Source organism: Dermacentor variabilis, chromosome 2, assembly GCF_050947875.1.
Source record: "Dermacentor variabilis isolate Ectoservices chromosome 2, ASM5094787v1, whole genome shotgun sequence".
Classification (NCBI taxonomy): domain Eukaryota; kingdom Metazoa; phylum Arthropoda; class Arachnida; order Ixodida; family Ixodidae; genus Dermacentor; species Dermacentor variabilis.
The window spans coordinates 227147438-227368423 of record NC_134569.1 but is presented as its reverse complement, the minus strand read 5'-3'; the positions used below and the strand labels follow the sequence as shown (position 1 = coordinate 227368423).

Genomic DNA, 220986 nt, shown 5'->3' with positions numbered 1-220986 from the left:
ATGTACATCATAAACAGCAGCGGAGATAAAGGGCACCCCTGCCTCAGTCCCTTGTTGATATGAACTTTCTCCGCGCTCCTCCTCCCTTCCCATTCAACGCAAACAGTATTTTCTAGGTAAATCTCTCTGAAAAGCTGTATACAATCGTTACCTAAGCCTTCCCCTTCCAGAATATCCCACAAAATGCTGCGGTCTACGTTGTCGTATGCTCCTGTAATGTCCAAAAAGGCCACATACAACGGTCTGCTTTCTGCTTTTGATATTTCAATACACTGAGTAAGAACAAACAAGTTATCATCCAAACGCCTACCTATTCTAAAGCCATTCTGAAGCTCTCCCAAAATGCCATTATTTTCTGCCCATGCTTGAAGCTTTAATTTGATTGCCTGCATTGCTAGCCTGTATATTACCGATGTAATGGTCAACGGTCTATACGAGTGAATTCTGTCTTTCTCCCCCTTACCTTTATAAATTAAATTCATTCTACTTTGTCGCCAACTGTCTGGTATTCGTCTATCTTTTAAAGTTTTTTCAACTGCTTTCACGAGAGCTTCCTTACTTTTTGGTCCCAGTTCATTTATCAGCCTAACGGGAACCTCGTCTAGCCCTGTGGCTGTGCGCTTAGGAATTTTCTCTTCCGCTTTCTTCCAGTTTAAATTTGTAAGCACTAGCTCCTTTCCCCCTTGGGTCTCTTTCATGCTCTTTTTTTCTTCAAATACAACCTCGTCCTTGCCTTTGAAAGATTCGGCTGTTACTTTTTGGATGTAATTTATTGCTGCTTCTCCTTCCAGTCTGTTTTCATCTTCATCTAGGATATGTTGTTGTATTGTTGTTGACTTCCTGCCTAATGATTTTATGTGATTCCAAAATATTCTAGGTGCGGCCTTCTTTTTCTCACGTATTTCTGACAACCAACTTTCGCTTTCACCTTTTAATTTTGCTTGTACCAGTATTTGAACCATAGACTTTTTCTCCCGGTATATTTCCCATTTACTGGTTACTTCATCCTGTGGCAACTGCGCCTTCTTTGCCTGCCTGTGCTCTCGAGATGCTTTCTGTCGTTCGGCGATCGCTTCTCGTATCTCCTTGTTCCACCAGCTTTTCGGTTTCTTTTTTCCTTTCCAATGAACATGTTGTTTCTCTTTCCGTAATTCTGTCGTTACTACACTTAGAAGCTCACCATATTCCCACCCCTTACTTGGCGACTTGCCAATTTCTTCCTCCACTCTAGTGACTATATTCGCTATTTGTTCAGCGTTCAAATTTGGACTGGCCATTTTGCTTTCGTTGCTCTCTTTCCCAACTACATATCCCATTTTCAAAATGATGCGTTTATGGTCACTCCCTATGCTGCTAAACCCTTCCTCATCGATGACCATTTCTCTCATTGCAACGTCATCGCAGCGCCGCGTCGCTTCTGTTGGCGACGGCCCACCGTAACCTTGGCAACCTAGGCCACTGCATGCTGGCGTCTCGACCAACTTTCGTCCCGCCGGCACGTCCGCCGGTTTTTCTGGCAGCGCCGGGAGCTTTGGATAGGTGAAACTAGTGTGCACTCTAGTGAAACATCGGACGTTGGCAGTAGTCACGTGGTTTCGCATCAGCAATTTCCTCCTCCGAGAGCGAGTCGCACGTTTGGCTTGCGCGCTTGTCCCCTACCTTTGAGCTCGGGAAACGACCGATCTACCCGACTCTGATTCGGGGCATACAGGCGACCAGTCGAAGATACCATAAGGACGAGATGGTCATTTGAGGAATCGCCAGTCCATGACTACCATTACAGTGGCTAGAATACTACCATGTTGACTACCGTGGCGGTCAGACCTACAATCAACGTTGCCTGTAATGCAGAAGAGGGTGCTGGGTCCGGACAGGCCGCCAATGGAAACTGACCCTGTCAATCTTTAATTGCCGAACTCCGTGAACTGAGGATAGCTTAGCAGGACTCTTTGAGGAACTATCAGACATTGTCTGGGATATCATCGGCCTTAGTGAGATTAGAAGAACTGGTGAGAACATAACGGATATGGCCTCTGCTACAGAGGTCTCCCTCATAAGAAGCAATGGGGCTCTTGCATTGCCCAGGGGGCACTGCGAAAATGGTGCTAAAAAGCGCCTTTTGTCCTTAACTGGGTAGTACCAAGCTCGGTCGTCTGCTTCGGAAAGCACGTTTACAATATGGACCTGCCACTTTCGGTTTTGTTGTACCACGGCTTACAGCGAATATCGGGTGCCGAAGATTTTTTTCAGCGGTGGCACGCTGCGTAAAGGCAACGCCGAACACGTGTACGCCGGTCAAGAATTAAGCGGCGAAGTTTTAGCGCGGTGTCAATGGCAAGTGAAGCGAGTCGCGTACGAAGTTGAACTTCAGGAAAGGTTTGCACGCTGCCAGATTCAGGCGCACAAACGCGAGGAAATGCTTGCTATATATGAATTCACAGCAGCGATAAGCAGACATCATGTGTACGGAACTGCTCGAACGCACGACGGTACGCGCCGCGACGGCAGCGGCCTTTCGACATGCCGCGAAACGGCGGGCCTCCTGCAATCTTTGTTGACTGTATGGCGCTAGACAAGTAGTTATGCCTGCACTGTAGTAGCGGTCATCTGTCCCTTTAGCAACTGATAAATAACTGATGCAATGCATATGAGCTCGCAGTAACGTACGTGCGAATCACGCTGCAGCGCGAGCTCGTGCGCTGCTTGCTTGATGCAGCTTTTAATGACAGCGCTCGAACTTCGATGTGCTGCAATCAATACTACCTTGCTGCACTCCCTCAATGTGCTGGCTTGAGGTCAAGGATGAGCACATTTAACTCTCTAACTTGTGCTGCTCGTAGTGGGGTAGTGAACTGTCACCGAATCAGCCCAACCACTTGTGCTCATTTGCACACATCTGGTCACTTCACCACTTTGCACCGGTAGAATTCTTCATTGTCGCTGTGCCCGGGTCTCAAATCGTGAATCACCAGCCATGCCTGCTGCTATGTCGATCTGCTGTCGAGACTGTATGTGCAAAAGACCTAATTTTTGAACGCAGATAATCAAGCAAGCTTCAAGACAGGCGAAGCAGTCAGCATGGCGTGAGGTTTCGCTTACCGTGAGCGCGACGATCGAACAGCAGCTATCCAGCGTGCCCGACGGTCCGCTTCGTGAGGCCTTGAAGGAAAACGGTAGAATCTGATGTTGGGATTCAAGCCTTCTTGTTCATGGCAGCCCACAACGCAGAAGTAACGACGGTGATGCTTTTTCGAGGTGGAGCTAGATCTCTCCGGATCGGCGTTGCTGATTACTTCTGCTTCCAGCATTACATCTCACGAAGAGTCCGTTTTCGTTAAACTATAGGCTGCGGCTAGCTCACAGCGTGGTCTGTGAGAAGTGACAAGCCTTTTCGCACTCGAAACAGGGCAGAAAAAAGTGCGAATCGACGCAAAACTCGGGCTAGAAACGTGCTTCGCCACAGCCAGGGCTTAATACTACCCAAGCTGTTACTACCCAGACAATGTTTCCCGCGCCGCCACTATACCTCAAACTCCAGAGCAAGACCCTCATATGGGGTAGGATTCCTAATCCATAAGGACCTAGCGGCAACATTGACGAATTCTGCAGCATTAATGAGAGGGCAGTTGTAGTCGTAATCAAACTTAATAAGAGGTACAGATTAAAGGTAGTACAAGCCTGTGCTCCAACATCCAGTCACAATGATGATGATCAAAGTAGATCAGTTTTATGAGGATCTTGAATTAGCAATGACAAAAGTGCAAACTCGGCATCGACTTCAATGCAAAACTGGGGGATAAGCAGGCTGGTGAACTAGCAGTTGGCAGCTATGGCTTTGATTCTAGGAATGCTAGAGGAGAGATGCTGGTAGAATTCACAGAAAGGAATAAGCTTTAAATAATGAACACCTTTTTCAGAAAGCGTATCAACAGAAAGTGGACCTGGAAAAGCCCTAATGGGGAAAGAAGTGAAATTGACTTCATACTCACTGCCGATCCCAGCATAGTGCAGGATGTAGAAGTGATAGGTAGGGTAAAGTGCAGTGATCATAGGCTAGTGAGGGCTAGGATTCACCTCAGTTTCGAGAGAGAAAGAGTAAAATTGGTAAAGAGGAAATAGGTCAATTTAGTGATAGTAAGGGTAAAAACAGACAAATTCAGGATGGTACTTGCAAACAAATATGCAGCCTTAGAATAGAGAGATGAAGATGACATGGAGGCAAGGCACCAAGGCAACCAGTGGGCAAGCTCTCCGAAGTAACAAAGGACCTAATAAACGACAAAGAATGAAAGTGTTCAACTCAAAAGATAAGATAGAATTCGTGGAACTGTCAAAACTGATCAAAAAGGTGAAAATAGGTGATATTTGAAACTATAACGTGAGAAAGACAGAAGCCGTAAAAAATGGACGCAGCCTGAAATCAGCGACGAAGAAACTTGGCATAGGACAAACCAAGATGTATGCACTGAAAGACAAGCAGGGTAATACCATTAACAATCTCGAAGATATAGTAAAAGCAGGGGAAGAATTCTATACTGACCTCTACAGTACTCAGAGGAGTCAGGATACCTGAATTAGCAACAGCAATGAACAGGATACAGAAATTCCTCCTACAGCTACTGATGAGGTCAGAAGGGCCTTGGAAGACATGAAACAAGGAATAGTGGCAGGAGAAGATGGACTAACAGTCAATTTATTCAAAGATGGAGGAGACATAATGCTTGGAAAACTGGCGGCACTTTATACAAAGTGTCTATCGTCTGCAAGGGTCCCATAAAATTGGAAGAATGCAAACATTATACTAATCCACAAAAAGGGAGATATTAAAGAATTGAAAAATTATATGCCCATTAGCTTACTCCCAGTATTATACAAAATATTTACCAAAATGTTCTCCAATAGAATAAGGGCAACAATGGACTTCAGTCAACCAAGGGAACAGTCTGGCTTCAGGAAGGGATACTTTACAATGGATCACACCCATGTCACTAATCAGATTATTAAGAGATTTGCAGAGTACAATAAGCCTCTCTATATGGCTTTCATAGATAATGAAAAGGCATTTGATTCAGTAGAGGTACCAGCAGTCATAGACGCATTACGTAATCAAGGAGTACAGACCGCTTACCCAAGCAACAGAAAGACCCAGTTTTAAAATCGCTCCAACGTCTCTGGCCGACTGCAATACGGTTGGCCCGACCTCGGCACCCGATGGGGGGCCGGCATCGGGGATTGACACTGGCCTCACATCTAGCGACCATCGGCAAGTGACATAGGCCCGACCACTGTAGCCGACGTGGCCGAATGCGCACTGCACGCGGGCCAACTGCGACCCATTTCATAAGCACCGGTTTGCTTTGGCCATCGGCTGGGTGCGGACGTTTTTCTTAAATATTTTCTATTATATTAAAAAACACATCAGGTTTTTCTTTTTTTGCTGTGTGTTGCATTTTCAGGTCAACGATATACAGTTTATTAGAGGCGTTTAACTCGCGCTGACAATTAATATACGCAATATGCATGTAATTCAGATGTGAAACATAATTAAACACCACTAATTATTCTCTGTACCGGTTAGCATAAATACGTAACACGCAACAAAAGAAACACGTGAACGCAACATTTTCTCTTTTTAGGTGTTTATTTTGCAACCATAAAATACATAAATTTTTTCATGCAGCAGTGTTAACAATTTGCAAGTAGTCAGATTTGTTCACTGAAATAGTATCATACAGCTAAAGGACAGTGCTGGTCTGCTGTGAGGGTTTCGCATACGGCCTGGGAGGCTCTTTTTCAGCCATTCCCATGTTCTTGGCTCTGAATGGTACAGTATCCGGCATTTCTCTGTCCCCGTCGAAAGTGAAGCTTGGATTGTTACAGTGCTCATACAAACTGAAAAACGAACAAACAAATAATGTAATAATGAATAAATCAGTGAACCATGCCGGTGATTTAATAGACTTTTTCACATTTGTGTGCAAGAAATCCTGATCCTGGCACAGCCACAGACAAAATTATTATTTCGTCGTTGCACATGCATATAATATAATACACTGTGCACTTTCAGTGAAAATTAGTGCGTTCAACTTCTGCGACGTAATTCACGCTTTAGAACCGCCCAAGGAAATACGAGGACAGGAAAGATCGATTTGCTGACTCGGCTCAGAATATTGTTGAAAAAAAATATACATCCAGGGTGCGCAATAAATGAATTACCGACAACATATGGCATGCACAAACGAAATAGCATGCAGACTGCCACGAGATAAGTATAAAGGTTTACATCACTTCGTGACGGTGACAAAGCTTTACTGTGGTGACAAAGTTTTACACATAAACTATGAAAATGTTACAACAGAACAATTGAGAAACAACTTAGATATCGGTTGTCCTAGTGTTTCACGTACGTGTCTTTTTGTCCGATGTTCCTAGATCTACTGTAGTCCACATGCGGAGATGTGCCAAACACAATCCATTCTTACCTGCAATGCAGCAGACGTATATCGTACAGTACTGGGTATTTAAAGTGTTGTTTTTTCATCTGTGGGAAGGAACAAAAGCGACTTCGAATTAATTATGACTTTTCTGCAATGACAACTGGACAAGCGTCTTACCTGATTTCTTCCCGAATGGTGATAACAGTTCCGAGCATAGCAGGTAATTTGCACACCATGCTTCAATATAAGCAGTGTCGTTCCAGTGTTTCCTAGAAAAAAATAAAGGAAAATACGCCACGCTTACAAGACGAAAAAATAATATTAACTATCTATACATGAAAGTACGTCTCACATTAACGCTTGACCCGTTCTCATATAAATCTCTCCTTTTTTTCTTCCTGTCAGAAAAAAAAACAAACACAAAAAACAACTTCATATGTTGCAAGACATATTCGCGCAATACAAAGCTAGCTTTGTTCACTTGACAAAGGCAGTCACGCACTATGCAACATGAAATTAAAATGCCACTTACAAGCACGCATATCTTGCACGGCAAGACATGGCGGCTCCACTCCATGGAAAGGGCTTGCGCTCTTCTTGTCCAGGTTACTTTCTGTAGTTTGCGTTTATATGCGCAGTCCATGATAACAGAAATGCATCAAGTAGTCTACCAAGCTGTCGAGTCGTGAAACGAGTTGGCATCCAGAGCTAGCATTTGGCGGGAACTAGCGCCCCTGCCGCCCTGCCTGCGCCCTGTCTGTGCCCTCGCGAGCAGGCGGCGTTGCGCCTGACGAAGAAAAAATAGATAGCAAGGAAAGCCCTACTTCACTTTCTCGCCTCGTCCTCGTTGGTGGGAACTGATGCCAATGGAGAGAATCACCCATCCCTGCTTTCCAAGAACCTTTTCATTCCTTCTGGGAGAGGGAGATGCGATAGCACGAGACCACCACGGTTCCCCATACTCTTCCTTTCTTCTTTTTTCACTGTTTCCTTCTTGGTGTGTGTGTGTTGTGCACGTGCATGCATGTGTAATGAAAACCTGCGATCTAGATTTTGCAGGGATTGGTAGCTCTATACAAATATGTATATAGCTAATATATATAATAATTTTGACCTCTTTAATGCGTCAAACAGTATTTTGGGTGCTATGTATGTTACCACGTAGGTTCTGTTTTCCTTTTTGTGAATATTGTCTAAATATTGTCTAATCGTGTTTTGTTTTCTTTTGTTCTTGCTCATTATTGCATAACTGCTGTTACACTGTGCAATTACCTATGTTTTAAAAGTCTTGCTGTGAAGCCGGTGCCAAGCAAAAGGGGGCCACGGCTTGGTCAAGCTGTATCTGACAGCTCTTTCTGCGACTCCGCTGTCTGTACCTTTACAAGGCAGAAATAACTAATTTGAATTTTAATAAATATTCATCTTCAATGCATCGCGTCTATTGTGCACGGAGTTCGACACGTGCGTGCGTGCATGCACAGTCAACACGCCTTCCAGGGTGCTTTGCGCGAAAATGGTAGGTATGCCTCACAGGAGATGGAGCTTGAATAAACACTCGTGATGTACCATCAATTTATTAATTCTCAATTGCTTGATTGTTGAATGTCATTAGTTCATTGAGAAAAGGTTGGAAAAATTTGATCTAACTCTAGTTCTTCCCAATCAAATAGACGTCAACAGCAGAAATGCTCCATATGTATGACTAACATTGGTTGACATGAAGCCTTAAGTATTCTTAGACGAATTCACAATAGCTACAAAAATTGCAATTTTTCACATCTCTTCAGCATTCGGCTTCGTATAATCACCTATTTCACACTGCCCAGTGAAAACATCTAACCAAAATATTTTCCTAGAACTGTACAGTCCGCAAGTTGGCTGCGCTTATACGCGCTGTGCAAGTCGACGGACGCGCCACTAGTGGCGGCCTTGCGCAAAATACGCTGGAGAGGAGCCTGGCGCATGCCGTAGTTTGTTGCGTCGTTGATTGTGCTTCTCTGTCTTATTCACGTTTTCAGAGCAAGATAGGCAACACCATTCGCACGTGTGGGGTGGCCAAAGCTTCAGGGAATGTCGAAGAATTGTTGCAGGGTGGGGGGCTCAAATACCGGTGAAAACATGCCGGCGATACGGTTCTAATCATTCCTGGCAAAGCCTCATCAGCGGGAGCAACGGTAGCAAAAATGGATCGTCGCTTTGAAGGGAAATTCCTTGTTCTCATCCTTTCCTTTGTCTTGTCGGTGTTTTTTTCCACTCGATCATAGACGCGTGAGCAACGAAGTTCGTCTGCAGCGCAGCATGAGGTTTAAAGGCATTTCGCTAAAGTTCGGAATGCTGTTTTCCGCTTCTTTACCGCGTTGCGCTAGCTAGGCAGCACGACTGCACGAGCGCATTGCATTGTATGTTAAAGCTACTGAAGTTTGCAAGAACTGGAATTGTTGGTTTCATGTGGCGCAGTAAATCCTCGCACCAGCTGTCGCGCACTTCATGTTTTTACATCTATTTTATGCGTGGCTTTGCGCATGTTTAACTGTTGCTAGTTGCTCCATGCACAACTCTTGTCGATTCTTTTGAGCTGCGAAGTTTTCACCCTGCCTCGTTTGTAAAGGGTATAAATCACGCTGTGTCTTATCGGAATGATACCAAGGAAGTGCTTCTTTAACAGCTTTATTCTTTTCGCCCGAGGGCATCTTAGATATTGTTTGCATTTTTGGAAATGTGTTTAGAAAATAGGTAGTCCAGGGCGAGCATTGCTAATAGCTGCTGCATATGGTATTTTTGTTCCATTTCTCGCTGAAAAGTTCGCGTCCCGTTTGGGAAGTCATCACACCTCGATGCTGCCTGAGCAAACTTAACACGCCGAGTGATTTGCTTGTTTCACAGTGACAGTGACAAGAACTTTATTAGAGGGTCCTGAGGAACTTGATTGGGGGGAACCGAAGGCTCCCCGATCAAGTTGGTGGCTCTGCCCACGATGGGACAGGGAGATAGTGATTCTCCGTGATGTCGCGGGCCCTCTGGACGGCCTGTAGTTGGTTTGGGAAATCCGAGCTCTTCAGCAAGGCGTCCCACTTGGACTTGTTATGAAAGTCGGAGCCCGCGTTGTACGGGCACAGCCAGAGCATATGGTCGAAGGAGCAGCACGCGTGACCGCATTTAGAGCACGATACGCTCTCGGGGTGAGGTAGGATCTCTTCTGTAAAAGCCTGAAAGTAACAGCCTGAGCCCTGTTCAGTTTCGAGCTGGGGGGAGGGAATTTTCTCCTGCTGTGTCTGTAATGTGACGTAATTTCGTGAAAGGTCGTAAGTTTATCTTTGAAGGGGCAATCCTGCGGGAGAGCCGGACCGCTAGCTCGGGCGTGGTTCGTGAATTCACGCGCCAGGCAGTTGGCCCGCTCGTTAGGGTTGCAACCCGCTTGGTTAGTTGCATCGTCCATGTGTGCCGGGAACCATGATATAGTATGACCTGCAGTTTCTTCTCGCGTATTAATACGAAAGCATCTTTTAACGATGTCGGCTGCATGTTTACGAACTAGAGCGGATGAGAAAGCCCTGACCGCCGTGCGCGAGTCGGAGAAAATGGTCGCCGGGCCTCTTGTGGCTTGAAGAGCCAAGACTATCGCGGTTTCCTCCGCCTCGTTCGCGTGTTTAGCGTAGATTGATGCGGCGCTGGTAAGTGTTCCGCGCGCATCAACGACCGTGATTGCAAACCTGTCTTCGCTGCCATATTTGGCGGTGTCAACGAAGAATGCATCTGCCCCGTAAGGATCGATTCATCGAAGGATGGCTCTAGCCCGTGCTCTTCTGCGACCTTCGTTATATATAGGGTGGATGTTCCTCGGCACGGGCTCAACCTTTATACCTTCATGGGCTAATTTAGACAGGGGGTGTTGGTTAAGCGGTGCCCGTATAGGGAGTTCACCAGCTTCATCAAGAATCTTGATTACCGACTTAGTTGACGAAAGCCTGGAGATCTGTGCAAAAACTATGCTTCAATTAATTTGTCTGTGGTATTGTGAATTCCGAGTTCAAGTAGTTTTAATGTGCTAGCGGATTGTGGAATACCGAGTATTCTTTTGACGCCGGACCTGATGAGCGTGTCGAGTTTGTTCTTTTCAATTTTGCTCCATTTGAGGTACGGTGCCGTGTAAGTAATGTGACTGATGAAGAAAGCTTGGAAGACCCTGAGTAGGTTGTCCTCCTTGAGTCCCCTCTTTTGCTTGCGATTCTAGTTATGAGTCTTAGTATATTTTTTGCCTGCGCGCCCAGCTTGTTTAGAGATTCTGCATTGCAGCCTTTGGCGTTGATTAAAAGTCCTAAAATTTTGATGGAGTTCACCCTCGGAATGGCGTGCCCTTCTCGTGTTGTAATTTCGACTGGCAGCGTTTCCAGAGGCTCGAGGTTCCTAACGCCCTGCCTCGACTGTCTGTAGAGGAGGAGTTCGGATTTGGTCGGTGACAGCTTGAGACCCGTGCATGTAAGAAATTCTTCCGTTACATCTATGGCCGCCTGGAGAGATTGCTCTGGATCAGCCAAAGATCCCCCCGGGGACCAGATTGTGATATCGTCTGCATAGATTGTGTGGCCTATTTTTGGGAGTGTGGCCAGCCTTTCAGAGAGATTATGCATGGCGATAATAAATAGTAGCGGGGATAGGACCGAGCCCTGAGGGGTTCCGTAGTTGCCCAGTTTGTAAGGACTGCCCGATATTGTGCCCAGTCGAAGGAACGCTTTCCTTTCCGATAGGAACGAGAGAGTGAAATTAAAGAATTTCTTCCCTAGGTTGAGATGGGAAATTTTGTTCAAGATGTGTTCATGAACCACCTTATCAAAGACCTTAGCGAGGTCGAGTGAAATGATACCTCGTACTTCCCACGTCTCATTATCGAATATAGATCGTTTCAGGAGGAGCATTGCGTCCTGTGTGGAGAGTCCTTTTCTAAAACCTATTAGATTATGCCTAAATAGTTCGTGGTTTTCTACGTGTTCGACGATTCGATTGTGTACTGCATGTTCTGCCACTTTGCAAATGCACGATGTTAGAGAGATGTGAAGCAGGTTTTTTATGTGTGGAGGTTTCCCCGGTTTGGGGGTGAGCACCACCTTGGTGGTGCACCATTCCGACGGGACCTGCCCCGAGCTCCACACCTCGTTTACCTCTGCCGTTAGGATTTCAATGGCCTTGTTGTCCAAGTTCCGGAGGAATTTGTTGGTGACCCCATCTGGCCCCGGGGCCGATCTTCCATTTAGGTTGAAGAGTACGTCTCTGATTTCTGAAATCGTAGGTTTGTCTAATTTTGGCCTGTCTAGCCCCTTGTAAACCGCTCTCGCGCTTATGCCTTGCGAATCTCCTTCCTTGAGGGGTAGGTAAGTTCGCGCCAGGTCATTGACAATTACATCGTTTGTGAGGCCCGAGGTGACCTGCTTATGTATGAGCCTATTGACGGCGAGATTTAGTGCATTCCGGGACTGTTTATTGTTTAGGAGGCTTTTAAGCAGATTCCACTTACTACCTCTTCTCATGCGACCGTCCGTTTCGTTGCATGTTTTGTCCCACTGTTGCAGGGCCAGTTGCTTGGAATAGCACTCTATTTCCTTGTTCAGTGACGTTAGTTTTGCTCGTAGTCGGCGATTTAATTTCTGTATTTTCCACCTCTCTCCAAGAGCGTGTTTAGCCTCCAGGAGATGCGCTAACCGCGAGTCCATTTTGGGACTTCAAGTTTTGTGCTGATTTCTTTGGTCGCGTTTTTGACGGCCTGTTTAAGATTGGTAATTAGTTCTTTGAAGGATTAGCTTGAGGGGGCGGTTTCGGCTTGAATTTTCCGGAAAAGATCCCAATCGACGTATTCGTATTTGACTGGAGGTTTGGGTTTGATCTGCACCGCGATTTCGAGAATGTAGTGGTCACTACCCAAATCCTCCTGGAGATTATCCCACATGCCCTCGATATTTCGGAAGAATGTGAGGTCTGGCGTTGTGTCTCGACTGACCGAATTACCCCTTCTAGTGTCCCTTCTTGCATGTGAGTTTTGTACTCAACTGAATTCTTTCTTATAGTTATGCTGCAGATGACTAAACCAGGCCTTGCCACCAGCGCTCATCTACTTTGACTGGCGCTGCTCTGCTTTTAAATATATCATGTGGCACCTCTCTCTCGTAATATAAAAAAGCACTGAAAAGTTAGTCAGTCTTTAGCTTTGTACGTTTCCAAGCAGCTCCCTTGGGGAATTTAAAATTGCACAAACTGCAGCGGGAACGGTAGTTCATCGGCATATGAAGCAGAATTGCATTGGCGGTACAGCACTAACACTCACTTTTATTAACCCGTGTGTTTGGTGACTTCGTTGGCTAGTGTACGCATTTCCATCAATAAATTGGCAGTTGCTCTTCCTGAGGCGACTTCGACTGCACTTATTCGGCGATGTCACATGTATTCATCGGCAGCAAAATCACAACGGCATATGAAGAGATTGCACCGTGCGGATTTGTTTGATATAAGTCTGCACTAACGACGGGTGCTTATTATTCAGGTAAAAAAACAGCATTGCGGCAAAGGTAGTATAAAAAAAAACATTGAGAGATCGCATCACTCAACAAAATTTATCGGCTAGTGAACATGAGCTCCACGTCATGTAAATGGGGTTCATGGCGTTTGTCTGCGGGACACACCTTGCACGTATGTGGGCCATGTTGTCCCAAACACCGGTAACATTGTGTTCATACCCGCTCGCACAGAGGTCAGCATCTTCCCTACAGCTGTCACCGCAGAAGAAGGAGCCTGGCACCTGAACAAAGGAGAAATCGCAGCCGCGAACTTCAGCCATCCTTGCTGCAAAGGGTTGTTGTCTGCTACTGCTCCCACGTCTACTGTTGGAAGCGTCCGCTAGGTGGCTTTCAGTGGCGCCTCTATAGGCGGTGCACGAGGCATATATCATCTGATGATTTTTACTGGGATGCGACAGGGCCGTTTACAATTAACACACCGTTCGCAAACAATTTCACTTTACTCTTTCCGCTGTGTGGATGACTATTACGAGAACTACCTAACGCAATATCCACTTGATTAAATTTTGTTCCCGGTTAAATAGTTAATTTCTCGATAGTTTACCTACGAAAAAAGAAAGCAATAATGAACGACATAATAGTGTTACAAATTTATCCGTTTTCGAAGTATTGAAATCTTGTGACTTTTGGTAAAGGAAATGTAATACTACCGCAATGTCTTCTTGCGAGTTGCACATTGGTCTCCACGTACTCCTGCTCTCATAGTAGTGGTCGTTGCATGCACACCCACATATATGGTGAAAATAAGTTTGATTCTGATTTCATAATTCGCTCTAATTACTAGAGTTCGATCAGTCCAGAACAAAACACAGGACCATCCTTTAGCCGGAAGTTGATCTAACTGCCAGATGAACTGTCACTAACATCTGTATGTGATGGTAGCTGTTTTTCCCCGTGTGTTGAAGCGCCGTCATCACTTTTGTATAACTGATCTATATTCTGTCATAATATATTAGCCCGTCAACATTTGTTACGCAAAAACAACAACAAAAATTGCTGCCTCACTTGTTCAAAGCACTGCACAGCCTGCCGGAATGCACTGGCGCGTGTGAACGCATGGCCTAAAGGTTCAATTTCAAGGTGTTGTTCAATTCCTGGCTGAACCATTGGTGAAGTTTTCGCGCCACATTACTTTATTATGCTCGCTTTCCTTGTGACTGATGACAATACATTAAATTTGGCGGCCTCTGAAAGACAAAGCCGCATCTACGCAGCTTCTTAAATATAAGAATTGTCTCAGCAGCTGTCGGGCTGAGTGCATGGTCCCGTGTAACAAGTCACTCAGAACCAATTAACACTTACTGTATATGCACGTGCCACAAATACAACGCGTGAGGGGACTGTCAGTAAAAAAAAACAAAAAAAAACTACATACACAGACACACACACACACACACACACACACACACACACACACACACACACACACACACACACACACACACACATATATATATATATTACACAAAGTGATGCCGCAAGGAAACGGGAAACGACGCATAAAAGCAGGTGCTCGAAAGGCGCAATTTATTCCTCGTTACTGCGAACTGCCGTCGCGAGATACAGTGAAAGTGTGGGTGCCTGCAGAATTATTCGTTACTGCTGACTTCTTTGTCACCATCGGCGAGAACGGTTTATGCTCCCCATGCGACCACAGTTATTCGACAGGCAGCACTTCAGAAATACCCGAAATCGAATTGAACTCTGCAAAGCCTTTCACGCATAGTGCGACGAAGGCCGCTCGCTTGGCGGGCCTACACATCACCGCCGATCGTACTACACAAGGTCTACATTTCGGTCTTCAGGGCATTATATAAAAATCTTGTTTTTTTTTTATGTGTGTGTACATGAAACGGCCTTCGCGTTTCCTAACGCTTTTTTTTTTATTTCACCGTCTGTGAACTTTTGTGCTTAGTACTCTTGTATATGTCATGCACCTTTCGCTTTTGCTCATTTTTAGAATGTGTATCACATCACGTTATAAGAAAAATCTGTTTTCGGAAACGAAGTTAATAAAGCGAGACCAAAGATCGGTTGTGTTGGAAGTGGAATTTTTTGTCTGTCCCGGCACATGCTGGTATAAGTATGGGCAAGACTGCTTGCATGCCAACGCATAGCCCACGGCGCACGAAGCGCCAGCTCGCAAGCAATGCCAATGCATGCACTACTTTGGCCGCGCGGCTGCTGTTCCTGTTGCCATGACAACATAAACAATCGTGTGTGCCGCCATTTTGTGTCTGCATCACCCTGCGGTTAGGTCCGTAACTGAAGGGCGGTAGCATCGAAAGAGCGTCTGCTCGAAAACGGCCAATGGCAGCCATGTGGAGATTCACCCCTGTGCTCCGGCTTCCAGCCTCTGACGTTGCACTTCAATCACCCAGAAGTTGTCACGCGATTTCGAAGAAAAGCTGATAGCTTTTCATCGCTACGTGCTGCAAAAGAGAGAAGCGGCAGGCTACAACCTTGGGCAAATCGGCAACGCCGACCAGATGGCTGTGTATTTTGATATGCCAGTGGTGTATACCGTGAATGAAAAGGGTGCCAAGGAGGTGAAGGTGCGCTCTGCGGGCTACGAGAAGCAGTGCGCAACTGTGATGCTGCGCTGCACAGCTGATGGACATAAACTCCCTCCTTATATGATATTTAAAAGGAAGAGACTGCCTGCTCGAGAAACTTTCCCAAGAAATGTCATTGTGCGGGCAAATGAGAACGGGTGGATGATGGGTGCGATGGAGGAAGAGTGGGTTAAGATTGTGTGGCAACGGCATCCAAGAGCCCTTTTGACAAAGAACTCGCTCCTTGTCGTCGACTCTTACTGTGGGCACTTGACTGACAACGTGTAGGCTGCGCTCGCCCAAGCGAACACGGACCTCGCTGTCATACCGGGCGGCATGACGGGCCAGTTGCAGCCAGTTGACGTCTGCATCAACAAACCTTTCAAGGATCGTCTGCGGAAATATTACATGGACTGATTGACTGACGAAGACCACATGCTAACGGCAACGGGCCGCATCAAACGTGCATCGCTATTGCAGCTGGCAGGCTGGGTAGCTGCAGCGTGGGACGACATCCCAGGTACTTTGATCATGTGCGCCTTTAAAAAGTGCAGCATATCTAATGCGCTTGACGGTACCGAAGATAGTGCACTGTTTGAAGGTGACAGTGACAAGGAACACAGCGACAACGACGTTGAATGAGCTGTGCACGTTCAGATTCAGTCAATGCTGGTTGCATTTTGTGAACGCTGTCCTCGCTCTTTTTGTTCGGCCTGCATTCGAGGTAATATATATATACAGTCGAGTCCACTTATAACAATGTTCAAGTGCCATGAAAATTTCACTGTTATAACCGATAATTGTTATAAATGGGTTGCACGAAAAAAAGCGTAACAACTGCAAAGAGGGGTCACAGACGGCAAGTGACATGCCAGCTCCGCCGAGGCATCGTTTTGGTGGTCCCGAAAGGGGCCCTGTAAAAAATAAGAGAAGGTTGTTGCGGCTGCCTCTCAGCTTGAAAATCCCTTAGCGCCCCCCCCCCCCAAAAAAACAAAGAAAACATGAATACCTAAGAGCATTTAATGAGGGCAAAATAGCTTGCACTTCTCACTTCTTTGCTGAAACAAACCCGTAATCGGCGAGTTTCGACAGCTTCGCGGCAATCTTGCTGATGTCTTTCTGGAGGGCATCCAAATGTTGAACATGTCCGAGCGAAATGTTTTTTGCAAAAATGAAGTCGCGCAGGGAATCAATCATTCTTGAGGCCTCCTGTTGAGACACAACTTGTACAAGTTCCGGTTCATCTTCGCCGTCGCTGCTGTCATTGTCTTCTGCGCCGGTGACTGCTGCAACGATCGCCTCATCAGTCAATTCTTCGTTTGTCGCGACTGCATCGTCGACGTGCAAGAATTCTTGAAGCCCCTCCGCGTCGCCGCCATCACCACGCACCGTAGACCAAAGTTCTGTGATAGCTCCATCCGCAGTAGCTTCGCGATACTCCGCATCACTGATATCCCCGGCAAAGTCCGCTTTTTGGAAGCAATTCATGACGGTGGAGGAGCTGACTTCTGCCCATGCCATGCCCATTGCGGATAATGGTTGAAATTGTCGGCTGTGACAGGCCGTACTTGCGTACTAAGTTGCACACTTTTTCACCACCTCTGTGCTCTCTCAAAATGTTTCGCTTCGTTTTCAAAGATATTGCCGCTCGCTTTCTCTTCTGCGGCAGTTGATCCAGTTGAGCCACGCTGGCCGCGCTTCCTGAAGGAGAATCCTCCATCGTTGAACTCTGGGGGGATCCGATGGGCTTGCAGAACCAGTAGGACCAAGGCCGGTGATGGCAGATGACGAAAACCTCGCTGGCAACGCACGTGCTTTGACACTGTACGCTGCCTTCGGAACACGTGCAACTGGTGAAGCAGGAACCAAGGTGAATGGGAAAGGTGGGGCAGCCCACACTCAACTGCCGTGACGCGTTTTCAACGAGCGGCACACCCGCAGAATGGACTGCTCCCCGCGCGCCTATACAAAAGCAACAAAAGAAAAGCCTCCCTTCGCTCTCCTACTCTGCCCAGAGGAAAGCGTCCGTCTTTTCTCCTGCTTCTCCTGCTCACCCCATTCTCCCCACATGCGTCGTCACGTGAGCTTTTCGCCGCCCCTGTGCGGGCGGCTCCGCATACACGCGCGCGCTTTTGGCGGAGTAGTTTGGCCGGCGTTTTTTTTCTGTGAGGGTTGGCTCCAAATGACTGCATTTAATTGTTATAACCGACAATCTAGTATGGTAGCATTGTTATAAGCAGTTTATTTTACCATAGAACACACTGCAAAGGTGACGGTGCCGCGGCTGTCCATTGCTATATCCGATATATTGTTATAAGTGGGTTTGACTGTGTATATATATATTTTTGCGGCTTCGGACTTTAGGAGGTTGGCTTAGAATCGGGGTCGGCCTAGATTCGAGTAAATATGTATATACATTAGGCAGCTGGCTCCAAAATTATGACACAGAGGCCTAGACCCAGCGTGATGCAACACATAGATATTTGTGAAATATCAGCCATATTGATCTGTTGCACTGAGTCTAGAAATTATGTAATTAGCATCGCTGACACTCCCATATCTGAGAATGGTTTTGTTTCTTTTTCTCTATGTCGGGTATACCAAGTGAACCATTATGATTCTTTCAGGATCAGAAAGCATGAAGTGTAGCCTCCTCAAACAGTCTGCACATTTCAACTGTCTCTATCATAATACAAATGACACATGATGTTAATAGATTTTTTATTAAAAATGGCAATTCTCACAGCAAATGACCAATTGACAACCCAGGTTACAAGGTGAAATTCTCACCTCTGAACTCTGGAACTAAATGTTGCTGTCGATACTGCTTCCTTGCAGTCGCTACTGCAGAGCTTATATAAGCACTATATGAATGCTAGTCAGTAAGGCTGTCATGATTTCTGAACACTAAAAGCTACATTGGCCTCCTTCAGTGGCAGCGACTGAACACAATCACGTGAACAGGCTTCTTGGTCACTAGCAATCTTGGCACTTGCATACCTCTACGCTTTGTTAGCATTCTTTTTCCTTCTGCGCCTGTACTTGGATCCTGAAAAGCAAGTACACAAATACCATTAACTGGGCTCTTCAATCTTCATATCAGGATTCTATAGTCAGTGACAACCTACGAATTAGAAACAAGCTGCTTCCATAAAAAGGCAGTGCACCTGCCCTTCACCAGTGAAGAAGAGCCCAGCCAGCTGGAGCCCGCTCACAGCTTAATAAGTTTGCTCTGCTAATGTAGCTAGGCTAATTGTTTCAAGCTAAAGTCTTAGTTGAACAGTGATATCGGTCGCTGAGCAGTGATACTATGATCACCCATAAATTTATCCTAGACGTTCAAGTTTCATCCGGTAGCCAGCAACACAAATACCGATCTGCACTACGAGAACAGTTCCTTGAAACACGGGAAACCGCTTGCAACCAGGCAAATAAGCGAACCTAATTGGCTGGCACATCCATGCCAGTTGTGTTTGAGCTGTACAGTGTACATATGGCTTTGTTATTCTTAGGTTATCACCACATTTCAAATATTCAAAACTTTGAAATAATGAGTTGAATATTGTCCTATTCGATATGGTCCCTTCACTACACTTGGCCTCATAATAACGAAGGGGCGGGGGCGAAATTATTTTGCTCTACCAATTACTGAGAATTACTGCAATATATGCCCAATAGGGTGCACAATTGCAAACACGGAAATAAGAAAGCAGCTTTGCACCCTGCAAGACTGCTCCACGGCCACACATGCGATTAAATTTGAATAGAACAAGAAACGAATCTTCGGTATGTGCAACACACACCTTCTTAGCACCTGACATGACAGCCTTTAGATAGCTGCCTTCTGTTTCATTGTGATCGTCTTTCACTTTTGCTTTCCACTTAGCTCGTCACGGTTGAGCAGCATGTGGCACACAACACAGCACTTCACAGTGTGATCAAAGAGGCAAGCGAACTTTGCTGCACTGGATTGGCTCGACCGGCCTGAGGCCTCCGAAATTGCACCTGTGCCAATGTGATTTCGGAGGCCTCGTCCAGATGCCAGCCTGCATAGCTCGCCACAGGGAGAAGTAGAAGTGAATGCATTAATCTTTCGCACCACTGCTTATAGCAACGTGGGCAGGTGAGGCATGCCTGAGTGTTGACCCCCGAGATTCAACTGTGGAGATCTCGAAGGCCAGGCCCAGATGTGGGTGCCTGCGCAACACGCAGCGAAGAAAGAGAGAGGTGAATGTATTAATCTTTCGCACCACCACGCGCTGCCGCGCAGTACGATGCAATTCGTGCAGGCTTGCCTGTGACCCCCCAGATTGCCCCAGTGAGATCTCGAAAGCCAAGCCCAGTCGCGCGGCATGCAGCTAGGCGTGCAGTAAAGGTGAATGTACTAATCTTTTGCACCACCATGCATAGCAGCACAGCGGATGCAACTTAGACAGCCAGGCACACCTGAGAGAGAAAGATAAGCGAAAAAGTGTGCTAGCAAGCCGCTGCTTGTGCCACTTGAGCACAGCTACACGCAGTAGTGAAAAAGACCAGTCCGTTTCGACGGCATAATTGAAGTAGTGACAAGGGAGTTTTAAACTGCCACGGCGAGTGGCTGCTGAATCCCATGGAATGTGATGTATTCGGTGCGCAACGACCGGGCATTTTTTGGCATCGGAGACGAATCTAGTTCATTATGTCCACTGGCAGGACAATTTCAGTTCTTTAGAATGAGGTTTCAAATACATAACTCTCTACAGGGAATCAAGGGAAAGTTAATTTACTTCGTTTTATCCCTTACTTTGTTATATCCTGTTTCGTTATACCAAGGTTGAGTGTAAACACTTCGTTATATTGAGGTTTAAAATACATTGTGTTCTAAGGACACAAAGTTATAAGATGTTAAATACTTCATTATGTAGAGAATTTCTTTATACTGAAGTTCTTTATATTGAGGTTTAACTGTATGAACAATGCCCCTCAACATACACTGGGCACCATTCACCTAATGCCCTCAGTTATTTTTGCCATTCCTGGTATCATTTAGTTGGGAGAGTTATCATTGTCACTTCAACCAATGGCAACACAGTCGCAGCTTTACTTTACTACATGCTGAATGCTTACATCTGTACCATAAGCACTGTGCAGTCATAATAATGAGCAGGAACACACGGTAACTACATGAAATTACAATTTCGCTCTGAATTAGTACTGATTTCAGTGGCACAGTACAATAGTGTCATCTTTGATCAATATATCAAACTGAGTAAACCCTAACATCTGAGACACTACTAAAATATTCCGGCAAAACCCCTCTCCTAATGACTTTCAACCATAATGTGATTGCCATTATTGCAATGTATAGCTGCACAATGCACTGCTGAATGAAGATGCATTTATTTATAACCTATAGTGGTCATTCTGAGACTTATTTTGCTTCGGGTAGATGCGCATATACTGTTCTCAGGTATCAGTGTATGTTGCTATGGCATTCGCTTGCCAAGGTGAACCTTGAGCATAATGGCATGCCAACAATGATATAATGACTGTGAGAATGACGGCACGATGAGAGTCATGTGACAAAGTTATAATGACAAAGATCAGGCCAATAATGATGATATCAAGATGACGATATGACAATGAATGCGTGACGACACAAATACGATGATGGCGTGACAACGGTATGAGGACAACGGAATGACGATGAGAATATGACAATGGCATGCCGATGACAGCATGACGAAAACTGTATGAGGAAGCTGAAGTGATGACTATCGAACAACCATGACGGGTCCACAATGAAGACATGAAAATGAATGCACAACTACTGTGCGATGACAATGGTGTGACAACAACAGCATAAAAGAGTTGGATGTCGAAGCTGGTATGATGACGATGCAACTAGGTACAGTCAAATCTCAATAATTCAAACTCAAAGGGGCTTTAAATTTGTTTGAATCAAAAGAAGTTCAATTTAAAGAACGCTAACTGAATGGAGGACTTACCTGCAGTGGTGCATGTGCACTGAGCTAACACATGAGTGGAGAGTTCCAGAATATTTATTCACGCGTATTTACAAGTTACAGTCAATGTCTGATTTTTCAGACTCCCTAGGGGCCACGAAAACGTCCAAAAGATCAAGCAGTCCGAAAACATGAACGCATGCCTTTTACATGCCCCCAAGCGCCCAAATTGGCACAGCCACATCCGAAATAGCCATAAAAGCCTGCCAGTACAGTTATTAGGCGTATCGGTGCTCGTACTGTGACAGGAGAGGGCGGGTGTACGCGTGCATGATTAAAGAAAATATAACATGTCCCGTGACATTTGCCCCTTCTAGCTTTTGGTATGATTCCCCGCAACACTGCTGTATTAGGGCAAAGCTGACTTTCGGGAACTGGCATTATTCAATGCGCCACGCTTTGCATGCTCCAAAGCCATCGGCGAAGATTACAAAGGTGGAGTCGGCGCCATTGCTAATATCGGCGAATTGTTTCGATGAAAAACATGGCACCGCACAGCATGTAGCTTGATAGCGAATGTGGATGTAGCTAGGCCTAGCATTGCTGGTGTGGCTATGGCTGCCAGCAGATCTACGTGCGAGATCGCCGGCTCGAGGTGGTGAGATAATCAAAATGGCGTCGGTGGTGGCTTCAATTAATGCCATTTTGGTACCTGCGGTCATGGCACAAAGTCCGGAAAATTGGACAGTGAAGGTTTTTTTGCGTCCAAAATTTTAGACATTCTTAAACATCGACTCTATGGGGTACATGGCGGTGCTGCGAAGGCGTCCGAATTATCGGGCATGTGCGAAAAATTGGGGGTCCGGAAAATTAGTCATTGACTGTACAGGACACCCATCCCTAATAGAAGTAATCAGTGATGCCCACCTGCGCACAAATTTCTATTGTGAATTTTTTTTTTTTCCTTGGCGCGCGGTGTTGAGGGGTCTCTCCTAAGCTCCACCTCTATGGCGGCGTAAGATGAATGCTGGTCGGAGGCACCGCCGTGTGATTTGGTGAGCTGCTGAGCAGCTGAGAGCATTGTTGGAGTGCAGTGTCTTCGAATTACCCGCCGTAAGTGCTTGCGCGTTCGAATTACCAGGCGTTTTCGCCCATTGGAGTACACATAACTTTGATGGGACCACAGCGTCAGTTCGAATTAACAAGATTCGACTGTGCCAAGACGGAGTCATGCCATGAGCATGTGCCTAGTGGCCCACACTATAAGACAACTTGATTCACAGTGTCAGTGTGAAAGGTGTAACGATGACTGCATGATGAAAGTCGCATGGAAAAGCTGGAATGGCGACAATCGAATGACCGCAACAGCATCATGACGACAGCATCAGAATGACAGTATGACAATGAATGCACGATGATTGTATGACGATGATGGCTTCACAACAACATTTAGAGAATTGAATAACGAAGCTGCAATGACGAGAATGAAATGACCACAATGGCATCACAACCATGAGCCCATACCTAGTGGCCCATGCTAAAGACAACTTGGTCCATCGAGTTGAAGTGAAAGGTGTCACGATGGCAGCATAACGAAAGTCCGATGACAAAGCTAGCACGACAACAATCAAATGACCACAACAGCATCACGACCATGAGCACATACATAGGCCTAAGCAGGTAAACAACTCGAGTCACTGGGTAAGCTAAGAGGGTAGATAGATAGATATATAGACAGATAATGCTCAACATGACTGAAGTAGGTAAAGAATGCCAATCGCATAAAAAGTACACACAGTTCTGATCAGAATGAACGCACTGTATTGTGAAAGCCAGTCAAGGGAAGGGAAGAGAGTGTCTATGTAGGCAGCGGAGCTCACTTTTCGGTAGCATGAGAAGGTGACATTTTAATTTCTTTTGACTCCTCTAATAAAGAAGCAATGTGAAAATTCGGGGGTAAAATGTTCCCTTGGTGATGCCTTACAAATTTCAATGTAAAACTAAGGTATTCCACAATGAAACGAGATCACTCACGGCGGATGTCACAGATCTTGTTTGACAGGTGCCTGCGAACAGCGTTCAGCCTTCGCGCTGTAAATGCATCCTTGCCAGCGTAGATACGAAATAGATCTGCAAAGAGGAAAAGAAAAGGGACATTCACTGCAACACAGTGCTCTCGCTGCTTAGAAGGAACTGGTAATTTTAATGCCACACAACTAAAAGAAATGATTTGCGAGATGATCAAAATGGGGACACTAAAGAGGGATATCAAACAAAAAATGAACACAGATATAATGACTTATCAGAACAAAGCAAATATATTTCTTGCTGATACCAACATGTAAATATGTGCTCACAGTAAATATTGAATGTAATGACGGTATTTTTGTGCCAGAAGTGACTCGTTTTAATTAGGCCCGAATGCAATATTTAAGTTGGATTGGCAAATTACACCTTTGGACCACCAGTAATGACAAATTGCCACCTATAGAGGAGATGCTTCAGAGTCATCCCTTTTTATTAATCATGATGCTAACCAACAAAATATATTTGAAAAATTTTAATCGATTTTCTTGGCACAAACACAGCTTCAGCAAGCTGCTGCCTAAAAGTTCCCACACCAGTTCCTATGATGTCAAGAATTTTGATGCTGCCTGCTCAGGTCCAACTCACTGCTTATTCAAAAAACTTCAAAGCATTTTAAAGAAATGAGACCCAATAAATCGTGTTTATAATACTTTGTGATAAAAAATAGCCTTGTCATGGCCCAGAATTGATGCATTAGCTCCTCCTGGGTACTGGCATAAGGGGATGAGGTCTGGTGCATGGCTTTTACCAGTTGCCTTTGTGAAAGAAACAAAGGCCCGGTCAAAACAAAGGACAGCGATTTAACATATCTAACATATTTAACATAACATCTCAACAATGCAAACTTCATTATTAAGAGGTAGCTGTGAATTTTCTTTTTTGCAGAAGAACTATGAAAGTCACAATTGCAAAGAACAGGTGTAACAATGTAGAACAATTAGGATGTGCTATTGTATGATCAGCAATGAACTATATATATGCATATCGATACAAGCCAAATTTCTTAACAGTATTTGGGAAAGAAAATATTTAGAGCACACAGTCCACAGAATCAATAGCGACACACAGTAAACCGGGCATGTCGACAGTCCATCCAGGAAAACGCAGTTTGTAAGTGACCTTGAAAGTCAGTGCCTCAATATCGGCGGCAGAGCCGAGTGGTGAAGTGTCAGATCAGATCATTTTTATAAACCTCTTCAGGTGTTGCCATTCACCTCTAGCCATCTAGATGCACACATGAAGCATACACGCATGCACTCCTTTTCACTGTGGTTCAGACTGCCAGCGGTCACTCTCTCTGGTAAACAATTTCGTTCCACACAAAACAGCCACGAATGCACATAGCTCAATGTCCTCTTGTGGTACCAAAGGTCACGTTCCTTACTGTTTACGTGAAAAGGCAATGCACAAAGGCTCGCAACCCTTTCTTAGTGGAGCGATGGTTAATAGGTGTGTACACTTAGGAGGTGGAGACAATGAAATAATGTGACTTTCATGACAAAACCCCCACATCAAGGATATTGTTTTAGAAGACTCATGATACCACAAAAGTCATTCATTAATAAAACAGAACTCGTATCCACTGATAGTTACACATTCAAGTAATATAGTTGCAAAATTTCTCTTTTATAATCTCCTCAGGTAATCTGCCACCACATTTGCTTTTACCTTTATGTGTTTTGCACTGAACTGGTATTCTTGGAGCAGCAAACTCCATGGAAGGACTCTACTCTTCAACTGTTTTGCCCGTCTTGAATAGCGGAGGGGTTGGTGGTCCATCTGGATGACAAATGAGGCCCCATAGAGGTACATTGAGAATTTCTGAAACCCCCCACAAGTGCCAGAGATTCTAGTTCAATTGTGCTGTAGACTGTCTCTCTTGGCAGCAGTTTTCTGCTAGAGTAGGCTATTGGGTGGAGCATTCCTTCGTGACCTTGCATTAAGAGGACCGTTTTCTGGGCCGCTGCGAGTGGAAGCACTGCATATGGGCTCCAGCTTAATGTCCACAGCAGCTGTACATTTTGACATCACCCTTTCGATATCGCCATCATTGCATTCAGGAAGGTGAGGTGCCCATTTTAAGCCCACCCGGCTGTCGCTATCCTGCCCGGGTCAGATTTTCCAGCCCTTTATCTCCCCTGGTGCACGCTGGATCTAGGCCTCATTTTGGTCTAGCATCCCTGCCCCCCCACCAGCCCACTAAGTCATGAAGTATCAAGTAAACTGCACCGATATCGACCCTACCGAAGTCCAAAATGGAGAATGTGAGACCGCCCTGCGTCTCCACAACCAATACCGCCCTACGCTTGCCAGTCACTTTCCTCAGTGCTCCACAGGGCTGTTAACAGCAGCGATGGCTGCCCAACTGCTGAGAAATCCTGAGCCGCCAGTTCCATAGTGCCAGCTGCATCTGCGACGCACGCCTCTCCCAAAAATCCTGCAGGGAGACCTCAAAATCGTAGCCCAACCATGCAGCAGTTTGGATGTGACAAAGGAAACCCCTCGCATGCTTTTCACAGCAATCTGCGATGAGATGAAAATCCCTCTGCAGGAAGCGCTCGCCTAGGACCAGGTGCGACTGCATCCAACGAGCAACAGTTCTACGATCAGCACTCGAGAAGAAGTTTGGGGTTAGGCTTATGTCTGAATCACGTCAATTCCCGTCGGCACAAGCTCAACTGATGCCACCGCCTACCCCGCTCCTTCTGATGATGCCGTGCGGGGCGTCATTCATATATGTGGCCAACAGTGGTGAGCTACACACTGAAATCCTAAAAGGGCTTCTCCCCTTCAATCCTGATTTGCCAATCATTGACACTTGGCCCTTTGGAAAGAAAGCAGTCCGTCATCATCGCTTTCACCACCGGCCCCATGCCCAAAACTATGTACTTTTGGGCAGGTATTCACACATGCTTTCCCCATCAACCCAAAATGGAGACATGTTACAACTGCTGACGCATCGGACACCGACAGGATGTCTGTCCCACCCAAGCTAGCAGATGCAGCCCAACCTGCTCACCCAAGTGCATCATCTGTGGGGACAGGCATCACACTGGGAATATACAATGCAAGTACTGGTACGCTCGCCCTCCACTACGCACTACCCAGTCAGCCGCCGGACGCCAATCAAGAACCCGGGAACAGAAGCCAGCCCCCTGAAAGTCATCATGCAGTACAAGTACTACATGCTCCGCCTCCCGTGACTGTGGCCACAAGCCCCAGCAGGACCTCGCCTGGGCCGACCATGCAAGCAGATCGCCGCCTGCCCCTGCCCAGAAAATTCCGGACCACAATGAAGGGGAGCTCTGGGCCCTGCAGGAGGTGGTAAGCTGCCTCACAGCCCTCACTCAGCACTCACTTGCCTCTCCCACACCTTCTCTCGCAAATTCACCTCCTGCTCTAACACAAATCAATATCACTCCTCCTCAATAACCTCATTCAAAAAACAATGTATCAATCCGACCCCACCTTTGGGCTGACCAATGTGGACTCTAAAGTGAAAGACCTCTCTGACCAATTCGACAAAAAACTAGAAGATGTTGAGATTCGCCTCGAAAGCAACTTCAACGCCCTCGTCTCTGACCTCATTACAAAAGTGGAGGCGCACATGAAACATTGCATGGAAGCTATATTCCAGAAGATGGTTGACCTCCTCAAAGCATGCCTCATACAGCTCCCACCACTCTCTATCCCCCTTCTCCCCACGGCGCAACCTACCACCACGGAACCCCACATCCCAATACATACCAGACTAGCCCTTCTTATCCATCCCCCTACGCTCCAATATGGCGGGATGGGGCAACAATTCCCTTCACATCGTAACCTGGAACTGCTGCGGCTTCCGGGGCAAGCGCACACCCTTGCAGCCTCTTCTTCCTACACATTCCCCAATGCCCCAATTCCTTCTCCAGGATACTGCCACTCGGGCCACACTCCTTAGTAACAACTCAACACACTCTGAAACCACAAACACACCCAGGACGTCCACACTTGTGCATCAAGCTCTAACACATGACACATTAACATTACATCATGTCAGATACGCCCTGTGTGATCACTGAAATTATCCATCACACACATACACTCACATCCATCTTTATTGCCAATATCTACACCCCCCCCCCCCCCCTCCCAACTGATGGCTTTGTTGGTCTCCGTCCTCTGAGAGCTGCACCACCTAGCACGGAAGCAACCCGCACTAATCAGTGGGGATTTCAACAGTCAGCACACTGACTGGGAGTAGAAAACAACCACACACAGAAGTTGTAGCCTCTGGCTGCTCATGCAGAACCTCCAACTTTCCATCCACGCCAACTTTCAGACCCCTATGCAAATAGACAACAGTGTCAGCATGGACACTAGTCCGGATCTGGTGCTCAGCCGCTTCCCCCATGTGGACTGGACGAGAACACAACATACAATGGGCAGTGATCATTAGATGATACAAGTCAGCATCCCATTCAAACCAAACCGGCACGCCTACATGACGCACAAACTTATTAGGCAGGACGCTCTCTGCACCACATGGACTGCCCTCCCTGACAACCCTGTCGCCGACATCAACGACTGGGTAGATTCTTCAGAGTGACATCCACTATCATACGCAGCAGATTGAAACCACCCCAGACACCCTCACACTAGAAACCTGACTCACCCACCTCTGGGAGGTCTACCACATCCTCCTAGAGAGGTGGAAATTGTGTAAACATAACAGAACACTAAAAAAACATTTAGCCACTCTACAATCTCAAATTCAATCACATTCGAAGGAGCTCTACCGTTGAAATTAGGGGCAAGTATGTGACGGCATCGCCGGCAAACTGCCCACCAAATGGGTGTGGTACCTCCTACTCCACCTCATTGATACTCGAAAACAAAAAATGCCACCAAGCACCATGTCACCCAGATCATACACGCACACATGGACAACCCCAATGCTCTCTTGGGTACACTCCGCGACACATACATCTCACCCGGCATACCAACTCCTCTCCCTTCATATACAGGACAGCCAAACCCCGAACTCGACACCAACATAACAAAGGCAGCCTTCTTGACTCTCTGCACGAATTCCGCACCCAGTGCCGACCAGGTCACCAACACAATGCTCTATAATCTGGACAATCAATCGATTACTCTCATTACGGAGTACTTCAACCAGTGCTGGAAGGAGGGTGCCCTCCCCTAGTCTTGGCACCATGCGAAGGTAACCGTCATTTGGGAGCCCAACAAACCACCTACACTGCAAAACCTTCGCCCAATCTCCTCGGGTGTCGGAAAGGTTTTCGAGCATGTGGTATTCGTGAGACTCCCACAGCACATGGCAGACCATGACTTATACCCTTACAGCATGGTGGGATTCCACCCTCGTTTGTCCACACAGGATGCCATGTTGCAAATCACCCATGATATCTCCAACCCGCTCATTTCAGGCCACACTAAAGCAGTGTTGGCTTTGAATTTATCCAAAGCCTTTGATTGCATTGAACTTCATGCGATCATGACTGCACCTTCCCCACTGAATGTGTGTGCACGTACGTACATCTACATTCAGGCCTTTCTCACAGCACGCATGGCTGAGCTTTGTGGCCCGCTCACCTACTCCGCATACTCGGTAAAAAGTGCCAGCAACCAGCAAGAGTCCGTCTTCTCACCTTTCTTTATTAATATCACTCTCATCCCCCTAGCAAAACAACTGACAGCTGTTCCTCATGTGAAACATACTCTCTACGCTGACGACATCACGCTATGGACTACCCATGGCAGTGATGGCCCCATACAGGACACCATCCAAGCAGCCACCCATCTGACTGAAAACTATGCAGTAAGCTTAGGATTTTCTTGTTATCTAGAGGAAAACTGGCTGCTCTGCATCCGTCCCAAGAACCACAACTCGCCCTGCTACCCCATCCGTCATCGAACTGGATGGCAGACCGGTACCAGAGGTCACAACCCTCAGGATACTGGGTACGCATATCCAGAGTGATGGGAAGCACACCACTGCACTCCGGAGACTCAAGCAGGTAGTAGGGGTGATCTCGCACTTGATCCGCCAGGTCTCTGGCCACCACAAAGGCATGAGAGAGGGTGATCTATACTGCCTTGTTCATACCTTTGTACTCAGTCGTGTGCTCTACTCCACCCTCTATTTCCAGCTTTCCCGCGCGTGAAACTGATGCTAAGGATGCTCTCATTCACCGGGCATACAAAGTCACCCTCCGCCTTCCAAAAAATACACCTACTCAGCCAGCCGGCCTTCAACTAGGCCTTCACAACACAATCGGGAAACTTGTAGACGCGCACCACCAAGCACAATATTTTCATCTCACACAAACTCTGGCCGGTACATCCTGCATTCCCTTGGAATCCGGATACCAGCCAATGGTCTGACATTACCTCCCGTATGAAGTCCCTTACACCGCAAACTGCTCATTAAGCCGCTCCCCTGTAACATGCACATTGACCCCCACGATAGGCGCCGTAGAGTATGAGCTACAGCACTCCACCAGTATTACAGCTAGGAACTGGACACCATATGGGCAGATGCAGCGTGGACGAGAAATGAAGCAGTCACTGCTGTGGTGGATCACACTTTCTCCCCATCAGAACACCCCCCCCCCCCCCCCCCCCCACACACACATCTCGCTTGATGCTGCAGAGGAAGCCAACATTGCCCTAGCCATCATCAACACAGAAGCACGGTATGTTTTATCAGATTCCAAAACTGAGATCCTAAATTTTGCACGAGGCTGAGTCCAAGTCCCTGCTTTTCGCATACTGGGCTTGCCCGTTGCACCCCCACCTCCTCATGTGGAGCTGATTTGGGTGACCGCGCACTGCAGGAATCCTGGAAATGAGGCCGCCAACCTCTTGGCATGAGGTTATTTAGACCGGGCTCTGCGGCCTCCTATCCGGGATTGACGAAGGAGTGCACGCATACTTTCAACGAGCTGATGCATGCCTCCAAGCTGGTGTGTCAGCTGTATCCTCTACCGCATAAATTCTCAGCAATCAACAAGCAACCCTTTGGCGACAATTACAAAAACACAATCTCCACTCTCCTCTCGTTCTTTCTCACTATGACCCACTTTTTTTCACTTCAGCCTGTACTCTCTGTCCTGAACCTTGTGTTTCTGCTCTCCATCTCCTTTTTCATTGCCCGGCAGAACCTCCCCCGTAGGGCCAAGAGAAGCTGAAGAACTGGGAGGACTGGGAGACCCTGCTGCTCTTTGGAGACCTGGTCGTGAAGACAAGGTCTCCAGAGAGCAGCAGGGTCTGACTGACCAGGCTGCCAGCATTATGGACTGAAGTAACGTAAACGCTTGAGTGCGGTGGGGTTGTGCGGGGGCCCGGGAGCCTATATGCTCCAAACTCCTCAGTTTCTATAATAAAGTTTTTACGATGCTGATTCATTAAGACTGCTTAGAGATTTGTGTCAGATGTGCATGTGTGGATCACGATCAGTCTACTAAAATTTGAAAGCCGCAAGATTGGAGTGCTGGAGACCTTGCCTTTGAGTTCTTGAAATGCCTTCTCATGCATGTATGTCCAATTTATACTACATTCTTTTGCTCTCCTTTTTTGGTTAGCTCCGTAAGCAGTGTACTGATCTCGGCATAACCAGGGATCAAATCTCTGTAGTGGCCAGTCAGTCCAAAGAAACTGCGCACTTGCCTCTTCGTCTTATGCCATGAAGCTGCTTCTATCTCGCTTAAAGTTCTCCCAAGTGGTTCCAGCTTTCCTCCTCCAACTTGGTGTCCCAGGAAATTAATCTCCTCCAAGCCAAATTGACACTTGCTCGGATGCACAGTCGGAGTGGCTGCCTGGATCGTCAAAAAGCTGACTTCACGAGGGAAGGTGGTCTTCCCACACTGCTCTGACAACAAACACATCGTCATGTTAATGCTCCACATCTGGCATTCCCTCCACTACTTGATATAGCCCTGCTGTTGTTGAAAACGCTGTCTTGGGTTTCGAGTCCTCTGACAGAGGAATCTGCCAGTATCCTTTCACAAAATCTAACTCTAAGAAACAGTTCCTTTCTTTTACTGTGGCGAAGACAGCATCGACCTTAGTCATGGGTTCAGGATTTGCATTAAAACATCATTCAAGTGGTGGGAATCTATGCACAGCCAGTTCGTCTGGTCCGGCTTCTTTAATAGCATCACTGTTGGATTGTAAGGCGATTCTGATTTTCCAATTATTCTAAGCATTTCAATTTCCTTTGCCTCTTTCTCTATATCTTCTCACGTAGTAAAGAGCAGCGGATATTGTTGGACATTCACTGGGGCCATGGTTTCTAGGGTGGCTTACAGCCCAGTCTGTCTTTCCTGGAATGTTAGAGAAAATGGATGCTTCCTGCCTCATTTCATTTTGAAGTTCCTTTCATTGTGACGCAGTCAGGTGAGACCCATGCTTCACGTTTTTGATGGTTTCATTTTTCACAAATCCCCCCCCACTAGGATGCTTTTTCCTTCTTTTTCTACGATGCTAAAGATTGCATTATTCTGTTCTGCTGGTTGTGTGCCATCTCTGTCCTCTTTTTTTTTTTAACAGGTTGGCATAGAAAACCTTGGGCCCTCCTGCAGACTCAATGGTATAGTTGACGTCACATTTAATTTCTTTTACTTCGAACTGTCCCTTCCATTGCAGAATCGTTTGTTTTGCTCAGTTGGTAGCAGGACTAGGCTTCCGGCTGAAATTAGCTTTGCTTTGCAGTGTACTGCTTTACATAGCGAGCCTCAGCCTTCTCAATTTATTTGTGTGCCAATCAGCATCTTTCTTCCAAACAAATGAAAAGGTTGATCACATGCTGGTGTGGTCTTTGCTTCATCATCGAGATTGTGGTTCGTCCAAACCTCCTTTAGAATGGCTAGGGGCCCCCTGATGCGGCAACCATACAGGAGCTCGAAGGGTGAATACCCAAGGCTTGAGAGGCGTACTTCCCTGTATGCAAATAGCAAAGGTGCCAGATAACTGTCCAAGTCTCTCGGCTTCTCTGCGCACATTCTTTTCAACATGAGCCTCACAGTCCCATTAAATTTCTCCACCAAGCCGTTGGCCATGGGGTGGTACGGGGCTGTGTGCAACTGTCGGACCGAAAAGAGATGGGCAACTTCTTTGATTGTTTCTTATGTACACTTAGTTCCACAATATTTAAGTACTTTATTAGGCATTCCCAGAAGCGAGAACATTTCCACCAAGGCCTCAGCAATGTGCTCTGTCTCAATGCTCAATAACGCAAGAGCATCCGAATATCTTGTCACATATAGGGTTTGTCTGTAAAGTAATGAGACTGCCTGCCGCGTGGCGCTGCAGTCGCTAGTAGCACGCTTCCCGGGGGTGAGATTTGTGGTGGTGGTTCTAAGCTAAGTAATGCACCGGGTGGCAGCTGCGTCTGAGCTCTGATGCAGTGCAGATGTGTAGTAGCACAAAAGATGTTTTCGAGTTTTTTTAATGGCAGGAAACGTCAAAAATGGAGCGTTTGGTTGAGCAGCGGTATGCAATTAAATTTTGCTTTCACCTGGGCAAAACCACTTTCGAGATGCTTGCCTTACTTAAGGAGGCTTACAAAGCCGACGCCCTGTCAAGGGCCCTGGTTTTCCAATTGTTCAGTGAGTTCAAGAATGGACGGGAAACCATTGAAGACATGGAGTGATCTGGACACCCTTCAATGAGTGGTTTGGACAAAAATGTGGGCAAAGTAAAAGATATCCTCGACTCCGACCGTCATTTGAGCATAAGATTAATCACCGAAAACCTCGACATGTATAAAACAATGGTTCACAAAACTATTTCTGAAAACTTAAACATGTGGAAAGTCTGTTCAAAATTGGTGCCAAAAGTGTTGAGTGATGAACGAAACCGACAAGTTGACATTTCCCGTGAGATGTTAGTGCAGACAGAAAGTGAACGGGGCTTTTCAGACAGCATAATAAGAGGCAACGAATCATGGTTGTTCCAGTCTGGCCCCGAAACCAACTGCCAAAGTTTGGAGTGGCACACAGCGGAGTCCTTGCACCCCAAGAAAGCAAGAATGTCGAAGTCCAAGTTAAAGACAACGTTCACTGTCTTTCTGACGAGTGTGGAGTGGTCCACAAAGAATTTGTACCCCTGGAACAAACCATCAATGTCGTGTTCTACAAAGAAGAGTCGCCAAACAGAAACGACTGGAGATGGCCGAATGCTGGAAGCTCCACCACGACCATGATGTAGCCCACACTCTCTTTGTTGTGACCACCTACCTGGCTCGGATAGGGGTCGCAACCTTGCCGCAGTTACCGTACAGCCCCGATGCGAGTCTGACAGACCTTTCCCTGTTCTTGAAGCTCAAAAGAAGCCTGAAAAGTCATTGTTTCTAAAATGCTCCCACCATCCAACGGGCTTTCACAGAGCCTCGGGAAGTGGTTATAGCAGCTGACTTCCAGGGAGCCTTTGCAGTGCGGGAATCGCGTTGGCAGTGGTGTATTAACGCCCAAGGAGACTATTTTCAAGAATTTTAGTAATACATACCAGTCGTATCAATAAATTCTTTTTACCAGACCCAATCTCATTACCTTATGGACAAACCTTTTAGCCCATTAGGGTTAATATACAGGGCATTTCACGTAACTTGTGCCAAGGTTTTAAAAAATAAGTGGTTAGCTGCAGCTGAATGAAACCAACGGCATATGGTTTGCCACCATGTGGTGTTCCTTAGTGTATTTTTTATATTCCGCTTAATTAGTTAATTAACTAAGGTGAATTATGAAAATGTTTATTATTCACTTTAGGGCCGAGTGTGTTTCATGGCATTCTAGAAGTAGTCCAGAAACGACCAATCAAATTTTTTATGGCAACATGCATACTGCGTGGTGATTTTTTTTTGGGGGGGGGGGGGGGGCGTTTAGAGAAAGCCTGCAAAATGTGAAATAAAGCAACATGACTGCAATTATGCGCTATCGTATTGCAGCACTCTCAATCATGATTCGGCAGAAAGAACCTTGCGCGCGGACCATGGTAAAGTGAGCGGCCGCGGCTCTAGGCATCGGCTTCACAGTGTATACATGGAAAGGAAGCGCCGTCGTTTCTGATAAGCGGTAGGCTCGACGCACATTTGAGAGTGCTGCAATATGATGGTGCAAGAGCGCAGTCATGTGGTTTTATATTATATTTCGCGGGCGTTCTTTAAACGGCAAAAAAAATCACCAAGCAGCATGTACGTTGCCACAAAAAAGTGGATCCGTCGCTTCTGAACCCCTCTACAACACAACGAAATGCACTTGGCCTTAATGTGAATATTAAAAATTTTGCATTATTTATTTTAGTTAATTAACTCATTAAGCATAATATAAAAAATACTCTAAGGAGCGCCACATGATGGCAAACCATATGCCGTTGGTTTCATTCAGCTGCAGCTAACTACTTTTTTAAAATCCTTGGCACAAGTTACATGAAATACCCTTGTATAATGATTCTTACTTCTGGATGGTAGCTGGGTAAACCCTAAAATGTTGTTTGCCACCCATTAAAATGGAGTGACTATGGTGCCTCCTGCAGTGGCACACAGGGTACTCTTTCTTTAGGGGTCATATGTTCACAGATATCGCAAGAGGTCATAAACCTTCACACGTCAAAGGCAATGCCTGGCAAAAAAAAAAAAAAAATAATTTTTCCATGATGCGGTCTTGTTTTTCGAGCCCCCAGATGCTCGGACATGATCCGATCACGGGCCATTTCAGTACTGCTTCTCGATGCTCCTTCGGAATGACTAGCTGCTGCTAGTCGTTCCGGGGTCAGCTCGTGTGTCAGGCGTTTTCAGCCTCACAAATTTTTTTTTCTGCATTCTTCGCCTGGGCTCTAGTTACGGCAGTAGCGATTCGCACCTCAGGGTGTCTACCAAGTTGACATTTCCAAATTCCCTGAGTTTTCCAGGTTTTCCCTGAGCCTCTTTGCAATATTCCCTGAATGAGCCAGAACTTTCTTTCATGTCAAGACAGGCTGACACCATGTTGCTCCATGCTGTCAATCTCTAGTAAGCATGTTGAAACAAAAAAATGACTTAATCCAGTTTGAATAGTAAGGAGTAACATCTATTTTATTTAAAAGGAAAACAGAGGGCACAGTGAAAGAAAATGGTAAAACCCATTCCAAATTGAGTCGAACATTTTCAAATACGAATGAAAAGGAGCTGCACACATAAGCAAATATTTTTTGAATATGAGCTATTTCTATCAAATGATAACAAGCTCATCAGTATGAGGCCTGAACTCTGTCACAACGAAGATTCTCTCTCAGCAGCTGGAAAGTCAACCTCAACTGTCCTGACATACTCTCAGCCCGTACACAACATCTCAGTGTTGGGTTTCACTGCTTTAAAGAGTTTATTTTGGCTTGAATGAGGGACACCTGCATCTCGGCGTTAGCCAACACTTTGTTTTTTGAGCTCAAGCTCCTTCAAAGAGGCGACGGCATGCTTCCTTTCCCGCTAATTACTTAGTGCGTTAGTCCTTTCTGTTCTCATCCTCCTTCTGCCACGCGTTCACCGCATGGATCATTTGAAGCATCCGCTTGGTCAGTTGTACGGTCAACATTCGATTTTTCGGACTCCCAAGAGACCGCAAAAACATCAGAAAAATCGGGCAGTCCGAAAAAAAATGAACGCACGTTTTTAACTACCCTTAACTGCTAAAGTTGCCACAGGCACGTACGAAAGAGCTCTTAAGGCCTGCCAGTACACTCACTAGGCATATCGGTGCTCGTACTGTGACAGGAGACGGAGGTGCACGCGTGTATAATTAAGAAATACATACTGTGTCCCGTGACAATTGCCCCTTCCCAGGCTTGTTATCCTTCACCGCCAAACACTGCTGTACTAAGGCAAAGCTAACTTTCGGAGACTGGCATTACGCAACGCGCTTCTGCGAGCTTCAAAGCCAATCGCGAGGATTACAAAGGCGGAGTCGGTGTCATTGTTGACAGCGGCGAATGCTTTCAATGAAAAACACAGCACCGCATGGCAAGAAGCTTAATAGCGAAACGTAGAAGCAACTGGGTCCAACGTTGCCGCGGTGGTGGCTACGGCTGCCAGCGGATCTGCGTGCGAGAGTGCCGGTTCGAGGCGGAGACATAATCAGAATGGCGGCGGTGGTGGTGGCTTTGATTAATGCCATTGCAGACCTGCAGTCAGGGCAATATACACTGACTATATGGAGTACGTGGTGGTGCCGCAAAGCCGTGCGAATTATCGGGCATGTTCGAAAAATCGGTCGTTAACTACTCTGGCAATACCTCGTGCCGATGACACGACGTCAACGACGATTCGTTGCAATCCCTCTGTTACTGGAGCCAGCATTAACACGACTTACGTTCCCTTTCAATAAAGTTACAGCTAATTTTCCTTGATAAAAACACAAATTCCCTGAGTTTCCCCTTAGTATTTCCAGAGTATTCAACTTCCCTGAGAATTCCCGGTTTTCCCGGTTGGTAGACACCCTGCTCCTCCCCTGCCGGTAAATCATTCGTCTGTTTTCTTGCATCGCTCGACGGGTCACCCAGCACTCAACACCCTTTATGTTCCCCAGTATTACATCATACAGAGGTTCCTGACACAAAGGGCAGTGATGTTGCCGCAGAAAATGGGAGTCTCGACGTGACTTTGAACTTTTGGTAGCCTCTTCACGGTACCATCTACTAAATTGGACTGCTTTCCCCTGCAAGTTAGTCGTCATTGAGTAGGTTTCTCCTTACTATTACTATGTTGTTTCCCATATAGCGTAGTATGGTGAACAATTTCTCTGCCAGAGTGCCAGCAACAACAGGCATTGCCTCAACTAAGAACTGCGGCCGTGTCATCATGACCACTACCATGGCAATCGTGTTGCCATTTTTTTAACTCAACATATTCGTCGTGGATACATTTCTGGTCGTCTGCCTTGCCAGGTGCATAAATACGTGGAGCCTGAGGCTTTTCCTTCCACCTCTGTTGGCAAGTATCTTCTCTGTGGCTCTTCCTCCCACAATTAATGTGAACAGGACCATAACTGCATGCAAAGTTGCTCTTGCACTGTGCAGCATGGTGCCCTGTCCTACCACAAAGACAGCACTTTGGTAGTATTCTCTGGCTGACTCTCATGTTGTCAGTTTCAATTCTATCTGCGTCTTTTCATCCAGATTTCTTCGCCTTTTCCAAGTTAGTGCCTCCTTGTGCTTCGCGAAATCGATCAGCCAGTCCTAGTATTATATCAGATGACTCAGCTTTCCTCTGCTTAAGATAAAGTGACAGGGTTGGATGGCAGTTGCACTAAGAAATTGTTCCTTGATCAAAATCTCGTGGAGGGAAGAGTAGTCCTTCGTTATCTCAGACCCCCCCCCCCCCCGCCCCATATCTATCCATCGGTAAATATAATGGCTCAGCCTTGCTGAAAAATGTGCAGCGGTTTTGCTGTACACTGATATTTCACTCTTAAATTTTTCTCTGAAGCCCTCAATGGTAAATCGACAACGCCTCAAAAGTGCCCCTGACCTTGGGGTAGCTTGACGTGTCTTCTGGTGACAATCTCCGAAACAAATACTTAGCGCTATCCCACTCGGACATGGGCTCAAAACACCGTAGACCACTGCACCTCTGGCTCCTGGCGATACAGTCAAGGTAATCTTTTCTTTCATCAAATGCAATGAGAAGCTTGCTGGTATTCAGTCTCGAACCGATGTCGGCATCCCTCTCTTGAGTGCATCTAACATTACCCGGATTCTCCCTCTCCAGCTTTTGAAGCTCCAGTTTTAGATACAACGCTTCTCCCTCACCTTCGCTTGCTTTAAATGCTGCAGTATGTTCTCTCTCTGCGGGTTCTTGTTCTCTTTCTGCTGCCTCTTGTGCCAAAGCCCTTTCTGCCATTGTCTTGCTTGCTCCTCCTCTATCCACTTCCTCAGCTTCGCTCCTGACAGATCGAACTGAGTGCCAACAGATACCAGCTTTTCTAACCCTACGGTAAAAATGAAGCTTTAGGTACGCGAACAAGTGTTTCAAAAATTATTTGCTGGAAACATTTTTTTTCTCTCAACTAGAAATTCCTCTCTTAAGAAAGGGGATCATTTGCCAAGGCTCTCCACCCATTCAAGGTGGCTACTTTGCACCAAACATCCTGTTGCAGGCACCAGATAGTATCATGACTCAGAGTTGACACATTAGCTCCTCCTGAGCAGTGACATAAGGAGATGAAGTCTGGTGCCTGGCTTTCGCTAAGTGCCATCGTGAATGAGACAAAGACCCAATCAAAACAAACAAAGAACAGACATTTAATGTGATCTCTCCACAATGATGCAAACTGGCATTACTAAGAGGTGGCTGTGAATTTGTTAGACAGAAAAAGTATGAAAATGACAACCACATAGGACTGGTGCAACAATGTAAAGCTATAATGATATGCAATTGTAACATCAATAATGAACTACACATGTGTACGTTGGTAGAAGCCAAATTTCTTAACAGCATATTGGAAAGAAAATACAGTTGAATCTCTCGTTAATATCATCATCATCGTCAACAGCAGCCTATATTATGTTCACTGCATGATGAAGGCCTCTCCCTGCGATCTCTAATTACCCTTGTCCAGCGCCAACCGATTCCAACTAGCGCCCGCGAATTTCAGAATTTCATCGCTCCTCCTAGTCTTCTGCCGTCCTCGACTGCGTTTCCCTTCTATTGGGAACACGCTTAATTTGAGCTTACGGTTTATTCAAACTGACGCTGTGGTCCCGTCAATGTTATGTGTATTCCAATGGGCTAAAATACCCGGTAATTCAAATGCGGAAGCATTTGTGACGGTTAATTCAAACATACTGCACTCCAACAATGCTCTCTGCAGTGCGCCAAATCCCAAGGCACCGCCCCCAACTTGACCTTGCTATAGAGGAAAAGCTTCAGAGAGACTCCTCAACGCTGCGCACGAGGTTCCGTATATAGTCCAAGGGTGATAACACAGTCGGCACGCGCCTTAAGCTGTATGTGCGACTGAAAGCGTGCGAGGAGAGCCAATAATCGCGGCTCAATCTCGCCTGCACGAAAGAGATGGAGCGGGGAGGTAGCGCGCCATCTTCCATCGTGCGAGGCACGCAACATTGCGAGGAACAGCACGAGGGGGAGGGAGGCGTTTTATTCCGGCTGCAACTGCGCATGTAGTGGCTGCACGCAGTCGTGCAACCGTACCTTGAGAGCAATCTGCATTTGGGGAAGAGTCTAGGTGCATCAGCAGCTCGTAGCTTTGTACGTGCTGTGTGTTCTCGGCGCTGAGTTTTCGTTGAAGCGATAGACAGCACAAATGTCACTTCTCTCGATGCTGCTGCCGCATTTCCTCACACCAGCGTTTTGACAGCGAATTTCTGCGGTCATCGAGGGACGTGTGTTCATGTTTGCTTGTGCGCATGACATCATGCTTGTTAATTTACTTAGTACGGCTATGTTTACAAGCTTATACGGCCACTAAAACTACTATCCTTGCTTCGTATAGCTGTCCAGTAATTTGCTATTGCAATCAATGCTTTGCCTCTCGAGCAAAACTGCAACTTTTTTTTTTACAATGACGAGTCTAAGCCAAGATGTCCCCATGGAAAGGTCGTCGGAGACAGTGTGCCACATTCGATTATGTACAACAAGACAGACCCTGAATACAAGGACATGAAGACGACGCCCAGTACCTCATTCTACTTATCTTTTGCACACGGCGACGGTGCAACAGAAGGGACCACACTAGCATGGTTATGATCAGTGGCAATGATGTAATCTTTATGAGACATTGCGTGTTAAGAATGCAGGACGAAAAACGTAAATGCAGTGCCAATTTGTCATCAGACGAATAAAAAAGCACGCAAGCATGCAGAAACAAGCAGTGGCAGAGGCCCAGTTTGGCCTTGGCAACTCCGTCAGGGCAGTCTTAGGTGGCAGAGGTAATTAGAGCGATCCATCAAGCTGGCAGGAAAGCAAATCCACTTCCCTCCCCCTCTCCTTGCAACTGCACTCGCCCTGCCTCTCAATTCTCTCGTAAATCCCTCACCTTCGATAATATCTGTCCGTGCCCGCCTCTGCGTCGGCTGGGTGCCAGCTTAGCCCACTCCCTGAAGTTTCATTTTCTGCCATTATCAGAAAGTGAGTGTTGGCCGGTTCGGGCAGTTTCGTGGTCCTCACTCGCTGTGTGCTTGCGTGCCACAATATTTCACGACTTGTACTGTTCGTGCATCGTGCTCTGGTGCACGAGTACTTCAAGAACAAATCCTGCTTTTAGTTTGAACTTCTTTTAATTCAAATAAATTGTCGTGTCCCTTCGAGTTCGAATGATCTAGATTTGGCTGTATTTAAAGTTCGCAGCCCACAGAATCAAAAGTGACATGCAGTGAACCGGGCATGTCAACAGTCTGTCCACAACAATGTGGTTAAATGACCCTCAAAGTTGGCGCCTCAACATTGACGGCGGGCTTCCATGGCAGCTGGCAATGTTCAGTGTTGGAACGCTATATTGGCAAGTTATTTGCCCAGCAGTTGCTCAGCATTCATTTATAGTCCTTGAAGCAGACTGATGCACTGTCAGATTGGCTAATTTTTTTATAAACCTCGTGAAGCATTGCCATTCACCTCTAGCTGTCCGGACGCACACGAATCATACACGTATGCGCAGGTTTTCGCAGTGATTCGGACTCCACTGGCAGGCAACTTAATCACCTTGAAGAACCTTGAAAAAATGCTGCATCAGTATACACAGTGCCGCTCCTCAGTGCCCCTTTTAGGTAAATTCCAGATACAAGGGGTTCTGCTGGTTTCACAAGTGAACATCATTAAATGTACACTACGCAGCGCTTGTTTCAGCTGGAGTCCACTGTGAACGCACAAATTTTTTTTCATCTCTAAGCCCATCCAGTCACAAATTATGGCCTCCAAATTTATTTATATCGGGAAGATGCAATATAAACTTAGCAGAAAGCATTTGGAACCTGTGTAGTGTCGATATTTCTTCAAGCAAGTCTTGATAATGATAAAAATGAATGATTACAGACATTTATTTCCATTAGGAGTAATGTACTATAACAGGAAAAAATAAATTGATATATTTAGTGCAAATGTACGCCCCACTTATTGTTAAGTTGAGAGTCTTTTGATGCAGGAAAAAACACGAATTAAAGGGACCCTGAAACGCTTATGACGATTTTCTACAAACGTACTGAGTCGTTAGAGTAGGTCCTTCTGATCATTAATTGACACATCTAAGTGCCCCGCATAAAGCGTGTAATTTATTATAAAGTTTCAAACATGCACATCGCTGCCGATCGCAGCACACTGCTCGGTGGAAATTTAAGCCGCCCCTACCCATATGACCGAAATCACCCATACGACGTCAGTGGGGCGAGCTATCCGATTGGCTGACAAGGGCGCGTGATCGATAATTTTTCCAACTTTATGGTAAACAAATGATATTTGTAATAGTTGTAATGTTAGTTAATTTGTTTTTATGAAAAGAAAGTAACATAAAGAGAATGCACAAGAATAATTTTTCAGTACCCTTTAGCACTTCCGGCACACAGCAAGTGTCGTCTGCTTGTGTTACAACGTACTCCATTTTGACGAGAGCTCCGCGGTCAGGGTCGGTCTCAGTCTTTTCGCGAGCACTATGATTCGACTTTGTTACCTTGTGGACTGCAAACGTAGCGACTGGCAATATGTCAAGCTGCGACATCGTGTCCCTCTGCAAGGCAGCGTACGAGCGAACTGGCTGCTGCGCATCGGACTACTGCTATCCGATCGGCGCCAGGATTTGCGCGTTTGTGGCCATCACTTTACACCGGAAGATTACTAACGCAATAGCGTTTCGCGAGTCCGGTTTTAGGGCAAACGCAAGCGCACAGAGTCTGGCCGCTTGACTGTGCCATAACGGGATGAGCCATGAGATGAGCAGCAGAGCAATGTGAATGGTCTGCACGGTGCAGCCACCTGGTGGCACAGAGCTCAACCATACACAGTAGCAGAAACGAACTGTATGCTGCTGGTGTGTATTTTTCGCAGGAGTGTAATCATCAACACATTGTTTTTATAAATGTTTTTAATGTTTTACACTTGGTTAGAGCAACATTAGCGCTTTGTTTGGCTGGTTAAGCGCTGCGCCAACAAGTGTATAAACCGTGCAGACCGATCAGGCCGCTCACGTACGTCTATGCTAAAGTTCCTTCATCAGCTTGAGTTTATGCCTCCAGTCATTTGCCGAAATGACCAGCTTGCCTGTGGTTACAGGAGTACAAGACACGTTCGGCGCTACGACAGAATGCTCGCAACGCATGCTGCTTCGATAGCTCTCGCTTGGGGTCGACCGCCAAGCGGCTAGCGGAGAGGTCTCGCGCGGGTGGGCTCCAAAACAACCGGAAGTGGACGATGCGAGGTCGCATCGTGACGCTGAACCAGTGAAGGCGGAGCTTAGCCACGCTCGCTCGGCGAACGAGTTGAGGAGGAAAAGCATGGCTAGGGAGGAGGGTAACTTCTAATCGCTTGTAGCTCCATTAATATGTAATGCTTCACTTAAATTGTGGTGCGAATGTTCTACTTAAACTGTACAAAATTTGTCCAAACCGTTTCAGGGGCCCTTTAACAGCACTGATACAGAGTAACTCGCAAGAACTTTCTGTCAAACGTGGTAGTGCACACCTCTTAAATTACTTTATTTTGCATTACTCTCGCTTAAGACATTGTTTTTGTGTAGTAGAGAGTAACGTTGACATCGAGATTTTTTTTACGCCACTTATCAGAACATTCATTTGGAGAAATTTGAAGACAGTGTGACTGAAAGGGCTAGGCGCCGTCCTCTTCACATACCCATAATCGCCTACGTGAGGTCATCTGCTCAGATTCAAAGCAGATAAAGCAGCATTACAGACTCAGACCCTTTACTTCATTTCTTTCAGTGATCTCAAAATTTAACTGCTGCAAATTATGCCAGACATGAGAAAATGTTCTTGTCTTCTCAATAAAAACTGCCTGCTCGCCATCACATCATTCTTTTATGGCCACTCATTTGCAGCTTCATTTGTCTTCGGGTTCTTTTTGCTCTCTCAAGCTACTGCACCTGCTGCTATCAGTACAAAACGATCCTTTTGTGCACAACACACAAACAACAAAAGAAGAAAGAGTGGGCATGAAACTGCACGACGAAGGCGTGCTAGTCTACACATCAGAACTGATGTTATTCACAGATCAACAGATCAACAAATCAGCTTTTGTTACGGTGACATCACATACATGAACCTGCTGGAGTGACATGTTAAGACCAAAACATCTCGGAGAAGAGCATGCAATTGTTTTCCTTTTTTTGCGTCTAACCCATGAAACGTAGCACTGCTGCAACAGAGAATTTTTTTTTTAAACGATACAGATTCTTTATAAAAAGCCTATGACCGATATACCTGTCATATTCACGTACAAGCTTTACGGTGAAGCAGAAATACTTTGCCACTGCGTAAGTTACTCTGAAAAGACTAATTAACTAAAATGTGTTAATTACATTTAGATTATTAACTTAAGGGCAGTTGTTTATATGGAAAACTTGCAGGGCGTCACAATTTATGGCATACCCATTTTTTTAGAAACGCAAAAATTGACTGTAATTTGAGATATTCATCATCGAGATTGAAGGCCAGATGCAGACCATATTGAAAGCGAGCATGACCTACAGCGCATCAGGCGGCGATGCCCCATAAAGAAGTGCGGAGAAAAGTTTGAATGACAGCATGCCACAGCAAATCCTGACCTAGCACACAGCAGCACATGCTGGACAGGCAAAGCGCCCCGTATCAGTAGGTGCTGCAACTCGCCGAGACGTTCAGTTTCCAACTTCTTCAAACTTGTCGTCACAGGGCGTTTCAGTCTAACATAATAGTGGGACCGCCTTTTCCGCCGTCCCGCGGCACTCGGTTTCAATATTGCCTGGATTTACCATTGAAATTTGATTATAAATATTTCGAATTAGGAGAGATTTTCAAGATAAATAAAAAAATGAGAGAGCACTAAAATTTGGCTGCCTTCAAATTTGCAATTTAAACAACTGCCCCTAAGGTGCTAATAAAAGCTAGGTAATTAATATATTTGAGTTAATTGGTCTTCCAAGGTTCACATCATTACCAGCTTCGCCGCGTCGTCCTCCTCGCCTAGGAATTAGCCTGCAAAAACGCCACGTTCGCTGCTCTTATAGCCTTTTTATAAAAAATCTGTATTGTCCAAAAGAAAGTACCCGGTATATTCACAAAAGATTATTGTCGTAGCATTCTAAACACCATGGACATGCTTATTTAAATTGTGTCCTACACATCAAAGGCAGTTTAAGGGCCCTTTTAAGGCATCATGACACTGGTTTAACTCTGTAATGCACAACATATACGTACTAGGCTGAGTTTCATACTTCAAAATTCAGATTTAGGCACAGGAAATTTAATGCATAGTCTATAATAGCATTTTTGATATGCTGGAGCAAGTTTTCAGTTGCGAATAATTCCACTAAACAATTTACTACTAATTAGGCTCTGACTCAAATGCAGTGTTATCGTGTTTTATTATGTTCAGATGTATGCTTCATGGACAGAAATAATTTGTTAAACAATCACACTACAAATGGAAGACTAGGAAAGCACACTCACAGTTGCATGCGACTTTCTTTTGAGTTATCCTGTGGCAAGAATAGAAGGCGCGGCCTACCTGCTGCTTAGATTCAAGTAAATACTGTCATGCAGTAGTGATGGAGGAAAACACAGCAGCAAAAATAAAACTGCATAAGGTGCAAAAGTAAGTACATGACCACACCTTTCAGGGTGTCAAGCTTCTCAGGTGTTAGCGGTGGCCTTGGTTGCAATGCCTTGTCGTGTGGGGAGGGATACCTTGCAGGCAAGCCGGTGACACTGCGCTCCGAGAGCTCTTCCGGCGTCCAAAACAGGGATGCAGCCACCGAACAAAACCTCACATCAGTAGGAGCGCTGAACAGTGTGTCCCAATCTTGCTTCTCAATCCAGAAATGTCTGCCTGCATATATCTATAAAAAGCATGCACGTTGCAGATGTAGTTATAATTGCCAGAAGCACACGCTTTGCTCTATGAAATGATGATATAGTGGTTAAGGGTATCTTGAATGGCAAGGCACATTCACAAACGAAGTAGGTGTTACGAGCTTTTTGGATAATGAGAATAATTATGGTTGTTACACCTTATGACCCATACCAAAGCTCTTGAATACTTGTGTACTTCAATATAGTGCGTTAATACGAGCAGCAGATCTGATGCAGTGAGGGTGAGGGCAAAAGATGTGACGGGAAACACTTGGTCTTCAGATCGTCGCTGTTCACTGATCTCCACACAGCTCACAAAGTCGCAAGCCGAGGGGAGATGGACGAAGGCATCAGAGGCTGCCCTACACCCATGTTCATATATGCTGTCTCGTGAACTTCGATACCTTGTGCGGTCAGAGTAGAACCTCGTTAGTTTGGAAAATTACATATTTTGGACTGGTCCTTTGGTCGCGGTAGGCATGTGCATTATTTAATGAAATCAAACTCTTGTTAATTCAGACATATTTGGGCGCACACCTGTTAATTCTAACAGTGGCGTACCAACTATTTCTCGAGTGGAGGCAAACTGCAAATCATCTGACCTCTCTCTCTCTATATATATATATATATATATTTATCTAGCGTTCCACACCGTTGTGAACGACAATAAACCTCGTCGCATTTGGTGGAGGTTGCTGAGATCCTTCGCCTCGTCCTGGAGCTCCGCACTCGAACTCTGCCAACAAGATCGCCCAGCACAATGCCTGATCCCGCCACCTCGTTGCCTGTACCCCCGGCTGCCACTGTCATCTGCGCCGGCGTCCCTCGTCAACGCGCCCCACCCATTTTCAGTGGGACCGCCGAACACGACGCGGAAGACTGGCTGTCATCGTACGAATGCGTAAGTGCCCATAGCAGATGGGATGACCAGTCTAAGTTGACCCACGTGCCTTTCTACCTAGCCGACGTAGCCAAACTTTGGTTTTTCAACTACGAATCAGATTTTACGAGCTGGTCAGCGTTTGAGACTGTTTGTTGAAGTCTTTGATCGCCCAGCTGTGCGTAAGCTACGCGTTGAACAGCGTCTACGCCAGCGCGCACAGCAGCCTGGAGAGACATTCCCCAGCTACATTGAGGATGTTCTCGATTTGTGCAAGCGGGTAAATCCCAACATGTCAGAGGATGACAAGATTAAACACATCCTCAAGGGCATCGAGGACAGCACATTCCAGATGTTGCTGGCCAAAAGCCCAACTAGCGTATCAGTCCTCATTAACCTCTGCCAGAGCTTTGACGAGCTGCGCCACCAACATTCCATCGCCCGCCAGAACATTCAGCACGCCGATTCCGTCTCGAGCATCGCGGTTTCTGCCGAAATAACCAACTCGACCCTCTCGCAGCATATCAAAGATTTTATTCGTGAAGAGGTGGCCAGGCAGCTCGCACTGCTCCCTCACAGCGACGCACCTTCGGCAGCTTTGCCTCCAATGCTGCAGCAAGCCATCCGAACTCAGATATCTGAAGCACTTCCTGCAGCTCCTACAACACCCCCACCCAATCCTAGGAGTGTGCCGCTGGCCCATACCAACTTTGCCGCTTGTTGCAGATTGTTGCACCCGTGGTTGTGGTTGGGGGACCGATGACACAAGAGAAAGAGGGAGCCGGCGAACGGACGAGAGGCGCCCCACTGCAGCACATCCCGGCCGGCGCATCTACAAACAACCTGATCCGTTCAACTGGCTTTTCAGCGAACCGCCTACACAGTGCGAGGCGTGGGCGCCCCCGACAAGGACGAAGGCCTCGGTGCGGCCGAAAGAGAATGTGGACTTTCTGTAACTTCTCTCTTCCCATTCTCCTTTCTTCGATCTATCTTTTGTAAATAAACCAGTCTTGAAACGGATCCCAACGAGTGAAGTTCCTTCCTTCGAGGCTCCTGCGTGCACGGCCGACGCCGTCCACCTTAGTTAACACACAGCAAAAGTTAGCGGAGTCGTCCAAGAGCGACAGCGATTAGAGTCAGCCCAGCGGCGCGAGCATTCATTTACAGTCGCACTAGTCGATACCGGAGCAGCCGTTTCTGTCATTCACGAGAGCCTTTGCCGCAAGCTACGAAAAGTGACTACAGTTCGCTCTGGCCTGGTGCTCGCCACTGCCAGCGCGCAGCGAATTCACCCTTCAGCTGTATGCACGGCCCATGTCGTCATCAACGACGTTCTGTACATAATCGAGTGTTTCGTGCTACCATCTTGCTCTCACGACCTCATCCTTGGTTGGGATTTCCTGTCACGTCATCATGCTGTCATTGACTGTTCGCATGCTGAAGCGTCGCTTTTACCACTATGTGAATCACTGCCGACCAGCTCTCCTCACTTTGCCGACAAACTCACTGTTGATGCCGACACAACCATACCTCCTGAGTCGTCAATGGCTGTTGGCTTGTCACCTGATGCCACATCTGACGCCATTGTAGTGTTCACGCCGTCCGATGTTTTTGTTCAACGCAAGGGTATTGTTCTTCCGTTTGCCGTGCTTACTGCAACATCTGGGTCAACTGTGATGCTTGTCACCAACTACTACCAGTACCCGATCAGCCTACTGTGTGGAGAGACCGTAGTATACTTCCAGGCGGTCGACTACGTCGACGACCTCGATGTTCCTACCGACTCCCTCCGTCATGTTGACGCCATCGCTTCGGTCTCCGGCTCATCACCTTCAGTGGTTTTTCACAACGCCATCGACCCTGCTCTTTCCCCACCTCATTGCCGTCAACTTCTCGCTCTCCTTCACCAGTTTGTCAATTCCTTCGACCGTAATCAGACATCACTGGGCCGTGCCACTGGTGTTTCTCACACCATCGAAACCGGTTCCCACTCCCCCTTGCGACAGCGCCCGTATCGTGTCTCCACCGAAGAGCGCCGACTCATCACGGAGCAAGTGGACGACATGCTCAAACGTAGAGTCATCCGTCCCTCTCAAAGTCCTTGGTTTCACCTGTCGTATTGGTGAGAAAAAAAGATGGCTCCATTCACTTCTGTGTCGGCTACAGACGCCTAAACAAGATAACGAGAAAAGACGTTTATCCACTGCCTCGAATCGATGACGCTCTCGATTGTTTACAAGGCGCAGAATACTTCAGTTCCTTGGATCTGCGCTCCAGGTACTGGCAAGTTCTAATGGCCGAGCCTGACCGTCCGAAAACCGCATTCGTTACACCCGATGGCCTCTACGAGTTTAACGTCATGCCCTTCGGGTTGTGCAACGCGCCTGCTACTTTTGAGCGTATGATCGACACCATCCTTCGTGGCCACAAATGGAAGGCCTGTTTATGTTACCTAGACGACATCGTCGTTTTCTCAACCGATTTTCCAACACACCTCGCTCGCCTGCATGACATTCAGACCTGTCTCGCATCTGCCGGCCTACAGCTTAACCTCAAGAAGTGCCGTTTTGCTGCAAGAAAACTAACCATATTGGGTCACATTAACTCAAAAGACGGCGTCCTCCTGGACCCAGACAGGCTCTGCGTTGTTGCCGACTTCCCAACGCCCACGTCTATCAGAACCCTCAGAAGTTTTATTGGATTATGTTCCTATTTTCGTTGTTTCATACGTAATTTCACATCCATCATGGCACCTTTGACAAGTTTAATTTCCGCCAGTAACGGCATAGCAGCGTGATCACCTGAATGTGATGCAGCGTTTCGGCAGTTACGCCACTTGTTGACCTCACCACCGATTCTTCGCCACTACGACCCTGATGCTCCCACGGAAGTCCATACTGACGCCAGCGGAGTTGGCCTTGGCGCGGTCTTAGCGCAACGAAAAGCTGGCTATGATGAATACGTCATCGCTTATGCGAGCCGTACTCTAAAGAAAGCAGAATTAAATTACTCCGTCACAGAAAAGGAGTGCCTAGCGATCATCTGGGCACTAAGCAAGTTTCACCCATACCTTTACGGCCGTTCTTTCGCCGTTGTTACTGACCACCATGCCCTTTGTTGGCTTTCTTCCTTGAAAGACCTGACTGGACGCTTGGGACGTTGGGCGCTTCGCTTGCAAGAGTACGACATCTGCGTCATGTACCGCTCCGGTCGCAAGCACTCCGACGCTGATGCGCTCTCTCGCTCCCCACTGACGCCTGGTTTGGCGTCTTTGTCAGCTTGCTCGCTCACCTTGTCACCGTTCAGCATCACTGACATGCTCACAGAGCAGCGCAAGGACCCAACCCTTGCAATGTTACTTGACTACCTTGCCGCTCCGTCTGACGTCCCTTCGACACGAGCACTGCGTCGCCAAGCAACCCACTTTTCCGTGCGGGACAACATTCTATATCGTCGCAACTACATGCCCGACGGACGCAAATGGCTCCTCGCTATACCTCGTCATATGCGCTCTGACGTCTGCACGTCTTTTCACTCTGATCCCCTAAGCGCCCATGCCAGCGTCCTGAAAACTTATACAAGGTTGCGTCAGCGTTATTATTGGAGAGGCATGTACTACTTTGTGCAAAAGTTCATTCAGTCTTGCACTACATGCCAACAAGGCAAGACACCTACCCAGCGTTTCACAGGACCGTTGCAGCAGCTACCATGCCCGTCTCGTCCGTTCGACCGCATCGGCATCGACCTCTACGGCCCGTTTCCATGCAGCGGGCGTGGAAATCGGTAGATTATTTTCGGCGTACATCACCTTACTCGCTACGCTGAGACCGCAGCTCTGCCAGCAGCGACCACCCGTGACGTTGGTATTTTCATTCTTCGCCACGGTGCTCCCCGAGAATTACTGAGTGATAGGGGCCGTGTCTTCCTGTCGGAGGGCATCCAAGCCCTTCTCGCTGAGTGCAGGATAATTCACCGCAAATCGACCGCGTACCATCCCCAGACCAATGGTCTGACCGAGCGCTTCAATTGCACACTTGGCGACATGTTGCGGATGTATATTTCATCCAACCACTCCAACTGGGACACCGTACTTCCCTTTGTTACGTTCGCGTACAACACTGCGACGCAAGCGACCACCGGCGTTTCCCCCTTTTTCTTTGTCTATGGCCGTGAGCCTTCATGCCCTTTGGACATCAAACTGCCATACCAACCTGACGCTACAGAGTATACTCCGCTTTCCGAAGTCACCAAATATGCTGAAGATTGCCGTCAGCTGGCATGTGCCCTGACTAGTGAAACTCAAGAACGTCAAAAGACAAGACATGACCGTGATCATCAACCACCGCACAACTTTGCTCCTGGTTTGCTTGTGTGGCTTTGGATACCAGCCCACATTCCTGGCCTTTCTTCCAAACTCCTGGCCCGTTATCACGGTCCGTACCGTATCATAGAGGCCACTTCACCGGTAAACTACATCGTCGAGCCGCTCACCGTGTCACCAGACCTGCGTCGTCGTGGGCAAGAGACAGTACATGTCAACCGCCTGAAACCGTATTACGACCCGCTCATCTTTTCCGTGCCCTGAGTCGCCAGGATGGCTATGCTTCGCTCCCGAGGCATTGTAATAAAGCAGACGCGCCCCTGTGTATGTGCCATCTGAAGAGGTAGACGAAGGGCCGTGCCGTGATCGCGAGCGAGCCCCGTGCTACGGACAGCCCTTGCAGTGCCTAGCGTTCCACACTATTGTGAACGGCAATAAACCTTGTCGCAATATATATATATAAGTCGGGCTCCTCGGTTAATCCCCTTTTTTCTCATTTTCTCTCTCTCTCACACACACATACACATTCAAATAATTGTAGTGAAGAGGAGTGCCCGGCACTGCAGACCGGGAGCTGTCCGGGAGACGCGAGCTCAAGATTGCCTGACCTGCTCTGGTTGAGACACGCTGCCTGCTGCTCTCTTGCACAGTATTGATATTAGATTCCGGTGGGGGTGCGGGGTATTGATCCCCGTACCTCTCGCATCATCTAATATCATATAATAATAATAATAATAATAATAATAATAATAATAATAATAATAATAATAATAATAATAATAATAATAATAATAATAATATCTAAATCTAATATCAGTACAGTGCAAGACAGCAGCAGGCAGCATGTCTCAATCAGAGCAGTTCAGGCAATCTCGAGCTCGCGCCTCCCGGACGACTGGCGATGTGTCTGCAGCGCCGGGCATTCCTCTTCACTACAATTATATATATATATATATATATATATATATATATATATATATATATATATATATATATATATATATATATACGAGGAGCACATGACAGAAGTGAAACCCCATGAATACAGTAAAAGTCCTATTTCACCTGAATCAAAGCCTAGCCAAAGCTCAAGCTCCCGACGCTGCCAGAAACAATGGCAGACGTGCTGATGGGATGAGGATTTGTTGAGATGCCAACATGCAGTGGCTTGGGTAACGGCGAACCGCCACTAACAGCGGCAGCACCGTGACACTGCGTTGCGATCCCGTGATGCGAAATAGTCTTGATGACTGCTCCAATGACAGGGCTTGGAGTGCCCGTAAGCGCTCAACACAGGAGGAGGTTAACCCCCTTTTTTCTCATTTTCTCTCTCTCATATATATATATATATATATACCGTATTTTCGCGATTCTAAGCACCCCCCCCTCAATTTTCGCGAAAAAATTGGGAAAAAAGTTTGCATGCGAATCTAAGCACCCCCCTATTTGTTAGGAAGCGCACGTAGCCAAGGTCGACAAGCGCGCTTGCTTACTCACTCTTGTCATCGAGCCGGAGCCGTCGGAGACCCGAGGTGGCACGGCGTCCGCGGCACGAGTATGCCGTGCAGCCGGACTGTATCGCTGTACGGCGAAAGCTACAGAAAACGTACCCATCAACCATCACAAAGTGGATTTCGGACGCTTGGAAGCAGGTCCAAGTGGACGTTGGAGTCAAATCATTTAAGAACTGCTCGATCACAAACCACTTCGACGGAACGGAAGACGACTTGCTATGGGATACCGAGAGCGGCGATTCAAGCGGTGTGACGAACTCGAGTGGCAGTGATAGTAACTGAGCATCCGACACAAGCGGTGAGTTCACTGTGTGTACCGATTTTTCTTTTGAATGTTTGCAAAATAAAATGTTATTTGTCACACCTGTCTCGCCGTGATGTCGCAGCGAAAAGAGGGAGGGGGGTCATCCTAGATTTTTCGAATGTAAGCACCCCCCCTCACTTTGGGCATCGCGATCGTGAAAAAAAGGGGGTGCTTAGAATCGGGTAAATACAGTATATATATATATATATATATATATATATATATATAGAGAGAGAGAGAGAGAGAGAGAGAGAGAGAGAGAAAATAAGAATAAAGGGGGTTGACCAAGGGGCTCGATTTTTATTCATCATATCTTGAGAAGCCCCCCAACCAACAAAGACACCAAGGAAAACATAGGGGAAATTTCACACAGTTTCATTGAGTGCGCTCACCTACGCAGTTCGATCACGCTATGGACGTAAATATTAGTGCAAGAGCAGGAACGTTTGAGTCTTGCGAAATATTCTTGTGCGCGCATTTTCAAGGCCTTGAAATATGTGTATAAAATGCATCAAATTTTTAATTCTTATAAGTTTATTTCCTTTTTTATTGTTGTAATTCATGAATGAAGAGTACATATATTGTTGTAATTCATGAATGAAGAGTACATATATACCAACGCAAAATATTTTTTTCTCATTTTGCAGTCACCCTAGAAAAATTGCGGTAAATTTTTTTCGAAATAAGTCCCTGAGAACAATTGGAATCTGCAATAAAAAAAGTCGACTCAGGGCGGTAGCATATGGCGAAAAAAATCGACCCTCAAAGGGTTAACAAGATTCGACTGCACTATCTCCTTTTTATGCAGTTACCGAAGGCATCGCAGCTAGCCAGTGTTCACTCAGTCCCTGCACCGTACCTTTGCATGGCAGCTCGAAACTGATGTGTTCTAACTACGCCGTTGACGTTAAAAGAATGCACTGGTTAAGTAACGGCCACACGTACATTAGCTTATTGCTGTCATGATCACACCCAATATTGTTTTGCTTGTGAAACTTTTTACTGGTCACAGACCGTGCATTTTCATTTGCCAGCCACATCTTCAGCTCCTTCAGCACAGTGGCAGAAGAAAAGCACCATCAGCCGAAAAAACTTTCTGAAATCGAAGCCCAAGCAGTCTGGCACAAAATGTTATGCATATAAGATGTACCCGATATCCTGCTTTTCCGTGTCTTGTCAAATGATGACACAATGCCAACTGATCAATGTCACCAGTGGGTGGCATTATTGCTGCAAGCAGGCATCCCCGCGCGACTGCTTTCGAGGATACATCGATCACTTTACGCACTTAAGCGTCTTGGCATTGGACGTGTTGCGGGCCATTTCTTGCGCTGTGCAAAGTGAGGTGCCCACTGTGCATCTCGTGCCAAGTTGCACAAAATCTCACTAAAGTGATTGTAGCCCCGAATGCAATCATACATTTTAAAGCTGGCAACGCACAAATGGGCCGACTATGGCCCATTTAACCACGGGTACCTCTGACTATGCCGACTGTGCTCAGGCCTCGATGGCTGCTGTCATACGGGTAACATGTTTACGTTTCTCCCATGGCCAGCTTCGGGTAATCTTGGGATTCCAGCTCATGTGACTTCCTCTCAGGACCGGAACTAGCTGGCTGCCTCCAGAACTCCGAAAATCTAAGAGGCCTAGTAGTTTCGTTTTGACTCGGTGCGCATATTGGCCACGTGGCTACATAACTGCGCAGTCGCGAATCATGATCGCATCGATAGCGACCGCGGTTTTACCCGCAACGGTTGTGGCAAAAGGCAGTTTCGTTTTGACGCGGTGTGCATCGGCTGCATGCCTTCAAGTCTACACAGTCTCCATCCATTATCGTATTGATACTGCACACAACTTGTTGCAGCAAACGGTAGTTTCGTTTTAACTCGGTGCATGCGTCGGCCATGTGCCTTAAAACCTGCACGGTCGCCATCCATGATGGCTTTGATAGCGGCTGCGATTTCATCCACGGCAGTTGCAGCAAAAAGTGGTCATGTTTTGACTCCGTGAAAAGCAGTTCAGGATGAAGAGGATGATGCTACATCGTGATGCATGGACAATCTGTTGACAACCAGCTCACTGACGAAAAAATAATAGGGATGTGCGAGCTGTAGTGAAAACCGTGTCTTGGATAAAGACGCGCACTGTGAAGTCACAAGGCCTTCGCTGCTGTGAGCACTAATTAGTCACGAGATGACAAGAATTGCAGCTTCTACACTGCTTTTCTGAACAGGATTTGCCGATTCATTTTTGCAGTAAACATTTCATTATCGTTTTTTTGATAACCTCAATGATTCGACCTTCAGTCATTTAAGACATTTGTTTCAGTCCTGAGAAATCCGAATTAAGGCGGTTTCACTGTGCTTCCATATACAGAGGAATCTCATTAATTAGAAGCTATTTAATTCCAACTTCTGGTTTATTCGAACTGCTGCAGTGGTCCTCTCAAAATAATATATATCAATATGCAAGAACTCTCGCTAATTCAAACATACCACAACAACCACCATGCTCTCAGCAGCGTGTCAACTCACGCGATGATGGTGCTTCTGATCTGGCGTGCGGCCGCACGCCAGCTGCTGCTCCCATATTTCATTGTGAGTACCATATTTCGGCACATATAACCCACTCCAATTTTTTTCTATTTAACAGTTAAGTTGAGGCATGTGTTATATGCGAATTCTGCCTTGAGCTGCAGCTTCAAAGCAGCAAAAATCCTAGCCTAAAAGCGTGGCTTCATGGGAGCACGTGCCGCCATGCTGCCATGAAGCGACGCTTCCAGAACTTGCCACTCATGTGTTAGCTCTGTGTACATACGCTGCAAGTAAGTCCATGCAATGAGATTCCTTTCATTCAAACTACATTTATATAAATAAATATCAAAGCCCCTACAAGTTCGAATTATTGAGATTCAATTGTACAAGTTTTTGAAGAAACTGAAAAAAGGGTTGTATGTGCTTGAAAAAAGGCTGTTATGAAAGCTTTTACCCAAGCGCCAGACCCGTCGTGGTGGCTTAGTGGCTATGGCGTTGCGCTGCTAAGCACTAGTTTGTGGTATAAAATCCCGGCTGCCATGGCCACATTTATCGAAATGCAAAAACACCTGTGTACCGCACATTGAAGAAACCTGCGTGGTAAAACTTGATCAGCAGCCGTTTATGATGATATGCCTCATAATCATGTGGTTTTCAAGCATGAAACTCCAGAATTTGATCAATCTTTTTACCTAAGAGCCAGATGTAAATCACAAGCCTCATTTAGTGTGATTCATAGCTACAACCACTCCATAAGGGTTTTTATAGTTTGTTGGCTTGCTGTTCAACTACAAATAAAGTTTTTTGCGTCATTAGTATTGCCACTGCAAGCATCATCAAATGAAACATTTTCCCAGATTAAATTATTTTTTTCTTGTTGCTTGAAAGATGTAGCAATGGGGTTCTATGGCACCTGTATTGACATAAAGTTGGCCAAAGCTTAGTATAGATTTTTTCATCGGGCGAGGAGGAAAGAGTGGGCAGTGATCCTTTCCTCCTCTCTGGCTTGTGCAAGCTGGTGAAGCACTGCTTGAATGTGTTGCTGTCGCATGCTGTGGAATGATTTGGAGATGTTTTAGCCCATTCTCTGTGAAATTTACATGACGTCATTTTGTATGAGGTCATCGAAGAACTATTGTGCAACCTTTCGGTGCAGCAATAATTACAGTATGTGGAAATTCCTCTTGGCTGCGCAAATGCAATGCACATCATTAGCCACATTGTGAACGATTTTGCCTGCATTGGTTTTTATTCAATGGAAGCAGCGGCATCTCTGAATTGGCAGCGTGAACTGGAAAATCTTCTCTCATTGCTTATCATAAGAACTGAAAACATAAGAGTGCTTATGTACAAGCCTATCTAACACAACCCCAAAACATCTAAGCACCACTCCTTATAAAATATTTGCATCAGCCACCAGCTAAGTTTTCACGCATTCCAAGTCAAGTAGACCTGAAATCTCTATGCTATATTAGCTTCTTCTATGACACCGATGGCATTGCTCAACACATTGATCACAGCAGTTGGTAAACCAGTACGACATATAGTCGAAACCCGCGATACGAAACCCCACAATAAGGAAATTATCGTATCCGAAAATTTCCTTAGTTGCCCCGTGCGCGATTGGCCTAGATTGCACCGACTTCACACGGCTGACGAAGTTGGTGCGGCCTAAGTCAATTGCGCACGGTCAACCAAACATGTGCTCCGAACAACGATCCCTGATCGCACCCTTGGTTCATTGACTGATTTGCAGAAGTATTTTGACGCATTTTTACGCGATTTTATATATAGAATTCTGGCTATATCGAACTATTTCACAATCACTGCGTTGTTCGATATATCGAGGTTCGACTGTATCGAAGGTTGCGTAATCTCTACTTTTGGTGACCCGTTGGAGCAAGAGGTACTAGCTGCAGGTGCTTTTTATGATAGCATCGTCCCAGTGCGGGTGATAGTGTCGCGGGGGCAGAGTCCACATGAAAGCATGGCTGGCTTCGCTTAATTCGTACTGCCTATGTAACTATATCATCAACATGGCATGAAACCGTATAATTCGTCGCCGACTCTCAAATTCATCAAAATGAATTGTTTTCTATTCAAATTTTCTTTTTTGAATTGCCCAATAATTCGGAAAATTCTGCAGCCCATTTCCACGTAAGAAACAATCGGCAACTGTACTTATTTGCATAAAAGGTCAAATTTCAATACAATGAAATTTCAATATAACCAAGCAAATTGCCAATTTTACCTACTTCGTTATATCGAGGTTCAACTGTATTTGGTAAAAAATACTAAAATTTGTTTCATTACTCATGATGTCAACTGTTGACTTAAGAAATTCAGGAAGTGTATTTTACAGAGACTCTGTGAACAGGTATTCTGGTCTTTAATCAAAGCAAGAATGATCTGTGCCACTGATAAAGAAAAATGTTCATGATGTCTATTCATGAAGTATTCACTCAGAGGCAACTGATATTTTGGTTCCCATTAAATCACTAAGTGGATAGTGCTAATGTGGGACGGTCTGATTAATCCAGCAAGTCCAAAAAATGTGGCTGAGAAATTGGCCTAGGACTTTGTTTTGCTTTTTAAAAAAATTAATTTGCCCTAAACTAATAAACACTCATAAATTTATGAATGTCTATACCCACAGTTGTAATCTAGCTTTAAAAATCGTGCATTTTACTATCCAATTGTAAAAGTTGGCAGGTATACTGTAGGTAAGCAACATGCAATCTGATGCAACATTAATCTCGTACTTATATCTCACAACATATGACACAATTTTTATATTAAAAGTATTATAGATTTGAACCTATTTAGTCCCAAATGGGCACAACAACACAATTCCGTGACCAGCGGCTGCAATGCACCACTTACACAAGCAACCAAAACATTGTTTGTCGCGTACTGGAAAAACAAAGGTGCCCAAGTAGTGAGAGAGTGGATGCAATCTTACATCCACAATTTGTACAAATAGTATATTACGTACAGTTATTTCATAGAAAGTGTCATATTTCCAAAACAACAGCACTGCAACACGTGCAGAATGCGACTTTTATGGCTGGACTACTTACATAACTTCCACAGCATCACCGGCTAAGCATGAAATTTAGTGTAGCTCTTGTCCCAGCATTAGTTTTTTTTCTTGGATGAATGATCGCCAAATAAAGCGATTTGATTAGACGTACATTATTTCCTGTTGAAGCTCCTTGGCACACTGTAAAGTGCATGTCCCATCATTAGTTTCTTTTTTTCTCCTAGTTGCTTTTGCACTGTTTTACAGGCAAACTTACATCAATTGGCTCGACTACATGTTTTGCTGTTTCGTTTCTAATGGGCTCCCAGATTGGAATGAGCTCCCAGATTGGAATGAGCTCCCAGATTGGAATGAGCTCCACAAGATCCCAACTAGTTACCTTTCCATCCTCTCTGGCAGATCCTATCTTGAGAGTTTTGATGCCATCTTCAATGTAATCATTTTCTGGGGGTCTGTGGTCCGTTCTATGCTGATCAACACTGTCATCATCAGCTGATTCAGCCACATCTGGAAACACAAAGCCAAAATGAATGTTTAATCGTGAGACGATATTAGGGTAAGCCAAGAATGAAGGAAAACACTCCTATCCCAAAAGCATGCTGCTGCTACTCTTGTAAAATTGCTTCCTATGAGTCATATACCATGTTGCTGCACATATAAGCCACACCAAGAATTTTTTTATTTAGCAGTAAGGTCGGGGTGCAGGTTATATGCCATGAGATGTGGTTTCAGAGCAACGTGGGGGTGCAGCTTCACCACACCCCTACCAATGGAGGAGCACCTTAAAATTAAATTATGGGGTTTTACGTGCCAAAACCACTGATTATGAGGCACGCCGTAGTGGAGGACTCCGGAAATTTCGACCACCTGGGGTTCTTTAACGTGCACCTAAATCTAAGTACACGGGTGTTTTCGCATTTCATCCCCATCGAAATGCGGCTGCCGTGGCCAGGATTCGATCCCGCGACCTCGTACTCAGCAGCCCAACACTATAGCCACTGAGCAACCACAGCGGGTGGGGGGAGTACCTTGCCTTGAGGTTTGGTGAAGGGCAAGGTTCTCAGCCATTAAAAGTTTCGTTATCTCATAAAAAACCCCACCCTATCTTCACCACTCTATCTTGAGGACCCTTCTCCCCACCTTCATGGTTGGCCATTCTCCTCCTCTTTACGGGTCGCCATTTTCGCATTTAGTAGTCAGCGAATAGTGCACCCGGCCCCAGCAAACTCATACGTCACCCGTTCCCACGGTGGTCTCTCAGTCCGCGCGAAGCGCATTGCCATACGGCAGAGAGTCAAATCACCATTGGGATTTCTGGTAATTGACAGAGCGGCCATGCAAGGACTGCTCCATTCATGCTGTCATCCACAGACTCAGGAATTCCAGCTGCAAAATGATCCAATTCATGTCACATGCCATGTGACTGATTTGTCCGCCATCACATCCATTGTGTGAATCCAGCTGCATCAGCATAGCTGAAGAGGGGAGGGAATAGAGCTGGTCCACTCGCTGAAGATACGAAATGGTAGAGGTAGTCATGCATTTACGAATGGAGACATCTTGAAAAGATTTGAGCATTCTGGTATGCAGTTACGGCGTTACCATGGATTATATGCACAGACTTCTTTCTTTTCTTTATGGGCTGTGTAACTGGGGGTACAGGTTACATGGGGTGGCGTCGAACTTTCGATATGTGGGAAAGCCTCTGATACAACCTGTGATGTGCTGGAAAATATGGTAAGCCTTAAGAGGCATCCCTAGAGGTTTAGCAGCAAAAGGTCTGCCATGGTTGTGTGTTACGTCAACAAGCAGCAAAGGTCGCCAGATGTTGAAACAGAAGAAGACAGCTCACAATACTCCTAACAGAGGTACAGTGGAAAAAAGACTAAGCTTAAGAATAGATTAACAGTAATTTTCATCACTACTCATATAAAGAAAATCCTTTTCAACCTTTCTGAGAGCAGCTCTGCACTGCGGCTGAGACGATGCTCCATAAAATATCATACGACTAATTTAGGCCAGTTAATCTGTCTAAGACATGGGCATCTCACAGCGTTTGCATCTCGCAGTTAATGCAGCTATGGGTGACGTTAAAGTTGGTGGTGTCATACGATAGCCACTTTGAGATGCACATTTCCTGCAGCATCTGCTACATGCAGCGGTGAAAAAAAAAAGGTGTGAGGGCTTGGAGGAGCACGCAGCCACACAGCATGCACCTGAGAATTTAACTGGCAATCGGATTGACGTGCTTGGTCATTGTTTTCTGAAAGCGTTGTATGCACTTACTACAGCCGAACCCAGCTATATCGAACTCGCCAAAAAAATGCCTATCAGTTAGATATAGAGCATAATTTGATATAAGCCTGCTAAATAACTGGATGTCATAAAAGCACATACCATTTATAAAATCACTTTATTGATGAAACTAGCTTAGTTTCGCACGAAATAGTCCTGCATTTTCTTCTGCTTCGGCAATTTCGCTGCACGTGACGGACGCACTTTTCCAATTTGTTTAAGGAGTCGGAGCAGCTGAGGCCGCAACATTCCGCATTCGCGCAGAAGCACCGGACGGTTGGATAGAGCTGCGCCTCCAGGTTTTCCCATCACCACGAGGGAAAGCCAACTTCTGGGGGCACTTTCCGCCGCTTGACGTTTGATATATCGGGAGTCGCTACTAGTTTTGTTCAATGTAAGCGTAATTCTTGCTATATATACTCATTGTAACTATACCGTGTCCAGAAATTGTTCAATATAGTCGGGTTCGACTGTATAGAGCCTGCATTAGAGCTATGAATACTACCTTTTATGGACACGTGGTGCCTGATGGAAGTGTAGTCCCAAAAGTTCAAATTTAAATTATGAAGCTAAACATCACAAAACTATGCGTAGGCTATGGGAGATCCCGCAGTGCGAATGTCTCAATTTTGACCACGTGGGGTTCTTTATCTCTCTAAGCACTGCACACTGTACGCTCATCTGGCTGCTGGTGCACATCCCTGCCAGTGCCCAAGATAATCTGTGAGCGTGAAACAACCGCAGGCAGGTTACATCATCTACTGAGAAGTTGGTTCAACAGAAATTTTATACAGGCTTCATTTTTACACGACAGATGGTGCGACAAATCTTACAGTGCTAGTGTTGCTCATGCCTTTCTTTTCACAAGATGGTAGAGTGGCGCAAAAAGAAATTTTTTTTTTTAATGAGACAGAAACTCAAGCATTTCTTATGAACTCTGATTCAGAGGATTTCGATATTTATTATGAGGTGTCTCGAAGGGACAATGATGGGAGCAAAGAGGCCGTGATGCTCAAGAAACACTAATTACCCTATTTAATATATTTAATTATTATTCATTTTTGTTTGAACTATAAGATTTAATAATTTTTAAGTGTTTGGCAACATACTATCGGAAATAAATGCCATTTGAAATTAAAGCCCGCTAATGTGTTATTTGACTACGGTGAAGCACACAATGGAACTAAAGGAAGGAGAGACAGACGGAACAAGTGCTATTAACTGTGAATATTTATCGGAAATCATGCACCCAAGATACCCTGAAACCAGCAACCAAAAGAGCACACACAAAAACAAAAAATAACATGGCGAGACGACAAAAAATTGCATACAATGTGCGCACAGTCTCATCATGGCACGTGATATTTGTGAAACGTGTGTACGTAGTAATTCAATTGCACACAACTAGCACAGGAGGCACTAAAAACAAAACAGGTGTGAACGAACCTGCTTAGATGTGGCTACCCATGAATTGCGATTCCTTGTTTAGAAGTGCCACAGAAGTCACACACAGATCAAATACAGAATTTCCTATAAACACTGCTTCAAAAAGTTCACATTCTAATTTAGTTTTTCAATGGCTGACAACTTCAGCATTCTTTAACCGCAGACGGCAACCACAACTTTTGCAATGTAAAAGCAAAATTCAAGCCTTCTCCTGATTTCAAATACCTAAAGTGCTATCACAGCCTGTCGGTCAGGTGCTGGTCTGTTTGTCCCAAGTAAACCCAACCACCGCTTAAAGGAATTCTGTACATGACATAAGTAGCGCATGGAACACACTATTACTCGTGTGTACAGTATTTCCTTACTTGATATCCCATGACGTGTTTGCACAGCTGTGCAAATTTGCATAGAGCAGAAAACAAGATCCACTTCGTGCTTCCCAGCAAGTTTCTGTAAGCTGCGTGAAAACTTATACACTTATGGCACAGCCTTGAACAAACAGCTCTTCGATGGAGTACCTACAACTTCTTCCGTGGATTCTTTGTGCAGCTGATCAAGCAGTGTTTCTCTGATAGCTTGAAGAAACAGATGCAGGAAACCTGCCTGCTTCAACCTTGCTACTTGGTGACCAAAGCTTTCTGTTATCCTGTGTGAGCAGGACTTCATAATTGCCGACCTGAAACGTGACTTAGTGACTGCCGTTTTAATCAGTTTTGAATGTGAGGAACCAATGGGTAAAATGACTTTCTTGGATCTTGGTATAAAAGGCCAACTGCTTTTGTACCTCCTCTTTTTGTTGCTGTATCTTGGGTGCACCTTGGGCTGGATCTTGGGTGTTGTATCTTGGGCGCATGTGTGCACTGTCCTGTTGCAGCAAAAAAATTCTAATAAACATTCACAGCTGTTAGTAGCGTTTGTCCCATCTATCTCACCTTCCTTTGGTCCATTATATTGCCCTTCACCGTAGTCAAATGTTCATTACCAATTGGCCCAAAATTCTCCTCTTCTGAAGTCTTACTTAAATTATGGCAGAACTCATCTCACAATGACTGTCGACGGTAATGTGAAAAGTAATCGAGTAGTGATCCGCAGACCATATTATTTAAGTGACCTTTATTTAACATATGTAGTGGTAATTATTAGACTTTCGTAGCTTCGGCTATATGCCACATACTCCAATATCCAACACGATAACAAGGTGAGAGCAGGAGCCAACATTTTGACAAGTGGACTTGCCTTGAAAAGGACAAGTCCACTTGTTGAAACGTTGGTTCCCGCTCTGGCCTTGTTCTCGTGTTGCTCACTATCTTGAATTTCCATATACCGCACTGCATTCCTCTTTGTTGCCCCATACTCCGATATCATCCCATTTGCTATGGCACTCGCTTGCTAAGGTCGCCGAGGAGTATGTAGGCATAACGTAAGACGACTATATGACGCCAAAGCAGTCATGATCAAATGAAGGAGTGATATAGACCAAACGACAAAGGCATGTAACGATGACGACGATCGCATGGCGATCATGGTATGACGACAACCAGATGAAGAAGCGGGAATGACTAAGATGGCACGACCAAGACGGCACGATGACAATGGTATGACCATGGATGCATGACAGCGTCTGTATGATGACGATAGCATGACCAATGCTGGCATAATCATGATTCAATTACGACAGCATGATTATGATAGAAATGATGGACAAGGAATGACGATGATGGATCAACGAAGGTGGTATGTCAACGACAAAATGACAATGGGATGACAGTACTTAAGTAATGACAATGATGAAACAACCACATGATGACGATGGCATGACAACAACGGTATGACGACGATGGCATCCAGACAGCGGTATGGTAACGAATGCATGACTGTATGACGACGATGGTGTGAGTACAATGAGATGACGGCGAGCGTATGATCACAATCGCGTGATGATGACTATATCACAATACCTGTATGACGACGATGTCGTGACGATGACGGCATGACGAAGCTGGAGGGACAATGATGCTGCGAACATGATGGCATTATGACAACAGTCTGACAATGGAATCATGATAGCAACTGTCTGACAATGACGACATGATAAGGGCGGCACAATCATGACTGAATGAGTACAGTATGATTACAATACATTGACGAAGAAATATTGACGTCATCGTTATAGTACCTTCATTGCTCCATCAATGTCGGCATGATGACAATGGGACGAAATTATTGAGGTGATGACAATGATAAAATGACAGCTTGATGACGGCAGCATGACGAGAGTCACGTGACAAAGCTGGAATAATGACGATGTAATGACCACGACAGCGTCAGGGGCCCGAACACATGCCTAGTGGCCCAAGCTATTAGATGACTTGGACCACTGGGTCGGAGTAGAAGACAAGACGAGAGTCAGATCACGAAGCTGGACCATTGACATCAACAACCATTGAGTGACCATTACGGCATCACTATAGTGGTGTGAATGTATGATAATCGTATGACATTGATGGCATAACAACGACAGCATGATGAGTGTTCAATGGCAAAGCTTGAATGACAACAATGCTACGACCACAGCGGCATCCCGACCACAAGCCCGTACCTAAAGCCCCCTCCCCCTCCCCCCCCATCAGAATGCAACCCCCGGGCATTGAACCTATGACCTTGTGCTTAGGTGCAGAATGTCATAGCCAATTACGTAGCTGTCGTGGTGGGTGAAGTGAAGGCAGTGCACTTGTTGAGACATAGACAAACACACATCACACACAGACAAATGCTGAGCTCAGTGCTTGAGTTTGTGTGTGAAACTCAGCACTCGTGTAAGCCAAGAAGATGGTAGCTCAATGTGCAACATCTCAATACAGCAATGAGCATTCCTTAGACTTTTACCATGAGGCAACCCCCCATTCATCGTCACCTATCCAGAAGTCAATGCAGCATTGATCCTCTATCTGAACCTGACAACCTGAACTAATGATGGAAAGGGCCAACATCAAATGCTACCGTGGGAACGGCTGTGACCTTGGATTCCCAGATTGCTAAATATGTGGGGGTGAAGATGCAACATCGGAGGCAAAGTTCGACGGAATGGTGCAATAACATGGGCAAGATCTTGCGACTGATTTGACGATTGTGATTGGCCGTGGTACAGTCATTAGATTCCTTAGTCTATTCACTTAAGGAAGACAACAATATTAAAAGCGGAGACCTTTGGTGCAGTGAGGGCCGACGTTTCCTGATGTGAACTGAGACGTTTAATATGCTCCTGCATGGGGTGGGCTTCCGTACCTGGAGCCAGTGTACATAATCTAAAATAAACCCTTTCTCCTTGATTCCTACTACCGGACATACTCGTCGAGCCGGTGGATTCCTGGCCCAAACGACACCTTCAGTCACAACAAGCTCGTTGGCAACAGTGAGGTCAAGGAGGCAGTCCTCATGATTTGGCATTGGCAGAACTGGGAACCTTTGCAAGCTCGAGGTAAACTGCGAACGGAAGAGCAACTACTGTGGATCTGAGATCAGCAGACCTCCTCTTCGTGGCTCAGGGAGACAAAACCCACGTAGTAACGGCATGAAGTCTTAGACAACTCAGTGAAACTGAAAGGAATAGCAGCAGAAAGGGCAGTCCTTATGATCTGGGATCAGCAGACCTGGCAACTTGGCTATGGAAGACACGACCTTCGTAAACTCGCGGTTGGGTGAATGCCAGAGCGACTGCATTTCACCAAGCAATAGAGACAGGGTACTGTCAGGCAATCAGCTGTGATTGGTCGCTGCTGAGTGTGCAGTCAATACAGGGGAAGTTGTAGTCAGCTCTCGGAAAAGCATGGATATCCCAGTGCTAAAGAAAGAGGAGCTGCTGCTGTTGGCAGCAGAGCTCGGTTTGGATATTAACTGTAAGTTGAGGAAGCTCGAAATTCATACGGTAATTGACGAAGTGGGTTTCGATGAGGATGAGCTCTCGGATACCTGGGAAAAAATATGTCACAAGAGGGAAGAAAAGGAGCGTGAGAGGAAAGTAAAGGTGGGAGAGAGAGCAGCAGGAAAAGAGGGAACAAAGACAGGCAGAACTTGAGCTTGCGAAATTAAGACTAGAGCAAGCGAGATTAGTGTGCAGGGCAGATGCGGTACCGCACAAACAGAAAGCGAAAGCGTGGAAATGACATTTTTGCTTCAGTCATACAAAACAGGCGATGACATCAGCCTCTACCTGATTAATTTTGAACGGATTTGTGAGAAGTAATAATTTCAGCAAGACATATAGCCAGAGCAGTTGCTTAAGGTGTTGCCGGGAGAAGTCCCGCACGTCGTAGGCCGACTGAGAGCAGCCAAAGCAGATATGTACAGTTCAGTGAAGTCAAGTTTGCTCGCAGAATACAAGCTTTTCACAGAGAAATTTCGGAGGAGATTTAGACAGGAAAGAAACAAGCCTAATGAAAGCTTTGTTGAGTTTGCACGTCGCCTAAAGTATAATTTTGCAGAGTGGGTGAAAAGAGCTGGGGCGGATAACGTCAGCAAACTGGCAGATTTAATCTGCATAGAACAGTTTGACGAGACCCTGACCGATAACATGTGCCTTACGGTTAAGGACAGGCAGGGAGGGATATCTGTAAAGAGTGCAGCACAGATAGCCGATGAGTATGCGGCAAGCAGTGGCTTCAGGTCACAGAGCAGTAGCATCAAGTACAGTGCAGTCCACTTATGACGATACCATATGTCACGATATATATCAGTTATAACGATGAGTCAACTTCAGAGTATCAACTTATGCATTAGGGCTACAAAAAAAAAAACATACATAACGATATGTTATTCACCACATATCGGATATAACGATTGAAATTCTGCCTCTTGGGCAGCATTTTCCATGCAGAATAATCGTGAAATTTGCGTTGCTAAGTTACACTTAACGAAGACGGGGCAAAAAGTTTGCCTATGCAAGTTTGTATCTGCTGCCATCACTTCACAGTGCTTCCTGCCAGCACATCAATGTGCAAAAGCCATGGAGAGCATCACAAGTTGGTGCACTGTGCCACAAGATGGCACTAGCTGCTTCGCATCCACGACAACGGCGAGCGTCCAGAGAGACAAAAATAGAAACGCTAGAAGCAAACTACACCTGCACCCCTTTTTTACAATCTCCCTCTCTTCCTCAGCAAGCGCAGAAATTCACTGTGGAAGCAGCAGTAGGTGCGTCAACAATGCACAAAGCTGTGTCGCATGAAACGAAGCTGCAAGTTTTGCAAGACTCAAAGTATGGGTTCGCGCAGTCGATGATATCAGTGATTTGCAAAACCACGAGCACGATGATCAGGAAGGCTAGAACCAGTGACCACGCCGATCAAAGGAAAAGGTGGGCTTTGTGCTCCAGACAAAACCCCCCATGTGTGAAACCAACACGGTGGCAGCCGCTGACATTACCGAACTCTGGTAGCATGTCGCTACTGGTGTCAAAATAGATGGTGCTACGATGCAGGAATTTCCGAGCGCAGATAGCGCTGCCTCATTCTGTGAAGAATCTCCGACTGGGTGATCATTGTCGCGACACAGACGGCAGCGTGGTGCGACGGAGGCAACGACAGTAACGGCGCTGACGACGGGATTCACAGTGGCCCATCTCTGACGCCGACCCCAACTTTCATGCAAAGTGCACTGTGGTCGATAGAGTCGCTAACTAATTTCATGCACGCTAAATTATGGCCACCAGTGTTCGCGCAGCCGCTGGATGCGACGCACCCTGCAGCTGCGAATTTGAAAACTTCCGCGAAAGCAAGTGCAGATTTCTGACTATTTCAGCGTGCCTGACGCTTGACACACTGTTTAGAGGTATAGATAACCGTTTCATTTTTCACAGCCTACTTTCTACAATGCCACTTTTTATCATAAGTAGCAAATTTGGTTTCTGAGCTACGAAGGTATGTTCGACAGTTCTTTTTTCGGAAGTCCAGATATAGCGATGATCGGTTATAACGATCAGATTTTTCGTTCTTCTTGATATCATTATAAGTGGACTGTACTACACTATCAAAACCCTTCCCCATGGCTACAATCTTGCCCTCGGGGGCAGCAAACCACAAAAGAAGAGGATGAAGCAACTAGCTCCGGAGACACAGTTAAGCCGGAAGAGAAAATCTTTATTTCCCCAACTGAAATTCAGGAAGAAGGTCAGGCGCTGAGTTACGATGCTGAACAAATTGCAAAAAAAGGAGCATGAAGCAGCTGGCGAAGACAGGGGACGAAATCTTTCCGATTTGCCCAACAGAAATTCAGGAAGAGGGTCAGGCTGAGGAGCCGTCAATGGGAAGCAAAGGCACTTGAAAATGAGCACCAGAATGCAGGCTAAGAGAAAGAAACCTTGCAGAGTCAGAAATGTGGCAGAGAACGCAACGCGGCCGAATAAAGCGAAAGCCACTAAATCCTGTGAGGAGCACAGTGAAAGAATTCAAAAGGTGCGTTTGTCGTTGGACATGTTTCCACTTAGAGCACATCCGAGCCACCAAACGAAAAAGAAAGGAAGTATACGGTCGGTGCGAAGGAGGGCAATAGACAGGGGGCAATTATGTTCCCCCTCCTTGAGTTCTTTTCGATGGGTAACAGGTATGACACAGAAGAGCGTGACAATAACACAATGCGAAGTTGTTATACCAGGCAGCGAATTCATAATACAATGCTTAGAAGGCATGTTGCCAGTACCTAAAGTGTTGGGGGTCTATAGCAAGAAGAATGACCTGTGTTCCTTTTGTAATGCCTGGTTAAGGTTGACAAGAGCTTTTGGACTACATCCGCCTCGAGTACTGTTTAAAGAGATGCCGAAACCGTCGGCTATTCGGAATGAATAATGGCGATGCAGGTATGGTGGAAAAAGTTTGTTTCTTTGTTTCTAGTGTTTGGCTAGACGTTTTGAGACCTCTGGGACTAAAGATCGTTTCGATAACCAAGCTTTGAGCTTTGTTTAGATTGTTTATTTTAGAAGCTCATTAATATGCTGAAAGAAATGGTTTGCATGCGCATACATGATGAAACTTTGTTTTCTCGATATTTCATTCTTTCTTTATAAGCAGATAGGTTCTTTTTGTGTAAGATATGCTAGAAACGTCCAGTACAGGTTATTTGTTTTCTAGAAGCCTGTAGTGCCACGCTTGAATATCAGCTCACTTTTCGGAAGTGCTCGCAAGATTTTCTTTGAAAGTAAGATGTGTTATTTGACGGATCCGTTGTTTAAACATACAATTTTAGAAAGTGTACCATTCCTTTAAGGCACGTCTTGCTCAGCCACAGAAGCAAAGCAGTGGTGCGTGCCTCGCACGTGTATTCGTAAGATGACAACACTTTGAATATCACTTAGAGCGTGCGTGGAAGTATTTAGAAATAAGCTCAAATCTTCGTGTAGCTTCAAGTGCATAAATTATGCAACACTTTTTTGTATGTGGTCATTTTTTTTAGTGTGGGTATATTGTGGACAAAAGAAAGAAAATGTTAGTGCGTGAGTCGCACGAAAGTGGAAGATCTGCAGAGCCTTATTCAGAATATGCATATTGTTATGAGAGGAAAGCCTTGCCTTCATGGCCTGTGCTTGTCTCACCATATTTTTGCAGAGAATTCATTCTCTGGTGTGACGCCAGCTACCGTGGACTAGCTGTCGTCCTTGCCCAATTTAACAAAAGTGGTGAAGAGCATCTCGTGCTGTACGTCAATCAAAAACTGACACCACGAGAAGAGGCATTTAGCACTTCGGAGAAAGAGTGATCATAGAAAGGGCTATTCAAAAGCTAGGACGCTATATTCAAGGCAGGAAATTCACGGTCGAGAGCAATCATTGCAGTCTTGCATGGCTGAAGCAAATGTCCCCCAAAAAAAAAACTCGAGACTGCTGAGAAAGAGTTTCATTTCGCAGGAATACAAGTTTGAGGTGAAGTATAGGAGAGGGAGCCAGAATTAGAACGCAGATTGTCTGAGCCAGGGATTTTAAGCAATGAACTCACGGTATCTTATTTTATGAACTTGCTTTGTGTGTATCGCTAGTGATGTTATTGAGATAAGAAACTTAATTCTGTCTTGCTGAAAATTGACCACAACAAAAAAAAAAAAAGAAAGGGAGACATAGAGAGGGGCAGAACCTTGTAAAGCGATGCGAGAATCATAGCATCCGGTGGGCGTGTCGCTTGAGCATGCCGACCAGAGTGCATGTGTGCTAGTGCATTCCCATGTAGAAGGGCAAAACGAAGCGAAGGCTGGGACCTCAAGGCAGTGTATTATCAGCCGTCACTTCTAGAACAATTCCTGAGGTCGCAACCGAACACCGACTCTCTGGGCAACCCGACAGCTGGTCACCCTTAGGTCGAATCTCCTGGTGGTGGAGGGGTCTGTTACATCTCGATACGTCGATGAGAGTTCCTTAGACGTTTACCACGAGGCAACCTCCCCATTCATCAGCGCTTATGCAGAAGTCAACGCAGCATTGACACCAACTGCTGATGGGTCAACAAAAGACCCCTCTACATAAAATTGACAACCTGAACTCATGATGAAAAGGACCAACATTGAATGCTACTGTGGGAACGGCTACGACCTCGGATGCCTAGACTGCTAAATATGCAGGGATGAAGGTGCAACATCGGAGGCAGAGTTTGAGGAAATGGTATGATATCATGGGCGGAATTTTGCAACCGATTCGACTATTGAGATTGGCCACGATACAGTCATCGGATGACGGTATTAAAAGCCAAAACCTTTAGTGCAGTGAGGGCTGACGTGTCCTGATTTGAACTGAGACAATTAATATGCTCCTGCTCGAATATGCTCCAGTGGGCTTGGTGGATTCCTGGCCCAAACGCCACCTCAAGCCGCAACAAAGGCCACATGATCAACTATGCACTAGAGTGAGCAGGCGGGTACACATCCCCTCCTCTAACCTGGCCGTGGAACTACATGACACGACTGAGTACATACAGGGCTTGCAGGCCATGCCTTCGATGTAATGTGCGACAGGTGCAAAGGATAAGGCTGGCTTGAAATGGCTGCTGGTTTAATGTGCACTGCGTTTCTGTGTGGCTAGTGTCGAAGGTCACATAATCAGAAGTTTCCAAGATGCAGTGAAACGACAGGCAGCACGAAGCATTTGCTCCAAGCTGCTGGCATTCATCACATGGTCATAGAGATATCTGTTCATATTTGCCTGTGCACATGTGACACCATGCTTGTTAATTTAATTAGTGAGCAAATGCTTACTGCAATTTATGTGGCTGATAAAACGATGAACCTTACTTTATCAAATACATTACTATCACTGTCAATGCTGCACTTTTCAGTTGAAACTGCAACATTTCTTTCTTAACAGGCCAGTACATTTATTTAAGTTTATCAATTTGAACAACAAACTATACGAAGTGACTCGTTTATAGCAGAGCCCTCAATATAATTTTTTATCTGTCCCTATAGGTTTCCTATACCAGAGTTGAACTGCATTTTGAAACTGCAGTGATCCTACTGGCGCAAGCCATTTGGAGCAGTAAAATGCACTTGGAGCAGTAAAATGCACTTTGGAGCAGTAAAATGAACCATTGGAGCAGGTTTAAGGAAGTGATAGCAAATTATATTGTAAGTAGCTTTTAAGTGGACAAGCTATGTGAAAGCAGTAAGTGGTCGCTGGTTCATAACCTCAATCCAAACACTAAAATGCCAACTTTAGCAGGAAAAATAATTTAATCTCTTTTTGCAATGCCAGTGGTATGAAAAATTTACCTAATTTGGATCCTGTGTCGTGGATGACTGATATACTGCAGACTTCAAATGCCGCAATGGTCGACATCACAACATGGTTAACTTTCGTTCATCTCGCAGCTCGATGTGTACGCTGCGTGCCATCGTGAAGTGCAGTGACCTTTGACTCTGCAAGGCTGCCCAATTAGGCTGTGATGCACAAATTCATTTTGGTGAAAGCGTTCACGGTAGTTGCCACCAACACGTTGCCCGCAGACCCAATATTGGCCACCGGCCACTAGTCTAGCCGATTATCTGACACCCAATCACAGAGGCGGTTTATTGGTCTGAACATATATACACAGGCTACCTAGCCGCGACAACCTGCTGCATGGCCGCTACCATGTCAGCTGGCAGAAAATTTTTGTTATGGCCGTATGAAGCAGCTATAGCCTAACCAGCGGCACTTTGCAGCATCCATGGACGAAAGTTGCTGTTTGGTATGAAGTCGACCAAAATATTAGTAACCACTGTTCGTCATTTTGAAAGCCGTGAAATCGCCTTGCCAACAAAAGGGACGGATTGGCAACAAAGTTAATCGTGGAAAAACTGTTCACGGCCACCACGTCTGCGACAATGAGCGCATTGTGCTCAAGAAATCACATGAGACAGCATACAGCATCCAAAACTTTGATCACCATTTTACATTGGTAATAGAGGAGAGAAAGGCAGGCTCTGGCTCAGCACCAGCGCGATGGCTTGCTGCTGCCTGAAAAGCGATGCTGTCTCGTTGCCTAAACAACCCACACGCGGTGGAGTGGAAGGTGTTTAAAATAGACAACTGCTCAAGGATGAAAGAGCGGTACGATCCAGGATTACTTATCAGGGAGGCTTGGCTCAGTCCACCTCAAGGTTATCGCACCTGGTGGTCCACACCATGCCACTTTCGATGGTGTGGAGAAACGGTGCTTGAGAACTAAGTTCCATTTTCGAAAGCCCGAGCAGCCCTGTCGGCGTGGGGGAGGGGGGGGGGGGATTTATCATATTTTGCTGAAATTTAGGAGAATGTAGCAGGGTTTGCCTCTTGGCGCAGTTCGGCACAGCAGTAGCACCACTGAAACTGTAAGAAAATCCCTGTTTCATTTCCTTTCAACAAGGAAAATTAATTGCCACTGTACTCACTTGCGGAAGAAGCATCTGGTTCAGGATTATCTTCTTGTGTAGGTGTACTGCCTGCACATAAAAGTAAAATAAAATTTTCAAGGCACAAAATTTTTGATATACATGTTCATGTGTGAAAGGGATACAATAGTACTCACAAGACAAAAGTGCTAATGCTGACTGGCAATACGTTATTATTAATATTATTAAAAGAAAGAATGCAGAACAGTCTGTAAGTATAATTTCACAGGGCTGCAGTAATTTTTTACACTAGTGACATCATAAAATGCCTCACAAGTGAACATCAATTAAAATGAAAAGATAAATTTTAGGCACATTCTCTATTATCATAGCCAGCCTACTTATGTACTATACTGCAGGACAACAGCCTCTCCCAGTGATCTCCAATTACATTTGTCCTGAGCCAAATGTCCCCACCTTGTGCCTCCAAATTCCCAAATTTCATCGTACCACCCAATTCTTTGCCATCCTCGACTGCACCTCTTTTGTCTTGTTATCCACTGTGTAATAATAGTGGTCTAATAGACCACTAGTTATCTGCCCGACAGATTACATGGCCTGCACAGCTCCATTTCTTCTCAATCTCAAGATAATTATCTCTTCTTAGTGGTGGATGACATTTTAGAACAACGCCATCCACAATTACAGCCACTGTCGTTCCAACTCATAACGCTATTAAATTCTGGGTGGATCACAAGACAAGTCGAATAACAATTTCACTACTGCCTATTCAAGACAGTGAGCAGTCCTTTCAATAATGCACAGCTTCAGTCTGCCCTTGTCAACAGATTCTTGTTATGAGATGACTAAATGGTTGGGTAACCAGATAACCAAAAACCAGAACAAAGCTGATACTTCGGTAAGCTATTGCAAATTTATCCCCAGTTTCTTTTTGCATGAAATGTCTCTCATTTCAGTCAGCATAGGGGCCACTTGCTAAAACTGCACATAACAAAATGTAATGAAAACATGGGCTGGGACATGGGCAGAGGCACGAGCAATTTTGACCCATCACAGAGAGCTAATGGCAGATTTGAAACAAAAACAGATTGTAATTGTTTTACCTTATTCCACCCATATAACACTAATGTCACTCATATCTATGCAGCCATAATACCCATGCACTTGACTTTAGTATCGTTGTGTAGAAGGAAGAACCCATTACTCGATCACGTGTGTGTCGTAGCACAGATGACACTGTTATCGCGCCACGCATGATGCAGTCGGAGCTAAATCAAACCCATCACTTGGCATTCCCAGAGGTGCAGCTCGGCAGTATGTTTGTTGATCCGAGCGGGTGTGGTTGCATTTGAGAGAGCTCACTCAGCCATAGTAGGTATAACCCATTAGTAGTAACGTTTGTCTGTTTTGTTGCACACTACTTCCACAGCGCTGCAGCCTCCACTTGCTGCCTACAGCGTGCAGGCGCAACACGGAGAAAAAAGGTACACCAACGAAGAGGGTCGCTCACTCGGTGCAAATAAGCCCCCTGAATAAAACAAAAGGCAGTGACACTCTTTTATCTGGCTGACCAAGCGAAAGCAGGTGAGGGGGTCCAGAGCTTATCCTCGTCTCTCAGTTGGTGGAGCGGAGTCGCATGGTTGCGTTTGCCATTTTCGCTGGAACAAGCGTGCAAGTGTTTGCACTCTCTGTCGGCTGCACCTTTTGTGACACTTTTTTTTTTACTTGCGCTGGCGCCATGAGAGTTGCTCTTTATTGCGGCGCACAGCACCACGATCACGGTGACCATAGATCCGGCACTCGCCACGAGTGGCATGCTGCACAGCATGAACACCCCAATCAAAAAGAACAAGGTGAGAGGACTGCACTGAGGGAATGTGAATGCAGCAAGAAGGAGAGGCCATGAGCGCCACTGTGATTGCGCACTTGCTCGTCACTGATAACAACACGCGGACACACCGTGAAGGAATAGGGTGCGCAGGTGGCGCAATTGCATACCTGGTGCATAAACGTAACCATTGCATAAGATCACATGTAGCATAGGATGAAAGTAAGCACAATTGTACGCACAGCCACTAGTTGTATAGAATTCATTTATTTAGCCACCTCAGGCACTGTGTGCAATGCCAAGATAGTGCATCAAAAACAATAGCATTGATGGACATAACGGCATTTCAAACATGTTGCATACACTTTTGACTAGAACTGTACTCCAAGTTTTAGTAATACCGTATCTGTGAAGTGATTTAGTAAAGCGAGTTTTAAGGCAGATGGCTGGGTGTTTGCTCTGGGTGTCCACATGTTATCATGTATCAGGTTCACTGCTTTTATTGTTTTGTGCAATTATTTTGCATCAGGCATATTTTTCAAGTATTTTTCAAGCAAGCTAGGCATGAAATAGTTTGTTTTCACATCTGACCTTCCTGTACATAGGTTTTCCCGATGCCAACGTTTACAGTCGAGAACACAAGAATGACCCAATAGAGTTACATTCATTTTTGCCGGAAAGCAAGATTTTTCGGCACTAAAATTCAGTACGTCACCAAACTACAATCATATACTTTTTCCAGCTGCTAGATTCCATGTAAACAAGAAAAATGCACGAAGCATGCTATCGAGAACAGTATGTAGCTGCCCGCCGCGGCAGCTTCACCGCAACTTTCGCCCACCAGTCTCACATGAAAACACCGGCGTGCATGCAGTTTCTCATTTCGGTACCAGCAAATTCTCTCCAGGGTCATCGCACGCAGCATTGACAGCAATCACTGCCTCTCATATTGCAATAAGCAGCTTCACCTGCCTGTTTTACAGCGTATGGTGCCGTCGGAAGCGTAATGCATCCTTTTTATAGGTGATAACCGAAACGTGCCACAGTTCCCTGCTGCAGACTGCAATCGTATACGTTTTCCAGCCGCTAGAGCCTATACGAACAAGAAAAGGCGTAAGTTGTGCATGAAGGAGAACCTTGTATAGCCGCCCATCTCATGTGAAAATGACGGCATGCGCAGTTCCTCATTCCAGTACCAGCAAATCTCTACCAGGGTCATCACACATCGCATTCATAGCTATCACCACCAAACCTATTGGGATAAACATGTTCTCATATCTGTTTTACAGCACATGGTGCGCAGCATAGGCGGAACCTCCTGACCTGACTCGTCTCTCTCTCTCTCTATGCATGTGCGTGTGTGTGTACGAGGAGAAAGGAAACCAAGGGCCCAAATTTTATTACTCGCAGTTGGGGCACGAGCCCAAGTCCTCACGCATACGCGTGCGATGCTGCCCTTGGCGTCTTTCTTTGTTGGCTTCTTATGATATGATTATATATAGGTACACCTCATAACCTAACAAATGTACAAGAATTTAACCGCAGCACGCTGCCTAAATGTGCTTGCTTCATCATCATCATCAGCCTGGTTACGCCCACTGCAGGGCAAAGGCCTCTCCCATACTTCTCCAACAACCCCGGTCATGTACTAATTGTGGCCATGCTATGCCTATGCCTGCAAACTTCTTAATCTCATCCGCCCACTTAACTTTCTGCCGCCCCCTGCTACGCTCCCTTCCCTTGGGATCCAGTCCGTAACCCTTAATGACCATTGCTTGCTTGCTTGCTTGCGTGCTTGCTTAGATAATGCAAAATTTTTTCGCAAAAGGAAGAGCGAAAAGCGACGACAAGGCTCTGCAGTATTAATGCAAACAATGAGAAAAAATCATGTAGTGACAGCAGTTGTAAAGTTCACATACAGATTTTCATACCGTCAAAATGGTCGAATTTGTGTTCATTTATTTCTTCTGCATTTGCACATATATTCACTTTCGCATGTTTCCTTTTTGTTCTCGTGGATCTCGAGCGTGTATTCGCAAACAGGGGTGTCAAATACTCTTCCACACGAAGTGTACAAGCCATGTCTAACTGATCGCAGACGCGTTTGCTGTAGCTAAATGAGGCATAACATTCTTTACTTGCTAGCATCTGGGTCTGATATAACAATAAGGAATTTGAGAATACAGGGCCTATAAGTTTGGTGTGCCAAAGAACTTTTTGCAGGTGCTAGCGTTGGGGCAACAGGAGTGAGGAGTTTTAGAATAGGGCTTTGCGTTTGCAGATAGCGTCTTGCACTTACAGCGCCACTGAGGTGTCAAAGAAAAGCTATTATAAACAATTAAATAGAATATACTATTTTATGATAAGAGTAATTTTGACATTCGTATTTCTGCATTTAATTACAATTTAGAGGTTATTTTATAAGCAGCAAGCAATTAGTTGCGCTTAGTTTCGAGTAACCAAATTTATGTACGTTCACCAGCCAAGTTAAGCTGCGCTAGGCCTAAGAGCCATGAAATCGACAATCGAATTTGGTTGAGAGAAAGCGATAACCGTGGTCCATTCTCCTAGCTTGTGAACCCAGTTTGGTGCTAGTTTAGAGTCACCACTTTGGTGGGTGCCGCCATGTTTGTTGATGCGAAGCTTCTGGGGCAGCTTTTGGGGCTCCCGCTAAATCAGTGAAATAGTGTGCCCAATGCAAAACTCAAAGTTTGCGTCTCGCGCATGCGCGATGGCTTCGACGCTATTTCTCTGGGGCCCCAAACATTTGGGCCCCCATTCTAAAACTCTCTCATGATAGCAAAATATAAGACAACCACATGAAGAGAGATTACACCACTGGGAGGTGCCAATCTCTTGGTGGTGCGAGGGGACTCTGGCTGTGAAATTGAAATGGCTCCTACAATGAAGTCTTGTAAATACTAATGTAAGGCCGTCATTTCAGTGAACAATTCCTTGTGCTCACACGAAATTTCTTCAAATGGAACTGTTACTAACACTGCTTCGCCTTTTCGGTGAGACAGCAGCTTATTTTTTTACAGTGAAGCTGTTAGCCACTCGTTGGTTGGCATTCTAGTGCGATAGCAATTATATGGACACTCCAAGCTTATTCCTGCCGTCGGCGTTGCCGTTGCTGTGAGGTTCCGTATAAAGTCGGAGGACGAGAACACTGTCGCTGCGCACCCTACACTGCATGTGCAAGTGAAAGTGTGCGAGGGGAGACAACGATCACGGCTCAATCTCATCTGTGCGAAAGGGAGGAATAGCGGGGAAGAAGTGGCACCATCTTTCGTGGTGCGTGAGGCACCGGGGGGCGGCATTCTACTCCAGCTGCAACTGCACATGTAGCGGATGCGCGCAGTCGCGCAGCCGTATCACAAGAGCGCTCTGCTTTAGGGGCACAGTCTAGGTGCGTCAGCAGCGTGTGTTTCTATTTACGTCCAAGCCCAGTGCCCGACCGCTGCGCCGCCATGCACTGCTCGCGTGTACCCCGTTTCTAGGTGCTTTTTTCCCTGCACAATCTGCTCAGCCAGCCGTCACCAAGAGCAAATAGATTTTAAACACGCCACCTAAGCTATTTCAAAATAAAATTTTCGTGCTGAAGCTGAAGTAACACTGGACAAAATTTTTCAGTCTGGCTAAGGGGATAAAGGGATGTGATAAGAAGTTGGTTGTGTTATGCGAGGCGCTTCGATGTACAAAAGCTAGGATAATCGTGGGGCATGCAGGGTTCCTCGCACTACGAGCCATATTGTTACGTAGGAAGACCGTAGCAATATCATTGCTGCAATTAAGCGTCCTGTCCTTCTTTACATCACTATCTCTCTTCCAGCCAAAACAATAGCAAGGCACAGGCACTACACATATTACACAAATTATTGCATGACATCCAGGAACAAAGAAAATAATAATGCAGAAACTCCTCTGGGAGTTAGACTTGGTATGCATAAGCACAGTGCCACTTGCTCATCTCCACGCAGCCAGGTGTCATCAGCAATGTTATGTAAGTTGATTAGGCCAGCACTAACGATAGCGCAGTGGCCATACAAATTGCTGCCGACGGCGGCGCAAGGAGCATTGATGATGCAAGCAAAGTATTGCAGGTGGAGGCCAAAGGGTGGAGGCACCAGGTGTGCTTCCATCCGCGTCGAACCATTATGAACCGTGAACATACACAGGTGGCGGCTTTGTATGGCACTGCCATGCGGGCCGCACCTTGAAAGTGATCTGCGATGCCTACAAAGAGTGCCCACTACTCATAGCTTCGCGCGCTGTGTTCTCGTCGCTTACTTAGCGTTGAAAAGAAGTGCGCACCCTTAACTTGAAAGCGATCTGCGAAAGTGGCACAGCGGGGCTTTTGCTGAGAGCACCATCAGCGCTGTGTTCTCGTCACTTCGTTGGCGTTGAAGCGAGAGGCAGCACAAAGGCAAATTTGGTCGCTGCTGCGGGCGCTATTTCGAAAGCAGTTTTTTCGTTGGGTAAGCCAATGCCTCCCTTACTAGATGCCTGCTGTGTTGTCCGGTAAACTCGGTTCCATGCCCTCTCCCTTTTCTTGTCTTCGCGAAAAGGCAACGAGCGCCTCTCATGGCAAACGCCTGCAACTTAGATCACGTGCTGCGGCCTCTGAGATTACCATGGCATCTGTCACCGTCTCGGAGGCCTATGATAACGCTCGCTAACAGATGCCTGCGCATATAACTCGCCGGTAGAAGCATTCAGCCGCCGCTGCCACATCTGCCGGAAGTTGAAAAGGCAACGAGTGCAGCCTCACGGAATTTATGATGAACTAAGGAAACCGCCAGGGACCGCCAGGGACGCAAAACCAAATGCCTAGAAGGATCTAGGGCGTGTGCCGTGGCGCTTCAGTGATAAAGTACCTAGAAACGGGGCACGTGCGGGCAGCGCATAGCGGTGCAGTGGTCCAGCACTGGGTTTGGGCGTAAATAGAAACATGCGTCAGCGGCTCGTAGATTTGTGCGTACTGTGTCTTCTCAGCACTCACTTTGCGTTGAAGCTATAGACAGCATGAAGATCACTTCTCTCGTGGCTGCTCAATACCTGCCAACCTGAAGATTTGGAAATTCGTAAAACTACCGTGGCGGGGGGAGGGGGGGGATGTGCAGCAGCACTCTTTCTTTAAGGGATTTACCTTTTGCAACAAGCTTACTGCCGTTTTCATAACCGCATGTGAAATCCATGTCTTGGAGAGTAAAGAGCAAAAACTGCACTGGGGCACAATTTATTTTTGCAACGATTTTGCTGTTGCCGACATTGCCTGCTTCATAAACTTCTCCGTGTAGGTTTGCTCAAAGCAAGTACCACTGTGGTGCCCCTTGACCATTAGCAGACTTTTGAGTGTTTTCTCACACACAGATGAGCGAAACTCCGTTCGAGTTTTGTTCACAGTGCTGAATATTCTCTTACGTTAAGCACTGCTGTGGGGAATGGAGAGAATACCCAGCATAACAATTCAAATTCTGTGGAACCTGAGTGATCCGTTGACACTTCGAAGGCTTCCTAATTGCAACCACTGCACATCGCACCGCCGTTCATTCAATATGTCGGCTGGAACCTGATATGCTTGCAAGTTGGCAAGCTCGACTTCAAGTGCGTCGACTGCTTCTTCTTTTGATTTGCCACTCTGCTGGGGTAGGGTAGCAGGGAACGCCATAATAGAATGATGTACGCTGTTGAATGAAGCAGTTTCCAGAGCTTATACTTGAGTAACTTCAGCTATCTTGAGACTGACGTCTTCTTGCGGGAATTCTTGTCGAATGTAATCGCATGCTGCCGTTAAGTACAGACGTACAGGAGAGAAGAACTGCTTTCTCTCAATGCAGCTCAGTGTCTCAACCACACAGTAGGTTGTGCTGCCCATGACTATGTCTTCATCACCTTTCTGGTTTTCTGCAGCTCCATAGTCAACTTCCAGCAAGGAATGACGTGCCTCGACAACACCTGTGCACACAAATCTGGTCAGGAGATCCTCGAAAAGGCGGTTCAAGAGGCTCCTCAGTATAAGAATCTGAGCAGCCTGTGCCTGAAGCAGGCAGTTTGCCTTCTCAAAAAAGCGCTATAACATTTTGGAGAAGACAGCATGCCCTGTTTAGCTCTGATGACAAAAAAATAAAACAGGCGCGCCTCACAGGTCATGCGGCTAGCTTCACCGGAATCCTTGGTAGGAAGTTTGTTTTTTTGCTTGAGGTCCAGAATGAGCTTCTTTCCTCTTTAGCGAGAGTTCATCGCCGGCAGTGCTTTTTTTCCCGAGGCCTGCAGCAGTCTTGTGAAGATTTGCAGCAGACCTTGGGGTCATTGCAGGGTTCTTGGTGGTCTGTGAGGAAGTCGTTGGAGTTTGGTATAACTCTAAAAACAAGCTCTGCTTGTTGCACTGCTTTGTTTTAGATTTAAAAAAAAAAGCTGAGCAGTGGTTTCCACTGGTCGAGCAGCCTCTTCAAACACTTTCCCAATGACAGCCAATGTGTTGACGAATGCTTCAACACCTTTTTGACCTTGGCGTCATGCATTTTTTGGAACTCTTTAGGTCGATCTTTCTGTTTTGAACTTTTCTCTAGGTTAAAAAAATAATGTCAACCAAAGCCTCATAAACTTTACAGGAAGACATGAAGCTCCTTTTTGGGCAGCCAAGTTGATGAGATAGATGGCACGGGCAACCAACCCCTATCAAACCTGGTTGAGCCTCTCTCAATACAGTAGAAACGCTGTTTTTCTTGCCGATCATGACATTGGCATTGTCCGAACACATAGCCAACATGTTTCCAACAGCCAAATTCTGAGACTTCATCTCGTCCAAAACCAGATTTGCAATCTTGCGACCCGTCACTTTATCTTAGATTGTCCAGATGCAAAGAAGGCGGCTTTCGACTATATGTACTTGTTTCTTTAACGAAATATGTTGCAACAATAGGGCAATGCTGCGTATCCCTATTGCTACTGCCATCCACAGCTATCAAAAATATTTGCTGTTTTAGGTCATCCAGCAAAGGAGTCTCCGCGTTGGTGGCCATTTCCCGAACAATTGACGTCGTCTTTGCTTGTCCACAGGCGTAGCAGTTCTCTTCTTTTTCACTTGGGGAAAATTTTCCAGAAAGGTGGTCCGGCATGATCACTGACACTCAGCGGGATGATGTGTTCAACTAAAAACACCGTCAAGAGGCATTCTGCACGAATCACACCGGGGGTCATTGTCACTGTGTACAAAACTTGCTAGGCTTGGCTGGCTGTCCGTGGCTCGCACATATCCCTGATGCTTTTTCGAAGCGATGTGGACTTTGATGTCAGACTTGGCGCCACGCGAGATGTTCACATCCCAGGCACACGTGGTGCAGAATCCGAACTTCTCCCCCTTCTTTGACGGCACGAAGTACAGAAATTCTGCCATGTACGATTTCAAAAATACTTGGAAGTACTGTCGGGGCTTCGAGCCAGCCATTGCACTGCGTCCGATGCAGCAGGTAGTCACACAGAAAGAGAGGCCAACACTGCAGTGACTGAAGCTGACTGAAGTCGCGTGCAGCCGCGTGCCTGCGTGAACAAAGGCAACAGCAAGGCAACACATTTGCAGAGACGCTAGAGGCGCTGTCGAGCTTTCTATATGGATTCGTGGCCCCCTAGTAGACGATAGAAGTCACTACAACCTTGCAGCTGCTGATGATGATACCATGCATATGTATTGCCCTCTTGTGGCGGTGCGAGGTACCAGGGTGTAGTCTTGCATTTTTGCATTTTCTTTTCTCACAAATAAAATGTTTTCCGTAAAATTTCAAGCACGATTCGTAAAATCGTAAGACTGCTTAAAATTCGTAGTTTACGGAAAATTTGGAAGAGTTGGCAGGTATGCTGCTGCCACATTTTTCTCACACCAGCGTTTTGACAGCAAGAGTCCAGGGTCATTGAGTATATGTTCATGTTTTCTGTGCACGCTGATGCCATGCTTCTTCAATGTTAGCAAGCGAATGTTTATAAGTTGATGCGGCCGATAAAAGTGCTATTTTTACTTCGTATGGCTGTCTGCTAATTTGCTATCACAATCGATGCTACGCCTTTAGGGTGAAACCGCAACTTTTTCGTGTCCACGTCACTGGCAATAAAGTGGGCCCATCTCAGAGGTTGTGCAATACTGGCTGATCCGCTGCGGAAGTGAGGCAGGTTTCAAGAACTCAGAAAAGTGAAGCGAAAAGTATATACATTCTTTGGAATCACATATACAACATAAAGAACAGCATTTGTTTCAATAAAAACAAGCACAAAACAAGCATTTGAACCACATAGTTGATGATAAAGCGTTCCTCATAACAAGGTGAAGCACGTAGCGCTGCCCGCATACGTTTCTCAGTAAAGATTACTGTTGCACAAGCTGCCGCGGTGATGGCCGCTTGCGACATGGGGTGGCAGTGACGTCACTGGCCTTTCGTATATAAAAGAACCAGCATAGCAACTGATTTCATTGCTGTTGCAGCACCAGTATGGGTAGGCAACGCATAGTTAGGGCTCCAGAGGAGCGGCATGAATACGAGGAGCGGCAATGCGACCAGCGGCAGCGTGCTGTCAAAATTACCATTACTCCCATCACTCTAAATTACCATTATTGTGATTACTCTAATGCAAAAAGCATACCCCCCGCAGGAACTGTAGTGGTGATTTTCCACAGCTTTGTTGGACATCCACTTTCGCAGGCCTGGACCAAGATGGCGAATCATTTTTTATTATTATTTTTTTTTTTTACTTTGCGTCTGCGTACAGCGCTGCTGAGCATGACTGCTATAGGCCTGAGCCAAGATGGCGAATCATTTTTTTTTTTTTTTTTACTTTAAGTCTGCGTGTAGCGCTGCTGCGCATGACTGCTATTTATCCCAATTTTGAGTGAGTCTGTCTTGGCGTCATTTCCATTAGTGAATGAACTATACAGGGTGTTCAAAATTAAGCTTTATGGTTTTCCTAAAATTAGGCACTGGGAGGCATATGAAGAATACCTGTGCAAATAAGTTATGTGGCCAGGTGTCACAAAGTGAGATGATAATTATTGCTGTCAGCAGCATAACTAACTAAAATTGAATAATTAACTTTTTGTTGACTGAATTAAGTGGATATGTTTGTATGAAAAAGTTAGAGGCAGTCGTGTCTCTACATAGTATCACTTGGAAGAATTCTAGCGTGTCTGTACTACGAGATATCCAACTCCAAATTTTACTTGTTCACATGCTTATGCATGCAAGAGAGTTAGGATCAGCGCAAAGCTCCTCCCTGATGTGACGCAGCTTTTGCGTCCGGCGTTTAGTTTGACAACAGGGCGGAGGCATTGGCAAAGATGATAACTATCCCCCTTCCCCTCTCTATATTTAAAGGTGTTTTTAATACAGTTTCTTTCCCTGTGTATTTGAATGGCTGAATTCCGTGCCTGGTCCCAACTCGTTATCTTTCTTTAAACTTATTTTTTACTGACTGTTGAATAAGCAGTTAGTATTTTCATTTGGTCTGTATTGCTCATATTGCCTCTATTATTTGTAATTATTCTGCTTTTCATGCCCACTCCTGCTCAATAGGGCTAAAGTATGTACAAATAAAATAATAATAAATCACCTTATTAGATCTTATAACTAGATGAAAAGTGTCGAGAGAATTGTAGAGCAACATGAAAAACTCCCAATACAGCTTCTTGTTGCTCAGAACGTGCTACACAAAAGAGTTTTTCTGAGCGTTAAAGAAGTCAGCCCATACAAGCAAGATTGCCATGCAACTGGCCGCTAAAGGCACTTTGCGTGTATTCGTGGGCTACTTTCATGCTTTGCAAAACACTTTTAAATAGTGCGTATTGAGCAACAGAAAGTTGTATCGGGAGTTCTTCATGTTGCTCTACAATTTTCTTTTGACACTTCTCATCTAATTATAATATTTGAAAAGTTGAATAATTAAGATTAATTATGTAATTAGGTGAAATGCAAAAAATAGATATAATCTGAGTACCTCCAGGTGACGGCAAACAACAGTACCTTGGTTCTGCCCAGCTATGTGAAATGTGCAATTCTTAAATCTTGGTGCGGGACAGCTGGGACACCCTGCATATTTACATATATTGTGTCTGCACATGGTTTTCACAGTTGAAATTTAAAGAAAAATGTTCAAGTGAAAAATACGGATGAGGTAGCCACCGCAGTTGCTTTAATGCGCTTGTCCTCCTATTGCCGGGATTTGCAGAAATAAAGTGAAAACATGAATTAACAGCCGCGCACGTCTGCGCCCACGATGACGCAGTAAGCTTACAGCTGCAATAAAATTTTAAGTGAAAAAGCAGAGACAACTAGAAAGAAACCTGAAATGATACGGGTAACAGAACACTTTGGTAATGACGCTTTAAGGGGGAGGTAGGCTTAAGCATTGAGCCCCCCCCCCCCCCTGCTCGGAAATTTCCGGAGGAGGCTTGGCCCCCCCCCCCGTAGTCGGCGCCTATGGTGCATAATGCCATTGGTAGTGTACTGCACGCTTTTAGCAGGTAACAATTCAGACGCACCGCCATTCTCTGCTGCAGGCAGTGCGATGTGGGCATCACGTTTCACTTTGGTGTCATCTGGCGTCGCTCACCAGCTCAATTTCATTTTGGTTTCCCGTCGCCCTCTTAAAACAACATGTAATAGGAAAGCATCTGCGGGAGCGCCACCAGCTTGACGCGCGTCGATGTCTCCGTATCATGCCGCAACGATCTACGCAACGCTTCGCATTGCGTAGGTGTCAAGAATAGCTGAGTCGTCCATTTTTTTTTTATTACTTCAGCTCGCACATTTTCCCAGTTAGTAGGTTGTTTATTCCGATGGTTTTTTCCAAAATGTATAAGGAGGTTCTACTGCATATGTTTATTTTGAAGGATATCAGTCAGCTACCATTTATAATTTGGCATGAAATCAAAGGCCACTTGCCATTTAGCACATGCTGTGCAGCCCATGCCTCTGCTTGAAGGGCAGCTGCTGGGACGTCTCTTGTGGTGCCACACGCCGAGCTCCCCTCTGAAATAGTGCATTTCATTTCACACTGGGTCTCAGGTGTGTCACTTATGGAGAGCTTTAGCGTGTCTGCATATGTACTGGCGTCCAAGTTACTGGTGACATGAACACCAGTAGCAACACGGGTAATGACATCTTGTGGCAAAGAGTTTAAAATTTTCAGTGCCACTGATGCACCGGTACATTCTCTACTCTCCATTTGCATGTGCGCATTAACCCATTAGTGCCCAGCATACTTTTAAAAGCACAGTACCATTTTCATTTGTAAATAATTAAAGACATAACACACAGTGTTCCTTGGTACGCCATTTTGCTGAGGGTCCTGTGAAGACGACCGCATTATAGTTTTTTGTCAACTGCATGATGTGTTTGATCTATTCATTGCCAAACTTGGAAAAGTGGCTGAACATAGCAGGTGCTGCTCTGCATGCAGCTTCTTTATTTTTTGCCACGCATAGCATACGCTTCTTGAAGTTGAAGTTTTTGGGTAAGTTTTAGAAAAGAATGGTGTAAACAATGAATGCATGACATTCCATATAGAGAGAAAGAAAGAAACGTTTATTATTCAAAACAGTGTCCCGAGCGAGGCCTGGTATCACCCTAAGGTGGGAAAGCACCTTAATTCTGGAACCCTCTGGCTTCGACTGCCATATTGGTCTACAATACATATTATACAACACATATGCAATATAAAATACAATACATAATATATACAATACATACCTATACTATCGCAAGAAAATGAATGCAGTTGTACTTTGTGAAATACGCTGGGCCTATGTGTATGCTAGAGGGGTGTGCTTGACCTCGAAGCACACACAATGTTTTTTTTACCTGTATTTCATCAAAATATTTTGGCTGGCTACAAGAACTTCAGAGACTGTTGCAGGAAAGAAATGTATTTAGAATTACATCAACTTTGCTATTATTCCTGCCCATTCCTTTCTTGCTGCTGACAAAGATGACAATCCTCTTGTCTTCTCAGTAAGTAAAATAGCGAGCAGTGTTAGAGTAAATTAGGCATATAGAAACCATTTAGATATCATATGAATAATATTTAAAAAGAAAGATGACGCTGCATCCTTTATTACAAATTAGAAAATAAGTGGGAGGGAACAGAAAACAACAAAGACTATGTATATTCCTACGTCAATCAAAATGAGCTATGTAATAAAAGTAGGGCAACCCACATTGGTGAACCAAACGTAGACCACAACTCTTAAAATGACAGAAAATTCTAACGAAAATGACACCTAACAGTCATACAACAGGATTGTAATGCAAGAACCAAGTGTCATTGGAGAATATGTCACCAGTCTTTTGAATGTTTCAATTACCAGTGAACCGAATGCTGAATGCTTTAGTTTTGAATGCCTGTATTCATTGCCAATTATCGCGTCTAGATCTGCGTTAATAATATATGTGCGTGGTGTGCACCTCTGAGAGCAACAGCAAAGCTCTTCCTTGTTACTTGATGAAGTCATGTTACACATTCGATAAGTAAAAACACCTCCAAACAAACAATATTTCCCACTAAAATGCTAATTTTGCGACCAGAAGGTTATGCAGGCTTGTGCAAAGTCTCGTTTGACTCTTCACTGCAAGCCTTCTTGTTTTTGGAAGCTCCAAGATATGGCATATACATTTCATGACCTACATCAGATTCTGCTCCCATAAAGACCCAGCGTACTTCATAAAGTACACTATCGCAGCATTTCAACGAATAAAGCGCCACTCGCAAAACTTTCACAATGTATTTACAGTATGAAAAGATCGTCCGACATGAAAAATCAACAAAATGTAACTGGTAGCTTTTTTTTGGGCTTTATGGTTTAACACAAAGCTGCGAACTCTGAAATAGTTCCGCCATGTATTTTATATTTCTAAAAGCAGATTTTCTCATCTCTCTAGGCTTACTCAGTCAGAGTTTTTGTTAGCGCACTGCAGAACGCACCTCTTCATGGGTGTTGTTAAGCCACATAAAGAGCGCATTCACCGATCAGAGGGGTGGCTCCTGGACTTGGGTGTGCTAGTACTGCAGCAGTTCTCCATTCAAATGTCTGTACCACTACACAAGAATGACTCTTGTGTGTTTCTGTCATCTGTCGTATGACTATGACAGTTTTAAGTTTCTTTTTTTTTTTTTTGTAACGGCCACGGTGGCACTGTCGCCGGAGTGTCAGAATGATACTACATACGAGATAGAAATGAAGATAGGAATGTGAGGATTATACGAAGAGTACATTTGCCGTTATCCATGTCGTCGTTCTCTTCTGGGTAACCGAAAATAAATTGTGTTCGTTTCAGAATATCCAAGAAAAAAAAAAAAGAGCACAGAAACGGTTAAAGGACACAGAGCTATTATTGTGGTGACGAACCATACTTTATTTAGCCACTGGGTTAAGTATTGGCAGCAGCATAACTGTTAAGATGCAACCGTTTTCAAAGTGTTTTTTAGAATAACACCCATACCATGTAACACTAAAACATGTCTAATGCATTGTGGTTAGAGAAAGCGGCACAGTCTGTCGCTACCAGTGTTGTTGCTATCGTCCATGCTTCCAGTAGCACAGTATTCCATAAAGGTAAATATATGCATACAAACAAGCCACAGCCTTCTAATTTTACAAAATTCTGAAAAAGACAGACATGTGAATTTGCAGATTTTTGCACTCTGGACACAGTTCAACACAGGTGAAGGTCACGGAAACACAACGCTACACAAGCACTGACTGACAATATCTTATTCAGAAGACAATTTAACTCTCTACCTCATTTACTCTAAGTAAACCCTTTTTCTCACACCTGAGCTGAGAGAAGTGGCAAAGGGTGCTTAGATTCAAACCAATATGATGAGTTTGAGTTACACCTGTCTAAAGGTACAAAAATGGGGGATACCAGACAAAATAGCAGCTTTTGCTGTCTAAGGTTTGTAGGAGGCGATAGTCACCAGTGAGGTAATTCATATAGTAAATAATGTATTAATAGTAACCTCAGCATAGATGTTGCAATACGGTACTTAAGTAGGTCAATGCTCAAGGCACGGTAGCTAAGCCCCATAGCACTCTAAGCAGCAATCCTGAGACTAGCAGTAGCCTTACTGTCTGGCACTTAATTAACACCGAATTATTATGCACTTAAGCAAGATAAGTTTTGCGAATTGCAACCGAGGACATTTTGAAAGCTTCTTTATGCTTATTAGAAGAGGTGGGCAAATATCAACATTTTCTAATGCGAAACATGTACAAATAGTAAGTGTCCAATATTGAATTCAATATTGAACAGTTAAAATGCAGATGCAATACTTTCAGCAGGAATAGTTCTCTTGGTATAATTAGGTATCCCACCTGTACTGACTAGTTCAAAAAAGAAAGAGAGTGAACTCTCATGGACAGAGGATCAGTTTTAAACAACGGATCGCTAATAAAAAGAACTGTGTGAACAGCCTCTCAACAACTTTAGAGCCTGGTTGCAAACAAGTTTTCCAAGAATGAATGGCTGCTGTACGACCAACTTCTCAAAAAAGCTAAATAAGTGGTTGCTGAAAAAAAAGTTGACAGTCACTTAAGTATCCTTACGCGATGAGAATGCAAAAGCATTTTGAGTTCTCTAATAGATTGGTTATGTATATGATACGTGACAGCAATAAATAAACACATTGTCAAGTGTCCTTCACAACTCTACCATAATCCACCTTGCTCTAATTAATACAAACCTTAATCCACATTCATTCATTTTAGACAACTTTGAAACATTTTAATTCCCCTTTATTCATTTACTCCACCTTGAGTCCCCTTACACTGCACAGGTCACGACACAGACATATAGCTGTGACGTGACCTGTGCACTAGGCACACCCTTAGTCAGCCAGAATCGTGGAAGCACCGTGGTATTGGGGAAGTGTGCTCGTCTCACACTTCGGAGGCCCAGTTTGCATTCCCACCCAAACTCAGATGTACCAAATTCTCTTTTCAAAGCCACTAATTTATTCTGTTTACACTAACCTCTCCAATAAATATGACATAATTCCAAGCATTTTTTACGTGTTCTTGCTCTTTGCACCTCTGGCCATTTTTGGTACCATCGCTTAATCACGCCAGATTTTCTGCGTCATAGGACATACTATAATGCTTTCGCATTAAAAAATTATGCAGATCCGATGCACTGTGGGAATCTATGTAAGCGAAGCTTTCCGTGCTGAATGCTTTGACTGATGATAATTAGCAGTGATGTTTACGGCTAAAGCTTAATTTCTTCAACGTTTCAGTTAACGCGAGAGTGATGAGTTGATATTAAATGGTACCTCGTCTGCACCACTACTGTTTGTCTGTGTAGTACACAGAACACACAGGGAGAGGTGTTTGCTTGAGGCATTGATGTGCTCCATATCTTATAACTTCTGAGAGGGTTGATCATGGTCACTTCCTCATATAGCACATCACATTGTGCCAGAAGTATTAAACTTGAATTGGATTATGGGGCTGTATGTTCCAAAACCACACTGTCGTTAATTTGTCGCATGTCACTGGTCTCGGGGGCATGCAGATGTTAGGAGAGATGGAGTCGGGAGATGCAGGGCAGCACAGCAAACAGATTTTAATTAACGCAAACTCAAAATGAAAAACTCAAAGCTCAATTGACTAAAAATAAAACTTCATTAAGGAGTGTTATTTTCAGTTAATTTTTAGTCAAGAAATTAACAGAAGTAGAAGGATTACATCCCAGTCTCTACGCGGATGACATCACCCTCTGGGTTCCCGGAGGAGGATGTGACGGTCACGTCGAGCGAACGCTACAGTCAGGAGTAGATGCGGTTCAGAATTACTTGCGTGGAACGGGCCTCCAGTGCTCAACTACCAAGTCCGAACTCTTACTCTACAAACCCACAAGGAGAGGTCGTAAAACCCTGCGCGAAGAGGAACGGGAATACTCCAAAATAAGCATTACATTGGCAGATGGTACTCCCGTACCGCACATAGAGAAAATTAGAATCCTAGGGTTACACCTGCAGGCAAACGGCCATAATGGAGAGACGGTGCGAATACTTCGTCGTTCGGTAGATGACACGATCCGACTCTTGCGTCGCATCACGAATAGATGCAATGGTATGCATGAAGAGTGCGCGATCCGTCTCGTGCAGACGTACACGATAAGGCGCATAACGTATGTTGCCCCCTACTTGAAGTGGATTGGGTCCGAAAAAAACAAAGTCGAATGCATGATCCGAAAGGCTTTCAAGAGGGCGGTCGGCGTTCCACTCAACGCGAGCACTGACAAGTTTCTAGAGCTCGGAGTTCACAACTCACTTGACGAGTTAATCGAGGCGCACGACATTGCGCAATACGAACCATTATCGAGGTCAAAGGCAGGCCGATGCATCCTCGTGTCGCTCGGCATCACGTACTACACTCAGCATGGAGAAAAGACAGCGGTTCCCACCTCAGTTCGCGACCGCCTGATCATCCCGCCGCTTCCCAAGAACATGCACCCGACGCACCACGCCGGGAGACGCAACAAAAGAGCAAGCGACCTTCAGAAGAAGTTTGGTAACAGCAACGAGGCGGTGTACGTAGACGCGACGCGATATGGAGGAGGGAGAAGCGCACATGCGATAGCGGTTGTAGACCGCTCGGGTAAGTGCCTCGCGAGCGCCACGGTGACCACAGGACACACGGAGGCGGCCGAAGAAGCCGCGATCGTGATCAGCGACTCGCAGGCGGCAATCCGCGGCTTCGTGCACGGTCGTGTATCGTGGGAAACGGCCCGCATACTCCAAATTTCTGACGACGGCGACTCGTCATCGCCCTCGCAACTCAAAAATTCTACGGTCTTCCTCCTCTGGACCCCGGCACACACCGATGTTCCGCTCGCGGGCAACGAGGCGGCTCACGCCACGGCTCGAGGTCTCACACGCCGAGCCGCCGCTGATTATGTGGCCGCCGCCTCCGCCCCCGAGAGCGGGGCATCGGATCTGCCGGATCGGGACATTACAACAGAAATACAGCAACAAGAAACACACTGGACGTGGGGTGATCGCCTAACCACGTTCAGAGACCTCACCCAACACTACAGACTCTATAGACGCACATTCCCGCCACTGCACGATAAATTGAACAGGAACAAGGCCGTAACTTTACGCTTGCTCCAGACACACACCTACCCTAGCCCTGCTATCTTACACCAATGCTATCCGCGTTTATATCCAATAGACGCGTGTAAAACTTGCGGGCAAAGAGCAACACTGCGACACATGCTCTGGGAATGTGCCGGCAACAACGGTAATCAAACCAGCTGCGTTCGCGACGCGTCCATAATCGCGGCCGTTGCCAGAGTATGGGAAGGCTCGAGCTTGCTTCTTCCCAACGCCACCCCGGATGCGGGAGCTGCCGGGGACCTTCTCCGTAGGCGTCGCCGCCGCTGGGAGGTGGCTATCAAAAGTTCAGAGCTGGCAGACCAGCTCTGGGCCGTCCGGCAAGCCAAAGATGCCGCCCGAGTCCAAGGAGTTCGAGCCGCCACCTGAGGCCACCACAGCAAGAACTGCCGGACTATTCTTCAATAAGGTTTCTTCTTCTTCTTCCATTAAGGAATAGTAACACTTGCATAGCCTAAATATGTCCTTATCCCCATCTACGTTCGTCCTCAGCAGTTCCTAAGCGAAAGTCAGGCAGCCCTAGCCTATGGTTGCGATGCCATGAGAAAGGAGTGTTCTTACAAACGTCTGTCGTCTCACGTATCTCAGAGCCCGATGCCTGTTGGATCTTCCTCATCGCCGACGCCGTAGACGTTGCTGCCTTGATGTCAGCTAGTCGACCCGTCTGTCTTTGATGCTGGTGTCCTGAACTCTGTCGGTGACGGGGCACTCCGGCCTCACTTGATTGGCCCTAACACCAGGTACTGCCGCTACTTCTTCGAGTGCCGACGAGACATCCCGAGGACTATCGTCCGTGCTGGTCTGCCTCTGAAGGGGGATCTAATTCCTAGAGTGCCCGGCACCACCGTGAGAAGCTGCAGCAAGTCCAAGGAGCCTTGCTCGAACGTCGCCGAGGTCGACGGCCACACCCTGGATCGCCAGCGTCATGGGCTTGACCGAACCTCCATGGCTCCTGTCGCCAGTGCGATGCTGATGCTCCATCCTTCTTGGCCCAGAGCCACGTCGATAACGCCAGCTCAGCGCCGCTTCTCTCCCCATCACAGCTCATTTCACGTGCCTCGGGGACTCGTGCTGTTCGAACCAATCCACACACATTGTCCTCTTCCTTTCTTTGTGCACCGCATGCCTCTTACATATGACACACACTCAGATCATGAGGCAAGCCATAGTGGCAGACTCCGGATTAATTTTGACACCGTGATATTCTTTAACGTGTCCTAAAAACTAAAGGCACGTGCATTTTCTATTTCATCCCCGTTGAAAGGCGGCTGTCGTGACTGGGATAAAATCCACGACCTCTAGCAACGCTATAGCCACAAAGCTAATGCGGTGGCTACAGAAGTGTTGATTTGATGGTCGACCGCTTCCGCAGTGTCTCCTGGACCCTGCGGTGCGCTTTAATTAATGCGGCTCTGCTTCTCCCCGCCTTGCCTAAGTTGCCTGCTTGACTATTTGCATGGCGTTTATTTTTCAGAAATAGCAGCAATGTACTGTACGGTATCTTGAACTTAAGCTTATCCTGTTTCCTTGCAACCGCTGTCGTATAGTAGTGGGGTTTCCTTGCCTTCTCAGGTCACCTCTCCCCTCTCTTATATTGAAACTGCCTCTTCTCCCTCTCCTTAACCTCTCTACAGTTCTACCTGCGTCCCCTCTGGCGTCGCACGTTAGTAGAAAAGGAAGCACTGCAGTTTCTGCAATGCTTCCAAGGGGAGTCTCGCATAATCACAGCTGTCAAGCGGCTAATGTGGCGACGGCCAGGGAGCTCCAGAGGGCATGGTGCACATTCAACGTGGTGGGCTGAAAACGAACTTCTATCGTCGTCACTTTTTCTCTCTTACTCGCGCTGTCATCTGTATACGCACTCTGAACCCCCCCCCAGACGCAGTGAACGCAACAGCAGCCCACAGCAGCAGCAGCAGCAGTGGGAAAGTCGAAGGAAGAGGCAAAGAAAGCTTTGCTTTAAAAAGTCAGAAGTTGTGAACAAAGAAAGAAAGCTACTGAAGGACATGTAGGTCATAGACACATGTACAACGGCTCATTGCAAAGAAAATATCGCAGGTTGTAGCGCGAAAGATGCAATTATCACAGTACATAACTAGACTGCCAAAAAACACTTAATCAGGCTACAAGCAAAAATCACAGGTTGTCAGGTTGGTTTCTACCATAAAACCGAAAACAATACTTGCACTACCCAGTTTGCTTCTGCATTGCTTCGAAAACTTTTGTCTTTGTTACACTTCTGATCATTTTTGGTGCTTTGTTTAGCAGACAGAGAATAGTATCTAGACTTTAACATTCAGTTGTTGAGAAATACTTGGTTACTTTAAAAAATATCTATTAGGGTTACTTTTAGAATATGAATGGTTGGTGTGTAATCCGTATTCGGAAGCTGGAAACTTCTACGTATTAGAGAGCATTAGTGCTGCTATATAACAATACTGGTAAGATGCTAATCCACTGCCACAGCCGATAAGCAAAAACACTTAATCAGGCTACAAGCAAAAATCACAGGTTGTCAGGTTGGTTTCTACCATAAAACCGAAAACAATACTTGCACTACCCAGTTTGCTTCTGCATTGCTTCGAAAACTTTTCTTTGTTACTCGCGCTGTCATCTGTATACGCACTCTGAACCACCCCCAGACGCAGTGAACGCAGTGCCTTGAAGGGGATGGAAAGTTTCCTGCATTGTAATACGGCCTTATACTCTACTGCACACCAAACCTGCAGCCATCCAGGAAACCTGAAGACAATGTGCAGACATAAATCAGTGGACCTGGCAAAATGTTCCTACGGTACACGAATGACAGGTAACTTTATGTTAACAAAGAAGGATGTGCACCTTCCATACAGATTTTAGCTGCCTTATTCCACAGATTCTGGGGAGTAGTTGGGATCTGGGGAGGGTTCTGGAAAGTGCTATGGGCATGCGACTAAATGATCTATCAGGCCCAAAAAATAGGGCTCCCAAAATCAGACGGTGATTTTATTTCCATCCTTTCAAGTCTATGGTAGCTCTACCTTAAACGGGGTGTAAGCGAAAAATCGCAAAATTGCTTATGCCTATACAACCATCGTAAACAAGCTCTAAGGGTTGGGAATTTTATAATAGGAAAAATTTGTGCCAGTTATGCTAAAACCATACTCACCAGAGTGTGAAATTTTGAGCCTCTGGCGTTCCTGGTGATCCATGTTACGCTTCTCCAGCTGTCCGACCTTTTCTAGCAGTGCCTCATACTTCCGTTTCAGTTGAGTGTAAGCACTTTTGGACATGACATCATCACTTCTGGATGCTGTACAAGCACAACTGCACCGGCTTTGTCGTTTGAGTCTGTCCACCTCTTCCATCACTGCCTGCAGTTTCCGCGGCCACTCTGCATGATCACTTGTGGGCAGCGGCCAGAGTCCGTACTCAAGAAGAGCGTTGTCAATCTGCCGCTGCCTCTGCTGCTCCTGAATGTGCTCTCCGTCTCTGCACGCTGGCGGCCAAGTGTTCTGAAGTTCAACGAGAATGTCTGTCAGTTATTAAATTAAAAAAAAGCAGCATTCATGGCAAATTACAAAATTTTGGACAGCACGTAAAACCTAGTTTCATATAGTGTACATAAAAGCATCCTCCATGCAAAAGTTTGCATTTGAAATATGAGTGGATGCATCACCAAAAGCTCCTACAAAAAACGACATTATTTATATCAAAACAGAAAAAAAAAAATGCATAAATGCCACCATAACTACCAGCTGGAAGTGACGCGCGACTGAGAATGCATAGTTCCTCTGCACAACCTCCAAGATTGTGTGACAGCTGCAATGTGCTGATAAACCTTGGAAGTGATAAGCTGGGACTTCCGTTACATATATATATCCACTAACCCCCAGGTACACACTTAGTGCCATTTAAAGGCTGCTGATAAAAAAAATTGTACATTTACTATCTTTGAAGCTTCGCAAGTTTGCTTTACTAGTACACTATACTAATTTAAAATCAATTTAGCCAAAGTGAAATTTCATTGCAGTTGGCCTTTAAAGGGATACTAAAGAAAAACACTAAACTAATTTAGACTGACAAAGTGCTTTTTAAAAGTCTATGTTCGTCAATCTAACGGTTAGAGGTTGATTACTGCGTGAGAAAGTGAAGACAAAACTTCAATTTCTTGAATTGTGGTGTAGCCCATGTTCTGGTACATCAGTGTCACATCGAGAATTTCAAAGAAATATTTACTTGTATGCGTGCTGTTCGGGTTACCTAAACTGTTTAAGTTCGATTTCTGGCACTTTTAAACACAATGCAGTCCGTCTTTACCAACAAAGAATTATCTCTGCCTAAAGAGAAGCAATCAAAACCCACAACATGATCGAAAGCTGGTGCAGAAACTTCAAGGCAGCCATCACTAACCATCCTTCGTTTTTGCATCTTCTCCAGCTTATCCAGCTTACTCTCATGGTGAGAGTGGCTTTTTCGTCATTGTAGAAGTGTCACTGATTAATACAACTCCACTTAATTTTCTCTTTACTATCCCATTCACAATGCATTTCTCAAGGGCAACACTGTGAAAGGACAAATGAAATGCATAAGGAATATTTCAAGTTGGCCAAAATTCCTGACAGTCAGCACCAAATGAAAGTGTTCACAAAACAACTGCCAATAATTACAAAACAACTGCCAATAAATGTCAGCGTTGTGTTCCTCCCTTTACAATGCTGACACATGCTTGTTCTTGGTTATGTTCTACCTGGGTATTATCCATTATAATTTGCTTCGAACTTCCCCAGTATTCTACCTCTGCTAGAATTACTTGAAAATTCTGCAAAAGCTCAGCTATACTTATATTGATCGGAAACAAAAAAAATGGGTGAGTTAGTATCGAAGCATGGCTAATTTGGAGCGTGAACAGACAAGACACAGTGATGAGTCTTGTCACTTCTCATGCCTTTGCTTTCAACCTAGTACAGTTGAATCTCGATAATTCGAACTCAAAGAGGCCCGAAAATTTATTCGGATTAAAAGAAGTTCAAATTAAAAGGAGGACTTGTTCTTCAAGTACTTGTGCACTATAGCAGGATGCATGAATGGTGTGAGTCGTGTAATATGGCGGCGTGCAAGCACACAGCGAGAGAGGACCACAAAACTGCCCGTGCCGGCCAACGCTCGCTTCCCGATAATGGCACAAAACGAAACTTCAGGGAGCGGGCTAAGCGGCCTCCAGGCCGACACAGAGGCAGGCGCGCGCGGAGAGCATCGTTGATGAGGGAGTTACGAGGGAGTTGAGAGGGAAGGCGAGGCTAGAGCAGTTGCGAGGCGGGAGGGAAGCAGATTTGCTTTCCCACCAGCTTGATGGATGGTGCTAATAGAGAGCTTAAGAATAGGAGCCCCAAAGGTTAGGGGCCCCGAAGAGCTTTGCAGGTGTTAGCGTTGGGGCATGCAGGAGTGAAGTTTTAGAGTAGGGCTTTGCGTTTGCGGATAGCACCTTGTGCTTGCAGCACCACTGCGGCACTAAAGAAAAGCTATTATAAAGAATTAAATAATATATACCGTTTTATGACAAAAAGAGTAATATTGACATTCGTGTTTTGGCATTTAATTACAATTTAGAAGTTATTTTGTTAGCAGCAAGCAATTATTCGCGCTTAGTTCTCAGTAACCAACTTTACGTGCCTTCACCAGCCAAGCTAAGGCGTTTTAGGCCGATGAGCCATGAAATCAACAATTGAATTCGGAATCACTGGCATCTAAAGAATCGATCTTCATAACACGCGCTAGTAGAGAGAAAATTATAACCGCAGTCACATCTCCTAGCTTGCGAACTTCACGCGTTGCCACAAATCGAGCCCAGTTTGGTGCTAGGTTAGAGCCGTTGCTTCGATGGGTGCCGCCATGTTTGCTGACGCAAAGCTTTTGGGGCTCCCGCTAAATCAGTGAAATAGTGTGCTGGATACAAAACCCAAACGCAGTTTGCGTCTCACACATGCGCAGTAGCTTCAACTATTTCTTTAGGGCCCCAAACTTTTCGGGCACTTATTCTAAACCTCTAATAACCTCTGCCCCCTGAGCCCCCTTACTGCTACCTAAAACTGCCACGACGGAGTTGCCAAGGCCGGACTGGGCCTCCACCACTGCTTCTTGCTTCCCTCTGTGTGCTCATGTGCTTTTTCCTTCGCTTGCCCACAGATTGGCACTGCGTTTACTTTCTTTGTCCTGCATTCTTAACATATCATGTTTTATGAAGATGACGAAGTCATTGCCACTGATCATAATCATGTTGGTCTGCTCCCTTCGGTTGCGGCATCGCCGCATGCAAAAGATAAGGAGAATGAGGTACTGGGTGTTGCCGTTACGTCCTTGTATTCAGGGTCCATCTTGTACAAAATCGGATGTGGCACACTGTCTCCAACAACCTTTTCATCATGACGTCTCGGTTTAGGCTCGTCACTGTAAAAAAAAAAAGTCTCAGTTTTGCTGGAAAAATGAAGCATTGATTGCGATAGCAAATTATTGGAGAGCTATACGAAGCAAAAATAGTAGTTTTATCGGCCATATAAAGTTGTAAACATAGGCCTACTAAATAAATTAATAAATGGTGTCAGGCGCACAAAAGCAAACATCAACACATCTCACTCGATGACTATGGAAACTCACTGTCAAAACGTGGATGGCAGCAGCGAGCAAAGTGACATTCGTGCTGTCTATTGCTTCAGCAAAAAGTGAACATCGAGAACACACACACAAAGCTAGGAGTTGCTGATGCCCCTAGATTCTGACCACAGCGCAGGTCACTCTCAAGATACAGCCGCGCACAGCACGCAGCCACGGCATGTGCAGCTGCAGCCGCTGGAGAACGCTGCCTCACCTCTGTCCCCCCCCCCCCCCCCCCCCTCAGTGCCTCCCAACGTTGGTGTCATGATAAGGGGAGGGGCTCGAGGCACCCTCCCTTAGAGTTACGCTCCGCAGCATGGTGGTGATGAACAATGACTGACCGCCGAGCAGCTGTGCTCGTCGGAGTTTATTTGGTGCGGTGAAGAATGTTTCCTACCGAGGCTGGCAGGCCACCGAGCCTTGTGGGCCAACGAGGATTACGCCCAAGGGGACGTCACATGCTTGTTAAACCCCTTACCCCAGTTTGTTAAATACAAAAAAACGTCCAAGCTCAAAGCATAAGGCTCTGCCGCCGTCCCAGCCGGGTCAACGGTGCCTGCTATCCAGGCAAGTAATGGTACGGCGGCCTCCACGGTTTACTCCACCTGAAGCACCAGTGTTGACGGGCCAGGTGTGGCAACACCGGGGTGCTGCCTGAGCCAGCCTCGCTCCGTCTGGGAGGTCCGCAGTGACCAGCTTTGTAAGTGGTGTCGGACTTGACACCGGCCCAACAGGCGCTGCACTAATGGCAACACTTGCCGCCTCTGTGGTGGGCAGTGTTTCGCTAGAAGCGACTGGTTTTGCCGCTGGTCCTCCTGTGGGCTGGACCTCTGAAGCGGCAGGTGAAGGTGCCATGTGCTTGAGAGAACTAGTACTGTGAGGTGGATTGGGCACCACCACAGCAACCGCAGATACTGCCCTTTGTCGCCAACTTGTTGACCACTGCTTCCGCCGACAGCGAGCCAGTCGTACGTGCAATCTCGCCAGCGTCCTTGGTGGCAGCTTCCATCGCCAGCGCTGCCTTCACGGCGCCATCCAGCAAGGGGTCGGGAAGCTCCACGAGTCGCGTCTGCATGGCGGGGTTGTTGATGCCACAGACAAAACGGTCCCAGAGCAACGAGTCCGGCTAGTCCCCGAAGGCGCAGGCACTGGCTAACCCTTGTAGTGCAGCAACGAACTGCCCGAGGGTCTCTCCTTACCGGCGGCTCCGGTTATTAAAGTGGAAACACTCCACTAGTGTGGATGGTGCCGGGTTGAAATGCGAGCGCAGTAAGGTGAGCAGCTCACTCAGCATCTTAACAGGCAGTGTTAAGGCTTGAGAAGGTCGAGCAGGAGACTGAAGACGCGGGTCCCACAGCTGGCCAGGAAAATGTCCTGCTGTTTGGCCTCGGGTGCGTCATTTGTCCGAAGAACACGTGGACTTGCTCCTCATAGACTGCCCAGGTGGACCCATCTCCCTCGAACGGTTCGAGCCTTCCGTACAGAGGCATGGTGGCAGCTACGAGGGGTGGTGTCTCACCGCTCACGGCAGCATGGGTCGATACATGGGTACTCGTCGCCAGTGTCACCATCTGCCCTGGTTCATGAACGAGGAGGGGCTCGAGGCACCCTCCGTTAGAGTGACGTTCTGCAGCGTGGTGGTGAACGATGACTGATCGCCAAGCAGTTGTGCTCATCAGTGTTTATTTGGTGCGGGGACCAATGTTTTCTACCAAGCCTGGCGAGCCAAAGAGGATTATGCCCGAGGGGGAGCCACATGCTTGTTACAGTTGGGTGCCTCGCGAATGATGGAAGACGGCGTGCTTCTTCTCCTCTCCATCTCTTTCACATGAGCGAGATTGAGCATAGGCTCCCCTCACACACTTTCACTTGTACATATAGCGTAGGGCGTGCGGCGACGGTGTTATTGCCCTTGGACTTTAAACAGAACCTTGCATGAAGTGCTGAGGGGTCTCTCCCAAGCCTTTCCTCTATGGCAGGGTCAGAGCAATGCTGGTCGGTGAGTCTGCCAAGTGATTTGGCACGTTGCTGAGAGCACTCTCGGAGTGTGGTATGTTCTAATTAACCGTCACTAATGCTTGCATGTTAGAATTACTGGGCATTTTCACCCACTGGAATACACATAACTTTGAGGGAATCACAGCGTCAGTTCAAATAAACCGGAAGTTCGAATTAAGCATGTTCTCATTAACGAGATTTGACTGTAGTTCACATTCCAAATTAGCCATACTGATAAATTATAGTAATAACAAAAACTAGTCCTCCAAGACAGCTGCTGTCTGTTTCAAACTTGATGCAATTATTTTACCATCCAGCCAATAGCAGTGAACAAGCATTGTCATGCATGCAGTCACACTGTCAGAGCAACCACACCTTTACTAGTTGAAAGAACTGTGGCTACTCGACGTAAAATATTTAAAATGAAAAACCTCTGGAACATAACCTTTCACAATTGCAGCACACGACTGCTCAGCACACCAGCTGACTTATCAAAAGTGCTTGTGAGACAAGCCTAACGGTTACTCGCAACGCATCTGTACTAATCTCGCATCTTTAAATCATGCAACATATTTTCAAAATGTATGGTGCTTCTTTATAGCATTCCCGCTTGGACAGGAATGAAGCTCTGCAGGCGTATTAAATGCACCCCATGCACTGAGTCAAGAACTCATCAAAGATGGAGGGAACACTGCCGATGCTAGTTTCAATTGACCCAACTTGCCAGGCTCACAGTGCTTGTGCAGTACTGTCAGTAGCATGATGCCTGTAGCCCTCACCACTTTTCTGCTGCACTTCTACTGTGTTTCGTACATAACAGGCAAAGCTACGAAAGCTAAAGAGACTGCCATCACTGCTCGAATTGGCATACAAAAAATAGTGTCACATATGAAAGAAAGTTATAGGCATGCATCATGTAGTTTGCTGCAGTCCTGCACTTTTATGTCTGAAAATATGATGTATTCATTACATTGAAGGCATTGCAGATCTGAATTTATTCGCTGCCAAATGAGCACCGATTGACACATTACTGCAACCAGCGGCTGCAGCACACCTCATGTTTGCGACCAAAATGTAGAATGTTGAATGAAGCACGAAGTTGGACAAAAGATAGGTGATTTGACCTATGTTCACATCCTCACATCCACAAGTTATAGTTGTAATACATGAAGCAGTTATTCCACAGAAAAAGTTGCATGTCACAAACAAGTGTATTGTGAAACATGCAGTGTGAGACTTCTATGACCGCAGTACTCGAGTAACTACCACAGCATTGCCTACTAAACATGAGACCGAGTACAGACTTGAGGAAACCTCGAACTGGATGTCGAAGAGAGATGCATGGTGTACTCTGCCAGTGAATAACTTCCTCCTTTCTTGAACAGATTTCTTTGCTGCACTTGGTGCCAAAACCTCTCTGCTTCACCTTGAAGCCCCTCCCACACTAGCACTTGCACCGGTCACACTGCACAAGGAAGTATAAACCAGCAGCGAGGTGAAAGAAGTTCAGTGGTGTGTGTCAGCTGCTCGCCGTCTATATTAAAAACACGTGAGATTGACTCGAACACTGAGGGCCTGTTCGAACCTCATCCTCCTTCCTTCTTCTCTACGAGCGCCCTTTCTTGACAATTATGACTATGAATCTATGACGATTAGACACTGAAAGTTTTTCAGATCTGAATTGTTTCTCATAACCCTGTTTCATGCCTAGCAGGCAAGGTTGTGGAAGCTATGCAAGTGGTGCACTCATAGAACCCTTGCTCCAAGCATTTCACAGTGCTGTAATTTTGCAGCGAAGCCGTTAAGGAGAATTCCACAACAATTCTCACGCAGCAGTGGCAAAGTCCAAATCATCAGTATCAAACATCAGTCCAGAGAACAGCCAACAAGACAGCCTGCGTCACAGCCCCACAGCAGCCAGACAACCAGGGCATTGGTGAGATTGTGCAGCTGAATGCTGGCATCGGTAATGTCCGTGTAGCATACAGGAACACACATTGGATATAATGAAAAGCATAGAAGTACTAAGCCTAGATACAGTGAAGCATTTGAAAAGGCTTGCGTACAGTGAAGGAATCTCACAATACATTTAACAAGTTTTCAAGGTCTTGTGTATATTTTGGGCTGTGCCAGAATCGACCCCTAGGACCTGCCGAATGGTCTTAAAACTCCCTTTCACAGCTTTGCTTTCATGTACAAGCTGCTTGGATTGACATTCATCAGAGAAGATTTTGGCCCAGGTTTAATGTAAAAAAAAAAGAATCAAGTAAAATGTTTTTGATCTGCGACACTTTCCATGGAATAACTACTCCATATATTACAACTTATTACAACTCCTAGACATGAGGTTACATCAAATCACATTTATTTGTGAACCTCCGTAGTTCCAATAAGTTTTGGTCATGAGTGCAAGTGTTGCCCTGTGATTGCTAGCAGCAGACATCTGTGATTCCACTCGTTTGGTGGTGAATACTAGGTTCAGATCTGTGACAGCTCCAACACAATATAATTAGATCATATTTTTGGACATAGAAGTATGACACTCTATGTTACAAATTACATGATAAATTTTGAAAGTGCACCTTGCTAATGGTGTTCTGTCTGCAACAATGTTTGAGTATCCTGACAGAATGTGTCGTGACTGACAACCATAAAAATTATGAGAAAAGTTGTGTTGTGGGATTCACTGTCCCAAAAATATGCATAAAGTTATGAGAGACTCTGTAGTGGAGGTTAATGGCTTAACCTTGACCCCTTGAATTCTGTAATTAGTCCACCTAAACTAAGAATGCAAGCGCTTTTGTATTTAGTCTCCATTGAAATGCAGTCACCACAGTCGGGCATCGAACCCATGACCTTGCGCTCAGCAATGCGATGCCGCAGCAACTAAGCTACTGTGGAGAGTGAAGTGACCCACTAATATGAGCACACTACTTACAAAAGCTCTTGGGCCATTGTTTGTTAAACTTGAAACAAGATGGTATGAGCAATCCACTCAGTGTAAGACAGTCTGCACTTTCCTTGCTTTGCATGTTTGCACTACCGCCACATTAGTGATTCAGTTCAATGGGGCACTTACCATTTCACAGTCATTTTCTTCAGCCTCCACTAGCCTTCGGGGCCTCATTCCCCTGAATGTGGCCATTTCCTCCAGTGTTTCTGCATAGCCCAAGGAAAGTTACTGACACACTAGAGAGAGGCAGAAGTGATAAGGGAAAGACAGGGAGGTTAACCCGGCAGGAGACCAGTGGGCTACACTGCATTGGGGAAGGAGACAGATGAGGAGGAAAAGTGCGCACTTTGCACAGGCACACACACAGTGAAGTGTTCACACAGGCTGGTAAATATTTAGAAAGACAAGCAATTTATTCTGTAGTTAGAAAGCCAGCAAAGAAAACAGCTGAACATTGTACACATACTTTCCTTTGCTCTAGAATGATCATGAAGACAGTTTTCCAGGCATTTCAGTGCAACTTACAGATTGATTGGGAACATAAATTGTCAAATTTGTGCCCTCATGGACTTCTTGACTAGCCCGTGCAAGTCGTAGTAGAAGTTGAACAACCACATTTCTTTTTGTTTAACCATTTAAAGCAACACTAAAGACTGCAATAAGTTGGGCTGCTTTAGTAAATTATGCTTCTACAATACAAAAAAAAAAAAAAAAGAAACCCTCACCACGACAATAAGCTTGCAAGCCACTACAGATGCTAGAACGGAAAGATGGGCAGCAATGGTGCCTTGAAGTTCCCACACCAGCTTGCCCTGACATCATTGGTTTTGAGAGCATCTGCTCAGGCCTAGTTAACTTTTTGTAGAAATGAGCCAAAGGCTCAACTTAGCAAGTTTTAAGAACATTTACAGAGCCACTACAGCTGAAATAAGTAAAAGAAAAAAAAAAGGCTTTGCATTTCTGATATCACACAGTTGCTGGAGCTTTGGAATGAAATGGGAAAATTGCAGTTTAGCCTTCATTTTCTCTTCTAGTAATCGTCTTCAGGGTCAGTCGGTCGATCAGGTATGTCTGTCTATCTGTGCCTATCTATGTCTCTAATGCAAACTTGGGTCTCTCTGCAGCTTATGGTCAAATGGGTAGAGCATTGAGCTGCTCTGCCAAGGGAACAGGGTTTAAAACTTGGGTTAATGATCACGTGGCACTGTGTACCTATGTGCCACATGCCTTTGATGCCGACATGGGCCACGGTGGTTGCGGGACTGGCTATGTACTGCTGTTCAACGAACCTCTTTGATGCCAACTTGGGTCACGGGGTATGTGCCAGTAGATCAACAGAGCAACATTTGCAGTGGAAAGCCGCACACAGTAGCAGTGGGCGAGGCGCCTGGGTGCATTTTGATCAGCCAATTTCACAATGAGAGATTTCAACCAGACAAATATACCATTATAAAACCTTTAAAATTTCTCCCCTGCTCGGCAGAATAACCCACTTTATGTTCTTTAACGACAGCAGCCTGATGCTTTAGCAAGCTGTGCCACAAATGCACTGAGTATGTGCCACTCTTCAATGAACCTCTCAGCAACTTGGGTCACCGAGTATGTGCATTTGGACGTGACCAGAGAGATAACCAATCCCAACATATGCACGCAATGGTGCACTACGCATGTGCAGGCTTCTTGGCAGTGCTACTAGATGGTGCAGCGTGATGCATTTCTCAGCACATTTACCGGCACGCCATGCACTTCAAAAGCAATGTGCATGCTTCATGCCAACAGCGCTGCACGGTGTACAAGGAGGTGTGAGAGAGGAGTACAGTTGAATTCTGGGACTTTAAGTGCCAAAATTATAACTTGATTATGAAGCATGCCACAGTGGGGCACTCCGGATTAATTTTGACCTTTCACGTGCCCCCAATGCACTGGACACGGGTGTTTTTGTGTTCTGCCCCCATCGAAATGCGACCGCCGTGGTAGGGATTCGATCCTGCAACTTCATGCTTAGCAATGCAACGCCATAGCCGCTAGGCCACCATGGCGGGTCAGGAGTACAGCTGCAGTACAAGCCTCATATATAAGGCATTTTAACGGTGGCAATACGTTGTGTCACTAGATTGTTTCAGTGCTAAGTGCATTACTGTCGACAGTCATTGCAAGATCTTATTGTCTTTAGTGTCCCTTAAAGAAAAAAAAAGAACTCCCTGCAGGCCCGAAGCAACTACAATAGCTGTGTCAGGGACCTAGTTCTGTGGCACAGCCTCAGGAAAATGAGATGAACGTGCAGTTGACGTCAAAAGTTTATGGACTGCAGCACCTGAGAAAAGCTTGAATGTTCCCATAGCCTGGTATTCAGATTTGCAGCCTCTCCTAGAATATGTGAACAGTATAGCATATGTTTTTACTGACTACAGTAACAAACTTCTCAGAAACTGAATATTTTTTCAGATCCCATGGTCCATAAACATTTATTTGCCAAATGCAGAGACACCACAAGAGAAGTGACGACTAGGTAACTGATTAACCATTTACTCTAATATACGTATGAAAGGCGAGCACCTTAAGTAAACTGTGAAATATACCTAACTTAAAAGGAAAGTGCGTGCCTACTGCCTGGCATGCCTTTAAACAATTGAGTGGTACATAGAACATTCATTGTTACAGAAAAATTAAGCTCTAGGTTAACTGATAAATAATCCAGCTGGAAAAGGAAGTGCTTAAGGAAAGCGCATAAGAAAGAAAAAAGGTTTAGGAAAGCTTTCGAATGAAAAGTGAAAGTGTAGAACAAAGAGCAGCAGTAGTATTTTCTTCTGCCTTTGCAGTAATACACTTTCATACATCTTTCTTTATTTCTTATGTGCTTACTTCAGGCACCTCTTACACCTGGATTATTTACAAGTTAACTTAGTGTTTAGTTATTCTGAGAAAGTTAGTCTTTGTATAACACTCAGTAGTTTGAAGGCATGCCAGCCAAAAAAAATCATATGACGCACATCCTATAACAGTTTCATTTGACATTTAATACACTTGCACTTTGCACATGGACTAGTAAAATATAATAAGAAATTGATAAAAAGTACTCTGTTGGTCAGAAAATCTTTTTTATTCCTGACCATATTCACAATAATGGGTGACAGAAAGTGGCGTGGCCAGTAATTCTTCTCATGAAGAGGTGTGCATCATGCAGGGTTTGTACAAGCTATACAGCAAAAATTTCAAGGATATTCAAGGACTTTCAAGGCCCTTCTAGGAGGTATTCAAGGACCTACTACGAAGATGTATTTCGTAGTTTTGCAATACAAAAGCATTTTAAAAAAATAAATATTTATATTGCACTCAATGTGGAATAACATATCTGTCAAGACACACCAAGGAAAGTTCAAGAGACCTCCTGAAGCTTTGCCTCAATCTCTTTGTTCAGGTTTAACAATTGCTCAGCCTTAGCCTTTGCCGCTTTTCTCATGGAATGTGATTTATGTAGGTGAGGTCATTGGCTGCTTCCGCCTTTTCAGCATGGCCATCTGCTGATACAGTCAGGTCGCTAACAGCTGCTTCCAGTATCTTCCTTTTTTTATTGAGACTGTCAAGAGGATCCTCGGCACAGCGCTTTTTTTACTGCTTGACACATTCTTGTTCCTGCCTTTTCTGGGCTTCCAAGTAAGCACTATAATGATGCCTTGCAGCTGATATAGCCGTCCTCAAATCTTTTCTGATGACAATGTTAAAGATACCACCTGCTTCTTTCCCTGCATCGCACACAATTCATTGCGAGATGTAATAGAGGCCTTTCAAGTTCTCTACAGAGATCTGTCGGTTTATGCTAAAGCCTCTCTCAACAGTGGCCTGACCATGGCTTAGCACAAGCAAAGATTTTACAACTTTCCACAGCTCTGCATAAGAAGCATTGAACTGCAAAAGTTCACTAAAAAGTTGTCCAGACTGGTGGCTTTCTCGAAAAGTCGCAGTTGATGTTTTTCTTGTAACACCTCCGTGTACTCTGCAAGCACAGAGTCTCGATGCTGATCTGTCAGCCCCTGCCACAATGATTGCTCCCAACACTTTCTTGAGGCCTGCCAGGCACTCATTAGGCCTGCAGCACATCTGCCGAGGGTCAAGTGAGGGAAGGCCTCTAACCACAGGGAACCTCAAGGGGCTCTTCTCAAGGACCTTCTTCGTCACTACTACTGCTACTAGGAACTGCTTACACTCCATCTTGAACTGAAATATATCTTTTGCACTTGCATTGCACTTCTTCACAATTTGTTCGACTGTGTGACCAACGTCCACTTTTTCCAGTGGTGTATGGTGTATGATTCTTTGGGTCCTCTATATCAATTTGCAGCAAGCTAGTGATCCCCGCTACTGAAGACAATATCGAACACTTGATAAATTTTGTCGTTAACTTTCTGACTATCGTCTCCAAGTCTCTCGCCAGAAGAAATAACATCGGTTTGTCTGTTTGGTATTCCATTAGGAATGGCTTCAGTGTGGCAGCAACACTAAGAGCAAAGTTCAGCTTTGCCACTACTAATGTGTCCCGAATGAAATCAACAATGTTCTGAAAAGACACACACTTCGGCAGACTCGCTTCTTCCTTGCGGATTATACAAACTTCTGCACACCACTCCAGAGTTCCAGAGCTCTTTCGATGACAGCCACATTCTCAACCCAGCGATGGGCAACATACTTCCGAGGAAATACTGCCTCCCAGTGACTGCTGAAAAATCATGCCCCCTTGCAGCGCACTCAGACTGAACAAAAGGGTGTCGAGTCCCCACTTGCTCGCTATGATGCCTGCCTTGTAGGCACTGTGTGCAGTGTGAAGGCTACAAGTACCCAAGTCAAGACAGTGGACTTGAAAGTTTTCCTGCAGGTGAGATTGCAGCATATTGAAGAACTTGAGGTCCACGCTGGGTCCATCCATTGAGATTTGAAGAATCTTCGCCAGTGGCAACGATTCTAGTGCACTTGAAAGTTGGTCTTGAATATCCTCAGCCGTTGCGTGCCCCATGAAAACAGATGTGTAGTACTTAGTTATCACCTTTTTGGATGAGTCCCAAAATCTTATGCGCACGTCCATTTGCTTCTCTTGCAGGCACTCGTAAGCAGACTCATCAAAAAGTATGACATAGTTTTTGCACCACTCTATATCTCGTTGCAGTGATGATAGAAAAAAAGGTCTGAGGCAGTGGCAGGTCATGTAAGCACATTTCTTCGCACCACATGAGAAGCCTTTAGCGATCTCGCTATCAGGAAACATGCGTTTAAACAACTCGCCTGTTTCCAATGATTTGTAGGAGCAGTGGGATGTGACTAACTTCAGCGTCCATAATATTTCTGCATCTGTCACCAGCTCGTTTACCTTGCACGCGCTGTTGACGTCAAATGACTGCAACGGAGTATCTACAGGTCGCGCACTCGCGCTAGCGGAAAAATGCTCGTGCACCAAACCTGCCGCTGCTTTCTTCATACAGGCGCTGTGCTTTGCACTCTTCATGAGGCTTTTCAGTGCAGACTCGGCCATGGCAACCAGGTCGAAGCACTTCCCAGATGGTTTGCATTTTTCTCGATATGGATTCGTTGCGTCCGGTGCCACCCAATCCTTGTAGGCACTGTTACTGCGCCACACACTTTGAAATTTACACTTTCCAGGCATTTCTGTGCATTGCGGGATTGCTGCAGACACACGCAGAGAACTGTCTAAACGCACGGTTGCCCAAAGAGTCAAACATCAACGTGCGCACGTGCAACGCAAAACCACGAGACACTGAACCAACGGCCAGTGATGGCGATACGGCCGTACACTTTTGAAAGCTTTTGTACACTTTTGAACTTGTGAAACTTTCAAGAAATTTTTTTCACGGTCAGTAGAAAATTATTCACTGAGAAAATAAACATTTTTCTATTTTATGCAGGGGTTTCACACCAATTTTTCTTTGTGTATATCGTGATTTCCATCTTGCACAAGATTTTTCAAAGACATTCAACGGTTAAAAAAAAATTAAGCACTTTCAAGGACCTTGAAAATGTGATTTTCAAATTCAAGGGTTTTCAAGGGTTTCAAGGACCTGTGCACACCCTTTGTTGTAAACATGCTGCATGCAAACAACAGAGAATGGATGGGGTTGTTGGAATAGGTGTTCTATATATATATGTATGTACATAGAACACACATACTTATATACTCCCATATGCCAGATTTAGTATATTAGACACTGCACATTTCAGTGAACAGTTCATGGTTGCCATTTTAATCACAGCCTGTAAAGAATTACTGATGGTCAAAGAACACGGGGTTCATTTCTCTTAAATAAACAAAGAACATTACAATAAGAGGCTGTCAGAGTTGGTAAAGGACTCATAATAATAAATATAGGCATGAAAAATATGGACAAGAGATGAAAATGACTATTTCTATGAAAAGGACAACACACCATAATTGCTTTTTTTTTCTTATTGTGTCTGTGTTTTATGCCGGCCTTTTAAAATCAGGTCATAAAAGAAAATGCTTACTTTTACATGAGTAGCCTCCAGATGGTGCCACCATACCATGGCACAATCCCTTCTCAACAACCCGCTCCCAGGCTTCTTGTCAAGCAGACTAGGCCTCGCAGACCCCAAAGCATGACACTTAAGGCGGTGTAGCCTTAATAAATGTGTCTCTTTAAAATCCTGTGTCTTCCATACAAGCAATCAGCATGGTGTCAGAAGTAGAAGACTGAAACCACTGATGTGAAAAGTGAGCGAAGCAACCAAGCAGCATGGACAGGCTACCGCCACCACCGAACTTTGAAGCCGATAGCAACACTGCATAACAATGGCGTACATTCAAAGAAGTCTTCATGCTCTACCTGAAAGCGACCGATGCCGCTGATGCATCCTCGGAAAGGCAAGCTGCAGTTCTCACGGTCGGAAGATCAAATCTCCTTGATGTGTACAACACACTCAGCTTCGGAGAAGCAACTCTGGTGCAACCGCACCCAGAATTCAACTTCAAGCACATGGTAGAACTGTTTGAAGTGCATTTCTCGCCAAGGTAAAATGAAGTCTACTCCTGTTACATCTTCCGCACCTGATTACAGCTTTCCGATGAAAGCTTTGACAGTTTCCTGATGGATCTGGAACTGAAGACCAGAGACTGCAGCTTCGGGGTAGAAAAAGGAGAAGATAATACACGACCAGATTGTCTGCAGAACAAAAGACAAAAGAGCTCGTGCTGACGCTTTGAAGCTGGAAGACCCCTTGCTGGAGAAATTTATGAAGGCGTGCCTCGAGCATGAAACAACAAAGCAACAGATGAAGGTTTTCAAAGAGGCAGCCACACCGGCCGAAGATGTGCATGCCGTCACAAAGAATAAACGCCGCATCACAAACGCAGAGGTCAACAAAGGGAAGCACCCAGCAGCAAGGAGAACTGTGCAAACATGCAATTATTGTGGAGGAAGTCACGAAAGCTCAAGCAACGTATGTCCTGCGTGGAAGCAAACATGCAACAACAGCAAAAAGCTCAACCACTTTGCAAGTATGTGCAGGAGCAGTAAGACTGTCACCAGCTTGAAACCTCAGGATGACGACTCTGATGTTATACTTATGGCTTGAAATGGCACAGCAAACCCATTGTTCACGATGTTATATGTCAATGGAAGGAAAGTGAAGTTTCAGGTTGACAGTGGAGCAGCAGTTATCGTCATGCAGAAGAGTGTCACATCACATCAGATAAAGCCAACATCAACAAGTCTGCGCATGTGGAAAGGTGCAAAGGTGATACCGATAGGCAGGAAAAACTTGAGCGTGATCGCTCCATATGGATACGAGCATGCTGCAGAGTTCATCATTGTGCAAGATGACCTCAGACCACTTATAAGATGGCAGACTCATTACTGAACTCATTAAAATCTTGTCGCCAGTGTCTGAGGAACACACAAAAGGATCGACGAATCGCATCTTCCACAAGCACCCAGCTGTCTTTGAACAATCTTGCTGCCAGGGAAAGGCTTGCTGCCAGGGAAAGTAAATCAAGCCGCCAGTTTGTCCAAAAGCAGTCACAAACTTCCGCATCCCTGTCAGCATCAAGCCACAGCTCAAGAAAACACTCAGACACATGGAGCAGTGTGGAATAATTGAGAATGTCAATGAACCTACTCTGTGGGCCAGCCAAACGGTCGTCGCCACAAAGAAAAGCGGTGAAAGGAGGATCTGCATTGATCCACAAGCCCTGAACAATGCTCTGTAATGCGAACAACACCTGCTACCTGTCCTGGATGACGTTTTGCCAGAGGTTGCAAAGCCTGAGAACTCAGTTTGACCTACGCGACGAATGCTAGTAGTGTGTCCTGGATGAAGAACCTTGTCTCCTAACTATATTCCAGACACCAATGGGATGTTTCAAATGACTTTGCCTTCAATTTGGTTTGGCAGCCAGTAGTGAAATCTTTCAGAAAAAGCTTCAAACAGCCCTCGAGGGTCTCAAAGGTGTGCAGTGCGTATCGGACAACATACTGCTTTTTGGTGTTGGTGAAACTGAAAGGGAAGCGTGACGTGATCATGACCTGAAGCTCGACAGCTTGCTCGACAGGTGTCACGAGATCGGTGGACATTTGAACAAGGAAAAAACTTAATTCCACCGAACAAGTATGATGTTTCTTAGACACTTGCTCACAATTGATGGACTAAGTGTTGACCCTGAAAAGGCCCAAGCCATACGAGAAATGCCGCCCAATGTCTATGGCATTCAATCTTTCTGTGGTATGGTCAACTACCCCGCACGCTTCCTACCAAGAATTTCAGAAGTAACCGAGCTGCTCGGGAAGCTAGCAGTCAAACGTCAACTGTGGGACTGGAAAGATGAACACGCCAAGGCATTTTAAGAGGCCAAGAAACTGGTTGCTAAAGCACCAGTACTGGCATACTATGATCCCCACAAACCACTTGTAGTACAGTGCAATGCCAGTGAACGCAGTTTAGGAGCTGTACTCCTACAAGAGGATCAGCCAGTAGCAGTTGCAGGCAGAGCACTCATTATATGCACAGATAGAAAAACAGATGCTTGTAATTGTACTCTCACTATGCAAATTCCATCAGTATACTTATGGCAGACACACAACTGTGCTTACTGACCACAAACCACTGCAAACATCCATGAGGAAACAGTTTGATCAAGTGCCGAAAAGGTTACAAAGGATGATTTTGCAAACACAATGTTACAACATTGATGTACAGTATTGACCAGGCAAGGAGCTTCTTCTGACCAACCCCATGTCTCGAGCGTTCCTACCGAATCAACAATGCCAAGAACAAGCAGAGGACATAAATCTTATGCAGAGCTTACCAATTTGTAAATATACAGTTGAAAGGATACATGCTGCAACCCTGGTGGATGACAGAGATGATGACAACCTTCATGGATGACTGCAGATACTTAAGACTGTTATTCTGTCAGGATGGGCACAAACCAAACATCAAGTGCCTCTGGAAGCCAAAGCCTACATTCCCTTCAGAGATGAGCTTGTAGTGCACGACAATCTCATATACAAAGGGCGTCTGGTGATCCCCAAAGCTCTCCGACATGACTTGAAGGGGAAGCTACATGCAACACACATGGGCATTGAGAGCACGCTGCAACGTGCACAAGAGTGCATATACTGGCCCGTTGTGAATGCTGAAATCAAAGATCATATTGGGTCATGTGAAGTGTGTCAAAAGCATGCACCAGTACAACAAAGAAAGTCATTAAAGCCTCATCCACAACCAAATTTCCTTTTGGAGCGCTTGGGTCATGACAAGGGCAGGAACTTTCTGGTGACTGTGGACTATCATAGCAACTTCTGGGAGGTTGACAGCTGCTTGTGCTATCTGCAAGTTGAAGGCACTTTTTGCAAGACACGGTGTGCCAGCAGTTCTTGTCATGAACAATGGCCTTCAGTTCTTCTGTAAAGCCTTGAATAACTTTGCCATAGAGTGGAACGTTGAACACTCGACATCAAGTCCAGGCTACTCACAACCAAACAGCATGGCTGAATCAGCAGTGAAGACTGTCAAGATGCTTCTCAAGAATGCTGAGGAGAGTGGCAGTGACGTGCAACTTGCAGTTCTCAACCACCACAACACACCCCTGCCACATATCAATGCCAGTCCAGAGCAACTTCTCATGGGTAGAAGAACGTGAACATTCCTTCCCACGACAGCCGTGCTGCTGGAGCCAATGGTATCAAATGCAAAGCCTCTCTTGGATAGCAAGAAATGCCATGGTGCTCCACCATGACAAGCATGCAAAAGATCTCCACCCATTGAGAAAAGGACAAAATGTAACAGTCTCTGCCCATGCTAATAGAACATGGTCAAAGGGTACCATGATGGAACAGTGTGGTATTCGATCATACAAGGTGTAAGTAGGCGACAGCGCTCTAAGATGCAACAGAAAGCACAGTAGGGAAGTGCCTCAACCGTGCCTTGGTGTTAATGCACCCGTTAGTCCAGACAACCGCAGTCAACAGCCCAAGACACCTGAATCATCCGAGGCCAGAGATTGCGTGGAGCAAGCTATGGGAACACACAAGTTGCAGCGGCAGGCAGAGTCAGCATCAACTTTAGTGCGTCCAAGGCGGATCGCCACTCTGCCAAAGAGGTTCAATGACTATAGTCTACAATGCCAAATTTCAACTACATTAGGATGTTACATGAGCATTCTCCAGATGGCACCATTAGACCGTGGCACAATCCCTTCTCAACGACCCGCTCCCAGGCTTCTCGTCAAGCAGACTAGACCTCATGGCCCCCATAGCAAGACACATAGGGCGGCATAACCTCAATAAACGTGTCTGAAATTCTGTGCCTTCCATACGAACAATCACACTCACCAAAAAGGTGCCTTCAGAAAGTGACACGATTTACAATGCATTGCGCACTGGTTGCATCTGTGTGCTCCTTGTACGTGGTCTAGAAAATGTATTACAGTAGCTGATGCACTGAACAGGGGTGGAAGCGGCCTTGAGTGCTTTGGAGCACATCTGGGAGCAGCAAAATTGCAACTTTGGAACACCTTTTAAGCAGGAATCTTCTACTTTGGAGCAGAAGAATTGCATTTTGGAGCAGCTTGGTAAAGCACAACATAATCAAAACACATTACGACAAGACATAGAGGTGAAAAATCCTACATTGTTCAACACTGTAGAACTTTATTAAGTAACCGAAACATAAATATAAACCTATCCTGGAAGCAAACATCTTGTATTTTGAGAAAGCAAAAGGCCTTTAGGACTAGTCTAAACTGAAAGCTCAACCTACATTGATGCTGGGACACCTAAACAAAACAGGGAAAGAACATGACTGGTGCATTTTAAACATCAGTGCATAGGATAGAACCATTTAATTAAAACAAGATGATGTTAACAAAGCATCATTCAAGTCAAGGGCGCTTTTAATAACTACTAGACACACTCAAATGTACTATACAGTTGTTTAGGAAGCCAGCGAATTCGCACAGATTCTGTGTGCTAATGACAATCACACTTGTCACCTTTGTAAGTGCTAAAGATTTTTCTATTTTCATACGTTAACTCTTTTTCTTAAAATATCGCAACTCAAGAATGCGTAGAATAGACTTCTTGGTTTTCACATGCTTAAAATATCAGTGTACAGCTCAAGAATGGCTATAGGTCGGACTCAGTGGTTTTCATTAAATATTCTTTATCTAGAGTAAGCAAAAGACATAAATTAAGCATTAGGTTGAGCAGGTCATACAAAAAGAACTTAGGTAACTAACTACACTCATAACATTCCTGATACGAAACAGCAAAAAAAGGTCTCGCTTTGACTTTGTGGATTGAAGCTGAGAGTCAACTGCATAGAGGTGCTCAAATACAAGTGGCAGATTTGAGTTCACATCCTTCATTTCTAGTCTTGACGTTGTTGATGCCCTTAGCTGCCACACTACTACTTATGAGTTTTTGTGCACTCACTAGGAGTGCCTTAAGTGAAGACAGACGACTTTGGAGATATTTCTCGTCCACACAGGGATGGAAGTGGCCAAGGAAGTGTCGTAGAAGCTTTGGGAGCAGTAAATTTGTCACTTTGCAGCTGGTTTGGAGCAGGAATTATCTGTTTTGGAGCGGTAAAGACACGTGTTTGAGCAGCTTAGTAAAGTAAGTGAAATAGAGGCATATGAAGTAAAGCTGTTCTTTATTTCACTTTGCAGAACACTATTAGGTTACGGCAGATCAGTTCTGTGGAATCCCGCAAAGCGACCAGAATTCGTGACAGGGAAATATTCTCATCCACCCAACTGTGGCATGAAGCTACCAAGATAAAGGTTCCTAAGAAACCACCATTAAAATACATATCGGATGTGCCGGATATTGGATATTTAGGCGAGAAAAACATAGCCGAGGGTTTTTTATGAACAGCGCCCACTCTATGTTGATAAGCTTTTGTTAATGCTAGTTAAGTTTTTTTTTCTTCATTGTGAACAAGCAACTAATATTTAATTTTAATGAACTCACTCCTATTAACTTATTCAATAACATGCTAATGCAGAGGTTGTGAAACACGTAGATAAATGACCGATAACAGCGTATTAGCGACCTAGGCCATGTGCGGTTTTTTATTCCAACAAAGAAAAACAAGAAAATGCCTGCATATTCATTTCATAATCTACATGCTCATGCGTCCTTGCACCAGTAACATAAGTCGTCTCAGACGTAAACATCATCGTCAGTGCATTTTGTATATTACGAACATGCAAACATGGGTCACGGTCTTGTGTAACGGTTACAAGATCACACTACTTTGTGTTTGATGAGGATTGAAGATGTGTGCCAATAATTGCCGACACCACAAGAAGAAAGTGTGGCCGCTAATTCTCAGTACCTCTATTTGATGAGGTATGCATAATGATTGCTGTAATTTTTGGTGGGCAGAAGCACTGTTATGGTCACAGCTGTATTACTTTATTTTTATTTATTTCACGGCCTTTGTTTCTCATTAAAAAAGTATTCACAAACCCTAGATTGTATTAAATGCTGTTAGCGGGCTGTCAACATCATCCACAACTTTATCACTGCCATCTCATCGATTACATAAATTTATAAATTGAACTAAGTAAACATATTATATAAAATATTTACCAAAATAATCTCCAATAGAATAATGGCAACACTGGACTTCAGTCAACCAAGGGAGCAGGATGGCTTCAGGAAGGGATACTCTACGATGGATCACATCCATGTCATCAATTAGGTTTTTGAGAAATACGCAGAGTACAATAAGCCTCTCTATATGGCTTTCATAGACTACGAAAAGGCATTTGACTCAGTAGAGATACCAGCAGTCATAGAGGCATTATAAAATCAAGGAGTACAGAGCGCTTACATAAATACCTTGGAAAATATCTACAGAGGTTCTACAGCTACCTTAATCTTACATAAGTAAAGCAGGAAGATACCTATAAAGAAAGGGGTCAGACAGGGAGACACAATCTCTCCAATGCTATTCACTGCGTGCTTGGAAGTATTTAGGCTATTAAACTGGGACGGCTTAGGAGTAAAGATTGATGGCGAATATCTCAGCAACTTTCGGTTTGCCAATGACATTGTTCTATTCAGCAACAAAGCAGACGAGTCACAACAAATGATTGACGACCTTAACAGAGAGAGTGTAAGAGTGGGGTTGAAGATTAATATGCAGAAGACAAAGATAATGGTAAATAGCCAGGCAAAGGAAGAAGAGTTCAAGATTGCCAGTTGGCCTCTAGAGACTGTGAAGGAGTATGTTTACCTAAGTCAATTAAACACAGGGAACCCTGATCATGAGAAGGAAATTCACTGAAGAATAAAAATGGGATGGATCGCATACGGCAGACATTGCCAGCTCCTGACTGGAAGCTTACCATTATCATTGAAAAGGAAGGTGTACAATCAGTGCATTTTACCAGTGCTGACATATGGAGCAGAGACTTGGAGACTGACAAAGAAGCTTGAGAACAAGTTAAGAACGGTGCAAAAGAGCGATGGAACAAAGATTGCTAGGTATAACGTTAAGAGACAGAAAGAGAACGGTTTGGATCAGCGAGCAAATGGGTATAAATGATGTCCTTCAAGAGGAAAAAATGGAGCTGGGCAGGTCATGTCATGCGCCAGTTAGATAACTGTTGGACCATTAGGGTTACAGAATGGGTACTAAGAGAAGGAAAACGCAATTGAGGATGACAAAAGACTAGGTGGAGCGAAGAAATTAGGAAATTAGCGGGCGCTAGCTGGAATCGGTTGGCGCAGGACAGGGGTAATTGGAGATCGCAGAAAGAGGCCTTCGTCCTGCAGTGGACATAAACAGGCTGGTGATGATGATGAAATGTATTCGTGCACAATGAACAAGAAATATCTACAGTGCCACCATGGAACACACCCACAAAGGTACGGTGAACGCCATTTGCATAGAGCCTTCAGGCAATTTTCAATTCCTGACAACCTTAAGTTAAGATAGCAGAATGCAGTAGAATAAATGTGAAGTGACGTAGTGGTCATTGCACATTTGTAAGTATTTAACATTGTTTGCCGAGAAGAAAGCTCAAAGATATTTTTGAAAACAATAAAGGGATAAAAATGCAGTGACATTTCACTTCGTGAACGCGGGTGACATGCAGGCGTATGGGTGCTATAGCACACACGACAATTTCAGCCCTTGGTGCACCTAGGCACCTACACTGTCTGCATCTCGGATCATATTCAAAACAGGGCTTGCGCAGGCACGCCATACGCAGCAGATGCCGGAGTAGAACGCCCCGTTGTAAACATTCGCTTACTATCCAAATTACCCAGCATGGTGTCAGCGCATACAAGAAAACATGAACACTTCACACTCGATGACCGCGGACACTTGCTGTCAAAATGCTGGCATGAGAATTCACGGCAGCAGCAGCAAGCGAAGTGACTTTCATACTGTCTATCACTTTAATGCAAACTCAGCGGTGAGAGCACAGCACACGAAAAGCTATGAGCCATCAGCCCACCTAGACTGTGCCCCCGAAGCAGATCACTTTAAAGATAAAGCCTGCGCGACCGCAGTACCCCCAATGCCCCCCTCCTTCTCCTCTCCCGGTGCCATGTGCGCGACGGAATATGGCACGCTTCTTTCCCTTGCGCCTGCAAGATTGAGCCGTTATTGCCAGCTCGCCACTGCAAGCTTTCACTTGCACACACAGCATACTGCATGAAAGGACGGTATTATCACCAGACGATCCCTGTACGCATGCATCTCAAAGAAAACCAAAAAACCTGAAGCAACTGCCAGAGGATGCCAACCCAGTGCGCCACTGCCTACCTTTCTCCTACACAACAGTTCACCTCATTTCTTCATCTACACTTCGTTCAATGTTACCTAAACATTACTCTAGGTGAAGTTACTTTGTCCCACGCTAAGCGCACTTTTTCGTACTTTCCCTGGCACGTAATTCTCTTCACCTTCAGGCACCTCCCTCATTCGCTTGCTTTACGGCTTAAGACAGGCACCGCCAATTTGAAGAGCTGGCCAGTTACACTTGCACGTAAAATGTTCTCTGGCTTTCCACTCTACCTCGTCGACCAATATTTTGAATAAGCTCGTATATTCGAGCTTATTCGCGCTTCAGCCACAGGTGCCATAAAGCCAGTGTAAAACAGCAACCAATATTTCATGCATCGAAAAATGTTTCATAGAAGTTTTTGATTTGATCTGTGCAAGTCGCGTCGTGAACATCGTTGCTGTGAGCGCAATTTTGGACGTTTGCGTTATCGCAAAATGTTTAATTACGAGCACAAAGTAAAATGTATATGTACTATATAGGATTTTACATGCCAAAACCACTATCGGATTATGAGGCGTGCCGTAGCGGAGGACGACGGTTTAATTTCGACCACCTCAGGTTCTTTAACATGCACCTAAATCGAAGTACACAGCCGCATTTTGCCCCCATCGTAATGCAGCCGCCGTGGCTGGGATTTGATGCCACGAGCTCGTGCATACTAGCCCAACACCAAAGCCACTAAGCAACTATGGCGGATCAATTATGACCACCATTTTGCCGCTAAGGTTGACTAAATATGAAACTTGACATCCCTGGCTTGAATTCTTCGTAGGCAAGAGCCTAATTCACTTTCACTTCACTTTATTACCTTAAAGGCCCCCAGGATTGGAGGTATTACATAAGATGTGGGTAACAAGTATAATATAAATTAAATACACAAAGAAAAAACATTTAGGTACACATTTGCACGCTGTTAAATATGGTAGCTATACAGTTCAAAAATGTGAATCGGCAGGTGATTGCGGCAATGTCGTGTGGAAGGCCGTTCCTGTCTGAGGCTGAGCGTGGAAAGAATGATGAGGCAAAAGTGGTAGTGCGCACACGTGGCTGGGCGACTTGAAGGGAATAACCAGTGCAGAGTAAAATGCTTGCTGGAGGACTAATGTAGAGTGGATGATGAAGTGAGCTGAAAAAAACTTATGGAATACGTACATACAAGCATACGATGTCACCAAGCCAGGGTTATTAGGCTGGATTCCGCTTTTAACGATGATCCACTGGCATTATATTGTTACGTAGGAAGATGCCGACGAAAAGCTATATACAAGTATATTTACAAAGCAAGACGCCGCACTTGGCCAAGAGGCAACAGCCCGTGCTAGCCTCTAATCGTCGTTGTCATCTTCACCCTGCTCGCCTCTTTGTCATCGCAAATACTGTTCTGTAGCACTACCCCCGGCGGCAAAAACGCCGTGCCGGAGCGACTAAAGGCCGGACGCGGAAGCAGTGTATAGGCCTTGAGCCTACTGACTAGATGCCAGAGTAGAGGACGAGGTTGAACGTACAGGAGCAATTTCGTACGTCACAGGCGTCACCTGGCGCAGCACGCTGTAGGGCCCTGTGTATCCTGAAAGGAGCTTCTCTGAAAGTCCGACGTGACGCGAGGGTGACCACAGGAGCACGAGCGTACCAGACGAAAACTGTACATCACGATGGCGGGCGTTGTACTGACGCTGCTGAGTGGTTTGCGAGGCCGTCAGTCGAGTACGCACAAGTTGACGTGCATGGTCAGCGAGGGCGATGGCGTCGCGCGCATACTCGCTTGTTGAGATTGCAGCAGGAGGAAGTGCCGTGTCAAGGGGCAATGTCGGTTCGCGACCGTAAAGTAGATAAAATGGAGAAAATCGGGCGGTGTCATGCCGGGAAGAATTATATGCAAATGTGAGGTAAGAAAGGGCAATGTCCCAGTCGTGGTGGTCCTTGGAAACGTACTTAGCATATCGGTAAGAGTACGGTTTAACCGCTCTGACAGGCCATTGGTTTGAGAATGGTATGAGGTAGTCAGCTTGTGTTGAATGGAGCCGGAACGCACAATGTCGGCGATAACTTTCGAGAGGAAGTTACGACCACGGTCAGTAAGCAGCTGTCGCGGGGCGCCATGAAGCAAGATAATGTCACACAAGAGAAAGTGTGACAACTTTACAACTGGTAACTGGCAACTGGTAGGGAGAGCCTGTGTGATAGCGTATCGGGTGGTGTAATCAGTTGCGACGGCTACCCGTTTGTTGCCAGAGGATTACATGGGAAAGGGACTGAGGAGGTCTAATCCAACACGAAAGAATGGTTCCACAGGGACGGTGATCGGCTGGAGATGACCAGCAGGTAGCACCTGAGGTGCTTTCCGATGCTGGCAGGGATCACAGGCAGCAACATAGCGTCGGATGAAGCGAGCAAGACCAGGTCAATAGAAGCGGCGGCAGACGTGGTCGTACGTGCGGGTTACCCCAAGATGTCCTGCAGTGGGTGCGTCATGCATCTCAAAGAGCACAGTCTGTCGTAGATGTTTTGGCACGACAAGCAGAAGATCAGATCTGTCAGGGAGGAAGTTCCTTCGGTACAGAATGCCGCCCTGGAGGACATACCGGTGAACGGATGCGTCGGTAGGTGTAGAGCGCAGACACTAGATGAGTGTTCGCAGCGATAGGTCTCGAAACTGTTCATCACTGATGTTAGCGAAAGCAGACACAGAGAAAATGCCGCTGGCGATACTAGTGTCGGCGGCGTCAGGCTCATCTACCGGGTAGTGAGACAGGCAGTCAGGGTCTTTGTGTAGTCGGCCAGATTTGTAGGTGACAGAATATGAATATTCTTGGAGGCGAAAGGCCCAGTGACCAAGTCTTCCTGTAGGATCTTTCAGTGAGCATAACCACCAAAGTGCGTGATGGTCTGTGACAAAGGAAAAGGGTCGGCCATCTAAGTATGGGCAGAACTTTGCAACCGCCCAAACTAGGGCCAGACACTCACGCTCAGTGATGGAATAGTAGCGCTCCGCGGGTGAGAGGAGCCTGCTGGCGTAAGCGATAACACGGTCGTGGCAGCGCTGGCGTTGTGCTAGTACTGCGCCAATTCCATGATCGCTGGCATCAGTACGGACTTCAGTAGGCGCAGAAGGATCGAAATGGGCCAGAACGGGAGGCGTTGTGAGAAGGTCGATTAGATGCGAGAATGCACAGGCCTTGTTATCGGCACAGCAATATGAACAGCATGAATGAACGGATCTTGTGGCACGATTTTGTACCGATTCTAGAGAGTTTGTTAAATATTTTTGGCTAGGTCTCCAGATGGCAGGGGCATATTCCAGCTTGGTGAGTACGAGTGACTTGTACGCAAGCAATTTTAGGTTTGGTGGCACTTGACGTAAATAACGTTTTAAGAATCGAAGGCTTCTGTTAGCACGTGATATGACTTTAGTGACATGCGCCTTCCCGGTTAGATCATTGAACAATGTTACACCAAGGTATTTATAAGACTATGTGAATTCTATCGCGACGTGCAAGATTGTATAAGAGAACAGGAATGAATTATGTTTTCAATGGAATGACACAAGTTTGCATTTATTGAGGTTTAGTTTTATGAGCCATTGGTTACACCAGTCCTGGATGCAATTTAAGTCACTTTGGAGAGTTAGTTGATTAGAGGGGTTAGTGACTGTGCAATAGATAACACAGTCATTAACAATGATATGGACGTTAAAGGAGACATGTGTTGGTAGGTCGTTAATATATACTAAAAATAGAAGGGGACTAAGGACGGACCCTTGTGGGATGCCTGATGTTACTGGAAGAGACCTAGAGGCTTGATTATTCACGTGAACAAATTGGGTACGGTTAGCCAGAAATTCCTTTATCCACTGCATTATGTTATGACACAAGTTTACCCAGAAAGCTTTAGTAGCAAGTGCATGTGAGGAACCTTGTCAAAAGCTTCCGTGAATTCTAGGAAGATTGCATCAGTTTGAAGGTTAGAATCAAGTTTCATGTGCAAGCCATGGATGAAAATAGCTAATTGTCTTTCACAGGATAGGTTCTTACGGAATCCATGTTGAGAAGGATGAAAGAAATTATTAGAGTTAAGAAAATTCATTATGGAAGAATATATGACACATTCCACGATTTTGCATGGAACACTTGTTAAAGAGATGGGGCGGTAATTAAGGGGCAGTTCTTTGTTACCTGATTTGAAGATTGGAACGACCTTCCTCACCTTCCGATCGCTGGGTATGCTACCTGTGGGAAGTGATTGTGTGAACAGCAATGATAGATACACTGAGGAAGCATGCCGAGTGTTTTTTAAATGTGTGCTGGTGATTTCGTCCGTACCTGCAGAAGATGACATGCTAACATTTTGTATGACACAGGTGATGCCGTGCTCAGCAAATGTGACTGGTGGCGTTAGCGATCCTGGTTGGCCAGTTGAGACAGATGGTGGCATATTGTTACGTTTGTGAAGATGGATGAGAATGCAGTGTTAAATATATATGCATATTCAACATCACTCGCTTCCTCACCAAGTGTGTTGGTAAGTGATAATAGGCGCATTATCAGGATTTAGAACTTGCCAGAACTTTCTGGGGTTATTGGTTAGGATCTTCAGTTGAAAAAATGCGCGTTTGGCATTACACATGGACTGCAAATATGTTGACTCGGCCTCGTAGTATTTGGTTCATGCGCATGCGCTCGGGTGTCATTTTGCTGCACGGAAAAGTTGTTTCTTTTTGTTCTAAAGTGTTTTCAAAGACTTTGTGAACCATGGTCTATGATGGGCATGAAATGTAATGATGGGAATAAATTTGTTTGTTAGTTCTGTAATATTGGTTTTAAAAATAAGCCAGTTATCCTCAATTGATCGGTCGTGGAAACCTCTTTCAAAGTCTGCGAAAAAGCCAGCAATTGGTTGTTAATTTCACTGCAATTGCCTTTTCGTAAAGGCAAATCGTTTTATAGAACATTTGGCACGATTCCGGGACGAAGGCGAAAAAAGCATGTAGAATCTTGTGGTCGCTAATTTCGCAAAGATAAGTAGGAGTTATAAACTTTCCGGGTGATTAGTTAGTATAAGGTCCAAGTCGTTTGGCAATTCACATACGACGCATGTGGGTTCTTTTATGCCACTAAACACACCCACACTCCAAAGACGCCGACGATGAAACGGATTGCTTAGGCTTCGATTGCAGGGCTAAGCGCTTGCAAACACATGTCTGTGGCTGTGTGCTTGCCACTGAACACACACATGCTGCTAAATTTGGTAACTTCATTCACAATTAGTGTTTTGGCACAAGTTGGCGCAGCTCGACGGTTTGGTGCAAGATGGCATAATTGGCGCAGCACTTTCATTTCTGTCCATAAGCTTCTTTCTTTTTGGCTGCTCAGGCGGTGGTTCTTCAGGCTTTCGTTTGTGGTATGTTATTGAAGCTTGCTCTTCTTCTACCCATTCCCAGTATGCCTTGCAATATCCCTGCACAGCACAAGGCAGGTCCTTGATGAAAGGCAATTTGGTATCATCTCCATGGTAACACTTCATGCAAGCTTTTGTTTGATGCAGGCTCGATATGCTAGTTATGGTCAACAAGCTTTGATGATTAACTGCGTGTTCATTTTCATTCAACCCCTCTCACAATCAGCATTTCTGTGTGAGAGTGTCCGGTAGAGTGGGTCCGTGTGAGAGTGGGTCCGGCAGCATGGCAACAATGCGGTCCACTTTACGTTCAGCCTCTGCTTTTCTTGCGGGCGCTTGCATTGCTGCCACTATCCATCACCAAAAGTCCCGTGATCGGCTGCTCCCTTCATCAAACCAAGAATTGGCTCCCTACAGAACCCTTGGTTTTACCTGTCCCAGTGTTTGAATCACCGCCTCAGCTGGAAAGCAGAAGCAGCCGACAGCGCACCTGCCCTGCAGTGCCCCCACCGGAGCCAACACTGTTCCAGCTACCGCCCATGGAACCACCGGATCGACACAACCATCAGCTTTGTTCGATAAAAGGATTGCTACTTCCACCCACCCCTTCTCAGTGGGCCCGGCAGCACTGCAATGATGTAGTCACCTTACGTTCAACCTCTGCTTTTCTTGCAGGTAAATAACAAAGGTTCTTTATTTGCAAATCGCACTAGTTACGCTGCCCTTGTTATTCTGCTGGACCCATGCAGCTTCTTGTTCACTGTGAAGCAATGTATGTGCGTTTTGGCTAAGCTACTGCTACTCACCGGAGACATCGAAGAAAATCCAGGCCCTAGCCTTCATTCCGCTACTACGCAAACATCGAGGGACATCTTGTCAGCTCTCAACGAAATTCGTTCTGGGCAGACCTTTTTGCTAAATAAAATGAAATCGATTAGCACTAAGCTATCACAAAATGACAAGGTGTTTGAAAGTATTAAAAAAAGACTACACAAGATCGAAGAGGACTGTTCATGCATTGCTGCGATGAAAACAAAATTAGATGCCAGCCACAACCTTACAAAACGTAACGCCACTGATACTGCGAACCTGGCAGCACGAATAGATGACACTGAAGATAGGTCATGTCGTAGCAATCAGTGTTTTTTGGGTTGTCAGATTCCGAGCGTGAAATGTGGGATCAATCTGAAAGTCTCATTATTTGGCACTGCAGTTCAGACCTTAATCTTGAAATTCAGTCAAATGACATAAAGCACGCCAACCAGCTTGGAAAATTCGAACAAAGTAAAAACAGACCGATTATTGTGATGATCGCCAACTTCAAAGTAAAACAATGTGTTCTTTCCAATGCAAAAAGACTAGGAAGGTAAGGCTTCAGAATAATTGAAGATTACTCCCCCAACACCCGTATTGCCCACAGAAACCTCGTAGAATATGGCAAATCCCTAAGGCAAGCTTTTAAACTTCGCCACGACAAGCTGATTGTAGATAACTGGAGCTACGCATTTGACCACTCCAACAATACGGTCATCCGATCTGAAACATGGCTGCCTCACAATGCTTCCGGAAACATGTGCGACCCTTTCCCATTTCTTCACACCAACATCAGAAGCATTCTTCCAAAAAGTGTTTCACTTTAATACCTTGTCGAAACAACTGAATCTAAAGTAATTGTGTAAACTGAAACATGCCTAAATTCTTTCGCTGATGATTTTGAACTATTCCGCATTTTTCTGATTTTGATATTTTTCGGCGAGACCGAGACGGTAGGCGTGGCGGTGGTGCAATGCTGGTGACCCACCGTAGTGTTAGCTGTTCATTAATCGACATAGCTACACCAATCGAAGCCTTAGCTCTTGTTGGTAAAACTTCACATCCACCTGTCATATTCGGCGTATACTATCACACTCCTGATGCTGAACTTTCCTTCGTTGTTTTGCTACACGAATTACTCTGGTCAGTAATGTCCACATACAATGAAGCATCCGTCATTTTATATGGTGATTTCAACTTTCCCTCCATAAACTGGCTTGACTTTCTATCATCTACATCAAAGAATAATGAAGAATGTGAATTTTTGAACATGTTCCTCACATTTGGTTTTACAAGGCTAATCTTGGAACCATTGAGGCCTACAGATAAAAGCGCGCACATACTTGATCTTTTGCTGATGTCATATCTTGATATCTCGTCACTAACAATTTTACCTGGATTGAGCGATCATGAACGGTTCCATTCATTGCAAGCTATTACACCCTAAAAAAGAAAGAAAGTTATTAACACTGTACGATAAATGGGATTATGCCAGCATGATTAGAGACTTAGCTGAGTTTTGCGCTTGGTTCCTAGTTGATTTTCTGGGTAGATCAGTTGAAACAAACTGGCTATTGTTTAAAAACATGTGTAACCTAATTAATGAATACATACCAACCATTCGTGTTACAGAGCATGTATCCTCCCCTTGATTCAATAAAAACTTAAAATGTCTGAACAACAAAAAGAAGAGACAGTTACGAGCTGCCAAAAATTCAAACAATGCATGCACTTCGGCAAGATACAAGGCGACAGAGAAAACATTTCAGCACTTTACAGGGGAAGCTAAGCAACAATTTCTTTTATGACATTACCTACCATGTTGCGGAATAATCCAAAGCAATTCTGGAAAACAATTAAACCAGGCCACCATAAAAAATGTCATTATGCTACCATAACAATAACCCTCTTCCTGAAACGGAGGTCCCTAATGTACTCAACGACACTTTTTCTTCTGTATTTACCCTCAAACCCAGTGATGAACTGCCCAATTTTCCAGAATTTAGTTACCCTACTATGCCCGACATACTATTCAGCCCTCCTCATGATATCAGCAAACTAATTGACAATCTTAAGTTGTCATCTTCTGCAGGCATCGATGGTATAAACTCAAAGTATTAAAGAATACCAAACAATATCCAAGAGTTATCCCCTCTCATACTTTCCAACAGACCTTGTCATTAGGTGTGGTGGCACAGGACTGGAAGGTGAGCAAGATTATCCCAGTTCCAAAGAAAGGTACTACTTCATCACGTAACAGCTATCAACCCATTTCATTAACGAGTGTGCCCTCTAACTTAATGGAACACATCATTTATTCACACATAACCAAGTTTCTAACCTCTGTTGGCTTCTTTCACCCACAGCAGCATGGATTTAAAAAGGTCTATCCTGTGAGACCCAGCTTGCATTATTTATTCATGACATCGCTCAAGCATCGATCACAATATTCCCATAGATGCCCTATTCCTGGACTTTGAGAAAGCCTTTGACAAGGTGCCACACAAACGGCTATTCCTTAAGCTCTCTCGCCTAAATCGTAACCGCCCTGTCTTCGACTGGCTGTGCGACTTCCTCACAAACAGGAAACAGTTTGTCTGTACTAATGGGCATACTTCCTTGTTAGCACTCGTTATATCCGGTGTTCCTCAAGGCATCGTCCTCGGACCATTACTTTTTCTTATTTTCATCAATGACCTACCAACCAAAACCTCCTCCTGTATTCGCCGTTTCGTAGACAGTTGTGTCATCTACCGTGCTACCTAGAGTTTCCATGATAACATTTCCCTTCAAAATTATTTACAAATGGTTGAAAAGTTGTTTAAGAATTGGTTAATGTCTTTAAATGTCAAGAAAACTTCGCACATCTCCTTCTACCGTCGAGCTTCTAACGAAGCATATAAGTACATTGTTTTTGGCTTTAAATTATCTTCACCATCATCGTAAGTAAGTATCTGGGCCATCACAGTATCTCATGATCTCAACTGGTCCCATCATAGAGCAAGTATAACAAACGAAGTTAACTGCATCCTTGGCTATGTCAGGCATTACCTTAAGTTCACCCCTTCTCACGTAAAACATCTAACGTACCAAACATTTATTTGTCCCAAGCTGGAATACGCATGCGCAGTTTGGCACCCGCATCAGATTAGCTGACAAAAACCTCTCGAATCCATCCAAAACCACGCTATTAGGTTCGTCTTCTCAGATTATTCTAACTATTCTAGCGTTACTCAACTAAAACATAGAGTTAATCATCCCAGTCTTGAGTCATACAGAAAAATAGCACGCCTGTCCCTCTACCATAAGTTTTATCACGCATCTCTTGCTTGCTCGATTATCAAACCTGCTCATCGCATCTCGCTTTGCGAGTCATTCTAAAGCTGTATACCCACCTCTTCCACCTTGGATGCTCACTACTGCGCATCTAAACTCCTTTTTCATTCGAACAGCGAACGACTGGAATCATCTGCCCACCGACGCTGCACACCACTCCAATCCTAACCACTTCAAGACATTCATCAAAGACGTGTCACAAATGTTATACCCACCCCTCACGTAAAACCCCGCACAAGGGACATCTGAGGTATAAATAAATAAATAAATAAATAAATAAATAAATAAATAAATAAATAAATAAATAATAACAGCCCTCACAAGCTTTGAAGATTTGGATACCTGGGTTTGCCGGTGGTACGTTTGAGTGCGAACACACTTTCCCACTGCACTACAAAGCTTGTCGATGATTCCCAGTCACAGCCTTCACAAACAAGAGAGCTCCATTTATCTGTTAGAGCTGATACGTCATTGCGGTTAGTGACTTGCGGCAGGGCATTGGTAATGTATGGCAACGGCATTGTGCACAACCCTCCTTTAGCCTTTGTCATCCAATAATTCGAGGTCTTTCAGGCGTAAACCAGATACACTTGTATACGATTCCTGCCTGAGAAATTTACCAAGCAAATGCCGAACCAATGCCACCACCTCGTCATAAAAAATGTGCAAGAGAGGTTCTTTGGATAGAAACAGTGTTTGGAATACCTCAAAGATTTGGGCAGCACTTACCGAAAAGAAATCTAGCTCGTAGTGGGGTGTCGGCAAATGTTAAGGCCAAGCAGTTGTGTCTTAGGGACTAAGATGAACTTCGCTCAGCAGATTTCAAAAAGAACGCCTATGGAGCATCATAGTAGTCAACAACATGGTCCGCACTTGGCATCACTGTCAACCATCTGCTGTCTACGTCACAAACAAACTCAACTTGAGCCAATCCAAGACTTTGTTTCAACTGTGCCACATCTGCATGCCTTGTTGCATACTTGAAGTACTGGTAAATATCAGACACAAATGCTTCAATTTCAGAGTAAAATGAATCCAGCCCAGTGGCAAATGCATTGCAGACTTTGTGGAGGTTGCACTCCCCAATGTCAACCATGTTGGGGCTGACTCCTGCTTTTGATTTAAGCTTCAGAGCCTTCATAACGTTCGGCCCATCACTGAAAAGCAAATCATGCACTCCTTTGGAAGCTCATTAAGTGTGTCTTCAATGCAAAAAAAAAAAAAAAAACTGTGCTTCTGCTGTGGCAAGCCACAGATGAAATGATTTGAGGTGTTCAACAACTACACCTCGTGCAGTAGTGGAGCAGTACTGGACAAGCCTATCCATTTGCTGAACTCTGGCCTCAAGCACAGGTGTTTCATCAATGGTGACCCAGTAGAAAATGTCGGGAATGCAGGTCTCTCCAAGAACCTTGGCTTTAAAATACAGTCCCAGTGTATCAGAAATAATGTAGGGATTGTTTCTTGCGGCCACATTTGAAACCCTTCACAATTTCTGAATCAAGCAACTTATGGCGGTGCACATTTACTGCAACAGCTCCCCAGCTGCACGGCACAGAGTTTGCCACCACGGAAAGTTTGAAAAGCATTGCCACTTTGGTGACCTTGTTTAGCAAATGCCCTGATGCTGCATTCTTAGAAAAAAATCTATCGTGCTCTGAAGCAAAGCAAAGAGCTTTTCATGAGCATGCCTTCACTGTTGCGCTTTTCCCTCGTATTCTGAATGTGCTTCTGTGACCTTGCATGGCACATAACAGCTGTGCTACCGTGCTGCGAGCAATGCAGAGTAACATTGCACAGTGTGCACAAACTGTCAGTGTCTTTCAGTGCTGGCTGACACCATAGATAGATTAAGCCTCCATAAGTCTTCACTGCCATCCGTCTAGTTCAGCACCTCGATGCTGAATTTGGTGCACCGTTCTGAAACCAGAAAAAGGCAACTTTAGAAGGCCAGACCCCGTAACAACAAAATCTAATTTATTTCGTGCCTCTAGTTCTCGCTAAAATAAAACTAATTATGTACTGTTTGTAGTGATTGTTTGATTTCTTGGACCAAACAGGACCGCCGCATCGTGAAGGTCGTGACTGTAAACAAGACCTGAAGCATTTTTTGCCGAAGCGAAATATATTGGATTTCTAAGTGCCACTTGGCCACTCGGCTTGACACAACTTGGATCCAATAAATGTCAAGGCGTAATGTAGGATCTAACTTTAAAACTTAAAAAAAATTTTCCAGACGTCAAATCCTAGCTGCAAGCTGGAACCAAATGCTTTACAGCAGCGAGTACACCAACTGTCAACATATTGCACTGTGAATCAGCCAGCCATTAGTCGACGGAGATCAAGTTACAGATGACTAAAGAAAAACACTAACAAAAAGCTGCACGCCCATCTGCGACGTAGAAAACTCCCTAGGGCACTTTGAGAGAACTGCTAAAGACTCTTGCACATTGTTGCAAACTCCACAGCATTTTTGTTATACCAGAAATGTGCAGCATAGTCCCTCAAGAGTTATGCATCTACACACCGAAACAAAGCGCATCACATTGAGCATTAGCAGGTGCAAAGTATCACTGAACTTGCGCTAAAAAGATCGCTTGGCAGTGTACAATGCAACAAGCAGTGTATCCGATTAAAATCATTTTGCTTTCTTTGAGACTACGGCATATATAGGAAGCTTGCGCGACCTGATCACTCAGTGATCGTGTTCTCATGGTTTTCGGAATAGATCTATAAACAGAAAATGTTTTTTCCCCCCTTGTATACGACCAAGTCAGTGCTGTGCATAGTGCAACAGAAAAATGAGAAAATACTTTTGCTCATTTGAGAGCAGTCAGAGATCCAGCAAGTCATAAGAGTTGCTAAAAACCGCCAATTTCCACAACGCACAAATAATGCACGCTTTTTCTGTGAAGCGACTGCTGAAATGGATTGTATTGGCTGAGCCAAAATGCTCTGTTTTGCTGGGGGGAAGCCGCTGAAATGGATTGGATAAAACTGACCTTGTGGACAATGCTCTGCACTTGCCACTAAAGATGCACAACGCGCAACGTTTAGGGGTGCCTCCCAAAAGTCACATTTTGGTGCATGTGGGTGCAGGCAGGTGGTTTTGCGCATGATGGCGCAGCACTTCCGTCCCTGACTCAATTGACACATTTGAGACCTGGTAAACAATGCAGGTCGATCTATTCAAGCTGTCCCTGGGCATCGACAACCTCTAGTGGCAAAGAAAACTAATTATGGTGTAGAATGCAGTCTGTCCTCTGAGCTTTCAATGCGCTGACCTTATGAATGCTCTCCTAATTGCTTCAGCCATGATGATTGCATTTATCAAGGCATTTCTCAAAAAGCTGCTTTTAATCAAGATGCTCATGCCACCAGTTATCTTCCCTATCAGAAAGGATGATGTACTATTCACAAGCATTTCGAAAACAAACAGCGCTGAGAATGGGACTGAAAAGAAGGACACAAGACGGAGCGCCGACTATCACGCACTGTTTGCCCTTTCAGAAACATCAGGTGACCTTGAAGAACTGAGCGCTAAAGTGACAGCATTATATCAACTTCACAGCCTGAGTCCTCTCAGTAGTGTAATCTCCCTTTGTGTAATTGTCACATACTTGGCTATCACTAATAATGCTCTGAATTTCTGGCAGAACTGCAGTCCCTCTCTCTCATTTCTTTTTCTGTGAGTCCGACTATAAGCACTGCTGCACATAACTGCTGTTGATTCTCATTTTGAGTGAGTCCGGCTTGGCCTCATTGTGGTTACTGAGTGAATTATAGTGTTCCCCAACTATCATGCACCAGGACTTAAAAAAGAGCAGTTGCTTTAGCCGAAGAAAACCTAGCACATATTGTTTCCAGTACAGTGCTGTAGCCACCAGTAATTATTTCGTTGCTAAGATTTAGTTTGGCAATTGCAATTAATTATCTAACTCAAGTCTTTCTCGCCTCGTTTTCGAAGCCAGTTGTACTCTACATCTACAGTGACTTCATCAACAGCTTTAGCACAGCCATGGAGACAGCGAAGCAAGCAGCTAAAGGTAAGTCTGCCTTTGCAGAATTCCTCAAGGTTCCTGCAGCATGTTCTTGTGGATGCATGTTGAGTGTTTTGCTGCTCGTGGGTGCTCTGAATCGGATAATATCAAAGCCTGTGTGGGGCTGAAAGTGAGCGTTTGCATGTTGAACACTTTCACAAAAATATGGAGTTAGCAAAAGAATATGACGAAAACATATGAGGAAAACTTCCTCTATATGCATTTTAAATTGAATTGAATTGATATCATGGTGGGAAACTCAAATTCACCTCCCCCAGTACACTACATCTCCAGGCTTTAAGTGGCACCTGACACTGGCAAAAATACCGAGAGCAAGTGGGGCTATACTAATCCAGGTACAGCCAAATTAGGAAGACCCACTAAGCTTCATCAAGACACTCCCTCACCAGAACAGGAATTGGCCTCCCTGGTACAGTATTCGGCCACTCCTTCCCGAATGACTCATTTGATTAACCAATGACCCTCTGTCCCCAGCAGCTGCGGAGCACCTAACCAAGGGTGGTGGTCAGACCTGTAACGCAGCAGAGGGTGCTAAGGCTCTCTGGACCCAGACAGGCCGCCAATGGAAACTGACCCTTGCAACGTTTAACACCCAAACCCTCTCGAGTGAAGCTAGCCTAGCAGGCCTCTTTGAGAAAATATTAGGCATTGTTTGGTATATCATTGGCCTTAGTGAGGTTAGAAGAACTGGTGAGGCTTATACAGTGCTAATGGCCGCATCCTCTGCTATAGAAGACTACAAGATAAAAAGTTGTTCGGAGTAGGATTCCTCATCCATAAGGACATAGTGGGCAACATTGACGAATTCTACAGCATTAATGAGAGGGTAGAAGTAGCCGTAATAAAGCTGAATAGGAGGTATAGAACAAAAGAGTACAAACCAAACGCTCCAACCTCCAGTCATGATGATGAAGAAATAGAACATTTTTATGAAGATGTTGAATTAGCGACGCGAAAAGTGCAAATTCAGTATACTGCAGTAATGGGCGACTTCAATGCAAAAGTGGGGAAAAAGCAGGCTGGTGAACAGGCAATTAGCAACTACAGTGTAGATTTTAGGAACACTCGAGGAGAGATGCTACTAGAATACAGGGAAAGGAATAAGCTGTGAATAATGAACACCTTCTTCAGGAAGCGTAGCAACAGAAAGTGGACCTAGAAAAACCCTAATGATGAAACAAGAAATGAAATTGATTTCCTATTTTCTGCTGATCCCAGCATAGTGCAGGATGTAGAAGTGTTAGGTAGGGTAAAGTGCAGTGATCATAGGTTAGTGAGGGATAGGATTCACCTCAATTTCAAGAGAGAAAAATTAATATTGGTCAAGAAGAAACAGGCTAACCTAGACGTTGTAAGAGCAAAAGCGGACCAATACAGGTGGGCACTTGCAAACAAATATGCAGCCTTAGACCGGAGAGATGAAGATGACATGGAGGCAATGTATAAAACCATAAATAGGCTGGCTTCAGAAGCAGCAATTGAAGTGGGAGGTAAGGCACCAAGGCAACCAGTAGGTAAGCTCTCCCAAGTAACAAAGGAACTAATACAGAATTGACAAAGAATTCGAAATTATAATGTGAGAAAGACTGAGGAAGCAGTAAAAAATCAATGGAACCTGAAATCAGTGAGAAGTAAACTTGGCATTGGACAAACTGAGATGTATGCACTGAAAGATAAGCAGGGTAGTATCATCAGCAATCTGGAAGATATAGTAAAAGCAGCGGAATAATTCTATACTGACCTGTACAGTACCCAAAGCAGCCACGATACCTCCACTCGAAGAAGTAATGAACAAGTTACAGAGGCTCCTTCTATAATTTGCAATGAAGTTAGAAAGGCCTTGTAAGACATGAAATGGGGAAAAGTGGCAGGAGAAGATGGACTACCAGTTGATTTAATCAAAGATGGGGGAGACATAATGCTTGAAAAACTAGCGGCCCTCTAACGAACTGTCTATCGACATCAAGGGTCCCAGAGAACTGGAAGAATGCAAACATTATACTAATCCACAAAAAGGAAGACATTAAAGAATTGAAAAATTATAGGCCCATTAGCTTACTTCCAGTATTATATAAAATATTCACCAAGATAATCTCCAGTAGAATAAGGGTAACACTGGACTTTAGTCAACCAAGGGAACAGGCAGGTTTCAGGAAGGGATACTCTACAATGGATCGCATCCATGTCATCAATCAGGTAATCAAGAAATCTGCAGAGTACAATGAGCCTCTCTATATGGCTTTCGTAGATTATGAAACGGCATTTGATTCAGTAGAGATCTGGCATTATGTAATCAAGGAGTACAGGACGCTTACGTAAATATCTTAGAAAGTATCTACAGAAATTCCACAGCTACCCTAATTCTCCACAAGAAAAGCAGGAAGATACCTATGAAGAAAGGGTGTCAGACAAAGAGACACAATCTCTCCAATGCTATTCACTGCGTGCTTGGAAGAAGTATTCAAGCCACCAAACTGGGAAAGCTTAGGAGTAAGGATCAATGGCAAATATCTCAGCAACCTTCAATTTACAAATCATGGCATTGTCCTCTTTAGCAACATTGTAGAAGAGTTACAACAAATGGTTGAGGACCTTCATCGAGAGAGTATAAGAGTGGTGTTGAAGATTAATATGCAGAAGACAAATATATTAATCAATAGCCTGGCAAGGGAACAAGATTTCAAGATTGCTAGTCAGCCTCTAGAGTCTGTAAAGGAGTATGTTTACCTAGATCAATTGCTCACAGGGGGCCCTGATCCTGAGAAGGAACTTTACAGAAGAATAAAAATGCGTTGGAGTGCATAGGGCAGATATTGTCAAATACTGAGTGGAAGCATACCACTATCATTGAAGAGAAAAGTGTACAATCAATGCATTCTATTGGTGCTAACATATGGAGCAGAAACTTGCAGACTGACAAAGAAGCTCAAAAACACGTTAAGGACCGCGCAAAGAGCAATGGAACCAAGAATGTTAGGCGTAACGTTAAGAAACAGGAAGAGAGTGGTGTAGATCAGAGGGCAAACAGTGATAGCTGATATTCTAATTGACATTAAGAGAAAGAAATGGAACTGGGCAGGTCATTTAATGCGTAGGTTAGATAACCGGTGGGCCATTAGGGTTACAGAATGGGTGCCAAGAGAGAGGAAGCGCAATCGAGGACGGCAGAAGACTAGGTGGGGTGATGAAATTAAGAAATTCGCAGGTGCCAGCTGGAATCGGTTGGCACAGGATAAGGGTAATTGGATATAGCAGGGAGAGGCCTTATTCCTGCAGTGGACATAAAGTAGGCTGATGATGATCTAACTCGAGAGGTACTGTCCTAATTTTCGAAGTGCCAACAGGCATTTGTAGGTACCTGAAATGACATCTAACTGCAGTGTTTTCAGCTACGTACTGACTGCGTAGAATTTTTTCCGACTGGCATAGAAATCTTACGAAGTATGAAAAATAACATGTGAGTGCGCTCCCACCCATATCATAAAGCAGCGCCTTCAAATGAGCTGATTGAAAGCAACTGCATTGCCTGTCACAAACTCGAAGTAACAGCACATCACCTTGATAAGGTACGGAAGGAGTGCCAACAGCAGGTCTCGCGGCTTCGCAGCTATTCCATCCTCTCATTTCTACATGACACTCATGATCCATCTCTGAAGGCCAACTGACTACAGTAATAACAAAAGCCCTTTGATAACGCAGCCAAAGTGCCACTCTGACTACACACGAAACGTGAAAGGCGATGTAATAGGCACAGAATGTTTCAAAACCCCGGCTCTGCTCGCACTGCATCGAAAGCGGTGCGAGCAGACTTACATTTGTTTTAACATTGTCGCAAAAATTAAAGCCTCCGGGCCTTTAAGGTGAAAATAAATGAAATGAAATGAAATGAAAGAGCGCGTGCCAAGTTATATCTTGCATTAGAAACTTGCTTCGGACCAAAGCCGAATTAAAGTGACCGTTTTATTTTTCATGATAGTGTATATGAGCTGCAAAAACAGGTTTGCGTCAAAAGATAAAAGCGAAATAAACAGACCGTAAAGCGACCGACGTGTAGAGAAAAGGCAAAACCAATGCGTTCAAGAAACCCACTTCTAAATATGCCAAATTGGCAATCAGGATGTCTGCACAAAAAAAAAAAAAAAGAACCATCAGGTTTCAGTGTGCCCTTATTATCTATGAATTCATAAGCTGCGTTGAACACCAGCTGCTGCCTAAAGGATGTGTTCGAATAGGTCTTTATTTGCATCTATGCAGTACTGTATCTGCTTTATCACAACTTCAGCGGCTTTCTTGATGACTGACACCAGAATTCTATGGCCGACATCTGTTATCCTTGCCTTGAACTAATCTGACATCCATCTCGATCATGTAAGCATGATCTTTCACATAACCCGAAAGAAAGAAATAAAGTGGAGGGAGATCAGATGACCTAGCCGGCCAATTTACAGGTTCAGCAAAATCTTAAACTGCGCAAAGGCGGGACATGAACAGAAACATAGATGCACACACTAAGCGCTCAGTGTGTGTGTCTATGTTTCTGTTCATGTCCCGTCTTCGTGCAGTTTAAAATTTTGCTGAATCTATAAACCGACTAGCCCAACAACTACCTTACTTTAATTTACAGGCCTGTGCCTTCCAATCTACTGTGCACGAAAAGTCGCATCCAGCTCGTTTCGTGATCGGCTGCTGCTGTGTGCAGGTGCCCCATCTTGCTGATGCCACAGAAGTGGAAGGCGTGACAGCAGGACTTCACTGAGAAACTCATCCACCACTCTTTCAAGGATTTCGTTCATGCAAAGCTGTCCATTCTGTGTATGATCGAAGAAGGTGGGACCCATTATAGCATCAGTGTAATTTCTGAACCACACATTGAGCGACCACTGGTTCTGGTGCCGATTGCGTGGGGGTTGAATCCACGCAATCCAATCCAGTGGGGATTGAAGTCTGTCTAATAGTATACATTAGACAAATTTACCTAGGCGCTTCTGTGAAAATTGGCTTCATCTGTGCACATGAGTATGCTCAAAAAGTCTGGTGACTCATCAGCTTTTGTGAGGACCCAATTAGAGAAATCTAGACGATTCTACAAATCAATATCTTCCAAGCATTGGTGCTGGTTAAGGTGGTACGAGTGAAAGGCCATCATTTAAAATCCTCCAAACTGATGACTTGGAAACTGGTGCCTGGGCGGCCATGTCCCACACATGGGCTGCAAATGCTAGAACATGCGTACGTAGGCTAGAACTCAAAGATGGAGTCCTCCGCCACTGTTTCTTGAAGCTGCCGGTTTGTCTCAGTTTTCATAATTTCTGATGATACTCGATGCGTTTCGTCTACTGCCACACTTCCATGACTGACATGTATTTCCGGCTTTCCTCTTGTTGCCAATTGCAGATCCCAAGGCAAGGATACTGTTTACCTTCTGCTCATTAGAGAAAGACATGGTGATTGGGATGAAACAAAACGCACCTTTAAACCTTTGCACTGAAGTTGTCAATTTGCTTTTGTGGCGATAGGTTTCGGGGAAAAAAAAACATCTGTGCACTTTATCTACGCTAAGACAACAGCTATCACAGCTTGTTTCCAACTAACACCAAACGCGATGTGTTACTTCAGCCAGGGCATAGCGAATAAGGCCCTAGCTTGATCACAATGATTTTCTTTATTTCCTTTATTTCATTCTGAATAACTCAGAGGGAGCCTGTTCAAGCATGCTGCTTTATGACCCCGGTGGGAGTGCAGTCACATGGTATCTCCATATTTCGCTGGGTTTATTTATCAGTCAGAAAAAAAAATTGTATGCAATTAGTGTGTCGCTGAAAACACCGCAGTTAGATGTCCCTTGGTTGTGCCTACATATGCCTCATTGACACTTTGATAATTAGGATAGTATGTCTCGAGTTAGATAATTATTTACAATTACCTAATTAAATGTCAGTTACGAAATAATTACTGCCAGCTACTCTACTGTACTGTAAAAAATATGCACAAGGTTTTCTTCAAGTAACGCCTTGCTCTTTTTATAAATTTTGGTGCATGATAGTTAATTGGGACACCCTGTATATATTTATGACTTTTACATGCTAGTGATTATGTTTCCATCCTTAATAAATGTTGTAAATGATTAGAAGTGTTATTTTTTACTCATGAGTCGTTAGCACTGCTTACTGGAAAGTAAAGCAATACTGAGACACAACATTTACATGCATTTCCCATGCCTTTGATAAAAGACTCTGCTGTAGGGGTCAGTGAAGTCTACAGATTTTTTTCATGGTCAAAAAAGCACGCAAAGCAATTTGAAGCGTGGTGAACGCACAGCAACATATTCATTCCTAGGCATAGGCTATCCAAACCTTTCGAAATAATTTTTAATTGGCTACCTCCATCTCCTTCAAAAATATCATAAAATTTGTAGTGCGTGTATATTTAAACATATTGTGTATGTGCATGGTGTTTACAGTGGAAATTTAAAACAATCTTGAAGTGAGAAAATACAGATGAGGCAGCCGCCGCTAGTGTTTCTAATGCGCGTGTCCTCCTATTATCAGGATTTGCAGAAATAAAGCAAAAGTATTAATTAAAAGCCGTGCACGTTGGCGGCAACAATGATGCAGTAAGATATTAGCTCCAGTAAAATTTCAAGTGAGAAGGTCGAGGAAAATCAGAAGAAACCTCGAATGATGTGGATGACAAAGTTGTAGGGGTGGGGGGGGGAGGGCTTCGGCATCGCTCGGGAAGGGGCTCAGCCCTTCCTGGAAAACGTCGGAGGAAGCTCGGGCCCCGGAGACCCCCCCCTCACCCTTAGTGGGCACCTATGTACCAACTAACTAACCAACATGCACTGTTGCTCACTGGTGCTGTGTGCAGCATACTCATCAGTGACCATACCAATGACAAATCATCAAGTCACGTTTACAAAAATCTAGACATTGACACATGTACCTGTTTATCTTTATCAGGTGACCACGTTTCACCGCCTCACAAATGTTATCGCACAGCGTAGGACGCACCTGCATGTATCGGAAGTTTCTGGAAAGTTATCGATGGTTCTATCCACTGTCTGTTGTCACCGAAGCTTGTGCAATCTGAGTGCATGTATGCGCAACGCGAATGGTGTAGAGCTTTGTGGAAGACATGCAGGTAGCAGCGATTACTTTGGAACATTCGACAACTGATGTGTAAAAGCCGACGCGCTTGAGCCACTGATCAGATTTCCGCCGCTTGCCGACTGCGTTCACCACTATCTTTGTGCTTTAAGTGGAACTTGCTTTTGAGGGCACAAGTTCGCCTAATAAAGATTTAGTTTTGCCATTTACAGTTTTGCTACTGTGTTCGTCAAAGCCACTACCACGTGACAATATGTTAAGTTTTTCTGAGTGAAAGGCTAGGCCATGCCCCTCAAGTAACCGAGCATCGCAATAGATATGAGTTACGTTACACTAAGGTTAGGGCACACAAATACCAGAAAGATCTGACAGTTCTTGCTATTTTAATGGGTATTTGCATTAACATACTCTATGTACAGCTCCGTATTTTTTAAATACTGCATAGTAGTTTGATCTAGATGAACTGCAATAAATGTTGCCCCGCCTAATGCATGTTGTTAGATAATTTCACAGTTTTAAATTAAGAAAGGAATTGCAGCAGGTCCAATGAGTTGGAACCTATGTAGAGCGAAGCTTTGTGGGAGTGAATAAAGAGTTAAAACACGAATGCACACATGCACACACATCCACGGGTACACACAAATTATACCGAGGCTTTTGTTAAAGGGCCCCTCACCAGGTCTGGCCATCTTGAGTTGACAAGCGAAGAGCATACAACGTGCGATAGCAATAATGTCTGCAATGTATTACATCGCTACGTGCCGCGGAAATTTCAAACCGAACGCCGTTTTCCCTTCTCCTCGTGGCCGATGCCCTCCAAGTCAGAGAATGACGTACTCATGTGCCTGCACCTACGTACTGGTGTCCGCAGTGTAACATCACTCGTGGTGACATGTGACACGTGACGAGAATTATTCAAGACAACATCTGTTATCTGTGCGATCTGTTGCTTGAATTGACAAATTAAAGTTTAGAGAAATAATAAAACACACAAACACAATGTCTGCGAGTTTTTTGTTTTACTTCGCACCAAAGCAAGAGAAATGTACTTTCGCTTCGTCTGCTTGTTCTACACGTCATGCAGTCATGTGCGCAGGTACCGAAACTATGCCATTTTCTACCGTGTTCCAGCGCGTGAAGATGCTCTGCGATCCGCTTGTTCTACCTCAGTATTCACGTAGCACTGAATTATGCAGGTAGTCATGTTTCCTTGTGCACAATGCACAAAATCGTGCACTGCACATAGGAGACAACAGCTTGCGCGAGACGCCGTCAGCGGAAGTGCGTAGCACCGACAAAAAAAGAAAAAAAAAGGAAAGCGGGGAGAAAAATTAAGGCGTATGCCTTCACTGTGCCGTATGCATCACGCAATCCTCGAGGTCTGGTATGGAAGAACGCAGGGAAGGAATTTTGCTTGCGGAGGCTAGACGGGGCGAGTGGAGAGAGCGTGTTGCTTGGCAGTGGAGCTCGCCTGCTGAAACCATGGGTTCACAGCACTGAAATATTTCTAATTCGGTGATTAATGAGCCGATTTGAAAAACTTTTGCAGCAGAACACTCCCTAGAGGACACGTAACAACTTCCAGTGTATAACCAAAATTTGCTGTGGGGCCTGGTGAGGGGCCCTTCAAGTAGAGTTGCTGACTACTAGCAAGTACAATGGACGCATTGAACGCATCATGGTTTCAGAGGCAGCATACGTATGTAGGGCATTTTGAATCCATTCTATCTGCAAGAAGTGTTTACTTTCTTATTACTGTGCAGTCACGGATGCGGTGAGCTTTCTAGTTCCTTCCTTTTCCTTGCCCCACACGGCAGCTGCTGGCGTGGAAGCGAACGCCATCTGATGGTGCTGCAAGGAGCCCATCAACGCGCGTGCTCCACTGCGATTGGTTGGCCCATTCAACAAGGAAACAGCCAGGCCATAGCGCCCATGGTCATGAAACTCAGCGAAGTTTGCAAAGAAAAGCTTTGCTTTTAAACCTCCAGGAGACTACTGAAGGTAAAATATACGAATATTGTAAAGCACATGCAGCAAATAGTAGGTAATATGTATTTTTTAAATCAAGGAATAATGGCAAAACTGGAATAAACGAAAATTCGGTTTAAGGCAAGCAGCTGACTAATTATTACCACAGGGCAAGTAAAGGTGGATGCACAAACCCAGTGCTTTGTTGAAGTTGCTTCCTAGGCTACTGAAGACCTCAAAGCTGGTCTCACTCGAAGCCAGGCTAACTTCCCAGAACTTAAAGTTGTGCAGTCTGGGAGGTGGGTTCGTCCTGTGCAACTGCCATAAGTGCATCCATCTTGGAAAGACTTATTAAAATCAGGAAGAAAGAGATGCCGAGAAAAGTGCTGTTTGCAAGAAGAAGGGAGCATTCACTGCTGTTTTCCTGTTCGTCACAAAAGAGAAAGAGAGAGAGAGAGATAAGAAAAAGCAAAATTGGAGGACGCTTAAGCTTCGCCTTTAAAAGTGGAACGCGACAGCGTTCCCATCGACCCGCCAAGGGGTGTTAGACAATGCGCTACGGCGCAGCGATCACTTACGAGGCGCCCGGCATCAGACTTTGCCCCCACAAATCATGCGGTGAGCGTCAAGCAATGCAGCGTTCGGCGTGGCAACAAAACGTGCGCCTGAGCAAGCAGAACGAATCAAAGAACTCGGTGTCTTGGAACGTCGTGATCGGCATGGACAACTGGGCGGCGACGCGCCTCGCACCGGTCCCCGCACAGCCCCAATGTGCGCGTGGCGCGCCACCTGTCGGTGCAGCGCCGTACATTGCAAGGAGGGGTTCTTCTGTGTCTGCCGCAAGATGGCTCTGTGTGTGCGGAAAGCGCAGAAGAAATGTAGCGGAAACGTACTTCGCTATGCGTTTAACTGTGACTTCTGTAATTTACATGCTCATAATTACTGATATACACAGCAGTATAACTTTCTACGGCACGTTTGTAAGTCAACACTGCATTCACTAGAGGTGTTTTTGTCCCACTTTGAAAGATCGAACTCATGGCTGAGTGGTAGCGTCTCCACCTCACACTCCGGAGACCCTGGTTCGATTCCCACCCAGCCCATCTTGCAAGTTGTTTTTATTTATGAATTGCCTTCCGGGATTTTTCACTCATGGCCAACGCCGCCGACACCGGCTTTTCTGCGACACAAGCTCCTTAACGCTGTCGCATTAAAAACCATCTTGCTGTGACCAAGGCATAGGTGGGTTCTTTTGGAAAATACAGGAGTCACTATTTGTGAAAGCACACAGATTGACATCTCATCCATGCCATGGGCAGCTCAACTCTGTCACCCTCTGATGATCTTCAACCAATCAATCAATCAAATCTTTATTTCCATGACAGCTGGGGGTCCCTTAGGCGAAAAGCGGCAGTAACACCACTTGAAAATACCTAAAGGCCCACGTACATGACAGCGGTATTACGATTCGTACGTTCAAAAACAAATTTACAATAATCAAGTAAAAAATGCAGTTTCAGAAAAATTAAGAAGAGGTTGTGCAAATACAACAACAGAACAATAGAACAAATAAGGTCAATATGTAAGTACACTCCAGAACGGTTGTACATTATAGTTAAAATATTCAATGTTCACATGAACACATAACATAAAATGACGAAAATAAACGTGTTACAAAGAGTAATGAAACATACTTGATCATGTGCGGGCAGTATAAAAGACATTAGACAACAGTTAGAAAGAATTCACGCATTTCTTTTTTTGTAAACGTAGAAAAGTTGGCGTCTTTCTCTACATATTTATGAAGTAGGGACGGCAGTGTGAATCTAAGAGACTGCAAAAAATAGGTCGTGCGGGAACAAGGAACAAGCCACTTGTCGACGCTGTGGGTGTGTGAATCAGTGTAATGCATGCTTATATTGGATAAATCTTTAATAAACCCTTTGAATTGTTCCTTTGGGAAGAAATAAGCATACATTAAGCAAAAATCGAACATGCGTTTCACACTGAATATCTTATAGCGGGTAAACAATGTAACTGCAGAACTATTGCGCGGTAAGTTTGAAGTATACCGAAGTGCTCTTTTCTGCAATAGGTGAATTGTATTTATGTTACTAAGGGTTGTGGTGCCCTAGACTAACAGGCAGTAATTTATACGGGAAGAAAACAGAGCATGATAAATCTGAAGTTTAGCTTTTTCTGGAAGAAAGTGCCTACATCGTGACAGAACACCAGCAGCACACGATAACGATTTAGTCAGTGATTCAATATGACACGTCCATGTCATATGAGCAGAAAAAGTAATGCCCAGAACTTTACGTTTCTCCACTATTTCGACAGGTATTCCCTCAAGCATTAATGATTGGTTCACGTTGACTTCAGTGCCTCGGTATCTGAAAAAGACAGCTTTTGTTTTTTTCACATTTATTTGTAGGCCATTAGCAGTGGACCATTGCCGCACATCTGAAAGTACACTTTCAGTTCTGGTAACAATTTCAGTTGGATTTTGTCCAGAAACAAAAATACTAGTGTCATCCGCATAGAGCTGGAATGAGACGTCATCGTTTATCTAAACAATATCATTTATGTAGATATTGAAGAGCATTGGTCCTAAAATGCTTCCTTGAGGCACGCCACAAAAAATGGTTTTAGAAGATGAAAAACAGTTAGCAGTTGAGACGCATTGTTTTCTCTCAGACAGATACGAACTAAACAATGAATTAGCTACACCACGTGCGCCCATAAGCACTTTATTTCCCGAGTAAAATGTAATGGTTTAGGGTATCGAAGGCTTTGCTTTAGTGAATGAAAACAGCCAGCGTAAGCTTTTTTTCTTCGATGTTACTAATTATCAGTTCTTTTTGAGCTAACAGTGCAGTCTGTGTAGATATACCAAGTTGAAAACCCTGCTGATACTCCGAAAGTATATTGTGTTTGTTAAAGAAGCTATTTACGTGGTAGAATATTAACTTCTGTAATCCCTTGGAGAATACGCGAATTATAGAAATTGGTTAGTAATTATAAGCATCATTATTATCTCCACTTTTAAATATAGCAGAAACTTTTGAGATTTTCATGAGATTTGGGAAACAGCCAGACTGAACGACTAGATTAAACACGGAGGCTGGACAAGGAGCAAGGAGGTCAATTTCGTGCTTAATCGCCTCTACCTGAAATCCATCGACATTGACAGCTTTACTATTTTTTAGAGAAAGAAATGTGCATACTATTTCTGCTTCATCTGTAGGTGCGAGAAAAATTGTGTTAGTATTATGGTAAGTAATGCCAGTATGAGCAATGCTTCCCAGTGGTTGCACCGCATTAGCAAAGTGCTCACTGAAGTGCTCGGCTAAATGAACACCGGGAAGTTTGTTCCTGCTAATGCTTATTTCTGTTGAAGTATTCTGACCCGCTTTGCAGCTCAGTACCTGATTGATGGCTTTCCAAACTTCGTATGGGCGCCGTCGACAGATGTCAGAAAACATGTGGTTATAGTAGGAGGCCTTTGGCCTTTTTTAGTGCGGCAGTTAGTTTGTTTCTGTAACTTTTAAAGGCCTCAAATTCCTTAATATCGCGTGTGCGCAAAAACTTCTTAAAAAGGCTACTTTTTTTCTTGATCATTTTGATATGCTCGCGCCCTACCCAAGGCTTTCTTCTTTTTCTGTTAGCTTTGGTGCTTACGTAAGGAAAAGATGTGTTGTAATGACTAGTGAATATAGATAAGAAATCACGATAGTTCTCATTTGGGTCTAGCTTATCGTAAACAGAAGACCAATCTTCCCTCAGCATACACATGCGGAATGAGGTCATATTTTTGCTAGACATACATCTATGTTTAACGATATCATGGCAAGTTATTTCAGGTTCAGCAGTTTTAGGAAAAGCAATAAAGACAGGACAGTGGTCACTTACGCCAACGCATACCATGCCAGCTGCGCTTACATCAGTGTCTGTGCTGATAATAAACAAGTCTAGTATGGACTGGCAAGTTGTCGTTACGCGTGTTGACATAATAATGACGTTATTGTAGCCACAAGCGTAAAGTTTGTTAAGGAATATCCTTGAGAAGGTTTATGTTAAAGTTGCCACCTATTAGAGTGTTATACTGATGAAATGTTGAGTATTGTAAAGTTTCTTCAATAAATTCCAGGAATATGGTCATATCACCAGATGGTGGGCGGTAAAACGCCACGTACATGTTGACATTGCTCTTTATGCAAAGCACTTCACAGTCAGCTGTAATGCACATAAATTCCGGGATTATGTCGCAGAGGCATGCGTTTTTTTACGTGCATTGCCACTCCGCCACCACGGCGGCTACTTCGATTGATAAAATAGTGATTGTAGTCAATCATATTTAACATGTCGCTTCCTTCATGATGCCATGTTTCATTCAACATTATCACATCGAACAGGAAGTTGAATTCATTAAGGAATGTGCTTAACTCATTGAGCTTAGTGGCGGCGGAAAGTACATTGAGGTGAATGGCAGTGAAAATGCCCTGAGACTGCGCCGGAAGTTTAAGTTCACATGGCAGACAAAACTCTTGATACAGCATCGCATGTACAAGAAAACGTAACACAGATTATAAGCACCGAAGCTAGATTTTGTGCACAACACTGGCTTTCTTTTCACATAAAGCTCTTTTGTTTAACAGGTGTGCATAAGCACAGTGCACACTGTGCACGTCAGCTATATAAAAAAAGCAATTTTGATTCTCTACATAAAAAGCAGACCCACAAACTGCAGAGTGCCGATTACAGCTAAATAAATAAAAAAAAGTTTGTACACACCACTGTTGATGAGTCTAATGCATTGCCGTCCTTCTTGTAATGAGTGGTCAGCTAGAGCACTTACTTGCACATTTTCAGACAATGTCTGCAACACTGATGATGCAAATCAGGCATTTTATCATACTGAAGTGCATTAACTATATTTTCTGTACATGTTTTGGAGTGATGGTCTAGTTTCCACAATTAGATCTAGACACTTAGTTGTGTTTCAATTTTGCCTCAACTGGAATGTGTCAATGATATTACTGTGCAGGCATACGTTTTCATGGCTACGCACTTTCATTGTGCACAATTCTGAGGCTTATAATGACTGTACCCACCAGACATTATGAACACATAACTGCGACAAGATACCTTGACTTTGACAGCGGCAAACTTGAGTTCAATGTAGACATCAGATCTGTTGAAACTGCTGTAATCATGACAACATTATTACATAGAAAAAATACTGAATGCATGTTTGTGTGCACCACGAAGTACTACCACACAGTAAAGGTGTGCTCCTGGTAAACTGGCCGGGACAACACAGTAATTAACTTGCACTGCAAATGATGCGAAGTTAATGATACCTCCATGACATGCATGTAGCTACATACAAGCTACATTAACATGCGACTATTTCAACAGGAGTCAGCAACACACAGATGGTCCACGGCTTCTCACGAGCTTAGTCGCTGGCTTAATTGTGGCAAATTAAATGTCATGTCTCACAATTAGTAATGGGCTTAAAAAATAAAGAGGATGCAACTGTATATTTAAGGAATCGTTGCAATTCTAATTGGGGGAAAGAAAAGAAAACAATCATTGTTTTGCTTTCGCAACATTGTGAACTGGCACCACCAGTTTGCCACTGGAGGGCACTCTGGCTACATTTCTCCAGACTAATTCTGATTGTTACAGCACACATACATATTGTGCATGTTCATGTACATATGGTACAGCGCTAGAAAGTAATCATTGCCGGTAACCATGAGTAGATGTACTTCATGCTGCCAGGCAGCTGATAACTTGACTGTAGGGCAAAGCTGATTCTGCTGAATCGCCACTCAGAGAGTCACACTCTGAACTGTTCGGCATCCCTCCTTCGTGTGCTAATCCCTTCTCCACTTAAGGGTGAAATGAACCACTGCACCAGAACACTTCAACCCCACGATCTGGCAACAATTCATGCAGCCCAACCAGGAAATAGTACTTCCCAACTGCCGGGGATGAAAAAGTTCCAGTGTTAAAAAAATATTGGCATTAAGGCTCCAAATTTCACTGTGAAAGCATTGACTTGGAAGCAAAGCCTCTGGCCAAACCTTTACAACTGATATCTCCTTTGAAACGGGGCTGTGAAAAATAATCACCTGGTCTGCTTGAGTTACTGAGGTACGCTATACATGCTTTTCAGTCTAGCATTTTTGTACACATTCCTTTAATCATTTTCCTCTTTCTGTCTATGTCTTCTCGTCTACCTTGTGCTCCTACATATGCCTGTAAAAGATCAGGTCGTTTCAATCCCTGCCCTGCTTCTTCTCCACCAATATTATAAACGTATCTTGCTTATCTCGACTGCTGACCGGTGGATGCTTCCATCCACTTTAAATCGAAGCTCCTCTGGAAGTTGCACGTTACCCATGGGTTTCACTGGGTGAATCCCTTCATATTACATTAGGATGTGCTGTGTGCTTTCGGGATTTTTGCTGCAGCACACACATGCCTCATCTAGTTGCGAATATTTGCTCCGGTGTGTTTTTGTCCTTAGGCAACCAGCTCGAACCTCAATAGTAAGGCACTTCCCTTCGTGTTATTGTACAGACTTTCCCTCCTAATTTATTTCTTTTCATTCTTGTAAATCTATATTGTTTTTGTTTCCATTCTTTGCATCAACATGACAACGTGCTGCCAGCGCCGACAGCTCGGACAAAGATCTGTTTGTAAACAATGTTGACCTCTCTGTCACACGTAACGTAGCACGTACGGCTAAGACTGCCCTTCTCATTCAGCTTTGGAAAACATACGGTGGCTCCATCACACCGTTCATTCAAAACATCTGCAATCTGATACCAGCCGTCAAGTTGTGCTTCTGCGAACTGTCTGCTTTTTCAATGCTACTGGTGCCGCTGCGGTCGAGACGCCAAGGCTCCAGATCTTACCGCTCTAGCTCGCTGAATCGATTATAAGGGAGGCATCTACGCCAGAAGGCACATCCGACGGCTTACCGGTCATGTGGATGATTTTGACTGCTTCATAGATTCTGTCCTTGTGGCACGATCGAACGTAGTAGGTCCTGGCCCGATTGAAGTCATTCGTGTCCTCCGGACCAAAAGACTCCGTAGGAGAGCAGCGAACACGCGTGTGTTCGACTACGATGGCCTTGAGGGAATGTTCGTACTCGACATAGATGAACATGGTATATTATTGTCAACGAACACCGACAATGCGTCGTTCTGCGAAAACAAAGCTACCCGCCAATACAGCAACGTGCACGTGACTGACATATTTAGCATGGTGGCCAGATCCAGCCGGTAAATGGCCAATTTTTCTGGCTACTCCTAGTAGTAGTGTAGAATCGCTCCAGTATCTTTGTACAGTGTGTGTTGGTGCACCTGTATCTGTAGCAATCACGAATGCGAGAAATACAAAATGGGAAGAAAAGTTCAGCGACTATAAGACTTATAAGACTTGTTGTTATAAGACTTATAAATTTGCTCATGGCCTCCGAGATATCAGGAAGACCCTTGAAAATTCTTTATCGTCTGAACGATCATCTCTGTGACATTTTCCAAAATATGAGGCTCCGAGAAAACAAATGACATGAAGTGAAAAAAATCGCTTCAAGTTTTCTCAAAGGACGGTCAACCAATATCATATGGTACCAATTTTCTTTTTCTTTTTTTGTGCAATGGAAAGCTTACCGGTCAGACGGCTGTTGTGACTCCGGGTTCGAAGACGTGGAATCCTCTTTCCTTTCGGAGGGGTAAGAGAAAGAGAGGCTGGGTCCGATAATCAGGACGTTTGACAAGCACGTTTATATTTACATATGTGCAAGAAAATGCAAAAAAAAAATACAGAAAAGTTGGTGATGATGTCATAGTCGCCCATCTCAGCAGACGTCCGTAGCTCCTTTTATGCCTTCAGGGATCATTGTTTAGTCACTTCCCCCAATCCGGTGTCAGGAGGCCGATGACAGGTCCCACCAATCCGGTGTCAGGAGACCGATGACATCAGGTCCCACCAGTCCGGAGGCACGGCCGCTCGATCCAAAAGCACAAGATGCGGCCCGCTGCGTCGCGCCTGAACGGCGTCTCGGGCCTAGTTCTCCGTGCACCCGCTTCGGCGCCACTGCTCGGGGATGGCTGCTGATAGAGAGCGCATTCACAACCGCGTCGGTACGCGCGATCTACACTCCAGTCAAGGCGTAAATAATACGTTTTATATTTGGAAATTGCAGACAAAAGCTTTTAAGTCGTCATTGGAAGTGCTGATTACGTCACAAACGCCAACAGATTGGCACAGCTAGGGGTAGAAATCTGTTCTAGAATATGCCTGAACGCTATCCGTGACGGTTGCCCGTACGATGCACGACCTGGTGATGCACTTCCATCGAGAGGTACTGCTTGAAGCAATCTATCAGTACATTTATTCACTTCTCGTGAACACGTACGCAAAATAAAAACTTTACGTAGGGAGAACTTGTACCGAGCTTCCCAAGTAATGCAAACTAACTTAGATGAAATAAAAACGCTTATCCAATGCAAATAATCATCAGTAGATTGTTTCTTATGACAACAAAGCATATTGAGTGATGCTAGAGGTTATCTAAGGAGTGCACCCCTTTTAACGAAGCTTCATAAGGCCTCTGCTTCGAACATGCTCATACCCTTTATTTGAGCACGCTTTCCATAAAACACATTCCCGCAGGATTCTTTCATTGTAGTCGGGGTTTTTTTTCCATGAAGTGGCCCCTTAGTTGTTGCTAAAAACAGCAGCTTTGTCTCCTTTTTCCGCTCTTTGTAATACCTGAACGAAGGACTGAATTTCGTTGTTGTTTTCATAAACTAATTAAAAGGCGGTTTGTCATTTCGTCCCGTTCGGACTGCAATTTTTTCAACTCTTCTCTTTGACGGGCAACGTCCTTTTTTTTTTTCAATCTCTTGACTGCTTTCTTTGACTGTTCTAGGACGTCCACAATATCTAATGTAGTTTGGCAGACCTGGTCAACAGAAAAACTACGTTCAGAGCATGATTCTAAGGCAGTCTCTGGAACTAGAGCTTCCACCTCGTCGCTGAGAAACTGCAAGGCACTTTCGATGGTGGGGCTTTCTCCTGAGCTGCCGCAATTATCGCTTGCCTCAACTACTGTGTGATCAGTAGTTTCTTCGATGGCGTTTCTTGGGCTGCACATTCTCTTTTTGCAGGTACTGTGGATATTTGCAAAACACTGTCGGTACTGCATTCGGAAGCAGGAGCCTAAGTTTCGTGTTCTTTTTATAGTCACTTTCTGTAAAGTGCAGGGAGCAAACCAGAGACCTATCGCTCGGTTCCCACTTGCTTCCTCTTCCCGACACTCCTTGTCGAGAGATATTTTTTTGCCACGCTTCTCGACGCTCCAAGTCGCAGGGGAACTCGGCATATTTCATAGTCGGGTCCTTTTTGGCATTTCTGTCGCGGAGTGGCACACAACAGTTGCGCGGCATCGCGCCACATGAACGAGGCTGGCTACGGCACACACGCACACCGAAGAGCCTTAACAAAGCACAGCAAGCACAGGCAGACTTGCTCACACACGCGCACGCGAAAAAGCACGAGATTAGTGCATAGAGCACGAGACAAACACGTTCTGACGCGAGAACCAACGCCCGCTTAGCCCCGGCGCGAAGTCGCGAAAGCATCCCCGAGCAGTGGCGCCCTCACCAAGAAAAGTGGTCGCAGCTGTAAACTCGGCCGAGACGCGCCCGCCTATTGTCCGCGGCGCGACGTAGCTGGCCGCAACTTGCTTTGCATCCAGCGGCCGTGCCGGAGGTATGTTGCCCTTTTCGCTGACTCCGATCGTACTCTGACAGGTAATGGCCGGATCATCGCACTGACCGCGTCTCCTGCTTGGACACGCCAATTTGTGCTGCTGACAGGTGACAGCCGTACCATTGCTAATTGCTCAAACCTCTCCTGAACGAGGTATTCCCGCGCTGGTCATAATTCATCCGTGTCGAGAACCATGTTGACAAGGCCGTCGGCCCGTTCCCCATAATCGTGCGAACCGTGACCGAAGGGGGTCGCGGGGCGAACGGCCGATCACAACAGCCGCCCGTCCACCGCCAGCAAGAGGGTACGCAAGGGGTCAGCTCATCAGTGTCCCTTGAAGAAGCCTTGGCCACTCGGCAGGCTCAGCTCCGGCTCCAAGTCCCGGGCTCGCCGGGAGGATCGCGTCCAATGGCCATCTTGGAGGGAGGATTGGCTGCAGGTCGTATACTCGGAACTGACATTTTAGTGACCAAGCCCGTGCAGCGACAAGGCAAGCGCCCAAACCCCCGCCGAGATAGGCCAGGTAATCCTCCCTCTCCCTTAATTAATCCCGAGGTCAGAACCAGCGAGCGCCAGAAAGGCAGCCATAGAGGAGCACTGCTCAAACTAACCTAAACAAATTAATTAGTCACAAAAATTTCAAGCCCTAAACAAAGTTTAAATGGTAGTGTGCCCAACGTTTTGGTATATTTCGTATTTATTGTGCCTCAAAGAAGGCGCAACTCACGCAGCTCTGAGGCAAACAATAATCAATCGAGGCATAAATTCCTAACAAACGACATAGCTCATGAGTCGGCTACTTTCACCTTTGTCCCTCCCCATCGAAAGGGCCCCAAGACGGCTGCCAGTTTGGTCACGGTACGGCGAGGTTGAAATTCGAAGAACGGGGATCCTCCCCGTCAACGTGTCCCGCGTCCTCAACTCCGCCCCTTCGAACTGAAAATTGCACGTTGCTTGTGATTCAGAAGTCGCCAAAACGAAAGAAAAAGGCGCCCTTATGAACCACGGGGTTCGTCACAGCGATTGAAATAATCAAAGGGATCAGTGCCGCGCGCCGAATTACTCGTTAAGTCAGTGCCACGTGCCAGTACGAGCGCCTATAAAGCGAAACGTACGGGGCTCTGCTGACCGCGTTACTTTGAACTGAATTGATTCGTAGAGTGCTATTTAAAACCTAAAGAAACAAAAGCTACACTATCTACGCGCAAAACCTCTTGAAAAAGATTGCTTTCCTAACGCGAACTATTAAAATGAAAAGAGGAAAAAAAACTTATAAAAGCGCTCAGATTTCAATTAATCTTACTTAATGCGCGCTCGTATGGATCGCCGACTGACAGCCTTTGGGCCACGCTGAGCACAAGAGGTGCGCGAGCTACGTTTTTCTCTGCCGTCACTCCATGTGCTCGCGGCTTGCTGTCTCGTCCCTGAGGGGGAGGCCGTAAACGCGGCAACAGCCATTTGTTCCCGTCCTCGCGGTGCATACCCGCTCGGCGACTGTTCGACTGGCCCGGTTTCGACGCACGTGTCTCAGCCCAGTTGAATTTTTCCGCCGCACTCTTACTCGCAGAGACGCGCTCTCTCCTGTCAACCTTTCGCGACGCCTCCGTTTCCTGAATCGCCACAACGAACCCTGTTCGGCTTTGCGCGGTGGCCTGTCTCTCTGTCTCACGCGCGGTGATGTGGCGTCTTTCGCGAGTTTTCGATGCGCCAAATACTTCGCTCTTTTGATCCTCCGCCGCCTGAACCAATTTTTCGCTGCTAGGTGGTCACCGAATGTGCCACTAGAACCCTCGAGCGTCGGGTTACTGCCCTGCCTGACCGCCGTGGCCTTCTCTCCATTTGGTGATTCCGGAACGTCGTCCAAGTGCGGTGGTACGAGGAAGGTTTTCAGCGCCTCCTTTACAATGTTAGGGCTACTGAAACAAGCCTCGTGCCCGCAAGGAACGCCTTTCCGGATCGCGACTGCCTGTATTTCGCTCTCTATTTTCGGCAATGCCAGAGATTCACTCAAGTGCTGAGGCACGGGGAAGGTATCCAGCCCTGCACTGACCCTCATAGGGTTGCTGGAACAAGCCTCGTCCCCGCAAGGAAGGCTCTCCGGGATGGCCGCTAGCTCGGTTTAAGTGTACGACTGCATTGCGCAGTCACCGATCCTGGAGCCCTGAGCGATTTCCTGTCATTCCTCGGCTCCGATCTCCGGTTCTGATTTCCTCGGCTCGGCTGCCACCGTATCTGGGTCTATATTACACGATTCCGCAAAGTCGCCCAAGTGCTCGGATACGAGGAAGGTCTCCAGCGAATCCTTAACGTTCTCATGGCTACTGGAACAAGCCTCGTCCTCACAAAGGACGCCCTCCGGAACGGCCTCTCTTTTTAGACCAGCGACGGCCTCGCTTTGCTCACGTTCTATCTCTGAGGGTTTCGCCACCTCGCACTTTTCGAGCTCTTTCTTTACTGGCGCAACCTCAGTATCTTCCAAAGTACAGATTCTGCGCTGGTCAAGTTGATTTTTTCTCTCGCGCTCAACAGGAATTCCGTACTGCCGGAGTAAAGCACTCTTGGCCTTATCGTAATTCCTGAAGTTGACATCAGAAAGGCGAGCCAAGCAACAGGACACGTCACACTGCAGGGAAGTACTCCCAACAACCTCACCGACCAACAGACACGGTCCTGCTGCACCTCTGCGCAAAGATTCTCGAGAAATTCAAGAAAACTTTCTATGTTTTCGCCGTCCTCGAATACGTGCAGCCTAGACCATGCCTGCAGCGCCCTGAGATGCTGACATAAAAATTGTTACAGCGCGAACACATGCAACCACAAAGTACGAAGGACGGGACACAAGCGCTTGTGTCCCGTCCTTCGTACTTTGTGGTTGCATGTGTTCGCGCTGTAACAATTTTTATGTCAAGTATGCACCAACTCGCCCAGAAAGAAGTTTTAATGAGATGCTGAGTTCTATAAGTTTCCTCCATTTCCCTCTCGTACTGTCGCTCATACTCTTCCCGTTCGCGTTCGCGTTCCCTCTGGCCCTGAATATCCTCCCAAGCCTCCACGATCTCCTCGTCATCTTTGCCGCTTGCCTCTATCACATTGATGACCTCTGCCTTCCTTAGCTGCTTCCCACACTCAATCCCGAATTCCCCGCATATCGCGTTTAGGTCCGTTCCGCGCAACTTCCTCCAATCCATGGCTACCTCTCTTTTGCCGACAACTTTCTCAAGGAATTAGGTGTTGAAGCAAGGTATCTTTCAACAAGGCTTCCTACACCCTTGCTACCAGGAACAACTACGTTAAGCCTGGCAACTCTCAAGGAGAAAAGGTCGCACACTCACCATGCCGAAGTCGAAGCGTTGCGCAGACTATCCCGCCGCTGCCATCCGATGTTGCGACTCGTGGTTCGAAGACGTGGGATCCTCTTTCCATTCGGAGGGGTAAGTGAACTTGAGGCTGGGTCCGATATTCAGGACGTTTGACAAACACGTTTATATTTACATATGTACAGAAAATGAAAAGAAATACCGAATAGTTGATCATGAAGTTGTAGTCGCCCATCACAGCAGCCGTCCGTAGCTCCTTTTATGCCTTGCGTGATCATGCATTGTTTAGTCACTTCCCCCAATCCGGTGTCAGGAGGCCGATGACAGGTCCCACCAATCCGGTGTCAGGAGACCGATGAAATAAGGTCCCACCAGTCCGGAGGTAGGTTGCCCTTTTCGCTGACTCCGGTAGTACTTTGACAGGCAATGGCCGGATCATCGCACTGACCGCGTCTCCGGCTTGGACACGCCAATTTGTGCTGCTGACAGGTGACAGCCGTACCATTGCTAATTGCTCAAACCTCTCCCGAACGAGGTATTCCCGCGCTGGTCATAATTCATCCGTGTCGAGAACCATATTGACAAGGCCGTCGGCCCGTTCCCCATAATCGTGCGAACCGTGACCGAAGGGGGTCGCGGGGCGAACGGCCGACCACAACAGTGCTTAATCGTAAAATGATAAGGCGGAAAACGCCGTGCAACATGTTTTATGAGAATGTCTCAGTCTTAAGTGAGGATTTAAGCACGCTGAAAACGGTTATAAGTGTTTCGAGCAATACGAGTACTCTTATGCGGTTATAAGTGAGCGAGATAGCGACTATGCGCCGGCATTAGTGGGAGGCATACGACAAGTGTGGCTGTAGCTGTAACAAAGTATGATTTTGTTTATAAAGTTGATGCTCCTGCGATTCATGTTTTTTTCATGTTTTTTAAGCGATAATTATGATGTATGTACTTAAAACAGTCGAATTAGGTACAGTAATCTCATTGAATTCATCCGCAGTACCAAGCTTTCACTGCCAGGTCTCGCCACTTGCTGGTTTGTGAGACTTTCTTTGCCAATTTAAAATTGTAATTCCGACGTAAATCGCGAACAGCGTGATGTATTCTATTACTATATATCAAGCTCATTTTATTTCCATCAACGTCTCACAACACATTCTGGCCAGCTGTCAGTCCCTTTAAGCGACATTATACAATGTTTTCCCCCGTAATGATGGGGAAGGGCGGCAGAATAAAAAAAAGTATATTGTGGGAATTTATAAGCTATTCTTTGTCATCTGTACATGATCATCATCATGTGGGGTTCATATGGGGTTCTTCTTCATCATCGCTTGTGGGGCTGGCTCTCGAGTGTGATCCGCGCTGTGGGCGTGGTCGTTTCGCCAATCTTTGACGCAGAATAAACGTCGTGATAACTGCTGCGTCACAAGTGGTGGAGCGTGCTCTTCGGTCCTCCGTCCTCTGACTCCCCGCTCAACCTCCTGGAGCTTCGATCGGGTCGCCGATTGTGCCAGCTGTCCGCCAGCATGTCGCAGTACGAGCCAACAGGCACTTCTACTTCCTCCATCTCGGCCTCGGCTACCCCAGCCTCTCCGTATCGGGTTTTCAGTGGGCGCCAGCGTGATCCCCATCTGTTTGCTGGACTTCGCGGTGAAGACGTCAAGGATTGGCTGGACGACTATGACCGTGTGAGTTCGGCTAACCGTTGGGACGATGCGTCCAAGCTACGTCACGTCGCCTTTTATCTGACAGGAGTAGCGAAGACTTAGTTTTTCAACCATGAGGTTCATTTCACGAACTGGGGCGCTTTCAAACAGCAGCTCCGCCAAATCTTCGGCACACCGGCTGTTCGTTCTGCCCTCGCAAAAAAGACGCTCGACACTCGCAAGCAACAACCCGGTGAATCTTGTACGTCGTACATCGAGGATGTGCTTGCTCTTTGTCGACGAGTGAACACGGCCATGACCGAATCAGACAGGGTTCGCCACATCCTCAAAGGCATCGGAGCTATTGCTTTCAACGCTTTAGCCATCTAGAACCCCGTTACCGTCGCTGATACCCCGTTACCCCGTTACCGTCGCCCTCTAACCCCTAGGGCCCCATCAACGTACGCACAAGTAGCCGCAGCTACTCCAGTCATCGTTCCACCGATGCCTCCAAAGCCAACACCGGCCCACATCGCTTCCATGACTACCAGCGCACCTACCCAAATCAGCTATCCGCAGTGGCGTCCTCCTCGTCCCATCTGCTACTACTGCGGCTATCATGGCCACATAGCCCGTTTTCGCCGCAAGCGCCAGCAAGACGAGCGTCGCGGACATGACGTATACGAACGGGATGACTTTTCGCCCGGAGCTACTTTCCAACGTCTAGGGAGCTTCCATGACCAACGCCGTCCTTATGGTCCATCGCGCGGACGCTTTCCATCGCCTACTGCAGCATCCGAGACGGCTCAGACGTACCGTCCTGCGAGACGCCGCTCGCCGTCACCCCTTCGTCGCTCTACGTCCCCACTGAGACCTGCTTCTCAATTCGCGGAGCGTTGTCCGGAAAACTGAATTATGCAGCTTTTGGAGGAAAAGCTGCATCGAACGACAGGACAGAAATTCCTCCATCGCGTCCGTGCAATGTGATATTGGCTGTAGTAGAAGGTGTACAAGTAGAAGCTTTAATAGACACTGGTGCTAGTGTTTCAGTCATTCACCGTGAATTGTGTTCGCGACTTCGGAGAGTTACGACCCCCTATGATGGACCTACGCTACTCGCTGCTCAAGGGGCCTCCATTCGACCTATCGCCATGTGCACTGCTCGTATTTCCATCGATGGACTTCTGCATTATGTACAATTTGCAGTGCTAAGTTCGTGTGCCCAGCAGCTCATATTGGGATGGGATTTTCTTTCTACGGCCTCCGCCTCCATCTGGTGTGGGCAACGCGCTCTCCATACGACCGACACGACCTATTCACTTCATGCAGATGACGCACCCCTTCACTTGCTTGCTGCAGAAGATACCGCGCTACCTCCTCGCCATCAAAGCATCGTTACCATCACGTCTGACGTCATTGACTGCGGCGACATGCTCGTATTACCATCTGCACGCTGTCTCGCAAGAGGGATAGCCTTTGCATCAGGGCTCGTTAGGTTTGATCATGGCTCTGCACTTCTCTACGCTACAAACCCGACATCCGAAAAGATTCTCATTCCTAAAGGCACTACATTGGCTTGCGCCACTGAGTCGGGGTCTATATCTGTTGTTTCCTTTAAACCAGCTTCCTCTGAAGTTCCTTGTACCGGACGGGCCGCATCTCCTTCAGCTCTTGCAGCTGCCATCAGTTCCGATCTGACACCTTCGCAGTCATAACAATTGCTTGCTTTGCTCCAAAAAATATGAAGCTTCCTTTGATGCGCATTCAGCTTCGTTGGGAAGGACTTCGATAACGACGCATCGGATAGAGACAGATGGCACATCCATCGTGCACCGTAGACCGTATCGCGTAGCGCTAGCCGAGAGGAAAGTCATTGACGAGAACGTCACCGACATGGTCCAACGGAACATAATATGCCCCTCTGTTAGCCCTTGGTCTTCCCCCGTTGTTTTGGTTCGGAAAAAAGACGGCTCTGTTCGATATTGTGTCGACTACCGAGCACTTAACAAGATCACACGCAAGGATGTATACCCTATGCCGCGAATAGACGGTGCCTCGGATTCCCTGCAGGGTGCCGAGTACTTCTCCACCATCGATCTGCGTTCCGGCTACTGGCAGATACCTATGCATGAGGACGATAAGGAGAAAACAGCGTTTTCAACACCAGATGGGCTCTACGAGTTTAATGTCATGCCATTCGGCCTCTGCAATGCGCCCGCAACGTTCGAGCGCATGATTGACACCGTTCTTCGTGGCTTGAAGTGGAAGACTTGCCTGTGCTATCTGGACGATATTGTTGTTTTCTCGTCAACCTTCTGTCAGCACCTGCAAAGTCTGAATGAAGTTCTCACGTGCCTTGCCAACGCTGGACTTCAGCTGAACACCAAGAAATGCCATTTTGCGAGCAAGACGATCAAAGTACTAGGCCACATTCTGAGCAAAGATGGCATTCGTCCTGATCCTGAGAAGGTTTCGGCAGTTCAGCACTTCCCTCGCCCCGAAAAGGCCAAAGATTTGCGTAGTTTCCTAGGCCTCGCTTCTTATTTTCGCCGATTCATACGAGGCTTCGCCTCAATAGCGTCACCTTTGCACAAATTACTGGGTTCTAATGTTGCCTTTGTGTGGTCTCCCGAATGTGAATGCGTTCGCCCATCTGAAGCGCGCTCTCACATCTGAACCAGTACTACGCCATTTTGATGAAGCTGCTCCGACCCTCCTGCATACGGGTGTTAGTGGTCACGGAATTGGTGGCATTCTCCTACAGCGAGACGACACTTTAGGTGAGAGGGTCGTCGCATACGCAAGTCGCGTTCTGACAAAGGCCGAAAAGAATTACACCATCACGGAGCAGGAATGCCTAGCTATCATTTGGTCTGGGCAGAAGTTTCGACCTTATCTTCACGGCCGCCACTTTACGATCGTTACAGACCATCATGCATTATGCTGGCTTTCAACGCTGAAGAACTTGTCTGGACGACTTGGTCGGTGGATTCTTCGTCTGCAAGAATACGACTTTACTATTACCTACAAGTGCGGAAAAAAACACCAAGATAGAGACGCGCTTTCTCGCTGTCCACTTCCTACGACACCATGCAATGGACCTCCAACTACCATCCGTGACAAGCTTTCGCACGATCCCTCCTCACATGCTTTCTTGTTGGCCACTGTCGACGAGATGCCTCCACACGACAACAAATCCTTCCAAGTTCATCAACTTGCCGACTCTTACTGTCGGCGCATCATAGCGACCGTGGAAAAGCATTCCTCTCGCAACTACTAGACGAAGTACTCAGAGCCTCCGGAATCACCCACAAGACTACCTCCAGTTACCATCCGCAAACCAACGGCCTCACAGAGCGATTTCATCGCACGCTGTCAGACATGCTAGCCATGTACATCGGCCCGGATCACAGAAACTGGGACGCAATTTTGCCATTCGTGACTTTTGCATATAATACCGCCGTTCAACGCACGACCGGTTACTCGCCATTCTACCTTGTCTATGGTCGTTCATCCTCTTTCTGTCTTGACGTCTCTTTCTTCGCGCCAACTGTCCATCAATGTCCTTCCTCCTGCGAAGAATATGTGTCCCGCATTCTGCGTTGTCGCCAGCTCGCCCGCATCAACATCGAAGCACGGCAACAGGACCGCAAGCAGAATTACGACGCCTCTCATCGCGTCGTGTGCTTCCGTCCTGGCGAGGAAGTGCTACTCCGGACACCCGTTCGTACTCCTGGCTTGTGTGAGAAGTTTTAGCTTCGGTTAATCGGCCCCTACAAAGTCTTGGACCAGACTTCTCCGGTTAACTATCGCGTGGAACCAGTTATCTTTCCAAATGAGCGCCGCTGCCGCGCCACTGAGATTGTCCACGTTTCCCGTATGAAGCCTTTCACGCGACGTTCACCGCCCCTTTGAATTGCGGCCAGGATGGCCGCTCTCGCGCGAGGGGACATTAGTGTGGGAATTTATAAGCTATTCTTTGTCATCTGTACATGATCATCATCATGTGGGGTTCATATGGGGTTCTTCTTCATCATCGCTTGTGGGGCTGGCTCTCGAGTGTGATCCGTGCTGTGGGCGTGGTCGGTTCGCCCAGTCTTTGACGCGGAATAAACGTCGTAATAACTGCTGCGTCACAATATTCCGTCCTCGCGTTCACAGTATGGACAAAATAGGAAGGCTATACCACATTACCCCAAAACTTGCGCGTGCTTAAGGCGAGCTTCCAACAACGTAATCATGGGGTAATTTAATTTTGCGAAAGTGACCCCATAGAATGTCAGGGTACTTTGAATGCGCACACTTAAAGTTGCGATAATGCAGGGATATGTAAAGACAAACAGACAGCCTCTCTTGGCGCAATGCATGGCCAACTCGGATTTGTGGTAGGCGCAAGTGCGTGCCGACTTTGTCAATCGATGCGTCCCTATGGTCATCGATACGCCTGCCTGGTGATCGTCGAGAAGAAGAAGAACGCGCACTCCATGCCCGAAGCCTGCGCACGCGAAGCCTCTGTGGACCGATTATCGCGACGTCCTGCGTGGAACCCGTGCCGTGCGAGTAGCTGCAGCACCTCGCCTTCGTCACCTGTCGCACGTTGCCCACGCCGAGTGAACCAGGCCACGGATCTGTTCTCGGTTCAGTGCGTGTGATCCTGTCCGTCGGATTATCCAAACTCGCTGCCCGGCCTTTGGCGAACGCTCCGGCTTCCACGAACTCCCAGGAGCCCATCCGGAGAGGCAGCGGCGATGTTCTCGAACGAGGACAACAAACAAGGTTAGAAATGCTTATAACACATCTTGCTTATGTTGTCGCTTTCACGGAACGCATTAAGCCGAGGCAACAGCGTAAATCCTAAGTTATTGCGTGATTAGCACGGATATTATGCGAGCGGTGAAACGCCTTTGTGAGTCGATGAGGAATATCGAAGGAGTCCTAATTGATGCACACTTTCTTTTAGTCGTCCTTTTTTTTTAATACTCATCACTCGGAATCGAGGTTACCACTTGCAGGTTCTCTTTTATGAGAGAATGGGTATTGTTGATTTGAACATCAGTGAAAGGAAAGCATAAAAGTATGTAATACGCAATACTACACTGGGCACCACGGCCGGGTGGCGATGGCTTGCAGCGGGCCCTCCGCGTGCAATTCAGTGTGCTTCCTATAAAGCGAGCTCTGTAAACAAAGCTACGGCTTCGAGGGAAGTTAATCCACGGACCGAAGAGTCTTCTCCGGGCATTCGGATTGGGAAGAGCTGCGCCTTTTAGCCGTCCTCGAAGTTAAAAGAAACTTTGTATGACTGCGTTTAACGCAACTTGTGCACCGATTCCAGAGTGTCTACGCACCTAAACTGAACTCTCGCACATCTACCAGGAATGCGGAAGGGAGACGTCAATTCAGGGCGCGCGGTTATCCTCAGATACACTGTGCACTATAGAGATGTGTAATTTTTTTTCATTCACGTTGTAATTGCCTGCCGCGCTGGTTCTATAAGTCTTCAACCGTCGTAACGAAATGTCATAATATAGAAGGCGAAATGCCTTCGTCTGCAACGCCAAAGCCCACATTGCTCATGTTTATTCGCAAAAAAAAATGTTTGCTTCATTTATTTGCTCCACCACGTATTGGTTGATAATGATGATGCCATCAGGTATGTACAACAACGTAAAAGTCGAACCCGAAATGTTGCGCATATATTGGTACTAGTACACGAGAGCTGTAATCTGTGCGCAGTGAGTGGGTTCGAACCATCGATATGCGCCGCTTTCGGGACAGGATGCAGAGCGGGTTCCGCGCAACCACTTTCGTACAACATAAGTACTAACGTTGCCGCAGTCACACGAGGGCAACGTCCCAGAAAACTGGCTGAATATCAGCCGAAATTATTCAGTGAAAAATCAGAAAAATAGAAGCAATAGAGCTTATGCTTACATATGCAAAACAAGAGACGCAACCATATTTCACAAGGACAGCGAGAGTATGGACAACCCATGAGATATCTAAATAAGTGAATCGAAAAGGCAGAATTCACTGTCACATATGACTGATCAGAAGATGACATATCCTGCTACTTTGGCCTTGTGAAAAAATTCCTTTAACTACTGGGCAACGATACAACAGATGTTTAGAAGGTTACACCTTGTCTACTAACTGTGGTATGCGGATGTCTGTGGCGCTCACGCTGGGTGGTCGGATGAGACCCAGCTGTGATTTGTACAGAGCGTTCATCATTCCTCGTTCGACAAATAGCAAGACCTGCCTTGTCGCGTTATGCCTCTCTGCAATTGGGAACGATCTTTCGCACTTATGCCGATGTTTTAAGGGCTGGAACGCTTAGGGTGAAACAGCGGGTTGAAAGCAAGGCGTCAGTAACGCACAAGAGCTGACTTTTAACTTCTTTGTTGACACGTATACATATATATATATATTGACAGAAAGATGTGGGGCTCCCGCCCCGCAGAACGGTGCGCGCAAAGGTCGGCACCATGAAAGACGATGAAGTGCGTAAGCTGCACGCTCTTCTTCTGGCCCGCCATTAAAGAGAAACGTCTCTTTTGTAACACTCCGTCTCCAACCTACGTTACATTTTTCTGGTGGAGGTGCGCGGTACATGCTACCACTCCCAGATCGAACACCGTCTACGAGCCCAGTGCGAACTCCGGTCGAGCTGACTCCTGTGCACGCACGGACAAGCCGCCGACTTCAAGGACTGCCACCTGAGCACGAGCTGCTACCCAACCAAGTCAGAAGGATGAGTACGTCGGTTCCATCATCTTCCTCGACCGCGCCGACCGAGCTCGTCCTCAACCAGCCGCGAATCCCCACGTCCTTCCATGGGGACACCTTCGAAGATGTAGAGGACTGGCTCGATCACTTTGAGAGTGTCGCAGAATACAACGGCTGGACTCCAGAGCGCAAGCTACGCAACGCCTACTTTGCCCTCGAGGACTATGCGTGGACATGGTTCGAGAACCGTGAGGCGGCCCTATCTACATGCGACGAATTCCGACGGCAGCTAATATAACACATGCGCCAGCCTCGATCGCAAGGAGCGAGCTGAATCTGCAATTCAGGCGAGAGTACAGCGGCCGAACGAAAGCGTCGCAATGTTTATTGAAGATATGTGCCGACTTTTTCGACGCGCGGATCCCTCCATGCCGGAAGAAAAGAAGCTCAGGAACTTGATGCACGGTGTCAAGCAAGAGTTATTCGGTGGCCTAATACGCAATCCACCAAAGACCGTTGCAGAGTTAAATTTCTTGCGGAAGCCATATCAATGGAAAAGGCACTGCAGCAGCGAACACGGCATTACAACCGCGACGTGTCGACCCTATCGCGTGACTTTCTCGCTATGCCCTTGGGCAATACCGACGTCTTGCGGGAGCTCATTAGGCTTGTTGTTCGAGAAGAGCTCGAAAAGCTTCAAGTGGCTCCAGCATCGGTACAGCGACTCGCTCTGGCTGAGGTCGTCCGGGAGGAAATCAGGCAGGCAGTCCAAGTACCGGAGCGCAGCGAGACACCACAGTACGAGGTGCGGCAGCCACAGCCTCGTATGTCGTACGCGGAAGCTGCGCGAAGTTCGTTGTCTCCGACTTTTCACGATGCGCGCGACGTCCCGGACTATCATGGTGTGCGCGCCGTTGAACAAGCAACTGGCGACTTCAGGCCCCGCCGCACGCCATTCATTGCCGAAACACGACCACCCCGCAAGAGCGACGTATGGCGCACCGCAGACCGGAGGCCCTTGTGTTTTCATTGCGGTGAAGCCAATCACCTCTACAGGGCGTGTCCTTACCGCCGAGCTGGGCTCCGTGGATTTTCACTGAATGCGCCGTGCCCGCGCAATGGTGAACGCCCCCTGGAGATTGAAGCATACCTCGCGGACGCCAGGACCTCGTTTGCCGCACGATTTTGTGAACCCCGATCACCGTCATCCGCCCGAAACAGGTCTTCCAGCCCCCTCTTCACGTCGAGAGCAACGAGGCGTCGCTCACCCAGCCCTGCCTCCCGGGAAAACTGAGTCCAGCGACCTGCGGAGGTGAGGTCGCAGACGTTGCGAACGCTGAAGATCCTCCACTACGACGACCGCGATATGACGTAATTGAGACGCAGAGAAAGCAGTGTAATTCCGTGTCAGTATCCTGAGACGTCTACCAGTTACCATAGATGACCACGAAGTCACGGCGTTAATCGACATGGGTACGGACACGTCTGTTATGAGCCAGAATCTCGCGCGTATACTGAATAAAGTTTCAACGCAATGGACCGGAACTCAGATTCGTACCGCAGGAGGGCATCTCATAACTCCAATGGGCCGGTGCACGGCGCGAGTCAACATTCGGGGCTTTACGTACATCGGCGACTTCGTCATTCTTCCTGAATGTTCAAAGGACCTTATACTCGGCATGGATTTCCTTCAGGCGAACGGTGCCATCGTCGACCTGCAAGAGTCTAGAGTGAGCTTCGCTACTACGCAAGCTGTAGCGAACAGTAATGACAACGACCATGACGTCGCGCTTCGCGTAGCTGACGATCACGTCACGTTGCCACCCAAGAGCAGCGTGCTTACCCTTGTCCGATGCGACATGGAGGACAACGCCGAAGGAATTGCTGAGGCGAACGTGCCCCTGCTTCTTGAGCGCCACATTTGTATAGCCAGATGGCTTCTTCAGGTGCGAAACAAATGTTCCATTGTTTTGCTAACGAACTTTAGCAACGAATATCGGCATGTACCGCGAGGAACGACAATCGCATTCCTTCGCGAAATCACTGATGTAACTTACTTTGCTACATTTGAAACCGCATCGTGTCAGCATACTGGGTTACCCAGCCTAAAATAACGGATTCACGTTAACGCCGCTCTGTCCGACCACCAGAAAGATCGTCTACTGAGTCTCGTGAATGAATTTGCGGACCGTTTTTCAACGACATCCAAAGTGCGGCGCACGTCCATCAGAAAGCACCCCATCATTACGGACGAGTCCGCACGTCCTGTCCGTCAGCATCCCTACAGAGTGTCTCCAGTGGAAAGGGAAGCGATCAAGCATCAGGCGAAAGAGATGCTCCACGGCGACGTGATCCACGTCGTCCACCAGCCCGTGGGCCTCCCCTGTAGTGTTAGTCAGAAAGAAAGACAACAGACTACGCTTCTGTGTAGATTACAGAAAGTTGAACCGTGTCACCAAGCGCGATGTTTATCCATTGCTACGCATCGACGACGCACTGGATCGTCTACAACATGCCAAGTATTTTTCATCGTTGGAGCCTAAATCAGGCTATTGGAAATCGAAGTTGATGAACAGGATCGTGAAAAAATAGCGTTTGTGACACCTGACGGGCTTTATGAGTTCAAAGTTCTCCCCTTCGGTCTCTGTTCCGCACCTGCCACCTTTCAGCGGATGATGGATGCCGTGCTTGCTGAACTCAAATGGCAAACCTACCTCGTATACTTGGACGATGTCGTCGTGTTCTCGAGCACGTTTGACGAACATCTCGCACGACTCGAGAGTGTCCTCGCTGCGATCCGTACTGCCGGCCTCACCATCAAGCCTGAAAAATGCTACTTCGGGTTCCAAGAGCTCAAATTTCTTGGCCATGTCGTTGGTCCTGAAGGCGTCCGACCAGACCCTGACATGTTAGCCGCCGTAGCCGAGTTTTCACCACCCACAGACAAGAAGGCTGTCCAACGCTTCCTTGGTTTGTGCGCATATTATAGGCGCTTCGTCGGGGATTCTCGAGAATTGCTGAACCTCTGACACGGCTCACACGCGACGATGTGCCTTTCATTTGGGTGGACGAGCAGCAGCAGTCGTTCAATAAATTGTGCAAGCGTTTGCAAGAGGCCCCAATACTTGCTCATTTCGACGACGGCGCTGACACTGAAATTCATACTGACGCCAGCAATGCGGGTCTCGGCGCAGTTCTTGTGGAATGGCAAGCTGGTGCGGAACGCACCATTGCTTTTGCAAGCCGCAGTCTCACCAAGGCTGAGAAAAACTACTCAACCACTGAAAAAGAATGCTTAGCGGGTTCTGTGGGCCATTAGTAAATTCCAACCCTACTTGTACGGTAGACCCTTTAAGGCAGTCAGTGACCACCACGTGCTGTGCTGGCTTGCCAACCTCAAGGATCCTTCAGGCAGACTAGCACGTTGGAGCCTGCGCCTACAAGAGTACGACATTAAAGTTGTCTACCGATCTGGAAGGAAGCACAGTGACGCTGAATGTCACGCGCACCACTCCCTACGACGTCATAGGACCCTGACCATGACTTGCCATTTCTCGGCGTTATCGACGCCATAAAAATGGCTGAGCACCAGCGCGCTGACGCTGAGCTGCTGCCGCTGATCGTGCACTTTCAAGGAGTTGAAGGTGTTTTACCCCGCTTGCTCGTGCGCGGCTTATCATCATACTACTTGCACAACCACGTCCTTTACAGGAAAAACTGCGGAAGCGGTCCCAATACGTACCTCCTTGTCGTACCGTCGGCACTGTGCCAAGACATTTTGCAAACGTGCCATGATGAGCCATGCGCGAGACACCTGGGATTCACTAAGACATTAGCAAGGATACGGGAGAAGTATTACCGGCCCCGGCTTTATTCTTCTGTACAGCGGTACGTGAAGACCTGCCACGATTGTCAGCACCGCAAGAAACCACCAGTCAAACCGGCCGGCTTTCTCTATCCTGTAGACCCTCCTCAAGCACCGTTCCAACAAATAGGAATGGATCTACTTGGGCCATTCCCACTGACCTCTTCACGCAACAGATGGATAGTCGTCGCTACCGACTACTTAACCCGCTACGCCGAAACCGAAGCGTGCACCATGTCGTAGGACGATGTGGCGTACAAAGAACTTGGCCACTTCATATGAGATTGCTTGAGGGATATCCCTCAAGCAAACTCGTATGAAGTGGCCAAGTTCTTTGTACGCCACATCGTCCTACGACATGGTGCACCGTCTGTTGTCATCACCGACCGCGGTATAGCATTTACAGCGGAACTTATGCAGGACGTTCTCCAGCTGACGCATTGCTCTCATCGCAAGAGCACTGCGTATCACCCTCAAACCAATGGATTAACTGAACGTCTGAACAGCTGGCTGATATGCTCTCCATGTATGCCGACGTAGAGCACAAGACGTGGGACGCGATGTTACCCTATGTGACTTTCGCGTATAACACTGCTGTACAGGAGACTACACAGTTTACGCCGTTCAAACTTGTATACGGGCACCACGTCACGTCAACACTTGACGCCATGCTACCTCTGGCTGATAATAGCCCGACGAGCGAACACGCGGAAGAGTTTGTACAAAGAGCCGAAGAGGCACGCCAGCTTGCTCGGCATCGTATCCGGAGCCAACAGCATACAGACACCCTTCGCTACAACCAGGGTCGACGCGACGTCCATTACAATACCGGCGCCTGCGTGTGGGTCTGGACGCCCGTCCGTCGCCGTGGACTCTCGGAAAAGTTGATCCGCCAGTATTTTGGTCCCTACAAGGTTACACGCCGCCTCAGTGAGGTGACCTATGAAGTCGTCCCCTGCAGTTCTGACCCCGGTTCGCTCCGTCGTCGTCCTCGCGCTGAAGTTGTTCATGTATAGTGCGCATGAAACCATACTATGCGCGTTGGTGATCGCCGAGATGCACCTGAGGAGCTCCACTTCTTATGTCGCTGAAAGAACTTTGTGACGCGACCGAGACGGTCGCTTTTCGCACGAGGGCAATTGACACAAAGATGTGGGGCTCCCGCACCGCAGGACGGCGCGCGCAAAGGTCGGCGCCGTGAAAGACGGTGAAGTGCGTAAGCTACACGCTCTTCTTCTGGCATTAAAGAGAAACGTCTCTTTTGTAACACTCCGTCTCCAACCTACGTTACAATATATACAGGGTGTCCCAGCCAACTTGGATAAAGATTCTGAAAAAAACAACAACCCTATGCGTTCTTTAGAAAAGAAATCGCGTGGATGCTGTTAGCGTTTATCTAAACTTACAGTACCATTCTCTTGCTCTTCTTTTTTGATTAATTAGCTGAGATAAATTAATTAACTTTTTAAATATAGCTTGAAATGCTCAGGTGTCAATAGGAAGGTTGTGGAACTTCAGAAATATTGCCCAACCCAGGTACTTCCAACGAGATAGACTTAGCGTAGCCGTTTTTATTCGGGAAAAACGAGAGCCCGCGGAGTTTGAAAAATACCACGTGACAGCGCGCTCTGTGCGCCCGAATGCGCCGCGATTACAGCGCTCTCATGAGTGATTTGTAAAAACATCACCAGCGCCGCGCCTTCCCTTCACTTACGAGAAAGGGCTTCAGCCTTTGCTCGGTTCTGACAGCACCGGCAGCGGCTGGCGACGGCGCTCCGAAAAAGCGCTTCGTAGCAGCCGCTCGCGCCTGTCCCCGAAGAAAGCGCCGTCATCAGCTGTTTATTCCGATATGACGAGAAGAGCATTTTTTTTCCAGCGTTCAAGTCGATGCGGAATAGAAAAAATGCACACAAAACATGCATCCTACATCTGGAACCTGCGCGAGAGAGAGCATCATTTGTTACAATACCGCTTTTCTTCCAAGCTGTGCCGGCGGCTAGATGCGTGCGAGCTCGACTGTCTATTACTGTCGTGCCGCGCAACCGTTTCGAATTTGTTTGCAGTGCCTAAAGCATGTCGTACTCAAGCGAGCAGAAGGCGAACATGGTCTTAGCCTTGGCAGCGGCACGGGGCGACAAGAGGAAAGCTGCCAAGGTATGCCGAAATTGGCAATGTGGGGGAAGACATAGCGCGAACAAAATTATGAGTTACTTGACGCTGAAAGAAATAGATAGCTTCAAGAAGTCGCGGCACAGAAAGAGGACCATCAGTTAAGAGGCTGAAGGAGACATTTGGCTTTCATGACTGCAAACCCCTAACCCAGTGTGCGTGATGTGAGTGGTGAGGTCGGCATTTCAAAGTCTTCAGTGTCAAGAGTTAGCAAGTCTGCATGAAATGCATCCGCATCACCTACAACTGCATCAAAAGCTGCAAGAAAGATACTTTCAATGACGGCTTGATTTCTCCAATTAAATACTCGTGAACAGTGACGAAATACCGTATTTTGTTGACAAAGTGCTCTGGACAGATGAGGCAACCTTCTCCAGAAATTCTCAACGTCCATAATGCGCATTACTGGAGCGATACGAACCCGCATTGGGTGGCGCAGACCCGTACCAATGGTCATTCAGTGTGTGGTGTGGTACCTTTGACGGAAGAATAATTGGCCCCCATATTTTTTTACCACATGCTGTCTGCTCAGCGGTACGTGAACGACATCTTGGAAGACCCGGACGAAGATTTTCGCGGTGATCTTCCTCTTGCGTTTTTAAAGCGAACTTGGTATCAGCACGGCGGAGCACCAGCTCATAGCAGCAGCCTTGCCCGAGCCTGGCTTGACGAAGCCTTCAAGTGCCAGTGGGTCGGGCGGCATGGACCAGTGGCATGGCCTGCAAGGTCACCGGACTTGACACCTCCTGTCTTCTTCTTGTGGGGACATGTGAAAGAGTGTACCGCAAACCTACAACTACACCAGAAGCGCTAAAGGCAGCGATTGCTGAGAACTGCAGCGAGATACCGTCTAGCGTCATCAAAAAAGCTACATCGGACGTGCTCGAAAGGCGCTAATATTGCATTATAGCAGAGGGCGACTTGTTTGAACAAATTCTTTAGACAGACATCACAGCGAATAAATCTCTGCAACCGTTATCCATGAAAAGAGCCATCTGCGTGAAACTTTTGTACGAGGTGGAAAGGCAAAGTGAGTAATATGAAATTACATATTCTCTGCCGACAAGGAATGGACAGGGAGCTAAAAATCAACCTTCCGTGTCAGTTTACAACTCTTCCTTTTGTGACAACCAACATAATTAACACGACCTTATCAAGCTTGTTATATTGCGTGTTTGCTTGTTGGGGTGGCGCCCAAATTCGAACGCATGAGCTTGTCATTTTTCCTTCGCATGCATTCTGCTAGCGTGAGAGTGCAATTATCGCCGCAGAAACGGGAGCCGCGCTGTATTTCAACTGCCGCCCGAACCCACTGGCGTTTATCTCGGAACCAAGCACTACGCGAAGCTCTGTCGTGGGCATCACGAAAGGCGCGCAGCGAGGGCGTTTTCTACAAAGCACGGTTGAGAATGCTGTAATCGTGGCGTATTCGGGCGCACAGAGCACGCTGTCACGTGGTATTTTTTAAACTCTGCGGGATTTCGTTTTTCCCGAATAAAAACGGCCACTCTAAGTCTATCTCGCTGGAAGTGCCTGGGTTGGGCAATATTTGTCGAGCTCCACAACTTTCCTATTGACGCCTGAACGTTTCAAGCTATATTTAAAAAGTTAATTATTTATCTCGGCTAATTACTCAAAAGAAGACGAGCCAAGAACCAAGAATGGTACTGTAAGTTAAGATAAACGCTAGCAACATCCAGGCCATTTGTGTTCTGAAGAACGCACAGGCTTTGTAAAAATCTTGGTCCAAGTTAAATGGGACACCGTGTTCGTAATATATATATTGTGTGCGCGTGTGTGTGCATAGGTTTTTAAAAATCTTGGTCCAAGTTAGCTGGGACTCCCTGTTTGTAATATTGTAACGGATACGAAAGGTGCGGACAAGAAGAGAGAAGAGAAGACGAAGAGAACGAGGAGTTTGAGAGGCCGGTCTGTACTACGATCACGCTACGACAATCATCCATCTCTTATATATAAACCCATTTCTTCGCAACTCTCCGTAGCAGTTGTAGTGGAAGGTGCTGCGTAATCGACAACCGAAGACGGAGGCTGAACCGCAAGTTCTTCGACGGAGCCGTCTGGACTCCCACCGAATCCACCGGAGCTGAATATGTCCCACTACGCAGACGAACAACGGCCCATTCCAACTGCTGTCCCGGCAAGTTCCATTCTGCAACTGAGAGATGCGCGACCCTTCGCCGGAAGATCGGACGAAGACGTCGAGGAATGGCTCATCCATTATCACCGTGTGAGTGCCGCCAGCAAATGGAACAGCGCTTCTCAGCTTTTGAACGTCGTGTTCTTTCTAACGGATACTGCGTTGTTGTGGTTCGACAACCACGAGGAAACGTTTACAACATGGGGAAGATTTGTTTCGGAAATCAAAGAGCGATTCGGCGACTCCGCGACGAAAAAGAAAAGGGCAGAACAGACGCTACTGCAACGTGCGCAAGTGCCAAGCGAAACCTGCACGACCTACATTGAGGCAGTAATAAAAGTGTGTAGGATGGTGGACTCTGGAATGTCCGAGGAAGACAAAGTCGGGCACATCCTAAAAGGAATTGCCGAGGATGTTAACAGTTTCCTCATCGCAAAAGACACCTTGACTTCCATCGTCGACATCATGCGGCACTGTTGCACTTTCAAGCAACTGAAAATGAGGCGCATCACGCCGAAGTTTGGCAGGCTAGCCAATGTGATGACAGTTGCGAGCGTAGATAGCAATTAGCCCGTCGACCTTGCATCAACGATCCGACAAATAGTTTGGGAAGAGCTCAGCCTGCACGCGCAAGTGACACACCCAGGCACTCATAGCTTCCGCCTACCACAAGATTTCGAGCCAAACGTGGCATCCTTCTCCCGGTATCCTGGGGCAAGGGGCACTGATGATTATGAACTCACGCCCCGACAGCAGCCACGTCCCTACGACAGAGGCCCTACTTACGACGCTCGGCCACAACGAGAGCAGCCGCGTTTTTACCCCCGAGGCCCTGCGACTTCTGTCAGGCCGCGACAAGAACAGCACCGACCCTACTACCACGACGCGACTTATGACAGATATAACGGATTTCATCCATTATCACCGTGTGAGAGCCGCCAACAAGTAGAACAGCGCTTCTCAGCTTTCGAACGTCGTGTTCTTTCTAACGGATACTGCGTTGTTGTGGTTCGACAACCACGAGGAAACGTTTGCGGGAAGAGTTGTTTCGGAACTTTCTCGCCACCCGCAGCCGTCTACCATTCGTTTCGAGGAAGACGCTGTGAACCGCGGCCCTCCAGTGTGCTACAACTGCGGTTCCACAGGCCATATAGCTCGGTATTGTAGCCAAGCCCGTCAATCGCGTAGGACACCACCGATGTTCTCGCCACCCAGAACACGTACTTCATATGACTTGCGGACGACCGATTTGCTTCCAAGGGATTACTTCTCACACAAGACCAGACGCAGTGATTCGCCAGCATCTGAGCGGAGTTTGACGCCACCAAATAGCCGTCCCCGTCGCTCTCCGTCCCCTCGGCGCCGTTCTTCCTCACCGCCGCCGGGAAACTAGCATCCGCGGCCAATGGAGGTGTGGTCGCCGGACGGTCTTTGCAAGAAATAGCTTTGCCTGTTGTGATGTACAAGAACAAAGTGAATGTCTCGATTGACAGAATACCGACCATGGCGTTTGTTGATACTGGGGCGACTGTGTCTGTGATGAGCCTGGCTTTCAAAAACCGTCTAGGCCACAAAGTTATGTTTTCTTGGAACGACGGTATTACCTTTCGTGGAGTAGGCGGCGAGTGGCTTCATCCCCATGGTGTTTATGCTGTGAGTGTTTTGTTGGCTGGAAAATGTTTGTGTCGGAATTCCTGGTTCTTTCTCGTTGTTCGCACGATGTTATTCTTGGTATCGATTTTCTTGAACAATGCGGCGCTTCCGTGGACTGTGGTTGTGGCGAAATATCATTGAACAAGTTATTTATATCAGCACATTCCGAAGAAAGCCCGAGTGGGGAAGACGGACACAGACACTCTCAGTGTTCTTGATGAAGTGATTGCACCGTCGTGGTGCCTGACCGCCGTTCGTGTGTCTGCAACTACTGTTGACGCTGATTGTCCTGACCTTGTAGTTAGGCCTCTCCACATAAACTGTGCTAAAAAAATACACTGGTACCCTGCTCTGTCGTGTGCATGACGAAAGGAGTCGCCCCGTTGTGGGCGCTGAACTGTTCCGGCACGGCGGTTATCCTTCCTCGCGGTATGAAAATCGCTGTCTTCGATAAAGCCGCATGTAGCTCAATAGCGGCACTAACTACGGACGTCTCTACAGCTTGCTCTCCTTGCGATAATCGCCATTCTGAAGAGCTAATGCTTGGCATAATCAGCAAGGCTCTCGGTACATCGGAACGGCAAGCACTGGTACAGGTCTTTGCCAGACATGAGGCTGCATTCGACTTCACGCATGGAGATGCACCCCTTCATTTACCGTCGTCCCGCGCTCGTCACAGAATAGATACCGGCTCAGCACACCCCATCCCCCGGAAGCCCTACCGAGTGTCATCGTCCGAGCGCAAAGTTATTGCAGAGCAAGTCAAGGAGATGATGAACAAAGGTGTCGTTCAAGAGTCGTCTAGTCCATGGGCAGCCCCAGTAATCCTGGTGCGAAAAAAAAGATGGCTCCTGGAGATTCTGCGTGGATTACAGACATCTAAACGCAGTGACGAAGAAGGATGTATGTCCACTACCGCGAATCGATGACGTCATTGATTGCTTATACACGCTGTTTCTTACTTCTCAACATTTTATTTGCGATCGGGGTATTGGCAAATACCTATGGACCCTGCCGACAAGGAAAAGATCGCTTTCGTGACTCCACATGGCCTATTTCAATTCGATGTTATGCCTTTTGGCCTTTGCAATGCTCCTGCCACCTTTGAAAGATTCATGGACACAGTACTACGTGGCCTAAAGTGGGAGATATGCATGTGTTACCTCGATGATGTTGTAATCTTTGGCCGCGCGTACGTTTGAAGAACATAACGAACGCCTCAGCCTTGTTCTCGACTGCATTGAGAAAACTGGACTGGTTCTAAACTAAAAAAAAGTGTCGGTTCGGCGAACGTCGAACACTGGTCCTGGCACGCTTAGTCGACAAGGATGGCGTCAGACCCGATCCTCGTAAGATTGAAGCAGTGAGCTCCTTCAAGCCACCGCAGTCAGCACGAGAACTCCGCTCAATCATTGGCTTATGTTCGTATTTTCGTCGTTTTGTTCCCCGGTTTGCTGACATCGTTTACCCGTTGACAAGTATTTTGCGACAAAATGCATCCTTCAATTGGACACTAGAGTGTGACGAATCATTCTTTCAACTGAAGTTTATACTAACGTCAGCACCCCTCTTGCGTCACTTCGATCCATCTTGCCCGACTGAAGTTCACACTGGTGCAAGTGGGATCGGGATAGGAGTGGTGCTTGTACAACGTCACAGTGGCGCAAAACATGTCGCATATGCCAGCCGTTGCTTGAGCAAATCTGAACGCAATTACACGGTTACGGAACAGGAATGCCTGACAGTCGTTTTCGCCATACAAGAGTTTCGGTGTTATCTTTACGGTAGACCATTCAAGGTTACCACCGACCACCATTCTTTATGCTGGCTGGTCGGTCTGCGTGATCCCTCTGGTCGCCTCGCACGTTGGGAGCTGCACCTCCAGGAATACGACTTTGTGGTATCGTACAAGAGTGGCCGTCGTCACGCTGACGCAGACTGCCTCTCTCGGATTCCTCTTGCGACTACCGACGGCGATGCTGAGAATTTTGATGACTGTCTCGCTGCTGTTGCTTCTACGTTCCCTGACGCGGCAGAATTTCAGCGAAAACAACGGAATAATGTTACCCTCGATCCGCCTTTTGTCGCCGCCCGTAACCCTCGATCCACCTTTTGTCGCCGCCCGTACTTCTAAAGGCAGCGGTCGCTTTACTGTCCGTGATAACTTGCTATACAAAACTAATTACTCCGGGCATGGAGCACGTTTTCTGCTTGTTGTCCCCGAGAGTCTCCGCTGCGCCGTTGTACGCGCCATGCATGACGATGTGACATCCGGCCATTTCGGCTTCGTACGAACGCTGCACCGCACCCAGGAGCGCTTTTACTGGCCCAAGATGTACGAAACAACCAAGCGCTATGTCGCTAGTTGCGAAACGTGCCAACGTCACAAGCGACCGACCACCGCAGCTCCGGGTCCCCTTCGGCGATTGACACCACCCAGTACGCCGTTCGAGCAAGTAGGCATTGACCTTTTGGGTCCATTCCCGTTATCTAACAATAAGAACCGTTAGATAATTGACTGCGTAGACCATCTTACGCGGTATGCAGAGTCTGCAGCCATACCGTCGTCTACCGCTGCTTGCGTGGCGGTCTTCCTGCTGCGTTCCGTGGTCCTTCGTTATGGCCCACCACGTGTCATCATCAGCGACCGTGGTCGCCAGTTCACTGCTGATGCCATTGAAAAGTTACTTCTTTTGTGCACTTCACAGTTCCGTCATTCCACGCCGTATCATCCACAGACCAATGGCCTCGTTGAAAGGACGAACAGAACGCTGACCAACATGCTTGCAATGTACATACGTATCCTCCAATCATAAGAACTGGGACGACGTGCTTCCATTCATCACTTACGCATACAACACGGCGAAACACGAAACCACGAACTATAGCCCATTTCATCTCCTGTATGCAAGGTTACCGCGAAGCCCTCTGGACACTTTCTTACCCTTCGTACTGCACAGTGACGATTCTGTGTCGAAGACTTTGTGTCTCGCCGAAGAAGCCCGTCGAAAAGCTCGTCTTCGTACTCTGGCCTCGCAAAGTCGTTCGAAAGAGCGATACGACGACCGTCACGTACAAGTATCGTTGGAAAAAGGTGACTTGGTTCTTCTTTGGACACCGCAACGAAGCCTGAATTGTGCCAAAAGTTCTTGTCACAATATTCAGGCCCATTTGTAGTCGTGGATCGCCTGAGCGAACTCACTTACGTCATAGCTCGCCTCCTGTGCAATGGTCGGCGATCAAGCAGAAGTCAGATGACTCATATTGCTCGCCTGAAGCCTTTCTACCCTGCTTGTCTCTCCTGACTCGCCCCACGGGCTTCGTCTGCTTGCGGGGAAATGTAACGGATACGAAAGGTGCGGACAACAAGAGAGAAGACGAAGATAACGAGGAGTTTGAGAGGCCGGGCTGCACTACGATCACGCTACGACAATCGTCCATCTCCTATAAATAAACCCATTTCTTCGCAACTCTTCGTAACAATATATATATATATATATATATATATATATATATATATATATATATATATATATATATATATATATATATATATATTGTGTGTTTGTGTGCGCGTGTGTGTCTGTAATACAGTGGCGCAACTCAACAGAAAACGCAGAAATAGGGTGCAACGGTTATCAATGAATAGCAGACAGTATTGTACAATTGTGCATTTTGTGCTATTGTGCAGTCTTGCGCAGTTTCTGTATGATTGCACCATGTTATGTACATACGCCCGCCTAAAGAAACAAACCGAAGCTAGTTAGTGCCTGTGTGTGTGTGTCTCATGTCATCCTTTCGTCCACGTTATTCGCACTGCTTTACCATTCCTAATATCGAACTAACTAGCTCAATGTCCCACCCTATCAAGTGTCTTTCTGCACACAAATTAGGCTCTTGGAACCAACAGGTAGCGGCACAGTGAAAAGTGGTAGCTGCAGGTGCAGAAGTGAGCATCGCGGCGACAGCTCACCTAACCGCAATTTTTATTTTATTTTTTAAAGTTGTGGGCGACTAAACTTATATTAACTCTTTTATTCGCTGTGTTGTCGTGGTATTTGTTTGTCCTCCTTTAAACGCATAGGTAAACGCATCAGACTAAACAAAAGTGAAGTAGTGAGGGCAGCCAGTTAAGTCGCTAAGCTCGCCTATTAAACTAACTTCCTTAATATGCTCGAAATTTGAGCAGTGAAGGCCAAAACCACAGCGTAGCAATGACACTTTTTTGTTGGTCTGAGCGTACGTAGCCATTCACTTAGAAGCAATTCCTTGCAAAAATGAGTACGGTACATTCAAGGAAGGTGGTGGCCATTTATTACGAAAGAGAGGCATAAGAAGTACAGCTCATTAATGCTGGAAAGTTCATCAATCAAATGCGAATCTTGAAGTGTCGTGCATAAAAGGTCGCATACATCCACTAGCATGTTCTTGGTAGTAGAACAGCCAACGAAACTTGTAACCGACAGGTCACGACACTATAAGTAAGTCATAAACAAATCATTCGCAGAGATCCGGTCGCCTATGGGCTCCGGAGGTGGCGCCGAGGTGTTGAGCCCGTCGAAGAAGGCTTCGGCCAAGCAAGGTGAGGAGGTGTGCGTTCACATTTTTGTGACATTGGTGCCAGCTCGTCAAGAGGTCCATAACGCAGTGACATATTTGGCTGGCGCCCGGCGAGCTGAGGTAAAGAACGCCGCAGAAGATGTGCGGCCGTCATGCTGGTGTCATCGAGTGCGCAACATCTCACATGGCCCACTGAAACCCCGTCTCCACGCTTACGTTCAGGTCCATCTTTAGCAGTGCGTGTTCAGCATTTTTCAGTCAATACTTAAGCGACTTGTTCTAACCTTGTGCCAATTTTATTGAGCTATGGGCATTCAGGGGCGCACGTGAAAAAAAAAACTGTATTTCAACGTGTTTCTATGATAAGAAAAAAGGGGCATCTGTTCAAAGCGTGAGACCGACCAGTACAGCTTTCTTTGCTAAGTCTGATATGACTACAGCTGCAAAACGCCAGAGACGGAGTTAAGGATGACATGTAGAGAATTCATTCAAATATTCAATGTGGTAACGCAACAGGAGTGGTTAGGAACTGCAGCGCCTGCGTCGGGGAAAAAGTGCGATCGTAATTGCGGCAGATGAAACGAATAGATTCATCATCATCATCATCATCATCATCATCATCATCATCATCATCATCCTGCTTACGCCCACTGCAGGGCAAAGGCCTCTCCCATACTTTTCCAACTACCCCGGTCATGTACTAATTGTGGCCATGTTGTTCCTGCAAACTTCTTAATGTCATCCGCCCACCTAACTTTCTGCCGCCCCCTGCACGCTTCCCTTCCCTTGGAATCCAGTCCGTAATCCTCAATGACCATCGGTTATCTTCCCTCCTCATTACGTGTCCTGCCCATGCCCATTTCTTTTTCTTGATTTCAACGAAGATGTCATTAACCCGCGTTTGTTCCCTCACCCAATCTGCTCTTTTCTTATCCCTTAACGTTACACCCATCGTTCTTCTTTCCATAGCTCGTTGCGTCGTCCTCAATTTAAGCAGAACCCTTTTCGTAAGCCTCCAGGTTTCTGCCCCATACGTGAGTACTGGTAAGACACAGCTGTTATACACTTTTCTCTTGAGGGACAGTGGCAACCTGCTGTTCATGATTTGAGAATGCCTGCCGAACGTACCTCAGCCCATTCTTGTTCTTCTGTTTATTTCAATCTCATGATCCGGATCCGTGATCACTACTTGCCCTAAGTAGATGTATTACCTTACCACTTCCAGTGCCTCGCTACCTATCGTAAATTGCTGTTCTCTTCCGAGACTGTTAAACAATACTTTAGTTTTCTGCAGATTAATTTTCAGACCCACCCCTCTGCTTTGCCTCTCCAGGTCAGTGAGCATGCATTGCAATTGGTCTCCTGAGTTACTAAGCAAGGCAATATCATCAGCGAATCGCAAGTTGCTAAGGTATTCTCCATCAACTTTTATCCCCAATTCTTCCCACTCCAGGCCTCTGAATACATCCTGTAAACATGCTGTGAATAGCATTGGAGATATCGTATCTCCCTGTCTGACGCCTTTCTTTATAGGGATTTTGTTGCTTTCTTTGTGGAGGACTACGGTGGCTGTGGAGCCGCTATAGATATCTTCCAGTATCTTTACATATGGGTCATCTACGCCCTGATCCCGTAATGCCTCCATGACTGCTGAGGTTTCGACTGAATCAAACGCTTTCTCGTAATCAATGAAAGCTATATATAAGGGTTGGTTATATTCCACACATTTCTCTATCACCTGATTGATAGTGTGAATATGGTCTGTTGTTGAGTAGCCTTGACGGAATTCGGCCTGGTCCTTTGGTTGACAGAAGTCTAAGGTGTTCCTGATTCTATTTGCGATTACCTTAGTAAATACTTTGTAGGCAACGGACAGTAAGCTGATCGGTCTATAATTTTTCAAGTCATTGGCGTCCCCTTTCTTATGAATTAGGATTATGTTAGCGTTCTTCCAAGATTCCGGTATGCTCGAGGTCATGAGGCATTGTGTATATAGGGTGGCCAGTCTTTCTAGAACAATGTTCCCACCATCCTTCAACAAATCTGCTGTTACCTGATCCTCCCCAGCTGCCTTCCCCATTTGCATAGCTCCCAAGGCGTTCTTTACTTCTTCCGGCTTTACTCGTGGGATTTCAAATTCCTCTAGACTATTCTCTCTTACCTTATCGTCGTGGGTGCTGCTGGTACTGTATAAATCTTTATAGAACTCATCAGAGACTTGAACTATCTCATCCATATTAGTAACGATATTCCCGGCTTTGTCTCTTAACGCATGCATCTGATTCTTGCCTATTCCTAGTTTCTTCACTGCTTTTAGGCTTCCTCCGTTCCTGAGAGCATGTTCAATTCTATCCATATTATACTTCCTTATATCAGATGTCTTACGCTTGTTGATTAACTTCGAAAGTTCTGCCAGTTCTATTCTAGCTGTAGGGTTAGAAGCTTTCATACATTGGCGTTTCTTGATCAGATTTTTCGTCTCCTGCGATAGCTTACTGGTATCCTGTCTAACGGAGTTACCACGGACTTCTATTGCACACTCCTTAACGATGCCCATAAGATTGTCGTTCATTGCTTCAACACTAAGGTCCTCTTCCTGAGTTAAAGCCGAATACCTCTTCTGTAGCTTGATCTGGAATTCCTCTATTTTCCCTCTTAGCGCTAACTCATTGATCGGCTTCTTATGTACCAGTTTCTTCCGTTCCCTCCTCAGGTTTAGGCTAATTCGAGTTCTTAGCATCCTATGGTCACTGCAGCGCACCTTGCTGAGCACGTGCACATCTTGTATGATGCCAGGCTTAGCGCAGAGTATGAAGTCTATTTCATTTCTAGTCTCGCCGTTCGGCCTCTTCCACGTCCCCTTTCGGTTATCCCGCTTGCGGAAGAAGGTATTCATATCCGCATATTATTCTGTTCCTCAAATTCTACTAATAACTCTCCCCTGCTATTCCTAGAGCCTATGTCATATTCCCCCACTGACTTGTCTCCAGCCTGCTTCTTGCCTACCTTGGAATTGAAGTCGCCCATCAGTATAGTGTATTATCTCTCTACAAATACAAGTGGACCTATTTCACATTCTGTGTATAGATAGCCAACAACAGAAGCGGATTCAGAAAACGAGGCAAACTAAAGTGGGATGCAAAAAGCATCTCAGCGTATGGCGTGGGAACTTATAGTTAAATTGCGGTGCCAGTAACCCCGAGGGCTGTTTATTGGATGCTTGATTTGGATACACTCAATCGTAGCTGTCGTTCAGGGTCAAACTGTAGTCGGTATGCGCACGTTGATGGTTGCGAGGTCTGCTGGAACTAAAGCCGGAGCGTATGGTCTTATTGGTATAACTGAAAGAAAGCAATGGTGATACCGAAACGTAAACGAAAGTAATGGGTTTCAGAAATGACGAAATAACATTTAAAACGAAAGAGAAGAAATCGAAAGCTTATAGGCAGCCGGGACAGAGGTTTGTGTGCCGTTCTTGTACAGATCAAACTGCAATGCAGCAAAGCGAAGGTGCGTCGTGCATGTATTGAGTGAACGAAGTAGAAAGGGACGCAGAAGTTTAAAACGTAGCAGGATACAGTAGTGGGCCAGTTGGCAACGCCGACAAGCTGACTTATGACTTGGACGTACGAGGCCACAGAAGATAACATAATATACGCACTGCGAAGGGCTTTCACTTGATGTAGGAACGGGAATGCAGTTTGTGCGCTACATTAAATATTTGTTATCAGTGCTCTGGTCCTCTGTAGTTTTCCGCTAGAAGACCCCTCTCAAAACTATTACGTGTCAGCGTGATCTCCCTTCTGGTTTGAAATGATGAAGCCCACGTTGAGTGTAATTCTTTTACTAACTACTTTATGTCCACATTGTAATTTACAAGTTGTAGCCGGTGAGCTTGCAAGATATGTCCAGTTGAAACCAATTCTCAGGATGACACCAGTTACGAGGTATTCATTTCCAAAACACGTGCGTAAGCATGTGCTGATGCTTACGGATCTCCTTATATTGTGGTGGTGTGAGGGCAACGTTGTTACTGCGGTTATTCGGAGGCCTATAGTGTGCTCCCAACAAGCGCACATGACAGCCCCGAGACAACTTGCCTGTCTGAATGCAAGTCGTAAGACTTCGAGGCATGGATTTTATTGGCGCGTTAGCTAGCCTGGGAATTTCGAGGTGCAATAGTTATTTTATTTGCATTTCTATCTTACTAACATCTAGTTAGAGACCTGCTGTGGGTGTAATTTCGGTCTTTCGTTCACTATCTATAATGCATTTTAAATTTGTATTTGCTTCATAGTATAGCGTACAAACGGTTTTACTGCACTATATATAAAGTTATATGTAACGCTCTTATTTGTTTGTAGCTTCTACTTCAATGTAAACTTTACCTGCAGAGATGTTGAGTATTGTATTATCTCTCTCGTCAGTTCCTGTTTCTTTCCACCCCAACGAAAGTTCTTTCTTTAATATTGCTACGATGGGGTGCCTTTGTTACATTAATTTAGAGATGAAAGTGGGTTGGCCACGCCGACACGAAGCGTCTCCTCCTCTTCTGTCCATGCCCTCTAACTCTCGCGTAGCACTCCTCCCTTTGCAGACGAATGCTGCTGGGTGAGCTACTCGTACGTGAACGGTTATTACGCCGCATAAGGCGGTTGACGTGAGTGAACTGTATCTTATTGGAACGGCACCGGCGGTAAAGGACGCCAGCTGCAGGTGACATCACTTAAGCGATCAATGATGACGAAAATACCGGTGCATTGAGTCAGAAACTCTATACCACGGCTCAGATCGCAATTTCATAACCGTGTTCAGAGCCATACGGTGTCACCCTTGTCCTACGATACACCCTTATGCCACGAATCATATATAGCTAATCTTGGAATGGTGCTGGGACCCCAACGTGCAGAGTGGAGTTATATGCGACGGGCTTCCCCAACGTCGCAAAGAATATGGGCGACAGAAAAGCTTACGCCACGAGAAAAAGGCAGAATAGTGTCTAGAAAACCGCGAAGCTACGACGGGCCCGAATATAAAGGTGGAAAGAGCCGTAACCAGGGCTGTACCTGGTTCCCCGCTTTGTTGTGTTATGGGCATACGCGATAAAGGGCACGACGTCATCGTACGTTTATGGAATCGATGTGTATCGAAAGTATGATGCTCCCAGTTCTGTTGGTTTGCTCAACGAGGCCATTCAAGCGGATTATATGTGGTCGTGCGACGAAACTGGCAAGCACAGAGAAGCAGGAGCTTTTGGCTACGTCGTCCACAAAATGGTGGCCGCGACAGCTCACTATTATATGTGGGATTCTATGATGCAGAATAATTAGCGGAGGACCGTAGGAAGCACGAAGCGTCTGCAGTCATAGCTGCTGGCATTGTTACAGTTTCAGCAAAACGCGTCAGATAATCGACGCAGACTATAATCTAATGGTGATCATTGGTTGAGCGCTGAAATGAACCAAAACGATCTACTCCAATCACTACAAAAGAAGATAATGGTGCTATGTGGTCCGACCGGAGCAGGAGGCCTGAACTGTGGACATTTCTCCCACCTGGCTGCGTACTTATTTTACTGCGGTGCATCGCAAGTCAGTAGAATCGACCCTGAATACGGCTTAAAGTTATACTGAAACCCATGCGCCTACCTGTGGCGTCATGATGCATTGCATGGAGCACGTTGCTTTTAAGCTACTAGGGACGACTGATGGGAGGCGAGAACTACCAGAAGCGCAATTATTTTATTGCGACATTAATTACACGGTCCATAGAGGCGTTTTTCTGCCATCGCTGTTGGCAGTGTCGTGCTGTCTCGAAATACGCCATCATCGTGTAGGGGTTACCAAGGACGAGGAGAGTGCGTTCGGCTGCAAAAACGACAAAGCGAAGTGAAGGCACCGTCAACTCTCCAGTCAATCGGCTCGGTGGCGGAGCCAGCCGGAAGGCGTTCTGCCACGGATGCTCGATCAGAATGCGCAGGTGCATTGAATTGATTGAATGCGCAGATGCACAGCCATCATTCTGCACATACCGCTGCTGGTATGATCGAGCGTTGTGCGGACGGTTACTAATGCACACTAGCGTCCCTGCTGGAACGCTCGGTGCATTCAAACGTTTGAGCGGAACGGACTGCGAACGCCAAGCTAACATTAACTGGGTGCTTCTCGTCGGCGGGGACTCGACCACAGCCACCCGAAGTGAACGGACGTGCCGTCGGCGCGCACTCCGAACCGATCCGACGTGAGCTTTGCCCGTCGCCCCTTGCCCGGGCCTCCCGAGGCGCGAGCTTTGCCCGCCGCCCCCCGCTTGGGCCTCCCGAGGTGCCGTGCGCTGTGTGTGCCAGTCACCACGGAATACGCACGAATCCCCTCCGTTTGCGCCGCTGCCGACCGCTAAATCTACATCCGAACCTTTATTGGACCGTATCTGTGTCGGAAAGTCTGCTCCTGGCCAGCCGCCGCACTGGGTCTTGCTTCGCTAGAGGCTGGCCAATCACTGGTAGCGCACCCACCCCCAACAGCCATGGAGGTGCAATCGCAGGGCGAAGACCTCGACCCGACAACGTTCAGACCCAGTGAGTGGACCACGATACTCCGCGAGTACAAGAGAGGCAAACCAAGCCCGGAAACGCTGGTTGTGCCAACTCATGCAGCCCCTGTTCGAGATAAGCCTGCCGCGCCCGCCGTCGGTGCTCCGGCCGACACTGCCCCTGCGACCTTCAAGCCGACATACCGTGCTCAACAACAACAGCTGCGCGTGACGCACGCGATTGCATTGCGAAGTAAGCAACTTGCTTCACTCCCTCCCGGCACTACCCAATGGGCATTGAAACTCCCTCGGACGTCCGGATAAGATCCTGACGTCCAAGTCCCAGAGCAGTCGTCCTGGGGACATCCAGTGGATATCATTATCGGACTAATTTCAACATCCAGTTCTTATCCTCCTGCGGACATCCTTAGGTCATTCGTGTTGGACATTTCGCGACTGTCCCGAGTAGGACTGCGTTCGGACTTGAGTGACGAACTGCTCTGTTGCTGAGCATTTCTGCACTTGCAAATATCTACATAGAACCGGCCTTGAGTTCATTCAAGCTAAAGCTGTGTTCAGTAGAGGCATCAACGTTTGTCTGCGAAATATCAATGAGTCCTCAAACACACAGCATAAAATAAACCAAATTCGATCGAATTCTACCTGCCCATGGGATTTTTTTCCTCTGGTGGAGAGCATACAGGTAACCATGGAGGCAGGTTAGTGGACTGGTTCTAAAGCACAGCGTGATCGTAAAAGCTAACAAGCTTGTGTGACCGTCTCAGTATTATTATACTTGCAGAGCCACAGAAACATTTCTGTGCTTAGAGTGCTTACGCGTTATCAAACGTATCCTTTTTGGACCATCACGCTCGCCAGATATCGATGTGACCAGAGACCGACTGTCCCATTGTATAGTTGACGTCCATTTAGAACGTTTTTCAAATAATAATACTTAACAGCAGCCTCTCATTTGGAAACTTCAGAAATATTTCGATCATCTCTAAAAACGCAGAAAATGCGTCGCAAGCATACCCATTATGCTACCAGCGCAATCTTTTCTGAAGCTTAGCATACCCTGCATTTTTTTTTCGCGGGAAACTATTTCTATTTATCGTTTGGGGTATCCTTCTGGCAGTATTTTTGAAACTGTGGATCGGCAGAATTTCACTGGTGGCATTAACCCTGTTTTTGTTTACACTGCTGTTGTGACAGTTAACAACACAATAATAATTTCCAGTCATCCGAGGAGGCGCCGTCGGAAACAAGAGACGTTTCGCGCGCAGCGCGAGCTAAGCGCCGGCGCGACCTTGAATGGAAGCGGCGAAAACGTACACCTGTGGGAGGTGCAATCGTACCGCCAGGAGAGAAACGAGCACCATGCGAGCGCTGGCGTCTAGGATGAAACTTGACGTGCGAAAAAGGCGCGAAGGCGAGCGTTTCGCGCGTTTATTGTGAGTGCATAGGCGCCATTTTCAGTTGTCACTACGGCTGCGCAAGGTGCTCAAGGCTGTTGTTTCTTTCTCCTGGGCTCCTGGCCGGGTTGGCCCCGCAGAAAAGGTAAGTCTACAGGCCACATATATGCGCAATAGTTCTCGTGAGCGGCTTTCTTTTAGTCGCATATATGCAAGGAGGTGCTGCTGTACGCGATTGCTTGCGGTCGCATACGTCGCTGGGAGCTGCTACTCATTATTAATACTCTGTAGTGCGCGCAAAGTATGCAGAGAGCTCGCAAGAGATTTGCTGAAGAGACAGCGGCACGGGAGACGAAGAAATCCTTTCAGCTTCTCCATTCTCCGTGCACCGGGCAGGAGTGTTCTCCGACCAGTCCATCTGTTGTTTCGCAGTCCTTGTGCAAACGGTAATTAAACGTTGGAAACCGTACCTTGTGTTAACGTGAACGAAATCGTTCAGAAACCCGAGTCGTCAGAATATGACACACTTTCAGAAGACTCCACATTCTGTGACCGCGATTACTGCGGGCGATTGAGATTCGGTGCGGATCGATGGCTTTCCACTTCGTGAGTGAGGCTACAATGTATGCATATTTAATTTCTATAGTCGCACATGATAAAACTGAAAATTTTTATATTAGCTGGTGAGATTGTAAATGTGGTATTTAATACAAGTAATACTTTGGGATCTCCTAAACATGACTACTGGCTTGTAAATGCCTAAACATACAGCACAGTTGTATAATTGAGCATTTAACCCACCGTCAAGGTATCTAATTACAAAAGAAATCCTAAAATTAGCAGCTGTGAGACCTAGCTAGGCTAATTTGGTGCAAAATTTTAAAATATGCGCACTGTATTGCAATGTCAGGTGATTGTAAGTTAATTTACACTATTCACATTAAACAAACTATTCTCATAAAATAGTGTTTGCAGTCTTTTGCTTCGTAAATTGGTAACTCGTTCCATGGAAGAAATATTTTTATTTTTATTTTGGCGTGGCTGTTGCAGTCAGGTAATTTTTGAGCTCACAGTCAGGTTTGTTAATTTATTATGCATCTTTCCTAGTACAAAATAGGAGGTGTTTTTTTTTGCCACATCATGGTGGTAACAACATTGAGATTTTATTACTGGTCACAGTCTTTGAACTTGTTCAAGCATGTGTTCTTTCTTCAGATGCGTTATGCCAATGTTGAATTCACCAAAACTGAAGAAGTGGAAGTTGTTCCTACAATTAGTTGGATCTCCGACGACAAGTGTTGGTGGCCAGCTCACGCAAAGCCCAAAAAGCTTACTTCAATGGTGAGAAAATCACACCCGGTGGAATCAACGTGGAAACAGTTTGACATTTCTGTAAAAGGGTTATTAGTGGGAGCCATGTTTTGGTATGGGGATTTTTTAGAACAAAATGAGAGTCAAAACTTGACCATTGCATTGTCATTTCTTGTTCAGCCACATACGATCATGCACGTAAAAAGCTGAATAAAAGTCAGTTCACATCGGACCTGAGCAGTGACCCTGACATGGTTCAAAAAAGACGCCGCCGAGCACAATTTATATACACAGACTCGGATTAAAGTGATTCGCAACCTTCTCCAAGCTCTGTGAAGCAGCTGCGAATCCCAGAGGTTCCCGAAGATTTTAAGCAGAGTGAGGTAAATGTGGTCACTACAGCTCTGTAACGCAAAAAATATAGCTGCTGTGAATAAAATATAATGATTACTTTATTTGTACGATGGTGCCCATTTAAAGCTTTCTTGTAGTTTATGATTGCTTGTTCTGTCTAACATCTGTGAATGTGTCCCATGTTTTGTCCATCTGTGTAAGAGAGCTCTGTGGGGACAACAGTGCCATTCAGGTTCTATGAGCCTGAATTCATTTTCTGTTTCCAAGGTATTGCTAGAATTTGAAAAAAGGCACGGTCCAAATAATTTAGGTCTGATTGATTGATTGAGTAACTTTTATTTTACAGTCCTGCAGAACGCGTATTAGCACGTCGCGGGCCGCTCCCACGTCGGGACCGACAGGCCTAGCCTGCCAGCCGCATCGTGGGCCTGCTGGACAGCCCAACGTTGCTCAGCCAGGAGTGGGTTGCGGAGGGCCGCCTCCCACCTAGCTGAGCTGAGGTCAGGGCTTGCTATAGAGATACATCCCCAGAGCATGTGCGAAAGTGTTGATCTATCCCCGCAAGCAGGGCACGCGTCATCAGTGTAAATCTCCGGATATATCGCATGTAACGTGAACAGGTTGGGATAGGTTTCTGTCTGCAACAGTCTGAATGTCACTGCCTGAGGCCTAGTGAGCTTGGGGTGAGGAGGAGGGTATTGTCGCCGCGAGAGATAGAAGTGTTTAAGAAGTTCATTATAAGTGGCAGGCGCGTCCCTACCAGAGCTGTGTGATATTTTAGGTGTGAGGATTGCCAGTACCTTTATGTTCCTTAGTCATTACTGAATGTAGTGAAGTGTTATAGCGTACTGATTGCCAACATTTTTTTCGGGGATTGGACGAGCCTCACCTCACGATTCATTCACGCTAATGAAACAGTCAATGCCTGTGCTCTCTTCATGTCTCGTATTCCATGTGGCATTCTTCGCTTTTTTTTCATGTTCCCTGCTGTTAAGGTGAAGAATAAGTGTATTGTAGTGAAAGAAGTTTACCATGCTTTTGAAGTACACTGAGGTCTACACCTGGTCCTGCCTACCTTGATGTTTCTAAATATGTATTACCGATAGTGGTGCTTAGTAGACGTTCCTATATTATGTGATCTCATTTCACTCTTGTAGCACTTAGAGGCTGGAAATTTTAATGTACTGCTCTAAAAGCTGTCACCTGCAGCCTTTGTCTTAGTTTGTGATAATAAGTTGTTGACATTTATTATAATGCAGGACTGTCACATGCATTCTGTCTCTGAATCTTACAGGTTTGCAGTGTCTGGTCTCGTGAGCAATTCTGTGTTTGAATACTTGCAACACTTGCATTACTAGCGGCTCACTGTATTAAATCAAGCTTTTGTAATCGAAATGAATAAAAATATCTGTGAAAGTGATTGTCTCTCCATTTTATGTAAACTTAGCTTGCTTTGGAATCTGCGTTCTATGTGTGCAAGTTGTATTTTCATTAGTACATGTCAGTACTGCATCATCTTTGCAGCACAGATTCTACACAAGGCCAATGTTTACGCTAACTGCGCTATTCAGCCCATTTAAATAAAAATGAACATTCTGGAGACGTCCCTTAATGGTCCACGGTTCGTCGTACGGATGTCTGACGGACGTTTAGCAATGAAAACATAAACAAATTCTTGCGTCCGTGGAACATCCGTATATCGGTTCTAGATATCCGCGGGACACCCCTCGGACTGCCAATTAGTATGCGCCTGCTAGCCCTGTGGATGTCCGCCGTACGCCCATAGGCGATCTGAGGACGTCCTATGGATGACCAAGATATCCAGAATCGGTAGTCCAGTGGACGTCCAGAGGAGTTCAAATGCCCGTTGGGTATAAGGGTAGTCTTCCGCCCAAGAGGAGACCTCGCTTTGAACGGAGCCATGGCGCAGCCACTCATGCAAGCTCTGCGAGTCACCGCCGCTGACCGGGACCTAGGAGAGTTTCACCTCCTGATTCACCCGACGAATAACACCTTCACGGTCGCTACACCTCACGAGTCAACGGCCCTTCACCTCGTCCAACTCAAGGAAGTGGTCCTTCAAGAAACCAGTTACCCCGCCGCCGCCTACATTGCACCGCCGCCCACTGCTGCGCGCGGAGTCATCTCGCAAGTCTACTGGGCGGAAACGCCGGAAGAGATGCTACAAGACCTCCAGAATCGCAACCCGGAAGCTGATATCATCGCATCCCGCAGAATGGGTAGGACCCTTTCCATATTGATCACATTTGCGCATGGCCCAGTGCCTCACACCATACGCTACATGAGTGTAGTGCATAGATGCACGACGTACAAGGGAAATCCAGACGTGTGCACAAACTGTCGTCGACCGGGCCACAGATACGACGGGTGCCCCCACCCCAAGAGTGGTCTCTGTCCGCGGTGCGGGGACAAGCATGAGCCGCAAGATGTTCCCTCTTGCATCCCGATCTGCATTCTCTGTGGGGGGCAGCACCTCACGGGCACCGACTCGTGCAAGGCAAGACGTGCCGCCACCAAGCGACTTAGCCCACCGCCCCAGAAGACAAAGTTCCCTACCAAGAAGGACTTTCCCCCGCTTAGCACGACCCTCCCGTCTACCTCTACATGGGCTTCCAAGGTTGCCAAGACGAACATCATGACCTCCCAGGACTCGGACGTGAAGGCTCTGCGGGATGAGGTAAGGCAGCTCAAGGCAGCCCTCTCTACCTCCATTCCTGCTCTACCCGCCACTCCACCATCCCCATCTTCTTCATCCACCCCGTCCGACCAACCTCCTCAGAAAAAGAGGAGGCCTGACGAGAGCCCAGTCTAACCTATAGACCTGGAACCCAAATTTCAGGACCTCGCCCAAAACCTAGAAGCCAAGTTCACAGAGCGCATTACTGCGCAGGTCACTGCATAGTGCCAGACTATGATTGAAGCTACCATTACCGGTATAATGGATAGGGTCATATCTAGCATCATGGCCAAGGTTGAGGAGCGTTTAGCTAACCTTATCCCTGGACTCTCAGCGGCCTTTGCTCCCGCAGTCCCACCTTCTGCACTCCTCCTTCGCCCCACCACCCTTCAACATGGCTCCTCCGAGGCACCATAATTCCTTACAAATTATTCAATGGAATTGCAGGGGCTTCCGGCGAAAGCGCGACCCTCTGCAGCAGATTATCGCCAATTCGTTGTCCCCACCAGACATTATCGCTATCCAGGATGCCAATGTTTGCAGGCAACTGCCAGGATACGCTGTTATCCCCCCCCCCGTCTCCACTGATCTTCCTCGGGTGGTTACATACGTCTGAACACTTTGCATTACGCGGAGCACAACGTTACCTCCCCTATTGCTCACACCTTCATCGAAATTTTACCCGACACCCCTGCACAATCTCTCCTGTTCATGCTTAACTGCTATCTTCTCCCACGACAGCCGATTAACCTACTTGCTCCACTCCTCAAATCCGTAACCCAAATGGCCGGATCAAACCCCCTACTGGTTGCCGGTGACTTTAACTGCGCTCACCTGGACTGGGGCTATCGACGCACCAACCACAGAGGCACAGTTTTATACAATAATACGCTATTACTTCAGCTGACCATTTTTGATGATTTTAGCCTACCTACGCCGGTTGGTAACAGTGTCACTGCCGATACTAGCCCAGACCTCACGCTTGGTAGAAACTTGGCTCACCTACAGTGGGAAAGAACGCAAGCCACACTAGGCAGCGACCATCACATGACTCGCATAGCGGTGAACTATCGCCGACCTCAGCGCAAATTTACCGCTAGGCACACTAATTGGAATCAGCTTCGTAAATTTAGGCAAGCGCAGCCAGCACAGGACCCCTTCGACCTAGGCACTTGGACAACTCAGTTACAGAAAGACATTCGCCAACATACCCAAACGCTCGATACTACCCCAGACACCCCTGTTATCGACAGTAAGCTCGGCCACCTTCTTGAAGCTCAAGAGAACATAACGCGAAGGTGGAGAACTCAAAGGCACAACAGGAAACTAAAACTAAAGCTCCGAGGCAATCTCTCCACAACCCGCGCTTGGCACCTGTTACGCCATATGCTCGATCCCACGCAATCTAAAACTCAGACGCGTCTTAGCGTTCGCCGCCTCACTCATAACCATCGGCAGGACACCGACGCCTTCCTCGCGCAGGTGAAATGCACCTATACCACCCGAGGTCCCCCTTGCAAACATCCCGAGTACACGGGCTCACCACAACCACAGCTTGACGCTCCTATTACAGAATCTGAATTTCGCGCAGCCCTATTGAAATTGCGCAATACCACACCCGGGGAAGATCAAATTACCAATGCTACCATCCGAAATCTTGATAATGTCTCCATATCTCACCTCGTTACCTACTTTAACGAATGCTGGGAGGCAGGTACCCTCCCTGCCTCCTGGAAGCATGGAAAAATTATATTTATCCCGAAACCCCACAAGCCCATCACCCTCGAGAACATCCGCCCCATTTCTCTTACATCTTGTCTCGGCAAGACCTTTGAGCACATAATCCTTGCCCTACTGACAACGTGCATGGAAGAAAATCACCTTTTCCCCCACAGTATGGTGGGCTTTCGTGCGCATCTATCTACGCAGGATGCCCTACTTCAAATTACGCACGATGTGCTTGATGATACCATCCCCCATCTTACTAAAGCCATCCTGGCGGTTGACCTCATTAAGGCATTTGACAGAATTCGACACACTGCCATATTACGGGAACTGCAGGAACTGCAGGTAGGCCCTAAGACCTACAACTACGTTCGCGCCTTCCTCTCTGGCCGCACTGCCTCCTTGCACATTGATCAGCTCAGCGCACGCTCTTATATACTCGGCGAATTTGGAACCCCGCAAGGCGCGGTCCTCTCCTCCCTTCTGTTTAGCATTGCTCTCATCCCGTTAGCCCACAATCTCAATCTAATCTCACGCCTAAAACATGCTCTGTACGCTGATGATATTACCGCATGGACCACTCATGGCTCAGACGGGGAAATTGAGGAAACTCTACAATTAGCAGTCGACACGATCTCCGCTCACGTATCATCTATCGGACTCGAGTGTTCCCCCTCTAAGTCCACGCTCCTTCTAATTAGACCAAAATCTGCCGCTAACTAGCCCATCCAAATCACTTACAAGGATCGCCTATCCCCATCACTCCCACCCTGCGCATCCTTGACCTCTACCTGCAGGATTCCGGACGCAATGACCATACCCTTAAAACACTCAAGGCATCCACGCAATCAGTGTTGCAGCTTCTACGCCGCGTATCTTTCCTGCACAAGGGTTTAGACGAAGCAGACAACATGAAAGTTGTACATGCTTTTACGCTTAGCCGCATTCTGTACGCCACTCCATATCTCAAGCTGAACTGCACGGAAACCGAGCGTGTGAACGCCATGATCCACCTTGCAACTAAGGCAGCCCTCAACCTACCTCGCAGTACTAGCACAGCCAAACTCCTTGCACTAGGCGTGCATAACACGCTTCCTGAACTAGTTGAGGCGCACCTTCAGACGCAGTATTTAAGACTTGCCGGGAGCGCCACTGGCCGCCATATCCTCGCCTCCCTTCGCATCAACATACCCGCTAGTCAGTCAACCCTTATGGCCATTCCTCGACACATTCATACACCCCTTGTGAAACCCCTTCCTCGAAACGTCCATCCCCAGTATCACATCTCTCGCCGCGTAGCTCGCGCAAATGCCCTCCACAAGTATTAAGCACAAGTCGAGAAAGCCATCTGGGTAGACGTCGCATGTACAACGCATCAAGCTGTAGCAGTTGTTTACGAACCAACCTTACCCCGACCCCTAACTCACCATCTTCCCTCGGAATCTACACCTGAGGAAGCAGAGGAGACCGCCATCGCCTTAGCCCTTGCCCTTTCGAATGCTGAATACATCTTTAGCGATTCAAAAACTGCTTTGTCCAACTTTGCCAGAGGCAGAATTCACAACCCTGCCTGGAACTTGTTGAACATCCCCACCCAGAATTTACCACGCAGGGTAGAGCTCCGGTGGTTTCCGGCTCACTCTGGGAACCCCGGAAACGAGGCTGCCGATAAATTGGCCCGAGGTTTAATTTGCCGGGCTCAGGACAGCCTCGATCCGGGTTTCTCGAGGGAGCGGGTGCACAGCTTTGCGGAGCTCACGCAAATACCCCGTTTGGACCGTCGGACTTACCCTCCTCCCCACCACTCCCTGACGCACTCCCTACAGATCCTCCGGAGACGCCTCCAGACCCGCTCTCTCCCATCCCCTCAGCTGCTATCCCACTACTGTGGCATCTCCCCTACATGCTCCCTATGCGGAGACCCTCACGCCACACTCTCCCACATACTTTTTGGCTGCCCTGCCGTTCCTCCCCCGCAGGGACAGCCCGCCATCTCAAGCTGGGAAGACTGGGAGGTCCTGCTCTCGTCTACGGACCCGACATCGCAGCTTACTGCGGTGGCTCGGGCTGCCGACGTCATGAACAAAAGGAGCATGAACGTCTCGACGTAGTGCGGGACCGTGCGGTGGTCCAGGGACCCAGAGGAGTCCAAACTCACTTGCTATGAATAAAGTTTTTCTGTCTGTCTGTCTGTTCCCGTCGGCCTCATCTCGTGCAGCATAATCGAGGTGCGACGCTTCCACCGCCTCTGCCCCGCTTCTCACCTAGCCAGCGCTGCGAGTGAGAGAGAAAGATAAAAGTTTGTTATGTCCTTGATGGGGTCCGATTGTTGTATTGATAAAGGAGGTTGTGGCCAAGTGCTGCACCAGGGCGGCCAATTATGCTCTGGTGAGGGAGTGCGTTGCCGGTTCTGGTCACCGGGATCAGGCCGCACTCCAGGCCTGTTTATGCAATTTTATCAACACGCTGATTTTTTTCTTTTTAAGAAATATCTGGTGGAAAATTGCGCGGCATCGGGATTCGAACCACGGTCCTCTTGCACGCGAGGCGGATACTCTACCTCTGCACCCTCCTGATAGGAGGGTGCAGCGGTGGCGTTAGATGGGCGGATGAGATTAAGAAGTTTGCAGGGACAACATGGCCATAATGAGTACATGACCGGGGTAGTTGAAGAAGTATGGGAGAGGCCTTTGCCCTACAGTAGGCGTAACCAGGCTGATGATGATGATGATGATGATGATGATGATGGGGCCAGGGGTGGCGGGGGTTGTGAGACTAATCCCCAGCCCGCCCCTTCCTCAGACAGCGGCCAGTCCTTGCTTTCAGGAGGCGTCTTGGGCCATCCGGGCAGCCCAGAGCTGCTCTTCTGGGTCCAAGCTGACCAGCAAAGTCTCCCACTGCTCGGCCGTTGTTATGATGCGTGTAGTGTTAGTGCGGCGGGTGTCCAAGCAGTGCTGAAGACCCAGTAAAAAAAAAGAAAAACAGGGGCCCTCCTCCCGCCTCACCCTTTCGACATTCTTGAGACTTGACGCTTTGTAGAATTCGCAACAAAGAACACATGCTATATTTACTCGAAGAATCTCCGGAGTGTTTAAGAACATCACCAGGGCGTCCGCTTTCACGCACGGCACGTGGAGCGATTCTCATCGGAACTGAACTATACCGGGAGACCAAGACGCATAGACAGCATTAAGGTTTGTCGGGCTAATTGGTCCATGCTGAGAGAAGGGTAAATGTTTTTAATAAAACTCCCGAATAAACAATCACACATATTTTCATTTATGCACAGAACGTTCACTATTAAACATGTAATACATTTACATTTTTGCAGGCAATATCCATTTTTATAAGAGGAAACACAGTCATATCCCACACACCTTTTCTGCTATTAAATTGAGGAATAAATCTACTTTTTTACAAAAATGTTTTACTTCAACACAGTGTAGAAAATAGGTTATGCGTTTCGCAGAAACTCAACCTTGAAATGGGGCGTGTGTTCGTATTAACATGTTTTCTCTTTTTATTCATCGGTTGATATGTTTTGAGTGTTTTGTTCACTGTGGACAAGATGAAGGTGAACTTCTCCGAAGAAGAGTGCGGTCAGCTCATCGACGTGAGCAGCATTTGCAAGATTTACGAGCTCGCAGAACAACCGCGCAGCGATTATATGTCATACACAGCTTATTATGCGGGTTACTGACATACTGCAGAATGTGAAACATTGACAAGATCGCCCGTGATGACTGGAAGCGTTCCTGCGCCGTAGAATCGCAGCATCACGAGCAGTTGAAGCAGCGGCGTACGGGCAGGCTCGCTGGATCGCTAAAGGGGTAGGATCGCGGAACGCGGCCGAGGTGTTAGGTGCTGGGTGCTGTCGGACAGAGTGCGCGCATCCGGTCAGCTCGGAGAAGCATCATGTTCACAACGGCGGTCCAGCCCTTGGGGGGGGGGGGGCTAAGCCCGGAGGGCCCTGTTCATTTGAACCCTTTGAACCCTGGCTAATCCGCCCCTCCACGGTGGGTGTTGGTGGGTGAGGCTTTCGGGCATGCCCAGATAATGTGATCGAGGACAGCGCGGGCTTCGCACGCTTTGCAGCGTGAGGAACATGCGTCGGGGTAAATGCAGTTGTGTAGCACGGGGTTTGAGAAAGTTTACGCCTGAAGTAGTCAAGCGATGGATTGAGATTTATTAAGTTTTTTGTGTGCTGGAGGGTAGCGTAAACACTCTCTGAGGTAGTGGATGAGGAATTCCCTGCAGGTGACCATTCGATGCCGCACGTGACCGCGATGCAAAACAGAGGGCTCGTCAGGATAGGAAGACGCTGAAGGACGATGCGCCCGGTGTGCGAGAGTTTGGGCGACATTGTGGGTGGCTTCGTTTGCAGCTAGACCTAAGTGAACAGGTGATCTGGACGCGGCGTTGCATTGCGGGAGGAGTGCTGGAGAGTATCTTTTGTGCTTGAGGTGCTATCAGTCCGCTTGTGTAGCTGCGCATGGCCGTTTTGTAATCGTTGATGATGCAGTGTGTATTGGTAGAGGAGTACGCCAAAGCGATGGCCCTTCTCCTCCTTCTTCGGGTTGAGTGGTGAGTGTTGATGTGGTCGCGGCGAGGCGGTACTGTGAGCCCGCGACTACGGCGACCGCCATAGCGTTCTGGTTGGGTATTCCGCTGTTTTCACGCAGGCCACGTCTGCGGCTTGGTCGTAGCGCTTTTGTAGTCGTTTAGCTCAGTCTGCACGTCGCTCCTGATTGTGTTCCGGGTGCATATATTGCGAGGTATGGGCGCGATGACCAGCTGAGCTGGAATGTTTGGAGGGACGGGTACTTTTCGTCCAAATTGGGCGGTGTAGGTTATGCCTATGGTGCCTAGAATGTGCCTGCCCGTGGTGGAATTGGCGAGTCATTGGCATAGCTTCAGTAAGCTCATCTATGGTGCTGTGAATGCCGAGGGCGTCCAGTTTTTTGTTAGAGGTGGAAATTGGAAGATGTAGGGTTTGTTTATAGGCCTTCTTGATCATGGTATTGAGTTTGAGCTTGTCAGTTGCACTGAGGCTAAGGTACGGCGCGACATAGGTGATCCTGCCCGGTGCGTAGATGGTTACCAGGCGTGTTTGGTTGTTTTCTTTCATGCCGTGGTGTCGATTTGCGATGCTTGCAATGAGGCAAGGGGTTTGGTGTACATGAGTATCTAATGAGTGGTTTGGTAACATGAGCCAGTTTCAGGACGCCAACGCTGCCGCGGTGCATGCTGGTACTTGTAGTCATCCGGCCGCTCCAGCCGCCTAGAGTGCCTATGCGTCCTGTTTCCGATCGTTTTCCCCCAATGTTTAGTTTGCATGGAGCCATTGTGCGGTGGGAGGATTCGTCTGCTGCGTTCCTGTAGTACCAGTCAATCTGTGCCCCATAGTTGACACACGAGCCAGGCTAATGAACCAGCTGCATGTATCGAAAACGTCAAATGCTTTCACTGCATTATGTTTTTACCCTATCAGTATCTATTCTTTCTGGTGTCACACTGTACTCTTAATCTGATGACAGTAACTATACTACGGCTGACATCAGCTTGACTGTATAGTCTTTCTCGTTTTCATCATTATTTATTAGCCAAACATCCTTAAAAGCCACAAAGATGGGTATTATAATCGGCGGGAGGGTTGCACATCAAGCACACAGAGAAAACTGTAATAAGTAAAAAAGAACTTAGTAATATAGCAATTACAAAAGACCAGAAAAAACAAGTCAGGTTAAAGAAATAGCAAATAAGGATATGATATAATAGCAGTGCAAAAAAAATGTCTGGAAAAATAGGACGGGAACAGCACAAAAATTATAATAAAAAACAATCTAACGCAATTAACACAATAATCACACATTGACCATTTAGAAATCTAGTCATTGCATGAGTGCACTGCAAAGGTAAGGCAGCGTTTTAGAAGGTAGTTTTAGAAACTGATCTGCAACCACAGCAACTGCTATGCAAAAAGAAAATAGGCAGCTCTGAGGTAACTGTGTGCATGCACTTGCGACTCGAACGCTTGCGCGGCACTTGTTGGCTCTGGGACCTTACATGCGGCTTAATCGACCAGTACGAATCACCGGTGAAAGTATATAATGGCTGCACATAATAGAGAGCGGCGCGTATTCACGTAGCAACAGATGGGATGCTCGCCTCACGCCACGCAGTCGGAATTTTCGAAGCAGCAACCGTACTATTCGCTTAAATGCAAATAAAAGACGCCGCCTAGCTTACATAAGAACATCTAGACATCACTGTTACCGAAGTCTGCAAGTTCTGCGCGGAACCCATGTAGGTAAGCATCATAAGGGCACAAAAGTTTCGGCGCCGCACTTCAAATCTGTCTCCAACAGGTATGCAAATCCCATTATGTCCATCGCTAAGCAAACAACGTTGCAGTCACCGCGATGCACGTGTGCAAAAATAGTAATGGAAACGACCGCGTACATCAGCATGTACTACATACATAGCTCGAACAAATACGATATTCAACGCGTAATCAGCGGGTAACAACCGAAATGAACGATCAGCAAGCACTTCTGAACGTTCGCCTCGCATGCTGCAATGAAGAGCCGATGCAATTTTGTAAAATACTCTCATGACGAATTTTTCTCGGTGCTGGAGTCGCACAGACGTCTGGGAAGCTCGTGCGCAGTACTCAACGAGCTGGGGCCGCGGTTGTGTGGTTGACCAATTGAGTGCAACCAAGATTGTGGTAGTGCTCCTTCCGGAAAACCAGCGCATGCGCAGATCGGTCGGTGGCATTGGTCTATTGCTTGAGTATCTCCGTGTTTCTGTCGTTTTGTTGGATGCGTAACACAAGGATACGGATGCTAGGCACTGTAGGTGTGCGTTCCTTATGCACGTGGAGTTGTATCTCTGGGGGGGGGGGGGGAGGGCTAAGGGTCTGGACGTCGACCGCCTCAATTAGGCTTGTATAGAAAGAGCTCCGATTTCTGTGGGTAGTACTCCAGGCCACGCGGTTCTACGTATGCAACAACCTCGTTGATGGCTTGCTGCAGCGTGTCTTGGATGTTCCCACCGCTGCCCCCGATGACCCACATTGTGATGTCATCTGTTTAGAGGCTATGCTTGAGGTTGAGGATGTTAGCTAATGCAGGCCGTAGTCCGAGCAAGGCCACGTTAAACGGAAAAGGTCACAGAACAATTCCTTGCGGCGTGCCTTTGCTGCGGAAGTGAATAATTGGCCAGTGCAACCCTCCGATGGTGATGGTGGCCGTGCGACCTGTAAGGAAATCCTTGACTTAGTTATATATGTGGTGTTCAACCTGTTGTTGTGCCAGCTGGAGCAACTACAGGCCTAACAACAGGCACATACTGACCCAACTAGTTAGGTCAGTATGGCCTTATGCGTGACGTTATCGAAGGCCATGGTTAGGTCTAGCCCCAAGATGGCTCTGGTGTCCAGCCTGGAGATATTATCGCCATCGATAATTTGGTGCTTGACCTGAATCATAATATCTTGAGCAGAAAGTTTAGCGTGGAAGCCAACCATGGCATTGGGGAAGAGATTGTTGTCGTTCATACGTTTGTGTAAGCGTGTGAGGACTACGTGTTCGAGCACTTTTACCACACATGAAGTAAGGAAGATAGGGCGGAGCTTTTCGAGTACGAGGCGCTTCCGGGGTTTGGGAGTCATAATGATTTTGGCTTCTTTCCATTGTGAAAGGAGGTGAGCAGTTTCCCAGTACGCGTTAAAATGAGCCGTTAGAGCTAGTATAGAATCCTCATCTAGGTTGCGAAGCATTTTATTAGTAATGCCATCAGGTCTCGGGGCCGAGTTAGGGCGGAGAGCCATGGATTCACGCACTTTTGCTGCTTGTATGGGCGCATTCAGGTGGTCGTTAGCGGTGCCAGTGTATGCTGGAGCGGATGTAGTAGGTTGAGGTCCTACGTAGTGGTATATTAGCTCTTGAAGAACTGGTGCGTCCGCGCCCGGATAGGTGTGCATTATCTTTTGCAAGTTGTGCTGTTGTGTGTTCTTGCTGTTGGCGGGATCGAAGAGGCAACGAAGGATATTCCACGGTTTGGGTGGGTTTGATTTCCACTCCATGCTGTCACATGTACTGTCCCAATTTAATATGTTTCCTGAGCGTTCGGTTGAGCTTGTTTTTGTAACTGCGTTGCAGACTCGCGAGGGCTTCCCACATATGCAATAACTTGCTACTTGCCTCCTGCACATTGGCTTCCTATGGCACCAATTTAGTGACTTCGCTCGCGTCTTGCAGCAAGCATGCGACCCAGTCTTCAAAGGGGGGTTGGGTGCCGGAGAAAGAGGTGAGGACTATGGCCTGGCGGAAAGCGTCCCAATTCATGATGCGGAGTTGACGGCCCTTGGGTTTTCGCGGGCCTGCTGGAAATGTTGTTTGGTTTAAATAGTGGTCGCTGCCTAAGTTGTGTGTTGATGCAGTCTGCCTGTGGAATTTGTTTTGCGAATGTCAGGTCCGCGGAGTAGTGTCTCTCGTTGTGAGTGAGACTCCCGGCCAGGACACTGTTCTGACTGCAGTTTCCTTGCCCGCTGCGGCTCGACATGTCGATCACGCAAACAATTAGAATCCCGTCCGAGAAGCTCGTGCACAACGCAATACCTTGCCGTCGCTGTCAGTGTTTCGCCTCGTGCGATGCACTTTAGACGACAGAGGCATTCTTATCTATTGGCTGATCAGCGAAGGAAAAAGCGGCATACAGGCGGTGGTCGTTGCGCCGCTCTTCGCGGGAGGTGGTGAGGTTGGGTAAAACAAAGATAAATGGCGCCCAGGAACTCGCCCAAATTGTCGGCGCCACATGCAGTGGTTGATTAAGAAAGCTTCGAAAAACAGCGTCGGCATGATGACGGCCAGTGCTCTAACGGTCTCCAAAGTCCAATTCCGGCAGAGTGCCCAGGGAGCAAGACGCCAAGCAGGTCACCAAGGCCAATAAGCAATATAATGAACAATGATCACTAACTATCAGAAAGCCTGTGTCGTAGAGGCATGGGAGGAACTTCACTCCAAAAACAGTGGCACTCTTTGGGGTGTATATTTGCAACAGAACGATAATCGTCATCTGTCTTACCCGCATTTCTTTTCTTGCTGCGAGCCCGGCGCTTCCAAGTCACGAACAGCATGTGCGTTATCAGCATGACAGAGCATTCTCGACAGGAAAGTAACGAGCGCAGCGTTTTCAAGAAAGGAAACGCAAGCAAGACAGAGGATGATTATTGTTGCGTGGCAAATATACACGCCAATGGGTGCAACTTTTTTTAGAATGTTACAATCTTTAAAATAAGAACACCCTTTGGGGCTTGTCTTGTCCCACATCAACACTGTAAAAAAATTTACACCCTTTGGGGTGTATATCTGTCACACAACAATAATCGTCATCTGCCTTCGCTGCTGGCCTTCTCCTTCGCGCACGCTAGATTGAGCCGGAATTGTCGACTTCCGTCGGGTGCATTTACTCGCACATACAGCATACGACGCGCGGCGACGGTGTTATCGCCCTTGGACTTTATGCGGAATATGACGACGACGCCGATGGCAAAAATTCACCTGGATTATTCAATAATTGTTATCGCAATAAAAACACACAGCCTTCGTCTAAGGCGTTTCCCCAGCTCCTCTGCCATGTTCTCCTTGTACATTATCTCGTTCAAAGCATCTACCCGAAACCAGTTCGTGGCTGGAAACAACTCAAGGGCCCAGCTCATCACGCAGAGATCTCAGGCTTCCATTCCACTGTCTGCATATGCAGCTAAACTGGTCCATGCCAGTCCAGGGTGGTGGCACCACATACACCACAAAGCGATAGTTCGGAGCTTTCCCTCTACATGTGCAGGTGGGAGCGTAGCTCCACTAATGCTCTCTCTAGCGATGTACCCTTCCGACCTGCATGCAACAACACCATGGTCTGCAATGTTCCCCATACGTCGGGTGTCTTTTCTACCGCCGCAACAACATCCTTCATAGTGGCGTCTGTCTCGGCTCCGAGTCGCCCGTTTCGGTTTCAAACGCACGGATAAGAACAGGGTGGCTAGCACCGCTGTTCGCACTGCTATGCTTGGCGAGCGCACTTTTGTTGTTAACGAGTGGTCCGTTTTTCGCGTCAAATATACTAAATAACATATATTTATGGAAGGATTGTTAATTGCAATATCTACGCGCGTAATCAGAAGTTGAATTTTGGTACTTGTATACCAAAACCGCACACCGCTGAACGCGCCATTTAATAAGTTATTGGCCGTGTGGCTCGACCGCAACTACATTGAGGCTTAACTCCCTTAGGAAGTCTGGCGCTCCCTTATCCTAAAGGAGTTCATGAGTTCCCGTGTGACACAAGTGCGCACCACGACTTGTCAACTTTTTAGATGAATGTCGTGCAAGCTTCCCCAGGAACTTCAGCTCGTTGATTACCGTTTCTCTTTAACCGTCTCCTCTCCACCAGGAACTTCAGCTCGCTGTGTAGCGGTTCTCTTTAGCCGTCTCTTTAGTCTCTGTATACGCTTCTCGTTAGCCGCCGAATCACCAAAACACCTCTTGAGTTCTTTATCCACGAATTTCTCCCACGTTCTCACACCCTTTTCGAGATTTTCATACTGGACACGGCTCTTTGAGAAAGAACTCAACGTTGTTCACCCAGGCCGTGGCGTTCCAGAGGTTTAACTGGATCATACGTTGGCATAAGCTTAGATAATCCTCAACGTGTTCTCCGGCTTCTCCGGCGAAGGTTCGTTGTTCTATGTAGTGCTGCCACAAGACGCTGGGCAAAGGTGGCGGGTTGTCTCCATCGGAAGCCATTTCTTATGGAAGACCGATTATTTGACGGCTTCGGTGAAGCGCCATGGATTGTACCTCGGCAGTCGGTTCTTCGTCATCCGTCGGAGAAGCCGTTTGGCTACCCCGCGCCTCCGGCAAGAACTGTTAGGACGGAAGGCGTTTTTTAGAGATGAATTAATGAGAAGGGTTGCAACACCGACACCGAGCTCCTTCATACACAAGTGCATTTCCTCCTCCTCTTTCACCCTTGCGCTCTAGCTTTAGCATAACAGTATACAACTCAATATCGCGTTGCATTGCTGCTTGTCGGCCTGCGACACGTATTAACTGCTTTTGAGAAAAGTACGTACATTCGCACACACTGTGCTACTAAAAGTATAGCTCGTCTATACTTCGGTTTTTTTCCTTTCTGTTTTGTTTTCATGCGCTTCTTGATGTTATTAGCCTTTGCAAGCAACGTCTAGAAATCACAACTTTTCTCATAAAGAGCGTCTATATGTCCACTGCTGAGCGCAACCATATACCAGCGTTCTCCCATTATTCTTGTTTCGCTTAAGCCGAGTCCAGCTTATGCCAGCAAACTTCCTAACTTCTATCACATCGCCTAAGCCTCTGCCGTGTGCGAGACTGCTTTTTGTACTCGTTCTGTAGCCCTAATAGAGCATCTGTTAGTGATGTATCCTCTACGCATTACGAGATGTGTGGGGGGGGGGGGAGGCGGAGGTTATTTTGTAAGAGTCTACCTGCTAGACCGTTCATTTCGGCCGCTGCTGATTGGATGCAGCTGTACGAGAGAGGAGGAGACGAGCGGCCCTAGCCAACCAGCAGCGGCGTAAATGGACAGTCTACTAGGTGGACTCTTACAGATACCCCCTCAGCTCAATGCTGCCGTCGTCGTCATCGTTTTCTGTCGCCGTCGTCGTTGCTGTTTGCACGCCGCGTGCGGAGGTAGTTTAGAGTGTGCATATACATGGCAGGAGCAGGCATACGGACAATACAGCACGATAACGTCATTTAGACCTTTCAACCGCATTGCTACAGCGCCATCTGGAGCTCCCTGGGCGCCGCCACAGTACCCATTTGACTGTTGTAATTATACGTGACGACCCACAAAATCTTTGCAGAAACTAAAGCGCTTACCTTTGTACTAACGTGCAACAGCCCAGAGGGGAGGTAGAAAGAATGGTAGAGAGGAGGCGGAGAATGGGCTGGACGGACGCAGTCATAAAACGAGCGAAGACTTGCCGGTATTCGCTCGCCACTCGCATACGTAGGGGGAGGTCGGGATGGGGAAAAAGTGACGTAAGATGGCCAGGAAACGCTACTACTAGACACGACAGCGGTTGCGGAAAAAATGGATAAATTACGTTAAAGGTATGGTACGGCATGTTTCTACTGCTTCTGAAAAATAAACACCCAGTAACTTCGTCAAGCGTGCAACTGACGCAGGGAGTGGAGACGCAATGCCGTATGAATGCACCGTAGCGTCTAGGCGACACTCGGAAGCAGCCCCATGTCAAATCAACACTTCTGTGCCCAGCGCGGTAGTTTAATTGCGGCTATAGCATCCCACGAGGTCGCAGGTTCAACCGCGACCGCGGCAGCCGAATTTCGGTGGCGGCGAAATAAACAACGATCGTGTGCTTAGGTTTAAGGACTCCTTAAAGTACACCAGGGGGCCAAAATTAATCGGGAGCCCACCGCTTACGGCGTGCCAGATGATTCGATTGTGCTTCTGGCATGTACAGCCCCATAATTACATTAATGTTTAGCACCTCTGCTACATCGCGATGTGCCGTGTGAGGCAATGACAATGCTAACCTTTTCGGAGGTTATGAACAATGGCGCACAACAACGTCTGAAGCAAACATGTCTCGCTGTGTGTTCTGTGTACTGGGCAGACAGACTGCGGTTGTACACGCAAGGTAACGTTTAACATCAATTCACCACTCTTGGGTTGGAAAAAGTGTTGAAGAAATTGAACATTCGCCGCAAACATCAGCGCTAATTAGCGTCAATCGAAGCAAACAGCACAGAAAGCTTCGCTTGCATCTATTCCCACAGTGCGTGGGATCTGCGTACTTGTTTTTCCGTATGCTTCATTTCGAATATATCATTGGTTATAGGAATGGCGTGTGAGTCTCTATCGACGGTCTTTTAATTCACAACGTGAATGCTCGTGCTCACCCGAACAGAAATACGATCAGCTGCGGCAATCTAGTGCACGGCTTTTCCGATTTTAAATTTATTTCTTTTCCCTCAGCAGGCAATGCAAAGAAGATGAAATTCAAATATTATGCATGTTCTAGGTTTATGTCACGCTCGTATGTTCTACTAATAATTTCTGAAGCGCTTTGAATAAAATTTTGATTGAAATACTGTCGGAAATTACGAATGTTACAGCGAAACACGCTTTTTTTTTCAGCTGCCGTGGACAAAAAAAAGCAATCTGCAAGGATGTTGGTGACACTTTTCCCGAGGGTGAGTCACTTGGAGAAATGTGCTGAAAAAAAAAAGAGGAAACAATCAGAATCACTTGCTCTCTAGCGCATGCTTGTGAACGGAACTGCACACGTTATTTATTCTATTGAAAAGCTGCCTCCCGACGGCCACCATCGGGCAAACGTGCAGCAAAGTTTCTCAATGGGCGGAAGTTTGCCAGACACTAGTAATCCTTTCTGCGCATTGTAAGAATGCGGTGGTCAGTTGCGCTACATTGGCAATATACAGAAACGAGACTTGGTGCAACGTAACGAGGTCGTGGGAGAAATGCCGAAGCGTCAACTCGCTGCCGTTTATTCAAAGTTCTCTTGCTTTTATTTCATGATCACCGTGGTGGCTAAGTGGTTACTCTGTTCTTCCACTTGACACGGCTCACGGCTCCACAAGCGTGATTCTCTGCCGCACCCCTCGTATTCCCATGAACAAGATTAGAAAAGCACATGCGTGCACTGACGTTTACTTGCGGGCAACAAAAGGTACAGAGGGCCAAAATGATTCCGCGCGGGCCACTCCTACTAGTCGGCTTACACCGCAGTTCTATCTCCATGACGTCGAATGGGATGTTCAGTGCGCACATACTGCTCTTGCAACATGTGTGGCGTTGGCCAGCTTTCGAACGGCGTAGTTGGGAGGCGGCCGTACTTTCAGGAGCTCGGCGATCGGCTACGTGCGACCCCTGTTGAGGCCACTGAAATTCAACAGTCGCTTTCATCGCCCAGCGAAGAACGAACGGTTAACTTCGCTTTAGTGCCACGCACATTGCTTTTTTGCACGCATAGGTAACGAAGGAGAGAGTCATAACGCGTGCTCATACTGCTCTAAATCTGAGAGGGTATTCCCAGAGCGGCGCGTGCATCCGCGAAGTGCGCGTCGGGCCTCGCATATGTGCCCCGATAATTTGCTTTCTCTTTCAAGTTGCCGCGTCAAGATTGCAAAACACGCTGCATGTCTCTTGCAGAATTGATGCTCCGTCAATGTGTAGTGCCGTTTGCCGAAATAAAATTAGTGGGCGTCGTTGCTTGCTCTCAGGCACCGTGTTTTCGCTCGGAGTGTGCGAATGGATATCGGGGAAGACAAAGGGCGCGAGCATGTGCGATCAAGACGGAAGACAAAGATGATTGGGAAGATTGAGAAGGTTTAGCCCCGGCTTGGCAGAGTGCGCTATGCTTTCTGTTCATTTGCAGCAGCCAGCATTACGTATCTGCAGAGTGAGGCGCAAACCCGCCGATCATCGCAGGTAATGCGCATTCGGCTTCGGCGACATGCGTGCTTTGTGCGATATCTGTCCTCGATCCCACTCGGTATATTTTCGCAATTCTTGGTTCTCGCGTACCTTTTTTCTGCGTCTGTAGATTTAAAATTTCGATGTTCACATATATGCTCCAGCTCTAAGGACAGTGCAAGAGGTCCGACCTGCAAGCGTTCAGCTAGCGCATGGTCTTGATACGAGAGCCGAACACAGCGAGCCATAAATGTCAAAGTAAAAAAAAAAAAAAAAACGAAACATGCGATTCAACAACACGCTACGTGGCGAAGTAGCGAGAGCTTTGGGATAAAAATGCGAGGACTTTGTTTATATCAGCCAAATGTATTTTCCGGGAAGATGTGCAGGAGCGATGTGCACCGACTCTTGGAACCGCTCGGATATCTTTTTTTTTTCTCACGTTTCACAATGTCTGCTTTAGTGAAGTATGGTGAGCGGTCTTCTCACTGAGTAAACGGCGTCAGAAAATGCTGGTTAGGTACGAATGCTAAAATATCTAATCGAATATGAATCGAATAGTGGCAGAAGCGCAATCAATTAAATAGAATATTTTATATTGGACGGGCCGTTTTCACAATCTATAAAACGACGTTCACATCCTAGTATTCTTAACGTTTGCTTTAGAATTACATCAAGAACAAATGTGCAGTTTCTTCGCATGAACAGGACTCTTTAGGGACTGCGCATGATCCCTGTATAGCCCGCAAACTATGGCTCTCCGAGCGGCGACGTAGCCGGCTTCACTACGTAAGCTCTCCATGTTTCATGCCTATACTATGCCCACGGAGATGAAATTTGCCGCACTCTTGGCCAAATTGTATGGTTAACTGGGTAAATGTAGAGATATTCAAATATTCCAAAACTATTAGACTAATGCTTGTATAGATGAATAGTGACCATTCGTTTCGAAGGCCAAATTGGGTAAGACACCGTTCGATTGGTTATTCGACATTTTTACATATTCGTACATCCGTACTCCTTCTGAACAAAAGTGCCATGTTCTTAGACATTGTTTGGTGTTTTCAGAAGGTATATTCAATTTACGTGGTCCGAAAAAATTATTAGTGCCACGTTTCCGCAACAACATTTTATGTACGATTCTTACCCTACTTGCGAAAGATGTCACATTGCACCGCAATAAATGAACGTCTCAACCTTTTTTGTGTAATTATAAAATTACAGAAAAGTGCAAAACTGCGTTGTTACAGAAAAACAGTGCTTCTACATAGCGTACTTCCTGTCCAAGGCTAGGCAACATTTTTCAAACAATATTTTACGTGGACCCGTGTTGCTCTCCCAGCAAGGCATCGTCCTTTGACCGGTGGAGTGCAACGCAAGTCCGTTATCTCGCTGTCCATGAAGTTGAGCTCACTAATGACGATGAGAAAACACGAACAATGTTTGTCTGTAAGAAATCTATGACAACATAGCGTCTCCGACTGCAGCTAAAAACAATACGTAGTATCACACGTACGCGCCTGTCGTGGCCCCGTCATCAACAACAGTACTAGGACAGACGAGAGTATGCATGGTTCGGGGCACAGAGTCGCACTTTGGAATCCAGCATTTGATGCACGCCTATTTGTACTCCGCCATATACCATGAGCAGAAATTGAAACGTGAACAGGAAATAACTTGTTAGCAGACGTTATGCGTAATCACAAGTGCTATGCAACATCACGCTGCAGTGTTGCCGGCTTATAAGGATGAAGCTGTGCCAAATGTACGCTTCGTCTGAGTTAAGCCACTGTCACAAGTGCAGGTCAAGCTAGGAATGGGAGAGCGCAATGAAGTTTCGAAATTATTCGCGTTTGATTTTGCGCCGATACACTTCGCCGCCCGTAAGCTCCTCAGCGACGACCCCAGCCGTCTTTCTCGCAGGTTCCGAAGACTGCCACGGTTCTGCTGGAGTTCTTCATCAAGCGCGAGAGCAAGGTGTCGCTGATGCGCGACCCGCTGTCTCACTTCTGCCAGGAAGAAGTGGTGCTCCACGCACAGGAGTGCATGCTCAAGCTGAACAAGCAAGTCATCACGTACCAGGACCTCCGCGACATGGTCGAGAATCTAGTCGGTCTCCACAGCCTTGTAAGCCTGGGTTTGTTTATAAGTGTGCTTACACACCGCTTGTGCTCGCGACCAAAGCACAATACGCCGATACTAAAAGCACAAGAATGTACAAATAACACGCTGTTTGACGAAAACGTTTTTCCACAATCTGTCGTTGGTGTGTGAGGGTAGCCATTCTTTAGAAAGCGTCGCCGATGAATAAACTGTCCTGCAAAACTCGCGTCGTGAGACTTCCGTAACCCCACTTCTTGCGTAGAATCCACACCGTTGCTTGTGTCGACTACTCCTGCTTCACGTCACTTGCAAAGACTTGTGGGTAATAATAAATGCACGAGTCAACTAATATATACATTAGAAGGGTTCTGGATCACTTGTATTCGATATGAATACTCACGTTCTCTATTATTATTCTCCTATCGCATGCCCACTGCAAGTCAGAGGCCTCCATGAGAAATTAATCACACTAGTGTTACCTCTCCACCGCACAATACGACTGGTGTTCTGATGTCCCTGCTCCGTCTAACCCTCGGCCACCTGCATCTTCAGATGTGCGAAGCCTGCGAGCAACGCTCTCTCTCGCTCTGATTACTTGTGCTAAGGATCTTGAAAGAAATGGCTGCCGAATAAAGTAAAGAGTAAAGAAAATGATAACGGAGTTTCCGTGCCTTCAGACGACGTTGAGTTTCACTTTTGCTAGTTTTCGTGACAGGGCAGGGTTGTCTTATTGAAGCAACGGTAAAGATTGAGAAATAATGATGCTGCCGTTTATGCTAAGGGAACGGTATTTAGTTACATCGGTCGTCCGTGCGAAGGTGCCCTAAAAGTTGGAGCATGTGAATACCCGAAATTTTCGACACTGATTGAATTGTCCTTGCTGTTCGGTTCCTATTGGATTCTAGTTTTCACTTTAGGAAATTGCGGAATATTTGTGTTTTTTTAACATGTAAGGGATGCCAACATTCGTCATAGGCACCAGTTGATGATTCAACGCATGCGACAGGTAACTCCTGCTCAATTTTTTTAATTTACTATGAATGCCTCACTTTTAGGCACGCCTATATGCGAATTTGTCTTGCTTTAGGCAAGATAACATTACTTTAGCAACTGCACCATGATTTTATTCCTTCATGAGAATGTGTGCTGTTGTATCGAACTTCTATCCTTGAATGAGCTCGGTACTCTGCGTGCATCTGGCGCCGTCCTGCGATTGCCCCCCCTCCCCCCTATTTATTTCTGCCATTGTCCTTTTGGACCAGATAACTCAAAGCAGTTGCTTTCCGTTTGCACGCTCCTCAATTTACCGGACGTCTATTTTCAAACAATATCAGATGTATTTAATAATGGCTGTATATAAATCATGTAACTTTAATTATCCTATTGTTTAGCAAGAGAACTCCATGAAAATATTATATATTTCATTAGCTTAGAAATAAAATATTTAATAATCGATTCAACATTCGAAATTTTATTCTGTCCAACCGACTAGTCCGCCATTCCGACTTGAAAAAGTTTTGTGGCATGACATTCGTGAGACGATGTCCTTACTAGTGACGCCATTCTATGATTAGCTAGAAAAGTGTTTCAGCGCCCCTTTGAAAGTGAATAAGGGCGTGAATAGATAAGTAACTCACACCCTTACTCCATATTTGGTTGTAAGGGTGTATGTTATAGACCAATTTACACCATTATTGACTTTAATAGAGCAAATTATTTTACAGCATAGAATATTCGTATTCGCTTCGATTTTATTCGGAAATCTCACTATTCAAACACTCCTACCTAAAGTGTAAGACAACCTGACGAAAAATATAAGAAACTTCATCATATTAGTCGGCTTGGTTTCGGCTACGGTTGCTTACGTCGTAGAACCACCTAATATCTAAGGACACGAAGCATTCGAGCCGGGGTGTAACTACGAATGCTGATATGCAAGTCTATCATGGTAATTTGGTACAGATAGAAAACGGTGAGGTGGCACGTAGAGGCATATGACCGGGCGCACACGTATTTCTGACTTCTTCTTATGATATGTGTGACTGAGCGACTGTGGGGGAACGCCAAAATAAAATTTCTTCTCGAGCTTCCTCGAGGAAATCAGGTGGAATAATTTGTTTTGGAGACGTGCTCTTCTTCGGCAGTAGTCACGACTACATATATACGGAAAGAGCATGTCATAGATTAAGAGATGCTTACTGTTGTAGATGTACAGAACAGAAAACGCTTTAATTAAGAATCAGTACGACCGTGTAAGGCAGGCACTTTCAAAGATTCCACGAAAATAGAACTGCATGCTGTCTGCCTTGTGCGGTATTGAATGGACCATGATGTGCGTCTTTTTTTCGCAAGTGCATCAAGAAGGACCCCGAGGTTGCGAAGACCCTTGGCGTGACCGTGCGCAAGCTGATCATCATCACCGGGGAGGTGGCTTCGTCCCTGGAGAAGATCGCCGAGGTGTCCGTCACAGACTGGATGGCCATCGGGGACGCCATCATCACCAAGGTTGAACGGGTAATCGATGCCGGCTTCCAGGGCGTTGAAGGCATGCCGATGGATCACTACCATTGTTCGTGTAGTCTACGTGGCAGTAATCAACACAAAAGCCCGATCAACGTAAGCGTGTTAGATGCCGTTAGTGTACATGCGAAAAAGTCGGAGTTTATTTCACAGGTACGTCCCCCCTAAGGCCCTCGAAGTGATAACATTGTTCTGAGGAACACATGAAAATGGCTCAGCGGCAATGGTTACGACGGTTGTAAGGGTGCGGAAAGTGGCACCTAAAAGGATTTCTCGTAGATCGGTTATATTTCATGCGTAGAACTGAAATCATACCAGAAAAGTTTCAAATATAATCGCTGATTTAGTTTCACCCACACGACTCTCGGCCCACTTACACTTCAAGTTCAGCAAGTAAATATGGCAATCCTTTGCTTTTTCAAGCAATATTCGTCTAAAAATGCGCCATCGTTTGGTCACAAAAAGTGCTGTAAATTCAATCACTTGTTGAAAGGCGAGGTAGGCGAGTTGGTATACTAAGGCGAACGAGATAAAACAAAGCGTAGAGACAGAAGACGATAGATAGATATTTTCTGTCTATTTATTGTCCCTATTGTCGCCTGTTTCCTTTGCGCTGTTTGATATCAAAGTGAAAGAGAATACTTACGGGAGGAATTGAAAGAATTCAAGAGCAGGGAAATCAGCAGAGTAATATGCCTGATTAGGAGTTTATTTTTTGGTTGATCGAGTGTGGAGCTCGTGTCGTAGGCACTCGGCAATCCTCATCGCATGTTCACTGTGCTCGTCAAAGTGAGTTGTGAAAAGCCTGTGAATATGTCGCAGTCTGCGCACAGAATCAATATAAAGGTCTACAGTGCACGGCAGCCTGTATACTCTGAGGATGACGCCAATGTAAAGGACAGTAGGCTTTCAGCTTTCGACATTATGGGCATTGTCGCCGCCTTATCACCAGATTCTCAAAAGATCAACTAACTGCCTTTCTCCCCACTCTACCAAGATGAGCACAGGGCCACACCACGACTGAAGAAGACACTATCCTTCTCACGAATTGCCGCGGAGTGTCACTGAAGCGCACTTCTCTCTTGAGGTGGCGCTTATATCCATTGTCTTGAGTCGGTCGAGGTGGCGTGTTGAGTGAAGGAACTTTCTAGAATACGCGATCCGGTTCCCGGTCGAGGAAACGACGATTGCTCCCTTATCCGCCACGACGGTCGGTTTTGATATGATTTGTAATGTCTTTATTTAAAAAAAAGAACGAAAAAACATTGCTTTAAGCATTAGAGGAGCGTGCAGCTGGCGCCTGTGGGGGCCTTGATATTTGGCTTGCGATTTTGTGGCGAACGGGCGTAGTTTTCGGGGCTCCGTGGCGGCGACGAAATCATGTTTTTGTGCATGCTTTGAGCTTGATTTTGTTTTTGATTTGCTGATTTTTTTGCCTTTAAATAGTAATTGGGTGGCTTTCTTTTTTCTTTTTTTGTCTCTCGTACGTATTTCGTGAGCGCGGGTTCGTGTACATTTGGTTTTGCAGGATGGTTAGAGCGTCTTCTCGCGCCACGTGCTTCAACACGTGCAGCCGGGTGTGATGTTGTGTTTGTAGCCTTTAGATATAGCTTGGAGGTGGCAATACAAATAGCTGTTAGTGGTTTTACTATGCATGTTTTGGTAGGAAAGTGAGCGCGTGGCCGCGTGGTTGAGCACATGCGAGAGCGTGTCATACCTTGGGTCTTCGCGGCATTGATTGCTTTTGAAACAGTGGTGAGAGTTGCTTTGCGACATATTGAAGATTAGGATCCTGTGCGTATCAGTTTTTGCTGAAAGGCACGCGATCTGCATTATTATAGTATAACGGTATTATAGTATTTGCATCAGAAAAAGCCGTGCAATACATGGCAAGAAAGCAGGGAAAACAGTCAGTGCGCGGGGGGTCCCTCAAAGCAGATGAGGGTACAGATGAGAATGGAGAGGGAATCAAATAAACCGGCACACACTGTGATGTCGATGCTAGGCTGCAGAAAATGGAGGCTTTCCAGGAAGAGCTCAAAAATTAGCTAAATAGGGAGCGTGATGCACGGAAGGTAGTTGATAAAAGACTTGAAGAAGTCGAGGAAAAGCTGGACAGGTCCGCCATTGTGAATGAGAATGTGCGTGACAATGGAATGCAGTCCCCCGACGTGACAGGAGAGGGAGTGCTAGCAAAGTACGTGGAATCCGTGCAATGTGGTGAAGGGTTAGCTGGAAAGAGCTGCACCTACCTGGAGGCTGCCACGCGGAAAAAGCAGGAGCACAGGGGACAATGCCCCTTGTAGAGTCCGAATCACGCGGAAAAGGACAAAGCCAAGCAGGGAGAGGTAGGAGAGAGTGAAAGGGTGATTATCGCCGGCGGCTCAAACCTGGCTAGGTGCTCAGAAGCAATTGTGGAGAGGGTGAAACGCGATAAAATAGTGGCGGTAGGGACATTTCCAGGGCGGACACTGTGTTATGTCGTGGAGCGAGCAAAAGAAAAGCTCGCGGAAAATACCCACGTGCACAATCTTGTAATAGTAGCAGGTGGGCTAAATGACGTCCTAAACAGGAAAGGGACAGGACTAGCCCAGCGCTTGGCGAAGGGGGTAGACGACTTGCGCGAGCTATCCCCTCAGGTGCAAATCGTGGTGTGCATGGTGCCGGATGTGCCTGTACGTGACAGTCACATAAAAGAGCCGTAGTGGCTGCTAATGAGGCGATATGCAAAATGACCCGAGAGAAAGGCTTCGAGGTTGTCGAAGTAAACAGGGAAGCGAGAAGGTTTGGTGGTTTTAAACGAGATGGCATCCACTTCAATTACAAGCTGGCACGAGAAGTGGGCTGGCGACTTGGTGATCGCGCTGTTGCTTTTTTAGGGGGCCCATGAGCGCTTAGGAGACCAGAGTAGGCATTAAAGAAGGAGGTCCCCTAGGCGAACTTCAGAAGAGCATTGCCGTCGATAACAGAAAAAGGAGGAAAGCAAGAAAGAGAGCTCGCCGTGCAATGGGCTACATAAACATGCAGGGCTGCAGAAGAAAGGATGAGTGGGCAGAGATTGAGGAGCAGTTAAATAGAGAACAAATAGGGGCGTATGTGGTTGCAGAAGCGCACCTTAGAGAATCAGAAGAGCAGCCAGTGATTGAGAATTATATTTGGAAAAGGTGCAACAGAACTAAATCGGAAAGAAAGGAAGGGGGATTCGGAATGCTCAGCCACCAGGGAGCCAAATGGAAAAGGGTAAATTCAAAATGTCAAGAGCATCTTTGTTTATCAGGTACAATGAGTGGGGAAAAAAAACTTGGCTGGGCGTTACTTATTTGTGGACTGGAAATAATTGCACAGAGAAGAATGAGGAGTTAGTGGAATGCATAAGTGATGATATTAGGGGTTTCGAGAATGATGCCGAATTTATCCTATAGGTGACATGAATACCCACATAAGGATTTACACGGCTATACCGACAACAACGGGAAGTCGATGCTAGACCTTTGTGATCAATAAAACCTCGTTATCGTGAATACAGCGCCTAAGTGTGAAGGGCAGATCACATGGGAAGTGGGAAACTGGCAATCAAACATTGATTACTGTCTGATGACAGAAGGAATTCATGATAAGTTGAGAGAAATGGTCATTGATGAGGAAGGGTATGGCAGCATAGGGAGTGACCATAAACCCATCATTTTGAAAATGGGATATGTAGTTGGGAAAGAGTGTAATAACGATAGAAATACGGAAAAAGAAACAACATGTTCGTTGGAAAGGAAAAAAAGGAAACCGAAAAGCTTGTGGAACAGGGCGATACGAGAAGCGATCGCCGAACGACAGGAAGCATCTCGAGAGCACAGGCAGGCAAAGAAGGCGCAGTTGCTGCAGTATGAAGTAACCAGTAAATGGGAAATATACCAGGGGAAGAAGTCTATGGTTCAAATACTGGTGCAAGCAAAATTAAAAGGTGAAAGTGAACGTTGGTTGTCAGAAATACGTGAGAAAAAGAAGGCCGCACCTAGAATATTTTGGAATCACATAAAATTATTGGGCAGGAAGTCAACAACAATACAACAACATATCCTAGACGAAGATGAAAACAGACTGGAAGGAGAAGCGGCAATAAATTACATCCAAAAAGTAACAGCCGAATCTTTCCAAGGCAAGGACGAGGTTGTATTTGAAGAAAAAAAGAGCATGAAAGAGACCCAAGTGGAAAAGGAGCTGGTGCTGACAAATTTAGACTGGAAGAAAGCGGAAGAGAAAATTCCTAAGCGTACAGCCACGGGGCTAGACGAGGTTCCCGTTAGGTTGATTAATGAACTAGGACGAAAAAGTAAGGAAGCTCTGGTGAAAGCAGTGGGAAAAACTTTAAAAGATAGTTGAATACCAGACAGTTGGCGACAAAGTGGAATGAATTTAATTTATAAAGGTAAGGGGGAGAAAGATAGAATTCACTCGTATAGACCGTTGACCATTACATCGGTAATATACAGGCTAGTAATGCAGGCAATCAAATTAAAGCTTCAAGCATGGGCAGAGAAAAATGGCATTTTGGAAGGACTTCAGAATGGCCACAGAATAGGTAGGCGTTTAGATGATAACTTATTTGTTCTTACTCAGTGTATTGAAATATCAAAACTAGGAAGCAGACCGTTATATGTGGCCTTTTTAGACATTGCAGGAGCCTATGACAACGTAGACCGCAACATTTTGTGGGATATTCTGGGAGGAGAAGGCTTAGGTGACCATTGTCTACAGCTTTTGAGAGAGATTTACCTAGAAAATGCGGTTTGCGTTGAATGGGAAGGGATGAGGAGCGAGGAGACAGTTCATATCAACAAGTGATTGAGGCAGGGGTGCTCTTTATGCCCACTGCTGTTTATGATGTACATGGTGAGGATGGAGAGGGCGCTAGAAGGAATTAATATCGGGTTTAATCTCTCATACAAACAGGCGGGTACATTAGTAGAGCAGCAGCTTTCAGGTTTATTTTATGCGGACGACATTGTGTTGCTAGCTGACAAGCAAAGTGATTTGCAACGTCTAGCTAATATCTGTGGACACAGAAAGGCAACAATTTAGGTTTGAAATTTAGTGTTAGAAAATCAGGTGTTATGGTATTCAATGAAAACAGTGAACAGACAGTGGGTATACAGGGCCAGGAAACACCTCGGGTAACAGAATATAGATAGCTTGGTATATGGATAAACGAAGGCAATAGATATATGGAAACACAAGAAAAATAACATTGAAGGGGAAGAGAAATGGCAGCCATAATGATGGACAGAGCGCTATGGGGATACAATAGGTACGAGGTGCTCTGAGGTATGTGGAAAGGTGTAATGGTTCAGGGACTCACTTTTGGAAGTGCGGTTGTTTGCTTTAAATCAGGGGTTCAATCAGGACTCGATGGGAACCAAAGGTCGGTGGGTCGCCTCGCATTGGGCGCTCACGGGAAGACTACAAATGAAGCTGTGCAGGGTGATATGGGCTGGACTGGTTTTGAAGTGACGGAAGCTCGCAGTAAAATTGAGTATAAAGAACGGCTGAGGAATATGGAAGAAAGTAAATGGGCTGGGAGAGTATTGAGGTATCTGTGAAGGAAAACATTGATTCAGTGGAAGAAGAGAACTAGGAAGCTTACCAGCAAGTATGCGGCCTGTAAAGTGGACAACACAGCAACAAAGAACGTCAAGCGGAAAGTAAGGGAGGCTGAAATAATCTCATGGGTGGCGGCAATGGCAAAGGAACCTGCCATGAATTACTACTTAAGAGGAAGAAAAAAAAAACAGGAAAGAAACAATTTGTGATAACTCAAAGGGAAGCTGATTACTTTTCGAAGCGAGATCGGGGTGCCTTAGAACACGCACCTATAAAGCGAGAAGAAGCATGTGCTTACTGCGGAAAAGCGAGGGAAACTATGCAGCATGTTTTATTTGAATGTGAAGACGTCTACCCAGCCGTCGATTTAGGCACCACTGGCCTCCTTGAAGCCCTTGGGTTCAGCGAGAGCAGTGGATAAGTAAACATGTCCGCAATAGGGATTTGTTAGAGACGATCGGAGGATTGTTGGCAAAAAAGTAGTGAAATGACAAAAAACGGAGACGTACAAAAGCACAGTTTGCAATAGGGGATCAGAAAATTTGGTTGTGGGAGTTCATAGTGTTTTCTTTTATTGTTTAACCTAGGTAGGACGTTAGGCAGTATAATAGCAAGAGCTTGGTGGCGCAACCCACCGCCCTGTTCCAAAAGGGACGCTCATAACAACCATGCATCCAACAATATTTCTTCTCTTGGGGGTTCCCAAGGAGGCCATGACGTGGTCAGTCTTCATCGTAGATTATTTGGGCAAGGATCCCCTACAGAACGAGCGTTGGTGACGACGCATGTGCACCAGCTATTGGGACACACAAGGCTTAGCCATGTCCGTGTTAGTGCGATGACAAACACACATGGGACGACCGACCTTCTCCCGCAACTTATCTGAGCAGTTGAGGACCTCAGCAGGCTGATCAATCTTGAATCAACCTTCGGCGATTTATATTTCGGGCCCGTACCAGCGCCAGCGTCTTCTGCTCGCCAGCACTTATGTACAGCGGGCCACAAAATATTTCGGACCATGAAATCTGAGAAATAGCTGAATATCCCCGCAACCTCACAACGGAGCATGGTATTTGCATTTCTACCCTGGACTACAATATGCTAACAACATTGTCATTTTACTGACTACTGCTACAGGCTGCTGGGGAATTCATCGTTTTCTGAGATTCCGTGCTCCATAAACTTTTGTGGTAGGTGTACATCAAAACATGACAGAATATAAACCATTCGCTATATTTTACAGGTAGAACCTTTTGTTGTAAAATGTGCCGGCTTGACCCGCAACAAAAATGGAAAAGATCAACGTTCTTTGTGGTTAAATAAGTCTTGGACAGACACTCGCATATCCCTAGGGGCTTGTAGTGCCTAGGTCACGGTGACTACCGACTGAGGTTGAGCAATATCGCAATCCACTAGCGTAGCATGAGGCCGCACTCAGCAAAACTACTGATGCAACAAGCACGGTTTACTAAGGGCATAAACAGATTTAGGCTAAAACTAAAGCTTACCATACATTTTGTGAACCTCTAGATGCCTATGTATCTGGTCGGGAGCGGACGACAGTACTACGGTAAAGTAATACTGGCTGGCTCCTACTCGAAACACATGTGGTGGTCTTGAAAATGATTAGCTCTTCCACTTCTGCAAATCGTCATCGAACTCTTAAAAAATGAAGCCGTTGCTCAGGACATCAGGATAATGAGGATCTATGGTTTTTTACCAGTTCCGTCCTTATTATCACAGAAACTCGGCTGGCGTATAAGGGTCTGAGAACAAAGTCAGTTTTACCCGAAAGATGAAGTATCGATTGCGATAACAAATTAGTGGACAGTTATGCGAACTGAGGATAGTAGTCTGATCGGCCGTATAAACTTCTAAAGATAGGCATATTCAATAAAGTAACAAGAATGCTCTCACGTGCGCACAAGCCAACATAAACACATCTCGCTCGATGACCACGGAAACTCGCTGTGAAAGCGTTGCAGTGAGGAAGTTAGGAAGACGGCGCACTTCCTACCAGCTTTCAGTCATTACGTTCTCGAGATTAAGCCGCGATCTCCGGCTCACCCTCGCACGCTTCCACTCGCACATACAGCATACGGCTCGCGGCGACGTTTCTATCGCGCTTGGACTTTATGCAGAACATAACGTCGACGGAGACGGTAGAAATGCGTCTGGCGTGTCCATATAATTGCTATCGCAATAAAACGTGTATAACTGTCCGTGCTCACCCGTATAAAGCATAGGCAAACTTGCAGGCTGGATTCAATTCCTAGGAATTATACACGATACAGTAAATACCTGCTTCTGCGAGTCAGCATACGAGGGTTTGTGTCAACGAAATAAATAGGTGTGCTCAGCTAGGTTTGATGCAGTGTCTGCTGCATCAATCGAACTGCATGACAACCTAGCGCTTGATTAAACGTTTACGTTAAGTATATTGTGTCTCAACAGATGCAACTGACCAAGCCGCAGCCTTTCTCGTCGTTCATACCAAAGATCCGCGACTTCCACAGCATTAAGATGCTCGGTGCTGGAGGATTTGGGTAAGGCTTTTGTACAACCCGTCGCGGCTTTTGTGTGTCTGTGCGAAGGGACTAAACTCCTTGCTTGAATTTCGGTCAGTGCAGTTTACAACGGAGCGACACAATTCCTGGCAATTAATAAAATGCGGTGATCAAGAGAAGCCTTGAGCACAGTGGCAAGGTTTCAACGAAGCGGCTTGCCTTCGGCAGGGCATCGCCTTGTCGGCAGGTTGTCTTTGCCGACGTTTTCAAAAATACCTTAGAGGAAACATTTCCTCCTGGCTGATGCTTCCCTTGTTCGCCCTTTATCGGCCACTTAGTCTCCATCCTCTAGCGAACCCTTACCCTTGTTCGCGGTACATTCGATCTATTTGGAGCAGACATTGTAAGGAACTTGGTACTTACACGTTTCCTTCCGAAGAGTGAACACGTCTACAATGTTGACTTAAGTTTTCAGTAGTGCAAAGTTTGACACGTAATCCCTCTTTCCCAGCAGGGAGCTGGCAAAGGACCATACTCTTTGTAGGAGCCAATCTGTGCAAAGCTGTTACTGTGTCAAATATGCCATATTATGAAGGCATAGTTAAGTCTGTCTGAGTGGCCATTTAAGTACTTTTTTGTCTCCTAACACATTGCACATGACAATGCTGTTACTATAACCAAAGGGAACGCCCTAAAGCGCCCTAAACATGTCCTATAATGCATTCTTTTAATGCCACGAGCGTATATGAATAGAAATGGCGCGCTTAAATAAACAATTTACCTTAGTGGTGCCAGCCTAACACTGTAAACTACGATCCATTTCTGGTTTCGCTGCTCATGTGTCTGTCTCATGTACTGAATTTTGAAGAATAAAATGGCCCGATTAGTGCCTGTAATCTCAACGATCGCCGGGCATAGTTACTACTTTAATAAAATAATATAAATGTTAAGACGACCATGTGGAATTTATTGTATCGCTCGATCCTTTCGTTACATTTACACTTATGTAAATTTTGGAGAAGTCAGTACAAGAGCTCCAGGTTGTCCCTAGGCACTCATCAGCTGGACCACGTTTGCCGCCTGGGGCGCGGAGAAACCTACTCACCGAGGTCTCTGCCACGCGATAAAAAGGCCCGGTTGTCACATTCGGTGCTACTTGAGACCGAAGCATTGCTGCGGCGTGAACGTTTATGCGCCCGCGCAAATCCACTTGTGAGCTACGATTACGAGTAGGTGCGCATTTGTTACCGTCATTGAAGGTGATGCCACCAGCAACGAGCTATTTGCAGTGTCTAAAAGTGCCTCTGCTTTTTGGCGTAATACCTATCCACATGTGTGTGCGACAAGACGTGTGAGCAGGTCATAGGGAGCAGCACAAAAGACATTCGTCTTCGGATATCCTCAATATAGTATGCGAGCTACATATGGAAACGCATTTTCGGCGTATTCTGAGTATGTCATATTAACGGAATTAACTTATTTTCAGAGTAGATACGCTATAATCACGGTTATAAATATACCCACTTCGCTACCGGTGTCAACATTTGTGGACATTTTCTAAAGCGAAGTACTCGGGAGTGAAATGTTGCGAGGCATTAAAATCGCGCACCGTTCTCAATCTGAAGCGTTGTTTACTCAGCTTCAAAACGGAGGACGCTTACCTTGTCTGAAGTGGCTGCTAAAAAAAAGAAAGGTAGAAAGAGAGAGAGAGAGAGAGAGCGACAGCTGCGAGCGTTCTCGCAAATATTCCTGTTCCCTACCAGTGTCCATATTTGTAAACAATTTTTTTAAAGGCCTGTGCCTCCGCGAAAGGTTTTTAAAATAATAAAGTCTCACTCGTTTATCATACTGCATCATGATTTACTCTACTTCTTAAGGAGGGAGCATAATGTCGGCGGAGGCGAAAACATAATAAGAGTAAGGCGGCAAATGCCTCACGAGGTGTTCTTGCAATTTGTCTCTACTTCTGCGGACGCAGCTTTTTGGCTCGAATATGATTTTTACTCCACCATTAATTTATTTCGGCGAGCTCCTGAAATAGCCCGAATTAAACGTTCATAAACCCCTACTCACTTCCTCGCCGAGATCTTTTACGGCAGTCAGGACAATACCGAACATCGCGCATTTCTTCGACATTGTTCACCTGCCTTTTCATCTCCACGTATGATGTTGCGTGTGTCATAAATTTTTTGTGTGTAAAAGAAGCCACTTCAAGCCATTCTTGCCCTCTAGAAGGTCGTTGTAAAAGACCTTCAAAAGATTCGGACACTATCAGAAACAGAGTAGGACAGTAAGTTTCTTGCTGTCAGAGCTTCACATCAATCTCGCGGCATATTTCCTTGAAAAAAAAAGAAAGAAAGCAAACAGTCTCGAAACAAAGCTTCAGCTAAGAACACTGCTAGGAGAAGTGCTGCGCGTGGTCATGCTCC

General features: G+C 46.2%; 1 protein-coding gene and 1 long non-coding RNA gene across 2 annotated transcripts; one reads left to right on the top strand and one right to left on the bottom strand.

Annotated features, from left to right (window-relative positions):
* Positions 1-18247: 18247 nt before the first annotated feature.
* On the bottom strand, positions 18248-148650 carry LOC142571206 (uncharacterized). Its single transcript, XM_075679477.1, has 9 exons — positions 148391-148650; positions 103510-103589; positions 94951-95296; positions 85564-85654; positions 72851-72897; positions 58608-58735; positions 45394-45619; positions 23535-23630; positions 18248-18604 (listed from the first exon to the last, which is right to left on the bottom strand). The coding sequence occupies exons 1-9, from the start codon at positions 148578-148580 to the stop codon at positions 18558-18560; spliced, it is 1251 nt and encodes a 416-aa protein (XP_075535592.1). The 5' UTR covers positions 148581-148650; the 3' UTR covers positions 18248-18557.
* Positions 148651-184861: 36211 nt separating this feature from the next.
* On the top strand, positions 184862-187407 carry LOC142573133 (uncharacterized). Its single transcript, XR_012826233.1, has 2 exons — positions 184862-185378; positions 187245-187407. It is a non-coding gene; the product is annotated as an uncharacterized LOC142573133 (long non-coding RNA).
* Positions 187408-220986: the final 33579 nt, after the last annotated feature.

What these genes read in the sequence shown, in the direction of transcription:
- LOC142571206 (XM_075679477.1), bottom strand. Translation starts at nt 148,580, where the DNA reads ATGTTCATCTATGTCGAGTACGAACATTCCCTCAAGGCCATCGTAGTC. An exon ending in CAAAATCATCCACATGACCG is followed by an intron (nt 103,590 to 148,390) that starts GTAAGCCGTCGG and finishes TGGGCTATGCAG; the next exon opens with AAACACTGGAGGAAATGGCC. An exon ending in GAAGCTTGACACCCTGAAAG is followed by an intron (nt 23,631 to 45,393) that starts GTGTGGTCATGT and finishes TCCTCTTTGCAG; the next exon opens with ATCTATTTCGTATCTACGCT.